Source organism: Sturnus vulgaris, chromosome 4, assembly GCF_052056855.1.
Source record: "Sturnus vulgaris isolate bStuVul1 chromosome 4, bStuVul1.hap1, whole genome shotgun sequence".
Classification (NCBI taxonomy): domain Eukaryota; kingdom Metazoa; phylum Chordata; class Aves; order Passeriformes; family Sturnidae; genus Sturnus; species Sturnus vulgaris.
The window spans coordinates 41,765,951-42,035,241 of record NC_142246.1 but is presented as its reverse complement, the minus strand read 5'-3'; the positions used below and the strand labels follow the sequence as shown (position 1 = coordinate 42,035,241).

Genomic DNA, 269,291 nt, shown 5'->3' with positions numbered 1-269,291 from the left:
AAATAGTGGCTGCCGTCCTCCTAGAGCGACAGATGTGGTTCTGTTTGAAGCAATGATCCTGGAGACAGGTGCAGTTTTCCTCTGAAGGTCCAGTGGTGGTGTAAATGGGCCTGGTCTTCCTCTGGGAATCCAGTGGAAAAAAAGGCTGCCTTGGTGTTCCAAATCTTATATTTTATCTAGGTAGGAAATGCTTGGCTCCTCCCCCTAGGTAGAGCATCTCCCAATGGGATGATGTAATTTTATCAGTTATGCAGTGGGACTCAGTGGTCCATTAACAGAATATACCTCCCTGGAGGAAGGATGGGTCGTGGAAAAGATAAAGATGACTGCCTCACCTGGTTTCAACAGATGGTGATATAATACATGCTTCTAGTTACATCCTGCATTGCAACCCAAAACAGCTAGGCTGGGCTGTGCTTTGTTATGCACCCAAGTAATGAGATCCCAAAAGCAGAAGAAATGTGTTTTCAAGTCAAGTGGTCAATGTGTATTTCTAAGCTAATTAAATGCTTCTCTCTAAGACTAGGCTATTTTGTGATATAGGTAATACTATTAAAATTGAATGATAATTTGTATTTAATTAACTTTCAGAGCTATAGGAAACCTGTAGGAGAACTAGGGCTCACTTTCCCTAGGAATGTTTTTCCTAGGGATTCTTCTCTCATGGTAGCTGTGCCTAGGCTCCTTGTTTGAAACCATACACTGAGCTAGGACATTTGTGGACCTTGGATGTAGATGAGGTTTTGACTTGAGTACAGACTGCTGGTTATGACTGGACTTTCTTGTTAAGTAATGTTTTTTTGCTAATTGTTTTGTTATCCTGCTTTTGCTGGTTCATCCAATGTTACAGTCAAAGCTTAGAATTTAATACCTTTTGTTTAGTCAGTGGGATTTTTTTTGAACTCTTCACTGTTGGTTTCATGTCAGGTAATAATCATTGCTGGTGCTTGAGTATCTTGTGTGGGAAGGCTTGATCTGGTGCCATTAATTGAAGAGGGAAGCTGTGTGAATTATCTGTGAATCTGAGAACACCCTGGGAAGCACAAAAGTGAAAAGGAATAAATTGGTCATTCTCTGCATCTGATTGCAGAGGGCTGCCATAGGATGTGTGATTAGATATGTCACAGCATGCAGTGACAATTCCTCAGAATTCATACTCGTGGCAATGTGCTGCTTATCCACTGCTTATGTGACAGCTCTGGCCCTCATGGCAGAGTGTTTGCTCTCCAGCCAGAAACTTGTCCTATTAACTTAGTCTTAGATTTCAGTTTACAGCCTGCTCATCTTCAAAGATAGCAGTAAATTCTCTTGATGGAGTGCAGAGATTGTGTTCCAGAGGCCCAACTTCCATCTAATCCCTCCCTAGCCTTAAGCCACTTAAACTTGTCTTCCTCTGGCTCAGAGCTTCATGCCAATGAAATGTGCAGTCTTCAGAAATGATTGGTTTGTTATTGCTGTGCTGAAACAATTTATCTGCTTTAAAAGGAAAAAAAGAAAAAAAATAAAAAACCACAAATGGTATCCACCATTTTTAAATTGCAGGAAAAAATGGTTTAAAAATTACAAGGACTTGTACTTTTTTATATGTACTACTTTTCTCTGGTCTCTTCTATACACTCACTGGGAATTATTTCTGTCTATAGCTATTTTTTAATATAGAACCAAATCTTTCTGTAGAAGCATCTTTATACTTTCCTGTAAAATAGTTATGAGCATTATTTTTATACTTTCCTACATAAGCTAGATATGATTATGATGCATTGTGGATTTCTTCTAAGAGTGAGCTTTAGCAAAATATAGTTGTGTTTCAGATTTCACGCAAGATAAAGTTGCAAGCAGTGGTGGAACCTTTTAAAATGTTACAATGGGCATCTCAGATCTGGAAATATGTTTGAAGGAAAAGGGAATAAAATCAGGAAAAAAGCAAGCAACTGATACTGGTAGGCGTAAATCTTCGTTGGGAAGAGAGAAAAGAAATCTAGGGCAGCAAAGGGGAAGACAAGTTGAGATCTGAGGCTTCAGCACATTTGGTGCCACTAAGCATTGACTGTCTCAACACCTGTGAATAACATTCCGCTTTTCGGAGGAAGAAGTGGGGGATTGTTGGTTTAGAACTAAATTATGGCAACAGTTCTCTGCAGAATAATATGTAAAGAAGGGATCAATAGTGGGATGAAACACTAGCCAGCTGGATCATTGGGTTTTGATCCATAAAGAGAAGTTCCTAGGCCAAACATGAAGAATGTAGGGCAACAAATGCCCTCCTGAGGATATAAGAACAAGAAATGCCTGCAAAGCTTCTAATGTCTAGATTTGAACTGTATGGGAAGAGAAGGTCTCCTGCAGGACCTGTGGAGATAGCATAATTCCAATGAATAAACACTACCGTGGTGGTCTCAATTGGAGTCTCAGATGCTTCTACAGTCCTATCAAAAACTATATTTTCTGATTGCCTGACTTATTTTTCTAAGTAAATGTAAAAAATCTCCTTTGACTGAAAAAACCTCAGAAATTTATTCTAAAATGTGGGAGTTGTTCTCATTTCTTGGGAAGTAAGATTAAAGAAAAAAAGATTTAACTTATGATGTCATTTTGTACCTTACTAAATTGCTCTCAGAGTGTATATCCTCCTTCTTACAATAAATTTAATAGACTAGAAATGATTCATTATTATGCTGGGTCTTACACAGACTAATGTGACCATACTGATTATTCTAAAAATCAGCCACAGTTCCTGATTTCGATTAGTATACTTGCTGATGGATGTCATTGCAGGGAACATTTGCATTTGTTTGGAGTTTTGGAGTTCAAACATCCTAACTGCAGTCTGCAAATTGGAGAGGCTTAACATATCACTTAAATGTCATGTCAGTTTTAATTATAGTCTCCCCAATTTACTCTGAAGTTGTGAGATTATGGGATTATTTAGTATCTCTGTGTTATCTCTGTTCCTTTAAACTCTTTTCCCCAGATGTTCATGCAGAAATGCTTGTGCTTTTCAGGGTGATTTCTTTTTCTTTTGCTTAGCTTTGCTTTGTGGAACCCAGCTTCTGGGATTTTTGGATAGTAGTGAAAACCATCTCTGTATCAATGGTAAATTGTTGTTTTGTTCTGATCTCTCTGGGGATTAGTATATTTTCATTCTTGTCCTGGTGTGCTGAGAAGAAAAAAATAGTTTTTATAGCAAAACATGCAATTAAGAGGTAAGTAATTAATTCTCATTATTCATTCCTTCAAGTGAAAAATGTCTTCAAGATATTTTGTCATTAAGATCTTTGCATAGATCAGGACAACACAGACACTCATGAATAATACTTGATCTAATTGTGGATTTAGTCATCATGTGAACCACACAAAGGCCTGTCTTTTTTTTTTCTGGAAAATGAGGGTTTTATCCTTAGGCCACTGTTTTCTCATTTTTAAAGGTCATGCAATATTCTAGTATATAAGTAGTTTATTAATCATTATTCTTTACTCTCTAGGAAAATATTCTGTGTGTGCAGTGGGCACAAAATTCCTCAGTAAATGAACTAGATGTGCTATTGCTATTTTCTCCCATAAATCCAGACCTGCTGACATTTTATCTGCTGGAAAAAACTTCAAATGAAATTTCCATTATCAAATCTGCACAGAAAAAAACCCAACCTTTGTCTGCCAATTGCTATTATAAACAGGCATGCTGAGAAGCCAGAAGGCTACAGTAGGAAAGTGCTGCTTTTCTATTTAGTGACTAGTCTTCTGCAGTGGGAGTCCTGGATAATCATTCTAGTGTAAAATTTTCTCTTTTTGATGGAAGTTCAGAATTCTGCTTTATTATCCAGTAAAGTATATTAAGTGTAAAATAATGCTGTATTGAAATAGAACAGTTCAAAGGTATTTGCTAGGATGGCCACAGCAGTGTAGCTAAGAAATAAAATGTGGATTGAATTGAAGGGGGAGGAATTGCATCCTTTAGCTCATATTATAGCACGACAGGTGTCAGGCCTCTAATACATCAATCTCCTTGTTTTCATGATTTACAATTTACAGTGTCTTAAGAACATTGGTTAGCTCTTATCCCTTAATTGAACAGGATGAGTTTCATTGTCCTGAATACTGGCATGCATCTGTTAATCTTAAGCTGGAGCATGTGACTCTGGTTGAGTCTGTGCATCAATGCTGGTTTATGGAACTGATGTGGAAGTCAGTGAACGTTTGAAAATTAGAGAGTGGTGAGGATTTTGTCATTGTTGTCTTGGTTATTTATCTCACTGCAGAGAAGCCTGTCTGAAATAGGCAAAATAAACATTCAGAGTCATTCTATTATTCTTAGTAAATATATTAATGCACTATAAATATGCCAAGTTATATTCTTTTTATTTAAGCAGCCATAGGAAAAGTTAGATTTTATCTTAAGGGTGAAAATTAAAGGTGGTGCAACTGTTCAGTTTATAGTATGAGTCGTTACACAGCAGTTATATTCTTCATCTGCTAGGAACAGGTTCACACATGCTCACTTGTTTTATGAACATAAGTATTTGATTTCTCAGGCAGTCTCTTGAGAGATTAGACTTGGCCACAGCAGTAGCCTCAGAAACTTTTCTTGATCTCCTTGCATCTGGTAAGTGTTAATAAGGATCAAAATAAAGACTTGTTTACATTGTATGTGTGTATTTGCATCTTACCTTCAAAATAAAAGCAGAGGTTACAGTAGCCCAACTATGCCCAGATTTTTCGAGCGCATGCTAGCCTGATGCCTCTCTGTAATGCATTTTCTTTACTCATTCATCTTTTTTACCTGTCAGGGAAATCTAGGGGAGATGGTTGTACTCATTTCAAGTGTAAAAATCATATAAAGTGTCAGCACAAAGCTTAGAAAGAGTTTGTAAAACCATTGCAAAGTATCATCTTTAAGTTTTAAAATTATAAATATGTGACTGTAAATCTTCTGGCATATCTCTCAAATCTGTTATTGGTGATATGTTGTCTTCTTTGCAGCATGTCTGTACACAGACATGTCTCCCATGTTCACCTTACCTGCCACTCTGGTCAGTCCTAGGAGTGCTTTTGTGCTCTCAGTACTCAGTGATTTCCCAGTGCTTTGACTTCTCTGACAAAGGCCACAGCAAATGATGACTTCTCCATGTGACCTGTGTCTGCAGCCCTTTTAATAGTATGGCTATATAGACTGAATCTCCCTCCTGAGACCCCCACCTGCATTACTGTGTCCAAGTCTGGGGTCCACATGCAAGAAGCATGTGGACCTGTTAGAGAGTGTCCAGAGGAGGGCTGCGGAGATGGTCAGATGTATGGAGTACCTCTCCTTGAAGACGGAATGGGAGAGCTGGGATGTTCAGCTGCAAGAAGAGTTAGCTTTGTGGAGACCTTACAGCAGTCTTGCAGTACTTTGAGGGAACTTATAAAAAAGAGAGAGGGGGGCCTTTGTATGCAGACAGATATTGACAGGACAAGGGGCAGTGGTTTTAAACTGAAAGGGGGCAGGTTTAGTCAGATGTTAGGAAGAAATTTTTTACCATGAGGGTAGTAAGATATTGTAACAGATTGTCCAGAGAAGTTAGGGGTGCCCCATTGCCCCATCCCCGGAAATGTCCAAGGCCCTGAATAATGTGGTTTAGTGAGTTGCATCCCTGGCCCCAACAGGGGTTTGGAACTAGATGATCATTAAGATGTCTTCCAACCTAAACTTGTGCGATTCTATGATCTTATACTGATTATTTGGGACTGTAATAGCAATTATTTGGGAAAAGGTTCAGTGCCATTTCAGCATACAAGACATTCTATCTTGTTTGCAGTTCAAGACAGTTAAGCATATTTTATTTGTGAGAACTCGCAAGCTCTGTACAGTAATTGAGATTATTCATATGCAGAAAGTTAATCTCTTGTAACCGGGTGGTGGGCGAGGGGTAGGAGACACATAACACACTCCCCAACTTCTTCAAGGACAACATTAACATTTATTTATGGAGGCCTCCTTTTATAGGGCGTTCAAAATTCCTCATTTGAACACTTGATTAGACAAGGACTTGGCACTGCCCAATATGTCTACAGCCCAAGTGAAATCTGATTAGGTGAAGTCTCTGGGTTTGAATATCCACCCAGAGGTTAGCCCATGGAACTGGGCCGGGTCTCCAAAGCAATTGCCCAGTACAAGCCAGCTTGCACTGTGACAAATCTAAACACTTTCAATTGGAATTTAGACATATAGTAAAAGTAAGTGTTTCAATGTTACAATGGGTTGAGCATTATATAATCTTTCTAGCATTCAATGATAAATCTGTCAAAAGACAATGTATTTTCCTTAAGATGTGTAATTAAGGGTTACTACTTTGTTATACTGTTTAAGCATTGGCAGGCTTCAAGAGATATATTATAAGGTGTTTTATGACCTATTCACCTTACCTTAATATGAAATCCCATTTGCATACATAAGGATTGAAAATCATGTGATTTGTTGTAAATAAGCAGCAAATATTATTGTTGTCCAGAGTACCATGGAGAAGAAACTCTTGCATGTTTAACTCCCCACCTTACCTCCTACTCCTTCATTGGAATGCTGAACTATTGTTTACTGTAACCGGTAATAATAGGAATTTATCTCTGTAAGGCATTATTCCTTCCAAGTGTCTCATAGTTCATATTCCCAGTCCTTGCTACAATTACAGAATAAAGGCAAGTTCCTTCTCTCCTCTCAAAGATCTCTAGAACTGTGCCTTATACTACTCATAATTTTGAATGGTAATAAGTCTGATAGGTTTTATACCTAAAATAATGATTTAAGGGAATTAGTGAACAGTAATGAGCTGATAGCTCCATCAGACATAAAGTGAAACCATATGCATCTAGTTCCAGGCACACAAGCTTTTATGAAAAAAAATGTTGCAGAGATAATACAATGAGCAACATGCAGGGAGGTGCTGTTAACTATTCAAGATACATCTCATGAATATCCTTTGAAATAATTTAGTGACAAAGGATACCTCAATTTTTGTTGGTTTGGTTTTTTTTAAAACCAATACTGTATAAGAAGAAGTAATAAAAATGTAGTTTGAATGAACAAAAGTTATTTATAATTCCACAGGTTTACTGAGGATATACAGTAATTCAATGTATGTTTCCTTAAACGTTTCTGTGATTAAGTTTTATTTTTAAAAACTTTCTTCATTATTACTCAATTAGATCACTTTGAATGGTAGTATTTAACTTTTGCAGCATTTATTGCCTTAATTTAGGATGTCATTCTGAAAGTATACCACTCCCAGTTTTCAGGTAGAGTTTTGCTTCATTTCAACAACTTTTAATTGTGATGTGGCATCAAATATAAAACCTTGCTTTAGTTTTCTTTCTACCTTTTTTTTTTTAATTGCCTTTACTAAATTTGCATGCCATTATTCAGTAGGAGAAAATGAGTGTCAATATTCACACATTCTTCCTTATTTAAAAAAAACGTTCTCTACAAGGTATATATATATTATCCGAATATTTTTAGAGAAATATCTACATAAAAGAATAAATAAGTATGTTCTCCTAGGGAGAACCACAAATGTATAGTTTTTATGGCTGGAAGGGAGAATCAAAAACTTCTTTGGCCATAAGGATTTCATCTGTGTTTCCCCATTTGTTGAAATTGCAATGCATTGTATATTTTGTAAGGTTTATGAAGGTTTATTGCTTTATTGCAGTGAATGTGTGCCAACCTTAATACTTGAATGTATTTTACCATAAATAACTGTTTTTCTTCCAATTTTTCAAATTATTACTCACACTGTACAACAATAGTTTATTACTGTTTTCTAATTTTTTTTTCTATTTGGCACTATATGTTGTGGTAGAGGTTTTTTCTTCAATGAAATGTTGCCATATTTCATCTCTCTTTCTCTCTGTTCATGCTTCAATGCTTCATCTCCAGAAACAGAGATCCCCTTTTTTCCTCGGGGCAAAGGATTCTCAACACAGGTGCTTTTGGTCAATGATCTACCAAATGGAACACTCCAACCCCCCCATGTCTTTTCCCACAGTTTATAGAAATTTTTAATGTAGTACAGTCCATCCCTATAGCTTACAAAAGGATTTTCAGCCTGAATTCATGGCATCTCCCCATTCTGCTTCCATCTGGAACTTGACTCCTGCTTCACTGACTTTAGTGTATCCTCTCTGTTCTTTTTCCTCTCATTCAAGGGAGGATTGAAGGTCTGCAAGTCTTATCTGAGCATTGGAAAGGTTAAAATCTCCCATTGAGGATGCAGGGGCTGGACCAGGCCATGCTGGAGCTATGCCAGGATCTGAGGACACTCAGGCCACGCTGGGAGGGTGGGGATGGGGGACGGCTAAGATCTCAATCGGCTCCCCTAGAGCACCCACTGCCCATGGCCACCCCTCCTCCCTGCCGGGACATGCCAGCTTTCCAGACAGGGGGCCCGGCTGCCTCTCCCCCGGGCCGCGTGGGTGGCTGGGCGGGCTCGGCCACCCCTCGGCTGTTTCGAGCCGGTGGCGGGGTAAGGCCCCACCGAGCTGGGCCATGCTGGGGGAGGAGGGAGGGCTGGGATCTCAGCAATGGGCCTCTCCTCCCCCTGGACATCGGGGCCTATGGTTGTAAGCAGGGCCCAGCGGCCTCCCGAGCCCACCCCTGCCTGGCCTGGGCTGCATGGGTGGGGGCCCGGGCCAGGTCGGTGTTACCTTGTAAAAGGCCGTAAATGAAAGAGAGCTTTCCCCGTGTCACCTCCTTCAAAATGCGTGTTCACAGAATGAAGTAACTTGTCTAATTAGTTTCTCAGGCTGTCAAGAATTAAACCAGCTTCCAACTGGTCTCATCAATTCACAGAGGAAATTCTCATGGAGAACTCCTCAGTGTGCCCTCCCCCATGTGCTTTCAATGCATAACCACCATTGAAAGCTACCTGTTTTACTTCTGCTAGTATCAACAACAGTAGTTATATTTTTCCTCACTTGGTATAATTTTTGCTATAATTTGGTATAATTTGCAGTGTAAGAACTATTTTGTCAAACATTTTTGAAGACTAATGTGTAAGAGAAAATAGTATGGGTCAATTCAGCTATCATTTGTGAAACTTGGTGGAAGTTCACCTTGTATACCTGGTGAAGAATAGTGAGCATGCAATAATTTATTCAAGTTTATAATGAGCACAGAGTGCCAGTGGGGAAAGACAAATAAAATCTTGAAGGTCTTAATCAATACCACTGAAATGGGAAAATTTCAGTCAAGTTCTTAGATTAGTCTTAATGGAAATGCAGCACTCAAGTATTGGTGACCTTTACATTTCAGCTAGCATATGGAAACATACCGTTCATCACCATAATTTTGCACAGGCTTGCAAAAGGAAATCCTCAAATCCTCAAATATAAGTTAGTGAGAATATGGCTGCTTATCCTGTATATATATTCTGTTCAGCTCAGAGTTTGCATATGGACCACAAAGCAAATTCCTTACAGCTGTCCAGGTCACGTGAATTTTGCTCTCTCAAATGTCATTCAAATATTTTTCTCAAATACTTAATTGGAAGGAATTTTTACATTACATACATTTCTTTATGTGATAGAATAGTATTTTGACTAAAAATGTACTTATTTTTGGGCTCTTGTTCTAAAATTTAAAAAGCAGTTGAGGAATATGCAAAGCTTGAAACTATTACTAGTTACATAACTAGTTGTTATGATTTGTATGGCACTGTACATTGCATACAGGCAATGGCACAGCACAAAGAATATATAAATGTTTCTTGGTTTACAATGCAGGATGTAACCAAAAGTATGTATTCTATCACCATCTGTTGAAACCAGGTGAGGCAGTGTTCTTTATATTTTCCATGACCCATCCTTCCTCCAAGGAAGTATCTTCTGTTAATGGGCCATTGAGTCTCACTGCATGACTGATAAAATTACATCATCCCATTGTGATATGCTCCACCCAGAGGCAGGAGCCAAGCATTTCCTACCTAAATAAAATCTGAGATTTGGAACATCAGAGCAACCTTTTTCCACTGGATTCCAGAGGATAAACCAGACCCTTCTACATCATCACTGGACCTTCAGAGGAAAACTGCACCCATCTGCAGGACCACTGCTTCAACAAAACCACATCTGTCACTCCACAAGGACTAGAGTCGCCATTTTATCAGATTGCTACGAACACCCTGACTGAAGGAGTGTCAGGTTGTCTTCTGACTCTATCAGTGTTTTGGTTTTTTTGTATTACTGTATTTATGTTTTAATTTTCCTAGTAAAGAACTGTTATTCCTATTCCCATACCTTTACCTGAGAGCTCATTTATTTCCAAAATTATAGTAATTTGGAGAGAGGGAGTTTATATTTTCCATTTCAAGAGTGGCTCTCGCCCTCCTTAGCAGACAAATATCTTTCAAACCAAGACAGAATGATTTTCAAAGTATCACATAACAACTTTGTATTAAAGGTAAAATAATTTTCCAAGTCAGTAGTTAAAGGTCATTTTCATTTGGTCATCCTTTACCTTTTCTTTTATATTTCCAGAAAATGTAGTTCATTGTATTCTCAATCCTTGCAGAAAATAAAATAAGGGCTCTTAAATATTTTTTTCATTAAATATACCTATTTCATTCTTTAAGCTCCATTTACCCTTACTGTGCATCAGAATGGGGGTTTTTTGTGATAATAAATTATTTGAACTGCTAAAGATGTGATTTTGAATTTATTTTTTTTAACTGGAAAATGTAGAGAACTTAAGTGGAAATAGAATAGTCTGTAAAAATTTATCTGGAAATGCTATTCCAACTCAGGAATAGTATATTGACTTATTCAAGGTTAATTTCTCACGTAAATGACCTGTAAGAAGTATCTGAAAGTGAAAATAAGGTAGCCTGTCTAGGTGTAGTGGTTTTGATTTGCCAATTTGAGATTTCCTGGAGAATGCACCAATTTATGTTGTGAATTTAGTGCTGGCTAAAACGCCAGTGCACTCACTAGAATTATTTACTCATTTCCTGCTGTGAGATAGGATTAGGAGGGAGGCAAAACAGGCTCAAGCTATGAAGGGTATAAAGAGAAACTTTATTACTAGAAACTATAAGAAAAAATAATAAGAATCAGAATCAGAATCAAACTTTCAAAACACTTCTCCTCCCCCCACAACTTCTTTCAGACTGACAACATGCAGAAACAAATCAGTCAGTTTTCCATTTCTAAAAATAGTCATTCTCCAATTTACATAGGGAGAGGAGTCTCTCTCTTCAGTCTGTGGAGACTTCTCTATCAGTTCCCTCGTGGCTTCAATGTCACAGCGAATCAGCCACCCAGGAGAATGGGAATCTGATTATTGTATAAAAGTCCCTCCCCTCAATTTACAGTTTTCCCCACAACTGTTATTGAGGACTATGTCAACTTATGGGGTTTATTTTTAAGGATTTGAGCAGTTCAGGAAACAAAAGTTTTGTTCATTTAACTCTCTGATCATTTTCATCTCTGGGAACAGAGATCTTCTTCCCATGAGACAAAGGGTCGTCTTCATTCTTCTCTCTCTTGGTTCAAACTTCTCATGGTGTCTTGGTTTGAAAGACAGGTATGGTCTAAGGAAAGGCAGGAGCCCCTTTTTCTGCGATGCAGAGTGCAACCCCCCTCCCTTTTAATTATTTTAGGTCCAATTCAGACGCCTTCAGGCAGGAGATATGGGGATAAGAATAACAGTTCTTTACTGGTATCTAACAAGGCAGAAAACAACAACAGGTATAAAAATTGGCAACAGAACAGAACAGTCTAGCTCAGCTCCAGTCCCTTCTGGCCGCAGCCGTCTCCGTGTGCTGTTACCGGTGCTGTGGGGGCAGGGCAGGTCCCGCGCAGTTGAAGAGGGCTGGGTGATGGCGCCTGCGGCCCAGGGGTGAGAGGGGATGGGGAAAGTTACTCCCCCCTCACGGTGTCGGTCGTGGTGCTCAGCAGAGTGTCCGGAGGTAGTAAGGTGAAGTGGGAGAGCAGCAGAGCGATGTCCAACGGCAGGGAGTGTGGATCTCAGTGCTGGTATGGCAGGGGAAGATGCCAGAGCAGAGCCCAGGTTGTCTTCCCACTCCACGAGCCAAGCGAGAGAGAGAGAGAGAGCCCCGCTCCAGACCCCCCGTCCCACCTTTCCTTTTCCGGTTCCCCCCCCCTCCCCCTCCAGCCACCCCCCTACGGGAGAACATTATCTGTCGTTTTAAGGTGTAGCTACAATTACTTAGCATAACAATGGGAGAAAATTCCACTGAAAGAAAAGGGCATAATTCAACCTCCAACACATGGGATCACATCTACCTCATCATCTGCTTACTTCAGCACTGGTGCTTCTGCTCTTGACTGTGATTAGAATGCTTCATCCCCCCAAAATGCATTCCACGAGTTACAGGGGAAAAAAGAGTCTGATATATCAATCATATCTTCTCCATAGCCTTACAAGAGGATTTCAGCCCAAGAGTGAGGCATCTCCATCAGTCTGTTCCATCTGGGACCTGATTTCTCCTTCACTGACCTCGGTGATTTCATGTTGTTTCTCTGCATGTCTATCACTGTCTATTTCTTTCACTCAGGAGAGAGAACAAAGTGTCTGCCAGTCTCATCTGGTCAATGAAAGAGTTAATATCTTGCCCAGCCAGCAGCTGTTCTGGGGCTGGGCCAGGAGAGCAGGGCCCAGTGAAAAACAGTGGTGGCTGCTCTGGCTATATAGGTGTTTTCTGGCTTTTACTGCATTCAATTCCAACCATGGAATTGCAGCTGATGGTCTTCTCCTCCTGCCCGGCTCTCGCTGGGCCATGTGAGCCGCAGCGAAGGGGGTGTGGTGGGGAGAGCAGCCAGGATCTCAGCGGCCGCCTCAGCAGCAGCAGAATTTCAGCTGTGCCGTGGCCCTGCCTGGCCATGCTGGGGGAGGAAACCCGACCTGGCCAGCACTGCAGCAGAGGCAGGGCCCAGGGCCTGGCTCAGCCCTGCTAGGCCCAGCCCAGCTAGGCCTGCAGCCATGTGGGGCCTGGCCTGGAAGACTAGGACTAGCTACTTTCTGAGAGGCTGGAAATGCAAGATTCCTTGGGTTTGTTCGTTTTAAAATGTGAATTTCACAGAGGCGTGTCCATCTCTTTCAGTGGTTTAACAGATTGTCAGTTCTCAAAACCAATCGCTAGTTGTTTTTTTGTCGTACATAGAGGAAGCTCTAGCTGCTCCTTTCAGAAAAAATCACTTCCATGGGTTGTCTTTAGTGCCAAACCAGCATACTAGGTAACTATAAGGGAGACTGAAATGGGCAGATAGACAGACAAGGAATCATTTCTGTCTGGCTGCTCTCTGTTTGCTGCATGAAAATCTCAAAATATCTTATGTCCATTATGGAATGGTATAGGAAACGCTTACATTTTAAAAAGGCATGATGGGTCATGAAAGCCTGTTCTCTTCAAGCTCTGTGAAGTGTAAATACCTTTCAGGGGTTTTACTTTATTTGGTTGTTTTTTTGTTGGTTGACTTGTTACCAAGAATGGGTAACTGTTCTTTTAATATTTGTGTCCTAGTGGTGTGATTTAGCAGAATGAGACCTGATCAGTGTGAACCTGACCCCTTACTTTATCCACCTTCTAAGGGTGGATTCCACCTCTATGTGGAGTCTGTAGCTTCTGTCAAGGAAAGAGCTTTAAAATGCAAGCAGTCCATTTTAGTAATGTGCAAAGAAATCTCAGTTAATTTGGTTGAGGGTCTGTTTTTGTAATTATTAAGAAAGATTTGTCTTAATCGTGATATTGTTTGGAGAATGTATGTTTTTTTGCAAAGTTGTACATTTATTGTTCCTTGGGTTACCTTTAAAATTTTTTTTCTTTGTTGTTATGGGATATGTCCCTTTAACATAATTCAAGTAAATGGCTTGTGTATGATATATAAATACAGAACTATTAAAAGCTCTATAGGTTGCTACTGCTATTTTAATCAAACTAAAATTTATAAGCAAAACAGTTGATACAGAAATGTCATACTGACAATGAGATCTGTAGGAGTCTTTTGAGTGTTTCTGTTATGAGATATACTGGTTATATTGCTATTTCAGAAAAAGTTATTTTCTCATCAAGCAGGTTTGAGTTTATGGACTTTTCCTAGAGGAAGACTCATGTGGATATCCTGAATTCCCTATCTGAAGTATGAAATTGAGCTCCTATGTCAGGTATTTTGCAAAAAGACCTATGAGACCTTCCATGCTACTAGGCTTTATTTAAGGAAAAGTTTAACTAATCTCTTGGAGAATCCTTCAGTGATGTATAAATAATGATTTGGTGGGCAAGGAGTACAGGAAGGAGGGCCAAGCTGACTTGTGGTTGTTTCAGTCTGTTGAATAGTCTTGTACGTCCCATCAGGCATTTTGTGTATTATAGTGGTATATAGTTAGATGACAAAACTAAGTTTTTATAGTAGCTATCAACCTTTATTTTCTAGTTAAAAATGGGAAAATTAATTTCATTAAAGAGTAGAATGTAGAATGTGGAATATAAAATATAAGCAGCTTTTTAAATTTTTCATAGTGACTCATTAAAAATGAATGGATATGGAAAGGCAGGAGTTCAAAAATTTCACCTTTTGGCAGGCAGTCTCTTTTCTAGTTTCTCTTGCTCTTTGTTATAGATTCTAAAAAACGTGAAATGTTCTGAGTTGTGTTTTCTATCTATTATTCTTTGTAGTATTGATACCCGGTTTATATTCATATAGATAATTTATTCATATTCACCTGTAGGTCATTTTCTATATTGTCACATGTAGTGGAAAATGCATGCAAGTGATCCACTGACTACTGATTTAGAACTGTGAGATAATTCAGTTTGGAAGGGGTCTTAGGAGGTTTCTAGTACAAGCCAATGTTCAAAGCAGGGTCAACCTGGGCTGCTCAGGATTTGATCCAGCTGGATCCTGAAAACCTCCAAGTCTGGAAACTGCACATCCTCTTTGGGCAGCCTGCTACAGAGAAAAAAGGCTGATCAGGCATGATTTACCCTTAGTAAATCCATGCTGGCTCTTCTCAATCACCATGCTCGGCATGTACTAAGCAGTATGAAAGCTAAATAACTTCTCAAGTGCATGAGATGTGACAGATTTGTTAAGCCATTATCCTAGCGAGTAATTTCAGAGGAACTTTCGTTTACATTGGAATCACAAATGGAAACATTTTGAAGGTCTGGTGGGTACTATTGACCTTGTACCCTTTTTCTCAGATTCATAGTTTTTCCATGTCTTTGCATTTAATTTCTGTTTCTGCTGTATAAAGTCCTAGGCACAAGGGAAAGAGGAAAAATTTTTTATTTTTTATAGTTTTTGTTAATTTCAGAATGTGAATACTGATTTTTTTTTTTTTGGTAGTTAGTTCTAAAATTTCTGTCAGTGTCTTGTCATTCAGAAATGTCTCTGAGCCACTGTTATCTTTTACTTAGTACTGCAGTAAAAATAATGGATATTTTAAGAAATTAATGGTTATGCAACTGATAAGCCTATCTAAAAGTGTGAATCTTCTTTGCTGTTAAGCAAGGAGTGTACTATAAATGTAGCAATACTTCAGTGAGTATCTCAGTTTAATCAGCTCTCAGTAAGTTTTTATTAGAGGAGATATTAGAGTTGCTTAACAGTACAAAACCTTCACTATCCTATTCTTAATGTCACATTCCTTCCTATTCCTATGACTAGAACCAAACTCCAATGGAATGACATATTCTGTTTTCTAGTCAGATTGTTAAAACCTCATGTCAGAGGTTTTAACAGAAACTGCAAAGTTGAATATAGATGTAATTTACAGCATGACTGTCAAAGATATATGACCCATAGGTAGACCTAATTTTTTTATATATGTGAGGAAAGAGTTAATGAAACCACATTGTAAAACCAATTTAGCAATGGATTCTGTTAGCTATGGACAGAAATGAGAAAGAAAGTAAAGGAATGATCTCTAGTAAAAGTGGTAAATGTTGAGGCAATCTTGAATAGAGAAATTATTAAGCAGAAGGCCTTTAATAAGTGTATTTCTTTTCCACTTAATTTAAACATTCCATGAATGTTAAATTAATCTAAATAAAATCTAAAAAAGTTGGGGCATAGAAAGTTTAAATATAGCAGATCTATTGTAGCTACCAAATCAATTCTACATTAGGAGACTTTGCTTCAAGTGTTTCTTTTTCCGTCTAGTTGAAAATTGTATTTGTTGGATGCATTAAAGAGCAGCTAACAAAAAATATTAATATTTCTAATCTAGTGTAGTATTGTAGTACCTGTGATAAAAAACTGACTCCTGGAGTCAACCTTCCTTCATTAACATGGAATTAATGAGCTAAGTTTTATTATACCAATAAAAACGCTTTCAGTGTAAGAAAGAATTTCTATCTCATAGAAAATAGAGTATATAAACCATATGTTGTAAATGCTTAATGAGAAGTGTTTATATCTTGATTTTATATTTTTATTGAGAATTATTTCTCCCATCCCATTTTGGATGGAGGAATTTGCTCACTGGCAGTTAAATGAAATAACTGAAGAACACAGGAGTTACAGGCTGGTGGCAGTACCATTACTGTGCCTAATATATCTTACAAGACACTGAAATGCTGCCTGTGGGGGATATTCCTAAGAACACATTTTAACAACTGTAACTCCACTTTTTTATGTGTCTTGCCAATTTTAGCTTTAATATATTTAATAGGTTTTTAATTTCACTTGTCCATTTCAAAAGTGCAATGAATTGATAGCTAATAAAGAAAAAAATTCCAAAAAGTTACTTGTGAACACAGACAAAGCTGGATAAATTACAAAGGCAACAGGGGTTTTCAGTTACCAAGCTGTTTGGGCTTGTAGTCAGAGGTTCATCACGCAATGCTTATTTTTATTAATTGTTTTTATTTGGTTCTCTTATCAAGATTTACGAATGAAAATGAGTGACTTATATGGTGCTTGAAATTACCTTTTATTAGTGTAAAAAAAATTGGGGTAGAAGTTGAAAAATTGAGAGCCTCTATTTTTTCAGTACAAAGGAATATATTTGAACAAGGAAAAAGATGATTATGGTTTGCATAATCTTCTGCCACATGGACGTTACAATGCAGAATAGTATTTGAAGTTCTTTGAATTCTTTAGGACTTTGGAGAGTTATGTCTAATGATCCATCATTAATAATAAACATTTGAGCAGCCTTAAGTGTTGATTTTAACTTGTGGAGAAAAAAAGCTGTTAAAAAATAAGCTGTAAAAAGGTAATTCAAGTCATATTATTGTCAGATCCAGATAATTATTTTTTTTCTGGTCTTTTTAATAATTGAGTTGTGTATTATAAAACTCCATTTCAAAGGTACCAGAAAGAATGGTCCTAGTTGATTGTCATCTTAGTACCTATTTCTCCCCAGCCCCATGCAGTTTCTTGCCAACTTGTGGCTCAATTCCAAGGTTACAATTATATAGAGAAATAGAAGAAAGTGTCCTGTCAGTCAGCTATTAGCTATTAGAGATACCAGAAATCTAAAAAAAGCTTACATATTTGTACATTGGATTATAGAGCAGAAATAATGTGTAGCATTGAAGACTACAAATGCAAACACTGACTTCTTTCTCATGAAAGAAGCAACTAAGTTCTCTTAAAATAAAATAAAATTTAAAAAAATCCCCCAAATGCTTAACTGATGTTACCACTGGCGCTTTTTTAGGTCTATTCCTTCTGCTATGCTGCCACTGTCTTTTCTCAAGATACTGTTTTTCTTATTAGGAATCTTTTTCCAGGGAAGCAGGGAGAAGGAAATTGGAAAAATAACAAGATTAGTCACTGATTTGGTTTTGCCACTGCTCTTCAGAAGATTTGTTGAGATGGACCCAGAGCACTTGTTACCTTGACAAACATAAATTAAGTGTATTCAGGTTCTTTTATTGGTAAATGAAGAGCTAAATAGCTGTTCCTTCAGTCTAGATCTCTAATGCAGCATCCAGGTATGCAGAATCACTAAATCTATGTAGATAACCTTCTCTTCCTATAACAGAAACAACTTCACAGAGCCCATAGCAAAGCTTTTTTTCAAAGGCAGAAGACTGGCAAACTTGAAAAGAGGAACTCATGGGAATAGGGATGAGTGTAAAAAGGAAAGCTCCTGTCAAGATGAATCGGTCACCTTAAAAATAGATGACTTTGAAACACATGAGATGTGCTGCCTGCTTATATATCTTACAATTAAGAAATTTAATCCAGATATGGTTTAAATGACCCAAATCAAAGCCCTTTATGCAAAAACAGACCCTTATTTACTAAAAACCAAAATTAAACTCCTGTGAGTAAGATCTTACAAGAAAAATTACAGAAATGAAAGCAGGCATGATTATAATTTTGTTCTGATTAGTAAAAAAATTCAGCTAGATCATGAATACAGGCTGTTTATTTCTTTGCTTGGTCTTGTGGAGGAATTAAGACTATACTAAATTGAATCTGTCATTCACTTTGAATAATAAATTTTTTAAAAAATACCTTTTTGTACTTTCTTCACTGAGTCCGTGAGTGCTGTTCTTTTAATGAGAATTTTGTTGTGTGTTTCCTTGCAACTCCCCCTTTCCATGTTATTTACTGTGAGAATGCGACCTTATTCTGGGTCATGATTCTTTTGGTATGATTTCTATCATGGAAGAAAGGACAATATGTAATAGATAAAACACGAACAAGGTTATTTTCATGAAGATTATTTGTGGTAATTTTTCAGTAGCATGCTGGTAAAGAAATTTTATGGTTGCCATTAACCCTGAGTACAGGGTTATTTTATCCTTTCTGAATTGCTGAAATAACTTTTAATGAAAATAAAGCCTTCTGCCAGGAGAAACTAGAAATGTCTGTTCATTAAAAATGTTTAAAGGGCTGATAAACTCTCAAACTAAGAGTAAACATGAATGACGTGTATAGTTATTATGTTCCTGCAATTTATGGAGAGGGAGTTGATGGACAAAACATTTCTCATTTGTTTTTAATACGGATTCTAAATTGGGCCTTTCAGAATTCTACATAAATATCTAAAACAAAAGACTGTGTGCTCAGGCAGGCAGGTGTAGGAGAACTATTGGTCTTATTGGATAGCCATACACTTCAAGAAATTGACCTTACTAGGCCTATCTGTATTGTATTGTAAATATTCCGCTCCACCAGAAGCAGCATTTCCTTAAGCATTTAAAGAGGTCAGAAGTGTTTTTAATAATTAACAGAAGGTCTGTTAGAAAATAAGAAATGTGAGCTACCTAGGCTTTTTCATGTATTGATAGCCCAGATGTTACAGGAAATAAGAGAGGTCTTACTGGATTCATTGGTCTGCTCTGATCCATCAAAATCTCTGTAGAGGGAATTTATGTTGATTACAAGTCAAATTTGAAATCTAATTGCTTGTAAAAGATACAAAAATGAACAATTTGGAGGTTGCTACCCTTTGTACATATTGGGTAAAATTCCAGCTGGCAGCACACTGCTTTCCTCATCTCATTTATCCTCTGTGCTTTTAGCCTTGATGTGAATATAACAGTAGCTTCTTATATTTTCAGCCTGATTTGGGTTCCACATTCTCTGGGAATTATTCCTAGTCTTCAGAGATGTAAGGGAAAGAAAAATAGAACTGTAAGCCTCTTTTAAAAGAATCAGGGTCTTTTGGGTATTTTTATGTATATATATATATATTATTGGCAGCTGATGCAGATTCATTGGAGGGTTCTTTTTCCTTCTGTGCTTAGGACATAGCCAAATAAGAACCTCTAGGAATAAAAAAAATCCGCAGGACTGAGAACAATGCCATTACAAAGGGGAGAATGGTTCCAAGCTTATTCCTCTCTCAGGTATCTAAGTGTGAACGGACTTAGTATTTTCATGTAGAAGACTCTTTTATCAAAACTGAGATAGCACTGCAGAATCAAGGAAACAACAGAAAAAATCCTGTGAATTCTGCCAGAATTGAGATTAGTGCCATAGGTTGTAGAACCATTTTGTGATGGTAAGACCATTCTCTTTCAGAAGTATCTGTGACTGTACATACATTGGAATACTGTACATATTGGAAAATGAGCAACAAAATTTTGGACAAAGGTAGTGGCATAAGTATTGTTTGTAGGTCTTAGGCCTTACTTGTCTCACAGCCAGTTTCCTTAGGGGAAGCTTAACCTGGGATCAACAGGCATTTCCCAGAGGAAGGAGCTGTCAAAGGAAATTTCCTTTGGCAGTACCCTTTGGCAGATTTTTTCTGGCCCTATGCATACTGTAGTTCTGGGTTCTCTTTGACAACTCCCTACCATCCCTAACTAGATGGTCAGATAAGTCTTTACATTGGCCCAACAGCTGTGACTCACAGAGACATGTTTCAGGGGAAATTCCTTTTGTCAGCCTTCTTCTTTGGCAGGCCTTTTAGCCCTACTTATACTGCAGCTCTAGGGTGTGTTGTTTTCTCAACCTTATAACCTTAATTCTATGCTGTCATCTGAGCCTTAACCCAAGACTTATAAAAAGAATTTTCTGTAGCCCACCTCTTGCTTTGGCAGCCTCTTTTCAGCCTAACTTGGCAGCTTTAGGCTTTCTTTGTTTACAAACTCTAAGAAAAATTGCAGGTCTTAATGACAGTTTATGAGAGTGTGTTTGACAACTTTTATTCTTTTAGGAAAATGTATCAGTCCTTCATTGTTATGCTGAATGTGGTGTAAATTCATATGCTGCATGCTGAATAGGCAGGCTCTTAGTGTTACCCTTCTCAAATGCTTGTTCTTACATAATTTAGTTTGTACTAAAATTCATTCTGAGGGGAGGTAGTTACTTTTATGGTATGGAATGAATGGAAAGATCTGTCTAAACTCCCTTTAGAGAAACTTACGTAGTATCTAAAAGTCTGTTTAAAGACTATGTAAAGAAGATTGTCTTCTATCATCTAACTGCTATATTCTCTCAATCCTCTAAAGTAATTGAAATACCTAATTTTGTAGATGTTGCATTCATGATTCATACAGAACCAGAGTGCATAATAAGGATGTAAGCACTTCTATATTTTACTTCAAGGAAGAAGTGGTCTCTGGTGATTTGAGTGAATATCACTGTCACACTTATTTTAAGAGCAAGTCCAACTACAATTTAAATTTGAAGTTTAATAACATATGATACCTTTCACTAGAGCACCTGTCAGAAAAAGACATATTTTCTTCTCTGAGGGAAAAGAAATCACCTTTGCTCATTAGGCACATGCAGAATGTAATTTCATATGGTATGTCTGTTTCACTGGCAGATTTTGTAGCATGACTGGAGTGATAAAGCTCACAACATAATTAAAGTGGCAAGAATTTAACAATCCCCCAGTTTTATTGCTTAAAACATAACCTGATGGTGTTTCAGAAATTCATGAGGTTTTCAAGTGCTGGGGGTGAAAAAGAAGTATGATAAAGCTACTTCATCTTGAAATATTCAGGAGAGGTGGAATACTAACCCATATGAGTGGGGCTTCATTTTGCTAGGAAAACCCTTAAAATATTTATAGTCAAAGTCTAAAAATTATTAAAAGTAATAGCTTAGGAGGAAAGTGATGACAAGCAGAAATGTTACTCACAAAGTTCCACAGTTCTGGAATTAAGGGGCAGTCCCTGAAACCAGTAGGAAGTCAGTATGAAATAGGTACTTTTTCATGCAGAATGTAGAAATCCTGAAATTTCTCACTCCAGGAAGTTGTGGAGTGGCAGAGTTTGAGACAAATTTTAGCTGCATTCAACGTAGGATGTCACAATAGAATCTTTTACATTCTGAAATGTCAATCAGTTTTACTTAATGTTCTGGTTTGTTGTTTTTTTTTCTTAATTAAAGCAACACCTTTTCTGATAACACCTATCAAAATTTCATCAAAATAAAGATATGTATTTCAAAAATAGGAAGACTCTAATAAGATTTTAAATTTCTTTTATTTAGACCATTAAAATGAAATCTTCCATTTATGATCCTTTTCCACAGTAAATATTGAAAAATCAATGTAAGTGTTTCATTCTCGTATTTTTAAACACCAATACCAGCAGTCAGATAATCTTATGATTGTTCACCAGGGTCTTCCCTTGGGTCTCTTACAGAGGCTTCATGATGGCATGCTTTAGTAGAGACATCTAAATATGAGGCAGCCAGCTAGAGTTCCACTGGAGAAGTATGAACAACTTAAGTCTATTGGAAATTCTTTTTTATTTTTCAGTAAAACAAGTCACATTTTTAAAGATAAGGAAGCATGTATGTTCTAGACCCAAACAATTAGCTCTAAAGAGAAAATTGCTGAGAAATCGTTTGGCTAAATTCTCTCCATGCAGTTTGCAAGAGTTCATGATGGAGGCTAGTTAGAACATAATAGGGAAAAGGGTTGGTGGTTTTTCCACTCAGAAAGGGATCAAGCTGCTCAGCAGAAGTTGCTCCATACTAAACCTCCTCTGCCATTAGGAAGGAGAAAACCAAGTATCCTTCGCCTTTTCTTCCATACTCTGAGCTTATGAAGTAGCTCTTTTCCAACTTCATCCTATGCAGGACATCATATGTGGTCTGTTCATGAGGATTATTGTTGCGTTGTGACACACACACACACACAGAGCAAGCACACACCTCACACCAGGTTAGGTGAACAAGAAAAGACAATTTTATTTACATGACATGACTATTTATAGACATGTAACAATGAGCACGGATTGGACAGTGATGATAAGACCTTCTAACTCCACTGGCCTTACCACCTGTCTTTCAATGCTCGATTCCTCCAAAGAGGAATGCCAAACAACCCTCTGTTTATCAGAAAAGAGTGTGAGAACTGTTGGAGAAATGTGTCAACATCAGAACATCAGAAGGCAATGGAATCCAGGGGCAACAGATTATGCTGTGCAAAACCAGCATGCCTACTCTTTTATGTCCACTTAAAATAGAATAGTATTGATTGTAGATTTTTTTAAAAACAAAATATCAGAATCATTGCGTACAGCAACTCAGTTTAAATGATGGCATTGAAGTTTTTCACTTTTACTAGTTTTCTCTGAAAACTTGTTCTGCTAAAGGCTCTGCTGTTGACAAGATGATCTCATTTCTCTTTGTAAAGAGAAGTTTTCAAAAGTTTGACTTAATAGAAAACAATACTTATTCTACTTGCACTAGAGGCTTAGAGAGTATTTTATTTCATTTTTCTTTTCCCAAAGTAAACATTTTCCTCAGAGTGGTGCAGTCCATTCTGAAAACAACAGCAGAAATTTAGACAGTATTTACAGCAGAACCAACGAGGATCTTGTCTGTACTTTTGTATCCAATCACAATTTTGGATTTTGGCTAGGAAAAAATAACTTTCAACTCAAATATATGCATAGTGCCTATGCAGAGAAACCAGTAGGCTCTAATTATCTTTTTAATATTCCATTAAAACATAAAATCAAGGGTAACAAAAAATACTAGAAAGAAAGTATGCTTTGCAAGAACACAGAACTTTATTTCTACCTACAAGAAAGGCTTAAGATATTGGAAGAATATTTTAAAGATAAAGATAAGATTTCTTCAGTCACAAATGTGACCTCTGCTTGCCCCCAGTTCCCCATTTTTATTTTCCTATTTTTTTTCCTTTATATGTATTATAATTTCAGGATGCTGACCAGGTGAAGTGTTGCACGTTCTTGGGAGGAGTTTAACTTAAAGGTTTGAAAATATTTTGATTTGTTAGCTTCTTTTTTGATACTCCTCCTAAAAAAAAGCTATTGACAATAACCTTCTCTTGATGGGAATTCACTCATAGTCTGAGGTTTTCGTGTCTGCTTCTCATTGTATTGTTTACTGCTATGTTTCTGTTGTGGAAGCCTGTCATGTTCACTGTGAGTGACTAAGATATAAAATGATGGAGAATGGTTTTGGGGTTTTTTTATCTCACTAATGTTTCCAGTAAATGAATGGACATTTATAGATGATATTAAAGTGAATTTCCAGCTATTTTAAAATAGATCTCTTCATTCAAGATAAACCAAGGACAATATTTAAGTATAAATTATGTTCTCTATTTATTTAATATAGAGGTAGATTTCCCTTTTCATTCTGTGTGGTTCGTTCCCTACCTTTTGGTACTATTGTTTTATTAGCTTATGCTTCAATGAAATTGTAGGAAACAGCCTGTATTTAGACTTGCAAATATATCTTCTTGGAAACCTGTTAATTGCTGAGTGATGATCCTTTATGGTGAAAGCATATTGATTTTTCATATTTTAGCCATCTTAAATTAACTATTTATTTCAGAAAAGGTCATACGTGTTATATAATTCTGAATTATCAGAAATAATTAAGCATTGATTTATGTACTGGTAAACAGGATATAATGTAAATTTGTCTTCTCAAACTGTGCTACATTTTAAAGTTTCTTTTCATTGTTTATGTAGTAATTGATTTCATTTTTTTTGGTTTATTTTCCCCTAGGTTGTTCCTGATGATATAAGTTTCACAATCATTTTACACAGAATGTCCATCTTTGATGAAAACACATCATTTACTTCTAGTAATTATTGCCTTTCTAGAAAATGTAAAAGATGGATTCATATAACTGTCTGAGCCATAAAATGAGAATTTTAATATCTAATTATTTGTGCTTTGGCTAGTTCTCCCTGAAATGTTAGGAACCAGGACTTAGTCCCAGCAGATATTTGTATATGTGATCTCAAATAGTTTCAAAGCAATCTTTTCTTGTAGTAAAGTTAGAGCATGTGATTTAATGTGTTATTACTGCATGCCATGGAAAGTTTAATCTTTGTTAGTATACAGTGAAATAGTGTATTTTCTTGGATCCAGAGCCTCAAAAGCCCTTGGGTTTCAGCTATGGAATGGTGTGCCCAAATGGAATTCTTGACATAGTGCTACCTAACTTGCCTTCAGTTAAATTCTTCTGGGCATCTAGGCACCTACAGAAAGTTTGCCTCCATTTTATCACAGTTAGATGACCTAGCATGTGTTTTGTGCTCGAGTCTGCTCCAGATCCTCACAAAAGGGTCCTATCAAGCGTTTACTGAGAGAGACTACATTCAATAAGTCTCTTTGATGCACCACAAGCATGTGCTTGAATTCCTTTAGCTCAATAGCGTCACTCCGTTTTGCAAAGGTATGATAGTCTGAGATCTGCTATCTTTAAGAGTGTGAGGGATTTTACCCTACTTTTTTCTATATAGGTGAATGTCAGAGCTAGACGCTTTTGTTCATTTATTTGGAGGCATTTGCCATTCTTTTGTTGAAATTGTTCCTTTATGCCATGAACAACCAAATTATTGTTGGAGCAAAAAAAAAGCAAGCAAAACTGTTTGAAGGGATTTGGAAATTCTGAAGAGGCCGGTTCTTCAACTTATACTTCAAGACAACGTCAATTTAAAATAGACAGATATTTTATTGAAAGCACAAATCCAATCTTCATAACAGGTTGTCCTTTCAATTATTTTTTTACCATCTTCCAGCAGCTCTTCTCCTTCCCATGTCCCATCTCCACAAGGTTGAGACATGCTGCACTAATTGTCTTCCTGCCTGCCAAAATCTCCTATGAAAATCCAGTAGACAGTTGTTATTCTAGATCAGTTATTTTCAACTTTTTCTTACTGTATGAACCTCTTTAGGAAATTCACACTGATAGTATTATGCAGCATAGGAACTTGCTTTTCTTTGTGTACTGTGGATTTTTTAGAGACACTTGGGTCATACCTCTATAGAAAAGATATAGTATTATTTGTAGAAGTAGAATTGTTGAATTGTTGCGTCTTCATGGCTGCCCTCTGAGAATGCCAATTCCTTTTAGATAGAAAACTGAATTTAGTTTTTGTTCACTACTTCACATGATCTAGATTTAGGTTAATGATCTCTAAATAATAAACTTCATCAATTTCAAGTAATTTGGTTTAAATTCCACAGGTTTTTTTACAGCAGAGAATGTCCAAGGCTCATGATTATGTCAGAGTAAATTATTTACTTTATTATTTATTTATTTACTTTATTATTTTTATTTAGTGTATAATGCATACATTGTAATATATTTAGTTCTTCAGATACTCTGACGGTTAGCCTGAGATACTGAATAAAAGCAGTAAGCCTATATTTAGAATAGCTTTAGCTCTTTTCATAAAGACAAGCCATCTGCAAAGTCTATATATGTACATACATTGTGGGAGTGGGGCATTTAGAGGTTATATCTCTAGCAGTCTGGTTCACTTAAAATTAATTTATTTTCTTATGTAACTTGATTCTTTTTCACTGAGGCTGAAAAAAAAATAATTTCTATGATATGTCACCTCTTCAAAGTCATAACCCATGCTGCTGATTCATGAAATGATTACCATGCCTTCAAAAGTTCTATTAGCTCAATCTGAAATAGAATTTCCAAAGGCAGTGTTGTCCTTTGAGGTAATATAAATGTCAGAAAAAATGTACTAGTTGTAATAAATACCATCCACTTACAGTTAAATACTAAGGCTGCAGATGGATTATGGCACTTAAGCAAATACAGCCATATTGTAGAAAATGTTGCAAGTATGCCTTTCAACCCTGTGAGTTCTGTCCAAGAAGAATCAATATTAACAAAAAATACACTTGCAGAGTTCTAAAGTAAGGTTCTTCTCTAAGTTATGTATTTTTGTGAAAATTTTTCTGCTTTGAAATCAAATGCACTTGAATACTTTTATTTGTTGTTGCTTTCTTTTGTGTACTGCTGATATTCTTAGCTCTTAAGTTTCACTAAACTTCAAATAGAAATTCACATAAATTGAGAAAACAGCATTATTTCCATTTTGAAAGAGTTTAACTTTTTTAGTACACAGAAGCTTTGGCACCCAGTGCAGCATCCATGGATGCGGGCTGGGTTCTTCAACTTTGCACATCAAGGATACACCTCTGGCTTTTCTTTGGAGAGGTGACAATTGCATGCTTTGTACAGTCTGCCCTTCTGTTAATCTGGTAATATAAAAACGGATTTAGGATAAAAGTAGTCACTGGAGACTACTAAGGGAGAGTGACAAAGTGGTTAAACCTAGCCCAAGGTTACTCTGTGATTTTTGTTAAGGGGCGGAAGAATATTCCCCGAAAAACTATGAGCTCTGGTGACAACTGTGATGAATGAGGTGAGTATGCTTGACAGGTTTATATGAAGGGTTTGAATGGTCTTGGATTGTGCAGCATGCAATATGTAACAAAGCTGGCTTTAATAGTTTGCCTACTGGGCCTCACGCACTCTCAGTAAGTTGTCACAACAACAGTTTCTTTTCAGAATGTTTGTGCTCTCCTCTTCGTGCTGTTGAGTAACTAATGTGGTATTTAGGGTATACAGCTTACTGTAACACATCCAAGGCTTAAGAATAGTATATGTTTAAGGCTTTCACATAAGAATATGAACAGTGAAAAACAGACAGCAGAAGACTTCAGAAAAAAAATTCAGAAGCAGTGTGGTTATCAACACTTAGATTTTTTTGGGATATGTGATTTGGTGACACTGAATTCTCTGGATTCACTATACCTCGTAGAATATTCTAAGAGCTTCCTAGGCACGCAGTGATGTGCCCTGTCCAGACGTTGTCAACATCTTGGTGTCTCTGCATCAGACCCTAATTTAAGACAATGCAAAAACATTTAGGTAGACAGTAAGTGGGGGAAAAGCAGTATGTTTGGTGTTTTTGCAACCCCCTTATTTCAGCTGTGTTCTGCAAACCGATGTGTTGTGAAAAATATGCAGAAAATAACTAACATTGTATTTTGCTTCAGCCAAATTATAATGTGAGGGAACAGGTTGGGATTCCAGTGCACAGCTGAAAGTTATGGGGCAAGGAGGAATAATTTAGTAGGGTTACTCCTTTTTCTAGCTTTAAATAAATCAAAACAATAGTTTGGGTTCAACATTCTCATTGGCAAAAATTCCTCCATGAGCCAAAATGAAGAACAGGATAAACTGTTCACTTTCAGCTCCTGTGCAGTGAAAGTGGTGGTGGTATTATAAATCAGTTTCTGAAAGCTGCTAGAACTATCGGGCATAATCCAAGCCCTGCAATCTAGTTTGAAACATTATTCTCTAAATGGCAGATTTAAATACTGTTCAGCATAATTTTTTCAATTTCTGGTTGGTGTATCTGAGATGCAGAACTGTGATAATGACCTTTATTATGCAGACTCTTGTGTAACAGCTCAAGCATTTTTTCCAGGGCATAATGCCTGGATTTGATATGAACAACTTGCTTTTAGGTTTAGTATTGGAAAAAGTAATTACTACAAGGTAATTTCAATGCTGCTGGTTTTGTTTCGAATATAAGGTGACAATTCCAGCATAATTTAGGATGAAATCTGGTTAGATTTTGATAAAATCCCAAGTAAATATGCACCTGTAAGAATCATGCTCTGTCTGACAAATATCCTGTATCTAAAAACAAGAGTTGTAGTGGAAACCAAGCAAAACTTCATGTTTCTTACATTGGGCAGATGACCCTGGTGCTGCAGAATATAGGTGTTGAAGGGAAAAAGACCCTTGATGCTGGTTGAATGTTGTGTTTGTTTTTTTTTCCCATGACACATCAGCTTTTAATTTTGCGAGGTATTTGCCATAGTCTATATTTTACTTTTTCTTGCTTAAAAAGTAAAATATTAACTTCTTGTGGTTCAGGAATGACATTCTCCAATTTAATTGTCTTGCCAGAATCATGCCACTGCTCACTTCTGCCCTCTCCCTCCAACTGGAAGCTCAAAAGTCAAAGATCATGGGTGGAGCTGCCTTGTGATGTAGGAACTGGCTTTCTGACTATTTATTTTTGTAACTACCAGAAACATTAACGTGAACATAGAACTACAGGAGCTCAAATAGACTCCTGTATTGTTCACTAAATAGTTACACCTTTGTGATGTCATAACTGGCTATTGTAGAAAGGATTACAGGGTACCAAAAAGAATTGTGACTTTAAGCATTGAGTAATGGACAAAACCAATTAATACTTACAGGAAATATTTGTCATTTTTTGGACAATCTCAGCAAGAGAGACATAACTATCTTGATTTCTTCCTAAAGTAATATTCTCCAGGTTTTCAAAAACTGTTGGAGTAAGCACTTTGCTCTTGCTGAGAGATACCCTTGAGGTTTGTCATATGATGTTATGCAGAATATGTGGCATAGAAGTATAGATGTTTGGAAAAGCCTATGGGACAGGTGAAAGAAAAGTGTTTGCAAATCTCCTTTATCAAGTATTAAAAGTATTACTTTTAATATTTGATAAAGAAGTAGATAAAGAAGAGAGTTCTCTGACTGTAAAAAGCAATGAAAGCCAGATACTTTTAGTTCTTTCCAAATTCACATCTTAACTTGCACAGTGTCTACTTCATGAAGTTCTTTCTTAGTTTTGTTTTTTTCGGTTTTGTTTCAAAACCAAATGATACCACTGAACAATTTTAAAGCAAATATATTATACGCTTTTTGATGTGGAAAACAAGAATATGGCTTTACTGACAAAAAGTCCAACAATACTGAAAGACTAGTACCTCAATTACTTTATCTCTTCAGGACATAAATAAATATGGAATCTGAAAAACGGTATTTTTGTAAAGCTCCAAATATCTTGAAAATAATGAACTTAGTGTAATCCAACAAAAAATATTTCTAACTTTGCTTTACATTTAGAAGTATGCTTTTCTTCAGCTAAGAAGTGTATTTTTAATTGAAGTATGAGTGAGAGATTTGCCCCACAGTTATCTGTGTAAGACACAAGGAAATTCAAGAAAACTGATTAAAGTTCAAAACTGTTCTAATGAATATGCTTATCCAGAAACAACTATTTTGTTTTATAAGGACTAAGAACTATGTTAACAAATTAGAAGCACTTCTGCCACCAAGACTGAGACACTTTCTTGATAGGTCAGTGCTATTTAAAGATCACATAAAAAGCTATCAAAAGAAATACACAAAGGAAGGGCATACATTTGACTCTTTACTGGACGTGACCAATAACAAATATAGTTTATGTTGAACTTGTAAGGAATGTGATTGATTTAGGAGGTCGGGCATGGAAAGAAAAATAGGAACACCTGAATATGGTAACACTTTGCATTTAATAAGCACTCTGTGTGTCACAAGCAGCGTTATTTGTAATTGTAAAAGTCTTTAGCCTTTAACTTATTTTGATATGACTTTCAGAGAGCCAGAGCTAAAGGATATGGAAATGATAATGTACTCTGAAGCAGAAGTTATTCCTCGGCTTTTGGTTATGCAAGCTCTGAAATGGGGTTTACCAGTATTATAAAATACACAAATTGTTAGAATGACCAGTTTGATATTAGATTAATAGCAAAACAAGAGAAGGATGAATGGGAAACATACAGCATGAAATAAGAATAAATTGAATGACTTTTAATTAACCAAGTAATATCTTCCAAAATTAGTGGTTAGTAGATTTTTTTTTTAACCAAAACCAAATTATTAAGAATAAAATTTTATAATTTGCCAGTTGATCACAACTTACAAGATACAGGTATTATATGTTTTGTTGTTTACTAAAATTATTTTAAAACTTCTTGAAAATATTTGGGAACATATAATTGCACAAGTAATATTGTACTGCCCTTGTTTTATGTTGTGGTAACAAAAACTTTAACTTTTCTTTTTAAAATGCTGCTTATCATTCTATGTACTCTTAGCCATGTTCTTTCAGCTTTTAACACTTTCATTTTTATTAATTAATTTCATGAATTATTGTTTACTTTTTAATTCTGCATTTTTGGATTTCAGTGTTCTTAGGTCGTGTCAGTACCAGAGATATCTGTATCCTTCATTAATTAAGTTAATGTAGAAATAGACTTAAGGGTGGATTTCTGATTATTTAATGTATTTTCTGAGATTGAGATGTCAGACTGGATAGCTCCTCTTGTCAGCTGTTTTCTTACTCTCATCAGGTTAAAATTGAGTTTTTTTGTATCATTTGTATATAATGACTTTAGATTTGATTTTGAATTCTCTGGCATCAATGATTGTGTGAAACGGAGCATTGGATAATACTACAATCCAATGACGTTTGGATTAGTAAAGTATTGGACTGAAATATAGCGTATGCAGGCTCTCTTTACTGTTAGCCCAGTGACAGAGCAGTGATGACACAGGTGCTTCGTTGCTGTGTGCTGGACTTAACCTGCCTGTAAAGTAGGCATAACTATGCTAATGCAGCTAGTGTGCATGCATTAGATGTTTAAAGCACTGTAGGAGAGAAGTTACTGTTAAAGGCATGATTCCTGTGTTATCTCTCTTCAGTCTAGTCTGGGAAATCCCAGTCTAACTGCTGGGACAACTGCAGTCTTTTGAATAATCCAAACTTTTAACTTGTTTTTTGTTTTGTTTTGTTTTGCTTTTTTTTTGTTAATTTGTTTTGTTTTGGTGTTTGTTTTTTTCTGGGGAGTTTGGTTGTTCTTTTGTCATGAGTGTCTTATTTCAAAAGGAAGAAGTAGCTCTGCTCTTTCAAAGATGTATATGTATATATGTAGTATAAAGAAAAAGTGGTGTACTTGAAAAGCTTTATGAATCAAGTCAGATCAGTAATCTAAAAGTGGTGTGTAAGTAAACAGTTATCTTTAATTTAAAAGTATAGCAAGATAAAATACACAGGTGTTAACTCACATTTGTAATTTTTAATCCTCCGTGAAGGAGATTCTCTTTTTCTGAAGTTCTGTCTGCACGCTAGAAGTGCAGTTATAGAATTAGGAGGATTGAACAACTACAAATTAGTGGAATACTGATAATATCCAGTTTTGAGTAAAAGCATTAATACGAACTTTAATACACTCTTAGTAAGCAGTAACAGTAGTATGAAATTAATTTATTGTTAATACTCAAGTATAGCTCTTCTGTTGCAAGCAATGCTAAGGTCCTCCTCTGTTGTATTGCACTGTTTGTTTTCTAAGTCCATGGTTTCATATTGCCCTGCTATGTCTATATGCTGCACTGAGGAATGGTTTGCTCTGTATCCCCCGGAGCTTGTGAAGTTGGTTCAGCCCTCCGTAGCCCCTCCCCCTCGGCGGTGTCCCATTGGTCGCGGGTCCGCTCCTCCCCGCCCCTTTCCCTCAGTTTGATAATGCCCGCCGCCTTCCCCCGCCGCCTTCCCTCTCTCTTTCTCCGTGTGCCGTGTGGATGGAATAAACTGTGGATCACCTTCCCACGCCAGAAAACAGCCTTCTTTGGTTTTTTTGCCTTTGTCTATGAGGATTTCCCACTCCTCTCTAGTCCAGAGCTAGCCGGAGGACTGGAGAGGAAAAAGGAATTTACCTCACTCCTTGATCCTCCTAGTTGGTCATATGAAGAATTACTACTCAAAAAGGTGCTTTTGACCTTACCTTATGTTGGTGTGGCCTGCTCCAGTAGCTGCCAGCATGCCAAAGTTGCAGCAAGGATTGAAAGGACAGTAAAAGAGAACTAAACTCTCTAACCACAGCAAAACAAACAACTGTAGGACAGCAAATACCACTGTAAAGAGAAACTGAAAGGAACTTCTAGAATCTTGGATTCTGTTTCATGTCTCACAAGTTTGGGCAGGGAATGTTCCCTTGTCTCCAACCACATTATTGTGTGGCAGTACTGTAAAACAGAGAGTGGTTGATGTTTCAGGGGCTTGTCTAGCATGAACAGAAGAATAAAGCCAGTGTAATAGTAAGAACTTAAGTAGTATGTAATAATACTGTAAAGTATCTCCTTATTCAGTGAATTGTGTGAAATAAAAAATTTCTTTGGTACCTTATCCATAAAAGACCACCAGAAAAGAAACACTAATAAACCATAGCAAACGTAATAAAAGAAGCATTTTTTTCCTGCATGAAAGCAGTTTTTTGAACTATACTATTTATATAAAGTAGATCATGTCTAGATGTGGAATGAAGAAAGGTTTACTTAGAAATATCCAAAAAGTAGGTCTGTGAGACCTACATCCCTATTTCAAATCAGTAGGAATCAAAAAACCCCAGAATTCCTGACATCTAGGCAGAAATTGCTTTATAATGTATAAATTTATAAATTGCTTTATAAAAATTCCATCCATGTCTTGAATGGAAATTTTAATTAGGTTCTGGGTGCCAGTCTTGTAATGTATGATACAGTGTATACAGAAGCACAGAGGCGTCTTGTACCAAAATGATAAATTGTTTTTTTAATAATAACTGTGACCTTTTCAAACCATTTTAAAATGAGCTTCTTGGTTTCTTAATTTTATGTCAGATTATATATAAATTCTATTGTTCTGCTTTGAAGGAACTCATGCATAATTTAGTAATAAAACAAATACAGTTTGTTATACTCTTTAAAATCTCAGCAGTTCTAGCTCATATCTGATGTGCATGGTTACTGCAGTCACTAAGAGATGCCATAGTTATTGTCCTATAGTGCATTTCACATGAATCTGTACAATTCTAAGGGAACTGTAAAATACATAGTACATGCCTATATTATTTTCTATAAAACATGCGTTGTAACATGAATCTCCTGAGGAATCTGATGAATAGCTTCTCCCTTTGTAAATTAAAAGGAAACAAAATAAAATCCTCCCTACAGATTTTATGGTCCACGTATTAACTAAGATGTAGACTACACCTGGTTGTCATTGCATTTCATATAATGACTACACATTTCTATCTAATTGAGAATTGGGATAGCTTTATAAGTCTATTTTGGTGTCCTTGAGGACATTGCCAGTGAAAATGTAAAACCCACATAATATCCCCAACTCTCTCCTAAGACCATGTTTTTGTCTTGGAAGTAGCACAGTGTAATATGAGATACAGCAGTTGCCAAGGTAACTGTTCTTTTCTCATTTGATAGCAGCAGGTGAATGGTTGCCTGGACATCTTCAGTAATTTGCTGGGCTCTAGTAATTCAAAAAGGATGTATGCATTCTTTTCCTTGCTTTTCTCTCACAGAATCTTTGACTAAAATCAAGGTACATGATAAGTATGAAAATATTATTCAATATTATTAAATAATTATTCTTCCTTTAGTGCTGTGTTTTTAACATTATTATTGTAATACAGTTTTAAATGCAGAATATTAGACCAAGATCTTTTTATATTATGATAGTTCTTTTCAAAATAACTTATTTTCCGATCCTTTTTAAAAAATCTTGGTTTGCTATTCAAAACCCTTCAGAAATTTAACTAATTAACACTATATTTAAGTCTGGAGCTAATGAAACAAATTGTCAAGTGCAATTTCTGGTTTGTTTTTATTACACTTTCTTTCAGTGAAATCGGCAAGATGTTTGAAAATAAGACTGGTTTCTCATTCTGATTCTGCGACAGTATTGTCCCGAATTTAAAAGGAGCTACATCCAGCAAAGAGGTGTTCAGATTTTATGGACTTTGAGAATAGATGGGAAAGGTCTCGTGAAATGTGACATAATAATTATTAGTGATTAGAACATAAGTCTTCAGTATGTCATAACTAAGTTGTAGGTTTACTGTATAAGACTTACAGTTTTATTCAGTCTGCTGGCAGGTCCAGAAAGAATCTGTTGCATTTTTATAACTCAGTTTATTAGCTCATTATATACACATAATTAGAATGGGAAGAAAATCTTAAATTTGAGACAAACAGAATATGTTTTAGAGGTTTCACTTGTGCATAAAGTTGACCATCTAAGCTCCTGAATATGTAATTTGTATATGGCCTGAATTTCAGCTGTTAAATAGCTCAGAACTGAGCAATCTCCTCACATAATCTCCAAATTTGACACTTTATGTGAAATAGCATTTCTTAAAGAAAAATACATCTCTTCATAATTCTTTTACTGTTATGAATAATACCAGTGTCCCCAAATAATAACATTACAAGCAAGCTGGCAGTAGATATGTTATCAGCTAAATAAAGCCATCAGCCATATTTATGAAGAGAAGGACAAGACAGGGCCAAAGCTGTTCTACCTTTAAGAATTAAATACACACTCTCAGTATTCTGAGATAAATACATTAAATACATTCTCTCAGTACTATTCTGTGTACTGGCAGTCATGACATTCTGAGAGATTTGATGGAAATCTTGTGGTTTTTTAATATTTATAAGCTTTTTCTTTATGAGCACTTGCTTTCTGAAAAGCAGAATTAGTGCTGGAAATGAGTCTTTTAAAGCTGACTGTGAAACTTCTTTATAACAGAAGTTTAGTCTGCTTTCTTTCAGTTACTGAAATAAAGTGGAAGGTTTGTCATTTTGTGGGATAGACAGTTCTCGGCTCAGAAGTAAATTGTTTTGCCTCCCTAAAAAGGGGTTGGAGAACAAGTAGATTTGTTTTAGGCATCCATCTTAGCCAAGACTACCATCTGACAGGTAGACTCAACATCATGACACCACTGTAAATATTAATGTTAGCTCTGCTTTGTTTTGATAGTCTTGTCAGACAATAGTACTTATTTAACTAGATCAGACTCTTAGAATTAACAAAACTACTGTAATTCCCAATCTGAGGACACGTTTTTACTGAGGCATGTAACTTCAAACAGATGTGATAGTTGTTTTTTTCTTCCTTCATGACTTGACACTAAATTCTGTACCTCAAGTGACTTACAGTAGTGACCAAAGAACAAGTCTAAGATTCTGGATTTACTTGTAAATTACCTGAAGTGCAGCAGTTCGTAACAAATAAACCTCTGCAAGACTTCTGGAGAAGCTTTCATGAAAATGATTTTTTAATGTTTAATTATTAAAATTAATTTCTCTCTCTTCCTATAAAGATTTCCAAATTCAAGTCTGCTATTAAACAAAGATGAACCAAAAGAATTTTAATAGAGCTGCTAATCATTTCTGAACAATAGGAAGGAAATGCCTTATTGATTCATATTTATTCCCTCTGGTTCTACATATCGTGTTTTTTATTTATAAAGTCTCTCAATAGTGGAACAGGTTGGAAAATACTGTCCTTTTAAGCTGACAAACTAGTACTCCTGTTTATTTCAGTAGGGTGAAACTCACCTTTCTTCAACAATGTCCTTGAAGTTTGCAGCTTCAGTATAGTTAAATGTTGAAAACAAAAGTAACCCAACCACACATAAAACAACAAACAAAAAGTGAGGGTACTTAGATCCTCCTAAAGTTGCTTTTCTCTGTGGTAATTATATTATTTTCTCCCATAGGTGTAATAGGCTTCTAGAAGCTGTAACTGCCACACATGCATTTTCTTCAAAGTGACTCTTGTTGCAGAGATGAATCATCAAATCATCCATGTGTTGTGTTTTCTAAGAAGAACTAAAGTTCTTTTTAGCTTATAGAAGTAAGGGTTGGTACTTTCTGGAGTCCAGAAAATAGCTTTGAAAGGATTCAGTATTACATTTGAATAGAAGAAACAGTGAACTTAATTTTTTTTCTTAATTATTATGTTAAAAGTTTGGTGCTTTTTGTGTATGCAGAAGCTGCAGAACAGACATAATATTTACAAAAAGATTAGCAACATAGTAATGTTTGACAACATGGTAATATCTTGTGACATGAGTGATCTTTACAAATTATTAGAAAACCATGTGTTCTGCAGCAAACTTCTCAGCATCTCACTTTACTCTTCTTGTGGCTGATTTTTGATATCTAAAAGGATAGGGTGGAGGTCACTAGAAAGCAAGTGCTTGAACAACCTCTTTGCAGAAGAGTAAAATTATATATGTAAAGCTTTCTAGGCCGAGTTGTTTTTCCTTAAAATATGCGTGAAAATGTTTCCAGGCTATGTATTGAACTTCTGTCTCTTGATCAATAGCAAATCAATATCAGATCAATTAAAAATATGTCTGAACGTCTTTTAAATTTTCTATAGTGTTTCTGTGCAACTGCTTATATGGACACTTTTTTTTTTTCCTTATTGAAATGATACAGAAGTAATTTTACTGGATATAACTCTTCCAAGCTAATTTCGTTTGAGTTGGGGGAAAAAGCTGTGAGAAAACAAATGCTTAAACTTACGCAGTCAAGGTACAGAAATGCATCATTTGCTCTGATTTAGTTAGAGGAACTAAAGTAGTTAACAGAAGTGAGTCCTGTGCGTGAAGAGGCAGGTTAAAATATATTTTAGTTTGTTTTGAGTCATAAGTGGCTATACTGAGGTAGTTGCATGTTTAAAAATGGATTGAAGCGAGCCCTGTGAAGATCGGCACTCCTAAAACCTGTTTCTAGAAATAAGCTGTTTACCAGGCAGTGGGAGCCCAGTGTGTGTGTTTGGGCTTCACTGCACTCTGTCAGTAAATAATGTTATAGACTGTGTGTGGATTACTGACTCTTATAAATGGAATTTATCAGTGTAACTGGTTTTGAAAATAGCGGTTTTAAAGTATGGGTTTGAAATTAGTAAATCTTTTCCTATTGCTTTTGATACACTTTAAAAAAGCACTGATTAGGAAAAAAAAAAAAAAGGTTAAATTACAGTTTGCTCTTGTGTTGGTCCAAATGGCCACCACAGAACAAATGCTGGTAAAATCCTACTTTGAGTTATTTTGACAACATAAACAGCATTTAGGGACTTAAAACCTGAATATGTGCAAATGCCCTCCATTATAATGTAAAACTTCATCTTCAGCTTTCAGTAGGCACTCTCAAGTTCTGTGTGTTGTGGCTAAATACAATCTAGGCATTTATGAGTGCAGATGGTGTTTTTAACCAGCTGTAGCACTGTGATGTAAAAGGAATTCCTTGTAACATAGAAGGGCACCTCATCAGCTGAGGGGAATGCAAGGAGAAGTGATCTAAATGAGCCCATAGAAACATCTGTTGCAGTCATAAATATATATGAGTCTGTTCAGCTGTACAGAATTAAAATTATGTTTCAATAACACTTATTTTAATAAGCCATAAAAGAGATTGCATTGCAAATTATGGATGCTGACTGAATTTTAAAATCAAACTAATGCTTATTTTTCTGCTGCATTTTCACATCAAGATAACATTGTGTTTCCCTTTCTTACAGTTAGAAATAAAGCAATTTGGCAAAGAAAGTAACAGGCTTGCCCTGTATTTTTTGTGAAGAGTTTGGGCTAGAAATGATTAATAAATTTGAAACATATTTTGTATATTACTCTTCACTTAAGAAAAAAAAAATTAAGAAACTATCTCCCCTTTATCCAAGTGTAAAGTTTCTTTAACATTCCTGTCATCTTGGAACTAACAAATATGGCTTTTTAAATGAAGCTCATTGTCTTCAATAATTAATGGATTTAATTAACGTATAGATAAGGTCAATTGTTTTACTATACTTACAGCCTTAGAGACTTCTTGTCAATGCTGGTGAAGTTGAAATGAGTTTCTATACACTTGAGAGAAAAAAAGATAATTAGTCTGACCCATATCCAAGGGATGGGATTGTTTTCTTAAGTCTTAATGGCATAATTCGCATTCACCAAAATAGGACAAAATTTCAGCCTCTTTTAATCTTATATTTCTTACCTGCAAAATAACTTTCTTAACATGCTTTCAAAGCTGTGCTTCTGTCAATCCCCAGTAATTTTTTTTCTGTTTTTTGTTTTCCAGAATGATCTTGTAGTTTAACCCTGGCCAACAACGAAGCACCACACTGCCACTTCCACTTCTCCCCTCTCCTCACCACTGTCATGAGGGGAAGAGAATTGGAAGGCCAAAAGTAAGAAAACTCTTGGGTTGAGATAAAGACAGTTTATTAAAGAAAGCAAAGCTGTGCACACACAGAGCACGAGGAATTTGTTTCCTACTTCCCATGAGCAGGCAGGTGTTCAGCTGTCTCCAGGAAAGCGCGGCTCCATTGTGTGTGGTGATTACCTGGGAAAACAGGTGCCATCACTCCAAATGTCCTCACATTCCTTCTTTCCTCAGCTTCATATGCTTACCATGATGCCAGATGATATGAAATATCCCTTTGGTCAGTTGAGGTCAGCTGTCCCAAATGTGTCGCCTCTCAGCCTCTTGTGCACCCACAGCCTCTCTGCTGGTGGGGTGGTGTGAGTAGTAGAAAAAGCTTTGACTGAGTTTAAGCACTGCTCAGCAATAGCTGGGACATCCCTGTATTGCCCACAGTGTTTTCAGTAGGTATCCAAAACACAGCCTCATACTAGCTTGTGAGGAAAATTCATTCTATCCCTGCTAAAACCAGCACAAATGGCTAATTCTGGTCTTTCCTCAAGTTGACTACTTGCGTGCCCTCTTTAGAGTGGTGAACTCAATTGATGATAATTTTTTTCCGTTAATCTATTATCATTTTGTTCTAGAGATATAGCTTACTCTGATTGCCTGCTGCAAACCCTCTTTACACTTAGCGATCATCGTCAAGCAAATATGTAATACATGCCATAACCAATCTATCTCAGTACGCTAATCAACATCCATTTAAATGCGACACGGGTTTTATGTCTGTCTGGACTTGTCAATCTAACTGACATCATTTGGATTTATTATAAGAGTTCTAAATACTGTTACACTGTCAATTAAAAATAAAACTCCTGAAGTAGTCTGAAGAACATGCAAATTAATATTTAGTACTTAGATTTTAAAAATAACCCATTTAACCATAAATAATGTCATTAATACTTGAAGAGCAGATTAGTTACTTGCTTAGCAGTGTATTAAAATTATTTCAGAATATTTGAATAGCGAATTAAATGAAACATTGAAATGTATTAATCTTTTTACTCCTCATTTAGGAAGAATACAATAATGAAAAAACTAATAGTCTGAAATTTGTTTGTGTGCAGTACTCAGAGAGAAGCTTGGATAATTCCTGCTCCTGAAGGACTGTTTCTGTCAGGCCTTGTTATGCTTGACTTGTATCATCCTTGGGAGCTGCTCTGTCAAATTGATGCTTATTTGATATATATATTTAATTTCTCTTCAGTAAATTTGTCCAAACACATGCATCATGTGCACACATGCCTGCTTGTATGCTAAGAAGATGAGCAGAAAGGGACACAGGGAAATGTGTCCATATTTTAGGTAGTTGTGGCTAACTATGCTGATAGGCATCTTCAGCTTGACTGCACCTTCTACTAACATTCACTAGGTCCTGCCTCAAGGTGGAGCTGTTATATTTGCAATAGAGATGAAGACTTGAAAAGCATTTTCTTCCCCCAAATGCTGTTTGTTATTTGAATAGATGTATGAGTTATATTGGTAAATAAAAATGGCGAAGCAATTTTGCTCCCCCTCAGCAAAAGCTGGAGTCGTCAATGTGTCACGCAGGTGGACAACAACTAACTTTTATTCAATCTGACATCATCTTTTGTAGGTACAGGAAGATGCATACCTTTCACTTACAGTAGGTATCCAGCAGGATTATGACAATGTGCACATTCCAGCTGTCAAAAGCAGTGCTGTTCTTCTTGTGGCTCTTTGTAATTGGGAATGTTTTCCCAGAAGACTGCTATGCGTGTGTGTATTGTGTTCTAATTAAGACTATATGAGACAGTTATGGCAGGCTGTCAAATCAATGGGACGCTGGATATATTTTAGTCTCCATGTTATAGTCTAAATAATCTTTTAAAGACTCTGTTCCCTCAATGTGCTAAATAAATGCTGAATGTTTCATACTTAATAGGCCTTTGAGTAATGTGTTCCACATGGTTTTATTGCCGGAATGAGACCTTCTTATCACTAAATACACAATAGTGACATGAGGTCATCTCAGCACAAAGAAATGCATAAATCTCATAGATGAATGAAGTCAGTTTAATGTGAAGTTTAGTTAAACAGGAACACTCTAAAGTAAACCTTGATGGCAAACTTAAGGAAAATGAGAGAAATCCATAAATACTTAATCTAGTCATCTTTGACCTCTCAGTTTAATACTGTGAATGCCTATCTCAGCTGAATTTGTGAAAGTGATGGTCATTTCCTGGCTATTTTTATTTCTTTCAGTGAGAGTGTGTCTCAGTTTAAAAGACAGGTGTCTTCTAGGGAAGGCAGGCCACTCTCTTGGATTGGAGAATGTAAATCCCTTCCCTCCAAATTATTATAATTTTGAAATTAAGGGGCTCTCAGGCAAAGATATGAGGACAGGAATAACAGTTCTTTACTAGTATGTATAAGAAGGCAAATAAAACAACAACAACTATGGAATTAATAACAAACAGAACCAGGGACCCCATGGGAGCCTTCTCGGCCGAGATGGCAAAGGAGGGAGGAGAGGCTTTGCTTCACAAAGCCCTGGGGCAGTCGATCCCGGTGCCCCTGCAGGACTCTGAGGAGCACTAAGCTGGAACTGCAGGAATGAGCAAAAGATCCCGGTCTGGTGGGTGAGATGTATCCGAATCTTTGTGGCAGCAGCTGGAACTGCTGGACGTCCCAGCAGAGCAGGGCAGTGTGGGGCTACAGCGCAGAGAAACCCAGAGCGGAGCCCAAGGAGCGGCGGGGTTGAGGGAGCGACGGCGGCTCCCAGCAGGGCAGGGAGAGGTGGGCTCAGGATTCCCGGGTACCCAGGCAGACCGTGATAGCTCGCTAACCCCGAACAGAGTATCTTTATTCTGGTAATTTAAAACATTGACTATATAATGCATTTCTAAAACTTCTTTCTTCAGAGTGTATGAAAGAGATTAGGCCAAGCCAGTCTCTTAACAGGTGTAACAAATGATCTGCTTTTAGTTAAATTTGTGTGAATTTTACTAGAAGTGAGAAGAAATTAAATTAGGCCCCGAATAGCTTATGCAGCCCGAATTGGGAGCAGGTCTGGGGGACTCTCTGATGGACTGGGCACAAAGTGTCCATTGGTGAGAGGGTTCACACTTTGAAGCCAGTATTCTGTACAGAGCTGAGTGGCATCTTTTTTGTTAAGACACTTGTTCACCAAAAAATGCAGCTTCTAATTTCTGACAGTATTGGTAAAATGGGATTCAGTTACCTTTGCCTGGCACAAAAATGGAAAAAAGAAACATTCTTGAATCGTGAAACATTTTAGTGTTCTAAAAACCACCATTTTGATAATTTGGGTCTAGACTGGGAATATGGACACTTGAAGAGAATGCACAAAACAGAAGAAAATGTCATTATTTATATTCAAATCTTGGTGTCAATGGATGTTTTATTTGCATATTAATGATGAATGGTTTTGTCCATTTTGTCGAATTGCCTCTGAGTATTTTATTTTTTCACCTGTGTGCTGGTTATGCATTGAAGGCACCTGGGGGAGGGCAAGGTGCCCCGATGTCCAGGGGGAGGAGAGGCCCATTGCTGAGATCCCAGCCCTCCCTCCTGCCCCGGCATGGCCCGGCTCGGCGGGGCCTCACCCCGCTGCCGGCTCGGAGCGGCCTGGGGGAGAGGCAGCCGGGCCCCGTTTTGGCGGAGCCTCTGCACTCCTCCACTCGCTTGCTGGGCAAGGCAGAAGGAGGAGCCCCGGCCTGCGGCTGGAGCTGGGTGCGGTCGGCGCCGCAGGGCAGCCGTGAAGCCACAGCCTTGTCCCCGTTCTCTTCTCCCCCGGCTGCACTTCGCGGTTTCTGTCCGGCCGCCCCCAGCGCAGCCTGGGCGGCCTGAGATCCTAACACAGCTCCAGCATGGCCTGGCCCAGCCTCTGCAACTTCTGTGTGAAATTTTAACCCTTCTAATGCTCAGATAAGACTTGCAGACCTTCAATCCTCCCTGGAGTGAGAGGAAAAAAAAAACAGGATACACCAAAGTCAGTGAAGCAGGAGCTAAGTTTTTAGAGGGAAGGAGAATGAGGAGATGCCATGAAGGTTGGCTGAAAAAATCCTTTTGTAAGCTATAGGGCTGGACTGTATTACACTAAAAATTCCTATAAACTGTGGAAAAGACATGGGGAGGGGGTTGAAGTGTTTGGAAGAACCTTTGCCCCGAGGGAAAAAGGGGATCTCTGTTCCTGGGAATGAAGTAAGAACAGAGAAAAGAGAGATGAAGAGAACTTTTGCTTTGGAGCAGCTCATCCTTAAAAGTAATACCCCATGAGTTTGACATGGCCCACAAGCACAGCTCTGGGAAGGCTATGAAGATGGGAGGAGTTTCACGATTGCAGGTTCCCGGGCACCTGCTGTTCGTGAAAAGTGAAGTCATGAGAGAGCTGTTTTTTTCTCTTGGAAAAAAAATCCCTATAGTTGAACAAGAGGAAACTCCTCTCCCTGAAGTGAACTGAATAAGATTATTTAAGTGGAGGACTGACTGAAGTGTCTCTGTATGTTGTTGTTTAAGAAGGTGTGGGAGGAGGGAGGAAGGACTGGTCTGAAGATCTTATTCTGAATTTATTATTTTCTTTGTGTTGTTAATAAAGTTTTTTTAATACCCTTTTAAGTTTTAGGCCTGCCTTGCTTTTGCTTCTAATTGTATCTCACAATAGAAAATAAGTATATTGAAATTGGTAAACCTAAACTATAACATTCATTGGTGCATTGGCTGGGAAATAAACTAAACCAAGACAACCTGTTGCTTAGAACTTTTTTTGTGCTTCTAATATGTGTATTGATTCATGCAGAGAGAGAAAATTCACTTCAGGTAAGTACCCTTCATCACTGGGACAGATTGGTAAAAAACAACAGTAACACTGATTCATACCTTAGTGATGTAAATGATAGTTCTGCTGTAATTCTAAACCTAGTTCTTTTAATAAAAATTACTGGGATGACAGTAGTTCCAGCTGGTTGAAATCATTTTCCCTAAATCATACTGAGCCTGAAATATGAATAAGAAGGACTGAAAATGGTGATAGTTTGAAATTTTTTTTTAAATTGTTTGTTTGGGGAGCTCTTACTCAGGAGGAGTTAAACCTTGTTTTGCCTTGTGTTTTTCAGAGTATTTAGGGACATGTTTAATACTGTCTTGGTTTGAAAGACAGGTATGGTCTAAGGAAAGGCAAGAGCCCCCTTCCTGACATGCAGAGTGCAACTCCCTCCCTTTTAATTATTTTAGGTCCGAATCAGAGGCCTTCAGGTAAGAGATGTGGGGATAAGAATAACAGTTCTTTACTGATATCTAACAAGGCAGAAAACAACAACAGCTATAAAAATTGACAACAGAACAGAACAGTATAACTCAGTTCCAGTCCCTTTTGGCCACAGGCCGTCTCCCTGTGCTGTTACCGGTGCTGTGGGGGCAGGGCAGGTCCCGCGCAGTTGAAGAGGGCTGGGTGATGGCGGCCGTGGCCCAGGGGTGAGAGGGGATGGGGAAAGTGACTCCCCCATCACGGTGTCGGTCGTGGTGCTCAGCAGAGTGTCCAGAGGTAGTAGGGTGAAGTGGGAGAGCAGCAGAGTGATGTCCAATAGCAAAGAGCGTGGATCTCAGCGCTGGGATGGCAGGGGAGATGCCAGATCTGAGCACGGGGCGCCCTCTCCCTCCACGAGCCAAACGAGAGAGTTCCAGCCCACTCCCGACCCCCGTCCCACCTTTCCTTTTTCTGGTTTCCCTCCCCCCTCCACCCACCCCCTACGAGAGAACATTACCTTAAGGTGTAGCCACTTAGCATAACAATGGGAGAAATTCCACCAAAAGAAGAGGGAAGCATTCAACCCCCAACATTATCCACCCCTGAATTTCTCCCATACTAATATGCTATATCAAATTAAACCGTTACGTATATATACATACTTGTAGTTAGAGACATAGGCACAGTACTATAGGTATTTCACCCTAAAACAAGGTCTCCTTGGGGTATGCATCAGGTCTCTCCACTCTTTTGCATCATCCACCAGGTGCAACCTGGTCCCTGAGCAAATACAACTCCACGGATGGGATTGTCTTTGCTGGAGGCAGGATTCACCCAAACAGTTTTTCCTAGCATACCTCTCATGTGTACCACTGGAACCTTATCTCCATCTGATATTCCCAAGGGCTCAGATTGGGCAGGGCCTGCTCGTTTAGTGGAACCTCGTGTGTTCACTAACCATGTGGCCTTTGGTAGATTAATCTCCCAGTTCTTGAAAGTTCCCCCACCCAGTGCCTTCAAGGTGGTTTTAAGCAGGCCATTGCACCGTTCAACTTTCCCTGCAGCTGGTGCATGGTAGGGAATATGGTACACCCACTCAATGCCGTGTTCTCTAGCCCAGGTGTTTATAAGGCTGTTCTTGAAATGAGTCCCATTGTCTGACTCAATTCTCTCAGGGGTACCATGCCTCCAAAGAACTTGTTTTTCAAGGCCCAAGATGGTGTTCCGAGCAGTGGCATGAGGCACAGGGTAGGTCTCCAACCATCCAGTGGTGGCTTCCACCATGGTGAGTACATAGCGCTTGCCCTGGCGGGTTTGAGGCAGTGTGATGTAATCAATCTGCCAGGCCTCTCCATTCTTATATTTGGCCCATCGTATAGCCCAAGGGGCTACACCCACTTGGCCTGCTTGATGGCAGCACACGTCTCACAGTCATGGATAACTTGAGAAATACTGTCCATGGTTAGATCCACCCCTCGGTCTCGTGCCCACTTATAGGTGTCATCTCTGCCCTGATGACCTGAGGCATCATGGGCCCATCGAGCCAGGAACAACTCTCCCTTGTGCTGCCAGTCTAAATCTATCTTCAACACCTCTATCTGTGCTGCCTGATCTACCTGCTCATTGTGTCAGTGTTCCTCATTAGCCCGACTCTTGGGGACATGGGCATCTACGTGACGGACTTTCACAGGCAGCTTCTCTATCTGAGTGGCAATGTCTTTCCACTCATCATCAGCCCAGATTGGTTTTCCCCTACGTTGCCAGTTAGCCTTTTTCCACCTTTCCAGCCAACCCCACAGAGCATTGGCTACCATCCATGAATCAGTGTAAAGGTAGAGCTTTGGCCACTTCTCTCTTTCAGCAATGTCCAGGGCCAGCTGAACAGCTTTGAATTCAGCAAGTTGATTCAATCCACCTTCTCCTTCAGTAGCTTGTGCAACCTGTCGTGTGGGGCTCCGTATGGCTGCTTTCCACTTCTGGTTCATCCCCATGATGCGGCAGGAACCATCAGTGAAAAGAGTGTAGCGTGTTTCATTTGCTGGCAGTTGGTTATACGGTGGGGCTTCTTCAGCCTGGGTCACTTGTTCCTGTTCCTCTTCGTCGGCAAGACCAAAGTTTTCCCCTTCCGGCCAGTTGGTAATTATCTCCAAAATCCCAGGGCGATTCGGGTTTCCAATACGGGCACGTTGTGTGATGAGGGCAACCCATTTACTCCATGTGGCGTCAGTGGCATGGTGGGTTGAGGTGGGTTTCCTTTAAACATCCACCCCAGCACTGGCAGTCGGGGTGCCAGGAGGAGTTGTGTTTCCGTGCCAACCACCCCTGAGGCAGCTTGAACCCCTTCATAGGCAGCCAAGATCTCCTCTGCTGGAGTATAGTTGGCCTCGGACCTTCTGTAGCTTCGACTCCAGAATCCCAGTGGTCGGCCTCGCATCTCACCAGGCACCTTCTGCCACAGGCTCCAGGACAGACCATGGTTCCCGGCTGCAGAGTAGAGCACGTTCTTCACCTCTGGTCCCGTCCTGACTGGGCCAAGGGCTACTGCATGAGCAATCTCCTGCTTGATCTGGGCAAAGACTTGCTGCTGCTCAGGGCCCCAGTGGAAATCGTTCTTCTTGTGGGTGACCAGGTAAAGAGGGCTCACAATCTGGCTGTACTCAGGAATGTGCATTCTCCAAAAGCCTATGGCACCTAGGAAGGCTTGTGTTTCCTTCTTGCTGGTTGGTGGAGACATTGCAGTGATCTTATTGATGATCTCACTGGGAATCTGGCGCCGTCCATCTTGCCACTTTACTCCCAGGAACTGGATCTCTTGGGCAGGCCCTTTGACTTTGCTCTTTTTAATGGCGAAGCCAGCTCCCAGCAGAATCTCAATGATCTTTTCTCCTTTCTGAAATACCTCCATTGCCATGTCCCCCCACACAATGATGTCAGCAATGTACTGCAGATGTTCTGGAGCTCCACCCCTCTCCAGTGTAGCCTGGATCAATCCATGACAGATGGTGGGACTGTGTTTCCACCCCTGGGGCAGTCGGTTCCACATGTACTGCACACCCCTCCAGGTGAAAGCAAACTGAGGCCTGCACTCTACTGCCAGAGGAATGGAGAAAAATGCATTGGCCATGTCAGTGGTGACGTACCACTTTGCTGCCTTGGACTCCAGCTCGTACTGCAGTTCCAGCATGTCTGGCACAGCAGAGCTCAGCGGTGGAGTCACCTCATTCAACGCACGATAGTCCACAGTTAATCTCCATTCTCCTTCCGATTTACGCACAGGCCAGATGGGGCTGTTGAAGGGTGAGTGGGTTTTGCTGACCACCCCTTGGCTCTCCAGCTCATGGATCATCTTGTGGATGGGGATCACGGCATCTCAATTCGTCCGGTACTGCTGGCAGTGCACTGTTGAGGTAACAATTGGCACCTGTTGCTCTTTCACCCTGATGAGTCCCACTCCAGATGGGTTTTCTGATAGCCCAGGCAGGGTGTTCAACTGCTTAATGCCCTCTGCCTCCACAGCAGCTATTCCAAAAGCCCACTTGAGTCCCTTTGGGTCTTTGTAATAGCCGTTCCTGAGGAAGTCTATACCTAGGATACATGGTGCCTCTGGGCCAGTCACAATTGGATGTTTCTGCCACTCTTTCCCAGTCAGGCTCACCTCAGCCTCCAGCAAAGTCAATTCCTGAGATCCCCCCGTAACCCCAGCAATTGAAACAGGTTCCTCTCCGACATGTCCCGATGGTATTAATGTACATTGTGAACCAGTGTCAACCAATGCTCTGTGTTCCTGTGGCTCTGATGTGCCAGGCCATCGGATCCACACCATCCAAAAGATCCGGTTTTCCTGTGCCTCTCCCTGGCTAGAGGCAGGGCCCCTCTAGCCCTGGTTATTATTTCTCTCCTGGGCATACATAGTGGAGGTTCCTTCAAGGGGATCTGACAGATCATCTTCCCTTTTGTAGTACCCTGCACCTTGGTCATGGGAGGCTGAGGCTACCTTCACTTTAGTGGAGTTCCCTCTGTTAGTGTTCCCCTCCCTGAGTTGGCGCACCCGTGCTGCCAGGACAGAAGTGGGTTTCCCATCCCACCTTCTCATGTCTTCCCCGTGGTCACGTAGAAAAAACCACAGGTCAGCACGTGGGGTGTACCCTCTCTCCCTAGCTGGGGGGCTTGTGGCTCTAATTTTGGTGTCCATGACTCGCACTGGTGCTGCACTGATCTTCCTCACCTCTTCCCTTATCTCCTTCATCTCCTCCTTAAACTCCTCTCTGAGGTCCTTAACCACAGCAGAGACATGAGCCTGCATTGGGCCAGCCATCATAATCTGAAAATTCCTGAGCCTGTTGGCAACAGAACCCACTGTCACTTGGTTGGTATCAGCATTAATCATTGCAATAAAGGGGGTATATTGAGATGGGCCCAGGTTTGCCAGATTCCACAACATCTGCCCTGTGCACCTGACCTTGTCAGGGTCATTGTCATGCTGTCCATCCCTCCCAAAGAGCACCTCCAGTACTGCCACTTCTCTCAGCTGTTGGATCCCTTCCTCAAAGGTATTCCAACGCATTCTCTGGTGGTGCTCCTGCATTCTTTCCCTGTGGACAAATCTCTCTCTCACACTCATTAAAAGTCGTTCCCAGAGGGAAAGGAGAGCTGTCGCCCTTACAAATACTTGGTCCACACCTGAGTCCTGGGTCAAGGCTCCCAAATTCCTTGCCTTAGTACCATCCAGTTGCACACCTGTACCCATAAGGTCCCAGACCCGCAGTAACCAGGTTGTAAAAGGCTCAAAGCTCCGTCGTACAATGTCTTTTCGCAGGTTACAGAGACTCTCGTATGACAAGGACTCAGTGATGATCTCAACTTCTGGCTCCCCTGCTGGTTGTGAGGGGCCCCCTTCCTGACTCTTATTATCTAGGTGCCTTGTTTCCATCTTAGACTTCCTAGTTTCCACAGGGGCAACTGCTGTTGCTGAGTGCCCTTGCAGTTCAGCTGGAACCTGGACAGATGTAACGTCTGTGGATCCCATTGCTGCACCATCAGAGTCTCCCTCTTTAAGGCAGGGGGAGGGTTTCTCACCAGCTGGGGAAAGGTACTCCTTCAGCATCTGGCCCATCTCACGTATCTCCTTTGCTAGCACCCCCACCCATTCTGGGTGGTTCCTTTCCGAGGTGGGCTGTGGGGTTAATATCCCTAGTCTCTGGAACAGGGTCAGGCTCTGGGGTAACATCACTTATCCCTGGGGTAGGTATCAGGGTTGTTATCCAAGTCAATCTCCCCTTATCTCTGAATGTTAGATAGAACAGGTTTAACAGGGATATAAGCAACACTAACCACAGTATAATGTCATTAGCATTTAGAGCGGATTTGAACCCCTTGAAGACTGGTGGGGTGAACTTCAAAAACCCTGTGATGGGTTGGGAGAAGATTTCACCTGCTGCCACTTCCTCACAGTAAGTACCATTATTGAAGTAGCCCCAGAAACACACACTTAGAGTGCGATAGCTCTGAATCCATGTGGCCATCTTCCAGAGAAAATTAAAAATCCATGAATTCCTCAACTGATCAACCCACAAAATGAACCAGATAATAGCCACAGTAACCTTGGTTATGAGACTCATGTTTAAAAAAGGGCTTGCAAATGGGAGAGATATAGCAGTGACCACATGGAGGCCAATCCAAGGTAAGCTGGACAGCATGGTGTCACCTACCACAAGCTTGGGTAATTCAAGAACTGTTATCCCCTTTTCTACCCCTCTCTCAATGCCCTCAGGCAATGCCTCACGTTGGGCGCCAAAATCTGTCTTGGTTTGAAAGACAGGTATGGTCTAAGGAAAGGCAGGAGCCCCTTTTTCTGCAATGCAGAATGCAACCCCCCTCCCTTTTAATTATTTTAGGTCCAAATCAGAGGCCTTCAGGCAAGAGATGTGGGGATAAGAATAACAGTTTTTTACTGATATCTAACAAGGCAGAAAACAACAACAGTTACAAAAATTGACAACAGAACAGAACAGTATAACTCAGTTCCAGTCCCTTTTGGCCACAGGCCGTCTCCCTGTGCTGTTACCGGTGCTGTGGGGGCAGGGCAGGTCCCGCGCAGTTGAAGAGGGCTGGGTGATGGCGGCAGCGGCCCAGGGGTGAGAGGGATGGGGAAGTGACTCCCCCTCACGGTGTCGGTCGTGGTGCTCAGCAGAGTGTCCAGAGGTAGTAGGGTGAAGTGGGAGAGCAGCAGAGTGATGTCCAATAGCAAAGAGTGTGGATCTCCGCGCTGGGATGGCAGGGGAGATGCCAGATCTGAGCACGGGGCGTCCTCTCCCTCCACGAGCCAAACAAGAGAGTTCCAGCCCACTCCCGACCCCCGTCCCACCTTTTCTTTTTCTGGTTTCCCTCCCCCCTCCACCCACCCCCTACGAGAGAACATTACCTTAAGGTGTAGCCACTTAGCATAACAATGGGAGAAAATTCACTGAAAGAAAAGGGAAGCATTCAACCCCCAACAAATACCCTTGATGAAAACAGATATTGAAATTCTCTGCTAACAGGTGTCCAAGGCATTTGGCTGTGCAGTCAGTTCTGCAAATTTACTTCTGTGTTTTCTATGTGTTTCAGGTGCCCTGGGTCCAGTTTTTGAGTAATTTTGGTTCCCACCTCTTTTGGTATTTATGGTTCTTGAATGGTTCATGTCTGTTCTGAGAAAGATAACTCCTTATAGTGATATTTAAAGTTATTTGAAACTGATTGGAGGCTGTCTGAAACTCAGAGCACAGTTTTGTTGGTTTATCTTAACTTGATGAGAATTAACTTGTATTTGCTTTCAGACTAAGAAGCAACTGAACGCAGCCTTGGCAGTTGTCAAGATTGTATTGCAGGATGATGATGATTATTTCTTGTTGTTGTTGTTGTAGGATGATGTTGTAGGATGTATGAGTGCTTCCTCTTTGTTTTATATATAGGTTTATTATTTTAAGAGCTTGACTCCACAAGAATTAAAATTAGAGTGGAATAAACCTTCTATCTCTGTCCCATCTTTCTTCTCAGCTTATTCTGAGAGCCATACTTTTCTGCCTTTGTGCATATCTTTTCAGAAGTACTGCAGATAGCAGAATTTAAAAATCAAACTGCCAGTTTCAGACCCGGTTCTTGCTTATCTACGCTGGTTATAGTTGGCAGCTTCAGCTCAGCTCGGCTTGGACTGCCTGGTGCTGTCAGAAGCAACTTCTATTGTCTCTGCAGAAGTGATCTGAGAAACACAGCAGAAGGAAGAAGATGAGCTGAATAAGCTTCTAAACAGCTAATAAGGCTAAGTTCACAAACCCAGCAGGGCTTGAATATCTGAAAAACATACTAATGCTCACATTTCCTGAGAAGGGCTTGCTGGACTGTTTGGCCTTAGCAGAGCTATGTTGGTGGATTACTCATTTCACAAAGATATCACTCCTCTTCTGTCAGACTAAGATATATCATCAGGAAAGTTTCTCTAAAATTTATGAACTGCAGACTCACTTGCATTTTTCAGCCTTTACTGGTTAAAATATAAAATTATTGTCTTGGTTTGAAAGACAGGTATTTGCTAAGAAAAGGCAAGACCCCCTTCCTTGAGATGGAGAGTGCAACCCCCTCCCTTCCAATTATTATAATTTTGGAATCAGGGGCTTTCAGGAAAAAGATACGGGGATAGGAATAACAGTTCTTTACTAATATATCTAACAAGGCAAACAGCAGAAACAACAACAGCTATAAAAACTGACAACAAAACAGAACAGTATAGCTCAGTTCCAGTCCCTTTGGCCAAGGCCCTCTCTCCCTGTGCTCAGTTCCCGGTGCTGTGGGGGCAGGGCAGGTCCCGCGCAGTCGAAGAGGGCTGGGTGATGGTGGCAGCGGCCCAGGGGTGAGAGGGATGGAGGAGCGACTTCCCCCTCACGGTGTCAGTTGTGGTGCTCGGCAGAGTGTCCGGAGGTAGTAGGATGAAGTGGGAGAGCAGCAGGGTGATGTCTGACAGCAGGGAACGTGGCTCCCGGCGTTGGGATTGTGGGAAGGGTGCTACGAAGAAGCACCCGCCATCTTCTTCTGACTCCACGAGCAAGAGAGCAAGAGAGCAAGAGAGCAGGTCCCTGCCCCACCTCTCCTATTCCGGTGTTCCCCCTCTCCCCACCCCCTTCGAGAGAACCTGTTATTAGCTAGGGTGTAGCCCCAAATACTTAGAATAACAATGGAAAAAATTCCACAGAAAGAAAAGGGAAGAATTCAACCCCCAACATATATACACAAATGAAGTAATGAATAGAATATTCAAAACATACCCCCATTTTCTTTAAACTTTCTGGCACATTTTAATTTATTAAAACTAAAAAGAAGTCTTGAAGAGAATAATTTAATAATGTGGAGAGACTGACAGTTGTCCTGGACTTGTCTTATCACTCCTCTCTCAATTTAGTGGTCTCAATCCTCATCCTCCTCCAAATCATTTTCAGAGAAAATGGACTTGGAATATTTCCTTGAGATTTCAGCAAGTTGTGACACTCTACAATTATCAACTAGACTAATTTAAGATTATCTATACTGAATATTATTATGTTTTCAGAATGTATCTGAATATCTGAAAGTACTGTATTTTGTGCCCATAAGAGTGGGTACCCAATTGATCAAACACATACAAACAGATACCACCTGTATAGAAGAATAGATCCTATACAGAGCACTATTGTGTGAATGAATGCCCTTGGCATAGTAGCCTGAAAGAAGAATTTATGGGGGGAAAAAAAACCCCTCAAGCAAACATGTGAAGTGAATTCTTAGGAAATGTGTTTCAATACATCTGTAATTTTTTATTTGTGCATCATACATATAAAGAATTTTGTTAAATAATTCTAAAATAAAAGAAAAAAATAACCTCCTAGGTTATTTTTTCTATTAGTCAGGCTGTTAGAATATCTTTACACTACTTAGAAGGTCTGGAAAACTTGCTCTTACAACCAAGATAACATTTCTTGAGCATTGAGATACCCAGTTCTGTTCGTGCTCTTCTGCTGTGTCCATCACCAAGTTATTTGTTTTTTTTATCTGTTCCTATGGGAACCATGTGGTTTTAATTACATGTTATGATGGAGGATTATCTTTTTTGCTTTGGCAAGATTGCTTAATGTCATTCCATCTCTGTAATGAGAAAACACGTATTTTTCAGTTGGCATAAAAATATTGTCAGATGATAAACTAGTGGTGACACTTTCCCTAAATTCCATTAGACTTATATTTTGGGACTCTTTATTTCTTCCTTTGGGTTTATTGCTGATACTTTTAAAGTATTCTCATTAAAAGTCTTGCTGCACTGTGCTGATGTGTTGGATGAAGGCAGTAAATATAGTCATTGTGGAAGATGTAAGCAGAAGTAGAACTGCGTTTTCTTGCAGAGGAGGAGTCAGATGAAGCAGCATACAATTTAGGATATTACAAGGGCCTGTATTCAGAAGTTTCGGTTTTCTTAAAAAAACCCGCATTTGCTCAGCATAGTGTAATCTCCAGTTGTAGAAACAGTACTGCTCACAGCTTTTTATGTATCAGAACTAATGCATTCAGCAGTAAAAACTTTAAAGAGAAATGACTGCCTTGCACCCTATTTTTTCCAGGAGGCATTTGTTTGACAGGTAGACCTATTGAGAAGCTGGCAAAAAGTCAGCAGGAGCACTGGAGGTAATACACAGTCAGAAGGAGGCTTAGAGGCAGTTGCTGTGCCTACTGACTTTTCTTTTAACTTCTCTTTGATTTAGTGACCTTTTATAGTTCAGCAGACAAGGGAGCTAGCTGGCAAATGCATCAGTGGGGCTTCAGAGACAATTTTATTTCAAGATACACAAAATACAGTCGTACAGTAGTAGTGTTGAGGGGACTATGAAAATCAGAACTCTTTTGCCCAGGTGTTTCTTGTATGGATTTAGTCACATGTTGCCACGGGTAGTGTCAAAGCATTCTGTGAGTGAAGTGCTTTAAAAATTTGTTATGACTGGCATTATTCTGGAATGTACTGTCTGAAAAATACATTAAAACCTACAGAAGCTGAAACTCCTAATGAAACTTGTCTGAGCCTTCTAGCAATGAATAATTTTCAAGGTTATTTCATAATATTTCATAGTAAGGTGAAAGTTGATATAATTTCTCTTTATGCTGAGAGAAATCTGCTAATCTGTTGAGTAAATTCTGTAAATTATGCAGTTTTTGAAAAAAATTCCAGTCCCTTTTTTTCCACTCTCTTGTTTGAAAGATTTTATGGGACTTCAGCATAATTCCTGTACAATAAAAATCAGGGAATTACATTTAGTTTCTGAAGTTTAACACCTTGAATTAACAAAGATGTCATGGCTTTGAGTTTATGTTAAGATATTGCTATCGTTTTTGTAATAAAGAAGCAAACCTACATTTTTCTGGTCCTTTTAACCACAGCTTCTAGAAAAAGTAACCTTATTTTAAAAATACACTGAGGATAGTAAAGGATGTGTGTGTAGGGTGAAGTAGTGTAGGGTTAGTGTTTTCTTTTATGTTAAGTGTTTCTCTAAGCTGACGTAAACAGAAAATTATAACATTTCCTACATAGTATCAATACATGGGTTGTTGTCTACTTAGGGAGAATAGAATGACCTCTTGATTTCTATTTTATGCCAGAAGAATGTCAACTATAGTTTTGTAGTTAGATATTTTTGAGTATTTTTTAAACCTGCAGAATAAAAAGGGTGATATTATATCCAGGATGATTTCATGGCAGTCTTTAGTGTTTTCATGAAAATACAGATTGAAAAGTTGGCATTTTCTTGCATGTTATTCACAAGGCAATAAAACATTTAATCTATTTTCTTTTGTATTTCTATTAGTTAAGTTGGAACTAACTGCACAAAATCATGGATTATAACCTGAAATGACTTGTGTATTTCTATTGTTGCATTTTAGAACAAGAAATATTTCTGTTGAGACTTGACATTCATGTTCAGACAGAACAATCAATAGAGGGATTTCTGTGCTATTAGTCATGCTTGATTTCTTAACATTACTGATCTATAAGTATTAAGCTGTCTTTTATAGAGCATGTGCTTTATATGGAGATGAAAGATATATGTGAATGAAGTGGGATTGTTTTATAATTACAGTGGCTTAGCCAGATGTTCTAGGCCTATGATGTTCATACAGACACTTGCTCTGTAAACTCGGTTTAACTGCTCTTTAGTTGATAGGGACTTATTGAGTACTTGCAAATGCATTTGCAGGAATTAATTGTTGTTTTCATGCTTTTTATAATCTCTCAGCTCACTGACTTTAGTTGTAATCTATGATGTTCACAGTTTCTAAAATCAGATACATCATAAAGTTTATTCCAGTACTTTCTGTTGAACTTTAACAGTAAAAAATTGTAAAATTTAACAGTTTAAGGAAAACACTTGTCACATCATTATCTTTTTGGTAATCCTACTGTAGAAATTGGTTTTGCCCTTGCCTATGTTACAAGAAAAAGAATTTCTCTCTTGAGCCCTTCTGTGCCACTCAATACGTACAGAAAACCTTGCCTCTGATGATAACGAGTATTTTAAATCATATTCAAAAAGAGAATGTTTAAAGGAAATTAACTCCATTATTGCAAGCTCTTGTCACTTGTCTTTCATAGTAAGACCAATGGAGACTGTGTTGCATGGCAAGGAAAATTAGGCTGCTTTTATTCATTTTCTGATCTAATTAATTGTAGTATTGCAACATGAACTAGAGAACAACTTCAGTTTAGTTAAATACTTGTATATTCAAGGGAATAGCATCCTACTACCTTTTTCATTGTATTTGAACATTTTTTGCTAGTAGAGGAAACTGTCTTCCAACAGTTTGAATATCAGGTTTGCATGCATTCTCTTCAAAAAGCCGAGTTAATGTCATCACAAAATTCAGCTGAAATAGTCTTCTGAGAGGCTTTCCTTTTGTGCTATTTAGGGGTTTGCTTTCCTTCTGCTATTTGCATTTGTTTTTTGATTGGTTTATAATATTTTGAAGATTTTTCAAAACTTTGCAAATGTGTTGTAACAACCTGTAGCAATCATGCTATTTTGTGTTTAATATTGTATTTAAATTTTATTTTCCTTTTTTTCCCCTAAATCAGCTTGAAGTGTAGTGTTGTTCACACAGTAAAATATTTCAGGATCACATCATTTTAGTGTGTTACTGTCTCAGTTTGCCTAAAGCATTTGAACAGCTGTCTTTAGTAGTTTAATGACCTCATTGCCCAAGTATTTGCTGGATTTAATTCCAAATTTCTACTTAGAAGATAACCTTCCTTTGGAGTCATGCTTAGGACTTTATATGTATTTTAATTGGATCAGTATTTTAAATCTATTCTATTTTTTTCTCTAAGGAATATACCAGCATATGAGAAAAAATTTGGATGGCTCACTGTAGGGCAACATTTACTCAGTATTAATTGAACAAACTTCTTAATCTGTAAAGTGAATGATGCGAACTATGAAACTTTTATCACAAACTTTACTAAAATGTATCAAGTAAAAAAATACTAATTTATTAATAGCTACCTTATTTACATGTGAGTGGCCTTTTCCTTTCTTCATTTTTCTCTGAATTCAGTTACTGCATACCCCAAAATAAAGATTTTTACTATATTATTACTAGATATACTGATTTTTATTGGTTAAAGTTTAAATTGTTTTATTGAGTGATTTGGGTGGGGTTTTTTTGTTTTGTTTTGGTTTTTTTTTCAGTGAGTGGGTTCTAGGGGTGTTTTGCTTTGCTTTTATTTTTATCAGAAGCAGTGTAATTGCTTATTTTATATAAAAGTCTCATTAGTATCATTCTCACTACCATAAATTATTGAGTTATGAGTGGATGCTTTTGTCATGGATGCTCAGCATTGTCTCTTATCTGTGTGTAGAAATAAGAAGTTTGAAAGCTGTTGATTTCAACTAATCTTTCAGTTTTCATGTATATTTTTATTAGGATGTGACTTTTGCTTTGTTCTCTAGATTTTTTTGCTAAATTTTGTTTCTCTGAAATATCCATACTCATAAGTGTATCAATTTCTGTATATCAGTAGTGTCTCACAGTATACACCTTTGTTGAAGTCAAATTGTAGTGACTGGCTATGGGTTTTCTTAGGTGTGCCTTTTGATTTGACTTTTTTTAAGCTGGGTATAGGCAAAACTAGAGAGTCAGTGCCTGAAACTGAAATTCTAATAAGAATCACAAGGAAAATACCTTTGTATCTATGGGCACAACCAATGTGGTGCACTCAGAATAAATTTATTTGCCAAAACACCAGGGAGTGAGTTGTTTCTGGAGACTGTTGTTCATGTATTAGCAATAACTGGAAAAGCTGATAGTCTTAAGATAAAACAAATATCCAGCTACAAAGTAATATTAAAATATCTGGAAAATTGGGTTTTCAGGACATCATATACTGTGAATTTGGTGCTAAACCAGCAGTATAGGAGATCTAGAATTTTCTGTCTTGAATCAAGAAACTGATATGTTCCACCCTACATTCTCAAAGGACATCATCAGTGATTTGGTGTGTGATGCTGCACTTTGGGTCTCATCTGGAAAGATTTTTCTCTCTTAGTTTGTGCAACTGGATTTCATAATTAAAACTGTTAAGATCTTCCTCTAATGAGTTTCAAAGGGCTTAATAAAAAGCTAGTAGTTTTTTATTAACATTTTCACCAAAATAAACAGTTCAGAGCTCTTGACGTAGTTCTGCTAGATGATAGTCTGAAGAAGTTTTGAATTTAAGGCTTGTACTTGTTGGCCACATTATTAGAGATTGGTCAGTACCTCATTTTCTAGCACATTCTGATTTTAACTTTATATGCTAGGTAAAGTCAGAGCACGGATAGAAGTTTTATCCCTTCAGGAGATGCTGGAGAGGTTTGACAAATGTCTGGATATGGAATGTATGGGGGGAAATATGGATATATATGTGTGTGGGGGGGGGAATATAGTGCGTATGTATGAGACCTTGAAATTCCAAGGTGTTTCACTGATGCTCTGGACTTGGCTGTGATTATCTATTTACTTTGTTATACCTGCAGGTCTTCAAGTGTGTATGTGGGAATAAGAAAAAGTAAAAGGAGGGAGGAGTCACATTAAAAACAAATAAAAAATCTGGTCCATAAAATGTCGGTTGGACACCGATCACTTTTCCCCGAGGTGTAGTTAAGCATAACTAAGTGTAGTTCCTGCAGTTATCCCTCAGTAACATTGCTTTGTTGCTATGAATTTTCTGTCTGGCACCTGCTCCTTTCTCATCCTAGGTGTGATCCAGCCTTCTGACATGGACAGCTGCTGGATTGGCTCAAGCAGGGCTGTGGGTGGTCCAGCGTGGCTTCTAGCTAGGCGAGTGATCCAGTTCTGTAATTTGTCACCTTTTGCTGGCATTTATAGTGAGGAAGTGAAGAAAGGCTGGAATTAAAGGAAAAAAAACCCCCAAAAGCTATCCTCATCCCACTGCAGCTCTTGTCAAACAGCCGAGATGCACAGTGGGAAGCTGGGCTGCCGGTCCTGCTCCGGATCTCAGGGAAGAAAGACCAGAACCCTTAGTTCAGCACTGATATGGAAGAATTTACTGAATTTCTAAACCTGGAGGAAACTCAGTTTGCCTATCTATCTCTACCAATTTGTTCACATCAATTTGGTGAACAACGTAACTTGGTAATATGTCAATGTATTGCATAGAAACCTGCTTTTTTTCTGTTTTTTTTTTTTTTTTTTTTTTTTTTTTTTTTTTTTTCCACTTTTTAGCAGATCCTTATGTATTTGCTGGTTTACCGAATTTTATTTGTCACACAAGCTCTTGAAGACTTATCACAAAATTCAACTATACATCAAGGGAGAGCAGATCTTCTAGTTCTGTTTGGATGGAATGTTTTTTTGCAACACTTTCTGTTAATACATAATACAACGTTAATACAATGTTGTCAACTTTCTGTTAATATAGTGGTCATAAACAGCAGAAAAAATTCTAAGTCATTAGGTATCAATGCCTTGTTGTTAATCATATCTATAAAACCATACAGATATTCAAATTGAATACAGAAATCCTAACACGCTTCAAAATGCAGATAAAGGAACACTGCTCAAATTACTTCTGGGCAACTTTTAGTTGTCTTCTAGGTGAGGTCTAGTTTTTGATGGCATAGTGGAAAAGTAATTTCTACTTTTTTGGTCTATGCACCTGGTCCTCTTCATGTGTGTCTTGAGAACTTGGCAGATGTGAGCCTGGAAGCAGTACTTGACTTCTTTCAGAGAAGAATAAAGCTCAAGGTTTTTTTTGTTTTGTTTTGTTTTGTTGCTGTTCCTTTTTTGGTTTTTTAACTAATTTTATTCCTGTAGTGTCTGTGAGACATCGCATATACTTTTGGCTAGATTACTTGATTGCATGGCTGTGGGTAAAAGATCTATTCCAACTGAACCTTGCTACCAGAGGTAAAAAATTATGCTTGTTTTAGGAGAGCTGGTTATCACTTTGACCACAAAATTAACCTTAAAATACTTTGTTATTTGTGAACGAAATTATTTTTTCATTTTTGCCTTTTCATGTCTTTGTGCATCTGTCATGCCTATAAAACCAACCGCTTAACATATGTGATTTTAATATATTGTAAAATTGCAGTTTAATATAACAATTTACTTTAATGAAGTAAATATGAAGTAGTAAATAGAAAGCAGCTTCAAATGTATTCAGAAATGGCTGAGCATTATTGTACTAGACTATTTACAATAGAAATTTTGTCTCTTACATGAACTAAGTTGTTTTTTAAAATTACTATTTTTCATCTGGAATTTTTTGACTTCTTAGGAGAAAATAGATACAGAATTTTTCTCTGATGCTTCTTTCCTTTCCTCTACCCACCCTCACCAGTTAAAAAGAGACTTAGAAATACCACCAAATATCTCATGTGAATTAGTTCAACTGCCTTATATCCCACATGCTTGTCCCTAAAGACCCAGATTTCAGTTTAGATTGTTTCCCATGATGTGCTGCAGAGATTCCATAAGGTCAATTATTTTGCAGTGCTTTAACAAGAACGAAAAGGTTTAAGAATATTTTTTGTAAGGGACCATGGCACTGTTTCCTAGTTATTTATTTTGTTATCCAAAACATATTAGTTATAATATTTTGTTCTAATGCATTGTTTTAATATTTGAGAATTTGCAGTTTCTAATAGGGAAGAACAATACACCTTTTCAGCTGTATTTAATTATGTAAGTAATGTCGCAATATTTCCATTTGGGTCTTGTTATTATATTTCTTCCATTAGCTCACAGTATTTCATCAGCCATCATTATAGCAAATGTCTTCAAAAACAGTACATTTTCTCTTGGTCTTTTGGCTAAAACCACAACCACTGGCTGCTGCTTTTCATTCCTGTGTCACAAAATAGCTTCAATACAAGAAGCAATATTTCCACATACTACTAGATAACAGTATGTAGCACAATAAAAGCTGATTTGAGAATGCCTCTCTTTCCATGCAAATTAACTTATTAGAAGTTAAATAATGGAATTAGTTATATTGAACTTATTAATAGTTTGGGAGGCCATGGATTCTCAGCCCTTGAAGTTCACAGGCAGGCTTTGGAGCTGTAACAATTTCAGTGCTTTATAAACGCTGTATAGAAAGGAGATTTTCAAGCAGAAAAGGCTGAAAAAACTCAGCTTCAAAGCTTTTGCTTCTCAAACTCCAGGGTTTCTGAAGGCAATACTGAATCAAATCTGTCTATTGGGATATAATCCTCCCCAGTTTAAGTAGGTCCCTATGGACCTCAATTAGAATAGACCCAGATTGCTAGAAGATGCCATAGTTACACTGTGTACTACAAAGGCTTTTGCTCTTATAATTTTCAGAGTATCAGTATTAAAATTGGGTACTATCTTATTATGTGCAACAAGAGATTTTATTGTGGTTAGAGACAGCTTGTCTTCCCAATTCTTGCCTTCAGGTCAGATCTAAAGAATTTCTATTGGGAATTGTAAGATTTACTCTCAAATTCACATATTTGAGAGTGAATATTGTTATGCAGTTTGGCCAAAATGTAAATTGGAGAGACGGATTTATGGGGAAAAGACAGAAATTTAAAAAAAAAAAAAAAAAGTCCTTAAACCAGGACACCATGATCTTTAAATCACTTATAGGCTATCAACACTTATGGCTTGAGATGTTGATTCTGTACTTGGCTTCATGAAGCAAAAATATCTTTTGTTCCTTCTCTCTATGATTCATATCTTGGAAAACATAGCTGTCTTTGGAAGAACTCTTACCATTCTTGCCATGGTGCAAAATTCAGATCTCTTAAAATAAGAGAACAAGGAAACCCTCGAATATTGCTGCTCATCCTTAAACTAGGGAAACAAGTAGCATAACAAAAGAGAATTGTATAACTTAAAATAATAAATCCAAATCCTAGATAAGTGACTGAAAGAGCATAGAGAGGAATAAAGTCTGTTTAGTAGAAGTATAAACATGTACTTACACTTTATTTCACTGATATAAAATATATCAGCCTTTTTAGCTTTCCCATAACATTTGTACTCCTGGAATGTCAGAAACAATTTATTTTCACTTTTCTGATGATCAGAAAAAATAAGCAGACTGAGAAAGACATGTTTATCAAAGTACATCATAGTTATTTTGGTAGCTTGCATACCAGGGTCAGCTTTTTACTTTTCTGAGCAAGTTCTTCATTCATACAGTGGCTGTTGATTTTGATATTTTACCCTAAAAATATTTCAAAGTGAGGAGAACTAGAGGGCGCTGAGGGGGTGCAGTGACTGGTCACAGTGAGATGTTTGTGTTAAATTGCAAATCAGTTGATAAATACACACTTTATTTTAGGGCACTGCAAGGATGCTTCTCAATCTGGAACTTTTTTTCCAGTGATTTTACTCTTGGAAATTACAGAATACCAAGAATTCCAGAATATGAAAATGTGCATCTGTACTATGATACTGGCAGCTGGAATAGCTATCCCTAAAGTCAGTAAAGAATATGTTATCCTGGAACTTTTGAAGAACAAAGCAAACACTATTTATATTTGTGTCATGTGATAATGAGTAAAATTTTTATCTGAAACAAGTATCCTATTTAAAATAAATTCAGTCCCACCAAACTACATAATCAGCATATATTCTTAAACTAAAAAGCAATATAAAGCAGAACATGTTTGAAGCATTAGGTTCAGATCTAAAAAGTCTTGCTACTCTGAAGGATGCATTTTTTTTAAATGGGATTTTAAGTTTCCCAAAAGTGTGAAACAGAGAAATGAGAAAATACAGATTGCATGAAAAGTATTTATATTGGAAGGTTTTATTCCTAGTCCATGTTTTATTATTAATAAGATATTATCTCATATCAAGAACTTTAAATAAGAGAGCATTAGCAGGGTGTTTTGTTTTTTTGTTTGGGTAGCTTTCCCCTTTCATTTTTTTTTGCTTAGAAGGAAGTATATCTCAGTGGGGATAACTTAGTTTTCTTTTATACTCATATACTATCAGGTATGCTTAAAAAAAAAAAAGAAGTGGCAAGTCCCTTTATTTCTTTGTTTCCTTTAAAACCAAGTTGCCAACCTAATTTCTATTGGGAAATAGTTTCTGTGATGTATAAGAAACAAAAGAAGCATTTGGCAGACCAGGGGGTCTTGCTCTTTCTTCCATGGCGTGGCTGCATTAAAAAAAATGAAAGGAGAAAAAAATGCACTTACTTTTCTGCACAATGCTTCTTCATGGAGACTAATTGCTAGAGGGCTTATGGACTTCCATGGAATCTTAATAGCTGTATTGTTGCATATATATACTTATGTATCATCCTGTGCAGATCTAAACTAGGTACCTTCACTTTAAGTATAGGCTTACTGATAAACCTAAAATAAATCACTGTTTATGGAAGTGGTATTACAATACTCCAATTACCTCTTTCCACTAATCCATTTAATAGCATTGGCATTTTATTGTATTTAAACACTTACTCCATTCAGTTCTGTGATAACACAGGAGGTCTAACCAGTTGTTATTCATGTGAATTCCGTACATAGCAAAACACATCTTTTCAACTGGATTTTATTTTCTGAGTTTATATATGCCATACAGATAGTAAGTCTGTTATTTTATAGTTGGGATACCGAAACATTATTCTTCTGAAACATACAGCTTCATGGACAACTACCCAATCTTTTTCAATGTAATTATGTTGAGAATGGTCTAGTTGGCTAACCATGCTCCTGATAATGTACTTGATGTCAAGTGAGGCAAGGCTCTGGGCTGGGGATGCCAGTGAGGTCTCATTCCAAACAATTATGTGCCATATTTACTGAAGACGCATTAGAGACTGTATGGCCTAGAATTCAGGGATGCTACCTTAGCTTGATCACAATTCTTGATTTTGCTTCTCACTCTGTATCTCACAGATACATCACCAGTGGAAAAGAGCAAAGGAAAGGACTGAGAGTATGACAGTGGGAGGGCTGAAGAATACACAGGTCCAAACACATACAAAAGTAAGTGTAATGAGTTTGCCAGATCCTTCTAGGATTGCTTATGACTTTGTTACACTTCTACAGATGGTATATCATTGTGAAGATATTAATAAGGCAGATTATATCTTGATAGTTTTTCCATGGAAGACTATTGAGAGTGACTCCATGAATTCAAAAGATAGAAAATATTATCATCTTACTAATGAAGGTTCCTCCTCCAGAAGTTAATAAGAACTGTTATTTGCAAGCATTCTTTAAATGTCTGTAGAACCATGTTCCCATGTAAGCCTGTTATAGTACTTGAGCTCTCTAGTTTTCTTTACATATTTGTGAACAACAGAAGAAAGATAAATTTCATATATCCACTTGATTAAGAACATTCACCCAGTCTTTGTTTGCTTGAGAGATGTTGTTGATCGTTTTGGGGTTTTTTTTTTGTTATTTTTGTTTTGTTTGGGGGTTTTTTGTGGGTTTTGTTTGCATCTTGTTTGGTTTTTTGTTTTTGAATGGAGTATTGGTATTATGGTAGGCTTTGGGTATTTTATGGAAGAGAAGTGGATAGTGGTGAGTTAGCGTGATTTATTTAATCTACTTAACCTGTAGTAAAATTTTGTAATTTGACTTGAGTGGTATCTGGGACTGATGAAAAATATGTGCCTGTATCCAAACACTGTGAAACATCTATATTTGATCTATTTTGTTTTATATAAATTAATGAGGAATATAGTTCAAGTCTGGTTCAGGTCTCCAGATTCAGAGCCTGGTTTCACTTAGTTGCCCTATAGTCTTCTCTTAAATTGGAATTCCACTACTTCTCTTAAAAAGCTGTGATCCCTTCTTAGTTATCTGGGGTTGAAGCGTTATGGCAAGGAGAGAACTGCCTGGCAATGACAGTGGGTTTGGAAATGCTCTGTTTACAACTGTGGTGAGAAATTGAGTGAAATTTTTGAGAGAAAGCTGAAGGATATTATGTTCATTAATTCATGTATATCTGCTCCATGCCCACATACACAGCTGCAAGAGATACTCCTGGTTAAAAGAATTTGAACTATGTGTGCATTTATATGGACAAAACATATCAAGATATTGCATTTGCTGTGATATATGATCCTTCTGTGCATGAAAATATTTTATTTCATAACTAGACATACTGTAGGCTCTGAAATTAAGTTGTCTTCGATGAAAAAGACTGCTTGTGAGTTACATGGATTTATCATAATCTTTGATCTTCTTTCAAGATGCAGTCTAGATTTAATTTTAATCTGTCTTTAGGCTAAATCTAAAGAAAAATGAAAACAGTTTTCTTCTGCATTGAATGTATATATATGAAAGAAAAGGGAAGAAACTATTATTGTTAACTGCGTTTTTTGGGTATTTTCAGGTGACTTTTTTCCCAAATGTCTTATATTATAAATACTTTCTTACCCTTCCTAGTTATCACAATGGTATCTCTTTTACCTTGTATTATTAAGGAACATTTTATTTTGTCGTAGCCGTAGTAAATTTGTAAACCAAAGTATTATTTTCTTACTTCAGCAGTTTTTTCCTATGCATGCCTGGGGCACAGCAGCAGTGAAAGGAGGAAACATAATGCTTGTTTTCCATTAGACACCTTCCATATAGTACTAAATAGTTTCAAATGTGGGAAACACCTTGTAAATAATTTTGCTGATAAAAATCTAATCTTTACACCTACATTTTTGAAAGATCCTTCCTTTTTGAAACAACTACAAAAAGACAAAGAAAATCCTGCTGTAGAAAGAAAAATGTGTTACAAAATAAATATTAGTGCCTATGAGCAAAGAGACATCAACAGGACACTCTAATATGTATTTCCTTGTTTTCCTCATACCATTCACTGCCTAACCTTTTACTGTTTTGATTACAAGCCACACCTTTTAAAAATTAAAATGCCCAGTCTTACCACTTCTGTTTCATCAAGTGAACCTGTTCAAATTCTATTACAAGAAGAAAGTAATGATGCATACAGAGATTGAATTGGTATTGCAATAGCAGTGGGGTTTTTTCAGACACAAGACAATTACAAAATGAGGACAATATTTTGTTTCTAAATGGTTCCTAAGTCAGTGAGTGATTCAGAGAAAAGTAGAAAACTTCTGTAATCTATTTTCAGTATTTGACTACACAGAAATGCTGTAAGAGCTGCTGGAGACCACAGGTTTCAGACCACAATTCACAGCAGCTTTCAATTAAAACAAGACGTGTTCACTTCCATTCCCACCACAAAAGCCCTCCTCAGTACTGTTCTAAAACCTAGTTTTTTGTTGGTTAGAAATCTTCTCTTGATAGATATTTTTCATCCAGTCTTTCTTTCCCCTTGTGTTGTTCTCTATGATAACTATTTGATAAATAAATCTGTTACCTGCTGTATCCAGGATTATTCTACAATCTATTTCTGGAAAGTCAGTCTCCTATAAGGATGTGATTCTTCACTTTTTGTAATAGCAATATATAGATCTTTAATATATCCAGGGTAACATGTCTATGTGGAGGAAATGGACCCTGTTAAACTTTCTTTAGTACCTTTGTCAATTTTGGTTTTTAAAATTTCCTTTCTGAAATGGATTCTCTCTCTCTTTTTTTTTTTTTTTGCAATTTTTTGATCCCTGACAAAAAAGGGGATGCTTTGTATCTTCATAGTGTGAAACATAGATTTTCTTAAAGCCACTTTTTTGCTTTTATTGGGTGACAGCATCTTTTAACTTCATGGCATGTCATTATATTAAAGTGGGTAATACCACTGCCATGGATAATATACTTGTTATGGGAAACCAGGTCCTATTAAATGTGTGAAAATTGCTTAGAAAGAAAAAATAATGTGTGATAGAAAACTTGCTAGCTGAATAGAATATTTAAAACATGATATAGAAAGAGAAAACTTCTTGCTCTACATTTAATAGCACCATGGATCTCCTTGTAATCACAGAACAGAATGACAGAATATTCTGAGCTGGAAGGCATCCACAGGGATCATCAAGTCCAACACTTTATGTGAATGGCCTGTACAGGGATCAAACCCACAATCTTGGTGTTAATCAGCACCATGTTAATCAGGTTACCAGGCCTGTTTCTTTCCTAGATGGACCTGGTGAGGATAGGCTGAGAGAACTGAAAAAGGGCATGAATCAAGTGGCAGCTTTGATAGCTACAGCTGCTTCCTCCAATGCCTGAAAGTGCCCGGGGCACTTCAGCAAGGGACCACTGTGGAGGCCATTTGGCTTAAGAGATAACTGTAACATCAGCCCCTGTGTCTATGAGATTGACAGGTGTTATCTTTTGTCCTTTTAATGCCAGGGTATGTTGGCATGTGGGGTGTTGTTCTAATATAGGCTGTACCCAGCATATTTGGGGTGTTCCTGTAGAGCCAAACCCCTCTTTTCACATTATGCCTGTGAAGGGTACACTCATGGTTTGGGGAACTAAAATCAATTGAGCTATTTGAGTTTGTTTGGGAATGGTACAAGGTGGTCGAGGTGTTCAGGCCATGATCATAATCTCAGATCAGAGTCTATAGCCTCAGGGATAACAAATATCCCATCAAAGAGGTGGATGACTGGCCTAAAAGCAATGCATGCATATGCTGCCCTGGTGGTTCAAGTACTCCTGCTTTCCTGTGGGAAGCAAATGAGCAGATGAATCAAGTAATGTTACTGTGTTGGAGGTTTCCAAGTCCAGGCCAGCACTTCCTGGTGGGGTGGGTTGTAAATTGTCAGTGGTCTGGTGAAGGCTGCTTGTGGCGGCTGGGCTGAGTCTTGCTGTTGTCCACTCTGAGGCATTGGTTGAGGCATTTGTGTCTGCACACAGTTTCCCAATACCAGACATCCTTCAAAATCATACTCGGAATGACATTGATTAGCATAGTGCCTCCCTTTGTGGCACTGAGGGCAAATACTGGGAGATTTGGATCTCATCTCCCCCTTTCCAAAACAGTTTCTTTTCAAATGCCCAGGTTTTCCTCACCCAAAACACCTTTGGGAGTCCCCTGGTGAAATCTTCAAAGCTGCAAAAGCATTGGCTATACCAGCCCCAACAGCTTCATAGATAACTGTTGCTATATGCTGAAGCATTCTGAGGCAATTTCAAGCCTCTACCATTTCCAGCAGGGTGGGTTCCTTCTTAGGCAAGGACTTTAGCAGTATTTTACAGTCCTCATTAGCATTTCCAACAACTACTTTTAAAAGCAACACTTTTCTGGCAATGTTGTTCTCAATTGTCTTTCAAGGACTAGTTTTAAGTGGTCAATGAATTGCATATAAGGCTCAGCCAGTCCTTGTGTTACACTAGTAAATACTTTTTTGGGGGTTGCATCATTGGGGGCCTTTAAAAATGTGGTACATACAGGTTCAGTAATACCCTCAAGGGCCCCTCTAGGAATATGGGCTTGCCCCACAGGGTCTGAGTGAGCCCCTTCCCCGGCCAGGTGGTCCATCCTGAGAGCTGTGATATTCTGATTTGTATGCACCACGAATTTCACAAGCAAAGCTTCTAACCCTTTTTTCCACTGAGCATCAGAAATGGCATATTGAGTTTAGGTTAATAGTAAGTTCTCCAGTTCCTTTAAATCATGAGGGGTCATAAGATGAATTGACAACATAGACTGTAAAAGATTAGCAAACTAGGGAAATGCTGGCCCATGTTCTGTAGCTGTGGGGTGTAGCTCCTTAATTTCCAAATAAGCGAAGAGTTGCCACTGTGGGGTATTTCCCTGGGCACTGCGAAACATGACTAGCATGACTATTTTTGCTGCGACATCAAAATCCCCCTCCTTCAGAGCCTTTTTCTTTATTCGCACCCAGTTTTCATGGAGGTCAGGAGGGAACAGGTCAGGCTCAGCATCTGGACCTATTGGTCCTGTGTCGAAGGGGACCCCTCCTCCTCACTCCTAGAGCTGCAGTTGGCAATATAGGCTGCTAATGACCGAGAGACAGCATGCCTTCCCCTCCTTGACCCGGCAGAGGAGGGGTTGATGGCCTCAGCCGCTCTCCAGTATCAGGTGCGCCAGTTTCAAGCAGACAGGGAGAGTTAGAGTGGGGCAGGGGGCCAGAGACATCTGCAGAGAATACAGCCTGAGACTGCTCTTGCTTTTTCAGTGTTTCCAGAATCACCCTCCAGGCCGGGAGCATACACATTGCCTGTTCATATCCCATCATAGCCAAATCATAGAGCTTTAACGCCTACATCATCCCAAACATCAGCTGTATAAATAGAGGAGGCAGTGACATAGGGATGCTTAACAGCCACCCACTTTAGAATTAATTTCAAGTCCAGCTTTGGCAAGGATTTGCCATGTTTTGCAAGCAAAGCAAGCATCAGTTCAAAAACACCTCTCTATTTTTGTTAAATTTTGTCCCACCTTCCCCTTGGCTCACCTCCTTCTCCTGTTCTGGGCCCGCTCCTGATTCTTTCACCAGCACGTCCATTTCCAAGGGGCTCTCTGGTTGCGGCAGAGATAGGATGTTCTTTGCTCCTCAAACAGGGCTACCGATTACTGGTGATGGAGAAAGGGGACATTCCGAGTTGTGATCAGAAGCCAATTTTATTGAGCATGCAAGGCATTAATAGAGGGTTTTACTTGTATGGCAGTTTTATAGGGTTCTAATTTTGGTAACAAGTTCCCATTAGTTACACATTCTTCATGACATCACATAACCTGGTAACATTATCTTATCATAAAGTTTCACAACATGTTTCTTGGTCACTTCTTGCCCAGGGAGTACTTATCTTGTGTCTGTCTCTCCCATGGTTTCTGCTAGATAAGGTCTAAGATATCAGGCCTCTTTATCAGTTCCATTGTACTCTCTGTTTTATTCACCATATGAAAATTAATAAATATATTTAGCATATAATAAAAAGAATAAAATATCTTTCAGAGTATTAGGAGAATGTGACCATTGGACCTTTTTAGCCTTGTTTATATTTTTAAAATATTCAGGAAGTCAAGACTGGTAAAACTTCTATTGATATCTTCGTCTGGATTTGTTAATGAGTTTTCTGATTTAGTTTCCATTAACTTGGCATTTTGTACTGGGGGGAAAGGGAAGTAAAATTAGCATGCATTTCCTATACTGCATGAAATTCTTGAGCCTGTGTAGTTCTATGCTGTTACTGCTTAAGGAATTGTCCTGATTGCCAGGTTACACAGCCCTGCTTTCCAGCATGTCTGAACAGTGGTTTTGATTGGATTTTCTGTTTGTTTGTTGTTTGTGTTTGAGTTGTTGCTTTTTTTTCTTATTTCACTCTGAGGAGAAGGACTAAGAATTTTTGGGCAGAGTTGTGCTACCATGTTTTAAAGAGAATTGGAAAGTTCTGTAGAAAACACTAGGGTAGATGGATCTGAGGCTGTTGTCCAATTCTTCTTAGCATCCAAAAAATATTCAGTGTTTCAGAGAGTACTTTAAAATACAGAATATTTTATTTAATTTCAGTAAGCACTCTTTTATTTTTAATGGCAACCCCCTAAAACTTAAAAGCCTATAAAATCTGCCATTACACTGAAGATTCAGAGAAGAATGTAGTGTAGTATTTCTAAATACTGCACTGGTAATTAGATATTGGATGGCATAGCTACTGCTAATTATTGACTTCTCCATTCTTCACATACTCTAAGTACTTAAAGGATAACAGAAAATGTCACTGCTTTCCCTGAAGGAAATTGGAAAATCTAATTTGTCTTGTGATCTTTCAGTGAAGCTAAAGACAATAAATTAGGAAGTATGATTTCTTCTCTTCACAGACTCCAACATGGTCTCCATGTGCTTGCAAAGCAGTTGTCAGTGAAGACAGGATTTATAGTGAACAGCACATATGCAAAGACATTAATGATGTCAGTTAAATTTTACTTCCAGATACAGAGCTGATTTGAAAAAAAACAGACTATAAGCATGCATGTAGTGGATGTATTTCATGGATGTTTAAGTCCTTCCTCTTTATTGAAACATCTTTCTCACCCTGGCTCCAATGAAAACCAAATTCGACAGGAAGCAGAAATTGAATATTCTTCCAGTGTAATATTTCCTCAAGCATCCGTACCTAATTCAAAGTAGCAATTATGAGATTTACATATGTATGTTGCCTTTTTAATGAGGAATTCTCAAAGTTTTTCATATTATATTAGTAAAATTTAAAATAATGCCTGAAAGGCAGCCCTTCCCAAGGACTGTTACTATTGTCTGCCAGTGAAAATTGGAAATAAACCATTTACCTTTTTGTACTGAAAATACAGATAACTGGGCTCTTAATGGTAGGCAGGACAGACTGGCAGGACAGACAGATCAGGTTCAGGGCATGGCTGGACAAGTGTATCAACCAAATCAGTTTACAAGCAGAGAACAACTGAAAGGAAAAAATACTATAGAAATTATGAAGTAAAAAAATAATGTTTGTCAGATCTTTGGAAAAACACCAAGGCGGGAATCTGAAGGACAATGCATTATCGCTCTGCAATATTTGTAAAGTGTGGAACAGCGGAGGTTAATAATATGTGTATGTGTAAAATTTGTATTAACCTTGCCCTGTTTGTTTCCTTTTTCTCATATTTATAATCCTGCATTTTTAGGATGCTTTTTTCTATGTGGAGAGCTTAACTTTGCCATTATGCATGCAACAAATAACTCTGTCCTTGAGTATCTCCTTGATATCAAATTGCAAAGTACCGACTATGCAGATGCTATAATTATTTGAAAGGCTGCTTATATTCTAGGATTTGTTTTTTCCTTCCTCTACTGAGTGAGAGCAGTTTGTTATAAATGCTGAAGAAGCAAAAAAATTGTTTTTGTTTTCCTTCTTATGAAAAATATTCCTTATTAGAATTACATTATTCATAATCATAAATTCTTAAAATGCTCAACACTTAGAAGACTACTGAGCACCAGAAAGTTTTCTGAGAATGTATTGCATAAACCCAGATATATGATATTAAGATATATGATATGATACCAGATGTATGATATTATGCTCTCTACATTTTTTGCTATGTATGTATATGGTTTTTTTCAATATATACTCTGGTAATGATGACCATTCATACTGTGAAATAGCTCATAATTTGTAATTTGTTCCTATAGTTTTAAGAGGACTACTTTCCTACATTACTACTTATTTAGGAAGAAATACAGTAATTTATCCTTAGTTAATTATTTAAATGTTGGCTGGCATATAGTATATACAGAAAACAGCTGAAAGAAAACAGAGATAAGGGCATTCTCATATAACAAAATGTCTTTTAACACAAAGCTTTGAAAGATTATTAAGACTGGAACAAAGAGTATGAGGTTAGTTTTCTGCAATATTAATCTTTGCTGCAGAAGAGCCTTGTATGGTTTTTATGCATGTATGGATTTCGTGACTTCAAAGTAAGCAATGTGATGAGGACTAAAACTCAGTGAACAAGGAGTGAGAAGCTGTGACACCATTATCCTGCTTTTCCAGAAACTGAAATTGTGGAGAATTGAGTAAACAGGGGGAAGACTAGGGCAGCAGTCCAGGGGAGCTTGCTGGAAAGAAAAGTTGACAAGTAGTGCTTCTGCTGTGTGAGGAGCCCTAAGAAGATTGCTCATGAGATTCCACAAAAATGAAAAAGTAACTGAATTGCATCTCGCCAAAATGCAAGTTAATTATGAGCTTAACAGAAAGCAACCCCTCCATCTCTTCTCTCGACTGTATTTCTAAATAAGTTTACATGCCTTTATAGCACACTATACATAGATAATTTTGATATTTCATTGTTGAGTTCTGTTAAAGGTCCCTGGTGAGTGCTTTCTGGCTCTGGTGTTGTGCTATCCTTTGCTTGGCCTGTGTGTACTCTTCTGTAGGATTCTGAAGTTAGGACGTCGATTATTTCTCCCTCAGAGAAAAATTCAAAGAATTCACTTGGCTTCTTCACAATAATTTTGTCCTTTCCCTGTACTGTCTTTATGCCATGAATAACAATTGCCATTATAGACACTTTGGCAGGCTTTTTTTTTCCCCTAAGATGTTAGGAAGAAGGATATTGAACTAGTTTTGATACTTCTATCTACTTGCTCGTCAAACTCTTTATTCAGTCTTGCTAAATACATTATTAAATTTAATCTGCTTAAATTTATGATCCTTTTAAAATTTTTCCTTTTTGTTTTTTCAATTATCCCATTCAATTTTTTATTTTCCATTTCATTTATTTCACTTAAAATTTTATTATTTTAGTGTTATCTTCTTATTTCTATCCCATGCATAGGATTCTAGCTATTGTGTGGAAATATTTCTGGGTATTTTCTGTAAACCTTCCCCTATTAAGTGAAAATTCCAGATTTCAAAATTAAAAAACAAACCTCTCTAAAAGCACAACATCAGCTCCTTCTTTTGAAAAGTATATGAAAATTCTCATCAGATTTTGTGAACAAGACCCCATCCCTACCCAACACTTTAGGTGTTGAAAACTTTTACAGAGGAGAAACAAACAAAATCTAAGAATCCATAAGCACATAAGCTAAGAGAAATGGCATCATTTAAATTATTAAAAAATTCTCATGAAGAAAAGTAACTACAAAGAAAGCACGTGATGCAAGCCATAACCTTCCAAAGTCACCTTTTTGTTATGGTGTCTTTTTCCCAACTTCATCCTTCCTTGAATTTTAAAATTTAGAACTCTTTGAAATTCACTTGCCAAACCATCTTAAGGCTATTTTTGCTATTTCAACAATAAATAAATTAAAGCACACTGTCCTTTTGTTGCATATCAAAGTTGATGTGGGCTGTTAGGTATTTTTTTTAATAAGCTTAGAATACTTTTTCAAATAGTTTCCAGTATGCTGACATTCCCATACTTCTGGTTTCAGAATGCTGAAAATTCTCAAGTTTGTTACAGTTTATGTTTGTATTTAGTTTATGGTATAAATATAATATTATGTTAATAAATCTTGTCACATTTTCATAACTGTTCCCAAGAGAAAAACATCCAAGCCAAAGGCATGAGTCAAAGCATATTCCTCCCTCTCCTATTTTATTTGTATGTGCCCAGACAAATTACCAAATCTCTTTGCAGTGCTCTGGATTTGTAGCCTGAGTGACGTAAATTACTGCAGGAGATGGAAAAATGCAGTGAATTGCTCTTTAAGACTGCAGAAACTGTAAGACCTTACAGCTATAGCTGTCCTATTTTTATCATCTCAGATACTGGTTATTGAGCAGTGAATGCATTTCAACATATTTACAATATGATACTCCTAATCTGTAGATCGTTGGGGCTTAAGGGCTAAGAGTGTTCAATTATTTTGTGAAATAATACTGAACTAGATGTTGGTGTCAATAATGCATGTTATGCTGGAGACAAAGCATTTTTCCTGGGTTTTTTTATTAGTAATAATACTGATCTGCTTGTGCAACAATAGAGAATTCTCTTTCCTGGAGTTGAAAAGTTTGAGTTTCTGTGCCATGAGTGCAAGGAAATACACTGGTAGGCTGTGCACAGGGAGAACAATTGCATTGTTGTCAAATAGTCCTAGTGGTGTCTGAAAACTAAATTTACCTGATTTCATCAATATGCCTTGCAGTTTCTCATATCTGTTTTGTCTTAGTCTCCCTAAATGGCAGAAGACAACATCACAGTCAGTAAACCTTCATACTTGGAAAAATTCCAGAAAGAAGGAAAAAAAAGGCTTAAAGTTTATAAAAAGTCATATGAAAGAATGGGAAAAGATATAATGAGAAAGACCTGTGAAGTACCTCGGCTTTGTTGATGTGAATTTATAGAGTCTAATACTTAGAGGACCAGTGCATTTTGTGCATTGTAGGTGAATTCAAGAAATTGAAGAAATGTTACAATTAGTCTGAAGTCTAACATCTGTAGTATGAAGTAAAGAAGTTTCTTTCTTTTATTAATTCATTACCCAAAACTGTAAAACATTCTTGGTAGAGAAATCAGCAAAAAAGCTGTTTTCTTAAAGAGACTTTGAGTGAGAATAATAATTAAATTAGCAATCAATTTAATTAATTTAATAATTAAATTATTAATAATTAAATATGTGTAATGGAGAAGACAGAATTATAGTACCACTAATTAAAAATTCATTATTACTGAAGTGTTATTCTTTTTATTTCATGTACTCGTGCATCTTTGCAGGAAAGAGAAACAACCATTGGTACCAATTCCTTAGAGATTGCAAGGTACATTTTTTTATGTTCTGAACAGTTGGGATTGGATGACTAAGAAAAAGGAAAACAGAGAGGATACATTAGTATGATTGTTTTCAGAGACAAATGAAATGGGCTGGAGTATTTGAATATGCTTAGGCATCCTAAATTTTCACATAAGGAAGCTTTTCTGTGCCAGTGCTGCAGTCTTGTGTGAGTAAACAAAGGCTGCCTTATGGATCCTGTGTGCCTTTCAGCTTTTAGCAGCACAGGACCAAAGTATGTTTGTGGATCATGTGCTGGAAACACCTTTAACTGTCTACCTGAGTATCTAGGAAAAGAAATTCTCAACTGGAGAGCAGAAAGTAAGAGGATTGAGGACAAAAGATTAGCCACGTGGCAGAACTGGGAGAAACTATTGTGAAGCAACTGTGATGTTTTTGGAGAAATTTTCCATGCACAAGAGAAGGTACAGAAGAAAGCAAGAAAATGTGGGAAGGCACACACATTCTGTCATGAATGTAATAGAGAAACTGATAGAGGACACAGCAGTAATAAAAGATGAGTGTAATACAGGAGGCTGAGTTGTAGGAAAATGAAGTTTGATTTTGGTTTGCTGGCCATTTGAACTAATGTTAATTTTTCTTTGCAACGCAGTTTGGTTCCCCTTGCTTTAGTTTGGTGGAGGTTTTGGGTTTTTTGTCTATTTCTTGTGGGTTTTTTGTGTTGGTTTGAGGTTGGTTTTGTTTTTTTGTTTTTTTGTTTTTTCTCTTTGGTTGGCTGGGGGGTTTTGTTGGTTTGGTTTTGTTTTGTTTTTTTTTCCTGAAGACCTAAAGCTTAAGGCACAGCTGAGGTGTCTCTGGAGCTTATTTGGGCTCTGGTCATCTCAGAAGGCAATAGTATGGCTCTCCTCTGCTCCAGAAGGAATCCATGCAATTAACTGTGACTGGAAGAAATTATGAACAAATCATGAGGTAGGACCACATTTTTTGCACTCTCAATATTTGTTCTGATGGAATATGCTTTCCTGCCTGATGGACTGCTGTGTGTATCACATTTCCTTTCACACACTTGTGTGAAAATGTTCAAAGAGTCCCAGTGGAGCCTTAAGCCTGAATGATCATTGAGACATGTATTGGTAGTGAAAGCTAAATATACTGGAACATAAGAGGGACTGAAACGCCAGCATGGTGTAGCAGGATGCTTGTGTAGCACTGGACACTGAAAGCCTGACATTGTGACAGCCTTTGGCATGGACTGCAGATTTAGGAATGCAGCTGCTGTGGAATTCAGTAAGCAAGTAAACTAAAAATCTAAGGCAGAATTCTGTTGACTTTTTTTTTTTGGAAGAACCTCACCAGAATCAAGCATTCTCCCTAAAATAGTGACCTGGAAAACACCAGTAGAAACATACCTCCATGTTTTCCAACTGACCAGATTCCAAAATACAGAATTATACTTCTACAATGTTGTGTTTCATGAGTTCCTGTTACCTAAACAAATATGAAGGAAGAATAACGACCGACAGTTTATACAAGACTGATTTTCTGGATTCCTGTAAAGGCTCTTGTGGAGCCCTTGAAAGGCACTCCCAGTTAAAAGATAGGAGAAGCCTCTCAGTTATCTCATTTTGATAGCGAATCCTGTTCTATCAGGTCAAGACAACCCTTGTTCTGTTCCTTGGGACAGCCCCCTGCCCTGTCTCTGTCTGTCAGCCTTTTGGTCACTCCCACCCTGGTTCCCTGTTGGCCCCTACGCCCTAACCCCACCCTTGTAAAACCCCCATGTACCTAACCCAAAGTCCCAGACCAACAGTCTTGCCTTTGCCTTTGCCTCTGACCTCTGGGACTGTGCTCACGCGTGGCTGAAATAAACATCTCTGAAACCCTTGAGAAGGCCCTTCCTGCTTCTTTATCTGCTTCACCTCAACAAGAACCCCAACCACAACAGGCTCACTTTAATTTATTTTGATTTTTTAATACATTGTCAAGGATAAAACTGAAGCATAGGAGTAAGTGTGTTCTTTTTCCTCAAAACACAGAAGTGTGTTTGCTTCAGGTGGTAGCAGCTTGTTTGGGATAAGTTCATTCCATAATGAGGACTAAAATATTTGAGTGAACTAAGAATACCAAAAATAGAGACCATAGGTGAAGGTTTATCTGTTTTACTATTATAAAAATACTAGATATAAGTCTAGGTAACTGTTTAGATCTGTTAGATATAGTTAGAATACAGATATTGATGGCATTGTGGGAACTTTCTTGATCTCAGTGAGAATATTAAAAACAATATATTAAAATCTTTTCATTCTACCTAACTATTCCTTCAATTTTTTAAGGACACCATTAGATTTCAACATGGAAAAGGCAAAAAGGATAAACCTTTTGGACATAATTTCTTTACAGAGTTAATTAAGAATAAACTAAGTAATATTAAGACATTTGTAATTCTTCAGGCTTGCATTCATTCCAATAGATTTTACTAATTTTAATGATGCAAGTGTCACACAATCCTCTCAGGTACCATGCACATAAAATCCAATTGTGAACACTTATCCCAAAACAACTGGTTCATAAGTGCCACAGGGAGCACCAATTAGGCAAACTTTGTTCCAGATGGTGCATCCTCTGACTTTGGATTTTGCTTGAAATAATAAAATGTAAAAAAAAAAAATAAAGTGGAAACCTTACTTGCATCTAAATATAGTATCTAAAAAGAAAAGGACCTTAGACATTTGCCTGGAATTTAGTTTCAGAAAGCACAGGCCATGCATTGAGTGAATTCCTGATGTTGAAGCACTCACAGCAAATGTATAGTAGAAAAAAGTTGTTTTACAACTCTTTATAACGCTTGGTTCAGCAGCAATTGCACAGAACATTCAGATTCTCTGAGTGTGAAAAAAACATGATATACCTCTGGCATCTGGTGTGCTTTATCATCATAACATGATTTTAAGACTCTAAAGATATACTCTGTTTTAGTCCTCTAAGAGAAGTTCTTCCTTTTTCTACACTTAGACAAGAGTGGTGTAGTAATAGTGTCTCCAGGTGTGGATTTGAAAAGTCCTCTACTAGTATAAGCACAGTGCAAAGATCAAATAGCACAGTGTAATATTTCCCCCTCATTTCTTAGATTATTGGCTCTCAGGCGAGGCATATCAAGTGTGAATGTGCACTGTGGAATTTGTGGTTGTTGCATGAAAATTCTTACAGTCCTTGGTTACTTAATGTAAAACCACAAAAATGTTTAGAACTTATTACAGAAGCAAACAAACAGAAGAAATCCACTGGATAATGAACAATCTGCTTACGCTGATATTATGCTTTAATGGACAGAGGGAGAAACAAACTATTGTTTTTTTCCTCCTTAATCAGGTTCTGTATGTAGAAATGGCATTTGTAGAAGCTTTTCAGTGCTGTGAACCATCACTGAATGTCAGCGGACTCTTGTACTCTTTCTGCTTGAAATGTGCTGGACTTTGGTGAGGGAGATGTTCAAGGGCAACCTAAATTTCTTCTTCTGAAGGGTTATCATAGTGTGTCTACATTTTTTGGAAGTTCTCTCCTTTAGAGAAGGGAACTGATTTTTTTCTCCACAAACTTCTACAGTGTTCAGTTCTTTGAGCTGATATGAAAAAATATATTTCCTTCTTCCCATCTTCCTAAGCTGAAGTAATCTGAGTGCTTCTCTTGTTTTCCATGTCTAACAGCTTTGAAGTAAAACTGTAAAAAGACAGCTGCATGACATAGTACAAAATTACCAATATTCTATTTTTTTTTCCAGTGGAAACATTTTTCACAGTGATCCAGTCTTCCTATAATCTATATCAGATAATATATATCTCACTCTACAGAGTTTTGAAAGATTTTCAGAGTACATTTTAGAAAAAAATTATAGTTCACTTTGGTGTGGTTTTGAGTTGGAATTATGGACAGATCTGTTCTGAATGTTACCTTTCATGTGTTTATAGTTTATCAATGGTTTAATTTATTCCAGTGTTTTTCTGAATATTGAACTTAAGCTGTTTGGTTTACATTTCTATGTTCTTTTCTTAATTTTTAGAAGTACCTTTTTTAGAAGTACCTGTTTCCCATGGCTTTTTAGAGAGAACTACTTATGGCTTCAAGTTGTCATTGGCAGTTTGATACAATATTCTAAAATACAGCCTATCATGCCCAGTCCCTCTGAAAACATCAAATCTATCTATATTTTCTTCTACCTCTTCTCTCCTTATCCAGTACTTACCCCTTAAATACAGGTGTGAAAACTAATAGCAATCAAGTCATAGTTGACTTAATCTGCATTGACAAATATGAGGCAATAAATACTTTTAAAGTGGGTTAGGAGTTTGGTTTTAGGGTGAATTAATTAAGCCTGAATTTAACCTCAGTTAATCCAGGAGATATTTCATAGACCTAAAAACTGAAGTTAGTAGTTAACTGAAATCATATAACTTCCATCACTTTCATACCATAATTCACTTAACTTGACACAGAAGCTATGTACTACCCTCTAGCACATATTCAGATTTCACATGTAAACACATGTAAACATGTTTGACAGCTATTGTTTTGCTTCAGTCTCAGTACTAATGCTGTTTAGAATTGTTTTTTCTTAAAAAAATCAGTTGGATTCAACAAGTCACATTTTTAAACTGGTATTCCTCTTCCTTTATTCATGGAATGATTTTAGAATACTTCACTGCAGTATACCAGGATTTGAAATATATGACCTTGTCAGCATGAAACAGTTTTTTCCTAGACCGAACATTGTAATACTGTTCTCTGCAGGTAAAATCATAAAAAGAGAAAAGGTCCTGCCCTTTTGATTTATTACGTTTGGAGTGCCATTTTACAATCTTTCCTTAATAGATATGTGTCTACATGAGGTTCTAGGAAGTAATCAAAGTGTGTCACTTCCTCTACATCATATTCTATTCTTTCTGTTCCCTTGTGTTCATGTCTTTCCTGAAGAAGTTGTTAGTTTGCTAACTTTAGAAACCTTTGTCATGTTTTGGGGCAGATGTGTGGTGTGTTGGTGTGCTAACAAATATTCTCAATTACATGTAAAATGTAGTTATATAATTCAGCTTGAATTCTTTTCCAAGCAATTTAAGAAAAGTCTGTGAAAGTAGCACTGCAGCTTGAACAGTATTGTCCACAAGATGTACTTACACCAGTTTCAATTGAACTATTTCAGAGCTTAATAAACAGGTTTTTCAAAGACCACAAGATTTCTGAACTCTTTCCTTGAAATTTGATCAGTGCTGGATGATCTGAAAAAGAAGTTCCATTCATAGCTGTGCAAAAGATGTTTGCTTTATAATTTTTTTAAAAAGACTTTAATCTATTTGCCTTAATGCTGATTGAATTTTGGTTTGTGTTTGAATTCAGCTGGATGCCAGAACTCCAAGTAAAATACTGGTTTCACCCAATTTCACACTGCAACCATGCAAAACCCACAGATTTCTGACAGGTTTTGATGTGAAACCATAACATATCTTGGCCGAAGTTCATACAAAAGCTAAGTGAACCTTTCAGTTAATGTGGGCTGTGTTCCCAGTTTGTAATGAAACATTAAACCAAGAAGGTTTTTTGCATGACTTTGTATGTGTTGTTACATGTTTTGTTTAGAACCCATGTCAAAACATTTCCGATACCTTAAAAGCAAGTCTGTTCTTCTATAGCCTTCAGTGTAGAATTGCTTTTTTAGCTGAAACCAGAGGAAGATGTTGAGCTGAAGCCCTTTGAAGGGAAACTGCTGCCAGAATGTCTCCTATTCAGTTGCTGTGGATCAAAATCTCATTCTCTCTCTCCTCATTAGTCCCTTTGTTTCAGCATTAGTCTTTGTTCATGATTTCACAGGAAAGAGAAATAGGGCCCTGGACATTCTACTGTGGTTTTGGTTCAGCTGTTAGCTGGGTCATGTCCTACTCGCTGTTGGTTCAAGGACAGTTATAAACTCCTACTTATTTTGGGTCCAGTGCATTAGTAACTAAAACCTTCTTCCTGTTATTAAAAATATTATCCTTATTAAGCCTGGAGAGAGAAGTATTCTTATGGGGAGTGGGAGAAGGTAGTCAAACAAGGGGCTTTGATTTAATCACTTGTTTTGTGATCCAAGCAGTGTGAGATCTTGCATATAATGTCAAGGTAAAGCAAAAGCTACAGATATTTTCACCAGTGAAAAATATGATCCGATTCTATGAATCATTACATCTTTTTTTTTTTTCCTGTGCTGACATCTACAAAGATTTCACTGATTATAAAATATATTGTTGTCTTTATTTGCTTTTAAATCTATGGCAATATTACATTCCAAATAAATTAATTCTGCAAAGAGTCCTACAGAAAATCATGCCAGTCTTTACAAATATTGTGGCATTTAGATTTGATTAAGGCTTTCAAAATTTACAATTTTATTCAGTTTATAAAACCAGGTATTTATTTTACCTTGCAAAACTGCTAATTTCTCTTAGATTCAGAACAGATTTCTTTTTTTAAATTACTAGGGATTGTTTACAATTACCTGGTAGACTAAAAAGAAGTGAAAATGACATGCACTTGTTATGAAAAAAAATCTGTTATTTTTATTTAGGAAAATCTCTTCACAAAGCTATCACTAATGGTCATTGTGACTAAATGAAGACTATAAGACTTGACACTTTTAGTGCTTTTCAGCTTCAGAGATCCCCAAATACTTGAGAAGTTTAATTGTCCGTGTGTGGGACAAACAGAAGTCGTAGCTCAAAGAGAAGTTTCTCAGTGGTTATTATCCACCTTTACCAGACCCTTCGTTTGGAGAAGCATAGAGAAGAGTGGCAGTTTGCACTTCCTATGCTCCACAGTAGGCTAGTTGTACCTTACTCAGCTCACACCTTAAAAGCAGAGAAAAAGTGGGGGATGGGTTCCATTCAACTCATCACAGGTACCCATGGGAGCCAGTGCTGTGAGGAACAGTGAGAAATGTATTAAATTATTTTAATAGGGGGCATATAATTATTGGAGTTTTTTTGTTTGTTTGTTTTGTTTTGTTTTTTTTTTTTTTTTTACTTGGCACTGCTGGAAATGCCGTTCATAGTTTCCAGTCTATCTTTAGCCTCATCTTAGGCTTAGATTGTGTGCTGCTTGGGAAGGAGTCAACCTTGTTTTCTTGTTTCTGCCTTTCCAAGTACAAGGGGTCTCACCCTGTTACCTGTCACCTGTTCATACATCCATTTGTAATCAGGTAGTAACACTTCCTAAATTCAGCAAAACAAGAAGTGAGCTTAAAAGCACATAATAGGGGTTTCTAGTGGTTTGAAACAAGCACAAGTAATTCTTGGAGTGATACTGAAGTTTTTGCTACTGTTTTACTTGACATTTCAGTGTCACCAGTAAGCCTGTCTATAAGAACATTTTGTTCTAATTGATCTCTCATTCCCATATAGCCCATCTACGTGTATATTTAGGTCATCATTTCAGTAGATATGCTTGCTTTTCTTCCTACGCTTCAGAATGCTAAACCTGTTCCAGGTTCAGTGTAAAGAGTGTTTTAAAGCTGTTTTTAGTAAGTGAGATCTAATATCTAATCTTATAATAGTGTTTATAGTGGGCTAAATCCAGCCTAACTAACAGTCTGTGGTAAACAGTTGCCAAAGAAATTAAGGATGTTCTCCTTTGTGACGTTATTTTGCTCCTGCAGAGAGAAAGAATGTAGAAGAAAGTATATGTTACATCCTTCATTTGCTGGGGTTAAATACTAGTTATACCGCATCAAAAATTTATTGTTTTGTTTTGATGGCATTTAGATTGAATTCTGGGAATTTCCTACTCCTTCTTTGACCCAGGTCTTAGAAGGAAGACAAAAGAGGATGGAAATAAAAAAGTACTCAGCTATGCCAGCATCATCAAAATACAGATTTACTTCTGCTAACTAATTCCAGTAGTTCTTTCTGTGGGAATGATTGTTTCTTACTTTCCCCTTGTGAGTGCATCTTTCAGCATTCTCCCTGTAGTATTTGCTGCACAGGAAAGCCCTATAGCCTGTTACCACCTGCATTATCTTTTGTTGCTCAAATGATATTGTCAAGGGGGGACCCAGAGTAGTCAAACTGGCTCCTCTACTCATGTCACCTACTTTTGAAACAACCCCTCAGCATCTATGTGAGTGCTATAGTGAAGACAAGCTCCAATTAATGACTTCTGCAAAGGGTAGAGGCAGAGGTAAATTTCAATCCTTCTGAGGCTACACTCTTCCTTTCCCATAGTGGCACAGTGGGATGCATGCACAAGCAGCATCTGCCCTTTTGAGGCTGAACAGAATTGTTGTGCCTACTCCATACTGTACACTACAGATCACATTCCAAACATCCCTTTCTGTTGTACTTCTGTTCCCTGGATGACTATTTGCAGTTTGACAGTGGGTTTGGGTTGTTTTGGTTATTATTCTTATTAGTATTACTATTATTATACTTTATATAGCTCCTATAGCTACAGTTTTAAAGGCAGCCTCACCCTTCTACTGTATGTAGCATGTGAACAATCCATAAAAAAGTAGATGTTTAATGATATTATTTCATTAATTTTTAGAAGAACTTGATAGTTATTGTGATTATGTTATTAAATGGAACTCTTCAGTTAGCTCATAATAAGTAATAAGATTTAGATATTCAGTAAAGTATCAGAAAAAATCACAGCTACTGTCAATGTGTACACAACTCTAGTTTGATGATTAGTTCTCTTAGGATTGCTACTGGCTGGAGCAATGTACTGTAATTAAATAACTAAATTATAACAAGTCTGAAAAATGTAATACTGAATTATCTTAAAATAGTATAAACCAAAACCAATCATGCTGAGAAACTAATAGGCCAAACCAAAAAAGATAATCTGCTACTGATTAAGATGACATGGAGACAGGCAATTAAAAACTAATTGCTAGCTGACTTTTTGGTTTTTAAAAAAGGTTTTGATGCAGTTGATTAAAACTGACTTTGTTTAGAATGTTTACTGGCATTTTGTTAAAATCTAGTGTTGAAGAAAGGAATTTAAAGGTTTGAATCTGGCACACTCTGATACTTTGTTTATTTCATACTAAATTTAAATGCACATTCAGTATACAACCGTTATGGGACAGAAGCTTTGCTAGTGAGTTGGCCCATATGTTGAATTTACTCACTGATTTAAAGTGATTAAGTCTAGAATTCTTTTTGCCAGTTTTGCTCAGAACAGTAGATAATTAAAACTTGGCAGTAGAACCATGGGTAAAACATTGACGGGGTATTCTTCAAAAAGCAATATAGGAGTATAATAAAACGGGGTGTTGCTTGCTTCAGGAATTAAGTCTTAATCCTCTGCTAGTTTTTATTGTTTCATTCAACTTGTTATTCTTCCTGACATTATATTTTCCTATAAATGAAAGACTTTCTAAGTTATCTTCTCTCATTATAAAATATTTGAATGCATTTATTGTGACAAATGATCAGACTTCTTGTCCAATAGATGTTTTTACATAACGATTGAATATCGCTGACACAGTGAATGGCATTTCGTAGCTTTAATCTTTTAGAGACAGAGATTGTTATTCTATCAGCTTCACGTGAATAATTAAAACAAAATATAGAAAAATTATTTCTTCAGGTGCTGGGGCTATTTTAATTGCCATACACCTTTAAATTTTCAAGGCTATCTTCAAATGTTGGTACATACTGTTACCTCCCATTGACTAAAATTACGTTAAGCTAGTTGTTTTCTGGCCTGCACGTACAAGGAACTCAAATTTAACCCAGAAATGATAGAAGCCTTATCTTTTGTGGTGCACAGATTCCAAGAAAACTATGTTTACAGAGTTTGAACATGTTCTTGGCATTTTTGAAAATCAATGAGCAGTTCTATTTCTTAATCATAAAAAGATAGTCAAAGTAGCGTATGCTGACTACAACTCAAATGTCACACAACTACCAGTCAGAAAAGTGGCTGTCATTTGATTTCATTCAGAAAAATTAAGAAATCAGAAGATAAGAATTTTAAAAAATTAAGTTTTCCTCTACTTTTTTAAAACAGAGAAATGAAATATATTTCATCAGTTTCTGTTCTTGTGGGAGACATTTGTATCTGTAAATATAAATATATATGTATAGATGTATGTATTCAACAATAATATATGCAGAATGCTTTCTTAAACTTAAAAAGCTTTGTTTGGGTGTTTGGAATTTTCAGTCCATAAGGCTAAACATTTCAGCTCTGTGTTGCAAGATGGTACAATCTGGCTAAGAGAAACATGTTAAACTGTTCAGCATACAAAATTCATTTACCATAAGTATAATTTTAAAGCATTTGTTTAGAAATCCATCTATTCTGCCAAAGCCACTTAAATATTGAACTCTGCCATTCAACAGTCAAGTAAATAACAAGTAATGATAATGATAATGGTGTTTTTACATCTGTTCTTAGGCATTGCATCAAACAATAATATAATCATTTAGGTTGGAAAAGACGTCTAACATCATTGGGTCCAAACACTAAGTTAGCACAGCCAAGTCCATCACCAAACCATGTCCCAAAATCCAACCCTTCCCTGGCATTCTGTTCAACTGTTTAAGCACATTTGCAGAGAAGAAAAAAATGTGTCTGTTGTTCTACAGTAAATACCTGATCTGCATAGTTGTGAGGATGTCTGTTGGAGAAAAATAATTTGGGGAACAAAAATTATGCAATCATACAATTATTGAGGTTGAATGGGACCACTGAAGATCATCTAGATGCACTTTTTAATATTTGACTTCAAGAAGTAATTGTTTTTCTTGAAATTAAATCATTCTCAAAGGGTAGCTATTTTACATTTAGCTGTTTTATGTTTAAAGTGAGACAATAGTAGACAGATAATATTGAAATATGCACTAAAGCAGTTGGACTGTTATGAATTCAGTATCAGCCAGTGAGGGCAAATCAGATATCTTACTGTACATATTTTACCCTTAGGTGCACTACAGACAAAAAAAAATAGATGGAAACAATCTTAACTTGGTCTTGACTGAAAGACTGAAAGAAATGATGACTATCAGAATTATATTATTAGCATGTTTGCTGCCTTTATGAAGAAGAAAAAGATTAGGTTTTTAATATTGGAGATAGATTTATCAGAGACTCAGATGCATATTTTCAGGTAAATACAGGTTTGCTAGAATGCATTGTTTTTTAAAAATATACTGTCTAGATGTGGTTTTTTATTTTGAAAAGGGGAAGGTAGATAGTGGCCTGCTATCTGGTCGAAGATTTGCTTATTCAAGTCCTTATTGTATTTGATCCAAAATACAAATAATGAAAAATTCTTGCTAAGCAGGGACTTAATCTTTGTGTATTCATCTTGCCTTAATCAAACATATAGTCTGACTGGGGAGGGAGGAAAAGAAAAAGAAAGTTTAATTACTTCTTTCTTAAGTAAAAATGCATAGATATATGGTCTAATCAAAACCAGTTAGTGTTGCTGTCACTTGATTCAACTGTTGAGAGAGATGGTAAGAAAGTTATATTGAGGAATCCCTGTAGTGCAGGTAGCTCAGGGTCCAGCTGCATTACCAACTGCAGGTTGAGCCCTGGGCAAAGACAACCCAAGACAAGAGGCTGTGACCTAGCACTGACCCTTTGAACAAATGGCACAGAGACCTGTGGCCCCACTGGGTGACTGGACACTCAGAGACACAACAGGAGTTGGGGACCCCCAGAATTTGGCACACTCAGACTGTGAGGGTATAAAACCCAAGAGTTCCTTCGTTCAGGTCCCTCATCTGAGGCACCAGCTCAAGCTGCTATCTTGCCATTTAGTCATTGAACCAAGGTTAAATTATTTTAGGAATTGGGATGTCTGGGACTATACTGTAGGATATCTGGGGCTGACGCTGTAAGGAAATGTGGTCTGACTGTAGATGTAGGGTGTGTAGCAGTGAAGTGGCCTCGATGTCAGCTCAGGTGGGTGCAAGAGTGACTGCCAGAGTGGATCCTGAGTGGTTGGACAGTAAAGTGGGTTTAATAATTAGGAATTTACAGAAATACTTCTACTTTCATTAAAAAAAGAGTTACATGCTAGATTAGGGTCATGCTCTTTATTTTAGTTTGGAAAAGATGGGACAGTTTTTGGATTTCAGTGGAAAATGGTGACAGTACTGTCATCCTATTGTGACCTTATAAGAAAGATGCTTGGAAAAAAGTGGGGTTTGAGTTTTTCCCTGTTTTATTTTGGTTCCTGAAACAAGGTGAAAGAAGTTTTGTGCCTCGTACAATGAGGCAATATTCAAAATATTGCCCAATATTCAAAATGTTCCTATAGGCTGTACAAAACAACTAATTAGCTGATATAAGATTTTGGATTCTGCTGCAGTGCCTCTGTGACTTTTTCATTTTTTTTTCATTGTAAATACCAAGTGTTGGTGTTATTATGCTTCTGCTGAAGTTAGCTGTGCCACCAACTTTGGGAAATTTAATGTTGTTGAAAATTCCTGTCCTATGATGTATTGAGTAGCATTTGAAGGTAAATATATTAATCCAAATATGCCACCAGTTTTCTGTTTTCAAAATATGTGAAAATATATAATAAGAAAGGGGGAGTTTCTCAGTGTATGTTAACTTACTTGTACATGTGTAAATCAAAACACTTTACCTTCTCTATCTATACACTATATCTTCTCTATGTTTTGAGGAATTCATTGATGCTACCACCTATTTCACTGCAGAAGTAACCAAAGTCAATGTTCTTTTCTTCTTATTTATTGCTTTCGACTCCATTTATGGTTCTGCTGGATTGTTTTACTCTTTCCAACCTAAGAAATAATTTTGGCTATTTTCTGAAGTTTCCAATATTTCAAAGGCAATTTAAGGAAAGAAATGCACATCTGCCAAGCATAAATTATTGAAATTTATGGCTTGATTTAGGTGCCAGAACTGGGGACATAATATTAAACTCTTGTTTACTAGTTGCTTAATGGCTCCACACCAGTCTATTCCAAAGGGAAAATTAGTTATTGTAGTAAATGCAATTGTCCCAAGCTATTCAGTGATTATAGAACCAGTGTAAGCCTATTCTCTATACTTAAATTTTACTTCTCACAGTCATAAATTTGGTTTATCAAATCAATCCAAATCAACCAAACCAAATCAACCAACCAAAAGCAGATTATTATATGTAGCACAGTTAGCACATGCATCTATAGTGACAATCATTTGGCTTAATCAAACATGATAATGCTCTGTTCTAATACTGAGAAGTTGAGTCGTTAAAGCCTTGGTACTGCGTATGAGTATTATGAATACTGTGTGGAACAAAGGTTCCTGCGTGGCCTATGGAAGACTAAGTGAAATCTTGTGGTATTCAGAGCAGCCAAAGCAACAAGCAATTTTAAGTTTTCTTTCTCACATTTAGAGCTAACCAAAAGGAAACACATAAGAAAAAAATCCATGTTAAATCCTTATTCAGAGGTGGAGAAAAACGACTCCCTGTAGTTAAGGCAGCTACCATAAACTTTCTTTCAGAAAATGGAACATGATTTTTTACTTATTTTGGAAAAAAAAGAAATGTGCTAATTCTGCAGGTGTTTTGATTGAAAAAAAATCCAAACTGCCATTTTCTGTTTTACACACCTTATAGAAATGAACCAATCCCCAAATCAAATTGGTAACTGAACTTTTAGAGTGAGGTACTGCATAGAAATGTGCCTACCAAGATGCAGAATCTCTTTTGAGAGAGAATCTTTCTTGACAGGCTCAACTTGATAAGTGAGCAATGGTGTTTTGAGTAAAATAAATACTAATTGATTGGATATGTATAGAAGGTAGTCCTGGAGCTATTCATCCCACCCAATGTTGTGTCAGCTTGGGATGCTCTTAGAAGTATAATAATAGGCTCAGGGAAGTTTTGAAGTGAAAAACAAGATAATCTACAAAGTTCAGACACTTCTATGCCTAAGCAGCCACTGGTGGGGAGTTTACAGAATCTCAGGGAGTTTTTTTGGGAAGAGTTAGCTTCCCAAGGTCAAATTAAGTATGTGCATTTCTAAACTTATTTGCCTGCCATCCTTTATTCAGATGCTCACATAATTTCTTCAGTTAAAGGAAAAAAATATTTAAGAGAAACTGACAAATGGAGGTGTGGGATACAAAAAACCACAAGAGGTGGTAGATTTTATAATTGCTAAAGTTTGAGGAGGTTGAATAAAACATCAGTAATAGGTGTAGAGTTATGGTCTACAAAATGCATTGACTAGGAAAAACTGCTAGTATTTTCTTACTCTACAGCTGTCTAATCTTATGATTTATCTTTGAATTTTCCTGTATGTGACATCAACCCACTTGTCATTCATACTGCTTTTTGTTGTCATTTGTTTACCTTCTTTCAGAAACAGTCTTTAATTTTGCATTGGTTTTAACCGTTTCCTTTCCTTACATAATTCTATTCTTCAGATGGTGGGCAATTAGCTTTGATACATAGCTAAATATGCCCATATTAATTTTTTCTATGTCCTCTGAACTAGCAAATGTTGCCATCTTCAATGATATTTATGCACTTGCTGAACATCCATGACACTTTTATATGATGTAGCACTTTAGAAGCTTCAGTCACGGCCTCATTTTCTGCCACCTGGCTTCATTTTACTGACCTGATTGGATATAGCGTGATATAATTCCTCAGTCCCAAATGCTGCTTCATCATATAAACATAAACAAAAAACCTCCAGCTATTGGCATTGTTATTTAACCAAGGAGTTAGAACGATAGACCAGAAACACGCTTGTGCTCATTAATTCAGATAAGACCTTTGGACTTTAAATGGAGAATCTGGTGTTGCAGGAGCAGTTGTTTATGAATCACAGCTAGTTCCAAACCAGAGAATCACCGTTTTACAGTGGGACTGCAAGAAAGCGAGATGTGCCAAAACTTTTCAGAGCAGCATTCTAATAGTGCCATGGTTACATTTAGGGAGCTTTATACTCTTTGCAGAAGCTCGTAATGTTTTAAAAATTCCCCAAAAGACTTTGAACCACTGGAAACAAATATTCCCCAAATGTCATTACATGTTGAAATATAAAGTTAATTTAATCCCAACTTCTCAAATGTGTAACTCTGTATGTGTACTCTTGTATCTACTTTACAATTGTTCTGTTCACTTTTAGTGAATCTCTGTAAATTTTGAACAGTAGCATGGAATATTGTGCTGGCAACTCTCCAGATGCCTGAGGATAGCAAAAATTTGCATATTACTTTGAATTATTTTACATTTCTAATACATCTATTTGAATTCTCCACTAGATAAAAATGAAAATTTAATGCATTAAGACCTTTTACTCTGTAGTTGTGGATGGAAAAAAGAGAAGAAAATATCTGAGAATACGCTTATTGTCTTTGAAAGCTATGCTGTGTATTCTTTGTTTCTCTGGTGCTTTTGTAGCATTTAAAAACAAACAAACAAAGCAACCAAAGATATAGAAGAATATACTAAAAAAAAAAAGCTAAAGATGGTATTGATGATGATTTATGTTCCATTTTTTTCTCATTGTTTAATATTTTTCCTTTATCTACAGTATCTCGTTTCTCCTCTCTATTGAACAGTTTGACTTCCTCACTTCTCCTAATGATATTCTTACTTCTTGGGTTTTCTTTTTTTTTCTTAATACCTTTCCTTATGACTGTTGCAGAAATGTTTATATAAAAGGTATATTAGGTCAGTTGGAGAACTTCTCCCAAACTAGGGCTGCAGTTCATATAAGCAAAGGACCCTTAACTTTCTGTGACTTTGCATGAGGTCTGAAGCCCCACAGGTCTTTCTAACAACCTTTATTAGAAATCCTACCTAACAGAAAAAAATAAACAATTAATTTTTTGACAGTAAATCTGTATTTTATAAAGAGTTTGGTGGTGCATATAATGAGTGTGATAGGAATTGTATGTATACAGAGAAAAAACATTAATTTTGTAAGATCTATGTTAGTAAGGTAAAATTCTTTATAAAAACTTTGCTTTTTACTAAACTATTTTTAAGCCAAATAATGTGGCTGTAAATGATTACAGATATTGCTGATTTGAGATAAAATATCAAATGTTGCTGCAAAGAAAGTGCAAATCATATTTTATTAATGGCAATTTTCTTTCCCTCACTTCATATATCTAATTATGGGTGAAGGAGAAGTAAGTCCACTTTTCATGTAAGGTTATTAACTTGACAGTATCCCTTTAAGTTGCGAGGATGTGCAGAGTAGTTAGGAATGTGAGATACTGTAGGGTACCAAATGTGTGATGTGATGTTGCTAGGCAACTCCCTTATTGTTTTAAACAAACCACATAGAGCTGGCAACAGCTGTCAGAGCTCTCTTGGCTCTTGACAGTAACACAGACCTCAAAAGAACTTAGAACAAAGATCTTCCAAAATAAGCTCTAATATATAACATAATCGCATAGTGCAAGCAAATGTGTGAACCTGTTTGTTAAGTTAGCAATAGTTATCTGTTACAATGTTATAACCAAATATTTCATGACAATTATGTAAATTTTTTACATATATTTAAAAAAAGAAAGAAAACCCAACTGTTAGTTCATCAATTTGTCTTTTTAAAAGGTTGCCTTTCAGAGCTGCCAATGGTAGCAAATCTGTTTGCATGTATTCAACGAGCATCCTACATGTGCAGTCAAGAGAGGTAAAATGTTACATAGAGAATAGCCATCTGTATATGTTTGTCGATTTTTTCCTTTTCCCTGCTGTTGAATTTTGTATATTTTGATAAGTCAGAAACAGAGGTGAGATCATTTTTGTCAGTATTACAGTCCATAAAAATAGATTTAGGTGTGGCACACTAACAGCTATCAATAAGGCAAAGCTTTTAAAACAGGAACCAGCCCCCAAGATTTCAAAAGAGAGCCCAGATCTTAACTGAAATAACCCAAGATCTGTCAGAATTTTTCACATTAGGAGATAAATAGGTCTGTAAACAGCCTATTGTCTGGAAATAAATCCAGAATGCGAAAAATAGAGAGTAGCTCCTTACAGGTTTTCCACTTCCTCCGGACTGCTCAAAAACAAACCAGCTTAAATCCAGCAGCGGGGCAGTGCTGAGCTTCTGCTAATGTTCCTGTCTTAGCCCAGCATCAGAGTTCATATGCAGCATCATACAAACTTGTTTGGCCGGCTGTTGCATTATTCACACCCCACTAAAGTGCAGGTGAAGTCAGCGTCTAAGTGTCCGGGTATTCTCATTGCTGTGTGAATGATCTCACCATCACACTACTGGCAGCAGCTTTGCTTGATCTCTGCCTGTAATTGTTCAGTTTTCTCTATTCTGATCAACAAAATACAGACTTGAATATCTAGCTAGTTAAAGCTGTTGAAGGAATCTTCTGAGCTCTAGAGACGCTCTCTGTGGCAAAATGAATGTTTAAATATACAGAACAGCTGTTTTTCAAGTTGCTGCTCACCCTACAAATGACAAACTAGCAGAGATTAAGCCTGACTGCCCTAGACTCTAGAATGTATGCTTTTCTACTTTGATGTTTTTCTCTCTATCTATCCAATTAAGAATTTAATTCCACCCTGAAGGGAGAATTTTTTCAAATATAAATTTTGTCAAATCTCAGCCTTGTCTTTTGTAAAATTTCAGAACATGAAAATAGCTTAGTGGTTCAGACTATGAGTCTACATAGCATGATATCCTGACTATAAGGTGTGCATATACTGATGCCTGAAGAAGAATAAAAAACAGTATAAGAGGATATAAAACTTCCTTAAGGTATTCTCTTGTTCTCTGACTGTTAGACTTTGGCTAACAGGATTTCCTGTTATCATTTAGATACTTAGGTATTTAGTGTCGATATGGTTCCTATTTAGTAACATTTAAACGTTCACTTTGCACACTCTTCCTCTGAATCCACAAAACTCTCTGCATCCACGATATCTTCTGGCTAGGAGTTACACAATTCAGTGTAGCAGTGTGCAGTGAATCCCAGCCTCTTGTTTGTTCCAAGCCTGTATCTCTCAGTTTTACTTGATAGTGCCCAGTGCTCATGGACATGTAATAGATAGAGGCAGTGAATAATCTAATCAGCTCTCCACTATGTCGATGCAATTTATGTTTTGTAGGCTTCAAATTCCTCTTTACTCAAATTGAACAATCCTGGGCTACTTAGTTGTTCAGATGGAAAGCGTTACTTATCTTTGCTTGGCTTTTTGCAGTTTGTGTCCTTCGTGGGAATAGGAGAGGATATTCAAGAGGTACAAGATGGATTTTTTTTATTGTGGTGTAATGTTTATTTTTTTCCATTTTTCATTCATAGTAATTCCTAGAATTTATCCTGCTTTTTTGACTACTGCCTAGTACTAGTCTACTGTTGATCATGACAAATTGCTGTTTTCCCACCCCAAGCCATTTCACTACAGAAATAATGTTCAATTCTTCCCCACAGTATAGATTTATCACTTTTCTAGCAACTTTCTCTGACAATAGCCAATCTAACTGTTCATTTGTTGTTGTTTTCTCCAGTTTCAAAAACAATGGAATATTTTTTTAAAAAATTAAGTATTGATTGAGGGAAGAGGAGGTCATCCAAATGTCTTTATCTGCCAATTGATATGTGTGAAGCAGCGTTTTCCCTTAAAGGGATCAAATGGAGGGCAGCAATTCAACCTGAAGTCTCTGTGGGAACATTACAGAATATTTGAACATCTGCTTTGAGAACCTACTTGAAAAATAACCACGCACAATAGAAGAGGAACATGTGCTGCATGCTGAAGACCACTGGTAATACTGCTGGCACAAGCAAAAAGAGAAAAAAGCTCATAGGTTACATGGAGATTGTCCATTTAATCATATATGTAATTTTGCATTTTTAAATAATAGTTTAGTAGTTACAAAACTATAGATAGGCAAATTATCACTATGATTTGAAAGTCAACGGTAATTTAAGTGCCCTGAAATTTAGGCAGAAAATATGCAATAACATTTTCTCTGTTGTTTATTTGGAAGTAATACGTTGGTATTTGCATTTTGTTTCTGCAGGAAGATAATTAAGTAAATAGAGAAAATGGAAAAAAATGCCACAATTCTTATGTAATGAAAAGATGGCTATTACCAGATGGTCTCCTGATAGAAATCAGAGTCTATTTTTCAGGCCTGCTGAAAAGTAGAGCTCTACTTCCTCCCTTGGTTTTGGGTCTCCAGCATGGACAGAAGTGTTGCAAATTCTGGTATATAATTTGGGTCTGTTTACACTACTGTTGCATGAGTTGGCAGGCTGATGTACAAGAAAATGTATTTATGATTTTAATCCTAGGTACTGTACTATTAGTGTTATGCCTATAGGTATATCAAATCAGTAAATGTTGAGTCATGAGAGGACCCATTTTTCCTATGCTAATTTAAACAGTTTTTGAATGTATTTCAGTTTAGTTATTCATGGTTTGTAAATATTATATTTAATTTAACTCTGTTTTAATATATCTTCAGAAAATACTATACTTTGACTTTATATGGCACTAACACACTTGGACACAATGTGTAAATTATATAGTTCTAGATATTAAATATATACACATACATTGAAATTCAGTGTATCCTTTTGCAGAAGTTGAAAAAGATTTTTCTATAACTTTTTTTTCTATGACGAAAATAAATAGTTATATGGGGCTTAAGGTCTGGGCTTCTGACTCAGAAGGACTGGTTACATAAATGAAAGATTGAAAAGGATTACAGGCTAATACTCTCTCTGAGAAACTTCTCTAGTTTTAAGAGCACCCTGAGCTTACAGCCAATGAGTGAAAAAAAAAATCATTTTTCTAAAAAACTGAGTTATTACATTTATGTCTACAGTCCTTCTTACTGGCCCAGTTTTCTATTTCCCAGCATGAGTTAGAATCAACATTAACACGCATTTCAGGAAAAGATGTACAAGATGACACTTTAACCATTCTATCCTATATTACTTGTGAAATTTGTTGTTTTAGTACTTTTTATTCATTTCAGTCATGGTTGTAAAATAGTGAAGACTGGTAGTATTAAGCTGTGGAATATGGTTTTTGCCTAGAGCAAATACAACATTACGCATTGTCAAACTAAAGCTTGACAAGTAGTGGCAAATTTCATGACATGGAAAAATTACATGACCTCAAGTATCTTTTTCACAGGTTGAATTATCAAATAATGGCCAACTTTTGCCAAATTCTATTTGAAAATATTTACATTTCTTTACATCTTTTCCATTGGGCTAAGTAACACTTCCCTGTGCATGCAAATCCTGCTTAATGTAGTAGTAATTGCATGAATAAACTATCCTGCTTTCTCAAGTCATGTGAGCTATTAGCATAAATATCTAAATGCTTAAGATTTAACTTGCGAATTCAAAAGGAACATCTGTAGCACATACAGGATGTTGTAATGTTACTCACCACAACAGGGTAGGTCAATCAATAAGGCAATTTATTCATTCATTGATAAGGAACGGGCAAGCAGCGCTGGGGACTCGGGGCGTCTGTGCTCCGCCAAACACGTCCGTCCTACCCCAGGTCACTGCCCCTTTTATTGGCAGTTTTTGCTGGGGCCGTGTTGTGCCTACTGTGCTGGGGTATAAGCCCGGGCAAGCCCAAACACGTTGGCTACCATTCAAGTAGCAGTAGCTACAAGCCCCCACCAGGTCTGGAAAGACTTGAACATGTTGTCAGGTTACACTCTTAACAAGCAGGTAACAGTAATGACAAGTCTGTTCATGTCCACACAAGCCCGTGCTTCCTTGTACATATAAAGTGGGTACAACATATAGTGGCAAAATTAAAAAATACATAAAAACAAAAAGGCCAACAATTTACAGCAGAATGATTTATACAAATACAATGAAATAATTAGATTTTCCTGTGTCTCATTTCCATGCTTTACTTTGGATTCAGAATTCTTATTTAAATTCCGTGGTGTATTTTCATAATGATGTGAATCACTGTGTAACATCTCACACAGGATATTGTAAATTTAGTAAATTAGAAAAATTCTGAGTAACCTATAATTAACTTTGGGTGAAACGTAACTCAGTACATTCAGAAACTTGCTGTTTCTGTCATAATAATGAAAATAAACTTCAGCTATTTAGCCTTACTTATGTACTTTGTAGTTTGAAATAAAAACTTTAAAATGTTAATTGCATTCGTAGTCACTTGGTAGGAAATAAGTAACAAACCAAAATATACTCAGGTTTCCACATAGTTTTTATAGCTAGATAGTTACAACAGCTGAAGATGGTTTCCCCATAAACATTATTAATATCCAGAGACAGAAGGATACCATTTAACATAACGTGTTAGAACCATATTTGGCTTAGTTATGTTCCAGTCATTTGAAAAATCTATCCCTGAGGTAATTGCTTTTTCAAAGTAGGAATTTGTGTCAAAAAAGCCTGCAAAATAGCAGCCTGAAATGTCCTTTTCTTAAAAAAAAAAAAAAAAAAAAAAAAAAAAAGAAGAAAAGAAAAAGTAGTAGGAGCCAAGAAATATTAAAGTCTCAACTTTATAATTACAGCAACACTGTAGGAAAAAAAATAGTATGTAAATTTGCTGTTTACAAATGTACAGTGCTGCGAGGAAACCTACCTATCTCTGGGGTACTGTGGTACAGCAGAGTAAAGATTTAGCTCTCCAGCCCTTCACAGCTCATTTTACTTCTGAGACAGCACTGTGACAGAGCAGTTCAACAGACTAATTACACTATTTTGCATGCAAGTGGTGAAATGCATAGGTAAATGCTGATTTACCACATTAGCACTTCAGAGAGAAGTGATTTTTTTGAGGATGGAAAATTAATAGGAGTATATGAAAATGGATGAGAACATATTTTGAGGATGGAATGAATAAGAGTATATCAGATTTTATTTTTAATCTCTTTTGGTTTTTCTCCAGGATCATTAGGAAGCTTCTAGCTCCAGTTGCAGATATTGATGTACTGAGTTAATCAGTGCCATTTCTAGAAGGTGTTGATTGCTTTGTTCAAATTTAGTGAAACTACAGCAGCATGAATTTTCACCTGTTCTTCAAAAGCTCATTCATCTCCCCGGATGCCTAAAATGCTTACCCTGCTTCAGAGCTGCTAGTACTGAACTCTTTAGATTAAAGAGGGCTTGGATATGCTAATCAGATCTCCATCTGCAAATACTCTATCCAGCAGCAGAGAGTAATGTGTGAGCCTATCAGCATTTGTAGCTCTCCAACAGTTAGGGCATGAGTAGCCACAGCAGTAGAGCCACTGAAGTTGAGAACATGGGTGTTTGGATACCAAAGTACTGCTGAAACTCCAGAGACACAACTTAGCTATGCCGTTTTGAATTTTTGTCGTATATCCTCAGTTTTATCTGCTTGGTACTAAACAGCGGCATAAACATTCACTAGTAGGAGCCCAAGAAGGGACAAACCATGAAGAAATCAAATGGAAAAATGAAAATAGCCTTTATTTTGAGCATTCTTTCAAATTAAAATGGTTCATTCTACTAGGACTAGCTGTAAGTACTAAATCTAAAAAAAAATAGGCTATTAGAAAAGTAAAATAAAGAGAGAAATTCCTAATGCTTGGATGGACAAGTAGAGGAGAACTTTGGAGAAAAAACTTATACAAGGAGGATGAATAGACTTTTCCCATTCTCCGTTAAAGATAAATTAGATTCTGACCAGCTGAGTTGGTTTGTTGAGCCTCTGAATAGGGAGGGAAGCGACAAAAGGAAATGTCAAGATGTGTTGTCATATTGATTTTTCATTTTTAAATCAGGATTTCTGAGAAACAAATGTAGTTATTTACTTCAAAACAATTAGTTATAAATCATTACAATGTCAGAGAACATTGAAAGACAAATAATAAGTGTAGTGCATGGCTACATCTCAAAGAGCTTGTTTGGATAATCTGGCCTTAAGTAGCATAAGGTTTGAGAAGCCAAGTTTATCATGTACTAGTGCACTTGAGTAGAATGTTTTTGTGAAGTCTTGCCCTTAATGACATTATTATCTGTAGGTACTAAATGCCTTTTAAAAATCTGTCGCTTGCTGCTGGACGAGTCATCACAAAGAAGCCAGGGAGATGGAGGATGTAAAATTGGCTTCCAAAACATACTGGCACCATTTCCCTCTTATCCTGTTTGCTCCTTGTTGTTTGTTTGTTGTTTTGTTGAGGGGGTTGGGTTGTTGCTCTTTTTTCCAGAAGTAAGGGATTGTAGAACCAATATGTGTACTTATAACTACAGAAGAAAAATCACTAAAGAGGGTCTCACTAGTGCTGAGAGAAAGACCTGATAAAAGATCTTTACCTCCCTGTCTAATATTATATTTGAAGGATTCCAAGAGCAGTATGAGGGCACAGTCTCCTGGTTTCATTTACTGTTAGTCTAGCCAGTGTATTTATTGACTCACATTAAATACATCATTATTTACACACATGCAAATTAAAGCAAACCAAAGACCTTTATTTCTAGTTGTTTATTGACGTCACTGGTTGACAGTGAAACAGGGTGAATGAAATAAAGCATGTCAGTTGCTTGAGGATGACAGAACATGTGCTGAGGCAGGATGATTTCATTGCCTTTTACTGCCTAAAAGCCTGTAACTAAGCATTGCAATCATTCTGGGCACTTAGCTGTTAGGCTCTGCTGGGCTGATACTTCACTGGAGAAAACTTATATAAACTATGCTATTCTAAATCTCAACCTTTCAAAAATATGAAACTTACAAAGAGAGGCTATTAATAACCCTGGGATGTATATTTTGAAATGAATCATTATGCACTTCTAGGAGCATATTGGTTACCATTCCTGCCATATGTTTATACATTCTTGATCCACATCCATCTGGCACAGAAATCTGTCAGAATGTGTTCAAAAGTGATTTGAAGTGTCTTAAAAGCCAAGTGCAAATTTGTACTCTGGCTTGTGTAGAGTACAGGGTAAAAAAAGCCTTTTTCAAAATTCAGTTTAGTATTTTAAATTAAATTGATTGCACAACTTTAAAAATTGTCATTTAACAAACTTAAAAAGAAGTTGAAGTAATTAATTAGCTGTATTCTTGAATCACTATTTAATAAGCAAATAATAGTAACTTGAAAGTGTCTTTGGACATTTCTCAGGGCAGAGCACCCTTGTCTTTACTTTTAGTTAGTATACAAGAAATATTTGATATTGATCTTTAAATATTTAAGAGAAAAATTTTTCTTTGGAGAGGAATATCAGGATGTAAAATTACAAATGGTCACACTTTTTCCATTTGCCAATTAAATTGAAACTAGAATTGACTAATCATATATACAGGCTATATTTTAATGTAGAGGTACTGTAGCACAAAGGTAAATCTTTTTCACTGTTGGAGTTCCAAAAATCCTTTCTTATGGTCAGCTAAAGTTAATCAAAATTTTTTAGCAGACATATGCATTTTGTATTTAATTTTTATGTTCTTCACAACAATGGTATGCAGCACTACAGGTAGGAGTAAGGGTGCCTGGAAGTTGCCCAGTGGAAGAGGACCTAGGGGTGCTTGTTGACAGCCAGCTGAACTTGATTCAGCATGTGACCAGGTGGCCAAGAAGGCTGATGGCATGCTGGCCTGTATCAGCAATAGTGTGGCCAGCACAACCAGGGCCATGATTGCCCCTCTGTACTCAGCACTGGTGAGGCTGCACCTTGAGTGCTGTGTCCACTTCTGGGCCTTTCATTCCAAGAAGGACAAGGAGGTGCCAGAGTGAGAAGCATCTCTGGGTGCTGCCCCAGAGAAGGGCAATGGAACTGGTAGAGGGTCTGGAGCACAAGCGCTTTGAGGAAGAGCTGACGAAGCTGGAGTTGTTTAGCCTGGAGAAAAGGAGGCTCAGCGTGACATTATCACTCCCTACAACTGCCTGAAGGGAAACTGTAGCCAGGTGAAGGTCAATCTCTTCTCCCAGGCAATCAGCAACAGGACAAGTGGACATAATCTAAAGCTGCACCAAGAGGGGCTTAGGTTGGACATTAGGAAGAACTTCTTGGAAAGGATGATTAGATATTGGCTGCCCAGGGAAGTGGTGGAGTCATGGCTCCTGGGGGTGTTTAACAAAACACTGGATGTGGCACTCAGTGCCATGGTCTAGTTGACATGGTAGTGTTCAGTCATAGGTTGGACTCCATGATCTCAGAGGTCTTTTCCAAGCAAACTGATTCTGTGAATCTTAAAACCAGTGTTAAGAGCATAAACCAAACTTTGGATCAGCGATGACATCTTGTTAGTGGTAAGTTGCAAGTGTCTCCAGCTGTACCCTCCTTGCACTCTGAAATGCTTTGGATGGTATCTATGAGCACAATCTATGATGGAAAGATGCATGATGAGTGTATAATTAAAAGTATCTATGCCACTGATGTACTTATGTAACCCTGAATTCCAACTGTCTTCTCAATTAAATACAAATAATTAAAATGCCAATTATTAGCATCCTGTAATTATGACTCTTACCAATTCCATCATTATCTACTCATTTCCCTTCATGATAATATCCACCTGGAGAGAACCTTGTATCTACAGTCTTCAGGAACCAGCAGGATGTTGGGTTTTTTCTTTATTTGATAAAAGAATATAAAGTTAATAATAACCCTTCAGACATGGCTTGCATGTTTCAATTCCAGACACTGTTTCACTCGAAAACAATAAGAAAACTTGGTTTTGATCCAAAGCTGATTTAGTGATTTTTAAATTATATTACATGTGATTTATTAGATTATCATTTTAACAAATTCCTATCAATTTTCACATGTACATATTCAGTAATAAGACAGGAATTTTATATTGAGAATAGATTGTTTTTCCTGATATAATAGGTAGCTCAAAATTAAGTACATTGGATGTAGTTTTATGCATGTAAAAATTATACTGCAATCAGTACAAATGCTTTGAATAACCTGAAAAGAACACAGTTATTTCTACCCCCACCTTTAGTTAGAACGTTGATATTTAGGGTTTGATTAATATTGCATTTGCTTTAATTCTGGAATCTGACATTTTCAGTTGAAGTTGCTTTACTGTCTGATTTCAAGAGTTCAGGTGCTCTGGTGGAGTGGAACTTGTTAGGGTGCTGTTTACTAATCAGGGCCTGCTGACCAGCGAAATGCCACACTGGTAATGTAAAGTTATACAGTTCATCTGCCTAATGAGCCATCCAAAATATCAACCATCAATCCCAGCTTCAAGACCCTGTGTGCTGAATTTGAATAAGAGACCTGGCCCTACTGACTCTGCTGATCTTTAGGGATGCAAACAAGGGTTGCCTTGTTTCCATCTGCTTATGCAGGTCCTTGGGCAGTGCCTTTCAGGACATATCTCCTATTACAATATCCACCTCACGAGTGTCAGATGTGATATGCTAGAATTAAGAGATTGAAGTTGCCATTCAGCTGGGACAGTTCATATCTGGAAGCAACTGAGTCCCTTGTTATCCCACACCATGTAGCCCATGTCATGACATCCTTGTGCCACCTTTACCTTTTTTCGGGCTGCAGCTGCTCCAAGCTGTGTCATTTTCCACAATATTCCCTTAATTACCAACATCCAGTTTATCATACCGCATGAAAGCTGTTAGGTAATCCCACCAGTGGGCACTACTGAAATACACCTAGAACTGCCAAAGACGGGGTGAGTTCAAGCTTTTACTGTCATTCTTCTGTAGAGAGTGGTGTAGTAGAGAAAGGAATATTATTAAAATACAAAGATGTTAAAATCTATAAACCGAAACAGTGAGCTTGTGCTTCTTTCTTCCTCCTAGTTTTTTTCTGTTTCTTTTTTCCCCTCCTCTCTTTTTTGTCTTTTACTGTCATTACAAATGTTGAAGAATGCTAAAATGAAAAAATGCCTTATTGAATTCTGGGAAAACTAATAAACATTTCCATAGTAGCTGGACAATTGACTGTATAAAGCTTTAGTATCATAAAATATACTTTCAAATTAGTATCAAGTGATATATGAATACCACTGTTTCTGAAGTATCTCAGAAAGCATTAATCAGCACAGCCTGAGTAGGAGCAATTTAATTTTTTATCAGCAGTGCTTTATCTGCTTTAATTTCGTTCTGTATATATTTCCATGACAACTAAGGGAAAAATCAACTCTGAACCAAAATTTAGTGAAAGCAAGACAAAGCAAGCTGCTTTGATTCATGCTGCTCTGATAAATGTCAGTTTGGCAATCAGCTGTGAATATTTTTTTTCCATAACAGATAGCAATTTTGTTTATTTTCTTAAAAAAATCCAAAAGTTAGGCATTTATGGAAATTAGAGGTTTTGTTATTTCATAGAGTTTTGTTTTGAAATGTTTATATTTATAGATTTTTCCTCTTTTTAATGCTAATGATTGTTATCTTGGGTTTAAAATCCTTTCTGCTCTGTTTTTCTAATCTGTCTTGAAGAGATCTTTAAATATGACTGAGCTAAAAAGATAAGACATAAAAGTAGAATGTTGTGTGCTGTAAGGTTATGCTTCCTTGAAGAGATGCAGTTTATGTTTGCCTGGAATGGCTGATATTTTTCCTAAATAAGTAGATCAACACTATCTGGAAAAAAAATGGAGATACTTCTGACTGGGAGCATCAGATCTCACAATTCATGGGCAGACTTACTAGGGACAATTTCATTGTGTCTTCATACAAGTTAACAGCACATGCAAATCATTGTAATGTTTCATCTTTGATTCTATGTGATCAACATCTATTTAGCAAGTTTAAAGCTATGAACATCTTGTATAAATACAGTTTCCAAACATATGGAAAAGAAGAAACCCCCAAAATAGAAGTAGTAAGTGAAGCTAGAATGCAAGTCCCAACTTGAGGATTTTTAAAAATACTTATTTTTCAAGGTAGTGTTGACATGAGCTGTTATTTGTCCTCTGTCACAAAATCATTAAGTTAAATTTTGAAGTTACATGATTTGGACACAAACTAGACCTGGAAAATAAGGTTTCTGGTCTGTGAAAGCAGTTGTCCTACTTAAAAAAAGGAAAGCCTACTTAAAGCTTACTTAAAAAAACAAAACAAAACAAAACAAAACCAAGTAATTTGGGTAGACCTTTTGACAAATATAAAATGTGATATATTTGGGGTTGAGAAATATTTTTTCTTTAAAAATGTGAATTACTACTTTCACAGACGCCCTCATAGTTAAAATCTACTAAATATATATTTTTGGGAAAGAATTTTCTTTCTTCACATAAATGTGACTGCAAACAACTTACTGTGCAAATTAAATATTGACTATTTGCCATCCTTATTATGCTGGGTAGTTCTGACTTCTTACCTAAACATATGAGACTCCTGCTCTGTAATTACCTGATGACTTCCAAAAGGACTTTGGTTATTAACAAAAGACAAAAAGTCAGCAACCTCCCCATAACTCAGGAACAAAGAATTATAGAATTTTGTACTGTTCCTTGTTTTCTGACAACAAAACTGTTAAAATTAGACTAGTTTATTGTTTAATTTGTGAACAGATATATTTTTTAATAATTTTGTTGAAAATAAGTGTACCTGCATGTATCTTACTATAAAATCTGAGGTCAGATTGGTTTTTGGCTTATTGAACCATATTTGATGACGTGGTATCTTCCCTCACTAATTTGCCACTATGTGCAAGTATCTTCATGCCAAACCTGCCTTATTTATATAGGTAGATTCGTCTGGATTAGAATTTGCTTTCAAATGTGAGAATTCATCCAAGAAACAATACTTACTGTGAAGGAGATGGAGTGTGCTCAGTGCAGGAGGCAAAACAAAAAAAACCCTAAGCTGTTCTTCAACATTTGGTATTTTTTCCTGAAGGTAAAACTTGATGAGCATTTTGTTTAAAAAATTAAACAGAGGAGATTTATCCAGGGATGAAGTGAATTCATTTTATGTTCAGTAAATATTGTATGACATTGTTCACTGAGCTTCACAGATTAGTTTGGCTGACTGGGTCTTTGAATAGATTTCTCAATAGCCTCTTTTTGCTGTACTTTCTTGTGGCAAAAATAGCTTTTTAAAATAGTTCAATCTAATCTATGTGAAAATTCAGGAAATGCAGTTTAGTGTTAGCAAAAAGTAATAGCAGACCTACATTTGTCAAACATTTGAATGGCTAAGTGCTGCTTTTGCTTAAAGCTAAAAGATGTCAAGCCTGGTGACCTCCTGCAGCAAAAGGACTTGACCAACCAAGGGCCTGGAGTCCCAGTCAAGGGGTGGATCTTGCACATGTGGATGACCTGATTGCCTTTGGTGGGGTTCTACTCCTGGGTTTCTGCAACAGAGCAGATTGCTATGCTTGGCAGCACCATGACACCAAGACAATTTAGGCATAATGGGTTATTGGTTGTGGGTGATGAGAATTCACTTCGGCTGCTGACAAGATATTGCAAAAAGTTTCTGTCTGCAGGCTGGGTTGCAGTCCATGTACCCGTATAAAAATAAACTGCTAGATACTAAAGACTCTAGATCCCTATTCACAGTGTCTCTGAGAGTAATATGACACATGAAACAGCAGGTTAATGCATAACCTTGATGAGGGTTCTGCATTATCTGCATAATTGGGCTGGACTTTGCTTACCAAGAAGGCTTAAAAAAAAATAATTGAGAACTGTGGGGGCACATGGATGCCATTCAAAGTATAGTTGATATATATATATATATCAACAATATATATATTGTTGCCTTTGGTTTGTCCTGGAATTTTATTAATAGACATCCTGAGAGTGTTTAATTGTTCATTTTAATTGAGGACAAAAGCGTCTATGATCTATTCAGATTATTTTAGAAGATAAATATATATGGCCGTTTTTAACATTGATGTAAATAATATATTGGTTCTTCGGTCAATACCATTTTAGATCTTAAAAAACAAAACACATACTGAAAAGAAATTGTATTTCATACAGAGTTTCACCTTGTAATTTTCTGTAGTCATAGAAAATATATGCAAGTCTTATAATGCACTTTGCTTTCTGTGTCATCATCTGCCGAAATATTAGAGCCAACGTAAAGTTAGGCAAGACACACCTGTTGGTTCTTGTTATTTCCACTACAACAAGTGTTCTTATTGCAAGCTCCTGCAGGTCCTGGGTACCCTTCAGCTCTGTCCTTTGTGTTCTTGGAATTTAGCTGGGGCAGCCTAGCTGTGTTTCAGAGGACGTTATTTTGCTTGTGTGTTTATGTTTAAAGGAAAAAGCAACTGGTAAAGCAGCACCCTAGCTTCGGTTTCCTTTTGTATTAAACTGTGGTTAAGGTTTAGGTGGTATGTAATCATACTCTTCTCGTGATGATTGCTTTGGGATTAAGTTTGGATTTATGGAAGAAAGAAATTATATCTTCTACATTATTATGGTGCATTTCTGGGGTTTTTATTGCTGGCATCAAGACTGGTTGAATTCTACTCTTACTCTGTCATGGCTGTGACTCCTGGGCTTTGTGCATCTGGTTAAGGACAAATAAATTGTACCCTTAATCAAAAGCCATAACATACATTTTAAATATATGGAAGTAGAATACTGCTATATGCAACTGTTTTGCTCTACTCTGCAGGGGCTTGAAATCAGGATTTCAGCCATTATCAGGCCCATTGGAAGGACTAGAAATAGGAAGGAAGTTGGAACAAATCTAAAAAACATCTCGTCTTTCCTAAGGTTTTCCATTAAGAATGAAGAATGTCCCCCCTTGCGACCTATACCAAGAAAATAATTGGGGAATTTTGGTTTATGGTTTGAATTGCATTCTTCTAAGTATGTGACTCCTTTGTGTAAAAGAAATTTGGACTTAGAAAATTATTGTGAGCTGTATAATAGGGAGGAAACTATAGGGAATGAGGCATATGTGTCCTAAACGGACATAGAATTGGAAAAATTGTGACTACCAATACCTAAAGAAGGAGGAAAAAACCTCTAACTGTTTCAAAAAGGAATGAATTCCATAAAGTTTTAAGACATAATACAAATTTTTCTATAATTGTATTAAAAGGCCAAATTATTCTGGCCTCTTTTTTTCATTTTTCTCTGCAAGGGGAGGAAAAGCTGGCAAAATGTCATGCAAATTATTTTGTATGTGCAAACGCTCTTTAGAATTTCTGTGCTGCAGCAACATATGGGCTTCTGTTTGGAAAAACAGGGAAAGATCAGCACTGATATTTGGAGAGAGCAGCACTGATATTCTGTACAATTGTTAAAGTTGTTATGATGGCTAAAAATATCACCAGTTGCTATAGCAACTGGAATTTGAAGGCTCACATATTCCTGCTTCTTCTACTCCCTTTTGAAAATTTATCAAAACAAACCTTTTCTTGCCCATAAGTTATAATCTTTAGCTGTTATATTAGCTGGTTTACATAATGCTTATTTCCTTCCTGCTCAATTATGCATTACTTTAGGAAAAAAGCACACTAGAACATACTTTATAAACTCAAAGCATACATAGGTTACTTATAAATATGAGGATTGAGGACTAAATACTTTCAGCAATCCAAATAATTTCTTTAGCACCATAATAAGCACATATAAATGCCTTTTTGCTATTGTAAGTTTACTTTAAAATGTTGAATATTAAATGTGTGATATAATGTAAGTGTAAATATCCGCATTTGTTCGCTTAAGTTCTACATCTGGCTGATTTTTATTGGAGTTTTTTGTTGATTTTTATTGTATTATTTTTTTGTCTTTGACATTCTTCAGCTTATCAAATTCTGATTCCCTGGTTTATGTTCTGCATTTTGCTAGCTGTGTCCTGAGATAGCTTTTAAAAAATTCTGTCTTAGGCTTGACAATATTTAATTAGAATCTTTGGCAACATTTTTTCACTCTGATTTTTCCTAGGGCTATGAAATTATATAGTAAACAAAACAGCATCTCTCCGAAAGGCAAAAACCATGTTTGTCAATTAACAGCCTTGATTTTTTGTAGTGTCCTCACATCTGTGGTGTCATTTCTAGAAAAACAGTTTTCCTTGAAATGTTTCAATATTTCTTAAAGCTTCTTTCTGATCAGCTTTTTTCCTCCACTTGCTGTTTCTCACTAGTGGTGTCTGTATGGAATTTCAATCAAAGTTGGCTGTAAAGGTAAAGTCTCAGGCCAGTGGCTAAAAGATAGCATGAACAGTCCAAGCCAAACAAAACTCTCTCTTCTATGTCTAAAATAAATCAAAAGGTTATGTAGTCCAGAGTGAGATTTGTATTTTAGTATGTGACTACCTAACAAGTATATTGTGAGACAAAATATCTGAGCTTACAGTATCAGAATTGGTTTGAGAATTGTGTCCACAGATTTGGATAGCTTCAGTAAATTAGAGCATATTTTTGGCTGAATTTTTAACAACTACCAATTTTATTTTATCCTAGGTGGATCAAACATAAAACTGCAAATATGCAAATTTCCAACCTTGGACAAAATTCCCTATATGATCTTTTAAAATGAATTTTTTCTTTTATTTCTTTCTATCTGCAAAAAGTACTAATGAATATGGTGTCTGTTTAAGGCATTGAGCTCATCCCATACACGAGAAAAACACAGGACCTTTTCCTATATAAAACTGAGCAGTATTCTATCTGCATGCTGCTTACATCCAGTTTGCTTGGTATGACAGAAAGAAATTTGCCCAAGAGCGCAAGATTGGCCTCGTGCTGTCTTTACTGAAGTGGGAGGTACTTTTGCCACTGAGAGACAAGGAGCAGATTTGATCAAACAGAGCCCTTTAGAAGGCATTACAAAAAGTGTTTCTGGCTTTCAATTTGCCTGTAATAAAGACGAGAAAGCAGTGAGAATATAGTTTTTGTGATCTTTTTTTGCTGCTGAATATTTGTAGAACTTGAAAGAGATGTGCCATATAAGAGTAGTGCACATACTATGCTCTAATTGCAGGACTGGTACAAAAAAAGAAAAGAAAATAAACTCAAAGCATTTAAATTAGCTCTTGATGTTATGAATGAATGTGGAGATCTTAAATATTTTATCAATGATTAGGAGTGTATTTGGTTTATATTTATCAATCTTTATTCTTTTCTTCATATATCATGACTGAGCAATCACATATTGCTTGCTTGCCACTAGAGTCATTAGCATATTCATCACCTTTCATTTTATAAAAAAATTAACCAGAATACATCAAATCTTCATCTTGCTCAGGATGTAAATTATCCTTCCTAAAGGAAGGGTAAAACGAGCTCTTAATTTTGGAAAGGAATTTCATAAATTGTTTTTCTGTTAGCAATCAAGAACTAAAAGAAGTATGTTTTTAATCCTTAAATGTGTAGTTCATTAACTATGGTTCTAATTGAATGCTGTATTTTTTAGAAGTTTTTAAGAAGTTTATGTATCATCTAGTAAGTATTTTTGATAAGTTGATTATATGGTTTAGAGTTATATCAAATGATATTGAATCTGAATCCCTCTACCATAGTGGAAGGAAATTTGAAGTTTGATCAATCCAAAGACAGAGGACACTTGCATTTCAGCTTCAGAATACCAACCTGGTATTTCTACAAGATTTTGCCTCAAATTCATGGTGATCTCCTAGAGATTGGTTATTTTAATGACTAAATCTAAAAAATTCCTTTTCTAAAATAGATTGATATAAACTTGAAAAATATATCAGGGAGAAATTACAAAATGACGAGTTAGTGGTGAAATAAAATCTCTTTTCTCCAACTAATTTAAACCAATAAGTTAAATTTTAAAGCCTCACCGTTCAGATACCAATTATTTTTTCCCTTTTAAGAAATGGTCATTGTTATGTGTGCAAATTTATTCTGCATTTACTTTAGAACACATATGAACTTAATTTTGTTTGAGGGTTGAGTTTCCATTATCCAGCTAGTAGACACCAAACAAAATTTTAAATATTATCTGACTGGAGGTTGAAATACCTTGCCTATTTTGAGGACCACTGCAGTTTCCATAGTAACAGAAGAGGAGCCTGCTGAGCTTCATATTCCCTTCTATTTCTGTTTTGTATATATTTAATAGTAGGACAACTAGAATTATTTGTAGCTCCTTAAATATAGATGTCAGACTGCTAGTATTTGTACTTCTAATTACTATGAGAATCAGAACTGTACCTGTAAACTGCGGATCAAGATGAAAATCATCAATATATTGAAATGTAACCCACTGTAACTGGAATTTCTTACTGAACCATGTGATATCTCAGTTTTGATGTAAGAGAAAGGATCTTTATAGTTTCATCAGTGCCATTCAGTTACTGAGAATGTGTAGGATTACTCTGAGCATGGGTAGACTTATTGTATGCACAGTATTTTAGAATCAATTCCACAAAATTAGAAATCGGGTGAATTTCATATGATGGGACATATAACCTCTATCCAACCTGACCACAGATAGAGAATATACTACAAAAATAGACTACACCTTAAAAAGAGAAAACATTTCAGTGAAATATGAGAAAAAATATTAGATTTCTTCCTCAGATGGAGAACTAATTAACTGGGCTTATCTAACATAAAGAGAAGAGAAAAAATACTTTCAGGGAACACTTGTTTTCAAATACATAAAAGGCAGCAGCGAAATTTAAGGGAACTGTTCACCATAATGAGGAAAGATCAGGAAAGAATTGTACAGTTCAGATTTCAGCAAAGAAGTATTCTACCACATTTTATTGGAAATTTGCTAAGCGTGAAGATAATAAAGAACTGAAATAAATTGCCTATGATGTTTGGATTTTCCACTTTGGAAACCTTCAAGAAGTGATTGCTTGTATATGTGTCAATTTGATTTCTGTCTTCAGGCACAGTTAAGGACAAAACAAGTGCTTTAATTCCGATCTGCTATGATTCCTGGATAATTTTCTTTGATAAATTAACTGTGAGGCTTACAAATAATATATTTCATCAGTTAGTGCTTCAATATAAGCCAAGAGAAAACAAAGAAGCAATATTAACAAAAGGAATAAAAGAGAGAGTGGTTCAGAAAATAGGATTTATCTCAGAGCTGTTGTTGTACTACTACTGCCACAAAAAGTGTTAAGGTTTTTACAGTGAGTTTAATGAAAGATAATCTACTGAAAGTGTACTTTTGAAATGCCCATTTATGACAATATATACACTGTAATTCAAAATAGTAACAGAATAAAAGAACATAATACCTTTCCAAATCAAATTTATTAGACATCAAGTCCACTATTTTATTTAGAGATACCTCCCAGTTTTGTTGCTATTGCATACTGTATGTTTTCAGCAATACATATATTGAGGTACTTCAGTACTAACAATTCTCTCTCCTCCACAAGGTCTTTGTATATAAATAGATTCACTGTGTGCCACACATTATTCACAGATTGCACAGGAAGGCAGCATCACTTGATTTTAGAATACACTTCAGAGTCGGTACAGCAGATACTGCAGGTCTGGAGAATGTGCCACTTCAGATGTCATTTCCTAGTTATTGACTTCTCCCCTGCTTCTGAAACCTATAAAGAGATTTCTCTATGTTTGTTTTTCTGTGAGAATTCAGAACAGCACACTAAGATCTGAACATGCATATAATCTCTAAAACATATTGTTGCCTTCTCATAAACCCAGCTAACCTAGGTAATAGTACTTCTCTTACCCAGTTTTGTCCTGCCTAATAGTCCATAAACAACTTATGATAACACAGTTGAAGCAATGAATAATAAAACAGCAGATGTCACTGCAAGCAGAGTAATATGCATGTCTAGGTCATTAAGTGTTTGCTGCTTTGGGAAGGGTTCTGCTGGAACACCTTTTTTAGTAAACAGAGCAGAGCTAGTCAGCCTTCTTACTAGTTCTAGATTGTGTGGTTCATCAGAAATCTCATTCCCCTTGTGCTTGTTTTTGTGCCTGGTCTTCAAATGACCTTGCCCATAACTAGTTCTCTTCTGCCGTGATACATCTCAGACATCAGACAGCAGAGCAATTGGAGTAAAGAAGAGAATGAATAAAGTATTTACAGCTAGAGAAAGAGTTTTCTCTCAGACACTCTATTCTAATAGTTTCAGCATTTCTACATTTCATTATTTTGACTCAGGCAATGTGACACAATACACTGAATATTACAGCTTCTTTCTTCCATCCCAAAACCTCACATGTGGTTTGCCTTGGTTACATGATTTAATCACCATTTTACTTTGGTAGGTACTGACTTATCACTGTCATGTTTTCTTCTGTTTTGGCCACTTTGTCTAAATTTCTCAATCCTTCTGCATCATGCTTTTTTTGAAGCTATGGGAAAGTCAAAACATTTCCAGCACAAGTAGCTAGAAAACAGGGGTATCTAGAGAGCAATTGGTATTACTATTAAAACTGAGGTAAAGAAAGCATTAAGTATCTTATCTTTGTCACTGTGTTTCCCCTTGCATCCAATAAAGGATGGAGATTCTCCTTAGCTCTCCTTTTGTTGCTATTATATTTATAGAAATATTTTTATTGTCTTTTATGGGAGTAACTATTAAGTCCTAGTTGGGGTTTGCCCGTTCTAATTTTCTGCCTGCATAACCTCACAAGTTACTTGCAGTCCTCATAATATGCCTGCCCCTTCTCCCAAAGGTTATAAATTGTCTATAACAGACTCCCACCAGCATGTCTGCCTTGTTGGTCTATAAATACTCAACCCTATCATCACCATCATTAGCTCTAGACAATTAAATCACTCCCTAGTACACAGGGCCATACCACAGCATCCTAAAAGGCAAAGTTTGGAATGGAAAAATGACTTTTTAAAAATACTACTCACTCTAATTTCTGGTGATTCAATTAATGATTATTCATTAATAAGTATGCTGAACCACATAAACCCTCTCAATTTTCCAAAGATTACTTCACTGAGAAAATTATTAATACATTTCTATCTTGTGTCTTTCCCTTAGTTATTTATTCAAGTGAGAAACACAGACCTGGTTTAAAACGAATCACTGAAACAAGATGCTTAATAGTATAAAAACATTGCTGCTGTGGTAGAGTTTATTAGAACTGCTCACTCTGCCTTGTCACTCTCCACAGAAAAGAGTAATAATATTATAAAAATTTCATGTCAAGATCATATAAGAAAAAAAAAATTCCCCATCAATGTCTTCTGTGCAGTGTAGCTTAGTGTGATCTCAATAACATGAAAAGTGTCAAAGTGACATTAGAAAAGATAAGTAGATGGCAGTAGTTATTCACTTAACAGGTCTGGCTTATCTCATATCAAAAGATTTAGCTACAGTACTTCCTAGAACAATATGAACCAGGACCATTAAATTACTTGTTGTTTTTCAGTATTCAAGAATAACTCAGAGAGGTATCTGTAAAGACACCTTTTCTGTTCATTTGTGTTGTTGTTCTAGTCCCACTAAAATGTTTTGGTTTCTGAGACTGCTAGGAATACACTAGTTTTATTGTGGAGTAAATTTACCTTTTACTTGCTGCTGCTTGAAAGTTAATGCTAAACAAAAACGCCCCAAATCTGTGAGTGCAGATGTTTAAAACTCAGCTTGAGTTTACATAGCTTACTAAATCAAGAATTAATTCTCAGCATTGAAACTAAAACCAGCGTAAAAATAAAAGCAAGTAATTTTGTTACAATTAAAATATATTAAAAAAAAGAAAGTGAAATGACTACTTTTGCTAGCAAACAGGTAAAATTTGCTGTGTAAAAAACTATGAATATAAGGAATCATTCATAGGAAAGCAGGAAATGCTTCTGATAGTAGAAGGTAGATAATTGTTACAATCTGTCCAAATATTTCACTATAAATTAACTGAAAAGGAGTTATAATGAAGAAAGACTAAGATCACAGTTCATTGAACAGTTCAATGTCATTGAGTTCCTGAAGTGATATGGTATGGATTAAAGGCTCAACTTTATTGGGTCAAAGGATTAATTGTCCTTTTAAGGTGAAATTTCACGAGGTTGCTGAGCCAATTTAACAGACAGTGGGTTTGTGGAATGAGTGCCACTTTTAGCACTGGTGAGACTTCCCCTTTCTAAAACTTTAGCTATAGTGCCTTACACTGTCTAGACAGAAATGGGGAAACTATGTAAGTCAGGAGAAAAAAACCTCAGAAGATTCTCAGGGGGTAGAGAAAGAGAATTTATTTAGCTTAAGTGGGCACTGCAGCAGTTGAAAACCTCACTTATTCATCACTTAATTTGGATAATATTCAAAGATCTTGTTTTATTTATACGTAAAAATATATTTGTAAGTGATTTAATTGTTCAGAAAAAAAAACATGTCTGCAGTGTCTTAAGTTTACATTACAACATCTGTAATATTTGAAGCAATTTATAATAATCTGTATCATTATGGAATTTTTAGGTTGTATTTTTAGGCTATTTCATATATTTGACTCCTTATTCAGGGAGATAACCATCTGACAGTTTAAATACTTGAAGAGAATAAAAAAATCCAAGTGACCTTGCCTAACACCACCTGGTTGTCATACTGACAACTGAAACATAGGTCTTCTGATTGTCAGCCAAGTACTTATCCCTGCTCTGTTTTTTTCTAGGTAAATTTAGCAGAACTAGTCCTGTTGGTAAGAATAATGCAGCAGCTACAGAACACTGTTTTTTAAAAAAAAGAAATGTAACGCTTAGCAATACTGCAATTGTTGATAATGGGAAGAGAGAATTGGCTTATAAATGTGAATCTCATCTTTTGACATTATAAAATGAATATCCAGGTGAGGAATTAAAAATTTACAATTTCCTTTTTCACTCCTTTGTAAAAGCTTTTTCTTGTTTAGTGGCATGTATCTTGTGGGTCAGAAGATTCTCTAAGCAGTGTCCGATGTTTTGAGATCTCCAAGTTATGATTCCAAGAAATTAATCACTGAATCACAGAATCAGTAGGTTGGAAGAGACATTCAAGATCATCGAGTCCAACTCATGCCATCACACCTCAACTAAACCATGGCATAGATTGACAGATCCAGTCTTTTTTCAAACACATCCAGGGATGGTGACTCCACCACCTCCCCAGGCAGACAATTCCAGTACTTTATCACTCTTTTCATGAAAAACTTTTTCCTAATATCCAACCTGTATTTCCTTTCATGCAGCTTAAGACTCGGTCCTGTCCTCTCATTCTGCCAGTTGCTGCCTGGAGAAAGAGACTGTCCTGGTTTAGGGCAAATTTGGGAGATAACTTCCAAAGCCTCCCCCCTCCCCCCACTCCAGGAAGCAAACCTGAGCCTCCCCCAGCTGGTTCGGGAAGACATTTCCTCAGAGAGTAGTGGAAAAAACCTGTTTATTCAACAGGCACAGAACTGCCCAGTACAAAAAAACCCAAAACCCATTACTGAATAACAAAACCTCTCACTGCTCTGAAGAGATGACAAATTCAGAAAGTCTCTCTCCTGTGGTGGCAGCTCGGCTCAGTCTGGAAAATGGCGCTGCCCAGGCCAGGCCCCGGGTCCCCAGTCCAGAGCAGGTTCAAATAATTCCAAGAAAAAAGAAAAAAAAAACAGAAAAAACTTTCCAGGGGACTTCTCTGCTTCAGTTAGTCAGAAACTAACAAAAAGCAAAGAAGAGCTCTCTCTGCTGTCCACCACGGTGACACAGTACAGGAGGACCAGACGATGGAACTCCTATTGCTGTGTTTTGAAAACAACTGCCTCAGATATTCCACCGCTTCTCCTCCCCTCTCCTTCACACTCAAATCCAGCCTTAAAGGTACAAAACTTATTTCTGGGCTAAACAGACAAATGGGGATACAATACAACATGGCAAAGTCACCCCAGGGCAGACACCAACCCCCACCTGACTACAACCAATTTTCAGGAAGTTGTAGAGAGTGATAAGGTCATCCCTGAGTCTCCTTTTCTCCAGGCTGAACACCCCCAGCTCCCTCAGTCACTACTCACAGGGCTTGTGCTCCAAGCCCCTCACCAGCCTTGTTGCCATCCTCTGGATGTGCTCAAGCATCTCAATGTCCTTCCTAGACTGAGGGGCCCAGAACTGGACACAGCACTCAAGGTGTGGCCTCACCAGTGCCAAGTACAGGGGAAGAATGACCTCCCTGCTCCTGCTGGCAACACTATTGCTGATACAGGCCAGGTGCCATTGGCCTTCTTGGCCACCAGGGCACACTGCTGGCTCATGTTCAGTCGGCTGTCAAACAGTGTCCCCAGGTCCCTTTCTGCCTGGACACTGTCCAGCCACACCTTCTCCAGTCTATAACGTTGCAGGGGGTTATTGTGGCCAAAATGCAGGTCTTGGCATTTGGACTTATTAAACTTCATCCCACTGGATTCCACCCATCCATCCAAACGTTCCAGATCTCTCTGCAGAGCCCTCCTACCTCCCAACAGATCAACACATGCTCCCAGCTTAGTGTCATCTGCAAATTTACTGATGAAAGACTCAATATCCTCATCCATGTCATCAATAAAAATATTGAACAGGAGTGGTCCCAGCACAGAGCCCTGAGGGGCACCACTGCTGACTGATGCCCAGCTGGATGCAGCACCATTCACCACCACTCTCTGGGCCCGGCCATCCAGCCAGTTCTTAACCCAGCCAAGAGTGCTCCTGTCCAAGCTCTGACCTGCCAGCTTTTCCTGGAGTGTGCTTTGGGAGACAGTGTCAAAGGCCTTGCTGAAGTCCAGGTACTCAACATCCACAGCCTTTCCTGCATCCACCAGGTGGATCACCTGGTCATAAAAGGAGACCAGGTTGGTCAAACATGACCTACCCCTCCTAAACCCATGCTGGATGGATCTGATCCCCCAGCCATCCTGTAAGGGCTGTGTGATGACACTCAGTATAAACTGTTAAATTACCTTACCAGGTACTGAGGTCAGGCTAACTGGCCTATAATTACCAGGATCTTCCTTGCCACCCTTTTTAGAAATGAGTGTCACATTGGCCAGCTTCCAGTCATCTGGAACCTCACCAGTGAGCCAGGACTGTTGGTAAATGGTGGAGAGAGGCTTCACAAGCTCATCTGCTAGATCCCTCATCACCCTGGGGTGGATCCCATCTGGTCCCATAGATTTATGAACATCTAAGCAGCTCAGCAGTTCTTTGACTGCCTCCTCCTGGATAACGGGGGGACCATTTTGCTCACTGACACCATCTCCCAACCCAGGAGGACAAATCGTCTTCCCACTAAAGACTGAGCCAAAGAAGGCATTAAGCACTTCTGCCTTCTCCTCATCTGCAGTTCCCTCCCTCAGCAAACAGAGAACAAGGGTTGGTTCTTACCCTTCTTTTTGCCATTAATGTATTTGTAAAAAGATTTTTTGTTATCCTTTACAAAAGTTGCCAAATTAAGTTCAAACTGAGCTTTGGCTTCCCTATTTTTTTCCTACGTGCCCTTCAACCCCTTTAAATACTTTCTGAGACATCTGACCCTCATTCCAAAGATGATACATCCTCTTTTTATTCCTATGTTCCTTCAAAACCTCATTGCCCATCCAGGCTGGACATTTACCTCGTTGACTCATCTGTCATCACACAGGGGACAGGCTGTTCCTGTGCCCTCAAGGTCTCTGTTTTGAAGCATGCCCACCTTTCCTCAACTCCTTTATTTTTAAGGGCTGCTTCCCATGGAATTCTCTGAATAAGTCTCCTAAATAAGCCAAATCTGCCCTCCAGAAATCCAATGTAAAAGTCTTATTGATGTTCCTCCTGATTTCACCAAATATCGAGAATTCCATAATTTCATGATCACTGTGCCCCAAGCGGCCTCCAACCACATCTCCCACCAGCCCATCTCTTTTTGCAAACAACACGTCTAACACAGTCCCTCCCCTGGTGGCTCACTCACCAGCTGCGACAAAAAGTTATCCTCCACACACTCCAAAAATTTCCTGGACTGCCTCTTCTGCTGCATTATGTTCCCAGCAGATGCCTGGCAGGTTGAAGTCACTCACAAGAACAAGGGCATGTGATCCTGAAACATTCTCCAGCTGCTTATAGAATAAGTTGTCCACCTCTTCTTCCTGGTTGGGTGGATGATAACAGACTCCCAGTAGGATGTCAGCCTTGTTGGCCTCGCCCTTAATTCTTACCCATAGGCACTCGACTTCATCGTCATTAGTTTCAATACCCATGGCATCAAAAGCCTTCCTAATATAAAGGGCCACCCTCCACCTCTTCTCCAATTTCCTGTTTTTTCTGAAGAGTCTGAATCTTGCACCTTTTTTTGGATACATAGCTTATATTTATTCTGGTTCATGGTGAAATCTTGGCTTTGTTTGTTTTATTGTTTGTTTTTTGTGACTTTTTCTTATGCTGTGCTTTTTTACTTCACCGTAAAGTAGTGTTAATAGTGCAAAATAACTTTAAAACTTTAATTTGCCTCTCTGAAGTCTTTGCCATATAAACAATTCATTTTATCTGCTTAGTGTTTTCACCTTTTGAGAATAGGTTATTAGAACAGCTCCAGCATATAAATGTCATTTATGGAGAAACAGGGGAAAATACTACATGGTGTTTTGCTGTAACAATGTGGTCACTACAAAGCTGGTGGTATTACTGCTACTGTGTAGTATCCTGGTCTTGTAACTGATGACAACACAGATCCCTGCTGTGCTGAATTTTTCTGAGATTTCTATAAATGGTGCAAAAAACTCATTAGAATTACAGTGCTTTTTGCAGGCCTTTTTTACATGCTTTTCTTTTTCTTGATAACCTCTTTGTGGAAACTTTTTTTAATATTAGATCTACACATATTGATGTGTGTCCTGTCTGGTGTATTTACATTACATGTTTCCCAAAATCGCTTTGTAACACTGCAAATCAGAACTCATAAAATGGAAGACCAAAGGAGCTGAGTTTCTCAATGATAGTTAGAAGGTGATTTGATAATACCCACTGACAATTCAAACTCTGTTTCATGCCATTGTCATTTGTATGCTCCATGCTACTCTGTGCTCAACTATTAAGAGATATAGCAGATTATATGCTAATGCTTTCATAACTGTCTATATTGAACCATTTTAGCAGTAGAAATATTAAATATTGTCAGCCAATATAGTGAAAATCATATTCTAATACTACTGTGATTGAAATCACGTTTGGGAAATAGCTCCAAATAATCTCTTTTTAAGACTTAAAATGCATTGCACCTTAGAAGGATGTCTGCCTATGCTGCCTATGGCTCTAGCAATAGAATTTTTTAGAGAGAGTCTCAAGTATCCAAGGGACTTGAAAAAGATGGAAGCATCCAGTGTTTATCTCTTCAGAAGCTACATTAACTCTCCAGTTCTTTTGAAGATTTCAAATACAATTTTAATAAAATTTTCATTATTTTATCTCAAATAGTTAGAAATAGAAGAAAAAAATGCCTAGTGTTTTCGCATGAAACCACTTCTTTCTGCATCTTGAATGAAGCCACTGACATTTAAAGTGTGATACACCTCCAAGAGGCAATCTGCCTTTCACTTGCACTTATTATTTCCTTAAAAGTATTTTGAAACAGGCAAATAAACAATCACAAAATTTCAAGTAATTAATGCACTTAATTTTGACATTTCCTTCATTTTCAATTAATAAGACATAGCAAGTTTCTGTTTGTTTTGTTATATTTAATTTAATAAACTTTTAAACACTGGAGAGGTATCTGAACAGAGCACTGTTACAACCTGCCCCTGAAGGTGAGGGTAACTCACGTTCTTGTAATAGATTCCACAGGACATTCTACTAACCCCTTAGGTTTCTCTTAGAGTGAAATGACACCGAATGACTGGTTGTTTATAAATATATATATATATATACATATATATATGGTTTGTTTTAGTACAGTTTAATTGCAATGGAAAGCAGGTATGTAGCCCTTTTGGCTGTTATTATCTATAGAAATGCAACAATAAAAAGGAAGAAATAACACTTCAGAAAATGTATGAGGAAAAAAAAGAGAAAGAAAGGGTAAGGGTAGAAAGACATCGCCACCTGTTGATCCGGAGATGAGACTTGATTATTGCAATCTCAATTTCTCTTTGTCAAAGTGATGGTTGCAGTCTTGATCCACCAGGAGTGGGGGAAATCCCACATTTTGTTAAACACAAAGTCAAATTTATTAAAATACACTGAGGTTAGGTGGGAATACCCCAGTACCTCCCCTGGGCAGAACTTTTACACTGTCTGTTGCAACTCTCCGAATCATGGACAGTACTCTGCTGGAAGGCCACAGAAATTAGTCTGGGAGGTGCTTTGGGGGTCTTTGATGGTTTATGAGCCCTTCTCAGACATGAAGCTGCCTCTCACATCAGTGAAGTTGAGCCAGTGAGAAGGGATGAACATTCTCAGGCCTATGTGTGTGAATATGAATGTCCCATAGGGATGTCACATTCCCCAGGGTGGGGTGGGGGGAGGACACAGGCATGATAAAAGTGCTATCCCACTTTGCAAGATCTCCTTATCATCAGCCATTTCCCTTATCTGGCTGTTAGGGGTTGGTTTTTCCTTTCCTCTCTGCCTGTGGAATTTTTTCTCATTGACATGCGAAGGAGCACTGATGGCTAGGTCCTTGAGACCTTGAGATGGCGGGAGAAAAGCCTCCCCGTTCTTTGGGAGTTTTTCTAGGCGGGTGGGGGGCAGTTGCTGACTCACTCGCTTTTGCGAGTTTATTTTGGGGGTCGTTGCTACACGATCCACCGTCCCAACACAGGGAGCTGCCTCTTCTGGTGTGGGACCCCGCACCCCTGCTCAGACTCTCTCCTGCTTCAGCCTGCCATCTCCAAGCATCCTGTTTGGAGCACCAGGACCGACACTGCTCCAAGGATTCACGAGCAGAGTCTCTCCTCCACCCTTCCCATGCGGCACTCAGCCACCATCACCCCCAGCACTCCTGCAGCTGCGCAGGATCACCACATCTGCCCCTGCCCACCGGGAGCTGGCTGGCACTGACTGCCAACTGGGACGGTAACTGCACCACAGGGGAAAAGTGTCCACAACCAAAAGAACTGTTACTGGGTTCCTGTTCTGTTTGTTGTTAATTTCACAGTTGTTGTTGTTTTGTTTGCCTTGTTTTATATATGTATATATACATAAAACAAGGCAAACAAACAAGAACTGTTATTCCTATCCCCATATCTTTGCCTGAGAGCCCCTTAATTTCAAAATGTGATAATTGATAAAAGATTCGTGTTAATCACAAAAACATTGGGGTTTGTATAAACCAGAATACTAAGCTCTGAAGTGAAGCATGGACACTAGATAAAGGAAATTATATGATAAAATCATTCTGTTTAAAATCACCTTGTTATGTTATATTATGTTAGGTTATGTTTTCCAAATAAGTTGCATCTACTACCAGCTTGCAAAATCAGACTTCCTGATAGCCCTTCCTGCCTTTGTCTAATCAATACTGCCTATCTCAAGGACCAGACTTCCAGAATTTCACTGGTGGTTATCTACAAAGACCAGATGGTTATCTGTGACTGACTATCGCAGGAGATTTTGTAAATTGGGATAAGGATGTTTATTCGACCACTACTGCTTACCTGTCAAAATTATGGCAGCTAAAAAACCAAAAATTATTGATTACGGCAGGAAACCATAGTATAAGAAGGGGCCATGGGCCGGGGTTCAGTGGGGCGTGGTGTGGGCAGTGACCCCTCACGTTCCCTAGCGTGCTGCTTGCTCTGTCTATATCAAATAAAACAATCTACATTTTCCTGAGTATCGAGACTTTTGTCTCTCATTTATAACAAAAATTATAGTAATTCAGTGGGACAGATTTATTAGCTCAATTTTGAGGGAAGGCCCTGCTCTTCCCTAGCACACACCTGTCTTTTCAAACCAGGACACTGGCTCATTCTGGTGGTAAGTGTTCACCCCTCAATCTTATGCAGACCAGAGGCTTTGCCACTGCACCCTCTAAACCTCCCATTCTGCCCTTCTGGGGTTGCAAACCTGATCCCAGCAAAGTACCCTGCCACCTCCACAAATGGCCAAATATTTGAGCCATTAAATAACCATTAATACCTCAGTCTGTCACTAAAAGTTACTGAAACAAGAGAGGAATTAGTCACTATAGCTGATTTTCAAAACTGAAGTTCTACTCAGTCTTGAGAACCTGAACTTGTCTGAGTAGTATTCATGCTGTATTTTAATGACCTGGAAGTTAACCATCACTGTTTAACAAGTCTTTAGACTCTTTCTGTGCTTGTTATAGATAAATATGGACCTCCACCCTGAGACAGGAATGTAAAATATATGGGCTGATTTAGAAGAATGTAGATGATTAAAGATCATACTTAGTTAAGACTGAATCCCATTTTTAATTTAATTCTCATAGTTTCACACCAAAATGAACCTCTGACTAGTTCTGTAAGCATATGTTAAAGTAAGTAGCTGACTATGGATCTGTCAGTAAGGAATTCTTGAGACAGAATGTAGACTAAATAATAGCCATTAAAAAATATTGAAATATGGAAATATTGAATTCAAGTCTCTCCATTCCATATTGAGTGCTCTGGTTACCAGCTTGTAGAGATATTTCTGTCTTTTCTTTTTTAGCCTGTAATTATTCTGTACTTTGAGAAACAATTTTCATAGGGAGTGCCTTTTTCCAGACCAGGTTATAGCCTGGTTATCAAGGCTCCTTTCATGAAATAGGTGCATATTCCCTCAGTCAAAAGACATATTGAACCTTATTGTCTTCTATGTTAAAGGTGCCAGAATTATTCAAAATGCAAGTGAAGCATCACTTCCAGTTAATGTACTCAGAATCCTGGCTGCCTCAAGAAAAGTGGTATCTGAGCAGATACCACTATCTGTAAGATAGAGTTATATGTTTGAGAAATATACTGAAAATTAAGTGTTCAAGCTCTGCAACTGGCACAGTGTTTCTGCTGGTGTGGTCATTTGCCTCTTTCTCAAGATTTTTCTAAGATGTTTCTCACCTCTGAAAGTTCCCTAGGGAAAGTTATCTGCAAGTTTTGATTTAAGTCCAGTAGAGATTCAGTACTGGTAAGGATATTTCAGAGAGCTAACACATTTTCAATGTGTCTCACAACTAAATGGGTTCTTTATTTATATCTTGATGAAGTCTTATTTCCTCTGTCTGTGTTAGGATTAAAAACAAATTTAAAGTCTATTTCAATGCTTGATGTTTAAACATGACATTAGCAAAGCTTGTCTCTTTTTCCCTACAATCTCTTTGTGATATAGTATTGAATATATTTATATTTCCATTCTATTGTTTATGAATAAATAGTGGCAAACCAAACTGAGATCTGTTGTGGTAGACTGAGACAGTACAGTAGTACTGCAAGCTAACTTAATATTTTCTTCCCATCCTGGTATTGCAGTCTAGAATTACCCTCGGAAAGGATCACAATAAGGCAGGTTGGAATACTGAATTAACAGAAGGAAATGGCTTATCATTTGCTTTACGATGCTACCCTAAATTCTCTGTCCATTTACAGTGAGGCTTAAACTGGATTTTTCTTTCTCAGGTACATATAAGACTATAACTTCTATAATTATTTTCTTATTCTAAATTTTTGTACCCTGTTTTCAAGGTCTATTAAGTAGCTTTTCTTTTTGCTGTTATAACCACTTTTAAAAATAGCACTTTTGTTATCTATAACCTTACAGAGTGATATTTGCACCCATTTAACTGTGTGACTAGATGTATTCAGGCACTAATTTAATTTTTATTTAATTTTTTTTTTAAATCTGTTGGTTTTGAATTTTGTATGTATTTGTGTGTGGTCCTTACTTCCTTGGAAGCCCATCATGGGCAGCTTAAATATGTGTAGCAAATTATTTATAGAGAGAATTAGTAGCATGACTTTGAATTAATTCCCATTTGCCTGCTAAACAGAAAGAATAATTTGGCATCTTGATAAACTTTACCACTGAGGACAAAATTCTGCCTCTCAGGAGTGAACAAATCGTGAGAATGATTTGAAAAGCATCTATTTTAACTGGCAATCTGGAATGGAAGTGTCCTGTGTAAATAAATGAATGGCCTTTCTAGAAGCAAACATGCATCCCTGTAGGTTGTATCAAGGCTGATGTGTATGCTGTGTCAGTGTATGTCACATTTATAGATGGATATAAGATTATGGAGAGCTAATAGCTGACTGCATTGTGGCACTTTTCAGTATGAAGTTAGTGACTCACGCTGATTGAAAGAAATATTAATTTAGCAATCTCAGCTTTATAGAGTTGCTATTTTTTCAGGGTTTATAGATACTTTATCCAAAATCTCAGCTTTTCACTTTCTCAGTCTGCCATGTCATCTGCAAGATACCCAGTTTTCTTTCTCTCATTCTGCACTAAATTCTCCTAAATGTGTAATTCTTTTAAATGTAGTGTCATACATAGGCTATTACTGTGTTCACTTGGTGTATGACTGCTTGTTAAGTTGTGGCAACTGAATTATGTGCCTTAGACCTCAGTTTCTTTAATAACTGTCTTTTAATCAGTCCCTATTTCTGGATTTTCAAAAGTGGCGTAGTTATTTTGCAGAAGTGAAGCAGAGGAGTGGTACTGCTACCCTTTTGTCATGTGCTAGAGTAAAGAGAGTTTGTTCCAGTGTAAAGAGAGTACTTGGTACTGCTTGAACAGAGGTGGGAACAGTGTTTTTTTCCTGGACCACATACATTTATTTCTTGCTTATATGACACACAAAACAGACATGAATCTGTAGAATCCATAATGTAAAGACAGAGATTTTGCAGGAAGGAGGATCTATGCTGCTGAGTTCTGTGGGGAAAAATAAAATGAAGATAATAAACACTGAATTCTCTTAGCGGAGTGTAAAGAAGTAAATAGGGTTAGCAAAATTGGTCTTTAGATAAATCACTTTAGATAAACAGAATATTTTACTCAGTTTGATTCCTAAATTTGGCTTCTGGTACATCTGAGACTTTTTAGATGTTGACAGATATCTTTAGCAAACTTGTATATGTAATTTCATGCATCACCAGCATCTTAAAGGCATTGAATGATGAGGAAGCTGGTAAAAGATGCATAATAGACATTTTGCAAACGACATGATCTTCTGGTATAGAACATCCATTTCAGGTAATAACATAAATCTTATGAGGAGGAATTTTCTAATTATTATCCAAGTTATAGTAACATTTCTGGTACTTTCCAAGCAAATATTTATGGTGATGCATGAAAAGGAAAAAAACACTCAAGAGAATAACAGTCTGAGATAAACTGGCATACAAAGGGACTAGCTGATCTCCCTTGGATATTGCAGATGAATGCACTTGGAGAAAAAAAAAAGAATGATGGATTACATTTGATCTTTGAAAAGATTTGACAAGCTGAATATACAGCAGCCATATAATATTTGTAATTGCAAAAAATCACACCTTTATAAATATTTAAGTCTTGAACATGTGATCAAATTGGATAATAATCTAGCATGAACATGCCTTTTTATTGTTTCTGTCTGACACACAGCTGTAAAATTGGCCCAGAAATTCTATTTATCAGACATGAAAATATTCTCCTGAAAACTAATGAATGAAGATCATAGTGTAGACAGCATATTCAGTGTGAATATGAAACATTACTCCTTCTATGGTTCTATGAAAGTGGAAGAGATTAATGGAAATATTATGCTTCCATAGCGTTAACATAATTTCTAGAATTGCTTAGGGTAACTATGTTTTTGAATATCTGTATTCCTCAAAGCTTTTTAAAATGCACAGAAGTTGAAAACAGGGGTTTAAAATTAGATTTTGTGATCTTCAGGACACTTAGCTGAAATTTTACATTCTAGCATGATATTGCTATCCAGTATGGTATTGAATTTTCATTTAACGTTAAAATAGTTCTCAAACATTGCTGAAATAGGACGTAGTAGTTACTTATGTTGAGTTCTCAGAATAATAAGAGCAGTTGTCAGCCTTACTGTGATCACTCTTGATATCTGCGCAATTAACTGAAAATTAATCTCAGAGTTTAAATTCAGTCATTGCCATAAGTATTGGGATAATGAACTTCATTCAGATGTCAAAATTGTGAAGTTTTTAATAAAAGTTCTCCTTATGCATTCCAAATGAGATATAAACTGCAGTATTTAGGTTTGAAGTTGCTAAAGAAGATTAGTATGAATCATAACCCAGTAAATAGGGACAGTGTCTTGAGAGTCTTTGCAGTAGTCAATACTCAAGTTATGTGGATGAATACTTGGTGTCTCTGATTGTCTCACAGCAAGTCACTATTCTGTGTGCAGCAGCCACATCAGCTTATTCAGCTTCTGACCTATATGTCTGGTATTATGGACTACTACAAATTGGATGAATCTGCAATTTTAAGTCTAGCATGAGCTAGAGAGCTTCCCTTAATGACTTCAAATCTTCTTAGCATTCATCTTTCCAGAGAAATTTTCTCATAGTTAGCTAATGTAACAATGCTGCCTGGTCTTTCTAATTCACAGAGACTTACTGACCCTTGTTCTCCGTGAACTCTAAAGAGTTTTCCATTCAGTGTGAGGGTGAAGCTTAATCTATGATTTCTGATTATATGCCTCTTAGAAGTACTGTGGTTATTTGCCACATAAGGCCTGACTCCACAGAAAGGATTACAGCCCTTTTTGCTCCTACCAGATGTTCTGTAGATACTTTTCTGGAAACTAAGGAAGTAATGTAAATAAAAAAATTGTTGTTAGTCCTAAAACCCATATTAAACCATTTTCTCTCTCGTGAATATGAATGATCCTTGAGATATTACTAAACTAATTTTTCTTGTTTCTTGTACAGCTGCCAGTTAAGTTGAACAACCTCAGGTACTAAGCAAAAGAAATAGTAAAAAAATATTGAAATGCAGAGTGTCCTCCCTAGTTAGGCAGAGCTTGTATTGTCTGTGAGACTATGATATGTACAGTAATTTATACTTAAAGTTCTGTTGATTTTATTTACTTCAGACACAGCTTAATTTGTCACTAAATTCAAACATTTGGGTTGCATATTGCATTAAAAATAGTCAAATGTCTCTCTGATAGTTGAAGAGTTCTACTGAAATATCCTCTGTCTTTACTATACAAATATAATAATGCTTGGAACCAATTAATGAACCAGTTTCTTTAATCTGTTGGATACCTCTAGACAAAATGCACGTCTTTCTTCTTTTTTACTGTGTTAGCAGCAATCACATATTAAAATATTATAGCTGGTAGTGAGCTGATGATAAGCAGCCAGGAGTTAAATAATACCTTGAAGAAGGAGGTAGGGGTTTGGGGTTTTTTTGCCTTTTACTAAGACAGGCGTCATAGGGTCTTTTGAATGGTAATTGAGTGATTTTAATGCAGGTGTCTACCATGTGTCTACCATGACAAGATAAAAGGGATATTGGTGCCATGGCAAGATGATGTGTGGTCATGCAAAGGGAGCTGCCACACCTGTTCAAGGTGGCGGGAAGGTGGCAGAAATATTTATTCATGTTACAGCCTGTCATTATCTGTTGTGCCTTTGGGAAGAGGTTAACAAGCAGGACATTGTGAGCCCTGTGAATTGTTCTTATGACTTATTGCAGTTTTCAGTCAGGAGACTGTGCATTTCTTCTTTTGTGTAATCTTGGTACTTGTCTACCCATCTGTAAGTCAGCTATAAATTGGTCTTTGAGGGTTTTTCTGCCATTGCTCTGCTCTGAGAACGTGTTGTGAAGTTTCCACGTTAGATGATTCCTTCATTGTTCCTATTTGCCAAGAGCATTGCTCTCATTGGTGTCTATATTATACTGCTTTTTCTCTCATTATATAAAGTTCCATGTATTTCTTTCTCTTCATAATGTAAGAAAGGTCATAGGTACCCAGGGGTGTGATATCTGTCTATGACACTAGAAAATGTCAATGTGAAATAAAGAATTTGTCTGCATTAATATCCACTGGGGGAATAAAGCCTGAACTAGGAAAACTTGTGACTTGTAATGAAAATCACACTGTTTATGTTCATTTATACCAAATTCAGCCTTTTGGCACTAAAAACATCTGTGGCTGCTGTTTTTGCATTCTATAAATTACTGCTTGTGTTGTCTTTTCAGCCCTTATGGATCTATTTCCATTCATTCTCCAGAAAATATTTTGCTTTTTGAATTGAAAGTTTTCAAGCTTACAGTTTGGGTCTTTTATCCTTGGAAGATGACTGGCCAGAAGGCAATAGCATATCTTTTAATGCTATTTGTGCTATTTAGTACTTTACATATTTATCTGGGATTTTGTATTCTGAGCATGTTTTGAAAACATTAATTATTTTCAGATCTCTTTTTTGGGAAATTGTATAGTATTATTACTGTTATGTGGAGTACAACATTAAAATAGAAGTGGACATTTTCTCACAAGGAAATTGCTAAAGTTCTTCAGGTGCTGAGTTTGGAACTCACGGAGTTAGTAGCCTGAAATTCCTTTCAATAGATTATTGCATCTAATAAATAAGGTCCTCAGCATTCTCTAGTGGTAGACTTGTGGCAGAAGTTGCAACTATTGATTTGGTGACACTATGACTTGACAAAGGAGTTGAGATACATTTATAAAGTCAAATACAGACAATCTGCAAGCAGCTTCACATATATTTCAAGAGACTGGGATAGAAGCCAGTTTTCTTCTGGCAGCCATGTAAGACTGTACAAAGCCTGAGCTGTCATTCATCTTCACATTGTGACCATGTAGGCATGTCTGCAAAGAGAAAGACTTGTTTACAAGGGGATGGATTGTACCCAGAGCAGTGACTAACTCCAGCTAGGATCAAAGGAATTTCATATGTGACACTGAGAATCATATGTGGCACAGAGCTAGTGCTCTAGAGAAATTAATCTCTTTGGCAGTTCATCATCGCAAAACTGTTTCTGTGCATTTATAGATGGCTGCATATTTTACCACTATTACAGGAATCTACTGTATCATTAATCATATTTGGATTTTTTTAACTGGAGCCTGGCTGCTGTAAAGTAATGAAAATACCTTGAAAAGTAATGTAAAGTATGAGCACATCATCCATTACTGTTCAAATATAAATGGTTTTGATAAGGTTTGAAAGAAGATGAGCCAAAGCCCCTTGTATTCTGCAAAAGTGCAGCTTTCAGGTAACTCTGGAAAAAACTCCCAGGCTTTGCATATGAAAAGAACTGGTCTTTGTCAGCGTTTAATAACAGGCATGCAATTTTGTTAAATGTTAATGACAAGCTTCTAAGTCAACAAAGAAATTTTGTGTATGAAAAAATTGTTCAGATGCCTTTCGTGTGGAGCAATGTTTATCTAAATTTTGATTTCCATGAGCCTAGGAATAAATGTCAGTGGTTAAGTGGTCTCACAATAAAACTACCTTCTTAGAGAGTTGAAAAAGATATTTCTGTTAATTGTGGCCAGTTCAATCAATTATACATGTATAGTATTTTTGAGTAGAGACATGTTCTACCAAAAATGCTGCAATGAAATACAAACAATAGTAATTTTTTCCCTTCTTCCTTGTGTTTAATTAAACACAATTTACATTAAAATTTTGTCTGCCTGCTAAACCTTACATCTCTGGATTTTCATGTAAGGTAAGATCTGACAGATAAACAGATACATTTTTCACATTTTTATTTCAGAGTAAAACTATAAAAACATGTAAGGGTGGGGACTAGAAGTGCGTATAAGTAGAAAAGAACAAGGAGGAGATTAGAGATGGTCACTTTCAAAAATCAAGAGGATTTCCCTGCAAAATTATTTACCCATTTTCTGAGAAAATTTATAAATATGTTGTAAAAAACAAGGGCATAAATATCTGAGGGGAAAGTTCAGCCAGTCATCAGTTTGCTACAATAACAGTGCTACAATAGCAGATTTTCAAATAAAATATTTCCTGTTTAATCTTTTGTGGGTTTTTTCTTTTCTTAGTGGGATTCTCAGAGGTCAAGACATTACAGGCCATCCTTCTTTTTTTTTTTTTTCTTTCACCTTTCATCTCCCCCCTCCCCTCTAATAAACTGCAAATAATTAGTTTGAACATCTCGCTTTTGTTCCTTTTTATATTGCCATAGGCACTTTTGTTTGTTCCCTTTGCTTTTGGATCCCATTTTTGGTTCTCGTTTTCTCTGTCTTGATGTAGTAGCATATGGAAAAGTTATGTGAAAAATATTCGTTCTAAAAAATCAGCCACTTTAGAACAGTAACTTCCAGCATGTAAGGCATAAAAATGTGCCAACCCTTCCTTTGCTGTATGAGGACAGGCTGAGATCACTTGGTCTGTTCAGCCTGGGGAAAGGGAGACTGAGGGGAGACCTCATTGAGGTCTTCAACATCCTTGCAAAGAAAAGCAAAAGAACAGGTACTGATCTCTTCTCTGTGGTGACCAGTGACAGGACCCAAGGGAATGGCCTGAAGTTGTATCAGGAAAGGTTTAGGTTGGCTTTTAGGAGAAGGTTCTTCACACAGAGGGTATCTGGGGACTGGAACAACTCCCCAGGGCACTGTGCACAGCACGTAAGTGGCCACTGCCAGAGTTGAAGAAGCTTTTGGATAATGCTATCAGGCTGATGGTGTCACTCTTGGGGCTGTCCTGTGCAGGGGCAGGAGCTGTACGCAGTGATCCTTGAGGGTCCCTTCCAACTCAATGTGTTCTATGATTCTATGCAGCCAGCCACCTTGATGCAAAAATTAGAATTCATAATGGAACTTAAAACATATCCGTATTCTCTATTTCTCTAGAGCCTCTATCCTGTTAGCAGGAAATAGGCAGATTTTAATATTTGAAACAATATTGTGGGACTTTTTTCTCTATACGCTGTACAAATAAAATACTTGAAAACTCAAGTTTGTGTTAATAGTTAAAAACACCTCACAGTAAAAAGCCATAAGCTAGGCCTCTTCCAATATTTCAGTTGAAATACTGGTTAAAAATAAAATACATAAATGGAATAAAAATATGGAAATTAAATTTTGCTCCATGTAGATGCCTTTTTATTTTATGTGCCTCAAATATTCAGTCTCAGAGGCAGTTAAATAATCAAAGAGTATGGGTAATTCCTGGCAGTGATAAAAAGGTTAAGGAAACAGATGTTCTGATGCAACTTGTCAAAAACATGAAGAAAATATATTTTGGATAGAAGCCCATGAAAAGATACAGGTTTAGCAACATGAAAGGACAAAAACTAAAATATCCTTCATGAAGAATGTCACCATTTTCCATTAACACTAAGAGAACCCAAAGCCATTCTTTGCACAATTCCTAGTTAAAATATGTATTTTCTGCCTACTGGTAACATAATACGTGTTGTGTGTTACCTCAAGTGACTCTGATTGACTGACATGTTCCATGCTAACTCCTTAGGATTTTATTTATTGGCATATTTCAATACGACTTTGTTCATTCTGTGCTGGAAACTCCAGAAGGCTCCATATAGATGATTGTGCCTAAGTGTGATCTGTCTGTCCTAAAGTGAAAGAACTGAATATTTAATTTGAAACCAGTCGAAATTATTGTATGCTGAAAAGAAAAAACAGGATCCAATTAACATAAATCTTCATTGCTGGGATCAACTAAAGCGTTGGATGTGGGATGATGGTATGGTAGAGATAATGTGTCCAAACGAATTAAGGAGACAAGATCTTCATTGCTTTTTTATGAAGTTGTGGTTAGTACAGTTTCAGTTTTACTCCGACAAATTTGTTCCGTTATTCTGTACAGGTTTCAAACAAATCAAACCAAAATGTCTAGACAATATTTTACTTTTAGTTCTGGAATAGGGCACAAGTGAGGCAAGATCCCTGCTCAGGGATATGCAGCTAAGAAAATTTATAATAATCAATTAAATGTTTAAAAAGTAACAATTGCCAAAAAAGTCAGGATTAATGTGTGACAGAATAAATAATTATATTTTGATCTTAGATATAGCAAATTTTAATGTTTTTGTGGATCTATTTTAAATTTGGATACAGGAAATGTTATCATGAGTGTTAGTCCACAAGATGACACGCCACTGCCTTGCCATGTTCAACAAGGTGCAGCTCATTAGATAAGTCACATCTATGTATATATAACAAACACTTACTTTTCTTACTGCCCACCAAATGCTGGGTAAGGGAGAAGAGTGAATAATGAACAGTGCAGAGTTAACAATTTCCAGAGAAAACAGACAGCATAGTGATAAAGGGACCATAGTGATAAAGGAACCAATTCCAGTGCTGCTTAGTGAGTCTAATGCTGCCCCTGGAAATGCAGATTTATGACTAAAATATAAATGAAACAGCCATTGTTGGCTCTGACTAGGTATAAAGCACTGAACAAATGGAGGATTAAAAATGAAGGCAAATACTCTTTATGTTACAAAATGTCTTTTAAATAAAAACGCTGGCAAAAATACATTAGTATAGAATGGAAACATCAAGAGAAATGCTATTTTTATAGTGATTTACTGGAAAATTCCTTGAAGAAAAACAATTCTTTTGCATAGAACATTTGATGCTAATGCCACAGGAATTTTCTTAACTATGGAGTTTCCATTGAGGTAACTCTAAAATGTTTCTTTTTAGTTACATTGTAGACAACCCAAATATGGCAATGGAGATTATTTCAATTTTATTAATAACTCTAAAAAATACCCAGAGAACAGGAAAGATAAATCTCAGGGCTAAGCAAACATTAATGCAGTGAAAGATATTCAAGGCAGAAAATAGTGAGAGGTAGGATGCCAAAGAAATACTTCACAGGGTGATTATTCTTTAAGCAGATGCTGGATAGAGGACTAGACTGGTTTATGTGGCACAGTAGGTATCACACCACTCATGTTGCTCTAAGAATAATGAAGACATTTGCCATCCCCAAAATTAAGGGAAAAATGCATCATACTGTAACTAGTGAACTGTCTGAATTATTTTTGACTCAGATTATTAAGAAAAGATTGGAGCAAACCACAGCAATAAATCTCTAGGATACATACATCCCAGGCTGATTTGCATTCAAGGTCATGACAAAGTTCAGCAAAAATGCAGATCGGAGCAGAACAACTCATTATGTTTCATGGGTTGCTGTGTTTATTTTCTTTTTAGGCAGCTCTAAAGAACAATGATGATTATTATATCGTGGTGGGTAGGGTATTAGGGACAGTATGTACTTTATGCATGTTTGTCTTTCAGTGTTTGTCACATGCCCACTTGCAGCTTTCTGGCTAGAGTGGAAAACATTCAAACTCCACAAGTTTATTAAAAGCCACCCAAGGTAGCTGTTGAGTCATAATGAATATTGTTTTTAGAGGAGACATTCATACTGTTTGATTATATTCATCCAAAACAAATGCCTTGAAACTTATCTTCCTGTGTTATGAATGAGAAAAAAATTTATTTGAGGTTGTAGTTTAGGATATGAGAGCTCATCATGTATCTGACTCTGGTGCATGGCATTACTAGATTTCCATTTCAGTGATCTGGTTTATGTGGCAAAACCAAAGTACATAAATTATGCTTCATCTCATCTAGAGTCTTAACTTTCTACATTAATTTTTTGTGGAGATAAGTATCCCACCTTAGTAATTTTATTTAGGTTTTAAGGTTAATCAATTAGACAGATACCCTCTGAGCAGTAGTTATCCATATCACAAATCCAGATAATTTAATTTACATGTGATTTTAGATGGCACAATTTTTTATCTTTTTGTAGTTCAATCAGGGGATAAATGGCAGTAATGTATATATACTAAAAAGTAAAATGTGAAATATACCAAGTCTTCAATGAAACCTGGGTGAATTTCAGGGTTTACTGAAGTAAATCGTCTTATTTTTTAACATGTAAACCCCAATTTTTTACTCTGTGGCTAATAATTAGTCCGCTTTTCTCTCTGGAGTTAATCAGTGTGGTCCCCATCAGCTTAGTGATGCAGTTCCTATTATGTGATAACTACACTGTGTCTTCTTTGCTTCTATTTTATTTTTATGCCAGGCAATATGTAGCATTCCTGAGACTGTAGTCCTTGGATAACACGTTTGCAGTGGATGAGAAAATTATTCTTCTTTTTTTTGAAAGTTATTCCTAGTTATGCTTCATCAGTAAGACAGATCACCACCTCTAAGGTCAACAAGAAAAGGGTCGTTGTAGTGGGTGACTCCCTTTTGAGGGGAACAGAGGGGCCCATATGTTATCAGGACCCATCCCACAGTGAGGTGTGCTGCCTCCCTGGGGCCTGGGTAAGGGATATCACTGAGAGACTTTCTGGGCTGATTCAGCCCTGTGATTATTACCCACTGTTGGTACTCCAGGCGGGCAGTAATGAGATTGAAAAGAGGAGTGTTAGAGCAAATAAAAGGGACTTTAGGGCTGTGGGTCAAGTGGTTGATAGGGTGGGGGAACAGGTCGTCTTCGCAGCCCCTTTGGTGGCAGAGAAAAATGGTGAAAGGAATAGGAGAGGCCACATTATCAACAAGTGGCTCAAGGGTGGGTGTCATCGGCAGAATTTAGGATTCTTTGATAATGGGGCAACTTTTATGGCGCCTGGCCTGCTGGAACTGGATTGGCTACACCTCTCTGTTAAGGGTAGAAGAACCTTAGCTCATAAACTGGCAGAACACGTTGGGAGGGCTTTAAAATAGGTTTAAAGGGAGAAGGGGATGCAGCTGGGCTGTCTGGAAGGAGGCCCAAGGGTGGTAAGCCTGCATTAGGGGTGAAATCAGTAGCCCAGCTGGGGTACATGTATACCAATGCTCGCAGCATGGGTAACAAACAAGAAGAGCTGGAGGCCATGGTGCAAGAGCAGAGCTATGATGTAGTTGCCATTGCAGAAACATGGTAGGATGAGTCACACAGCTGGATCACTGTAATGGATGGCTACAAGCTCTTCAGAAGGGACAGGAACGGGAGAAGAAGTGGAGTGTGGCCCTTTATATTAGGAAGGCTTTTGATGCCATGGGTATTGAAACTAATGACGATGAAGTCGAGTGCCTATGGGTAAGAATTAAGGGCAAGGCCAACAAAGCTGACATCCTACTGGGAGTCTGTTATCATCCACCCAACCAGGAAGAGGTGGACAACTTATTCTATAAGCAGCTGGAGAATGTTTCAGGATCACGAGTTCTTGTGACTTCAACCTTTTGTAAAGGATAACAAAAAATCTTTTTACAAATACATTAATGGCAAAAAGAAGGGTAAGAACCAACCCTTGTTCTCTGTTTGCTGAGGGAGGGAATTTAGTACCTGCAGATGAGGAGAAGGCAGAAGTGCTTAATGCCTTCTTTGCCTCAGTCTTTAGTGGGAAGACGATTTGTCCTCCTGGGTTGGGAGATGGTGTCAGTGAGCAGAATGGTCCCCCCGTTATCCAGGAGGAGGCAGTCAAAGAACTGCTGAGCTGCTTAGATGTTCATAAATCTATGGGACCAGACGGGATCCACCCCAGGGTGATGAGGGATCTAGCAGATGAGCTTGTGAAGCCTCTCTCCACCATTTACCAACAGTCCTGGCTCACTGGTGAGGTTCCAGATGACTGGAAGCTGGCCAATGTGACACTCATTTCTAAAAAGGGTGGCAAGGAAGATCCTGGTAATTATAGGCCAGTTAGCCTGACCTCAGTACCTGGTAAGGTAATTTAACAGTTTATACTGAGTGTCATCACACAGCCCTTACAGGATGGCTGGGGGATCAGATCCATCCAGCATGGGTTTAGGAGGGGTAGGTCATGTTTGACCAACCTGGTCTCCTTTTATGACCAGGTGATCCACCTGGTGGATGCAGGACAGGCTGTGGATGTTGAGTACCTGGACTTCAGCAAGGCCTTTGACACTGTCTCCCAAAGCACACTCCAGGAAAAGCTGGCAGCTCAGAGCTTGGACAGGAGCACTCTTGGCTGGGTTAAGAACTGGCTGGATGGCCGGGCCCAGAGAGTGGTGGTGAATGGTGCTGCATCCAGCTGGGCATCAGTCAGCAGTGGTGCCCCTCAGGGCTCTGTGCTGGGACCACTCCTGTTCAGTATTTTTATTGATGACATGGATGAGGATATTGAGTCTTTCATCAGTAAATTTGCAGATGACACTAAGCTGGGAGCATGTGTTGATCTGTTGGGAGGTAGGAGGGCTCTGCAGAGAGATCTGGAACGTTTAGATGGATGGGTGGAATCCAGTGGGATGAAGTTTAATAAGTCCAAATGCCAAGTCCTGCATTTTGGCCACAATAACCCCCTGCAACGTTATAGACTGGAGAAGATGTGGCTGGACAGTGTCCAGGCAGAAAGGGACCTGGGGACACTGGTTGACAGCTGACTGAACATGAGCCAGCAGTGTGCCCTGGGGCCAAGAAGGCCAATGGGAACACAAGCCCAGTGAGGAACAATTGAGGGAGCTGAGGTTGTTTAGCCTGAAGAAAAGGAGACTCAGAGGTGACACCTTATCACTCTCTACAACTTCGTGAAAAGTGGTTGCAGTCAGGTGGGGTTTGGTCTCTTTCTCCTGGCAGCAACTGGCAGAACAAGAGGACAGAGTCTTAAGCTGCATGAAGGGAAATATAGGTTGGATATTAGGAAAAAGTTTTTCATGAAAAGAGTGATAAAGTATTGGAATTGTCTGCCTGGGGAGGTGGTGGAGTCACCATCCCTGGATGTGTTTATAAAGAGACTGGATGTGGCACTTGGTGCCATGGTTTAGTTGAGGTGTTAGGGCAGGGGTTGGACTCGATGATCTTGAAGGTCTCTTACAACCTACTGATTCTGTGATTCTGTAATTTCCTACATATAGGGAGAAACAGTACTGTAGAGACCACTAATCTGATAGTTACTGTATATTTTTATAGAAACATGAATATATTCCTGCTTGTGAAGGAATCTCAGGAGTCATACTCATTATTGCTAAAACTTTTGGAAGAAAACCAAATAATTAAAACATTCGTCAGTAATGAAATCTCTCGTCATCTAGTCTCTGCATTAGAGAATGCTGACTAAAGGATGAGGCAAAATCAATGTAATTAATTTGAAAAATATTCCTATAAAAATGGAATGAAAAAACAAGAAATTGAAGCAAAACGAATTCTATTTTTGACATTTTTTGAAGTAGAGAATAGAGGTGGGTGGATTCTTTTTTATTCAAAAATATTGAGCTATTAATAAAAAGAAGGAACTAATGGTGGCCAGTTAAAAAGAATGAAAAGATTTTTTTGTCAGTTGTTTTCTTTTTATTCAATTAAAGTTAAAGCCTTTAGATTTGTCATATAGAGCAAACCCTAAAGGCAATTTCATTTAATTCCTTCAACGGGTTTTACTTTCAGAGAAAATTCTTGCAAGTCTTGTGAGTCTGTCTTTCTGCAGTGTTGAAAAGATATAACGGGAACAAAGGCAGAGAAGGATGTAGTGTGTCAAACGAATCTGCTTCTTAAGTGTTCCCATGCTTCTGTAAAATTGATTTTTTCACATAGGCTGATTATACAGTTTGCATATGAAACATTTTCCTGCTAGTGATGATTTGCTGAAATAAAAATTGCCCAGGAAAAGCAATACTTTTTGCAGGAAATTTCCATTTAGTTCTAGGTGAGGTCAACTTTAATCTCCCTATTGCCTGAGTCACTTTCTTCTTTGTTCTTTTATACTTGTTACAATATATTGAAACCAAAGGGCCCAGATGCACCACAGAACATGTGCCGAATTATGTCCTGCCTCTGCATTTGGATAAGTGTGACTGATTGGTGCCATCATCAGAGATTGGTTTCCATGGACAGAAAACCTACACATGAAGATCACACAGAGTGTGAGGTGCTGGAACTGGACCCTTGATGAACCGAATGTTGTGCTGTGGTAAGCAAGCCTTTACACTTAGCAGCCTTTTAATACTTCCCTTTCTGTATCTGCATTTCAGAAGAGGGAAGAGGTGCTGATAATTACTTTGCTACCACATATCAGCATGGTCTTGCATGGCTTATGCATTACTTTCTTGGGTAGAAATAGCAGTGAAGATAACTAACATTTGCTTGTGCTTGCAAATGTATCACCTCCAGAGCACTGTTGCCACACTGTCTTCATTGCTAATATCTCTGCTCCATAGATGGAAACCTGAGTATGTCTATGTCTTTTGTAGTTATCTGGTGAATTTCTCCTTAACCATAATAATCTCATCTCTGTTTGACATAATTCAGTAGTTAGTGAGACTCCAAATTTTCCATCTCTTTTTCTTCTTTCCTTCTCTACCAGTGATGCAAATGATTTTCCTAGAAAAAGTAGGAAACCTGGGCTGGCTATGTGATTTTGCACTGCACTGCAGCCTCACTACAGCCTCACTACAGCAGCAAACTTAAGGGCTTATAAAACAAGCCAGACCAAAGGTGCCACTGTACAGAGCCAAGTTGGAAGTCTTCAGACATGCAGCCTGGATAACTATTCAGGAATATTTCAGAGCTGATTTTTGCAGCTGTAACAACCTAACCACCAGCCTAAGTTATAATGTGGCAACATACCACTCTATATATATATGAAACAATCCCTTGTTGCATAGTAAGGGTGAGCAATGCCCTTTGGAAGTGTGAATTGGAAGCAGTATTAGATGAAGTAATTTCATTTCCCTTTGTTTTGCAAATTTTTTTACCATTACTCATGAGCTAGTCAGGCTATATTTATTTTTTATAATATATTTTATGTCAGCTGAAATTTAAAGTGTGTAGAATTAGACACATTGAACAAAAGAATTGAAGTCTTATTGTCATTCATTCCCCACTGCTCTCTATTTCAGCAGGCAGAAAAGTTGTAATTGTTAGACTTATTTAATAATTTAAGCACCTCACAGAGATGAGGCTGGATAAAAGTGAAGATACAGAAGACACAGTGCTAAAAACCCCCCAAACACTCTGTCTGCTATTACTTCTTTAAAGTGACTGAACACTAGAAGTGTGTAGTTTTTAGCAATAAAAGCCTCTAGACATCTTGCTGCTTTTGTGAAACTCTCAAGTTGCCTTGGTTTAAATAACTTAGCACTTGTCTCGCAAACAAACCTAGTTAGAATGCAGTGCTCCTGATTCCATGTATAAATATGTATTCATACCTAATTAATTATAATTAATTAATAATACTAACAGATATATATATTTTTAAAAGTGGAACCAATATATAAGATATTTTTATAAACAATTTTATAACAAAATCTAGCTCATGTGGGAAACGCTCCATGGCAATGAAAGTAGCAACTCAATAAAGTGCTATTCTCTTTCTCTCCAATATTCAACAGGATCAGTGCAGTTAATTACCAAAGGCTTGAGATAGGCTGATAAAACAGGCAAGTATATGTCTCACAAATATAATAGCTAAGTTTATGTGTGCTCATGCTAAGTTTAGGCTTATATATGAGCACTCTTTTATCATTGTTCAGACAGTTCTTTCCATGGTCCTTGACATGGTAGAGGCCTAAGTAAAAAAAATAGAAGTCTTCCATTAACACTCAGGTGTTATTCAATAAATATTCAAAGTATAGCTGCTTTGCTTTTGGTCTAAGTGTGATGATGAACTGGAAACTGCAAGGGAAATAGGCAAGAAAAGAGGTTTGCTAGCATAAGAGATTTATTTGCATCCTCAATTTGACAAAAAATGGATAGAGAGAAGATGAAGAAGAAAAGCAGAGGGAACATATGAATGAGGGAAGAATTAGGAAATGCTTGAGATTGGAGGAGATTTGGAGGCGAGGAGACAAGCTTTCAAATTTCTTAGGGGAGAATTTTCTTTTCATTCTTTAAGGGATAGGAAGGAAGAAAGTAAAGCATATTGTGTAGACTAGAAAAGTACTACCATTTTACCACTTTTCTCTTTAAAAAATATCCATAGTCATTACAGTGTTATAAAAGGAAGCAGGATAAAGTGATAGTTTGAGCAGTGACTTGAAGGTGACAAGAGGCAGCTAGGACAGAGAAGTCGTATTGTCAACTGGAACAGTGGAAGAACCAAAAGTAGAAGGGTTTGACTCAACTTCAAAGCAGATCCACTGAAAATCATTTTATTTAGTGAATGGTATGCTTAAAGTATTAGAATGATAGAATGATTCCATTTATTAACTTGATGACCTTCTTTAAGGTATTCTATTTTATTTTCTTCCTTTTTTTTTTTTTTTTTGGTGCGGTATCTAGTGAATTAAACTCAAAAGTGTACATGTGTATTTCATGTCACAAGTCTCATGTCAGTAAACTCAAGTCCATGCTTCATTCAGGTTACTAAGTTTTCTACTTTGATAACACTGATAAAATAAAAAAAGGGAGATGTCTGTTAAATCCTGATTTTTTTTTTTTTAATCTTAGAGTGGAAAATGTTGAGTAAGCTGTAAGTGGTGGTGCTTTCTGCATCATCTGTATTTAAAATCCAGAATGCTGTCTGTCCTTCAGACCCGATTTGTTTCCAGGGAAAGTCAGAATATCATAACAGAGTTTCTACTATTCTGAGGTTTTACGATCAGTTTTTGTCTGATCTGTTTACAGCTTTTTCTTTTTTAAACTTATTTTATTTGTGTAACAGGTAGTATTTATAGACTACAGATTGTCTTATGAATTAGATTGAGGTCCTTCAAGGTTATAGAACTGCCTTAGCAACCCAATTTCCCTCCTAGGCTGTGTTTCAGAGGAAGGAAGAAATACTGCTGCTGTCATGGCTACTGAATTCAATGCTGCCAGCAGCTCTAAAAGCCTTTGTAGAAAACAGCAAGTCAGTAACAAGTGTAAGACAGAATATACATTTTCAAAGCACGTCCACTAGTAGCAAACTGTGAACACACAGTGCAAGAGAACCAAAAGTGTGTTACATCATGAATCACATAAAAAAAAAAAAAATTGTAATTTATCAGTTACAGACAACTGTGATGAAACAGTAAGATAGAGAATAGCAATTTCAAATAATAACAAGTGCGGTAAATTAAACTGGAAATGAGGGAATCCTAAAATATTGTAATTGTCTTCAATCTCAGATGCTGGGCTGCACTCTGAATTTTCAGCTTGAAGACAAAATGAAACCTATGAAAAATAGATATGAAGAACTTTTTGCTAGGTGGAGAACAGGAAAGATGGAAACACAGTGTGCTTTATAGGAGCTTTTTTCAGCTGTGGTTAAGGCTGTAAGTAATTGATAACAGGTGACCTAACTCAGCATGGAGAAGCCCTAACCCACTTCTGGGAGAGTTTTGATAACAATTTTTTTAAATGTACATCGAATTCAGAAATAGATTTTTAATAACCAGTTGCACAATGTATCACCAGCTGTTATCAGTATGGAAATTCAATTAATCCTAACACATTTGGAATAGTTACGGTAATATTGTAGCTGTTATAAGAACTTAGTTGGTCACAGGGCATTTTCTTCCCCAGCTGTCTCTCTTCCAATATACAAGGCTGCGGTACAGATGGAATTACAGCCAGACCAGGCTTGGCTGTGCTCTTGCCGAGCTTCTTGGCTACTTGTGCCACAGGGAGGAGCTCTGCAAAAAGCCATATTGAGGAGGCGCTGGCACCAGTATCTCAGTGGTGAAATGCACTTGTTTCAAGCCCATGTCATTATTGTGAGATCTTCCTGAAACGAAGGTGCTTAGAAGTCAGAGCTGCTCTGGTGTGATATAACATGTGTGGTGGGAAAGGGAACCTTCAGGTTGTGTGTTTCCCAGAGAATTGTTACAGAAGGAAAGCTGTGCCTCTTAGTTGTCTGTGGTATGAACGAGCTTCACTTCTGACTTACATGAATTGAAGGGAGTTTGTATGCTTCCTTTAATCACAGCTTATGAGCAACCCAACCACTTTCCTCAAAGCTCCCTGTAACAGAAGGGCCAACATTTGCCCTGAAATGTGCCATATCAAGTTGATACCCATGTACAAAATTTTTGCCTGGAAGTAAGAAGCTGAACAAAACCCAACTGGGAAAAATAGAAGAAGAGCATGCATTGCCAACCCTGAGACTCAGATAATCGGTGTCTCAAGAGCAAACTCATGATAGATATGTTCTAGTGAAAGGTATTTGTGCAATACATCACATACATTTATATTTTGATGAGGAGACTGTTATGATTAATACATAATGTGTATGGTCTTTTAAGGCCAAAAGATATGTACTGAGCAAGTAAGGTAGATTTATAGTTTAATAGTCCCTTTTGAGGACATAGAACAAGATAAATTTGAAAAATGTAAACTATTACCTCTCCAGATCAGTAACTGTAAGAAACCTAATGTTTCAGTTCAGAGGAAATTTCTGTTATTTATATGAAATCCATAACCTTAGCTGTTACTGTGAAAAAAGTATAAGTGCAGAAATCTTTAGTATGTTAGCAGTATTTCATAAATCACCAGGTAAATAGAATATTTCAGCTTCTGGAAAGTTCAAATGTTGCCACTAAGAAAAAAAACCCTTTGCATAACAAATTAGTGTGCCCTAATTAAAAGTTTAAAAAAACTCAATTTTTGAAGATCAGTATACAAAGTGAATGTATGACTTCAGAGCTGTGGTATAAGAAATGAGGAGTTGTTAAAGTCTAGCCACAAACTTTGATAAGGAATTGGAGTTCTTAAGCAATTTTTAAAGTTGAATTGCAATTTTTGACATTTTGCATCCAAACATTTTAGGAATTTTCTTTTGCACTGGTATTGCTGTTATTTTATCATAAACCAGAATTCCATGTAAAGATGGAGCTTTACTGTGCTAGAATTTTTGCTGTGTTAAACTAAGAGTAAAATGCAGCTGTTGATTTACAGTCTTTAAGTTCAGGTTGGTAAAAGCTGTGAAAAAGTAACCTGCTACTTTCTGATTGCTTGAATCTAAAGCATGTGTATTTGTAAGACTAAGAACTAAATATGTGTGTGATATTGTAGTTCAGGGAGTTAAGGTGCAATAAGTATTATTGCTAACCAAATTTGTTTTTCAGGACACTCAATACATATAGGAAAGAAAAATAATCCATCTTCTCAATTTTTGTTTTCTGCTCCATGTCTTTAGTTTATTTGCAAAATTATGAATCTGCTGCCATCACAGTAATTAAGGATTAATAGATACAGAAACTGGTCAAGAAATCACAGTATTCAACAGTCACAGAATTGGTCAGATTGGAAGAGACCACAGCAGCATGATCTGGTCCAACCTCTCTTCTCAGTCAGGGTCTTCCTAGAGCACATGGTACGAGATTATGTCCAGAGGGTTCTTGAAAATCTCCAGTGAAAGAGATTTAGTATTCTGTGAGCTGGGACTTAATTTCTATGTGGTGGTATATTTAGTTGTTTCTGAACCAAAGTAAAAAATAGGCAACATAACAGACATTGTATTCCAGATATTTCAGGGGATATGTCACATTCTGATCTTTCCCCTAATTTCTAGGCCAAGTAAAAACTCATTTTGGTTCTGAAGTCAAGGGAAGTCTACAGTGCAGTGGGAGCTTGAATTACATCTTTAATCAAACCAGCAGGGATAGGTAATGGAAGCATCAGCTGAAATTTTGATGCGGGCTGGAAAGGAGAATGTTTGTTTCCACACATTTCTCTTGGTCATCCCACAGTGAGGCTCGAACAGGTTGGTCTATTCCTGCTGACATTACGGCCCTTGCCCACCGTGCAGTCGTACCTTGACAGCAGGGTGGCAGCAGCAGTTCTAAATCTGATGACGGACAAAGAGCCCACAGTGTCTACTCTGCCATCTGGGAATCGCGGCAGTCTCTAAATGCCATCCTACTAAACCAAATCATGTTGTTGCAAACTCCGAGTAACAGTTTTCCTCTAGTAACAGGAAAAATAGCGATGGATTTTTCAGTGAATATAATTTACGTTTATAAACAGTTTATATTCTTTTTCTTTGTGTCTAGTTTATTCAATGCTAAGTGACAGTGAAATTCTTCCTAAGCATGTTTGAAATTGCACATGTTTATGAGGATATATCTCAAAGTTTTCTCTTTAATTAAAGCCCAAAGAGTCTTTGTTCAGTCTGCATTTATTTTTCAGCTGTGTGGGTGTTTATGCATGTATTTTCCTTAAATTGTATTTGTGCAGTCTCATTTCTTCAGCGAAAGATTTTAAGGCAACAAAATGTTGCAAGTGTTACCATAGCAATAAAGATCTTAGAGTATCAAAAATAACATCTTGTTAAATTCCACTGTAAGGTTGGTACCCCTGCAGTTCCAGCATCACTGTCCTTTACTCAGTGAATTTTCTATTTTTTTCTTTGAAATATGGAATGACTTTGACATCATATGGTAGTCATATGGACACATATGATGAGTATTTCACATGAGAGTGAAATGTGACTGGTTATGAGAATAAAATAAAGCATTACTCCAGGTCCCAGGAAAGATATAGGATGTAGCAGTTTTCTAATTTATGCTACAGGAATCTAAGAATAAATATGTTAAGGCCAAATTAGATGTGTAAGTATTAAATTAGTAGAACAGAAAGGAGCTTGGTAGCAAAATCTTATGATCCCTGCAAAGCAGTTATAAGTGTACAGAATTATTATAATATTAATAAAAATATTCCAACAATGAATATACTCAAGTAGGAAGCTCTGGACAAAATAATTTGAACATTCAACCACTGATATTAAATAAGAAGGGGCTTTTAACAATGCAGAGATATTATGCATATATATATCTGATTCCTTAGTATTAATAGTGACAGGGTATTTCAGTGTGTCAAAAGTCTGTTGTGCAAGATGATACACCTTCTTTTGATAAATCAACCCCTTGTTTCAAAACCTTATTTCCAAATTTTGGAGATGACATTTGAAATTTGTGAACTAAATTTTGTATCAAAAGATAATTAAAGGACTCCTGGTGCTCCAAGTCAACCTGCATATGCTCAAATTTGATTTGAAGTCTTATGTATTGTGTAGAAATCACTGTACGTGAGATGAATGTTATGCTGTAGTAAAAAAGATGTCGTATTCGCAGTAGGAAAAAATTTAATTTACTTTCTGATTTAATTTTTTTCTACTTTAAATGCTGAAAAATTTTTGGTTTCCTCAATATATTTTTAACTCGTGCATAAATCTCCAAATAGTGAGGTTTCTGAGACTGCCCACTGTTTTTCTTCCCTTGCAAGCCAAATCACCTTTTCTACAACAAAATGTAAATGCTTTTAAGTTTAACATCAGGTTCCTCAGATCTCGTCTTTCCCCATGCCTTTCTGTCTCCAAGTGGTTTTTGAAAGTCAACCTCTTTTCATGTTTCCTCAGGTGCTTTGTAATCCAATAGTAAGAGCAATGTTGTGGTTTCTTTCATAATGCATATCTCAGATACTTTACTCTTTTTGTGAGGACAAAATTAAGGATAAAAGATGCTGGATTCTGTGACAAGACTTGGCATGACTTACAGACCCATTTAATTTAATATGCAGGTGTTTGCTTTGGAAGACAATTAGTCATCTCTATTATTTTGAAGCTTCCCATACATTAATGTCCCCATCTGTCTCCTTGCTCCTTTTTTGTTTTTTAATGTGTTTCATAACATAAAGATCAATATTGAACAGGTAGTGGCTTCTCACATCCCAGTGGATTTGTGATGATTTATCCAATATAAATTATTAACCTAATAGCGTCTGAGAGCTATACCAAACACTTTTTTTTTGTATGCAGTTACATTTCTGTTTAGTACTTCCTTGCGGAATAGGTGTTTATAGAGTTTATTAGAATTATTTAATGCATAAACCTTTGTTAAATTACTATAATATTGGTATATCTTTTCCTGAAAGATCTTAACTGATTTGCCTGTGCCACAGTTCCTTCCACTGTGGCAACTGGCAATGCTTTAAATGCAGCTGAAGTCCCATTGCTTAATCTGTACTAAGTACTGAAAATCAATATGTTGAAATAGCAATATTGGCTTCTGGAACAATACTTCAGTAGGAATTACACATCTATAGTTATATACCATGATGCTGCATCTCATCACAGTATTATCTCAGGAATCAGAGTTTATATCCAGGAAAGATATCATAATGTATTAAATATCATGTGGTACCTACAAAAGAAATAAATTGTCAGATATCTGGGTTCCAATCATGCGTTCTTCTATTTGTCAGTAATGTATAATTTGCAAGTATTTACTATCTTCTTATTCAGTACATGTGTACCATCATTATGATAAACTTACGGATGTCTTTAGAAGTGTTACTAAAGTAATCTATTATCTATGCAATTATACAAAGAACATTTTTCCAATTGAAAAAAAATTATATGAGTCAGGAAATTATCTGTAAGTATCAGACCGAATCATTTATCATTAGTTGCAATTAAATTACCAATGTATCAGAACAGTGCTAGCAATTGCAAACATTTCAATCAATACTTTATGAAAAAAATGAGTTTTTATGTTCCTGATGAGCTGCACATCTTTCTGTATAGGATGTCACATATCATGTGGCAATATTTCCATTTTTATTGTTTAAATAAGAGGAATAAAAAATACCAATTGCATAGAACACATCAATTTTGGGCAATATCTTTGTTCTCGAATAGAGTTTTATATTTTTACTAATATATCAATAGCAATTTTTGTAGTAAGAACTGATTAAATAGGAGCAGGACTGAGATCATGCATATTTTTCAATTTACACGTAGATTTTTTTGTTTGTTTGTTTGTTTAGAACTAGGAAAAATATTTTGGAATTTGGATATATTAGCATTGTTTTTCTGTGTCGCTCATTTGGCCTTCTTGTGCCTTCTTTGGTAGCTGAATACTAGCTTGAAAAGATATGTATTGGCATATGTTTCAAGAGATCTGGTGTTCCTTTTAAATCCCATATTGATTAAGCCTTCTTAGTTATCTGCAATGTGAAGTGTCTTGCTGACAGGTTATGAGAATGCCTGCTGGAAAGGAAACATAATGACAGTGCATAGACTGATTGCACTAAATTGCGTGGAGCATGCAAGGTTTGTTTACAAACTCTCAGAAGAAAGATACTGTGGTTTTCCTGCTGCAGACTGATATCGAAAGAACTCCGTGATGACTCCTATAGTGCTGGTTATGTTATTGGAATATTTAGTGTGTTTGATGAGAAGTGAAAGTGAAATACCAGGAACATGCAAATAATGTTCTACTTACCGTGTTTTGTAATTCTTGCCTTATTAGCTACAGGGCAAAACCATGCTGCTTTTGAAAAAAGCCCCAGAGGATTTTAATTTTGCTAAAAAAATATCTAAACAATGGTTATGAGAATGGCATAGGAAATGAGGAGTGTACCTGTTCCCTTTGCATATGTCATTGCTGTTAATTAGAAAAAAATTATCTTTTTTCTATTGTTGCTTCTAAATAAGACTTCAAAATATGCCCTATTGTTGGATTCCTTAATATCCAGTATATTGCACTCCAAGGATCCCAACGCAGTCAAAAAGGGAGTACTCTCTATTTTAGAAAGCTATTGCCTTCATTAGGTTGCTCTCTCAAATTCTCCAGTAAACTTCCTCCAGAAACAATGGGTTTTTCCATTACAAACACTTCCCCCCCCAAGAGGTAATGGTAAGTTCTGAATTACAAGGACACTAGAAATTGAAAATCTGCCGGTTTTTAGGGATAGTTCAGTATAATTTTTTTCATTCATTGCACTTAATCTCGGGGAAAATGTGCATTTTCAATAACTCCTCCTGCACATAAATGCACATACTTGTATTAAAAAAAAAGCTAAAGATTTGCTTCTACAAAGAATTTCTGTTCATGGTAAGTGATGCACTAGAAAAGTAGGTTAAAAATATGTTGCTAGGAAACAGAAGAGGATCCTAGCAACTGCTTCTGAAAATGGAAGTTGTATATCTGTGTAAGGATGGAGCTTCAACCCACAGCAATCCTGCTAGCTAATATTGTTTTCTTAAAGAGGATTAATTCTGTATCTTCAATCTTTGCTATTTTATTAATAAAATAATATTTCTTAATTAGAATCATGTTCCTAGAGAAGAAAAATGATTTTTCGTCCATTATAGTATCTTACAATGTACTGGTTATATGCTCAGTATTTAGCTGGACCAGAATTGTAAGCTTCTGAGATCCATGTTCCTCATTTATATGCAGGATTCACCAATTAGAAAGATGTTCATTAACCTGTGGCTTTATGCAGTCAATACTCTAAGAGAGTATTTGTTTTATTGAATTTTTGTTGTTATGTCCAGGGATTTAACACCTCAGGGAGGAAGTATGCAGTTGTGATCCCAAATTATTTTTAGGAAAATAAACAATAAGGGATTTTTTAAATATATGGAGTTGGCTCTTCTTTCAGCACTAGTTTCACTTCCTTCCTGGACTTTCATTTTTCCATCTTCTTTTCCGTCTTGCCATAATTTTCCACAATAGTTCACCTCACAGAATTTGTGCCTTTTCTGTTAAACCTTTTTCCCCTTCCTCTTGCATTTCTTACACAGTCATCCTTACTTCTGTTTTTCCAGACCTTGCCTTCTCTGCTCTCTCTTACTCCTCCCACTTCCCTGATCCACACAGTTATATTCATTTTCCCTAATGAACCTTTGCCTTGGAAAACAGGGCATTAGTTACAGGACACAGTAATGCTACAATTCGTTCTAACATTGTTAACTACTTTCAAGGCAGAGAGGCTTTTATTGCTGAAAGCAGCAGAACTGTAGAGAACAGTCCATTTTATCTTCAGTGTGTAGGCTAATGCTGTGCAAGCTCAGGACCACTTGATCTACATCCATCTGACTTTTCTATCTGCATATATACAGACACTTAAATATAGTCGCAGCATATTGTCCTAAAATTGTGTGTGTATTCTTACACATGTGTGCGTAATCTGTCTTGATCTTTGCCTCAATGTCAAGATAAATTCTGATACAGAAGTACTATAAAATAGGTCAATATGTAAAGCTTGTGTAGGTTTCAGCATGTAACTTATACACTTGAGTCAATCTTGGAGCAATAGAAAGAGTTAAATATGTAAAAAACCCAGGCAGTTATTGTCATATGACAGTCTGTACCCTGCAGGTGAAGGCTTGTTAAGGAGTAGGAAATCAGAAGGAGATTTAGATACCAAGTGGACAGAAATAAGGGATGACAGATGAAGAAAAGACAATCAGATGTGAATTTACTTTCTGCAGCTGTCTTGACTAAACTACCCATGCATATAGGCAAATATCGCTAAGGAGTAGCTTTGGAGAAATTGTGATTTATAAAGTGGGAGATCACTGGAAAGAAGACAGCAATGCCTGAACTAGGAATTATATCCAAGGCTACTGTAGCATCCTGAGTATCTCCCTTTTAGAAAAACTCATTTCTTTTCTGTGCTAATTTAATGGGTCATTGAAGAAATGGATCCCTTTTATACCTGCATTTGTTTTTGGTTGTTTTTTTGTTTTTTTTTTTGTTTTAGATTTTCTTCAACATTCCTTTCTACTGTGGCAGAACTAAAGCTATGGTATGTGCACTGCAAACATGAAAAATGTACCTGGCTTCAGTGTCTGCTGGAACAATCTACTGCCAACCTTGTGCAGTGTGGATATTCTGGATGGACTCACCTAATAAGCATTAACTCTACCTAGAAACGATTATGTACAGTAGCTGGTAAGATAACAATGGGGCATTGTCCCTTTAAGAGAACACACCTATTTTGAAGTGACAAAGAGTGTAGTCCTATTAAACAAAGTGGAAAGTTCAATAAGTTAAGCAATAGTAAAAAATAATTAGCCCTGTGTCAGGGTTGTTGATTAATGAGTAATTGAATCTCTCAACCTGCTGGATATGGAGTTTGAGTTTGATGAAATTAGATCTCTGTGGTGTGAGCTGATCTCCCATTTAAGTGAAATAAAATCCTCATTGCAGGAATTGGTTTGATGATCTTACTCAGATCCTCAAAATATTTTCCTTTGCATTACTAAACCACTTAATTGTTCATCAAAGGTTGGTAGAATTGTTGGTTTACAATATATTAGATCAGGATAAAACAGCTCTGGTAAAAATGGTGCTAGCACAAAGTAAACTCCAAGTATATTCCAGTTTTCTTTTGCTTCATTAAAAACAAAGACTGATCACATTAGCTTTCTCCTTGTATATATAGTCATGTATTTGTGAGCATAGGGAATGCAATGGGGAAGGTGGATAAATCAGGAATTAGAGATGATTTCTCTATTTTCCACTAAGTGTAGTTCCACATTTTGTTATTTCCTGCAGTAATGTCATTTGGCTTATTTCTGCTTGAAAGAAATACCTTGCATTTCATATATTCAAAGGTATATTTTTGAGGACCTTGACAGAAAATTGGCTGTCGTGAATAATTTCCCTCTGAATGTCAGTCACCTAAGTCTCTAAGCATGGTTGAACACACAACATGTTTAATGAAACTTTAACAGATCCAAAAATTTGGTTGACATGAGCAAATGTTTATGATTAAATTAAGGATTGTTTCCAGTCCAAAGCCCAGCAAAAACAATCCTAATGGCTCCAGCACGCTAAGAAGGATTAAAGAAAATGTGTGTTAAAGCTGACAGTGATCACTGATCAAAACTTCAGTCTTTTTAGCCCGAAGGTAACTGGGTCAGATTTCATCATTGTAAGCCTTAAGGTATAAAATAGAAATTGAACTTGCATGGTGATGCAAGCTGACTATGAAATTAGGAGGCCTTGGCTCACAAAATATGAAAAGTTGGCATACTCAATGGAAATGGTGTTCAAAGCAGTTCACAGTAAGAATGAGGAAAACAGCTTATACTGCTTTGGAAGAATAAACAGCAATTCTCCTTTTGCAGTACTCATATTTCACACATAAATAAGTTTTAGGAAAAAAAGCAAAATTAATATCAAAGTAGGAATAAAAATAGTGATCCTTTGAAGTTTCTAAATGTTTAGAAATTGTCTATTGTGAAACTTCTGTGTGTAAAATATAAAAGGTATTTTTTTTGTGAAGAAATAGGCATTTAGGAAAAGATCGGAGTAGCTATACAAAATAGCATATTTTCTTCCAGAAAAAAAAATCCAATAAGAAAACTAGCACTTGAAAGCAATTTGAGCAAATAATGAATAAATATTTTTAAAACATTACAATAAACATTTTTCTTTTGATACAGGTTTTTATAGTTGCATTTGTTGCTGTACAAGAGGAGATTCTTCTGAGAAGACAGGGGGACTATTTATTCTATCTCAAAATCATAACAGTCAATTAATTCTTTATATTAGGTCTTAGGTTTTCAACTCAGCAAGAGGAGCAGAATTTGAAATGTTCATCAGGGGGAAGAATTACCTGGTGAGAATATCTGAGCTGCGAGCACACCATATTGGTTCTAATTTTACTTTTCTTTTAAAAATAGAAGCAGAGAATTGTGTCTATAGGACTGCTCCTGAGATATGGGCCGGGATCTCTAAAAGAGCACTGGCTAAAAAAGAAGTCAAATATATTACAGTCCAATATATTACCTCCTTCCCCATGGTCTGGGTGCCAGCCCAGGAGCCTCAGTGCTTGTTGGAAGCATCAGCATAATCAGCTGTCACAGTTCAACAAAATACCCATCCCAACTCATTGTGCTACAGCACCTACTCAGGAACACTAGGATACCAAAAGCCAATACTTAATCCTGCAGACAACCACGTAAAACTTAGAGTGGTACACGTGGAAGCAATAAGGCCCTCTGAAGACAGAAAGTACAAAGGGTGCATGATGCACTGTTGAGTAGGTGGGCTGTGACCACCTTGTGTTTCTTCTAAACTGTTCAACCTGACGTGAACTTCTGCCGACTTTTTCCCCCCTCTTTATTTTTGCCTGTTGATCTTTTGAGTAAAAACCCAAATTTAGGCTGTATAGTTTGTTATGTGCCTCTAAAGAGGAGAAAAAGGATGACAAAGGATGCTAATTTAGAAAGACACAAGTGAAAAGTGATGATGAGAAACTGTCACAAACCTGACATGAAATAAAATATACCTTCAAAGCAGTGACTGGCCAGTGAATTACACTCCCATCTAAGACATCTTGAAGATAGACCAGATCCCGGGGGTGCAGCAGGACAGGGAGTGGAATATGCTGCAGTACTGGTTGCTGCAGGAGCCTGGTTTTTGACTGCTGCTGTGCACATGCATGTGCCTTACACTACCCTGAAAGAGATACTCCCCTTTCCTATATACCCAGTGCTGCTCCACTGCTCCAAAGCTGCCAGTTGCAGCAGGCATGTGTATTTAGCAGCTAAAGCATGAATAAATCAAGCCATTCCTTGTGGCTGGGCATATCTATTTAGCTATTAACTATTGCATGTGGGAAGAAGATATCAAACTGGAACTATTAGGAAGGACTGTGATGTTAAGGAATATGAGCACCTAAAATCTGAGCTGGCAGGGGGTTGGAGACCAGTCCTCCTTGGAAAGAGAAGGGAGCAGTCTGGATTCACCTGAAAAACCCTGACCAGGAATTAATTTAATACCATGAACTTTTGATTCTGAACCTTAATGATCTCTGTATACTTACTATTAAAATGTAATTTTTGGTTTAGCTTATTCTCTGCCACCTATTTTGAAGTAAGTCTCCTAATAATGTTCCATTTCTTGAAACAATTTTAGGGTGTTTCCTGTGATGGAAACGTGCTTATTTCCAGGGACTTCTGCCTAGAAAAAACATTGGAATAAAACTGGAAGGACAGATTTCTCAGGCATATTTTCTCTCTTTCACACACACAACATATCTTTATATTGCAGTATGTATTTACATGCAAATGCATCCAGACCCATATAAGAAATTTAGGAGGTGATTTAGGAAATCAGCAAAATGATAAACAAACATAGCTTTTCCCAAACAGTAATTGTACAGAATATGGTAATGTGTGCATGAGAGATGTAATTATGAAAAAGGAACAGAGCATGAGCACTGTATTTATGGTGATACAAACAGAAATAAAATAAGTAAGAACATCAAGATTCAACTGAAATATGTAAAGGCGTTGTGGAGGTGTGTTCAAGCAGTGGGGTGATTTCTGCTGGAAGGAGCACTCTTGCTGAAGTAAGTTCAGAATACACTGGAAAGTAATACCATTATGAGTAATCATATTTTGACAGAAGATAGAAATAACACTATTTCTATTTCTTTAGAGAAACAACAGGACAAAACAAGGAACAGAAAGCATGTGTTTTCCTAAAAAAATTCAGTACAGTACTTTGAGTCAAAAATGTGGGAAGAAGATGTTACTCATCAGCATTTCTATAGTTTTATTGATAGAGTATTCTGTTCTGCTTTGACATATACATGTTTGATGAAGATAATGATTGGTTAAGTGTAATGATGATTATCTGATTCTAATTTTAAATGGTTAAAGGTGGAGCTCACCAGTGGAAATTGTTGGTCAATCTGCAGTAAACTAGTTTAATATTGGTTACTCCATTTTCGTATATTCATGCAAGCTGTTCTGTCAAAATCACTCCTTATATTAATGGGGAGGCAAAATTGCAGTAATAGTTATCATTTGCATAGGCTGCCTCCTCACAGTGTTCCTCAAAGAACACTGAGAAGCTCCAAGAAGATTTTCAGCCTGACTTGAAGTGTGGGAGGTTGTTTTCTGCCAGTAAGTAAAGGGAAAGGACAGATAAAATGCTGATGCTGAATGTTAACCTGGGGTTTTAGCATGGATATTAGATAGGTTTATTTATTTATTGTGAGAAGCCCTTGATGTGTTGTATCTGGACCTTTTTTTTGCCATTAGCCACCTGGCAAAAGGCTTTTAAAGGGTTCAGCTGAAGTTGAAGCACTAGAACCAATGTACACAGTAGTTAATTAAATTAGCCAAAATACTTTTGGCTCCAACTTTAGAGAAAGGCCTTAATAATATTTTTCAATTTGCTTTCAATCATCTCAAAATTAATAGCAGCACGTTATTCCAATATAGAATAGGATATTTTATCAGAAAATTTAAAATTGACCTCTGTAAGTTTGAATTGCCCTTTGTTTACGAAAAGGTCTATTTTCAGTGTGCTGTGACAGCAAAAATACTACTAAAACAATAATTTATATAATGGATCTTTAAGATTGCATTCAGTTTTACTGGGCATTTAAAAAATTGCCAGCATGTACTTTTAAAAAGGCTGAACCTCATTTACACTGGATTTTAGTGGAACAGCAAAGTGCAGCAGAAATTGAAGGAGTATAAAATATGAGAGTATCATATTTGTTATGCTTTCATGCTCTTAGTGCCATTATACCATCATACATAGCTTATTCTTGTTAATATTTTGGTTTCCAAATCAAGGCATTATTGAAAAGTTTAATTATATTTTAAGAAAATTATTTTTCCTAGAAATTCAAGGAGACTATTAAAATGGTCTTTGTAAGTGGGATTACTTTTAAAATGGAGGAAGAACCCAGACTTCAGTACACACACAAAGGTATGTTTGTGCTCTGATGTATTCTTTTTTCCCCAAGCATACTCTTGTGTAGAATTCTAGGTCATTTGGGCAGAAATTTGAAGATAGGCACCAAAGATTGTTTTTTCCCTCCTAAGAACTCAATTGAGCAAAATCATTCAGTCTAGAGTTGATCTGTAGAACACTGATTTTCTACCTTTGCGTTTAGAGTGGTAAGTCTTGTCAGTAAGCTTATGCTTCCAGTATAATTCTGGAGAGAAACTTTCTGCAGTAGCTTTCTCTTCTTTGGCAAATATCTGAAAAAGCTCTATACTGTATTCAGTTTTTACTTTAAGCCTTTAGGCTTGTGCTTTTTTCTATGCAAAATGTTGGGAGGTTTTTTTCTGATTAAAAGCTACTACTTGTTGACATTATTCAAGCCATCCCCAGACATTTCATGCTTTATATTTGTATCCTGAACTTGAATCTGCATTATTCCCTTTCTAAATTCCTTTAAAATTATATGATAGTCTGTAAGTAGGGCTCAGAAAACTGAAGCTTGCTTCAATGTATATATCCTTTTTAGCCTGTTAAACCTTACCTTTTATTTCTATCCTATTTGTTAATATGAAATTAGCTATTGCAGGTTAATTTAAAGAGGTGGTAAAGGCAAGAGCTAGTCAAAAATACTGCAGAATGAAAATATTAAATGTGAAGGCATATTAAAAAAAAATCAGAATTCATAAGGAAACAAAGGAGGAGTTCCTTTCTTATTTATTTCATTTACTAAGTTTAAAAATCCTGTTTATTAATGTTTCATTTAATGTTTCCTGGATCTCATCTGCTTGTGTATTGATGTGCATGGATTCCTAGGAATACCACAGTGCTTTAGCAATAGAGGAACTAAATAGCTCACGCTAGAATGCTGGACATTATCTAGAGTGGTATAAAGCTGGCCTAGAGAAAAATATTTTGTGAGTTATTTAGGGCTATAGCTATGACATCTGTTTTCAATCAATCTGCTCACTGATAGAAGTTAAATATTGATAGCCTTACTGATATATCAATTACATAATTAATAGGGGAATGTTGAAAATTAGGTAGGAAGTTACCACTAAAAGATGTAGTTGGAAGTTGTCAGATATTAATAAATTTAGAGCAATTAATAAATTTAGAACAATTTTTTTCCTTACACTTCACATGTAACTCCTTTAATTTTTTTGTTTGGTTGCTTTGGTTGGAGGATTTTAATAATTTTTATGGAATAATTGTGAAGAATAAGATTCTGATGATAATAGGCCAGATGTATATTTTGCATGAGTGTGCCTGTAGAAAATATTCTTATTGTCCAACAACTTGTGCAAAGTCAAAGATACTTGAATAAGTACCATCAGAGAGAAGGGGTCTGTTCTTGAACAGCTTCTCACAGCAGAGGTCAGAGCTGCAGTAGCTTTAAAAACTGCTAAACCCTTATGTATCCCTGTAGTAAAGTTGACGTGTGAATTCAGATAGTTGCAAATTGACTTTCCAAACCCTACGTAGCCTAAGCAGGGCTATTACACATGCTTTGATGTTCTACTAAAGTGTTGCAAATGTCCAAAATTACATTTATTGCTTTCCTAACTGTCTTTTGGCTCTTATATCTCTGCTATATTACAACCCAAAGATTTCTGAACCTGGCTGCCTAAACCCTAGATGAAAACTGCTGTAAATTGGTTTCATGGTTATCTAGGTTTTTAGATCTTCACCTTTGGCCATACACTTGCCTCTCAATCTGAATTATCCTCCTCTGATTTCACTTTCAAAATCAGTACACTTCCACAAAAAGGCTGTGTTTTGAAGAACTAGAATTTCTTGCTATTCCACCAAAAATTCCAGACAAGTTCTAACCTTTTTCCAGACCCACTCATTTTCTACTGATTATAGCTTGCCTAAAATCACACTACAATATGTGAAGGAGGACATGCCTGCACTGGCACATAGAGGCAGGTCTGAGCTCCCTTTAGTTGTGGTGTTAGCCTGCAAAAACCAGGGAAAGATTGGGCAGAGACACCTATGCAGGTTCAATTAAATTCCAGCTACCTTGGTGCAGCACTTTCACACAGCCTAATCTAACCAGTTGAGAGCTCACTGTTAGCTCATTGTGTTCACAACACTGTGTAGAACGTGGTAATTCTACACGTGTTCTCCACCATCCTCTGTTTATGAGGTCTGCTCCTCCCAATGAACATACCTTCAAAACGACCCTTTTTTCCGTCCATTCAAAGTACTCACCAAATCGGTGGAGAATGATGGTCTCTCTTATCTATATGTGAATCTGTATGTGGAACACTGGAAATGAGTGATGTCTTTCATTATTTGAATTTGCTTAAACTAATTCTATCCCCACTGATCCTAGCTCTTAGATAAGGAGAGGTATTCTCCTGTACAGGGTAATTACATGAAACATCTACAGTAAATCCAAAGCATGAGGAGTTCTGAGACTGAACTGTGCAGATACTGGCTACAATATCCATTGTTGGACCTCGAGTGGTTGGAACTCAGATATCAGAAATCTCAGACAAATACACAGCACTTTGTTGTGTTAATAATGGAGGCTAGGATTTCCTACATACTGGCTCCAGCCCTGCCCTCCCTCCCCCGGCTATAAATCCAAGCTTGACTAATGCAAAAGTAATATAACTAACAAGTGGCATGTAGAGCTGTAGCATGAATAAATGCTTGTGGCTGATGCATTGTGGTTGTTTGGCCTTGATGGTTAAGGTATGAAAATCCTGTGGCTTTTCTTAAAACTGAATATTTATAAGTGATGGCATGCAAATTCTTAGGTATCATAAAAACTGTGTACTCTTTCTGCAGCCTTTCCTTCAGCCACAAACTTACAAGATCTGATCTCAATCCTCTGTTTTATATTTTTACAGAGTGTATGGAAACATAATAATCTTTGAGATCATTGTCCTTCTGTTTCATTTCCACTGGAATCAGACTGTGAGTTCCAAAGCTATTTAGGAAACACACATGGGATGTGTATGGAGTGTACTCAGGAAATATTTTACAGTAGAGCAAACTGTGGCAGAAAGAGCCCTGCATTTTTCTCAGCTGTCATTAGTTAAAAGTTTGAGTATATTTTTCATAATTCTGGATGTCTGTAGGGGAAAACTGATGTCCTAAAAATTTCAGCTTTGACATGTTTGGACTAAATCTTGACTTCTGCCTTAGGAAATAATGCCAAATGAACTAGCTGTCTTGGAATTTTCAAGACACAGAAATAGGATGATGGACAAAAAAGTGGGAAAATACAAGACTATAGACTTCTGAAATTTAGATTGGTTTTGAAGCTTCAATTTGGCAGTAATGTACAACCCAATTACTTGTTCATAAGAAATGCTTTGCCTTTCTTATACAGTAACCTTGTCTCTTCTTTCAAACAATAATTTGGATGTCAGTTCTCAAATTTTATAATTTTTGTGACTTTTGAACCTTACAAAGTAAATCCACATACCTTGCCTAACTTTTAAGGATCAAAGAAGAAACTTTTTAGTGAAAAGTAATAAATATTTCTGAATGTGTTTTATAACATTTATTTAGCAGTGATTGAAACAGAAAACCTAGTTCTTCTATTAGATAATATACGTCTGTGATGGATATAAATAATGGTTTGTAAAATATAAGTTATCAGAGCCTTTAGCACCAGTAAAATATTATTCTTGGCAGACATCAGTTTCAATGAAATTTGAACCACAGTTTATGCAAAGGTCTCATAAGAAAGTAATGCATTCATCCGTGTAAGGCTGAAAAAATCAGACCAGCAATGACCTGTGCAAAATATGGAGAAGTTTAGAGAATGAGCCCATAGAAGTGGCACTGATTTCCTGATTGCATCTTACTGCCTCTTCACAGCTTCTCATGTCTTACACAGCTCACTTATCCTCTGCTTTAGAGTTTGACCATACAAGAGCCCTTTCTCCCTGCTGATGTTGTCTTGTGATGCTGCTCCTCTGATTTCTGCAGATTTATGGAGAAATCTGCCAAGAGAGAGATGAGTTATAAGGCAGTATATTTATTTCTCAGGGGAGTTACCTCATTAGGAGCTATCTTTGTATTTGCCAATTCAGTTCGTCCACTGCACAGCAAACAGGCACTTACATGTGTACTTACACAGAGGAACAGTAGCGTTGAATCTGCATCCTAGAAGCAAAAAGATCTTATTTCAAATTGAATCGCCTCTACATTTGTGAATTAAACTGCTGTTTTTGTAGCTGAACCTAATACTGAGATATTTGCAACCATTTACCATACGCCTGAGATACAGAACAGAGAAGTGAGAGTTTCTGAAGGGAGCAAGGAAATATGTACTCTGGTTGCCAGTAGCAACAGAAAAAAAATATATATTTCTGAGAAGAAGTATTATTTATGTCTGGGAGTTTTTTTCTTTTGTAGCACGTATTATATCTGTTTTCATTTCTGACATCCTCACCCTTTTGATTTGATCTCAATGTTCAACTGAGCTATATTCCAAGGCTTGCAATCTAAAAACTGTTAAAATTCAGGAGGGTAAAAGAAACCGGTTAAAATTCATAATCAGAAACTAGTGATTTCCTGATTAATATGCTACATCTGTTCTAACTTCCAACTATGGACAGCATTATCTTGTGGCCTTGTTGAACAGCAGAGGATACTGAGGAACATGTGGAAATCAATTTTCTATGTCATAGGGTACTTCTGGAAGGCTTCACAAACCTGTGCAGACTCTGATACATCCACAAGCTCTATCAGTAACTTTTCTCTTACAGTTTTCAGATCTTACTGGAATTAATGATGCTAGACTGATAATCACAGATAAGGCGCTTTGCTAGTCTATATCAAGGTACAAAAGAACCCTTTGAAGTTCTTTAAGCATGTCTAGATTAAAAACTATAAAATATATCTGAACACCAAAGTTTTATAGTGGTGATTTTTTCTGATTTCCTTTAGAGTTGTCAAAAAATACATTTTCTGTATTATCTCGAGGTCCTGCTACTCTTATATAAAACCCCTCTCAATTTGCATGTTATTGCCTCTTCTGAGTAATAAGATTTGCAAAAGTATCTCAATTACTAGATTGTTAAGCCCTTTAAATAATTTTGAAAATGTTATCTAAATAAATTCAATTTCCTAGAGCATGTATATGAGAAAGACCTGTAGAAACAAAAGAAAAAAAGATGGTCGGGGGGGTTGGAACACCTCTCCTGTGGAGACAGGTTGAGGGAGTTGGGGTTGCTCAGGCTGGAGAAGAGAAGGTTCCAGGGTGACCTTAGAGCACTTTTGAGTACCTAAAGAGAGCTGGAGTGGCTTTTTACAAGGACATATAGTGAGAGGACCCAGGGGAATGACCTTATGCCTAACTGAAAGAGTGTCCCTGGAAATATTCAAGGTCAGGCTGTCCATGGCTCTGGGCTCTGATCTAGTTGAAGATGTCTCTGCTCACTGCAGAGGGGTTGAACTAGATGAGCTTTACAAGGTCTATGACAAACCCAAAATATTCTATGACTCTATGAATAATTTCATTAATCAACATCTGAAATTTAGTCTGAATAACATGTGATATTACATTTCTATGTCCACAATGACACAATGTGCTTCTGTTTGGAAAAAATTTGTTGGTACTTTTAATAAATGTTTTCCATAGGCTTTGATGAAATATATGGAACTGCTTTTGAAGATCAATATAAATATTTATAAGCCTAAATTTTAGCTTGGTGATTTGAAAACATTGGGATTGTGAATTTATTTTTCTTCTCCTTGTAAAGTCATCAGAGTATTTAGAAACAGAGAAACAGAGAAACTGGAAGAAAGCTCAGGGAAAGTATTGTGTGTACTTGTTCTGTTCTTCTGCTCTTCCTGGACCTTCATTTTTGATCACTGTCAGGAGCCAAATATGACCTAGGCAGACCTTTGGTATGTCTCATGTTCTTGTAAGTACTTTCTGCCTTTTTTCTGTCACTTGAATTGTATTCCATTACAATAGTGAAGCCTGCAAGCTCAGGGACTGTGCATGTTTTTTCACTATGCCCAGCATAATGGGGCATTAACCTTGGCCACCTCTTGGTTCTGCCCTGGAAAAACAGCAATAACATGACTAATAATATATACTATGTTATTTTCTCCTTCTAGGATAAAAATAGTAGAGGATTTATCAATCAATTTAAGGAAATAAAAATTAACTTCCATGAAAATGATGGGGATGGAATTAAAGAGTAAGCTCAAACACTAAATCAGTGTTCAGATAAGTATGTGATCTTTTGCAAGTTTACTGAACCTAAAACAAGCTAGGACATTTGGGTTCCACTTCGTATACACCCATAATATTAACATCTGTATTCATGCTTTAATGCTGCTCCTTTAGTAACCCCAGATCCTTCAACTGGATCATGACATGCTGGTATCCTCTGCTTAATCAGATTTCCAGTTAATGTGGTGATTTTTGTAACTGTGTAAACAATTTGAAAATAAATATTCAAAGTTAACTGAAAGTGAGTTTTGAAACCAAAATATGTGCCTCAGCAATGTGATTGACAATTTAAACTGAAGTCTAAAAATATTTCTGCAAGATTATTCTGTAAGGAAATAGTCTTCTGGTTTAGAGAAATTCTTGAGGAACTGGAGGGATGTGCCAATAAAAGTGTTTCTACATACTCACACCCCTCTTATGCCTTAGCTGGGGGTTGAAAATTCAAGATTAGGTGCACATTTTCTGTGACTCAGGAAAGCTGTTCTTTCTTGTTGCATGCCACTGATATGTGCATCTCCTCTTTCCTCTGTTAATTTCATCAACTAAATCAAGTTTTCAGATGACATGGTCTGTTGAAACTTCTGATAGATCAGTACATTATTTGAATAATTCAATATTGCTGGCATGGCATTAGATGAGTTTTTTAAGAATCAATGAAAGTGTGCATGCATGACCTTAATGTCTCTCATAACACAATAGAAAGGAATTGCCATTTCTCTTGTTCATCTTGACCATTCTTCTAGAATATACTCCACTGTTTTACTGCTGTCTTTGTCAACCCATGTTCACCTTTGAAAAATAATCCTGCTAAAGAAAACAGATGTAAGGTTTCTCTCACCAGGCTCGCTAATTAAGTGAAATAGTTGCTTTTAGTTATGTCTTGCTGACTGTTTTTAATAGTTAAGTGACATGGCATCAAGTGTGGTCCAAATTTCACTCTTTAACAAGGACTCTTAGGACATGCCACTGTTGCCAGTTATATCCTGTATATCTGTGATAACTTTTCTTCTTGACAGACTTTTGTAAAGCATATTCCTAATAAAGTGCTTATCTGTCAGGGAGACATTTGAATATTTCGTCCACAGTGAGATGAAAACATATGTTAAATATATGGGATGCTTTTTCTTTATGGTTGAATGTGTATAAAGTAAGAAGTGTACCAATTCTTTTAAATATTTCTGATTTATATTGAATTGAAGCAAAATTTGGCATGTATTTTTATATTATCTTACAGTAATATTCATGCTGCAGAACAAAATATATTTCCCAAAGTTTCAGACCTTGTATCTGGGCTTTTAAATGTTCTTTCTTGAATTCCCACATTTATTTAATCTTTTACAGTTCTCTAAGGCAGAAGAAAAGTTATTGAAAAATAATTCCATGCAATCTAGGAGACTTCTGCCAGAGCGGATGCAATGCTGAATCTGATGGTCACCAACGTAAGGGAGTAAATCAGAGACTTCAAGATTGGAGGCAGCCTGGTGGCGTTTTCAGTCCTAAAGGATATGAGTCAGATAAGGATTCAAGTTTGGTGCCTGAACTTTAGGAAAGTAAACTTCTTGTTCTTTAAGGAGGTAATCAATTGGATCCCTTGAGAGACTGCCTTCAGGGACAAGGGAGTGAAATGGAGCTGGCAGATATTTAAGGAAGTCTTCCATAAAGTGCAAGAACTTGCAATTCCCAGGACCAAGAAACTGGGCAAGGAGGGCAAGAGACCAGAATGGCTGAGTAGGGAACTGCTGGTCAGACTGAAGGGAAAGAAGCAAAATGCACCAGCAGTGGACAGGTGACCTGGGAAGGGCACAGAGTTGATGTATGGTTCTGTACTTGGCAAAGAATAGCAGGAAGGACTTCTACAGGTATGTAAACCAGAAGAAGGTCAAAGGAGATGTGCCTTCCTGATAAATGATACTGGCAAACTGGTAAAAATGGAGAAGGTTGAGGTACTCAACAACTTTTTTTACTGTCTTCAATGGCAGCTTCTCTTTCCACGCCTTTCAAGTGGATGGATGGCAGGATGGGGGAGAAATGTCCCTCCCACTGTAAGAAAAGATCAGGTTTATGACCACCTGAGAAACTTAAATGTACGTAAGTCTATGGGATCCAATGAGATGCATTCCAGAGTCCTGAGGAAATTGGCTGCCATTTACCTGAGCAGTGTTAGCTGCAGGCAGTGAAAAAGTTCTCTGAATCAAAAAGATCCCTCATCACACTAAAAGGAGTGTTATTTTTCGACCTGATATTCCTGCTATACCTTCACAATGTCTGGACAAGCATTACAGCCTCTGAAGCAAAGCAGTCTCAAACAGCAATTTCAAATCCTGCCTCCTCTGATATCTGTGGCAAAAATCCCGATGGAGACAAGATTTCATCATGTTTATTCAGGCTCAAAGATATTCCTTAATGTTTATGAGATCCCATTATGGAAATGAAATACTATAAAAGTTGCTTTGACAGCAATTTCCTGTCCACTAGCATAAAAGCAGATCTGATTAGGCACAAATATTAACATCTGGCACAAGCCAGGGTTGCACCCACCAGTCACAAGACTAGAGAGGCACAAACATATGTAACACAACCATTTTACCACCTTTCCTAGGTGTTCATAGGTCTTCCATGAAGTAGATCTCAGCCAACACAAAGAACTGCATAATTTCTTCCAAAAATTACTTAAATTAAACATTGATAAATTACTTCTCCAATATGCTATGTGTTGTATAGAGAATTCATGTGAATGTGAGGTGTTGTAAGGTTTTATTAGCACTCTTTTAGGATGACCTTACATTGCTCATAATTGGCAAAACGACAGGTGAGTCACATTGGTTAAACCACAACACATGGCCTTTCTAAATGCACACCAAGAAAGTCTTCATGCTGCACTGGACCAGGAAGGCCACCAAGTCATCAGTGAAGCGCTTATTAAGTAGTTAACAAGAGTTATTCTCCTCTGGAAAATAACTTTGTCTCATCATGGCATACCATAGAAAAAAAATGACACTTGCTTTTGCTTCTATGATGTGAAGATGAAGATTTGATTTGCAGATACTTGAGTCTAACCAGCAAATATAGGACAGGCCAGCTTAACAGACTTGTGAGCATGGGAAAAATAAAAACAACATACACTTTTTTGTACACTAATGGTGTGCTTATGTATCAGTCAAATACTTCAATAAAGACACAGGTCATGGAACAACAGTTTTAATAGAGCAGTTAATTCTAGATTGAGTCATTTTCTAGGACTTAGTTGACATATCTAATATGTGAAGGTATGTGACTTGCAATATGGCTGGCTTTATACTCAAAACAACATATTGTTAAATTTATATCAGTATACAATTACGGAAGGGAAGACTGCTTCAACAAATCTTTTGCTTTCTGCTGTCCTTCTAAATTCTGTGTACAGCTCTTCTGCTGACATCCTAAATGTGACATGCTGCTCTTGAAACAGAATAGTAGTTTCAGTATATTTGTCTTCTTTCCTTAGTGAGTCCCTCTATCATCAGCTTACATTTCCTGGTCCATTTTGATGTCTTATTTTGAGTCATGAGTTTAGAGTTTTCCACAGATTTTTTCCAAACTCTATAGGTGCTAATATGTAAAAGAAATAATGAAAGGATTGGACATGCAACTTGTTTGAGACTGAAAGGAAAATAAAACTTCAATTTATTGTATTAGCTTATTGCTTTACTATGGCCATGCAATTGATCCTGTAATAAATGGAAAAAAATGGAATGTTGAGGATTGTAACTGTAACTAGATCTCAGATAGTGAGAACATCCTGTGACAAAAATCTAATCTATTCACTTCCATGCCTGATATTACTTGTGATTTTCTCTTTTCTTCTTTCCTACATATGAAGGGCTTCTTTCTTACTTTTTTCGTTTTCAGTTATTTCTGATTTTCTCCCTTTTGCAATGTTCCCTGTAAATTTTTATATTAAAATCTTGTTCAGACTGGTAAGTTTTGTAACAATGACAGTATTTTACTTTCAATTGCAGTTTCATCCAGAATAGTTCACTTCATAGAAATAAGACACTTTTCAAAAGCAGACATTTCTGCGAATGAGAACAGGTAGCAGTATAATGATAAAAATGCTAGACAGTAGCAAAGAACAAACTATTATTGTTAAAAAAGTCGTCACTGGACTTTTAATATTCATGCAAAAATTTACAAAATATATTTATTTTGTTACTTTTTTTAAATGATGCTGACATTCTGCAAGATCTAGTCACAATTACACTCACAACATTGAATTTATTCCCTTGATGAGTACTTGGAGTAGCTGAATCAGTGAGAGCGTTTAAATTTTTGGTGCCAGAGAGTCTAAGTTTGCTGTATTAGGATAACCCTTTCCTGATTTCTTCTTGATTTTTAATGGAGTGTCTCTCTTTTTAGATTTACTTAGAAATTCCTATCTCTTATGCCAGAACGTTTGGCAGCTACTGGGATGATTTACTTAGTTGTGAATTTACTATCTTGCTTTTAATCCCAGTCAAATGATCCATCTGCCTAGTATTCACTTCCCTGTTGTTTTCTCAAATCAGTCTCAGAAATAGGATTTGTATACTGGTTTGTGTATTATGGTGAATTTTTTTCCTTAGGTCTGCTAATGTTGTGTATTATTTTTAGCTTTGCAATTAAATAGTTTTGTTCAAATAATATCCAAAACCAGTCATACTCTGCCATTATAGCTGTCATAAAGTATGATATATCCATAGAGTGACCAAAGAACTCACATTACTTAGCAGAAAGTTAAACATCTATTGAGTTAGTATTTAATCAGATAGGCATAAGCCCATGTTTTAGGAGGAGAGGTACCAGGCTTCAAATCACAGAGCATGCGCCATTCTACAGCATTCTAGAGCAGTTAGAGCTCTGATGAGGATGGCATTGATGCATATCCATGCTTAGAGAGAGGAAAGATTCCCTGTTCAGAATGTAAGATATACAAAGTGAGTGCGTCATTGTTCAAGAATGAAGCAGAATACTTCAGAATGGAGCATCATCTCCCTAAGAATCTTGCCAGGGTCTTGCCTGTGTAGCATTTATCTTAGGGCACAAGAGTTCAAAAAAAATTCCTTTGTGTATATTTTTGTTATTTTCAAAAAAACCTAGCGTCCTGGATTAAGTAAAGTGCCTCAGAATGATATTTGTAGCAACCAGTAAATTCAATGGATGTAGTCTAGTAGTTAAAATGGAAGTAAGAAGATATTTCTGCACCCTGGTTACTTGGCATTGTAGCTCTTGACTTTGAAGGAAATGCAAATCTATTATGGCACTTTGGAGCTATACACTTTGGTGAATAGATTTTTTTTCACAAATGTTCAGCAGTGCAGATATTTCCTAGAATGAAAGTGATGTTGTTTCAATTACCTTCAGTTTGACTTAGAATGGCTTAGAAGGGCTTAAAGTTATTTCTGTCATGTCTTAAGAAATGTCAGGTAAAGTGGGCAGTCTGGGAGCATAATTTCCCAGTCTCTCAGATTGGAATTGCTAGATTTTGTAGAAATAAATGCAATTTCAATGAGTCACTTAAACCTCTCTTTCTTTGACATTTTTAAGTGTCGTTATTATGAAACTAAAGAACCACTTTCTCATATTTGATGGTGTGGGTATTTCTGTCTTTACATGTCAGTCTCCTGCCATCATTCAATGACTGTTTTAGTTTGGGCAGAGGAGGGATAGAAAGTGTTGGGTGGGCACTAAACCACTGAATTTTTGTGTAAAATGAGACACAAAGCCTCTCCTAAATATGGTTTCATCCTAAGCCTTTTTATGGAGGTGTCACTAGTTAGTATGCTTTCAGAGAACAGTTTCAAAGAACAGGTGATTACAAAATTTGTTGGAGTGATTCACTCCAACAGCATCAGAATTTGAGAATTTAAAATATGTGATGACATAGGGAGCAAATACTATGTTAGACAAGTAGACCCATTTTGGATCACAGAGAACCAAAGTATTTATTCTCCAGAGCTTCAAACCTTCTAACATGAATGTAATTTTTAAGTGAGAGGGGATAGCTGTTTCACTGCCTTCCTCACAGATGCACTGCTCTTAGTTTACTGGTAACTGTTTTAATCACAATAGGTGGCTAACCTTGGACAATTTAATATTGTGTTATTTTCTCCAGTATAACTGCATAAAGCAATAGAATATGGTAATTGAATTGATAAGGAAAGAGAACGTGGCACATGTATTACAAGAAAGAGCACTTAAAATGTAAGATGCAGTTTTCAAAATACTTAAACAGTAATATTTTCACACTTTTTATGAACATCAGGGAGATTTTTCAGATATTCATTAGGATTTTTTTTTTTTAAGTAGAGGTATTATTGTTGCAATAATTTCATTTTTTCTCTACTGTTACTTATGCATAATAATGGCTGTTAGTTGGTATCCAGAAAGACTTAATGTGCAAATGAATGGGAGTCAAATATGTTCTACGATGAGCACATACACATCTAGTCAGATGATGATGGCAACATTTCTAATTGTAATCCAGATTTTCTGTGTTTTTATCTTTTAACCTTTGTTTCTTTTACTTTTCTGTACTCATGACAAAGTTGCAGCAAGGTTTGTGTCTTCAAACGAATCTCTTTGATTTGAAGTTCAGTCCATTCAGAAATGGATGACATATTACTAACTCAAAGGCAAAGTTTCAAAGTTTTTATAATGAGAAGTTTTATTTTCAAAATATGAGCTTTTTGGTGTGTTCAGAGAATCAAACATCTCCAGGAAAACGGCCACTTTTCTTTTTTCCTCTTTCTTTTAGTGGTGCTTTTTGAGACACTAAATTATTTCAGTTCTTTCTGGAGGATTTTGTGTTGAAAAGCTGCCTTTACTGACGACAGTGTCATGTTTGCATAACTGCATGCCATATTTTTCCAATTTGCACCACAAGAGAAGAAATAAAGTTTATAGCATTTATCAGACACTGGGTAGAATGCCAAATCCAAGACAAGGTTTTTCTGAAGTCTGCACGTGCCAGGAAGGTAATGGATAATGGATTGGTAGTAAAATGTTGATACCGGGGAAAATACTGGCCTGCCATGAAAGTCCCAAATGGAAAAAGGAAAGCTGTAGCATAAAGATTCTATTGCCAAAAACCAGTGAGATCAAGTAAATGAACGCAGCTGCCAAGCAGCAACATGAGTGACATTTTTATGGTTGAGAGACTGTTTTTCTAATTCTGAGCTTCCCAACTGAATAAAAACACACGGATGTTAATTCCTCCCATCAGGCCTACTGAGGTGCTCTCTCTCCCAGTGGAGAGAAACTGAATCACTGAATAGGAGCTATCAGCAATGGCCCAAAGATGAGACTTCCCTGAGCAGAGCCACTCACAGGTTGGATGAAATAAAGGAGTCCTATGGAAAAGACAAAATTTATTTTCCCTCCTTGAATAGTTCTACCATAGAGAGCTACATTTGTCTTTGTTTTCACTCTTTACATGACACAATCACATTTCAGCTTTCATATTTCAGGTATGTTTACCATACCACAAAGACACTGCTGAGCCTCTGCTAAAATGGCAGATTGGAGGTAGGTTGTTGTTCTGTGACTTAAAAGAAATAATAGGTTTATGTCAGATTTGATCCATGCTACTTCATTAAAGAAAAATGGAAAGACAGAGACTCCTAAAGACTTGATAGGGCAGTAATTCCATATTTTTAAAAGTTCTAGTTTAGTTCATTATGATATGATAGTGAATAAGGTGTGAAATGCAATTATTTTCTTAACAGAAAAAGCCAGTACATAACACTGCAGGCTTTAAACAGTAGTAGGAGCCAAATTTATATGAAATTGAAAAGATGTGAAAACTGGGACAAGTATTTTTGTTAAATAATACTTTTTTCTGTCTTTAATTTTGTATGTTTCCTAAAATAGTATAAACCACAATTATTTTAGAAATTAATTGAAATTTAGTCTTTATTTCATTTTACACATGTTGCAAGCACAGAGGTAGGGGGGTTTTGCTTTTATTGGGTTTTTTTGGGTTTTTTTTGTTGTTGTTTTGTTTTTTTGGCGGGTTTGTGGAGTTTTCTTGGAGGGGGGGTGGGGTTTTTTTGTTGTTGTTGGGTTTTTTTTTCCTTTGGCTAAAGAGGGAATGGAAAGGATTACTCAGTCTTTCATCAGTCAGAAATATCAGAGAAGAAAAAGCAAATTCCATGGGTAGGACTATATGTCGAATTCAAGATGCAAACTAGACTTTCTGTGCTACCAAATGCTTCCAATTTATTCCTGAATATATTGCTTGGTTTCTGTTGCACTTTGGCTTGGCTCAGCAGCACTCCTGTACCTTACAGGCTGTTCTGAGGCAAAGCTGCAATAAAGGCTTTGGAGAGCTCAGCTCATTATTATTTCATTCTTCTTCTCCTCTCTTCTCGAATGTAAATCATATGCTTCATTGGGAATTTTGCTTCTTGCTAAACCTTTAAATAAATCCTTACCAATGTTAAAAACCAAAGATGAAAAATACTCTTCCTAATTCATGAGTCTCTGAAATCAGCAAGTAGTTTGCTCGTTAGATTAGTCTTTTTTTAATGTATAAAATATATAGCTTCTCACTTGGTACATCTAGCCAAAAATACTGCAACACTTCTCCTTAAGATGTAATCACAGTTTTCTTGAGCCTTCTGATATAGATTTCCTTTTATGTCTTTTAAGAGGCATTAAAATTGGAATTGTCATATTCATGGGAAGTAATGTGAAGTTAAAAAGAACAGGGAATGGTGTTTCGTAGCTTCTTTGTTTCAGTGGGCCATGGTGACCTGGCAGGATCTGAGTAGCTGGTAAGTGAAGGCACCTGCTACAAATCCCCTCCATAATGTAATTTTTTTTCTCCCAAAGCTGCTCTTTGGTTCTCTGCCAGAGAGCTTTCTCAGTCAGTCTGTTTTCACTCAGTGGAGACCAGACGTGTTTATTTCACGCATTTTCCATGTTGAAGTGATGTGGCTTCAGACTGCTCACTGAAAACAGAATGAGGCCCCAGTCATTAATGCTGGCTGGAGGGTGAGCACATTTTAGCCCAAGAATTTGGGATGGAATTTGAAAGTAGTTTCAGACATTCTTCATGATTTGGTGATTTTGGGTTGTGTAAAGTAATCTGAGGGTTGTGTGGTGAGTATACACTGTTGTTGGAGATGCCATGTAATTTGTGAGTGAGAATGGCCATGGTTTGGTAGTTTCTGCTTTTGATGCCTGTTTGTCTCAGTTGTTTGTTTGTTTGTTAGTTTTACTAGACTGCCCGACTACTTGATGTAGGCACATGTTAAAAGACTGGACAATTGTGGTTTGTTATCACTTTATGAGGTATTAAATATTAATTAGAGTTGATGGTTTAGGTTATAGAAGGAAAAAATAATATCTGGTTGTGAAGAACAATAATGAAATTTTGGAGAGTAGGGAATGTATTTTTAGAGATCCTGCTGGACTTAATTACTGTGCTTTCTTAATAGTTGATGAGGGAAGCACATTATACTCAAAATAGCTCACCAAGGCTGCTTTGAGTAGTTTTAATTTGGAGAATTAAAAAAACTTTTAATGGGAAAGTAGCCTCTCAACAGAGAGAAAAAATGGAAAGCAGTAATTTCTTTTGATTTTCTTTGTTTTGACAAAGTATATGAAATTTCTAGGGAAGTATAGCTGTGTGTGTGTGTGTTTATATCTGCATGTCTATATCTACACACTTACATGAATATGCACATATCATAATGAATTTTAGGTTGTCAAAGGGTTGGTGGTACTTTTTTGGTCCTTCCAATAAGTGGCAGAAGTGGCACCCAAAATACAAGTGCACCGTAGGGCTTATTTATAAACCTCTAAGAACTTTCTCGAATAACAATTTTTGGTCAAATGGTGCATAATTAGGCTTTGGTATGGAACAGTCTTAAGAATTGTCATGCTGTTTAAATAATTGCAGAAACATGTAAAGACCAACCAGTCACACATTTTCTTTTCAAGTTTCTAAAAGAATTTCAACAGCATGAATTGGACTGTCACAACAGTGGTAGATGTTCTTATAGAATTGAACTTTGCAATAATTTTCCCTTTGTACTATTACGACATTGGACATTGTGAACCTCAGCAGGCTCAGTGAGTGAAAATGGAACATCACAAAAAATAAATTCCAGAGCTGTCAAATCAGGACACAAAAATAATTTTAACTCTTGTAGCACTCTACATTATAAAACTCTTCTGTATAACACTGAACATGGCAACAACTTTGGTGTTTGCTAAATGGAACAGTGTCTTGGTTCATGCCTCAAAAAAGCAGTTATGACAAATAACCTGAGCAGAGAGAGAGAGGGAGGAGTTTGGACAACCAGATCACCTCATTTCAGAATTACTAGTTATTATAGCAGTGATAACTGAGATTTCCATCACAATAATGCAGAAGACTTTCACACTGAACTAACCTTAACTGGTTGTCTAAATGTCATGGGCATTGCAGTCTCTGCTTTGTTAGGAGTTACACAGCCTAATCAATTAGAAAAAAAATGACAAAAAATTAAGCATGTCTCTGAGTACAGGCTTCATTTATCTGAGTCAATAATTTCTGTGCAGAGTTGAGAGCAGATTTAATGTTGCAGGCCTTCCAGTTTGAGTTTTTAGGATAAGGCTAGACTTCCAAACAAATTCACTGGTAGCCCACTCCAAGAGCAAGAAAAATTCCTGTTGCCCCAGGAGATGTTGTAAGAGGCCTCTAGATTTTGATCAAAATGCAGAGGCAAAAAGGGTAGAAGAACCAACTGACTATAAGGCAAAATAATTGCCTTCAGCTGAATATTCAGAGAGGCTTAAGTATCTTAGCCAGTAAGGCTTATGACAGTCCTGTGTTTCTGTTTGTCAGCTTTAAATCTGTGTTGTAAAAATCTCGCAAAGCTCTTGCAAATGGATATAATTTTCAGGTAGGATTCTTAAAGGTAAAAGTGACTTTGAATTTCATGATTACAAGCCAATCAACAAACATGACTGCAGTTGCCATAAAAAATTATCTGAAGATTTAATATGATAGAAAAAGTGACATAATTTTAGATTAAAAGAACATAATGAAAACTATTTGTCATATGCAGTTTTAAGATAGACAGAAGCAAAACCAATAGAACAAGCATTCATTTTCCTATGGGCCATCTACGGTCTATATAAGATACAAAAAAGTCAATATAGGACTGGCAAAATTCCATTTACTAGACATTTATAAAGAAAAGCCTTTTACTTTTAGATGAGGTATGCCCACAGTCTGGGGAGGATATCAGAAGGGTAAGCAAAATTTTCTGAAAGACGACCAAGAAATTTGTTACACTGCTTTAGTCATTGGCCTGACTTATTTAAAATGCTTTAGTTTCTACAGAGTCTATAAATTCTTCTTGAAAGTTCAGTAAAATTATGTAGCCCTATAAGCATCTGATCTGAGCTACAAATCACACTTTGTTCAGAAGTTTCAGTCTGTGACAGGAAGAAAATAATTAAAGTGATTCCCTGAGAAGAAAGGGCAGACTGAATATTTTGGCAGAACCTAACACACTTTCATTACTGGTATTAAGGGATGAAGGTTCCCCTCATGGTAAGTATACCTTGAGTTCTCCAGCAAAAGTGACTGACAATGAAATTTATGAGGGAACGAGTCTGGCAAAAAAAAGCCAACCAAAAAAACTCAGAGAAAGGAAGGCAGTAGAGAATACTTGAAATGCAACTGAATTTTCTTGTAGATATTAAATGACAGTAGAGGAAGTAGGGTTCTCATTACATCTGAATCTATTTGCCTGGGAAGTACTGGCAAAAAATATTTTGCACATTCCTCACAGAGCTCTGACTGCTGTCACCCCACTCTCTGCACAGAGTATAATGCTGTATTTCACATGACTTGATCTGGGACCTATAAAGTCTTTTGGAGAAAAGTGGTAAAATTACTTCAGCTGTTGCTGGATTTGGGTTTGCTACTTTATTCTATTCTATTTGGAGAGTAGTGTTGCTACTGCATGTAGACAATTTTAAGTGACCTAGTAGATTAAAACTGGAACTATTATTACATTACTGTTAGTGGTTAAAAGAGAGGGAAGTACAAAGTAGCATCATTACCGTCAAGACACTTTCTAGCTTAGGAGACCTAATGTGATTTAAGGTAAAAATCCTTGCCTTGGGAAGTACTCTGCTTACTTTTGTACTGAAGAAACATCCCTTTCAGTTCTAAGATCGTCAGCAAAGAACTTAAGCTCCATCACCCAGTACACTTAGATCACCTTTTATGAAGTAAACAGAGCCAAATTGCTCTGAAAGGAAAATGGAAAATACCTTCTGTACAGCTACCAGCACTGGAGCCAGTAGCTGTATTTGCTCTGACTCACACTGAGCTGTTGCCCTTCTACTCCTCCTCACTCTCTGCAAAGCCGTGATTAAGTGCTAGAAAGAAAGTATGTGTTTCAGACAGCCAAGGGATGGTGGGAAAGAAGTGATCTGTGATTTAATCCAAGTGGCTTCCTGGGTATGAACGGGTAATGCAGAGACCTCAAAAGTCTGTGTAGAATAACACAAAAAAAAAAAAAAAAAAAAAAAAAAAAAAAAAAAAAAGAGACACAACTGGTGGCTTTAAAATTATTTGATGCTTTTGCACATACTACATTTTGAAAATGGCTTTTTCTGAGTCTGGAATGTTCTATGTAGGACAATGAGTGTCTTGAATAACTCAAGGCATAGCCTTAAGTGTAGTGTAGTTATGCTCATGTTATCTGGGTTAAATATCAGTTGGAAGACACATATCTATAAAATCTGACCCTTCATCTGATACAGAAAGAAATCCTATTAAGATGGGGTTTTTTTCCAGATTAGCTGCTTTGGGCAATTGTACCACACCCAGAAGCTTGGAGAAACCGCAGATAGAGAAATATAGATTTTCCTTTTTTGACAAGTTTGTTCCTTCCATTGTTAATAAAAGTTATCCCAGTAGTCTTTCTGTAAAAATCTGTACATCCCTGTGTTCTGTGTGTCAATATTTTAGAATGGGATGCAGAAGTGCCTGGTGTGGATAACAAACTAGCCTGGTAGTAAGAGTAGCACATCTCAATGCTGTGCACTGTGGCTGTGGTAATAAACATTAACTTCATGCTAAGAACAGAGCATGCTAAATACCTTTTTCTTTTTATTTTTTAATTTTTCTTGTTTTCTTTCTCTTTTTAAGTTGCTGGAAAACATGACATATTTCCTCCTATTTTTTGATCAGGACAAAAGTGAAGATCTCTTTGAAGGACGTGTGAACGAAATGAACTTTGCATGTAAAAGTACTTCAATAAATACTTTGGCATTAAGATTAAAATTGGAGCACATTCTATCCCCCTGCACTTTGCCTTCCTCCTCACTACTTTCTGAATTTGCTTTTCTTCAGGTGACCTGAATTATGCTTCTATTCCATACAGGATTTCTGGGCAAGGCTGGTGTCACAGGCTGAGCTCCTTCAGTAAAATAATACCTGTCATCTTTTTTTTTTCTCTGTAGTAGCCAGCTCAACATAGATCAGAGAGTTTTTTTTTTCTTTTGTAATTAATAATAAATCTAATATGCTTTTGTTATTTTTCTGCAGGTTGCTTTGTCTCAGAATAGATCTAATTTAGCCTCCACAAACACACCTCCACCCAGCAACTGAAATGGTTTTAAAAGAACAAATAAGGTTAAATTGGCAGTGTAAGTATCTCTTGATGTGACTTAAGAAAAATTTACATGACCCAGTAAGCACAAAATGAAGAACTCTGTTTCCATCTGGAAAAGGCAGTCTTTCTATGTGTGAAGTGGTAGAGGAAATGGCATTGAATGTTTTTTGATCATCATTTCCTTGAAATCCTTCAGATGCAACATCCCCAGAGACCATTTTGCTGAGAGGAACAAGTATTCAGTGACTTCCTAGGGGAAAAAAATAAGCCAATGTGTCTGTCTTTGCAAAGTTATACTGGAGTACATATGCCTTCTTTCTTTCTCCTATGTTTTCAAACTGCCTTCCAGGACAGTATTATGAAAATGTAAAAATATTTTTATGCTGTCTTCAGCAAATATGATTTCCCAAGATAGTAAATTCGAAAAGATATTATTAATCAGTAGAAATTATACATTTAAGGCCAAAGAAAATTTATTTTTCCTTTGTGTTCACATTTTTCTCATTTAAAATGTAAGTTTTGTGGATCATCTGGGACAAAACTATTTCCCATTTGAGGCCATTTAAATTAATTATCAAAAAGTTTTATTTTTGTAAATATATATATTTTTTTTCACAGAAAAATAATTAGATAAAAAAGTAAAAGGGTACCAGATGCCAGAAGCGATCATATTTTCTGCAACATTGCTAAAAGTCAAGGTAGTGTATCCTGATTTTGCCTACAGAAATAAGCATTTGTCTTTGGGCAAATATGTGTATAAATTCACATTCACTTGTATCATCATCAGTCTCCCCTGATTCCTGCACATCAGCCAAGGCATTGAGAGTCCTAGGGACACAGGGTGAAAAAATGGGAGCAAACAGTTCCAGAGACTGGAGAAGATGGGCTCATGATATTTGTTGAGAAGCAGTTTTTAGAGGGAATATTCCAAAGCCCCTGTTTTTGTCTTGTTTTGTTTATTTGGTATTTGGGAGATTCATTCTGTCAGATGTGGAACTCTTGCTTGCAAAGCACTGCTGATGGATTTCCAAATGCAACACCCAAGTGATGTGAAGCAGACTGTGTCAGCTGGTGAGAGCTTTGGTGAAGCCCTAGACTGTCCAGAGGCTTCATTCTTGTCCTGCAGCTCTGTATGAAGTGCACTGGTCTCTGAAATGTGCAGTTGCTCCAAACAGGGTCTGGATTTTTTGCAAGGCTGTTCCCGTGGCTGCCCAGGGGTGTGTCTGTGATGGGCCTGTTGCTGTGGAAACTAATGTGGTTCTAAAGTCAGCAGTAAGATTTCCTTCTGCTTTGATTCCCTGGAGAGGATGAGCAAGTCCTATTCAAATGCAATTGTTCAGTGTGCAGCTTTAGCAGACGGAATAAAGATAGGAAGAATAAATCTGTATTAAGTTTCAGGAATTTTGCTTGTGCTACTGATGCCCTTTTTTAACCTTTCTTTTTCGTTTCTGCAGAGCATTATCTTACGTAAGCTCTGCTATGCTAATCAATTTGATGTTTGGGAGTGATTTTTCTTCTCTGTATGCAGGAAGTTGGTGGTTTTGGTGGGAGACTACATTCTTCTCTCTGCAATGATGGGGAAGTAGAAAGCTTCCTGCTCCCCCAGAATGATCATGTGCTATTTTTGACCTTTTCCAGTAATGCACATTGTGGGATTTTTCCATTTGTTAGTAGGGGTTTGTGTAAGGTTTTGGTTTTTTTTCCCCGCAAGTAAATAGAAGCACAGGATGTGGCTTGAAGGGAGGAATTTGCCAATGTCAATTTGTAGCTCCCTTCTAACTGGGCTCAGGGATTTACCATTGTACTTGTTCCCTTCTATTCCTCTGCTTGTGACAGCCCCCACCTTATGGTTTCATCATTGCCTAATATTGGATTGCAGAGAATTAATTTTAGATTTCCTTTTTTAACTTGCAGAAATACTTTGTTCTGCAACTTGTCATCAGTGCTAAGCTACTAATTACAAAGTACATTCTTCCAACATTCCCAAAGTATTATTTTCCTCAAAAGCCTGCGAAGTGTTCAGCACCTTACCTGCAAGGACGTGCAGAAGCCTATAATTTTGGAACCAAACTGTGTTCAGTGGATGTTTAATCAAAAGTTGCAACTGAAAGATGACTGTTGTTACTTGTAAAAAGATGTTGTCTGCTTAATGATTTGAAAGCTGCCTTCTCCCTGAAAGGCCTACAATTTACATGCTTTAGGAAAAACTCTTAATGGCTAGGTCAAGATTGCTGCTGCAGTTGGAGAGAAAGTACTTCAAGTGTTGCTTCTGTGTTCCCTTAACCTGGGACAGGCTGTCCAGTGAGTTCCTTTGAGTAAACCAGCCTTTAGTATTCTCTTTTTCTGCCACTAGTGTCACTATGGGTCCTTTAACTTGAATCATGGGATAAGGCAGTAACAGGTAAATGCAAGAGAGGGCAGTGTTGCTGGGAAGTGTGATACCACTGAATGCTAGAGAATCCAGCCTGGGGGCAGATACAGTTCTGTAACACCTCCTTGAACCTCCCAAAACCTCTTTGAATCACCTAAAAATGGCTTGGACCACTTAAGGGAGGAGCAAATATGGTCTGTCTTGCAGATGAGGCGGTTTTGATGTATCTATTCAAATGAATGACCAGTGAATCAAAATACTAGTTTTCCTTATTCAGTAATCATTATCAAGGCTATTCAGCAGCCTTAATTTGGGGGTACTATTAGGATTTCGCTGCTGTAGTTCCATTGACTTCAACGGCATGACTTCTGCTTCTCAGGGGAACAGGAAAAGTAGCTGGACTCATATTTTCAAAGTTTCTTTTAATTCTAGTTACTAAGTAGGTCATGACTTTCGCTTACCATGTGTTTCCCATAAAAGCCCTGGCTGCCTTGAGTGCTATATTATAGGTTGTCTGGAAGCTGCAGACAAAGTGCATGCACTATGCTAGAAAGACTTTCTGAAATATCTTGTGTACACTAGCTGAGGCTGCCACATGCTGCTTATGGCTACAGTGTCTGCATGTGGTCACCGTTATAGTGTTCACACTGCAGTGTTCTCCAGAAAAATATCCAATGATGAAAGAGCATCAGTGCATACAGGATAATGTAAAAACAAGTTAAAAATAAATCTGTGCAACATCTAAGGAGAGGAAAAAGAGACTGTGCAGGACAATCCAAGCCTGTGCTTTTGTGGGCAGTGGCAGGGGAGAACTAAAATCACATGTCAAAACAAATACATCGAAAGATATAAGAAATATTTTCTCCTTCGACATTTATCTTTTGTAACAGAAACCAAGACTGAGAGTTAATAATCTGTGTTATGTCAATGTAGAATAGCATAATCTTCAGCTTGTAGAAGGGAAGTTAAAGGGTGATCAACCAAAGCCAGCACTTTACTGAGCTATTTTATTAAATGTACTGTTTATTTGGCATGTGGCAATACAAACTACAAGAATTTTCGTGCTGGAGAGGGTGTGTGGGAAGGGTTGTTTTGAGGTTTATGTTGCACCTTTGCTAATGGTTATAAACTTTCAAGACTGGAAAACTGACCATTTGCATGTAAAAATCATCTTCGTGAAAGAAAAAAATAAATTTACAATTTTTTTTACCTTTGTTCCTTTTTTGAAAAACTATACTTTTTAAACTTTGCTGAATTCAATGTAAAGTCTTCCATTTTCAGTTATCATAGGACATTATTTAATATTCGTGTCATCTCAGTCTTGTGGCATAGATGATGGTCTTGCAACCACTGCTGTGGTTTCCTCTAATGGGGCAGATTGTGCTGCATACAAAGGATACATCCTGGGACAGCATAGCTGTCTTCACTGGTATTCCAGAAGGGACACTGATGGCTTGGTAATATTTCTGGGAAGGGAAGGAGAAAGATTTGCAGAAATGATTGCCCGAAGTGTAGTCGAGCTGTAGAGCAGACGGATGAGCTGCTGGCATCTGGTGTGTTCCCTCTCAGCCAAGGCTCAGTGCCAAGGTATGATGTCATGGACTAATGGATCAGGCTGGTGCTGGTGCATCAGGACTACTGCTTCTGTTTTAAGGAACAGTTTCCTGCAATGGCCACAGGTAAACTTTGATGAAGGATAAAGTCTAGGCAGACAGGTTTTGGGCAGAATCCTGCAATTCACTGCTTCTGCAAAGAGGCAACTGAGTAGCCACAAATTCTGGGCTTGACCATATACTGGTTAAAATTTGTGGACTTTCTGCTGAAAAAAAATTAGAATTACCCATGCTGTTGGAATTCTCAATGGGTTTGAAAGACAAAGATTTATAAACGAACATTCTTGCTATTAAAAAAAAATAATTAAAACAGCAGAGCTAATTTCATATCTGTGAGTGATCTCTTTTTGGTTAATATTGTACATAATTTTAATAAATTGCTCTGTAATTTAGAAGAAGGGGAAGAGAATAATCCCTGGTGGAATAGAGAAATTCTGAATAAAGATGATGACCATGAAATTTTTCTGTCTGTGCTCTAGTATGGCTTTCAGAGTCTGACATATAGATATAATAACTGAGGAAACTATGTGATGGCTTAAGTGTTTTTTGGAATAGGGAACCTTTCCTGAACAGACAGAACCTTGGATGGATGGATTAGGAAAAAGGCAAATGTCTTGCTGAAAAATCTGTCTTCTCTGCATCTAAATGAAGTTGGGACTGTAAGGCTTTTATGAGGAAAAGCTGATGATTAAGTCTTTTCAGTGCACATAAGCACGTTATAAATCTGGATCTGAACTCTGCAATGTGACTGACTGTACAGCAGGGTGTATCTGAAAAGCTATAACTTTGAAATCTGTGGAAATATTTTGCAATCCATTCTCCAGTTCTGCACCTTGAATTAATCAGTTGCAATTTATACTTCTGTTTTCATTATGGAACACTCGAGTAACTTACATAGCAGTACAGGAGCTAGATTTATAGTGGAAATGTATTAATCTTTGTGAGATAAATATCTAAAAATCCTATTTGTAGGCTAAAAAGAAGGAAAATGTGCGGGAAGGTGAGAGGGATCTGGCTGTGTATTTAGTCTTTAGTATCTGTTTAGCAGGCGTGTTCACAGATAAATAGGAGCAGTCTTCTTTGTTACAAGAAAAAGTCTCACAAGGTTATATGAATTTCTTTGTTGTCCAGGTTTGTTCTGTAGAATTATTCTGACTTATTCATCAGCAGGTTTACCCCGACTAAATGAGATCCAGCTTGTGTTCTCTGTAATATATGAATGTTAATAAATAGTCATGTTATGGCCAGGTATATTTGATCTGAATTCATTATGTTAGTGAAACTCACTTAGCAACTATTATAAACCTCAAGAAACTATTTGAGGGTATAAATGGAATCTTATTTTTAAGGTGGCTAAATCTGAACTTTGGTTAAGAATCACGAAGAACTTAGAAGTGAAGTTGAAGGAGCTCCTCTGCACAGAGGGGGGCAGAAAAACACAGGAAAGTTTGGAGGGCGGTATTGTTTCTGCTTGGGATTTTGCTTTTTGGGGTTTTTTTTCTTTTTTTTTCTTTTTTTTTGGTTGTTTTTTTGTTTTTTTTTTGTTTTTTTTTGTTGTTTGTTTGTTTGTTTGGTTTGGTTTGGTTTTTTGTTTTTTGTTTTTTTTTTTTAATTTGCTGTGGTTTTGCTTAGTTCTGTACCTCTGTGTCAGAGGACTTAATTCAAAGGAGAGCTTGAATTTAAAACCCAAAGGAGGAAGAAAAGCAGGATGCAATTCTCTAAAATTTTCTGTTGTTATGTAACTAGGAGAAGAAAAATTGATATTTTTTTCAATGATGAAAGGGTTTGTCTTATTTTTCTTCTTCAAAGAATTAGCCTCTTGCCTGACAACAGGTGAAAATAAAATATTTGGGGCTTACTTGCTAAAGTGGCCCAATTATTTTTTTTTTTCCTGGATTGTTTCAACATTAATCATGACTCTGCTCTGGAGCAGTGTCAAGAAACCTTGACGTATCTCTAGTAATGTTTTCTGACAGATGTACATCATGATGTGATGAGTGATTTGATTGTACCTTTCCCTGTACTAAATTTCTCTTTACTCCTCTGCCTATGACTCAGACATTTTACCATTTCTGTGTGGAAATGGAGACCTGTCTACATTTGTCAAAGCTCTTAAAGCTGTCCCAAGGCATTCTCCCATGTCATTGGTAAATGTGACAGATTTGGTGTGTAGAAAAAAAGAGCAGAAGGAGACAGGGAGTGGTTCGTGTGTCACTTCTCATCTAGATTACAGCAAAATCTACCAAAAAATAACTTTAAGGGCTAACACATTTATGCAAAGCAACTATTCACATTGTGTACCCATCTCACTAGTTCTTTTCTCAATAGGTACAAACCATTCCCCTTCCTGCAAACTACATATAGGACTGAGGGACCACATGAGATGGAGCAGCGTGAGATGTTGTACAGCAATATCATTAGTGACCTATAAATGCTAGTGAGAATATTCTGTAGCTGTTACACTTATTTGAATGTAAGTTTGCAGCAAAGCTAAAATACTACTGTTGTTTTGGGTTTTTTTGACTGAAGCATGCTGCTCTATCAGTCTTGATTGTACCTATTGGATTCTTGTGCACACACATATATTGTTGTTTATGCAGTTAGGAAAATGTGCTGCATTTTATTTATCTGTTTTTCAGGATCAATTCTTTATGGTTGTATTTATCCTTTAACTTATAATTGGTTTTCAGAATTTTAAATCTATCCCAAATAGATCTGGTAGAATTCTTGGGTTTGAATGTTCTGTAATTTGCTTTACTATCAAAAGAGGCTATACATAAGACAGAAATATTCATGTGTCATCCTCTTTCATTTTCAGTTTAGGCTGCATCCGTTTTATTCCATTCACTCTTAGTAAGTCTAAGGGCCATTGTAGAGCTGTGAATACAGTTCTTTCAGCAAATAAAAATTAGCCTGAACTTTGGCTCTTTTTTTTGGGTAGAGGTTTCTTTTGTGAGGCCACTCAGACGTGGAGTACTCTATTTATCTGTTTCATAATGAATTTTGGAAAAAGTAGGTTGGATGCTGGGAACCCACTGACCTCCTTGCCCTCACCACACAAGTTCTAATGGATTTTTTCTCCCCGAAGTGTCTTGCTACATAAACAGATGACCTACCTGTTTACCAGACTTGTTCCTAGATATGAAATAAATTTCTGTGACTCAGTGCTTCCTATTAAGCAATATTACCAGTATTCAGACAAAGGTGGTGGAATTTTCCATGCTCTCTATGGCAAATAGTTTATTTCCAACACGTCTGAAAAACCTACTGCAGATGTCTTTCTGATATCACTTCCTTTTAGAAACTGAAGAGATATTTTTGGTATCTCAGAACTAGGTAATATACGAGTATTTATACATTAATATTATTACACCAGTTATCATTTCCCCAGCTGTAAAATGAGTGGAACAGCTAAAAACACAGTTTTCAGATATGCAATATGAAATGTGAACAATTTTCTACAGTCACAATATGAAAGGCTGCTGCTGCCTGTCGACTGTTCTGTGGTCCATTGTTATTTTATTTAGTCATAATCTTTGATCTTCTACAACACCATTCAGAAATTTTAGGTGGGGTGCTGCAATTATCTGCAAGAGATTAATTTGTTACTGCATAGATCCCCCATTTGATTGTTGTCAAGGCTGTGTCTATGTGGCCATGAAAAAAATGGATCTGGGCATACAGGGAATCTTGAGCTCATGTGTTACTCATGAGTGAATTTTTATTTCATAGACTAAGAAATGAGTAAGATCCTCTTCTGCCCTTTTGTGTCTGCCTGGGTACTGCAGTATCTTTTGTCAACCTGAAAAAGAGGTCAAGAGCTCAGTAGGCAAGAAAGCTGAACTTTTAAGGTTTATTTTCCAGGATAAAGGGAAGCAGGATCATAATATTTCTTTAATCTTGATTGGAGAAGATTTCTCTGTGAGTCTTTCCTAAGCTGTGTGCTAAAGAGTTGGAAGGGAATAGGTGTGTATGTGGTTTTTATGTGTGTACTTATATGAACAACAATGGATATTAGGAGCTATTCTAATATATTTTTTCTATTTTGATGAAAATTGTACAGAGATCAATACTGGTTAGCAACTTCACATGAATGCAGTTTGCAGAGACTTCATATCTGGCTGAATGTAATGTTGGTGTAGAAAAAGAAATGATAAATTAACTCCTTGGTTAAAAGATCTTACATGGTAATCAAATCCCTTTGTATCAAAACAAACTACCTTTGCCTCAGGTGTGGGTTAAACCTTACCAAACTCTTGACTGGGAGACAGTGAAGCTGAATGAGTTTTCCCTAGCTAAAGCATCAGGACACCCAAGTTTGCATCACATTGTGTATCATCTCCCAATAGAGTCAGTATCAGGATTGGTTTTGGTCCAAGTCATAAGTATCCTATTGTAATTGTCCTCCTCTCCTTCAGATTGTTTTCATAGCTCCACTGAAGTGTGAAGATCTGAAGTCTAAAGATCTCTTACATGATCTGTAGTGTAAAGTGGAGTCGTTTGCATGGGTGAGTCATTGATTTGACTTACAGTGACTTAAGGCTTGATGTTTAGCAGTGAATGGAGAATAATTGAACTGAGGGCAGTGGCACTGAGTATAAAAAGGGATATGGAAGACTAATGAAGCCCTGGAAAGCAGAATGAATTGATATCTTGAAAAAAAATTACAAGGCTGAACAAATTATTTTGAAAAAAATTTGGCTGAACTCATTCTATAAAAGTCTTGCGTGGCCATAGCCAAAGAAGTGGTAATTCTTGTCTTGGCCATGAGTTTACAGTACTTTTAATGTTAAATACAGAGAGATGTATTTAGCATGTATATATAGCAATAGCTTTGAATAATGTATTGTGCTATTATAGCTAAATGTTTCACCCAAAGATGAATTCACAATAGATTAATCTTTCCTCCTCTAAAGATTTTGATTGAATGTCTCAATTTTGTAACGAGTAACGAAACACTTATTTGATAGTTCAAAATTTGGAAAGTAGATCACGAGTATCAGACACTGATTTTAGTGAGAGGGTGCAACATTCTTAACAAATTTTACCTCTTTTCCTCTGTGTTTCCATGTCTACACCTGATTTATTTGATCATCAACATATTTTTGACCTGTAGTTTTATAGGCATTGTCTGTATTTCAATTAAGGGATTGGAAGGCTACAAAAGACTGTCCTCTGGAATGTTTCCTAATTTTATTTTGTTACAAAGTACTTAAGTGTAATGTTTCCATATGTATTGCAGCATTCTGTATCCTAAATAACCTGAATGATAGGCTGCCATTATAATTATTATCATTTTCATTTCTTTATGACTCATTTCCTTAAAGTGAAGCTGTGACCAGTTGGTCATTTATTTAAGGAGAAATATTGTTAATCTGTCAATTCCATCATGATCTAAGAATGCATGAAATTAATTCTCCTTGCATCTACCCTTATACTTGCTTAGTATATTTTTAAATCATGCTTGGGATACTACTGGATTTTTTTTTACATTAAAAATTCACCAAAGCTGTAGACTTTTTAAGCCCATAGTCTCTTTTAATCAGTGAGCGATATGTATTTCAATTTACTGAGCAGTTGATTTTCTTTTAATTTATTTGAAAGGCCACCTTACATAATTCTAAATGCAAAAATAAAGTTGTTTTTTTTTTTCTATTGAAGGATTGAAATTTCTTGTGAGCTGCTGCAATCTTTTTGCTCTGTTTCCAGGAAGACAACTTCAATAAATGTCAGATGTAGAATGCCATGACATACAATGACATTGCTGCAGCAAAGCTTGTAGACTTGTCACATGTGCCTTAGACCTTTGTCACGAAAACTACCTGGGGAAAAAGAAAATCCAGTATGTTTTTCATTTACTTTTACTTTCCTCCCCAGAGTGATCCATTCTAGACACCATACCTAATTCTTTTCTCTAATATATTAAGCTAAATGAAGACTGAAAAGATCAGTGTCATACCTGTAATAGTGTTGTCCTTGTTGAAGCAAAGAGGCTTTCGCCTGAGAATTGTGATGATTCAGCATTGGGTACTTATTCTGGAAGAGTAATTTTTCGTTGATGTGTTTTTTTGGGTTGATTTTTGCTTGCTTGCTATGGCGGTTTGTATAAATTTCCTGAAATAGTTCCCTGTCAGGACCTGGATGGCAGGGATCAATCGATGTCTGATTTTTAATATTGACAGTAAACAGCCTGGCCCTTCTGTGCAGCCAGGCTGGGCCAGGCAGGCCCTGTCCCATTTGGGCTGGGCCCCAGTGGTTGCTAGTCAGGGGGAAGGGAGGCCATTGCCTGCTGAGATCCTGGCTGCTTCCTTCTCCCCTCAGTGCAGCCGGACCAGCCTGTGGCTGGGCTGGAATGCTGCCACTGCTGAGTTTCACCAGAAACCACCACGCAAGGGGGAAGGGAAGCCATCAACCCATGGGTGCTGCCTCTGAGTTCTAGCCTGGCTGTTGAGGTCCTAGTCCCCCATCCTCAGACCAGCCCCACTGTTCCAGCCCAGGCCCCTGCTATTCTGGCCCAGGCCCCCAGTGGAGCCACCAAAAACTCTCCACTCTAAACAGCTCTGGCCAGGATCCAGCAGGGATCACAGACCATCTGCAGGCCTTGGGCAAGGTATTAACTCTTTCACTGCACAGAATGAGACTTGCAGGCACTTTGTTCTCTGTCTCAAGTGAAAGAAAAGGACTGAGATGAAGATACATGCAGAAACAGCACGAAACCATTGAGGTCAGACAAAGGGAAGAAGTCAAGGTCCCAGATGGAAGGGATTGATGCCTCACTCTTGGACTGAAATTTCTCTTTTTAAAGCTATGGAGAAGAGACACTTGTTTCCCTAAAACTCATAGAAATGTATTATGGGGTGGATGAAAGGTTCTAACTGTAGATATGAGCAAGAGACATTTGTGCTAAAGTAAGCAGATGTTAAAATGGTTGTGATTGCATGAGAAGTTTGAATAGAAAGAAGACCCCTTGGTCCTCAGGGAAGAGAAGAAGAAAGACCTCTGTTTTCAAAGATGAAGAGAGCTTTTGTTTGAACTGTTATAATCCTTAAAGTGTGCCCCATAAATTGACATAGTCCTCGATAACAACTGTGGGAAGACTGGAAGTCGAGGAAGGGATTTTTACGCAGTGATCAGATTTCCATTCTCCCGGGCAGCTGACTCACGGTGACATCGAGGCCATGAGAAAACTGCTTCTTGTGGAGAAATCTCCATAGACTGAAGAGAAGTCTTCTCTAACAAGTAAATTAGTGAAAGACTATTTTTAGAGATAATAAACTGACTGATTTGTTTCTGTACGTTGTCAGTGTGAAAAAAAAGAAGTTGTGGGGGGAGGAGAAGTGTTCTGAAAGTTTTATTCTGATTCCTATTATTTTTTCTTATAGTTTCTAGTAATAAAGTTTTTTTCTTTGTACCCTTTAGAGTTTGAGCCTGTTTTGCCTTCTTCCTAATCCTATCTCACAGCAGGAAATGAGTAAATAATTCTAGTGGGTGCTTTAGCCGGGAAATATCATATTGGCGAACCAAAACCACTACACTAAATTGGTGTTTCTGCCCAGTTGAATCAAAACTGCGACACTTGCTTTTTTGTTTTCTTTGTTTTGTGTGTGGTGGTGGTTTTGTTTGGCTTATTTGAATTTTCACTGTTCTGATATATCTAATTCCTTCAGTTTCTGTGTATTCAATGTTATATTCCCTTTCGGGAATGAGAATATTGTGTCTTCTCAAAATTGTATTAAAGCCTAGCATCAGTCACTTGGAACAAATCTCAGTGATTTCTGTCTGGAGAAGCAGCACAGACATGGATCACATTTACTCCAATCTGTTGTGTAGTCTGAAGTTATATATAAATACCTTAAGGGTCAATTTGGTCACTCATGAGGTTGTCAAAGGAGCTTGAATGACAACAAGCACCATTTAAATATCACCAGCTGCCTCCAGACAATTGCAGAGACATCCATCTAGTGCTGCTGTCCATGAATCTCTGTGCCTTCACTGTGGCATGCTAATATTAGCCAAGGGAGAAAGCTTAAGTTACACCTTGTGTCCTACCTTTGGGAAGGGGAGCTTTCACAGTGAGCTCATGCCTCATACTTCAGGAGGGGTGAATGTTACAGTGGGTGGGACAACCAATCCTTTGAATGGATTTAGAGAGAAAGGGAGAGTTTGACCCCTGCAGAGTACCTGATTGGGACATTTTCCAGTGTTTTAGGACATGAATGTCCTCAGGAGCTTTCTAAAACTGTTTTCTCCTCTGGGGGTAGGCTATGGAAAAGCATAAATGTAAGCAAGCATATTTTAAGCATGTTTATATCAGTAGGTACTACCTTGATGCCAAGCTGGTGATCAGTCTCTGAGGTTCACAGCACACCTCCTCCAGGTTTTGTTTCATTTTTTTTGTGGTGTATATATATACATACATACATATATATGTATACATCAAGTGTTCTACATTTATTTTACAGGCAATTGAAGCACTTTTTCTACTGTGGAAAAATGAGCATAATGTAAGGCTGGCATACCTGACCTTTTTAAGCATGACTTTACATGACTTTTCCCTGTAGAGTCACCATGGTAACACCTATCTTTTTCAAAGTGATAGTTGCATTTACTAATAGCAGCTATTTATACCTGTTAGCAGAGGGGAAACAAGTGTGTCACTAAATAAAACCTTATTTGCACACTCCAGATGTTCAATAAAACCCAGTTTCCTATATAACTAACATTCCTTGACTTTTGTGATTTTTCATTTGATTTATCCTACTAATTGTTTAAAATCCTTGTTTTTACCTTGTGCATCCTTGTTTCCAGAGCACCAGCAGTTTAAATGACTAAGGGTCTGTTCTCTTTCTGTTACACAAGAGGCAATGTCTCTTTCACCTATTATATGTGTATTTTTAAGTGTGTAAAAATTTAAAGAACTTGCTTGCAGTGCAGTGACAACTACATGCTTACTCAGTAGTAAAATTTTAAACTATTAATTATTTTAATTGCAAACCTTATTTTAAAAATTAGTTGAGTTTTTCTATCAAACCGAAGATATGGTATTAATTTCTAATTTACTTTTAGAGATGAGTGATGCTGGAAAATGATGTAGAACAAGACGGTAGAATGCAGAATTAATATTCTTGTCATCTCCACAAATTAATGTGAGGTTTTTAAATTGTATAAGATGCCATGCTGGAGGGATTTTAATTCGTGATATCTATTTTCTTGAGTTTCTGCATTGTACAGCTTAGATGTCTTTTGTCCTTGGACTCTGTGTATAAATAGCTTCCTGTAATATTTACAGAAACTTTGTATGGCAGCCACATTCATGTGTAGTAAGGGTGGGGTCTCTGCTGTGGATTTCATAAAACTGTTTCTCAGTCCTTGAGAATTTTGTCATCCTTACTTGATTCTCTCCTCTCCCTGCCATTAAAATAATTTGTTTATTTTAATTAAATATTATAATTGCAATGCCATTAGCTCAGCTTAGAATAAAAAAGAAAAGCATATCCCCTGGTGGGCAAAACAGAGGCAGATCTCCATTGCATATATTCAGTGATGGCGTGGGGGTTATATGTGGCTTAGAATAACAAATGAGTTCATGCATCTGTTTAATATAGTATTTTGAAGAACAGGAGAGAATGTACAGGTTTTTTTTAAAAAAAGGGTTCCTAGCCAACGGCGATCCTGTAAGAAAAGATGGAAGTAAATATGAGAGAACAGAAAAACTAAGTAAAGAAAATGTTTTTTTATAAATCTATAGAACAGATATCACAGGATAGTTAGGATTAGAAGGGACTGCTGGAGCTCATCTAGTCCAAATCCCCTGCCAAGGCTGGGTCTCCTTGAACAGGTGACCCAGGAATTCTTCCTGTTAGGTTTTAAACATCTCCAGAGAAACGACTCCACAGCCTCCTGAGCAGCCTGTTCCAGTGCTGTAAAGAAGCTCTTCCCCATGTTGAGGTGGAACTTCTTGTGTTTTAGTTTATGGTCATTACTCCTTTTCCAGTCTCTGGGCACCACTGAAAAGAGTCTGGCAGCACTTTCTGGACACCCACCTTTGAGATATTTAAGTGCATTAATGAGTCCCCTCTCAGACTTTTATTCTCTGAACAGGCCCGGCACCTTCAGTCTCTCCTCCAGTCTCTCCTCATAAGAGAGATGCTTCAGACCCCAAATCATCTTTGTGACCCTCTGCTGTACCCTGTCAGTAGCTCCTCATTTTCCTTGAATTGCAGGGACTAGAACTGGACACAACACTCCAGATGTGGCCTCACTAGGGCCAAGAAGAGTGGCAGGACTGATTCTCTTGACCTGCTTGCTGCACCCTTCCCAGTGTACCCAAGGATGGCATTGGCCCTCCTGGCCCCAAGGGCACTGATGGCTCATGGACATCTTGTCATCCCCCAGGACTCCCAGCTCTTTCTCTGCAGAGCTGCTCTCCAGTAGATCAGGCCCTAGCCTGTGCTGGTACTTGGGGTTATTCCTCCCCACATGCAGGACCCTACACTTGTGTTTATTGAACCTCATTAGGTTTCTCTCCATCCAAGCCTTCAGCCTACCAAGGTCCTGCTAAATGGCAACACAGCCTTCGAGTGTATCAGCTTCTCCCACTCAGTTTTTTATCATCAGCAAATTATTCTGGATTATCCTGTAAGGTATCAAAATACGTTGATCTTGTGCCTCTGTAAAAAAATATTTTGTATTTTGTCATGGAACAATAATTAAAAGCCGAATTGTGCTGAAAGGAAACAGCCAGAGGGAATTCTTTAAAACAAAGTACATGAATGAACATTTGAGCCAGAGTTGCAGAACAGTCAGTGCCAAGACTAAGTGTTGCTGTGTCTGTCAAATTTGGGAATGTAAATGTCATGCCAAAAATGAAAGAAACCTTCTCAAAGAAGAAATTTCACTGATGCCAGAACTAACAGGAGTTCATTTAGATGCTTTGCAAAATCTCAGCAGGGTAATTAATGGTGACTATTTAGAAAATGTGAGAGTTGTAACTGTTCAAACTATTGGAGAAAAATGATCATCTGAAGATAATTCTTTCACTAAAGGCAATCTAATGACCAAGAAACTGAATATCAGTAAAGATTTTACCTTGAATATTTGACATGAAGCGACTTTTTATGGTTGATTTCCCAGATAGCTAGGAGTTAATAATGAGTAGGAAGATGTGACTGATATGAGTTTTGCATCTGTCTGCCTCTTGTGGATTTGGGGAGGGTGCTTGCCTCTGATTCTCTGCTTTTTTACTTTCACTTCTGGAACCTGGAAGAATATTAGGATTTAGGGAGGAGGGCAGGACAGTTGTGCATGGCTCTGTTTGATTTTTCTCCTCTAAAAGACATGACTTTTGAAATTCACAGAGGAGAAAAGCAGGGAATTTGGAAAGTTAGAACTTGAAATAACATGCAGGTAGAATTTCTGTCACGCAATATATATGTATTTTTTACTTCACAGCGGATTTAGTGTAACACATGAAAGAGACCACCATTGCAAAATACTGTTACTGAGATTGTTCTTGATTCTTTATGAGATTGCTCAACCTTCTCAAAGCAAATTGTTGGTCCATAATCACAGCTCTTTTGACCTTAATACAGTATATATGTGAATTTGTATAAAGATGACAACATGTGCATAATAGTAGTTGGTCTGGGTGTAAATACAACACTCTGAAATACTGTGCTGTGCCTTTTGGTACCTTATAGCTGGTTTACACTCATATTATAAATTTGTTGTTTTCCCACACCTGATTCCAGTACACTTAGACTATAATTTGGCTTTACATAAAAATCTAACATAAGGGAGCAAGTAGAAGAAGGAGTACAAAATAAAGTAGCACATTGGCAATTACTGTATCTACTTCCCTAATAATGAGTTTTCATTCTTCAGTGAACAGAGAGAAGTGAACTTAAAAATTAAAAACTTTTCAACTGTTGAAAAACATGGCTGCATCCACTGAAGAATAAAATCAAAGGAGATTCTTGAACAATCTCTCTCTGAAGGCTGCTCAGTCACAGCCTTGCTTGCAGAATACAGAACTTTGAACCCCTGCTCAGTTCTGGCAGCTGGCAGCAGTTTATAAGGCTGCATTTTAACCCTCCATCTGCCTTCCCAATGCTATCTTTGGTCTAGTTCCATGGTATCTCAAGGATTAGTTGTGTGCATACTCCAACAGCTTTGCATGTCTCTTGGCAATATCCAGCTTTAAACTTAATACAGTAGGAGGTCATTCTTCCCATTGCTATGCTTCTTATTTGTTTATATTTCATGCAGTCACTGGATCTGCCACAAGTTTTAAATTCTTCCATGACTGGTCGGCCAGCAAGAGCACATGTATAACTTACTGATAAGTGACACATTTTTGTCATTGTTTCCAGACTGGTGTAGTTTGCTAGGCCTGCCTTTTTGTGTTCTGTGGTAATCTCTTTCAGCTGCTGTATGCTAATGTGTCTTAATAAACTATTGCTTCAGACAAAATACCTGAATAATTTCATTATGCTTGTATAAACAATTATCTTGGTTGTTTTAACACTTATCTTTCTAAGTAGAGATGTTTTAAGGCACAGCTAAGGCGAGAAAGCAGTAAACCAGTTTTTCAGGGCTCAGAGTTGTAGAGTGTGGGTATGAGCCCACCACCTCCCTGACACCCATGCCCAGTGAGGATAATGGTACAAGAGTCACCTAAGGAAACTCAGAGTTGACATTGCCTTAAAAATTTCCATTGTGCGAGGATGTCTGTGAAATTTTATTTACTTGACTTTGTACTTACTAGAGAAAAAACAGGTATTTGTCCAAAGTAAAAAAGGGTAAATATCTTCTGTGATAGCTGCTATAAAGAGAGGTGTAAGGACATCACCAGTAATTTTGGCGCTGACCTAAGAAATAAAATAAAATATATAAGAATTGACTAATAATAAATATTCTGTTTCCATTTCACTTTTCAGAAGTCCTACGAACATAACACTGTAAAAATTGTACTGAATATTATCAAATAATTTTGAATAGGCTGTTACTTAAGCTCTGCTCTGACTCATATGGTACTTAATCAGAATGAAATGTGTCAAGAAGCTCTTAACTCTTGCTGATGTTGCCAATTGTTTTTCTAGAGTGTGCTTTAAACTTGATGACTTCTTGAAACACTGTTGCAGTTTTACTTTGTTCAAATTTATTTTAAGCCTGACAATGTCCCCCTCTAATTTGGATTTCTTCTCCAATAACTTAACACTAAATAAATGCAGTTGAGTCAGAATGGATAAACTAATCTTCCCCGCCATGGAATAGCAGTTTTTGGTTTAGTCCTGAACATGCACAGTCACACTTTGGGAATGACACTCACTCACTGCTAGCCCTTTCCAGAATGAAATAAGAAATTTCATTCCAAGATTTCTGAAACACCACTAGTCTCATGTGACTGTAAAAAAAGTAAAAGAAACGGTGCCTAATTAGCCAAAACATTATGTGTTACTCAAATTTTTTATGCATCTCATTTGCAATTCACACAGAAGGTTTCTGTGCGTTTTGCAGATTCCGTGGAGACTTTGCAGCCGATGCCTGTCTGTCCCACAGTGACAGCACAGAGCACAGTGCGCTCTGAGCACAGCCGGCAGACTGGAGGGCAGGGGTCACACTGTGCTGTTCACCGTGGTGGCCGCTGGGTGTCACTCTAGGAGCAGGCTTCGGCCAGCCGCGGAGCACGACTGTGGCAGCAGCGCTGGAGGCCTCGCACTGTTAGCTGCTTTGCACCAAATCAGCCTCTAAAGCAAAGATTATTTACCTTCTGTATATATAAAAAAATAATAATAATGATTCTAAAGTATAAACAGTGTTGTTAGCTTCCATCTCTGCATTCAGAATGTGAAACGCTGGGATGTAACAAAGGCATCAAAGGCATTTGTGTCAAGATGTTCTGTAAATGCTACGCACACTGCTAGGGAAAATTCCGCATCTACTCGTCAAATTTGCATGAGCTTTAATACAGCATTTGTGAAAATGTTAATATATATTTTTCAAAGACAATTTTGTGGGCAGCTGTTTTGAATCTGTACATAACTGACATTTTACAATTAAAGTACAGGAAGAATGCAGAGGCAGAATAACTTTTAGATGCAAAAAAAATATATATCTTTCCAGTTGTTCTTTTTTTTCCCCAAGTCATGTCCAATAGAGAGGGAAATCCTAGAAAAGGTCCATAACACCATGTAAGGCATCAGTATGGGCTTAGGTGGGTGTCACACTGAAGAAAGCATGCTGAATTCAGTGTTTAACATATGGTTTGGCTTGTTTTAAATCATTTTTAGGTGGGGTTCATCTGGAAGAATGAGCAAGAGGGTGCACTGGATATCTTCAAGAACAGAAACGGTAGCATGAAAAGAGCATGTGAAGAAAAGGAGATGAAAAGTTTAATGAATTGGAGTAAGGTCCATGGTACATAAGGCAATAAGGACAGACTTTGGTAGAGCAGAGAATTACTGTGCTTTAAAAGTGAAAATGTGAAACCTGAACTTAAAGCAGAAGTACACTGGAAGAAAACTGGGTTGCAAACAAGAGTAGGAGTTAGGATATTAGAGAGCACTTTCAATGTACTGTAATGAGGAAAAAAAAGTTATTATTTTGTCCTGTATGTTCCTGTTTATCTTCAGCTTTGTGTATTTAAGTGATAAAATACAATGAAGTTGAAAGCATTGGTGTCAATCGTAATAAATAAATCTGGAGACCCATGTAGAATGCTATTAAATTGCTGAGAAGTTTTTCAGGAAAAACTGGACTGGACTCATAGTGAGAATTTTCAAGAAACGTGTACCGTAATCTAAGGTAGTACTGGAATTATTGCTCCACGTCGCATATGATCCTTAAAAAAACCCCAAACCCTCCCTCCCTCCCTCCCCAAAGAAATGTTAGTTCCCATTTATTCCATTTGTCATTTATCCCTCAACAAAAATACTTAGGGTTTAAATTTTAAATATATTTGTATATAATTATATTAAAAGTCACATATTTAAATGTTTATTTCCTATATGGCACACAGAGATCTGTCAACTCCACATTGATCTACAGAATTAAGACCATTGCCCCTTGTCCTGTCACTATCTGCCCATATAAAATTGACTCTTCTTTTCATAAAACGCTTTTAGGTACTGGATGGTTGCATTGTGGCAATGGTTTCAAACTGAAAGAGGACAGGCTTAGATGAGGTATTAGGAAGAAAATTTTTACTGTGAATGTGGTGAGACATTGGAACAGGTTGCCCAGGGAAACTGTGCCTGCCACATCCCTGGAAGTGTTCCAGGCCAGTCTGGGGCCTTGAGCAACTTGATCTAGTGAATGGCATCCCTGCTCATGGCAGGGATGGGAATGGGCTGGAACTAGGTGATCTTTAAAGGCCTTGTCCAACTCAAGCCATACTATGATTCTATGAATACCCAGAGGCTGTCAGGGAGCAGATATTTTTGGTCTCAGTAAGTTGAGAGGAAGTTTTATGACGAGTTTATATGGTGCAGGGGGTTTAGGGTGCTGGTTGGAGAAGGGCAGACACATTTGCCTTCCCTGTGGAGGCTGATCCTCCTCCTGCCATCTTTGAGCTGAAATAGTTCTCATAATTAGAATTCCCAAATGCAGCTGGGTTGATGTAAATACTTTTTCTGAAGCAGTTGCATGACTTATGATTGTCCAACAACTTGTGAGTTACAAAGTTTGAGTTTTGGTTGGATGAGACAAAGGAGCATTATATTTTTCGTTATTTCACTATGGTTGCATTTCTAGTAGTGTCAGATCTTAAAAACGTGCCTCCTCCAATAGCTGTTTTAAAGACTGTCACATCTAAAGCCAGTAAGTTTTCCTCTGAAGGTGCTTCCACAAATAATATGGAGAAAGGTTCTTAAAGAACTTGGTTTCACTTTGAGTTGTTTTTACATTAGAAAATTAATAATTTTTAAAACCCACATTTCAAAAAAGGTTTGTGCCCCTATTCTTTGTACATTTCACCATTATTGTCTGCACCATGCCACCTAAGCATCAGCTCATATTGGGTTAATCAAGATGACTGATCTCTCATGTAGTGTTTTTCTTCCTCTTCCAACTTGCCTTCCAAATTTCTCTCCAGGAAGAAAATGGTGTGTATTATATTCTGTATGTATGTTGGAAAGGTCTTGCATACACATTGTGCAGTGTTAGACATGGCAAAGCCAAAGCGGTGTGTGAGTTTAATTCAGAAGAGACATTCCTTGCAGTAGTTGCTGATGTGAGGGAATGCTGATTTTAATACAGGCCAGAATCTGCTTTCTGAGGATTTTGGACATCTTATGTGATGGTTTGAAGGAAAAAGTCAGGAGACTCAAAACCAGCAGGATGGCAGCTGGAATAACTGTCATCTCTCAACAGCTGAAAGTAACAAAACTGATATAAACATACCAGTCAGGCAGGAGCCCAATGTCAGTGGAACCTGAGGGACAAGAAGCTGAATCAGCCAGGTGTGGCTGAGCAGTTTAAAATTCAATGGCACAGCACTGTGCTACCAGCTGCTCCAGAACCTTTCCTGTTCATGATAGCATATACCTCTGCTTCAACTAGCTTGTTTTAATTAAGGTATGAAGTAATTTAAGTATTTCTTTGGCAAAAGCAATATGATCAGTGATTGTGAATGATCTAACTGCTGCTATTTTCCAAGTTTTAGAGTTCTATTAAAAATCACTTTATGTAATTTCTAATCACTGCTTTAAAGATTGTCACTTCTTTTGCCAATTAAGTTGCTTACTGAAATAATGCCATCAAGAAAATACAAACTACGTCCATTCAATGGCTACAGATAAGAGACTGGAGATGGATTTCAGATATTAAAATTAAAATTAAAATTGGTGTTCTTGTTCCTTCCAGGTTTTTTAACATTTTTAGTGTGTTCTGCTGGATGCATGCCACCTGTTTGGGAGTGAAAGCATTTGTCAGCTTTGTTTTGCCAGGGGTTATAATAATACACAGTTCATCCAGACCTGTTGGTGTGTCTCTCAACCACCTTTCCTTTGCAACAGAGTATTTATTGACTTATACCTGCCTGAGGGAGCTTCTTCCCAGAAGCTGTCACGGGCAGTACAATTCCCACCTGGACTCTTTGCAGGCTGATCCTTGACAGGAAACACTCCTTAGCCTCTGGATGCTGTTGAGAACTTCAGTTTTCTTCTGATTCGTATCTCATCTTCCTCTTCCTCCCCACCCTAGCTCTAGACAGGCTAAGCAATAAAACAGAAGGATCTATATATCAAATGTTTGCAAACAGGATTTTAGGTTACAGATTGAAAATAAAGATATTTGTGAAAATCTTTAAATTGGAATTTTGTTTTACAGCTCAGATTCATAGCTGCCTGTGTTTCTTACTCTTCTTTCTACCCCAGCATCAGTGCTAGGAATTCAGTGTTCTGTTAACACCTTATTTCACAATGATTTCAGTTGCTTCTGAATTTTCTTCCAGTGCCTCTTTCTGTCTAAGTGGTTGTCCTGGGGTACAATGCAAAAATGTGTATTCTATCACCATCTGTTAAAATGTGGGAGGGGTGGTGATCCTTATCTCTGTGGGAGATATCCTCTGCTGATGTGCCATCTGATAAGATGGGGGGATGATCATCGTTATCTATTCACAACCCATCCCTCCTCCAAAAGATATATTCTGTTAATGGGCCATTAAGTCCTATTGTGTGACTGATAAGATTACATCACCCCATTGGGAGATGCCCCAACCAGGGGCAGGAGCCAAGCCTTTCCTACCTAGATAAAAAACTGGGGTTTGGGACCCGAAGGCAGACCTTTCTACTGGATCCCAGAGGAAAGTCAGACCTTTTTCCACATCATTGCTGGATCTTCGGAGGAAAACTGCACCTTCTACAGGAGCACTGCTTCAACAGAACCACATCTGTCATCCAGGAGGACTGCAGCCACCATTTATACGGACTGCTACCAACACCCTGACTGACAGGGTGTCAGGTTCTATTTCTGACTGTGTTGGTGGTTGTTTCTTTTATATTATTGCATGTATTTTATTTTTTTCTCTTTTCTCCTATTAAATTGTATTACTGACTTGGAGTCTCGCACTGGTTTTACTTTCAAACCAACACAGTGGTAAATTTTAGAAAATTGATGAATTGCCATGAAAAAAAAAGACAGTTAGAAAGAGAAAAGCTGGATACTTGGCAGTGAATTCAGCTACCTCAACTGATACTCAGTTTACTGGGCTTGAAGTGAAACACTTTTGACCGGATGGTTCCTAAAGAGCTACTCATGTTTTAGCCAGTTCAAGGGATTGCACAGCAGCTGTTCACTTTGACTTAGTAGTTTTATATATATTAAATGTCACCACACACATAATACATATTCTATGAAGTCTGTGATTTTTAAACAAATACCAAATTTGTTTTGTGAATACATAAGATCTTTTTGGCACAGATAACTGATGTAGCCACATATTGTTGGCTTAGATGTATCTATGCGATCTGGTCTTATTTTAAAGTGTGTTCCCAGTGTGTCTTCTTAATCCTGTATTGGAGAAAAAGAGTTTGTTTTTATTTTTATATCTTTTATAACAAGTTTTGCTAAACAGTTTACAACAGGGGTTACAACAGGTCTAATTACACTATTGTGTTCTTAACGAGACAGAAAAATGGTATATTGCATACAAGTAGTAATTACTGCAAGACTTAGAAGATATACTTGAAAAAAGATCCACTGGTAATGGCTTAAAATATTGTAGCTGCTGCAGAGTTTGCTTTTGATGTTAACTTGGGTATCTATTCATACACAATACATCTAGTTACTGAGTCTGACTTTAGTAGTTGTCTTGCTTATGATGTTGAACAAACAAAACAGAGAAAAAAATACCACAATTTTTTGAAGTTTACTTTCAGTCTTGGTTTTGTTTGTTTGGTTGGTTTTTTCCCTTTTTTTAAAGGAATAATGTTGAAAATCTAAGAACTATAGGATTTCAATGTGTTATCTTGAGCTACGTACTGCTGAAGCTGACTTTCACCATCCCTCTATCTACCATTTTCAGTGTGGAACATCTTCAGAAGACTGAGGGAGGGGGTGGGGGAGCCAGGGGAGATGGGGGGGAATCTTAGTTTTGCCAGAAGAGAATATTCTCCACAAATATGTGCCTATATAGAGGCACAGAGAGAAACATCTGCTGCTTCCACAGTGATATCATTCTTTTCTTGAATGCTTATGGACCACAAGGACCACAGAAAAAGGGAGGGAGTATAGGCAGGCCCAATTAAGACTTAATTGCCATATTTAGGCACTGTCTTTAACTCAGGAGCACTAGAAAGTGAAGGAACTGAAAGTCTTACCTTCTAGGTAAAAAAAATTTCCTTGTTTCTTTCTGGTAATATGAGACCCTGCATCTATGCATTCATAGGCTGATCCCTTCTTAAAAGACAGAAGTTTGTGGGATTTCCTCAACAGGAGAAATCTCTATTTGTAGTTGCTAATTGTTACATGGGATGGGATGCTCCTGGTAATACAGTGTGGGGCAGTGTTTTGAGTATTGACCGTCTTTAACTCTGCTCAAATATATTTGAAAAAGAGAGTGTATATTCACATGCAACTTGAAGCATAAAAATGAATCCAATGGTGACCACCTGTCTCTATTGGAAAAATAAAAATTATAAACACCAGAAAATTATCTCTGTCCATCTGCCTTGTTTTTTAGTGTCAGGCACCAATGAGAAACTGATAACTCTTCTAGTAAGACCTGGTGCTTGAGAGAAGCTAAAACAGAATTATTTCTCCTTTCTTTAGTTCTTAAGACAATACTCAGGTCATGTAACAGAAGACTAAAGCATGGACGTTTGTGCTTGTTGGGAAAACAATGTTTCATGAAAGTCTTTCTCTCTCTTCAGATACAAGTTAACTAAAAGTTAGCTAACGAACCTATGCAATAAAGTTACATTCAAATAGTATAGAAAATAGTTGCATTTAGTGATAATTAATACTGTGTAAATATTCCCAACAATTAACTAAGATATGAAAATCTCTTTGTTTAAATATTACTTGGTATGGTCTTAGTTTGCTTAGCTCTCTCCAAGGCTTTCACTTCTATCTCCAGCAAACAGCCAGAATCAATATGCACTCTAATATTGTTGGATCTGCACTTCCAACACAGAAATTTACTGCTGCTCTGACATGATTATAGCAATAATAAGAGGTCTGTGTGTTCATGGTTGTGCAATTCATGCCTTTCATGGTTGATTTTGCCCTAATCCCGCTAAGTGCTGTGCAATATTTGTAGAGAGTTACTGAGTGACTGGAAAGCAACAAGTTCAGTTACATGTAGCTCCATTTTGGAATTGATTTAGTTATCTGTAGATATTAAGTGAAGCTTTATTGAGGGTAGTATAGGTCTCCTTTGAGGGTTAATTGTCTAGCAACATAGAAATTCTCAGTGGCACTCATTTTATTTTTTTCTTTTAGAAGATTACAAATTCCTAATCATTTTGTACCACCACCTTTTTCTGTTTCTATTGGAACAATTACTGTAGTTCATCATACTTAGGAGCATGGAGTTCCATTAGTTTCACTGACTGACTTTTCTCAAATATCTGTAAAAAATCATAGAAATTCTCTCAGCTTTGACACTCTTGGCAGCAATCATGGCACATGCACAAGGTCAGTTATAATACTTTGGAAATGAGGCCTGGAACATTTCTTTAAATTGTGCTGTAGAAGTCTACAAGAAATATCATATCTCACAAAATATTTGAAGACTTGGTTTTAGAGACTATAGTTGCAAATCATCAATTTCTGTGTCTGAGGTGTGGAGGACCTAGATCTGATTCTAGAACCACATATTTTCTCCACACTGTTTTAGCAGACCACTGATTTTTAAATTTCAGGTACAAAGCAGTAAGGTATATATCAGAGTGAGGGTGAGAAGAACTTGATCAAAACCTTATGTAGAAAGGCAGCCGTAGTTTATGACGTTGAAAATAACAAAGGAAATACACAATTAAATAGGGCTGATCAAGATTTATTTCTTGAACTTGAGTGGGTTTTGTTAAATTAAAGTCACCACTGGAATATTAGGAAAGAATTTTGGGCCTGTAGGTTTTAGTATGCACTGCCATGTTGGTAAGTTCTCTGACACTTGATTGGAACCATACACATCTGATTTGTTTAGTTTTTGTTTGGGTTTTTTTTGTTTCTTTGTTTTCCTTGCTATGATCACTTGTGACTGAGACAAAATATGTTCTTCAACATCACTGATTGTTTGATTAAAACAATTATAAGCTAGGTATTGCTTTCCTCCATGTATTCTGCATCTGTGCATAACATGTTTTTCTGGCATAGATCGTAGAGCTGCTAAAATTCTAAGTCCGAAAATCAATGTTTAGGAAAAATAATGATCAAGACGTAAAGATTCTTATTAGGGGAGAGGGTAGATACAGTGAGGGAACAGAATTATTACCCTTTATCTCTAGAAAGCTGTTAAATTTTCAAACAGCTTGATGCATTCTTTGACTTCCTATGTATATATTTTGGTTACAGAATAGAAACCTACACAGTTGTCTTTTACAATTAATTTTTTTAACTTCCCAATGAGGCCAAAAACTTATTTTGTTTCTTTGCCAGGAACTAAATAGATAATTCTGAAGATTAAACTTCTGTGAGTATACTGGAATAAAAACTGGCTTGGTTAAATGGAAGTTGAATCGTGCATTCCCCCTAGTCATTGGAGACTTAATATTTTTCTATAGGTGATGTAATTTGTATGACTCGTTAAAGAAACTTATGATATGACCATTTTGGTTATAGAGAATCTGGAGTTCAGTAACTTAGGACTTTCAAAATAAAACACAGCTTTATACCGTAATCCTCATTTCAAGGCACTAAACCAGATGGGGAACACTGAATTTGTCTGTAGTTATTGCAAACATTTATGTGATGGGATGGGTAGCTTGTTCCTGCAGACCACAGTACCATTCTGGCACCTGCAGACAATGGCATTGACACTTGTTTAGGGACAGGTAATAACACTGATTTCATTTTGTGCTCATACACCAATACCATACTATGCATAAAAAATTTAAAAAGCTAAAATTCTCCCCTCATCAAGTACCATTCTCTGTTAGTTCAGCTGTGTCCTTTTACAAGCTGTCTTTAGTGCTTTCATTGGTTGTGTTCTTAAAAGGCAAACACTGCTCCCTTTGGAGGCAGTTTCATAATCAATAGACTTCATTACAGGCAATGTTTTCCCTCACTTTGTTCGTTTTATTAACCCTAAATGACTCTTGCAATCTCTCAGGAATCTAATCCCTAACTCTCTTTGGAACACTTCCATTCCTCAGCCCCCACCCTTATCCTATATAGTTTGGAGATACCACACAATGCCTCCTAGCAAAAACTTTCAGGAATTAACTTCTCTTTTGCACTTTTAAACAAAGAGTGCACTTAATCATTCATCTGATATACTTGCCAAAGCTATTGCTTTTTTTTTCCTTAATGACTTTGTTTCCTATTCTCTTTTATTTCCTGGTCCCATTAGGAACAAAAAATATCCTTTTTTTCCCCCCAAAATGTTTGGGAGAATAGAATTGTTCATAGTGTTCATAGGACTAGGTTTGAAGGATGCAAGAAACATACAGCTGTGAAGGATGTTAGATTTCCAATTGCCTTCCTACCCAGCACTTAAATGAGAGCGATACAAAGGATAAACTGATGCAATATAGTGGAACACAAATTAACATTTTTATTTCATATTCTTATTTGCATTATTTGATGGAATGGATCCTTTTACAAGAACAAGACTAACAGGAAGTGATCCAACATTGGTATGAAGTGAGAGATTTTTATTTTTTCCCTCAGTAGGGTATGAAATACACATAGTAATGCAGGCATGTATGTGAGGATTAGCTCAAGCCAATATGCCTCATTTTATGAAAGATCTTTAAAAGGTGAATCCTGAGGCAGTTTGACACAAAAGTGCTGTGAGGAAGGTGAACATTAAACAATTTACTTTTCAATTAGAATACATTTATTACTTATATGGGCCAAAATATTTGCAGGAACACATTGAAACTCTCGTTCTTTCTATAATTTGCCTTAAAAGCATATCTCAGTATAATCTTATTAATGACTTCTGCTCTTTAAAAGTATTTTTAAACCAGAAGACAGTATATCTTTTCAGATGGTAGGAAAGATGGTGTTTTCTATGGTAGAAAACAGCTAAAATTGGAAACTCAAATCCTTGAATGTTCACCAAGATGGAATAAATTATTGGCCTTTCCTTATTTTGTAGTTAGAATGTAAACATTGAACCCTGTGAGAGATAAAAGTATGAGAAAATGAAAAAGCAGATTTCTTTCATTCTACTTGCTTCTGATCAAGTCAGAAAATGGCATAAGCTATTTGTGGGCTGGCAGAGTAGGAAAAAAAAACCAGTAAATGAACATGATGATGATGTCTGAAATATTGCATAGTTGCCACAGACTTATCATGACAGTTTTTCAGAAGAGGGCAAGCAGCTGCCTTATTCAGCACTGCCAGACAGGGCCATACCCTATAAACTCTGCTGCTTAAAATCAGATTCTGCAGGTTTTTTTACATAAAAGCAGTAGTAATTTTTTATTCTTGTAACTCGTTAAATTATTTCAAAAGCAACATTAAATCCTGCAGATGAATTAAAATAAACTGTCCCTGCTCACTCTGTATTCTGAAGTACTCATACCCCAGGACCCAAAGGGATGATCAGCACAGGATTCTACCTGTACTTTTCAGTGCCCTGAGGTTATGACTATTTATTAAGAACCAAGCCTATTTCATAATTTACTGCTTTCTCAATGAACAGATAAAAGTCTAGAAGCATAATTGTATTTCGCGTGATAAAGAGAATTATGATTACCAAGTTTCTACTATATTCCCAATTAAGTCCCAATATTTCCTGCTAATTTCAGTTTCCGTCTTGCTTAGAAATATGGATAAGCCTTATCTTGCTCAAATATTTTCTGATTTTTTTTCAATGGGCAGGAAGGGGAAAATGTTAAGATATGCCTTTATTGTGGGATTTAATGCTTAGACCATTATTCCAGAAGTCAGTTGTGACTTTTCCTTCAAAGACCAATCTGATCCTCATTGACTGAGTTCGAAAGGTCACTCAAGATCCTGCAGTAAGTACACTGTGTGCATTGATCCAGTTCATGAACTTGTACAAAATATGATTCAGTGTGCATGCTCCCATGAAATACATGATTAATTGCGTGGAAAGTCTTCACCCTGAAATTTGAACACTGCTGTGTGATGCAGAAAGAACATTTTATCTCTCTGTGGGCTAATAATTTATTTAGAACTTAGAAAAACATATGTTTGAGGACAGCACATGACCATGGCTCATCCAGCCATGGGACATTAGCATTTCTAAAGAAGTGGAAGCAGTTTATATTCCAAAAAATAATATAAACCTTCAAGCTGTTCTGTGAATAAAGAATTGATACAAGTTTTAGATAGTCCTAGTTTAGTTCTGGGAAGAACTTGAGCTTTTTAAATGGAGGTGGAAAAAAAAGAAATGGAGAGGTTGAGAGGAAGAAGTGTTTGTGCACAAACAGCTTCTGCTTGCTGATAGCAAAATTGAAGAAAAAGCTCTTGCAATACATGTTACATGACTGAAAAACATCAGAGCAGCTTTATAGTTTAGTACACAAAGTGAGAGACCATGGGATATGATCCAAAAAACTTAGCTTCATTTTTTTTATTTAATACCCTTGGTGTACCTGCCTTTGCAACGCCTTGTATATGTTTAGGATTGCTAATGAATAGTTGATTCTTTTCCCAATCCCTTATGTAAGGTTCCTTCAGAGTAAGAGTAGTACACACAATTCTATTTTACTCAATGAGATGTTTAAAAAAACCAAAACAAACCAACCAACATCAAAGAAAAAAGCAAAAGAAAAGGGAAATAAATAATGGATAGTTGAATAACTTTTATAGAGATCTAAGAAAATTCTTGTTGTTATGCAGAAGAGATTTTTTTGTGAAGCTGGAAAGACAGGTATGGGCATTCATAAATCTATTTCTGAGGCATTTGTGGTGATCAGAAATATATTTGTCATAAAAATCATAAATGGAAAGAACAATAAAATATTCTTTTCATTTCTGAATTGCAGGAAGAAAGAAAGATTTTTTTGAGGGTTTGTTTGTTTTCAACTTTCACTTTTAGCCAGACTATTTTTGTCCTAGACTATTGCCTTACAGATAAGCTTGATTCCAGAAGGGAAAATTATGATTTATTTATTCTTGACCCAGGCATTGGACTGTCACATAAGCCATCTAGAGACTGCAGCTGATCACTTATCTAAGGTTTATATCACTTCTAAGAATATTTATTCTAGTCCAGAGGGAGTAAGGCACTCATCTGCAAGCTACTTCTTTAAGAAGCACCTTCTCTCGATCATTTTGACAACTGTAGTATCAACTCTGTTCTTATAGCCCACCATTATAACTGAATGCTCCATTGTTCAAAGCAAGATGATAAATATGCTAGTTGTAATGTTACAGCACTTCTGATTGCCCTGCTTATTGGTAGCTTGTTCCATTCCACCTGATAGAGGAAGAGGAAAAAAACTTTAAACAGGCGTGTTTTCCATCAAGTCATACCAGATTAAATAAATCCTGTTTTGAAGTTTATTTAGTAGTCATCATCTCTGGTGACACTAGAAATGCAAACAAGTGCTCTGGCACAGCTGAGGAATGAGTCATGACTAGAAAGATTTATTAGTTTGATGGGTTTTTTTTGTAAGTATCAAGTATTTGTACTACTAGGACATTGTTTTGATATCTCTATGCAATCTGAGTCCCTGGTAAACAGCCAGACTGAGCTTTCAAAATATGTATTAAAGAACGAAGTGGGCTACATGTAGATATCCTTACAGACCTAGATCTCATCTCTCTGCTGTTTTCATCTAACTCTCACTATCTACACTACTCCTTGGTACATCATGTGGTCAGTGCATATTTTATATTATCTTGGGGAAATAGCTGAAAATAATTCTATAATTGCAAGCTTAGAATGCGTCATCCACCCTCTGCCTTTGCTGTATGTGTGCATTATATTCAAATTTTTCCTTGACTGCCAGAGAAATTCCTGTTGTCACTATGAGCAATGTATTCATTTCTCCGTTTAGATGAATTACTAGAACACTCACTAATGAGGGAAGGATATGAGTCTGTGCATCCACTAGGATTTGGGACCCCAGGATTTATATCACTATAAGAGGGAAGAAGGTATGTTTCTGTGAGAGGGCAGAGCAGCAGGAGCTGCTATAATAGTTAAAAAGAAGTATTCATAACAGTGCTAGGTATGAGAGTCAAGCCAATAAAAAGCTGAGCCCTGGCTCTGCATGCAGACAACCTGCACCTGATACAGGAATTTCTGCCAGCAGTGCAATTTGGTTTTCCTCTGTAGTCAGGAAGTTCAAGCAGCTGCATAGTGATTACCTTAAATGCACACACTCTAAGGTGGGGGATACTGTTGGTTCTTTCTTTCAGGTGCATCCAAGTAGGAAAAGTAAGTATTTGGGCTTCTCTGTAGCCAAATTGTAGATCTGCCATAATTTACTGTACATTTCTCTACTTTTAAGGTAAATGCTGAACCCAAGAGCAATGTACATATTTTGCAAATTACTTGCAAAGGCCTAAGCAGTGCAATATCTGTGATTTTTCCTTTTCTTTTTTCTCATTTGTGGTGGATTTTTTAGTTTAGTTTTGTTTCATTTTTACACTCAAGAAATTATCCAGGCTAGTGGCTACTGCACCTGCCAAGCCCACTCTGCCCTGACAGAGAAGAATGCAGAGCTCTTGAACTTCATAGATCCAATCGTATCCAAGGAGCTCTCACAGTACACATTTGTGTAATATATGATTTTATATATGATGTATTAAAAGAGAGCAAAATTTCTCTCCTTCTTTCTTCTTACCATTACTAATTTTATTGGGTTTTATCAAGTATTAGCAAAATATGAACCTGGAAAGGATTATCTACTGCTTAGTTTTGAAAAGATTCCTCCTCAGGAGAATACCTTAGAATTCTTTTGCAGTCTGTAAAGCCTACAGAAAATTCTAAATTTTCTTTGGCAATCTGTTATTTGAACTGAAGGAAAGTAAAAGAAACATAATTTAAATGGAAATAAAAAGAAGAGAAAATGGTGGTCTGATGGGGTTTAATGGAGAAAGCAGACTAAAAGATTTGCTTTGGTTTAGCTAAAATAGATTTTTAGATGTTCCTAAACGGTTGTCTACTTGTGTTTCTTTTTAAAAACTTTTTTCCTTCCAGATTGGATATTGCATATTTAATTTTTTTTTAAATGGAGCTGATTTAGAAATTCTTACCTTGAACAAACGCTCATAGCTGATTCCATTCTCTCTCATGCTTATTTTCCTATTTTTTAAAAATCTTAGATGGCTAAGCTGCCAAAAGTATGCACATAACATATCCTGATTCTGGTTTTTTGACAGTTAAATTACACACAACTAATATTTTGGCAAATATTAAGTTCTAATAACTCTGCATGCATCACCCTAGTATAATATCCAAGTTAATTACATAAATGAAGAGAAATGGGGCACAGGGAGTAAAATCCGTCTTTTATTTTGTAAGGCCATTTCATGTCTAAAAGCAATAAGCAACTGTTCTGACTTCTGGTCTAGAAATGAAGGCACATCTTTTATTTCAGCTTTTGATAGATTTTTAGTACATAAGTAGATTAGAATTCATATTTGACTTGCATTTCTTCCTATCTTGCAGTTCTCTTCTTCATTGCATGCTTTGGGTATCATTACAGTTTAGGATAAGAACTCTAGTTTATTGTGAGCATTCCTTTAACAATTATGTTCTGCATTGAAACTCTTAAAAAAGACAACAGTCATGACGAACAGTTTGAGGTAAAGATGGGTATTAAAAACTTTGCATGTCCATTTTTTTGGGTGACCATAAACCTTTTGTCAGATTAGGAAGATGACTTTACAACTGTGTCTTTTTTGAAACAGCATGAGGTTACCGGGAAAATAAATGTTTGGAAATATTTGTATTGAAGCAAAACTAAATACACAAACAGCTAAGCTTTGCATCTTCCCTTGTTATTACACCACCACAGAAAAGAGACCTCCCACTATCAAAACAAGCAGAAAAACCCCTCTGTTTCGGGGACAGTGGGTTGTTTGTTTCTTGGTTTGTTTAACTTTTATTTTATTAAAAAGAAGAGAAAGAGCAGAAAGAAACTGAATTTCTGGTAGATGATGAGGTAGCCACCTGTTGCTGGGAAAGAAGCAAGGAGTGCAGAAGTGGTGGCTGTAGTAAATGATTTTGCTTTTTAAATTGCCTTAAAACTAGGGTTGTCCGGGGAGTTAGTGCACCAGAATTGTTTGTCTTGCCTCATCCTTAGTAAAGTTAGAGCTTTTATCTAGAGGAGATCTGACCATCTGCATGGTTAAGTTTCCAGGAAACCTGGAAAAATTTTATAGACAAGCTGTTCCAAAGAGCCCAAATAAAAAAACTACCCTCATTTACTGGGGGGAAGGATGATCATTTCCATGGTGAAAAGTTTTTAATCTTGTAATTTTTTAATTCAAATTTTGTGGAGATGTAGAACTCCAAACTTATGCTCACGTAAAAGCATTCTGATTTCTTCAATTATATTCTCTCTGTATAAATGATTTTATATAAAATGACAATGTGAGAGTCCACAGCTCAATTCCATGTGTGTAGAATTGTGTCTACAGGATGTGGCAAATACTTTGATACATCCAAATATATGGTCTTTGCTGGCTTTAGTCTGATAACTGATAAAAGAGAGTCAGCTTTGCTGTAGTATAGGTGAGTATAGGTTTAGGTGAGTACAGCACTGAAATCACTGCACTTCTGCAGTGTTGAAAAAGGACCACATCCCACAGGAACAATGATGATAGCTCATCCTTCATCTTGAGGGTACTGGAGCATATTTTGTAGTTAGTCTAAAGAATTGCTCTGTAAGGTTTGATGAGGATCCAGGACTTTTCTGCTTAAAGGACTCCACAGGGCCAAACACATACACAGAAAAGGAATACTAATATCAGGTATTTTGGACATCAGGCACTCACTATTAAGCAGTGCAAAAAATCAACTCAGGGTGGGAAGAGAGAAAAACACGATTTTACAACTGTATTTTTATATAAAAAGATATTGTTTACTGTTACATAAGGACATAGTACTAAAGGGAGTCTTAGGACCGTGCAACTGGTGAAAAAGGGATCATTTTCCTTTGCATACTCCCATGACTTTCTTAGTTCTGTTTCTCTGAGTATATTACATTATCAATTTAGCCAGTTTACATGTCAAAAAGCCTTTATTTTATTTATCTAACTTCGTAAATGTGTTCTCTGCAGTCACAATCTGGATCAATATTAGAGAAATGAGTTCACATTGTCATATTCCACCTAGTCTTATGTACCAGGCTGTATACATTCTTTACCTTTCTGTTACTTTTCTCTTATATGAGACTCCAGCTCTCATATGTCTGGGCATGAGGAATATCCCAGTAAAGCATACTGAGCACACCTCACTCATGAGTCTCATCAGAACTTTCACAGATGTGGCCTGAAGGGTGCTCAAGATATTCTGAACTATGGAGCATTAGCCTGGCATACCTGGTCAGCTCCTCTAGGCTTAGATGGTGTCTTAGAGGTGCCCTAGTCTTCCTTTAAGGTATGTGATGCCTGTATGGTAGAATAAGATCCCATGAGATAGAAGTAGGTAACATCTGCTGACGACCTGAGCCTTGACATCTGTTGAAGAATAGTGCTGTGGCATGGAAAGCTGTATGTGTATTCTGATATGGATTAAGTGCTAAAATTGATTGAAGGCTTCTGACAGACATGTTAGGGTGGATTCACTGCATGCATCAATTCTACTGGAAAACGTTCATGAATCTCCCCAAGACATGTATCCGTTAGATTCCCTTCTTCTTTGAAGTTTTGAGTTATTCATGTTACTGCAATCTAGATTTCCACTGATGTTACCTAGCAAGCAAGTAATTCCCAAAAGGTAAACTGTAGGGGTGAATGAATACTGAAAGACATAATCTGTATAAACATGAACTCTTTAGCAGATGACTCGCAGGAAAATTCAAATCTAGTTCTTGACCTGAATTGAGGAATCTTTCTGTTGAAGTTGAGGGACTGCTGACATGTTCTCCATTGCTAACTTTGAGTAGAATCAGCAGCATGAGTGAAAATAAATGCTTCTAAGATATTTAGTGAAGATATTGCTATTTATTAGGACACTAGAATTCATTTAGTGTTTATGATACGGGATTTCATAAGTTAGGTTTTGAACTACTGTGAGTAGAGTCTTTCACCAGAAAACTCTATTGGAGATTTCATAACAGTTTTGAAGTTGTTGAAATGTTTTTCAAAGTGTAAAACCGGTTAGATTTTGTTTCAAAAAAGAAGCATAAGAAAAAAGACCTGTTTAAACAGAATTAAGAATTTCTTATGGCTGTGAAGAGCTATATAGACTCTGGAACTGAGAGAGGAAAAGGGAAAGCTTGAAAGGATGGACCATGTTTCATGGTTCTGGGAATCACTATAATTGGTAGCCTGTTTGTGAAAAGGAGGATGAGATATAGAAGAATAGGCAAGGAAAATCAGCTTATTGTAAAAAAAAATCGCAGCAATAAAGGGAGAAAAACTGACATCAATATTGCACTTGGAAAAAGCTAACAAGCTTGGAGTCTATTGCATAAAGACTTTTTGAATTATGGTAAAAATGTGTTGCCCCTCGCCTGATGTCTCACTAAAGACAAAAGATTTTAATCTGAATAATAATTGTCAGTACAAGCTCATTTTCTTTCCTTTGTTTTTTGCTCTGGGAAGCATACTCCAGAATTCTTTGTATCAACCAGGTAAAGCTGAAATGGGTGGGAAAAGGAGGGATCATCTTTCTTGTTTTATTGTTTCTAAGGCAACTTTCAATGAATGAAGATTATTTATTTTTTAAATACCTTCTCTTATTATAAAAGTCTCCTGCTTGCTTTTCAGGAAGAAAAAAAAAATGTTCCTAGTGCAGGGAAACTTCCTTATGGGGGGTAGGATTTAAATATTTTGGGTCCCATAAAATAACATAAAGCACAGCACAGAATGCTAGTAATAATGAGAACTGGCAAAATCCTTACTTTGGATCACAGACTGTGTTCTGTGTTACTGAATGTACTTGCAGAGGGCTACCTAAATCATCACCCCACCTTGGCAAGCCTCATGTTATTAAGTAGCAGATGCAGCACTAGAAATGAAAGAAAGAGTCATTAAGGTTCTGTAAGGATGAGAAATGCAGGCTCCATGCAGCAGCAGCTGCCAGCTGTTGCAGTCTTGTAGAATGGTGGTTGTAGGGGTGGTTTTGTAGACATTTCTGAACAGGTTATTATTAAGAGAGTGTGTTATGGATGTCATATTTTCAGATTTGCGGCATGACAAGTTCTAAATGAAATATGGTCCCTATAGGAGAACTAATATTTTTTACTTATCTTTTTAATGTACTGAAATATTCCATTCTTTTATCGGCAAAGATAACCCTAGTAGTGCTAAAGAACACGAGCAAGGAAAGATAATGGAAAGTTAATTTACCAGGCATTTTTGAAAACAGAAAAAAATGATGGTGAGTGATGCAGATTTCTGCAGGATGCTACACTATAAGTTATACATTTTTCAAATACCCCAATGCAGAGCATTTCTTTGGTGTCCCTGCTGTTAAAAAGATTAAAAGGAAGATTAAAACTGATGGACTGCATAATTAGCTCTAGACATATGCTGCAATTTCCTCAAGCCAAGACACAAACCCACAGTTTTTAATCTTGTACCTTTAGGCTTTGTATCAGAATAGGAGGAGGCAAATTCAGTTTTTCCAGGTCTAATTCAGCATCTTTATTTGGAAAGTCTGCCTTGCTCATAATCTGAGTACATTATGGTTACATCATATACTATTCCAGTGTCTATTTTTGTCAGTTCAGTAACATAGTGTACCAGCATCCATATGTGTAGTTGAGGATGAGGATCCTCAGGCAAAGTACAGGCCTAAGAGGTAGGCTTATTATTGTTATTAAAAGGTAGTGCATATTATTGCATATGGCACTCCATCCCCCACAACGTGCAGAATTATATTTTTCTGTAAAGAAGGTAGTAGAAGAAAATGTCTAAATCTGCATTTAAATTTACATTTGCATGAGATGCATATTATCAGATATGTTTATTATCAGTAAACATTTCTTCCTCAGCTTGTTAAATCTAACTATAATAACTCTATATATAACTCTATAATCTCTGAAGTCAGTTTGCTCATGCCCCTGCTCCCCTCCCTGGAGCCTAGCTACCTGTCCTGGTCTTGCTTGGGACCGTTTTATCTGCAACTTCAGCCACTTCTACTGAATTTGGGTATAGCAGGGAGTTGTTTTTTCTCAGATTCTACTGCTTTCCATTCTATAGAGTGTACTTGTCATGTGGAGTGAAACAGAAAAGCCATAGCAGTTGGCTGCTGGATGTGTAGCCAAAAGAAAAGGGATTTGTAACTAATTGTGTCTGAAATCTCTTAATTTGAGAGAATAAATGGATAATGAAGAACACAGGAAGGTAAGTGATTGTTGAAGCTTGTAAATGTATAGGAAATGTCAAGTGACAAAACATAGCACTGAAGGAGAAACTGTATGAGCAAAGTTCATTTGAGACATTTTGTACCTTTAGCTGCTTACAGAAATAAGACTCATTTTGTGTAGAGTACAAAAAAATGCTCCAGAGCTCTCCACTTACGCTTCACAGTTCAGTGACGCCTGAATTCTGTTTGATATAATTCAGCCACGGAGACCTAATACTTGGTGTTTCTAAGTTGTGAAGCACATTGCAGATCTGTTGAGGAACAGCTGTTTAACAAAATGAAAAATATAGATAACTCATGTCTAGAAAAGTATTTTATTCTATTCCTAATATTTGGGTGATCTTCAGATAAAAGGCTTTTTAGTCAGAAATGTTAGAGATTGTACTACTTCTATCTACTTAAAAATTGAGAGAAAACAAATAACAACAATATATTGTTATGTTACATCATGCACATAAGTTAGAATTTGGCAAAAATAATCACTACAAAAGATGTGAATAAGCACGGTCTGTATGAGTCCTGTCCTGAGCTGCCTTTGCTGACTCATTAAACAGAAATTTAACCATGGAATAGATTATTTGCTGCACATTTAGGTAACATTTACACAATAATTGGTCATGAAAATTCCTTTTGCTAATGATTTTTACATCACTTGGTGTAGCTGTGTGTGTATATTACTATGCCTTGGGCTTTAGGACACCCTGGATGTACCAAAGAAATGCTGACAAATCAGATCATTCAGCTGTAAAATTCTCCTTGTGATCCCTGCTTCTCCATTATGGCTTATATTATCACAGTACCTCTAATTCAAGCTCTCACATTTTTATAGAGGGGAGTAAGAAATATTGCTTAAATTACATAGCCCAAGGAATGCAGGCACGGAAAATTAGTATGGGATAAAGCAAGGACCTAAGGCACACAACCACAGCTGCTAGTTTTTTCTATATAAATAGCAGGTAGGCATGGGTTAAGATAGGACTCACAAGGTAACTGTGAAGACAGCTATTTCATTCTTATTAAATGCATCAAAAACTTTTAAAGTAAAGAAATATTTGAAAAAGTCCAACAGCCTTTTTTTTTCCCTGCTCCAATCCCTTTCAGGTAAGAGGAGAAAGGAAAATACCATCCAAATAAAATAGTCTCATCATATCTGTAATAAAAAGAGAGAAAAGATAATTTTTATAGTTTACCATTTTAAAGCATTTTTATGGATTAGAGTACCAGTAGATCTCTTGTTAGCTGTGTTTTGTGCCAAAAGCTTATACAGTCAGTACCAAGTAACTAACAGAATATAATTTCAGCATGTGCTATTAAATGTGAATAAGTGTGCATTGAGGACAGCTCAAAACTAAATTTCACTAATGTTAATAACAGCTTATAGAATATAGAAATAGAAACAACACTAGAAAAAAGGAACCTTTTCCTAGGATAAGAAGGTTTGTAAGGAGAGAGTGTTAGAAATGCAGTATTTTCCTCCTCTTCTTTCATTGATCTGACAAAACCATTGGGTGTGGTAAGTTGCTGTGCTCTTTGCAGCCTCACAGAAAACCCTTATCTGTTTAAGTAATTTGCAGTGGACTTCAGAACTGCTTCATATGAGTTCCAAATGAAGCTCAATAGACTGATACTTTCCATAGGATAACTCGGAGTCCATCTTATAATTAGTCTTGTTCATGCTGTTCAGTACAGTGAGTTACATGATTGCTGTGACCTTCAAACGAGAATTTTGATTTTTGAAATTCATGAGTGTCACTTATTCTCTCCAGATAGTCTAAAAAAGCTAAATGGACAAGTTAAGAAATCTTGATTATAGCCACACATAGGTTATCCACTCCAATTTCTGATTTATAAGTGCTGGAACAAAAATTTATTCTTCTCCAGACAGCTTTTAATTTGGTTGTCAGATGAAAAATTAGGGCTGCTAAGGGGAACAACAGAAAAGAGTGTCTGTTGACCCTCTAAACTGAACTTCTTGTCTGAAAGCTGCTTTATTTTTTGGTATTTGCTGAGTAATAATGAATGCCTACTGAGAAATGGACCCAGAAAAAATAAAGTATTACTGACAGGCACTTTCAAGAAAACAGTAGTCTGGCATCAGGCTCTCCACCAGGTGGATTAAGGTTTTGAGCTTTCTTTTTTATGCAGGACAATTCTTTGGGAGCTGGACAGAAGACAGATATGTGGAGTTCTATGGAAACAACACTTTCCCCTCTCTGGAGGACACTGTGCAATGAATTGATCAGAGGCAATGTTCAGACTTTACGTTCACCAAGGTGTTATTGACTGAAGTCCAGCTGTGAGAGACAAGAGAAGTTGTCCATTTGAACTAAATGCGAGTGCTCAGATCCTGAGCAGTGAGGTCGAACGAGTCGACAGGAAGCACAGCCAGTGTCAGAGGGGCTTCTGAAGCTGTAAATGTGCTCCTGACTGCTTGCAACACAGCATGAGACTCTTCAAGATCCCAACCACGTGTAACAGTGCAAGCAGCCTGGTTTTTTGAGGGAATACACGGCTTTATCCAAACTCCTTTACTGGAAAATCATTCAAGTCAAAGGATGCACGTGGCAGCAGGAGTGCCTTGGCCCAAAGGCTGAATGGCAGTGTAGGTTGTTTAATGTACCCAACCCTTGATTCACCTATGCCTCAAATTGCCCTCATCCTCAGCTTTGAGAATTTTCCTCTAGTGACATCAAGAATTATATAAACTATTATATTGCCCCTAATTTTAAACATGCATCAAGTTGTAAATAAAAATAATCTGACTACTTGAGTCAGAGGTGAACCTATCAAAACCACATTTGCTTACAATCTAACTAGGATTAAAATTTTATTCCCCCTCATGAAATCATCACATAAATTTCAGGCTTGGGAGACAAAAGTGAAAATTACATGTGAAATTACACAAGATTCTCTGGTAGATGTCTGTGCAGATTTTTGTGAGAGTTTAGTGACTTGAATTATCTTTTTTTTTCCCCTTCAGGGCAGCACTGCACATGCTTATATTAATATGCTAATTGGCAATGTAAATAATAGACTTAAACTGACATTGAATGCAAATGTGTGCTAAGATTAAACTATGTAAGACAGAAGTTTGTTTTTCTGTGGGTAGCTGTCTGCAGCAAAGGGATGGTATGAGGTGATTCAATAGCACCTTTGTTTTGAAGTGTTACAGCCGAATCTGCCAAAACTACTTCTGTCTGAGACCTAGGTCCCATAATTAATACTTTCTGTGAATCCTGAGATAGTATTTTTATACCTTAGACTTTTTTTCCCTGAGCTTACAGCTAAAAACAGCTTAACTTTTGCAGAGCTCTCTCTAATAGAATGAGACTAAAATTCTCCAATTATATGTTGATTAATATAAGGTATTATGAACGTGAAAGATGCCCACCGTTGTTCAAACAGGAGAAAAAGTTAGATTCTCTATCTTCAAGAGCTTACAATCTTTGAACCTTTTCCCTCCTGGAGCAGAGTTCTACAGTTGCCTGTAAAAGGTGCAGGACTCAATTCGAAATCATCCTAAAAAACATTAAGACTCTATTAAATAAATGTACTTTTGCTAAGGAGCTGAAGAAAAAGCCACCAGTCTAACTTATTCCATATAACCAAGAGGGTGATTAAATGTTCCAAATATGCAGAAGTCAAATGTCCCATTTCTGCTTTAAATCTTTTCCTTTTATAGGCTGTGGGTTATACTCCCTGCTTTGAAAACCTTTGCTGTTTAGGAACAAGAATTTATTTACAGTTTTAAAAACTTGCAACTAATCTTGAATGAATAGTCTGAATTAACCTTTGGCAGAGGAGTTGTAATTTCTAAGCCAACACATAACTGTATTTTGCATTAGTTTAGGAATACTGGGTACTTTGAGGGGTTAAGAATGAAATATTTTCCATGATTCATATCTCTTTTAGCTTGAAAAGTCAACAACTCGATTCCAGTGTAGCCAAAGGGGTTTTGAGTCCAAAATGTCTCATTGCTTGCAATTAATTTGGGCTCTTGCAATTAGGGTTTTGTATCCCAATGCATTAATGCATGAAAGCAGCTGCACAATGAGTAGTGCCACATGTTTGAACTAAAAATAATCTGTGTATATTGTTGCTGTGCAAACAGTTATACATTTTGGTCGCTGAAGATAATCTCTGTGTTAGAACAGCAGAGACACATGCGAGATGCAAATTGTACAACTGTGAGAGGACAACCGTGTGTGCCTGCTTGTGCTACTTACCCACGCACTGTCCCTTTTTGTCTTAGCAAGTATGCTGAATCCTGTTATTTAAATTCGAGGAAAAGTACCTCAAAACTTTTAGTGACAGACATACTTAGGGAAATGGAAACAACTTTATTTTCCATGAAATAAGGATTTTGGAGTGTAGACAACTGACATGATGCTTTAGGGAGGGGGAAGAAAAGGCTGTGCTAGTTTAGAATTAATTCTGTCTTGCAGATGTATCTATGGGAGAGGATAAAAAACACTTTCATCTGAAAAAGGTATGCTTTCCAACTTTCTGAGCTCAATCCTTCTTCCACTGTGCTCGTTTTGGCTGAGGTAGAGTTAAATTTCTTCAAAGTGTCTAGTACAGGGCTATGTTTTGGATTTGTGCTGAAGACAGGGTTGATAATACAGAGATGTTTTTGTTACTGCTGAGCAGGGCTTACACAGAGCCAAGGCCTTTCCTTTTTGTACTGCCACGATGGAGAAGACATTGGGAGTGCATCAGACGTTCAGAGGTGACACAGCCAGGACAGGTGACCCCAACACACCAAAGGGGTATTCTAGACTATATAATATCATGCTCAGTATGTAAAGTGAAGTGAAGGAGGAGGGAGACATTTGGAGTGATGGCATTTGCCTTCCTAAGTAACCACGACATGTCATGGGGCCCTGCTCTCCTGGAGATGGCTGAACACCTGCCAGCTTGTGGGAAGCAGTGAATTAATTCCTTGTTTTGCTTTTCTTGTGTGTACTGCTTTTGCTTTCCTTATGAAACTTTCTTTATCTTAACCCACTAGTTTCTAGCTTTTAGCCTTTCAATTCCCCCCTGCTGGCTGAGGGAGTGAGTGAGTAGCTGTGTGGTGCCTGATTGCTGACTGGGTCTATACCACAGCATCTCCTTACAGGTCAGTGTTTTGTGGCACCATGGATGAGTCTTTGCCTCTCAAGAAACTCCAGAAAATTTATTCTGATCCCCACCCTGTTAACATTCATGAGTGGCTTGCCAATGGGTGACTCCTTTATCCAAACTCAGAGTAACCTTTGGGTCTCAAAAGTACTTGCTTCTACTTCCAGCCTTGCACCTTAATCTCTGCTCCCCGTTCCAAAGTAAGTTATGCAGAGGAAAAGATTATGTCTTTTCCTTTTGTTTCAGTCCTGCGGCCATACATCTTACACTAGGTACACTGGGGGTGTCCAGTGCAATACTGCACTAGACCAGAGCATGTGGGTCCTCACACATGCTGGGAAATGCTGGCAAAGTGCACCATAATGGATGAGACCATACCATGTTCCATTAGAAGATTACAGGACTGCCTGCTATCACTGATTTGTTGGTAATGACAGCTTAGGCAGGTTGTCTTTGTTTTCAAAGCTTCAGTACAGTGCTTGACTGCCAACAGCCATAATTGACAGACTTTGGCTGCTGCCTTTCAGTATGAGCCCATGTTTCCAGTCAAACATCTTGGATTATAAATTCCCAGTGGAAATTATGAAACTCCATTCCTGCAAGTAAATCATGACCTTATTTGATGAGATGCAGTTGCAGGTGGCTGTTGATCACCAAGAAAACCAGAACATTCTGTGTGTGCCCTGTCTGAGAACAACAGAATGGCAATATTGGTGAAAATACATGCCCAGTTATAGTACTAGCACATAATTTATAATAGAAGATAATATAATTATGGTTTATAAACTAGGTGCTTTTAACCATTTACCTGTCATTAGATAAATACCTAATGTTTTCAATAGTTCTCTTATGTCTGTTATGTTAGGTTAATGACAATATATTTTCAAGCTGATACATGCACTTTCTGGTTGTCTTTCTTCCAAAAATGCAGCATCAATTGAATACTGACAGTGGGGAAAGAGGGGCTGGGATTCTGCAGCTGAGCACACATGAAATGCAGCTTAAAGACAGAGAAGTGTTTAGTTTCCCATTCAGAAGGAGTCAAGAGAGGAAGTTTTTAAGTCCAGAGTGTTAGCTATAAAGAGACTTTGATTTCTGATTAAAGGAAACGATTGCTATTGCATCTGCTCCTGAGAGAATGGGAAACAAAAAGGGATATATTTCCCTCTAATTAGGACTACAACTAAACCTGCTACCTAACTACTTCTAAAGGTGAAAAACTTGACTATTTGGGACAGAAAGAATGATGGTATTTGAGTATGTCTTTCTCTTATTTTAGACATGGTCTCTGCTTTTAACTCTGTATTCATTTGTTCCTTTAATTTTTTTAAACTTTTTTCTTTTTTGAGAGTGGGACAAGAGTAATGTGTCCCGATGGAAGAACTTGCATTCTACAAGGATGTCCACTCCATGTTGGCAGAAAAATAGATGTGGTTCTGGCATCTCATTTGTGCTCATTTGCATTTGTTTACTGACAGTAAACAAACAAAAAATAAACAAAAAGCTGTGAGATAGCAAAATTTTTATTTGTATTTTTGCCAAGATGTACTTGTGTACTTTCTCCGTGCCAGGATTTTCAGTAACTATGGCATTAAACGATATGCTCTTCTCCCTTTGGTCATAACAGCTAAGCTCATTTATTTTTATTTAAATTGGCTATTTTAAAAATGTTCTTATCAGTTAAACCAGCTTCTCTCTTCTAGAATAATAACATGGTTGTGTGATTAAATCAAAAGTTCATACTGCAAAAAAGATTTTGTAATGTAGAGCTAGAGAAAATGAGGTATTAATTTCATAATGTATTAAAAATTTCTGTGTTTCTCTCTTTACCATAGTTTGTTTGGATAAATTTTAAGGTAGGTTTGTCCCTAGAAATTTCAAGGTTCTAAACTCTGTATTTTTTTTTTTTTTAATTTTTGTTTTGGAGAGGCTTTAAGACCCTATACAACCAGCATTCCTTTACCTGAGTTTTGTTCTCAAACTTTAATTTATAGACCATGAAAAAAGGAACTAAAATCTTTGTAAACACAGGGGGAAAAAAAGAAGGATTTTTCAAGAATACCTAGAATTGCAGGTTGTGTGCCTTCCAAAAAAAGTAAGTGGAAGCTTATTAACCCATGTAAATTTCTCTGTTGATTTAGATAGAAGTTTAGGGAACCAGCCCTATGCTTCAAAGCCTACCTTCAAGAGCATGTACACTGTGGGGAGTACTTGGGAGGATTTAATGACGAAAATGGAATCCAAACATTTACAAATTGTCTGTTTCAAAACAGACACTTAAATGTGTCCAGTTAATAAACTAATAAACTGTCCACTTTTTTTTTTTTTTTTTTTTTAATAATCTAATCCATCTCTTCACTTAGGTCTTGGTGTCTTTTTTTACTCAGAATCCACATCCTAGAACCCTTTCTTTTTAGATTGTGGAAAAAATTGAAATATCTTTAGAATATGAAAGCCTCCTTGACAAGGTTGCCCATCCAGCATGTGTGGCACACAGGGGAATTTCCTTCTCTGCTTGAAGAGATATAGAATAAGAAGGATGCAGGCTATCTTAGAAACTGGGATCTCTGCCCCATATCTTCCTTTCTTTTTTCTTTTTTTTTTTTTCCCTAGAAGATGCACCAGCCTGAAGTTGGGGATAAAAATGCATTGTCTAGTAAATCAGAGGGTGATAATCAGAAGGTATTTGACAATTTATTAGCTTATTGTTCATCATCTGTCTGGGATGGAGAATAGCCTAAGTATGTCAGTACTTAATATTAAATAGTAGCTAAAGAAAAATTAGCGTTGGGAGTGGGAACTGAAAAATAGCACTTGTGCCACTACCTTTCCTGGGCCAGTTCATCACTGTTTCCTTTGCTGACTGCTCCTCAGGCTGTGTGTATCTAACCTGCATGTTACAGATACACTCTGTCTCAACAGCAGAAACAGAATGTTCTCCCTTATCCTTATTTTTGTACAACAATATCCATGGTCTGACCAAGTCAAACTTTTAGGATTTTAGATTTGGTGAAAACTTGTTTGTGAATCTCAAGCCCCCTCACATGTGTTGTAATCAAGAGAGTTTTCAGCTCAGTCCATGGATCAATGCTTTTGGCTATGCTCAGTTATGGAATATATTTAGTCTTCATTTTAACTTTGCTAGTAAATAAATAAAGGTGAGTGTTTACTCATAGTTGCTCAAACATATGAGCTACCGTTCTTACATCTCCACTGTTTTTACTGCCTTGTACTTCAGTTCCTATATGCTACCATCTGATTTGCTCTTTTTTTTCCCCATATCCTTAGAAAGCTCAGCCTTGAGGAAAATTAGATGCATCTGGAAACATCCAAGAAGTCAAAATTCAGACACAAACTTTGAAGAGGAGGGCTAAGTACTAAGGCATCTCAGGTTCCAGGACAAAGCAAGTAATACAGGGGTTTTAAAAATTTTGGTTTTGGATTCAAACTATTTCATGCCCACATTAGGCATCTAAGTCTTGCTTTTTCTAAACAAATAATAAGGGTTTTTTTAACAAGTATCCTTTATAAATATAGTCAAGTTCCTAGTATTGTAATTCTCTGCAAAACTGAACAAAAAAAATAAAGAAATGTTTAAGAAAGGTAAGATCCCTTTTTAGGAAAGCATCAATATACCAAAACAAAATCTAGACCCCCAAGAAATATTAATATCTATAATTTCTGGTGCATGAATAACTAGATCCACTTAACTACTGGTTCATTTAGACTTTCAGAAAGTTGTAGTGTTTTAATAAAAATACACATAGTGTGCATAGTGTGACTTGCACTAAAATGGTTTTCATGTAGCCCAACTGCTGTATGAGAGACATTTCTCTCCCCTAAGAAAAGGTGGATACCTAAATCCAGAACAGAGCATGGAAGCTTGGCTGCTACAGACTAGCACTTATTCAACTCAGGGAAAGTATTAGCTAACTTCTGACTTTTTGAATATGAGCTGTGGCAAGAAGCAGAGGTGTGAGAAATCACAGGATGACAGTGGACGTCTTTGGCTGAAACCCACAGCAGAGAAGACCTAATAATGAAAGAGGAGCTCTCAGAAATCTCTGAGTACAGTCCTGCATTCTGTGCTGAGCAGGAACACCAAACCAGTGTGCTGCAAGCTCCTGGTGAATTAGAACAAGTTGTATTGGAGTAACATACTCAAATAATTAGCAATTCTGCTGTGTACTGCACTATTAAAATACAACTCAAGTAATGGAAGACTGTTCAAGCCAGTGTATCAGGGTCAGAGCTACCTACACCTATCCCACTTCAGGAACTTGGGAGAGAAAAGAATGGAAAACAGCAGATGGAAGGAAAGATTTAAAATGGAGAGTTTAAAATGTGTACAGATATTTAAGTTGTTTTTATTTTTAATTGAAAAAGTTTAATAAAAAATGGGGCATTATCTGAACAATTTGTGATTGAGCTGAAGCTCTTACTTGTATTTTAGATAAGTCATGCCATCCAAAAAGGAAGTTAAAGTACTTTGTCTGAACCACCTAACAACACTGCTTAGAAGTATTAATTTGACTAAGTAAGAAAATTACTTAAGTAAAACATGCAGTCTCCCTAGGGGAAATAGGGCATTAAAGATCAGTCTTGATTTCTAATGGCAGATAACTGTTTGATGAGTAGTACAGAAGCTATTGATAGCCAATAGGAAAAAAAATCTATTTTTGTTTGTTTTTTCAAGTGAAATTAATTATTTAGAGGCAGTGGTTTTGCAGAAAATAAATTTATTTCTATGTAAATTAAAGAGCAGTTCATTGCAGCAACTCTTCACAGAGCATAATTTGGCAGGGGTTGTTTTCCTTATGTTTTGGGGTTTTTTTTACCAGGAATCCCATAGGAATCTAAATATAGATAGTGTGGATCTCAATCAAAAAATGTTTCCTTTCCATTTGGTGAATTGACACACTGCAAACAAAGGAAAAAAAGGCAGTTTTACTTTAAAATGTAAACTAGTCAGTCCAGTGAAATCTGATTGAAAGGAGGATGAAAAGAAGCTTGGAGTTCCGTTAGTAACAGTAACACACATCATGGAGGAAAGAACAGAATACTCTTACGCTGACTAGAAAAAGTACCTACCAATTCTTTATAATAATACTAGAGTATTAACGGGTTGTTTACTTTAAAATTTACAAAGATTAGTGCTTTGTACAAAGGTCCTAGTGGCTTTCTCTGCAACACCTTGTTGCCTGATCATGGTTTCAGTCAGCTGAGATTGTGCAATCCTTTCCAAGGGGCTGGCAGCATGGACTGCTCTTTTCCTTTCTCTTGCTCTCAACAAGTCCTGCTTCTGAACTCCAGACTGACAGGTTCAAATGCTGTGTCACAAAGGTAGCAGGATAAAGGGTCAGTTTGTTCCTTTTTCTATTTGGGAAAGCATATAAGGAAAATGAATAGTTTTATTAAGAAAGCAAAAATAATTGCCCTTTCCCACCAAAGCACAGTAATGAGAGTGAGTTGGAATGAAAAACAGGATATGGAAAGAGATTTTTGCCCTGTTTGACCAGTCTTCTCGCATGCAAGTCTTTTCCCTAAAGAAATATTGCTCGATTCCGTCATTCTTTACATTCCCAGAGAATCTCTTTTAGACAGAGGGGACCTACTCTCTGTGTAGTATAATGTCAGGGCCTAAGGGTACTGGAGCTTATGGTTCAGGGTGCTCTAGTGTTATAAGATACTGAGGGAGAAAACCCTACACACATCTTCTCCTGTACTTGGGAAATTATTACTGGCTTCCTTATCATATCCAGGCCCCGTAATGGCCATAGAAGAATAATAATCCCAATGATTACTGTGCAGTAGAAGCTACACTAATCCTTTTACAAAAATAAAGCATTATTTTTGAGGCAATAATTCCTCAGATTTGCTTGTGCTTAAGCAGAATATTTTAGGGCAGCTTTTTTCAATTTTATACTATTTCAGCTTTTAAAAATTATTATTATTATTAATCTCTGACCAGAACAACATGAGATAACTTACTGTCTGCAGAAATTATCTGGATGTGAACAGTGGCATATAGCCTAGAGAAAGAGCAGTTTGGGTGGGGGTAGAGCAGCAAAGAAGGGTCTAGATGCAGTACTTAGAAACCAGCCTTCTAAATTTTATTACATTTATTATGAGATGATAGACAGGCTGCCAACACTTGTTGAAGTTTTTTGATGGCCACTTCTTCAGCAGGGTTTTTTTTTAAGATTTTTTTCCCCACAGATTTAATATCCCTCTGTCTTACCTTTGTTGCTGCTCTTCCCTTGCATAGTTTTTTCAGCCATGTACTAGCTGAGAAGTGGGAAAATATGAATATTTACATGGCAAAAAATTCAGGGATGTGACAGTATTTTTTACTGTACTAATTGTGGATATAATAGCAAAGTATATGTTGAGTAAACTCTGTAATTTCTGAAAGTTGACAAGGAAGACTTGTACCATACAGGAAGAATTTAATGGAAAGGGTTGTCAAGCACTGGAGTAGGAAGGTGGTAAAATCACCATCCCTGGAAATATTCAAGAAATGAGTGGCTGTGGCACTTAGTGCTCTTGGCGGTTTTCTGTCAAAGGTCGGACTTGATGACCTTGGAGGTCCTTGCCAACCTTAATCATTCTCTGATAAGAAAAGCAGGCAATACAATCCTCTGTTCAGCTGGTAGCTGTCTTAGAGCTAATTCTTGGGCTTAAATACATTTGGCAAGTCCCTGGTGGTCCAATGGTTACCCAGGGCTTATTGATAGACCAGCAGTACGCAGCTGCCCTTCCTCAAGAAGATCATACTTGCATCAGTGATGTGACTGTTTGGAACAATAAATGGGCAGCCAGGAGATGTGGCACAGACTTAAAGATAACAAGTAGGAATGGAACAGAAGTTGCCCAGAGGAGATCTAAAGTCTTCTTCCCAGGAAAAAAAAATTGTCCTGTGCTTTTATGGCCATATGTATAGTAGATAAGATTATGCCATTTCTGATACTTCCACCAAAGAATTTCTTAACAATGACATGGGGTTTTTTTAATAACTTTGGAAATTATCTAAAACTTATTATAATGTTTTAAATTAAGAGAATTACAATCCATTAGCGAGAATCTGTAGTTGATTTGATTTGGCCTTTTTTTCCCAATCAGAATTATTGCTATTCCTCTTTTCTATTTCAATAATATGTAATAAAAACAGAAAACTGGAAAGTCAAATTTAACAACACTATTACAATTACTAATGACCCAGTTTCATTGCAAGATGCAAAAGTATTTAGAAAGTCTATTTTATGTTCATTATAGCTTCTGTCATTCTTAGAAGACGCGGCTGTATATGATAAGAATATTGTACTTAAAATGTAAGTAGGCTTGTTCCAGCTCTACTAGTGGAGTCTGCAAAGCTAGGAAAAAGCAAAAAGGACCAAGTTAACATGAAAAGTTACTTACCTGACAGAAATTAAGACTTTTGTAATGTCAGGTTACCAGTGCTTTAAGCCATTGGCAGTAACTGGTGTTATCAAACATAATGTAAATTAATACTCCTCCAAATTTAGAAATCAGTGTAATGCAGGTCAGGTGCAAATTTCTTCTGTCTATTTCCTCACCAATCTACGAAGAGAAGGGCAAGGGCTTGAAGAAGTATGTAAAGGCAATGTTCTATTGGCCAGGATAGTTCATATGCTACCATGCATTGCTCCAGGTAAGTGTACCTGAAAAGTCAGTTACTTTTATGGGAAAAGCATATGTGGTGGAATTGCTACTACATGTTTTAAATTAATTTCTATTTTGCCTATTAAAAAGTAGGTGGCTGAGAAATGCAGTTTTGTTGTCAAAAACTAACTGAACAGAATAATTCTTCATCATAGGTACAGCCTTTCTATGTATTAATTTTTTAGTAAAATAAGTGTCAATTAAACATTGAAATTCCAAATGCTATCTTGCTTACAAATTTAGGTCTGGGATATGGGTTTAGAAGTGACAGTGCAATACATATCTACAGAACCAGTACAGACTGTTCCATCTGAGGCTTCACTGCCATCCCCTGTGGCATGGTAGGCTTGGCTGTGTAGGTATTCCTAATACTCTGTTTAGCTATCCACAGAGAGTACAAAGGAGCAGAATTCTTACATGCTATTTTGAAGTCCCTTTTAGAAATACAGCTAATCAATTCCTAGTATTAATTACAGATACATGACTCTACCATGCAGGTATGTATTATTTCATATTAACTCCATTCTCAATATCATACTGAACAATGTGAAAATGAAGGTAGGTCACAGTTCATTGAAAGGATAAAATAGGAGTTATTTCAATAGGGTAATTATTGTAGCTAACAGCAATTGCCTTTTTTTAAATTTTTAATATCCTGATATTTAAATACAAAGCTCAGGTGATTCAAATGAGAGTAATGGGACTAACCATCAAGGACATTGACCCTTTAGGGATGGTAGTTAAAATGGAGTACCAAAAGAAATTATCACATAAAGATTTGGCTTATAAGTCTTGCTATAGACTGACATTTCAGTCCTTTGTGTGCTCCATCCTTTCAAACAGTATTTGTGTTGGAACTTCATTGTCCTTTCCCACACAGCCTCACTAGGGTTTTTGGAACTGATGCTATTGGGAAGATTTTTTTTCTTTGAATATCTTCCTCTCTAACAAAGTTTGTAACATAAGGGAAGGCCAAGCCAAGAAAACTAATATAGTTGGGAAAGAAAGCAGGGTAGCCACAGCCAGTACACACTGGCTATGGTATGTGAACCACTTTTAATTTGATTTTGTGGATTTGAGCATGTCAAGTGGAACAACCCTCTATTATGGGACTGTGAAACAAATGTAGAAATCAATTCTGGTGCACCTTTCTCAACACTAGGTGCTTAACTATCAGAGGTAAAGTATAACAAGAATTTTAAAAGATGAATTTGACTATGCACATTACAGAGACAGGAAAATATTAGACTAAAGAAAACCCTGACACCATGGATATCACTAAATAAATGTTTCCTTCACAGGGAAACATCTTCTACTTATTGCTTTGAGCATTAGATCTTTTTTCACATCAAGCTTTTATTCTGGTTGCAAAGGAAAAAATTAATATGGGAAGGTTTATCCATCAAAAAACTGTCACTGATATCACTACTCTGTCATCCTCAACAGAATTATTTTCATGATGTTCTTTGCAAGTATGAAGAACAAATTATAAAAAGACCATCTGTTACTGTGTAGTACTACACCTGCTTAGTTGTCTTCTGGTGTACAATCTAAAAAATTAAATGTCATCATTGGTATTGCAACTGCCACAGCAAAAATAACAAAAATCTGAAATGAAAGCTTGTGCTGAAGCTCTAATGTACAAGTAAAACGTAAAGTTTTCTTCTGGAAACTGATTGGGAAAGTTTCTCAGCAAGTGACCTCAGACCTTGCTCTAAAACCTCTAGCCATTTAAATAACTCCTGCTCTGGTGAGCTGTGAGTTCTTCTGCTGTAATGCTGTGGAATAAATTATAATGGCTTCATTTTTGGGGTATTGTATAGTTTAAAACAGCATTTACAGGGAATTAAAAATGAAGTAGTAATATTGAACATCTGCAGTATCAAAGCGTATCACGTAAAATGAGCATCTCAGCATTGCTAACGTGCATGTGCTCTCATGATCTGCCTCAAACTTCATTAAAAATGGCTGAAAAGAGGCACTGTTCCTTCCAAATTCAGTCAGAAAACCACACAATGAGAAAGGGCTGCTCCTTGTCACACTGAGAACCTCTTCTGTTGCATTAGTATGCCCCATGACAAGGGAAGATCAGGGTGCCATGCTCATATGAAAATCCTTAGACTATGGGAAAAGATCGATCTTCCTGAGAAAGTATGTGAAAATAGTAAAAATGTCTATAATCTGGCAGAAATAAATAACATAATAATTTACACATATACTAAGTTTACAGTTGGTATTAATATACCTTTTAGCAACACAACACAAAATAATGTTTAGATGTGAGGTGTAAGAACAAGACTTCATGATTTTTTGTTATTTATTGTTTATCTTGTAATTTATATGGATAATGCTTCTGTCATTAGGATACACATACACAGGCCTGTTTCACATGCTAGCACGTAGATTAAAAAAATATACCTACTCACTGACACACTTTTTACACGTGCTAATCACCTCTTTCATCTTAATAGACAGAAAAATACCTTCCCACTATGTGAACACATGCCAGAGAGGATTATAAATGCTCCATTATTATTCTCATAGTAAAATATCGCATTAAAAAATATTAGCTTTTAACAATGTTCCCTTTTTCCTGTTCTTTCCTTGGCCATTTCCTACCTCATTTGTTGGTTTTGGCTACAAATGCAAATCCTGAACTTTTATTTCATCACATACAACAGAACAGATTTTGGTAACAGAAGCCTCCTGAAGTGCCTAAAATGAAATTAAAACCTGCATTTGGCATGAACTGTTAAGACTTTGTTTTAGAGCTGGGTAATGCCACAGTGCCCGGGGAAGAATGTCAATTTAGTGTCTTCCTTCCCTCCTTTTTGGCAGAAAAGATTTGTTACCAGAAGCCTTAGGGGCTTCCTCCTAAAGAGCAACCACTGGTCAGGCAGGTGTGAGCAGGTAAGGAACAGTGACTGTCAGGACTGGAAAGTGATTGAAGTGTGGCACAATCAGTGTACTCAGTGCCAGGCACATCCAGGCAAGAAAAATGGAAGCACATCAAACAGAGCTTCATATCTCACCCACACAACCAGCTTTTACTCAGATCCTTATGATTTTGAATTACTGGATTCTTATTCAGTCTTTGAATTCACTTTTAGTTTTCTGAAAGACAGAATTAGTGCCATGGGAAGTCGTTTTTCCAGGAGGTATAGGTACAGGCATAGGCTAGAATAGACCAGTTCACTGCTCCAGAGGCACTAAGAATGCTCTGCATGCACGTACAAATCCAAGATCCATCTATCCATCTCCCTCATCACTGAAAAAATACTGAAGGGGGGAAAAACAAGGTAAATACTAAAAAAAAAAAAAAAAAAAAAAAAAAAAAAAAAAATAAAATAAAAATGCAAAGGGTTTAGTCTCTCATGCCACAAAGATGACATTGTTTCCCTGTGAAAGGTCTTAAGGTGTTAAGAGTGAAACTGCATTTACCACATCTTACCTTTAACATTGTGCCCTTTTGTGTAAGCAGAGGAGGCAGAACAAGATTTCCATTCAATACAGGTAAGACTTATTGCCAGAAGCATTTTCTAAAACCTAGAATGGCAAGTGAATAGAAAATACCTTTGGATTTTATGGTGATGCTCCTGAAATGTTTTGATAGCTCTGAGCTGAGTTTCTTCACTCCCTTGTGGCTCCAGCAAAAGGAACCTCTAGTTTTGCAAAAGTCTTGATTGTGGCATAACTTCTCTCCTATTAATAATCAGTCAAACAACAGAAAATTAGGTTTATCTATTGCGTGATGATGAGACCCTCTGATCTACTGCTACAGAATGGGAGTGCTACAGCCCCTTGCTCCATAGTCACGAAGGGCCTTTACACCATGAATGAAAAACAAATTAATAGAACCCTTTGATATCCTTCCAATAAAGCCTCACCACATCCAAAGTCTCATAAATTCTGTTACTTGAAAAGCAACAGAACATACTCATACTGCTTTCAGTAGAGGAGCTGCTGAAAAGAGCTTTCTTGTTTCAAGAACCTGTGTAGAAGGAGTTATAAAAACAATGGTAAATTTTCCCTTCACATCCTTTAAACACCAGAGTACAAACCACTGTTATCTGATTTCTGTCCACGCAACAGTATTGAGTTTCCAGTGAAAATGGTGAAAACAACAAGGTAGTAGGGGAAAAAAAAATCACTATCCTGAACAACCCTGAATCAGAAACATGCAAAAATCGAGGTTTTACAGAATCATAGAATCATTAAGGTTGGAGAAGTCATCCAGGATTGTCCAGTCCAGTCTTTGACAGAGCACCACCATATCAACTAAACCATAGTGCTAAGTGCCATATCCAGTCATTTCTTGAACACTTCCAGGGGTCGTGATTCCACTGCTTCACTGAAAGGCTGGTTAAGCATTGGAACAGGCTATCCAGGGAAGAAATTCTTCCTGATGTCCAGCCTGAGCCTCTCCCAGCAGAACCTGAGGCCATTTCCTCTTGTCCTGGGAGGAGAGAACATCCCCCTCATCTGGCTACAAGTTGCTTTCAGGCAATTTCAGAGTATGATGAGGTCTCCCCAAGCCTCCTTTTTATCAGGCTGATTCTGAACTAAGCGTAATATGGGAAGCTATTTAGAATGCTGCTCTCATCTTGCTCCCCACTTTAGGAAGGAATTCTCATTCACTATACCCAAATCCTTTTTTATATACCCAACCGAGAACTTGGTATCCCTCTGCTACTACCTGTTGTTACCTGTGGATAACCAGAAGTTTATCATAACTTTATTTTCTACTGTCTTTTACATTTACTGAAAAAACTGCTACATATTTTGGGGTACAGAGCACATTAAAGTGAACTCAACTACTTAAAGTAACATTTGAAAAACAACAATCAAAGCAACCAAAAAGCTTCACAAACCCAGAAGCATGTTAATTTCATTACATAATTTTACTGTTATGTCTTTTGATACAGTGAATGCACAAAGATATTTTAATGATACCTATAATAATATCTGAATATTAATATTCTTATACTATGCTTTTTTTCTAGCCATCACTTTTAGAGGCTTTTATAGTTAGATACATGAGATGAAAAGCAATTCAGAAAATGTCTTTTTTCAGCTTTAAATATAAGAAAAACTGCTAGGGACGTAGATTTACCTTCTGAACCAAGACACAAGAGAAATAGATATAACGGAGAATTGATAGCAGAAGCATCTTCAAGAAGTCATAAACAGAAATTTTTGTCTTCTCTTTCATCTTTCACTGCTTTCTTTTGTGGACAGACTCTCAGATTTGGGAGCTTGCTAGTGTATCACCCCTAACTTCAAATTGAAAGCAAAGGCAAATAGAAAGTTTATTCACAAATAAATTAATGCCTGTCAATGTGCATTAGCTTTTGCTAATGAACTCCATAAATCAAAGTTCACTACAAAAATAAATATCTTTCTAACATTATATACATCACCTATACTTGATACATTTGTGGTCATCCACAACTGCACATGACAAAATGAAGTATAGCACTTCTACCAATTTTTAGTGTTGGAAAAAAAAAAAAAGTCTGTTTCCATAATTTATTTTGTAAAACGTTATTAAAAAGTAGGCACTTAATTATTTTCATTAGACAACAGAAAGTTTTCAGAGATCTAATTATACATTCACTATGCATAAATTGGGAGAATATCTAATGATTTCTCATGTGCAGATAGAAATGTATATAAAAATATATATATATATATATATATCTCCACATACCATACCAGCTGAGCATATCAACTACAGCTCAACAGCAGCACCTCCACAATGTCTTTACATATGGTTTAGACCACTGGAGAACTAAGACAAGCCTTGCAAAAAAGCATTTTTTAAAGAAAATAAAATAATAAGTGCAAGATGTAAAAAAATTAAAAAAAAAAAAGAAAAGAAAAAAGGGAAGGGAACTTAAAGGAACTTAAAGGACTAATCCAGCTTCTCTTGCTGCGTGGAGTTACTTAACTCAATAGCAATATTCATGAGTGACATCATAAAAGGGCAGTGGTTCTTAACATGGCAAAGCCAAAATAAAACCATTCGAATTTTCTCAGCTCAACCGCCACTTGGGACTGCAGCGTACCAGAAACACAGACAGAATCCCAAGTTCCACTTCTGACACAGAATTTCATTTGCTTGATGGCACCCTGTCTGCTAACTTGATGCTTGTCTGAGGTAAAAATCACTTTTCAGGCCTGCCTACTCATTGGTTCACATACCTCAAATGTCCCTGTAGACCATACTTTATACAGTGGGCCTTTATATAGTTTTCTGTAAGGTTCCAAGGACACGGTTATAAGATTTTTTTCTTTTCTTCTTAAATTTATTTTGGTCAGGTTAATCTTTAAAGTTTACTTTGTTCCAAAGTGTCTGTAAAGATGAATGTTTGATTGCCATGTCTGAAAGCTCTTAACCATTTCCTTATTTACACAGTAGAAGAACAAAAGAAAAAGGAAGAAAATTTCTTTTAATGAGACCATTCCCCATGATGAGAATATTTTGAAGGGTTGCAGACATTACTGTAACAGTGGCCAAAGTCAAACCATATAGCAAATGCTTCACAATTTGTAGTTTCCTTTGCTAAGCATAATACCTTATTCTGTCTGGAGTTCAAAACACTTTTCTAAGATGTTAAGCCACTTCCCACAAACTTCACTTTCAGGAAGTTTGAATTGGCTGCTTTTCCAAGGAGGTTTGAAGGATGCCAGTGTTCTCAGTTTTGTAAACTCAAAATGAACTTGTATTCATGTTTCAAATCAAATGAATGGCTTGAATTTTATGTTTCATTTTTTAATCACTGTGGTGGCACTTTGGAATCCAAATATTCAGTTCTCTTTCTTTTTCTTTATAAGCACTTGCTGTCATATTTTGCCTGGTCTGTTTGACAGAACCATTAGCTTCAGACTTTTCACAGCAAAAATGTGCAAACACAGATATTGTATTTCTAAATCAGAGGCTGAGGGAGAACTCAAAAAGGCTCCATGACAACAAAAAAACCCCAATAATAATCTAATTAAATAGATGATACACAGTGGTCTCAACACACCTGAAAATATCCACTGAAACATGTATCAAATTTATTTTATTGTTTTAGATTATGCTTGTTAAATTTATAAACCTTAGACATTTTGATTTAAATAATATACTAAGTAGCAGAGATAACAGCACTAGCAGCAATATACTTTCCTCAGCTCTGGAGGAAAACAAACGGAATCAACCAAATAAAAGAAAAAAACCAAAACAACTCAGTAGTTATCCCAAGGACTTCAAGAGCAGTATCAGGTCAAAAGCAAATTTGGAGGTACTCATGGATATAACACAAGAGAATTTTTACAAGTACCCCACATAAACAGTGAGCAAAAATGAAACTAATCATACAAAAGAAAACACACTTGAAAGTTTTAGGCATAAAAGTCTTAGGTTCAAATTCTATCACAGCCTTATGGACTACTACTCTGTCTGTAGATTTGAGAGGGGATTGTCTGAAGGCCCAGCCCAGGACAACCTATTCTGAAGGTACATAGGCTTGTCAGTGAAGGGGTCATTGTCTGCACAGAAATAATGTAAAGCACTCACAGTTCCTATTTTCAGCCATGAACTAACTGAAGACGAGGGTATTTAATGTCTCTAAGCACTCCCTGAATTGCATTGCAGCAGTTTACTTTTCCACAAGAGCAGAGTCCTGAATTTCATTCACCTTAAGAGCTTCTCTTCTCCTACTTGTGAGTGTTCTTACTTTTTGAAAAAAAGAGCTGGAATGACCCAACTGTCAGGTGTGGATTTAAGAGACTACAGGATTTCCATTCAATCACTAGATAGGGTTATTTAAAATAGAGGGTGGAAAATAGAATGAAAAAAGCACAGGGAGGCAATGCTGTTGAATATCATTTGGTGTACATAGCCCAACAACATGTTTGGAGACAGCCTAACAAACTCCTCTTAGTGACTGGATATGCAGCTAAGCTGAATATATTGATTTTACCTTCATTCCTCATGTGCACCAGACACCACCCTGACACAGACAGAGACTGGGTCCTTCTGAAACATACTAGGATCCAACAAATCCAACAAATTTATTACAGTTGATAGCAACAACTGTCAATACCTAGAAATTAGACAGAAAGCTTTCCAGAAGTTCAAACTGTCTCTTATTGAAAGAACTGTAGGGGTTAATATTTTACCCATTTTCCATGTTTATTCATTTGAAGGATTGGATGTTTGGGTACTTAAAAAAAAAAAACAACTTTAGAAGAAATGAAAAGGAAACCTTAGAAGTCTTCAAAGAAACACAGCTACTACTACCAAACATAAACCAGTGCTATAAAACAGTCACAGTCACATCATTTAAAAATTATTTTTCATGTAACTGAGCTGCGCTACAATAAATATTCTGGACAGTAGATGTCTTAACTGTAACCTGGCAACACCTTTTGGCTGCACCAACATATTTAAATAAAGTGTCAGACAGTTATTGAGTAAAATCCACCTTAGACAGCAAAGAAAATACTTCAATTTCAGATATGCAATAAGCAGCAAAAACATACTACTAGGTTTCGTTTTGGAGATAAAATAAACATACTAAATGTGAATCTGATAAAAGTTCCATAGCTATGGGGTTATGGTATTTTGAAAAAATATTTGTGATGTTTTCCTTGTCTTAATTATATGGACATGTATAACAATCCCTGAACTGTGTTAATGTGATATTCCCAGCCAGGGAATTTATCAATAAAACTGGTGAATTTATTCACAAGGTAAAAATATTAGATCAACAATAACTTCCATTGCCGATCAGTGTTGGAAAAGCAAGTCCATCATACCATGTTAACACAAAGGTCGGATAAACCCTTTTTTATATAAACAACAGGCAAAAGAGCTCTGAGAGCCCATAAATCTGAGCCAATATATAAAAATGTATTCAGATTGTCTCCAGGTGCCATCCAGCCAATCAATCCTACTCTCCAGACTCAAGTTTTGTTGACCAAATAAAGACAAACAATAATTTTATTTACTCTATTATAAGGAAGAAAAAGGTAAAACGTTGGGAAATTCTACAAGTCACAGTATGAAGTATAAATAGCTTTAGGTTTTAGAAAATATAAGCCAGGGAACTGAGCATTTCTGGATAACAAATACAAGGGCTCAATTTAGACAAATGCATGCAGAAAGTCTTAAAATAACTGGCAGTTTTACTTTGTTGTTCTACTTCACTGTTTTTCCAAGCTATTTTGGAAACTTGAAATCTGTCTTTTCTGTGGAGAACAAATTTCAGTTGCAAGAAAAAACTTTTTCCACAATTGCATAGGTTTTTAAGCAGCAAGAGAAAAGCTGCAGTGTATTCACAGTACTAGCTTATCATTGTCTACAATTATCCAATATATCCAAGAGAACTTAAGTGGGTTAAAAATATCACATAACTAAACAAATGCTCCAAGTTTGAGAACTTTTTGCTTCTGGAAAATGCCAGAGATGCCAAAACAGCTTACACAGGTCAGAAAAAAAAGTTCAACAATTTTTTTTTTATACAGACACTGTAACAAAGAAAGAGTCAGATTTCTTGACTGATGGATTCCAGAAGTTCAGGGAAACAAAATGTATGATCAAATATATTTTGATCAAATAATATTATATTAAAATGATCAAATTATCAAATTATATTAAAATATATTATAAAATCAAATTATATTAAAAATCAATTAAAATATGTGTCAGAGTTGGTACTAGACTTCAGACAAAGATTTGAGGGTCAAGAAAAAAACTGAGGGTAAGACACTTCATGTGTTTATCTGCACCAACCATGCAAAGCAGATTCACGTCTGAGAAGATCTTTGCAGCTACTAATACAACTCGAGTCTAAAGCCCACAACAAATGCAGAGTGGTCAGCACACGTTAAATGAAAAAGTTTCTGCTCTATACATTGAACCAACTACATGCCTCCACCTAAATACCTGCAAGTGTTGCTTACTAAAGCAAAACAAGCTCTGACAGAGGAACTGTTCCTAGATCTGAGCAAGACACTGGGATCTTTTGTTTTGAATCCGACCCAAATTAGACCAAGTGGACCATTATGATGTCCATTTCAAATACCTACAGATTTTAGATGTTAATTCAGAACACAATCCATTACATAAGAAGATAGTAAAACATTCAGCTTTCGGCTGCATATGCTTTTATTGCCAGGTTATACTCAGTATTTCAAGCTGTTAAGCCTTATCAGGTGAGATAAACAGGATCAGGGGACTGAGGGTGGTGGGAAAAGGAAATTCTCTACTATGAGCTTTTCCCTTCCTATCCTTTCTGGTCATGTCTTTGCAGCTAAACAGTTCTTTCTTTCAGTAAGTCACATGACAGATGTTAGCTGTTAACCCAATTTAAACTATTTTTCTTTCCTTTCCAGTACATTCCAATCAGCAGCATGAACCACAAAGAGTGCCCAGCAATTGGTGAGTGGCAGATGCCCGAATACCACTTTTTTCATCTCCTTTCAATATCCTTGACTCATGCATCCTGTCTGAGCTAATGTTAGTTTCCTGATTGCAGTGTGTCTGTGCCCTTGGACTCTAAACAAGGGCCCGAGCAATCCCAGAAAGCTCACTGTTCCTTGCTAGACTTCAGTTTCACTGTGTTTTTTAGTGACTGTCTCTCAAAACTACCTTGTTTTGCCAATTCACATCTGGAATTTCTAGATTTGCATTGATTTAGCACTCCATTTCTTTTCCTCTAATTTTAGAGTAATTCTGGACTATCATAGAAAAAAAATACTGTTCAGTTCTGACTTTATTTCACCTCTGAGAAGAAAATGAGCTGCCACCACCAAGAGCTATACTCACTATTACATTATCATATTCCTCCACTTGAACAGAATGCCCCCAAAACAGATATGAACCAGTAAAAAAATTCATTGTAATGTGCTTGTACCTTTCTTTGCCCAATACTCTGAAATTCGCCACGTTACTGTCATTTTCTAGATACTGTAGCACTGATTTCACACTACTTAATATTATTTAAAATTTCTATGAGTATGAAGTGCAATGATGCCTAGTCCATGAACCTGAGCTTTGAAAGTAAAAGGACGCCTGTTAAAACAGAAGGCAAAATGGAAAAAAAAAAAAAAAGACAAGAAAAAAAGAAGCTTTATTTTTAGCTCTGATTCAGGAATATCATCCAGTAAGAGAAAAAGAACAGAGTTGCCTAGTACCAAATTTAAACAAGACTTGAGTCTTACCCAATTCCAACTAGATATTCAACACAGACAAGCTTTCATGAAACTATAGGCACCTAATTTTGGAAACCTGTTCAAAAGTTCCAGTAAATCTGAATTCATGGTGAATGAATTTTGCTCAAAGAGCTCACGAGAAAAGCACATAGCCATCTTTAGTTTTCAGAAGGTCAATGCATGTATGCTATTTGGCCATTGAGGCAACATATAAGGTCAGAAACTTACAGTTCCAATTCAAATACATTTATTCAAGTAACTGTACATCTAAGCAATAATTCCCTCAATAATTAGTGGGTGGAGGACAAGGTCTCACCTTAAACTATCACAATGAAGAAGAAATAGCAACAACAACAGCAGCTGAATAGTCTAGCACTTTGATCAGAAACTTTAGGAAACAGATACAACTTCCTTTCATCAGCTGTGCTTTTAAAATCAATAATAATGCTACTACCCCAAGGTACTGTCCACCCAAAAGAAACAAATTCAAAAGATGAGGAAAGTGAAGGCAGGGAGTGACAAAGCATGTTTTGCAAGTAAATTTTACAAAATCATACCTTACTTCTTCGCAGACTTCTGGTTGGGAAAGAAATTACAGTATTTTTCTTTTTCCCTGGGCTATTTTTTGCTGATCGCTCACAATGTTTATTCTCCCTACCAAAGGGCTGTGAAGACATTAGCCACTCTACCACTAGGCAGAATTGAACTAGACATACACAGAGCAGAATCCCACTGCAGAGTTCTGGCTGAACAAGTCTTCCTTTTGCACCAAAAAACCCCAATGCAGTAGCAATGCTAAAGTTGAGACTTTCAAAATAATCTCCTATTCATGCTATGATGACCATGATAGGTAGCTTTTCCTCATTACTGTTCGTTTTGGTTTAATTTGAAGTTTTTGGCTAATGCACTAATAATGTTATAGTTTTGATTTGCCAAATTAAATATACTTATTTTTTGTTGTGAGACAGAACCAGGAGTAAAAGCAAGGCAGACTTAAAACTTAAAAGGGTATAAAAAGAAATTTATTAACTACACAAAGAAAAGGAAAACAGTAAATTCAGAATAAAATCTTCAGACCACTCTTTCTTTCTTCTTTCAACCTTCTTGACAACAAAACAAACATACAAAACTCCTTCAGTCAGTTTTAAAATTAGTCTTTTTCAGCTAACTTCGGAGAGAGAAGTTTCTTCTTGACAGGCTATAGGGACTTTTTTACAAGGAGGGGAAAAAACAGTTTCTCTTGGTTTCACTTTTCTGATTCGCATCCGCAAGAAAAAACTTGCAAGTCGTGAAGCTCCTCCCATTTTCACAGCTTTCCCAAAGCTGTGCTTATGGGCCATGTTAAACTCATGGGGTATTTACTTTTAAGAATGAACTACTCTAAAACAAAAATTCTCTTCATCTCTCTTTTTTTCTGTTTATGCTTCATTTCTAGAAATAGAGATCCCTTTTCTTCTCGGGGTGAAAGATTCTCAACACAGATGCTTTTGATCAACAATTTATTGAATGGAACACTTTAACTCCCCATGTTTTTCTCCACAGTTTATAGGAATATTTAGTGCAGTAGAGTTTACCGTACAGTTTACAAAAGGATTTTTTAGCTGCCTTTACAGTATTTCTTTATTTTCCTTCTATCTAAAGAAACTTAGCTCTTGCTTCACTGACTTTGGTGTATTTCATTTCTTCCTTTTCTTTCAAACGAAGGTCAGAGGTCTGCAAATCTTATCTGAGCACTAAAGAGTTAAAGTTTCACACAGAAGTCACAGGGGCTGGCTCAGGCCGCCCAGGCCGCTCTGGGTGAGGGGTGGCTGAGGTGTCCATCAGCCTTTCTGGGGCTGGGCTGCAGCACCCACTGCCCATGGCCACCCCTGCTCCCACACAGGGCCCGGCTGCCTCCCCCTCAGGCTGGGTGGGGGCTGGGTGGGCTCGGCCCTTCCGAAACTGCTCCGAGCCAGCAGCAGGAGCCGGGCACCCCTCCAGAGCCACGGGCCCATGGGGGAAGGAGCAGGGCTAAGGTCTTATCAATGAGCTTTTCCTCCCACCTGGCCATCGGGTCCCCTGGTTTGCAAACGGGGCCCAGCGGCCTCTCGAACCCCTCCATGGGACGGAGCTTGGGCCGGTGTTACCTGCTCAGCCACCAGAAATAAGAGACCTTTTTTCCAGGTTACCTCTTTAAAATGTGTTTTCACAGAGCAAACTAACTCTCCAATTGGTTTCTCAGGCTGTCAATAACCAAACCAATCTCCAATTGGTTCCATCAAGTCACAGAGGAAGTTCTCATAGAGAAAAACCTCTCTGACTCTGCCCTCCCCCAAGTGTAACCAGCACATTGTTTTAAAGCACTGGGTACTCTTCCTTTATTTGTGAAAACAAGCAAGCACAAAATCAACCCAAGCCCAGCTTTCAACGAATGTCATTTGTTACTGATTGCACTACCTTTATACAATAGTACAAAATTACTGATGACACAGTTCAGTTTACAATAATGCAGTTCAACATTGATGAAATGTTGAGCAGAGTAAGATGTTAAGTATCACAATCCCGTTCACCCCAAGCAACTGTGTAAGTTATGCAATGCACAGCAGATTTCTATTGCGATTTTCACGCCCTTATTAAAAAGACAGTGAAAAAACCCAAATGAGTGGGCATTCTGGTTTTGTTCTGATTTTAAATTGTTCAGAAAAGTCTACACTGGAATCTATCTTGTGAATCTGCATTATTCAGATGGAACTTAATTGTTCAGTTTGTGGAAGGAAATGATAGCTCATAGCTGCCATAATAGCTGCAAGGAAGCTACCAAAAATGTAAGAAAATGAACTCATTATATTCCTCACAGTATTTTTAAACTTCCCTGTTCTTGAACTAAAGCATAGACTACTCTTGATTATCTGTTCAGCCCATTTATAATGCATATTGTGCAGATTAAGACAAGAGATCTCTTCTTCCTGGCTGTGCAAGCATCGATCACAATAGCAATCCCTAAGACCCATAATTTTCAGCCTCATTCACAATTTTTTTCCAAGCTATATTTACAGATCTCATAGTTATACACTTCAAAAGTTGATTCTCTCCCCTCTGAAAAGAGAACAGCATGAAAGTGGTGTGCAGGCGGGGAAGAAGTCTTCCTAAAATAAGCATTAGAAAAAAAAAAAAAGGTATCTTAACTGAGAAGTAACAATAAAGTTAAGTTTGTAAAAAGGGCTTTAACATCAATGTGTCTATCCAAATATCTTACTGTATAGGTTTACCACGATAGATGTGATACCAAAATGGATACAAAACCTATAGAAGTGAAATATCTTTCCCAGCTTTTGGAGGGTTTTTGTTGGTTTGGGGGTTTTTTTGGTATGGGTGTGTAGAGTTGGTTTGGTTGGTTCATTTTTGCCTCTGCTGATTGTAATCCTTGAAAACTATTGCTATACTACCTTGACAAATCTTTGCTGAAGATGTCCTTTGTATGTAGAAGTGTTTTGAAAGGTTTTGTGAGTAAGAGCATCACAGTTTTAGTTCTTGGATATATTTAGCAATCATATTTCTTCAAATCAAAAGTCAATAGTTTTTTCTTGGAAGCTGTTTATAGTCTAGTGTAGACTTTTCCAGGAACTGTGTTGCACAGATATTAAAGATATTCTCCATATATAATGTCACCTACTAAGAACTCTATTCAAGTATTCTGCTGTTGCAAGTGCAAAATGATAGAATGTGACAGAAGTGTGACATTTCACATCAAGTGAACTCACAACTGAAAACAGAACACATCTGAAATTATTCTGAAAGAGCCTGAATGTTAGAACTAACCACAGTTATTTGTATTACCACTAGCTTTTTAAGGTGTATTTTATCTCGTATTTTATCAGAGAATGCAAATTTAAAGAGCTTACAGTATATATTTCTGTGGGTGGTTATGAAATATTTGTATGTTGCCACACACAGCTGATCTGATTGCTGTCAGTGAGTTGTATTGATAAAGTCATGGGAGACTGGTGGCAGTTGCACAGATCAGACTGAGAAAAGCTTACTGGATATGTATTTACATCATCTTGTATGTAGCACTAATTTAATCAGGGATAGCCCAAGCAGGCCTGAATATAAACTACGGTTTTCAACTTAGTCTCAAGAATGTAAAGAATTTAATTTTTAAGAGTTATACCTTGTTCTTGTCCAGAGGGAGCAGGAGCCTTAGCTATCTATTGCACTGGCTTCCAAGATTCCTCTCATATCATCTTATTAATAAAACTGTCAGTCACAAGACTAATCTTACATTTTTGTAGATTTATTTATTTTACTATGGTAAGAAGCTCACAAAGACTATTAATTGCTTTTAATTGGTCACCTACACTATTAAAATGAAACTATATCTGTCTAAGGGAAGAGTGCATTTAAAATCAAGTTATATTCTAAAATGCTGTTTGGAAAAAAAACCATGAAATAATTTGAGAGAATGAACGTTTCTATCACATGGAATACTAATCTATGCTTGGTATCTGATGTGTATTCTTCACCGCTTATCACCAAATTCACTCAAATCTATACACATATCTCCTTTTATTTCCTGTTTTGCATAGACTTACTGAATTTGAAGAAATCTAAATTTCCCTTTCCTTGCCATATCCTCTCACTTCAGATATTTTAATCACCCATAATTTTATTTTCTTCAAAACAACATTCATGAACTTTTAATTGAGCTAAATAAAATCAATTGGTATAGAGAACAGCACAGAAAGCCTAAGACATTTATTAGGGCAAGAAAAGTATTAGAGAATGTAATAGTATATATATCCCTTCTTTAAAATGTCCAAGTACCTCAACTAGGTTAAGTCAGCAAGGTTTCAAAATTTTAATATAGGAACAAACTTTTAGGCAATAATGGGCATTTGTTACATGTTTCCTCCCTTCCATGCTGGCACATAGACTTAAAAGTGTATCAGTAGATTTGAATCCAAATAGGACAACATTTGGTCTGTTCTTAATGTTCTGAGCTATCGTGTCTTTCACGTCTTCTACCCACAACGTTTACAAATCATTCCATCAGAACCTGTCTCCTTTTGCAGGGAAAGGGGAGGGGCAAAGGGGAGGGTGAAAAAGATGTTTAAGAAGTTGTCCCTTCTTGTGTGAATTATCTGTGTCTCACAAGATTTGCTCATGAATTTGGCTTGTCAGACTGAAGCAACTCCTTCCCCACACAGGAGTGACTGCCTCCTTTCCTTGCTCTGTAAGTATATGCAGAATTTCACAGCTCAAGCCCCAACTGCTCTTTGTACACAACCAAGCAGAGGTTCATGAATTCAATGCTTCAGTGACATCCACTGAATAGCCCAAAATCCAGAAGTACATGCAATTATCATTCAACTACTGAGAGGAAGAGATAGAAGATTGAATTAATCATAATTTATGAGATTTTCAAGACAGCATGATGAAGTTACATAGACATCTTGGACTGATTTTCATTGAAGATGAATACAGGATTTCCTGAAGAAGGGGTAGGGAAGTTCTTAAGGATTGGGAATTACCTGCTAGATTGGCCCTGCACCTATTCTTTCAAGGAGAAAACTTTTTTTCTTGTTTGGTTTTTGTTTGTTTGGTTTGGTTTTTGTTTTTGTTTTTTGTTTATTTGTTTTGAGGTTTTGTTGTTTGTTTGTTTGTGTTTGTTTTTGTTTTTGTTTTTTTCACGGGTGGATGAGCAGAGAGATCTAAGCAGATTTAGAAGCTTACCCCCAACAATCCAAGATTTGTTCTGAGTACTGGTTATGTAGTGGAGGTTTTTTTATGAGAAGAAATAGCATCATTACATATGATAAGGAAAGGAAATCTGCCTACCTTAAAACTAGTTTTTAACCCAATAGGTGCATGAAAATATTCTGTAAATATGGTTAAGAAACATATGTCCTGACTTGCTATTTATATCTGCTGGACTTAAGTCATAAGCATTCCTTTCAAGCCTTAAAGACAGTATAAATGCCAAAATGTTTTCATTGCATAAGAAAGAATTAAATCATTTACTCCCTTAATAATACATTGCTACTATCCTGAAGAAACTGAATTTTAATTTGAAACCAACTGTGGATACTACGTTTTTTTTTTTAGTCTAGTGTTGACACAAGCAATTAATCTGTTCCTGTTCTTTTTTATTTCTATTCTCATGAAAGCTCTCAATACCCTGACTATAGACTTGGAATAATTTGTTATTAAAAGGACTGCTTCTTATGCTGTTCCTGTGACTTCTGTGAGAAAGCAACATTAGGAGTTTCTGGGCAAGAACTGACCCTAAAGTAGTGTCTATTCTAATTCTTAAAGTGGGCTGCATCAGCATTATCACAATGTGTCTAGCAACAAAGTCTAAATACACCCTCAAGGCAATAATATAATTATACCAAAAACGTCTACAACATTTTCTGTGGAGCAGTCAAATTACTATCCTAGTAAGACATGTCTATAAGACTTGCTAAATCTTCCAATTATCATCATGTTGGGTATTTCTTTTTTGTCTTGTGTACTTTTGCAACCATATGTCTTTTATTTCCAAGGGAAACTGTAAAGACATATACACCGGCAAATTATACACCAGATTACCAGCAAATAATAGAAACAATGAATTCCAGTGAAGCAATATCCATTAGAAAGGATTCTGTCCTCTCAGCTCAGCCTACATAGAGTAACTGAAATCAGAGTATAACACAATTTGAAGCAGCGGGAGTTTTATATACTATCTTCTCTTAAAATGTTGCCAGCCTGAAATATTCCTTATGACAAATATAATGATTCCTATGCTATTCTTTTTATATGCTTTAATTTTGAGCTCTAAACATTAACGTTTCCAGCCAGTCTGCAGTTCCTTACAGTTCTTTGTGCTGCCCATAACTTACATCTTTAAAGTCTCAAGCCTTCAGCCACAACACATCATCAAAACTCGAAAGACTACTGTTGATCCCACACATCTGGAAACCATAGCTTCAGGACAAAAGCAAAACACAACACGACCCAAACAAAATAAAACAAACAAAAAACCACACAAAAACCCACCAAAACCAACCAGAAATTCCCACTGCTAATTTTATTTGGTCATACATAACATATATTTAAGTAGTTTTATATATTTATATATACTGCTAACTTTGCAGTCCATTTCCATTTTTTATGTGGTATGCATAATACTGATTTAAACTGTCTCTCTTATTAAGCAAACTAAAAAAACACAAACAATTTTCTGTTAGAAAAAGGTGTTTTCTGCAACTAAAACAGACTAACTTATTATAAGAATTATGATTTTTAGTGATTCTTTAAAAACTAACATTTTGTAAAAATAGGTATTTTCACCAAACTTACAAACAACAGATGAGAAATTAACTCAGACAATTCCTACATTCTTTTTTGGTATTGTATAGGTATTTTCACCAAACTTACAAACAACAGATGAAAAATTAACTCAGACAATTCCCATATTCTTTTTTGGTATTGTTTTGGAGTATGTTATAGTCCTAGACTCTAAGATCAGGATGGCAAGAACATTTTAATTTCCATTGGCAAATACTATCACTGAGGAGGAAGAACACTGATCATCAGATGAAAGCATTGTTTGTACTCCTGCAGCATACTGCATTTCATATCCACACATCACTGGTCAAATGTCTGTAGCAGTTTGGATTTAATTAAGTACATTTCTGTGGAGTATTCTGATATACCATGGAGAGAGGGATGTTTTGAATGGTCTAGCATGTGCTGGCCCATAAATAACCCTAAAACAGCTTCAATAGATGCTGTAACATGATCTATCCAGAAAATATACACAAGCAGATATTTCTGTATTTTTTACTATATAAACAAGCAGTTGATTAGCCCCTGACACCCCAATGCTTGGTAGAAGTACAAGCAGAAGTAGTTTCTGCCACCAAAAAACATGTATATAGGTAATTATGTGGGGCAGGAGCCAGCCCCCAAAACGAGTCAGCTTCCCCTCACTGTATTTATTCAGTAACATCAGCCCACCATTTGAGCTGGGAGCCTCTGCTGTGGCAGCAACGATGAACCCTTAAATAAGTCAGGCAAGGTTAATTACCAGTGTGCTTATATACAAAGATGGTCTGTGACAAGAAAGATTAAATACAGGTAAAACACCAAGTTGTTTAAGATTTTCATTGTTTTAGAAGTAATTTTTATCTCATGATCACAGCTATCAGAGCACAGCTCTTTATTTTAAGAGGCTAATTCACTCAATGTTACTTTATTTGATCAAAAATCAGCATCCACACAGCACATATTTTCCCCCTCATAGGCTAACTGTGTTGCTAGGTTGGGCAGTAACTGAACAGCTCTCACATGCAGATGTATTGCAGACCTATAAAACATTACCACAATTTACTGAGCCTGGTGAGGATGCTTTTGTTACAGCTTTTGTTTTAAATCCAGCACTGTGTCTGCCTCCTAGGGCCACGAAGCTAGTCCCTTTAAAAAGAGCTACAGATTTATTCTTCCACTTTGAATAAGTGAAAATGTGTTTTGTTGAAACCTCCCGAGAATAGATGGATTTCCTATAGAATCCCCTTTTGTTTATGGCTTTGATGAAAGCATTTGGCACTTGATGGTTCCCAGGCTATCCCCAGTTTAAAAAAGAAGAAATCAAGTGTGCTGAGTGTTAAAATGTTTTCAACTAACCTCAAAGCAAGTGTAATATAAAGACTTGCATCAGGTGTCAAATTAGTATGGAAGGGTAATGCTTCCTGTCTTGCCTCTTCAACATTTACACACAGTATACCGTCCCATTTTATCCTTAAAGCAGAGCTAATGGCTGATCCTATTCAGGCAGCCACCTGAAATCCAAACCTTTTCCTCTCAGTTTTATCATCTACTACTCCTTCCACTTCAATTCCTTCTCAAAACTGCGCAGAAATTGTTGAGATTGCAGGCAGGTGCTAACTCCCCACAACCAGCCCTTTAACATATAGGATTGCGGATTGAAAGTTATTTGAACACAATGAACTTCCATGAGATTATTAAACTCCTCATAAGAGATAGTTTTATGTTCCACTAGCAAAGTGGTTCAGAATAAAATTTATATCAGAGAACTATTTACACTATAAATACACAGAGGACACAATAAATTGACACTTCTAAAAGGTTTAACAGCAGTCCCAGCTTTTGGTGAGCAAACATTATTTACACTGAAGCAGAAAAGTATTAAACAAACCCACATCAACTTTTGGGCCAGTAATAGTAAATTATCCTGAATGGTCAAGCTCTTTAACACATAATACATCATGTGCAAATCTTAGAACTACCTATTCCCATTTCGAATAGTCAGGGCTTTTTCCATTTATTATTTTGAGGAAACAAATACTTATAATTCTAATATAATTAATTGTTTTTGTAACATTTGTCTTAGCTTGCCTCTTGCTTCATTGAGCTTTTTATTACCGTTCTTATAAATAGATATGACACAATCCTGGCAAATCCATCCTAACTAGCAAACATCTACCTGATTGAATCAACTGTCACTGACTGGCCAAAACATCATAGTTCAAAGTCAATTGTTTTACAGTCATTTCCAAAAGTGCCATGGGTTTATGATCTCTTTTTTGAGGCAAGTTTCTATACTTCAGTTATCCTTTGCTCCAAAGCAAAAAACCTTCACCTTTCATGTGCTTTGACACACAGCAACAGAACTGAGCTCCTAATAACTTCTGAATTTCAAGAAATAAGCAAATTAAGCATAATTTCTAGTTCATGTGATCTCATTTCACTCTCATATCTTCTATGACACAGTTTAAACTTCCTGCCCCAAGACCACTAGCAGCCCCCAATTTATGTGTAAGAGACGTGCAAAAAATAATTATGGCCTCAGTTTTATGGGCCCATTTGATAATCAAAAGGACTTCATCCTTCCCTTCAGAGAGCTTGGGTTCCCATTGCTCCCTTCTGTGAATCACGTAGCCAGATATTGTGTAGAATAAGTATTTCTTCAGCTTAGTTTCCTGTACTACTATTGGGTTGTTTTTTTCTTTTTTTCCTTTTCATCTTTGCCTGTGGAATTTTTCCCATTGACATGCTAAGAAGCATTGATGCCTAGGTTCTTGAGATGGGGGAGGGAGAACCTCTCTAGTTTTTGGGAGTTTCTCTCGGAGGGAGGAGGACACCACGAGATTAGAAGCAGGTAAAAGGAGAGCGGGGGGCAGTTGCTCTCTCGCTCGTTCGCGGCTTCAGATGAGCACAGTCGCTTGTTACCACCACCATAGCCTAGACGGGAGCTGCCTCTTCTTCTGCTGCTGGACCCTGCACCCATGCTCTGCTAGGATGCCCTGCCATTTCAGCTTGCTCTTTCCGAGTATCCTGCTGGAGCACCAGGACTGACACTGCCCCAGGGTTCATGAAGCAAAGTCTCTCTTTTCCATCCCTTCCCGTCTCGGACACAGCCGCCATTACCGCGTGCTGCCCGAGCTCGCGCCACAGCGCCCCCTGCAGCCACGGGGGGAGCATCGCACCTGCCCTGCCCACCGGGAGCCACCAGCGCTCCCTGCCGGCTGTGACGGGAACTGCACCAAAGGGGAAAGTGCCTGCGGCTGAGAGGACTGGAACTGGGTTCCTGTTCTGTTTGTTATTAAATCCATTGTTGTTGTTGTTTTGTTTGTCGTGTTGTACATACTAGTAAAGAACTGTTATTCCTATCCTCATATCTTTGCCTGAGAGCTCCTTAAGTTCAAAATTATGAGAATTCAGAGGGAGAGAATTTACTTTCTCCATTACAAGGGACAGCTCTGCTTTCCCTAGCAGACACCTGTCTTTCAGACTCGGACAACTACCAAGTCAAATCAGCTCACAGGAAGGGCCTATATCCCAGACCCAACACAGGCAAGTGATGTGAGTAGCTCTTCTTATTTATAGTGCAGTGAAAATGGCACATAGTATAATTCTGTAAGGCACAGAAAGAGAAGAAAAGCAAGCCAGCATCTTAAAGGTACAGTGAATAACCCTGTGAAGACATCAGGTCAGTGTAAACATGCCGACATTTTAATTTTGAAGAACAACTACAAGGGAAGCACAAGAGTCTGAAGAGAACAGTAGAATTGGTAAGTGATAAAGTGAATGTAACTGGGATTTTCAGTATTTGTTTCCACACAAGAAACTACTAAATCAATTGTTTTCATCCTGGCAAGTACAACATCGAAGAGTAATGTGGCAGAGGCTCATAAAACCTCCTGTACAATACAACATTGAAGAGTAACGTAGCAGAGGCTCATAAAACCTCCTGTACTGTGACAAAATGAAGGGGAAAAAATTCACTGCCTGTTTTAAAATGAAGGTTAAAGAAAGATGAGACTAGGGTCAGAGTAGCCAAAACAAACCAAAATGAGGTTTCTTCTTACAGTACAATGTATAGTTATGCTTGATGCCACCAAACTGTAACTACTCACACACATAAATCTATGTTTACTGTTGTGCTTTACTTTTTGTTTGGTTTTTATTTGGTGATTTTTTGGTGGGTCTTTGTTTGTTTGAGTTGGGTTTCTTTCTACAATAATCTGAGCAAGAAAATAAATCTAAAACCAGTCCCTCTTCTTTGGGTGGTTCCTGGACCATGTATTTACCTAATCTGACTCTAAGAGTATTCACAGAAATAACACCTCCACCACCACTATGATCTGCTGATACTTTTCCATAGTAACATTATTAGGGAGAGTAGAAAAAGCTTAGCACAGCTCTGACTGGTCTGAAACATTGCTCAGTGTTGGCAGACCTATGCAGAAAAAAGTGCACTTTCACTGGAGGACATTCCCAAATCTGAAAATCAACAAGCTAAAAATTATTTACTGAAGCAAAACTCTTAAGGAACATTATTCTTTTCATCATCTTAACAAAAACTTATTAATAATGGCTCCTTTTTTCTTCTTTGTTTTCTATTACCATTTACTCTTAATCATAAAAAAAAAAGATGGCTCTTCCTACCACAACTTGAAATAAGAGGCATACTAGATGCCGCATATTGAAAAAGGAGCATATTAGATGCCTGGATGACATTTCTCATTTTCAAATGTTTGGAATCTATTTAATGCTTGCAAACGACCCCCTCTCCCATCCTTCCTCCCACTTCCCCTACCTTCCCTCCCCCATAATTTAATCCAAACTGGGGACAATCCAGAGATTTTCTTCAAAAGCATATCCCTAAATTGAAATGCTTGTGCAGTCTAATGTGCCATCAACATCAGGACCATTATAAGATAAGCCTGTAAAAAAAACAAAGAAAGAACTTAGAGAGTACAAAACTGGATTTCTTAAATAACAATTAGATTTTAAATAACAATTGGACTTTTAAATTGGACTTCTAAAGCTTAGATACCCAAGAAAACACTGTCACTTCTGTTGCCTCGTTTTTACATTTTATGTTCAAACAGCCATGAAGCAGAACTAGGAGCAGGCATATTCTGGGGATGCATGAAAATATCTCAGCAAACAAAGTTGGGAATACAAGCAGTGCCTCTTTAAGAATCCTCTTACCTGTGGTAGCAAAAGAGTGCAAGTAGGTAGCTGCCTCTCACTCACACATCCCAATGTCACAGAGGACACAGACAAACATAAACACAAACTGAACTTTTCAGTTAATCTATTCTTTTATGTTTTGCATTAAGGTTAATGTTTAAAAAAAAAAATTAATAGAAATGTTCTTTCTGTACTTTAAACCAGTACTGAATAATGTTTCAATCTGTGTACCTGATTAACAATGGTTTGAAAGTATGGCAGTAAAGTTTTAAATAATGTTTAACAAATATTGCCTTCATGAATCAGGCTTGTAGCCAGAATATTTTATCTACTGCTGACTATAATTGGATATTTCTAAGGAAGGTACAAACTCGATACTTACAGAATAGTATGACAACTATAGAAATATAAAGACAATTTTCCCTGGGCCCCATTTACATTTCAGCACTTAAAATCTAATCCATTTCTGTTCTATGCCCCTTTGCCAAATACCTCTGGCACATGCTTGGGTGTGAGCTCAAGCAAAGCTACTGGCTACTTTCTAGATTGTGTTTCCAGTCTCTAAGGAAAAGACTAGGGGAAAATTTCTGCAAGAAATGTTTGCAAACAACTCTTAGTTTGTTGCACTAGTAGCACATCTGCTTGGGGAGCAGCAGCAGCCACCAGACCAAATTAGTCTTTTTTAGCATCCCATCTCTTCTGCCTCCTTTTTGCTGTTGCTTTTCCTCACCCAAGGAGAATGCCATATCAGCCTAACTTAAAAAATTAAATCCCATTATATCTTCTTGCCCTTCATGCTGTTCCTGTCTCCTCTTTCTCCATTTGGTTTTGGATATCAACATGACAAAGTACTAGCTGTATACATTAGTTGAAAACATTTTAGTTGTAATTGAGCTGAGAAATAATAACTATACTAATGTTCTCATTTGCAGTGCACTCATCAGAGCTTCAGATGCAAACATATTTTTACAATTGTACAAATTAAATCCTTTCAATCTTGGTGTAACTTTCGAAGTGGCTTCTGAGAAGTCAGTCTGTACAATCACTGAAGTGAGTCCTAGTACATAGCAGTAGTCATATGGGAAGGAGCATCATCAAAACAAAGACAGGAGCAAAATGAACACGTATCAAATATGGCAGGAATTCTTTCCAATACAAAGACACAGGCAAAGCCTGATAACCACAAGTTTTAAAAGTCCCAAAATGGAAATTACTTTTTGTAATCAACTTGCTGTTCACTGATACAAGGCTTTCCAGGCAATTCTTAGGTTTTGATTGTCATCCTGGGCCTACTGAATGTGTAAGGCATATTAAAGCAATTTTCTCCTAAAATCACTCCAGTGACTTTAATACATTCTTTATTTTATTACATTTATCATTAAACACAGGTACTGCTCATCCTGTGTGGGCATTTACCTTCTTAAAATATTATAGCTACAGGCTAATTACCAGACTACTTCTGTATCACTTAAGTCTGCAGTCATTATACACAGCTGTCATGACAGAACAAGTTCAAGACATTAAGTGTGATAGTATTATTCATGTTCACCTCTATCAGGATACCAAGTCCAGCCAACAGAAATGCCTGCAGTTTCGGGAAATTATAGAGAGTCAGTAGGAAAATCTTCCCTCATGCTCAAAAGTGGCAGCAAAGCCCCTATTTTCTCTGTTTTGGAGGACTCCCATCTCTCGCTCTGACTGTGCACATCACAATCCTACCTGAAGCCACTGACAGGGTGGCAAGGGACAGCCCCACTGATGAAGACATTCACTTCAGCAACACTGAATCAGTTCCACTGTCAAAGAAAATGGACCGGGTTCACTCTCAGAAAACCTACACCAATGCCTAGGCCTGCCTAGGCCTCCTTGTCCAGACATGAAAGAGAAGTGCCACAGCTGGTTAAATAATTCTGCTCAGAAGATTAAGTACATAAGGCAGGCTGTCATGCTTCCCGTTGTCCTGATAGCCATGCATTTTACAAAAGATGCCAAGTGCTATTGCAAACACAGTTTGTACTTCCATGACAGTAAGTGCTTCTCTGTGTCTTTTCATTGCCAACAGACCAGTGCTTTTGATCCATCAGCAGTTCTCAGGGCACATTCCCAAGGGAAATTCTTTGAAATGTACCTTCATTTTGATCACTGACCTCAAGCTGGTCCGCACCGTAAGCACTAGTGCAAAGAGCTGCAGTTGCTTTGTGCAGAACTTTATCTGATTACCAGATTTCAAAGAAGCTAAACCCAGGCTAATCCACCACATAAAAGAGTCAAACTATTTTTAATGCACATTTTCTCTTTTAAACCTAACAAGCAACCTAAAATTCAGACCACAGTTTAGCACAGCTTTTTTTTTTTTGTCCCAGAGCCAGTCTGCTACAGTTTATCACAGAAGATTATGTTGTATTAAGAATATTATTCTAGAGATAATAGAGCATTAGAAATACTTAGGAAAATCAAGCATACATACAGATCCAAGAAATAAACCCCAAAAACACATGCAGAAAATGAAAATGTAACAGCTTAATCTATTAATAAACAATTAGCTGTTATTACTTTGTTCTTATACTACTAATATATCTTTCAAAGACATCAGGGTTTTATATTTTGCTCAAATTAATGACTAACAAAGACTTCATATACAGACAAATTCATTTGTCTACTACATTTGACACAAGAGTTACTTCATAGTAAGTTGTGCGAATTTTTTTACACGTAACATCTGCAACACAAAAAATGCTTATAATATATTGAGAGCCCCAGCTGTTGAGGAGATGAAGAAATCTAATGATATCAGAAAGCAGGAATTATATTTCACTCACCCTTTTTGCCATGGTGAAAAGTCATTCAACATGATCCAGATGTTTGTTCTGGGTGTTAGAGAATGTCTATGTGGTAATTATTGTGTGAGACATGAGCTTTTTCTTTATAGTGCTTAAATAATTGATTTAACCCTGAAGTATAGAATTCAGAAATACAGCAGCCCTCATTCATTATTTGTCAGAGTAGAGGACGTGGTTTAACATTTTTTTCATATTTTGATACTTAACATGAAGTCTCATGAAATTTTCCAGTGGCCAAAAAAAAGGAAAAGCATAATGATATAAGTAAATAATCATTAGAATGGCAAGTTTGGTTTCCTAACAAGTTGAATGAAATTCTGTTTTTTTGATAATATATGTCGTTTGTCACTAAAATTACAGCAATCTTTTGTAATTATCTTCAGTTCTATGTGAGAATCATTCTACTTTTTTTTAATGGGGAGAAAAATTGAAGTTTGGAGTACAAAGCATATTGCAACTACCCAAAATTCTTTTTCTTTTAAATCTTGTGTACTTACTTACATCAAACCCACTATATCTGAGCTCATAAATTTCCCATTTCCAGCCCCACGAGTGTTTATGAATATAAGGGAATAGAGCATAAAGGGAGAAGAGAGCTCTCTCACCACAGATCCAACACAACACCACTGAGGTGATGAGCTACGAAACCATGCTGCTCCTCTAGACCAGCTTAGGCTTTTGTAAATACACCAAGTCAGAAATTTAAGTCAACCATCAGTATTGACATTTAGCCTGACAGAGCTTTAACACCACTACTCTCAGAAGCATCAGGTGAAGTGACAACTATTCCTGTGTAGCAGAAAAGAAAGAAGCAGTAAATAATTATACTGATGCTTACAAGTTTCTTTATAAGAATATTGTTACATTTGAGTAGACTGACAAAGTGTATGTTTACACCACATCCCCTTTTTTAATGTTTAAAAATACCAGCTGTAAGATTTTTTTTTTTAATTGCATGACATTTTCCACTGATTTCCTCAGCTGATGATCAATGCCTCTGTGACACAGACAACATTGCACAGCCCATGCAAGTCAACAGCAGCATAAAAACAATATACTTGCAAAATTATTGGAGCTCTTGAGGCAGGAGAAAATGCAGTATTGCAACAAGTTTGCCTCCACTTGAACAGGCTTAGGATAAAATGGAACTTATTCAACTGCAAGAACCAGACAAATCTACTAAGAGAAGCACCCAGGGAATGCTTTGGCCTTGCCTCTTTTTGCTTTAATTTCCTAGCTGTTACCTTAACATCAAAGGCATAAATTAAAAGCCTTTTTATTATTATTTATTTAAATGAGTGGCAATGATAACTACAAAACTATGTGTCCCATAGTGGGAAATTGACTGTGATGTTTATAAAGTCTTCTCAACTCTAGCGTAGTGACAATACAGTGCAAATAATTAACACAACCCAGCAGGCTGATGCCAATCTTATATGCAACACCTGACTTCAAAGACTATACCAGTTGGGAAAAAATAATGTGAGCCATAAAATGAAGAAATTTATGGCTGCAGTTAACTGAGTATTTATTGACAAATACTATTTGCTCCTTGTGCACCTTTATTATGCACCAGATAGCAATTAGTCAAAAATGCTGGCGTTCAGATGCTACTTAAGTGAACATATTTTCATTGGCCATTTATTTTGTAATGCATAATTTATTGCCAAATGCTTCAGATCCAAAAAAAAGCTACAATGGTGTTTGCTCACATCCAACTTACACTATTGGAATTAATCACATTTCTGCAAAGCCAGACACATATCTGGAAGGAAGTAGCATACATAATACAAAACTTAAAAGCCACTTGAACAGGTCCTGCTGAAACTTCCCTGAGGTGATCAGGAAACTACAAACTACAGTGAAGCTTTAATCTCTATCACCCACCACATTTATGTACTGGCAGTGAAAGGAGCTCTCCTAGGAAAACAGGCAATGTCTGATCTCTTTTTTGGTGGCAAAAACCTGTAACACCACACTGAAGTTTGACTGGGGGCGGGTAGGAATAAACCCAAAATACTGACGCCACATTCTGGAAGCTGGGCTGGAGGTTCACAACTCAACTAGGATGCAGAACGTTTCAGGAAAATAGTTGAAACATAGGTGAAATTCAAGCAATAAATCTCATTAAGAAGTTGGAACTACAATTTCTTTTGTAAAAAAAGTTCTTGAATAAACTTCCAAAAATGAAAGATAGGCAAACAAAACACATTAGAGCTAAATGCTATTTGTTTTTGAGGTGTTCAAGAAAACGTTGAACTGACTAAAGATTTCTTCAGAGCTTCTTAGATGAGAAACATTTTGAGTTAAATTTCTTGTTATTTACATTAAAAAAAAAATAAAATCCAGCCTATAATATATATATAAGATAAAGAATGAAGGGGTAAAAACCCAAAAAGAATGCAAACAAAATTCAGTATGTAAAATGACTTAAATTAGTAAATTGCCCAGATTATTCTAAACGTTTATAATATTTTTATGGAGAATGGAAACAAGAAGAACATGCCAATTGGCTAGAAAAGTGAAATTTCTAAATAACTTCTTGTAAATTTATGGAAACACTCTACTTCCGGTCGTAGCAACTAACATATCAAGACAAACTTCTCTGTCTTGATAAAATACCAATTTTATATTTATTTATTTACCTAAGTGTTAAAGTAGCAGTGAAGGACCCTGGGTGGCTACAATTGTGTCACTAAATGTATCTGTCTAGTTTTGAAATAATCTCTCTTTACAGACAATAGAACGAAATATTTCTGGGTAATAATTAATTTTTTTGCCATGAAGAAGGCATCTTAAATGGGTCATGAGAATCATACCCTAAAGTTTTCTCTTTCTTTTCAAAGATTTTTGCAAGAAATTGATGAGAAGTTTAGGGGTAGGCACCTAAATCAGGAAACTCTTATTCCCTGTTTCTGACCAAGCCTGTTTCTGGAAGTTTAGAGAAATGTACATGTTGCAAAATGGAGATTCTGTTTTAGCACATAAAACCATCTCTGGAATGAAAGAGGTTAAGCATCTACTTTTGTTAATGAAATTCCCCAAACGAATATTTACATGAGTGAAGATAAGTCTTCATACATGTTTAGACTGTGGAAAAAGAGAAGAACGTTTTGTGCCAAACTAAAGACATCACATTGTGTTTTTATGGAAATCATCCCCCAGATTCTCCATCCTGACTGCTACTATAGGGCCTACATATCTTGGCAGGAAGAGAAGTCAAGGAAAGAAAATAAGTGACATTTAGGCTCAAAGGGCAGCAAGTTCCTTTTTCACTTCGATTGAACTGCAATTATTCAGGATCATTATTTTTGTGTCTCATATTCTTGAGGCTACAAACAGACACACCACATTTTTCTTGTTTAGTTTAATTACAAGCATCTTCTATAGACCAGCAGGCACATGAGGAAGTCAGGAAAGCTATATGGTCACAGTGAGCTGAGTCTTTGTGAATCCAGAGCTGTTATTATATTCAGCACAGTTGTGAAGGCCACGTACCACAGCCTGACAGTTTGGTGCATGGAAACCACCATCCTAGCCCTTCATTATAAATACCACAGTTATCAAGTATAGCCAGCACCAAAGTTCACAACAAACCACAAAATGATAGTTTCTGCAAAAGTCGTAGCGGTCCTCCATTTCCACTCATACCTGGTTTTGATCAAAATATTTGCATGGATTTTTGACTACTTGAAGTCATATACTGGAGATGATACTGTACACAGCTCCCAATCCTGGAACAGGGGACCACAGTAGCAGCAGTCCTTCCAGCACTGCACTCCCCAGCTACTTTCCCAAACTCCTAGATTTGTGCTGATACACAGAATTTTTTTCCTCCCCTCATTCACATAGGTAAAGACAAGGAATTCTGCATTTAAAAGTCCAAGGAATACTTGGTCATGATAACAAGTCAACTGCCAAGGACAGTATCATATAGGTTACCATTAAAAATCAAGCATTTGACTAACAAAGGAAAATAAAGACATATTAGACAATAAGAAAGTGAAATAAACTGGGCTCAAACAAATCAGCTCACTAAAATCTAGACATGTTTGCTACAAATATATTTTAACATCACTTTTGCATCTTTAAATATTTGCCATGCACAGACAGATCCTTCAGGGGGATTAATTCAAGAAAGGTGTGTCTTTGTTCTTAAAAAATGTGGTTGTAACATAGATGGCACCAGGGGTTGTGTAAGAAAAAGAGGAGGAGAAAGGAGGGAGGAAAATCTCTGAACTGTTACTGAAGTCAGAAGTCTCCACTGCCAGCATGACTTGGGTCAAAGAGCAAAGGGTTCTTCAGTTGCTGACACAGGAGAAGCCTGAGGCCAAGGTGATGGAAGTGTCAAGGTTACCCCCGGCCTGAAAGTACTTTCTCATGGCTGTTGACTAATTTCAGGACCTTGGCAACCTCTGTCCTGCCAAGGCACTGGTTCTCTTCCCGCCTAATGTCCTGATTGGTCTAGAGCTTCATGGGTAACCATAGGTCTTGTTGTGACTTAGACACAGAGAAAAATTATCTACATTTTCACCTATGTCGATCCACTCTGTATGTTGAGTAGGCAGTGCCAAATGCTTACATTCAGGAGAGGACAGCATTAGATATATTAGTTGACCTCAACACTATTTTAAAAGTTAGAAGTTTAGTAGTGTTTTCTCTCCTGTGTATTTTGACACTTCCTATTAAAGGAAGGTAAAAAATAAGGAAAAAGGAATTGTAAAGTGTGTGCTATTTTACTGTTGCAAAAGCTTTTGAAATTTGATTGCCAATAACATACATCACTGACTCCTGCAAGACTTTGTAAAACAAGACAATAAATTTCTTTTTTCCATGACTAATAAAAATTTTAACAGTGTCACATAGGATTGCAGATGCCTTTCCATACATATTATTGGAAAGCTGATTTTGGATCCATAGAATATATAGCCATATTATTATATTTTACTAGCGCATGGGGGTGGAGGGCAAATAATACCCCACTTCATCACTCTGCTATTTCAAGGGGTTAAACTTTTTTTTAAACCCCTTTGGTAGGAAAAGCAATAGACAGCAAATATAAAATCATCTCTATACAAGAAGGGAGATGCTTGCTCAGGAAGCAGATTGCACAAGCTTAGTTCTTATATTCTTCTCATACAAACTCTGCAGCTGATGTTAAAAACAGGGGAAAAAATAAAATCCATAGTCTTGAACTTAATTGAACCATGTTAAAAGGGAATAACAATCCAAGAAATTGCAATCTTACTAATGTACAGGTTGGTTGAAATGATAGTAAGAAGTACTAAGTCAGCAAAACTCAATGCTCTCTCCATTTATTGAGAAATAGGTAGCTATTGCCCACCGTTAAAAAATCCTCCAAAATGCCTTATGAATTGACTCTTTGATTAAGTTTCAAGTGTTTTCTTTAACTATTTAAAATAAAATATTTCTCCCAATTTAAATATTAAACAATCAAAACATTTTCTTCACTAACAATATTTTTTGCTAATTTATTTGTCTAATTTAAATAGTATTGAAGTAATTGAAGTAATGCTTGTAAATAGTTTTTCTTGGCATCCTTGTCATAAGGCTATGGTGTTCAAAATGTAATGTCATTTTGCAGCTTTAAAAGAGAGGAACTAAACTGGCCTAACACATGAGTCAGTAGATAAATCTGAACATGATTGAAATGACTGAACTTGAACAAGAAACCATTTGCAGTTTCAACTGAGATTTATTGCTTACTTCTGAAATACTGTCAGACAAAGCATTCCAAGTATCCAGTGTGGTACATAACATGGCACATCAAATCTGTGGAGTTAGAAATCCTTTCTTTGTAGAACAGGAGCAGCTTAGAAATATTCATGCATTTAACAGGCTCCAAACCATTATGCTTTTTCCTGTGCTTAACCAGTATCTCACACAAAAAATCCCTATTGAGCAGTAAAAGGCTCCTGGCAATAGTAAAGGAGCAAAGGTTTGCAGAAATACTCTTTTACTCACCCACTTCTATGCATTTACCTCATTTTAGAAAGCCAGCTAGTGGTACCAGTTTAGAAGTAGCATAAAGATATTCAGGCATCTTGACCACACCAGTCTGAAAGTTTCATACTCAGAAACCTCATTTGGCGCCCATCGTCCTCTGTGATACCTATATTTCTTGAAAGGGTTAAAGAGGTGGCTGAAATTCCTTCTGCACAAAGGGAAAGATATTTTGGGCTTGCCCATAACTGCCCAAACCTTGGCAAAACTAAAGAAAGAGCATAGACTCAAGCCCTGCCAAGATCTCTGGAGGTGATTCCCTTCCTTGCCAGGTTTTCTTAGCCTATGATTGTTCTTTTTTTCCCCCCTTATCATTCTCATTTGCGTTCTTAAAAAAAAACCCCATCAATTCTCTATCTATATCCCACGTATCTGGAGAGAAGGGAGGGGCATTCTCTACAGCAGAAGCACCCTCACTGGAACACCTGGCCAAGGAACAAAACATGGTTTTAAATTACCATCTCTGCTGAAGGTGATGGAACAGGAAAAGTAAACTCTATGGGTTTACAGGGCTCTCTGGCATCTTTCTCCACAGAAGTAGCTCTTGTGTGGAAAAAGTACTTCATTGAAAGCAAAAGATATTGTAAGTCATTTTATACTCAGTGACTCAATGTCAAAAAATTGGGTCCACAGAGATCAAATGTACTGGCACAACCTAATAATTAGAACGTTTATTCAGGATAGGGAGAGCTGGCCAACCATACTTCGTGTTTTATACTACATATGCCATTATTTAAATGGCTAATTGAACAATTCCATAAGCAAAACTGAGATTGCTTGATCACAGAATACTTTTCCACTCCATGGCTTAAAGCATTCCCACTGGAGACAGTTAAGTAGGGGTCAAATCTCGCCATTAAAGAAGGAATGGAAAGCCTTAGCTTTCCAGAACCTGATAAAATATTTTAGCTTCTATCTAGATTTTTAGTTTCTTTTTAAAGGGGTATTGTTTCAACAATGTTTTCTTTCTGAGAATCTTATGAAGGGTACAAGCCACTGATGGGGTGGGTATACTGCAGTCACATTTTGTGGGAACAATTAGTTCATTCTTTTAAAACATCCATCTGTTGTTTTGTCTTGGGAGCAGAACTGAGTTTAAAGACAGCTTAGTATCCCACGAAGTATCTGATTGGCTGTACTTGTCAGATTATCACATTCACTGACATTGCATTTATTAAATTTGATGAAATGAAATAAAGATTGGAAAAGGAGTGCCAGAAAACAGTACCTATCTGTGTCTTACAGTGCTTCTTCCTTAAGGGCAACCGGAGGTTGCTGCAGTTTCAAAATTGCCATTTCAAAATCTTCTGGATCTTGGCCACGGAACATTCTTTCCAAAATTGCCACAGACACAGATCTCTCAGATATGGGACACATAGAAACAAAGAAAAAAGCCAGAAAGATACAGAGCCACACACAAGCAGCTGCTGACTTTTGATGCAGGGCATAGGTGGACTTGCCCATAGGCCTAACAATGATCTTCCTTGCCCCTCATCCTCCATTAGACATAAAAAATTACCAAAACATTAAGTCATCTCTTAACTTTCTCAAAGGTTACATTTAAGTACTTTTAAACCTCTGTATTCTACTGGTTTTTTTACCCCTAACCCTCTCAAACTGCAGATTTTCTTTCTGTATTCTGTATTCTAACCCTTTGTGATGATGAAGATCCCAGGTCAACAACTTGTTTCTTCAAAACAATAATCCTTCACTGCCACAGGAATTCGAAGGAGAAAAGGAATGCAAATTTGTCAGCACTACATCTGCTGAAGATCTTTGTGCTGGTGCAAAGACAGGAAAACACAACGCTTTTCAAGGGCTTTGCAGGAGCAGGAAGCACAAGAGGTGTTTGCAATTTCTATCAGCTGAAGAGCTGTGGCAAAATGTAATTGCACCCAACAGCTAAATAACAGTTCTAGCATCAATTTTGTTTTAAAACAAACAAAAAAAAGGTAATATACATTCTTCTGTGCTGAGATTTTTTCCTCCAGGTACTCCCCGTGCTCGTGTGCAGCAGGTAAGCATGATTGCTGGGGGCTGTGTAGCCAATGCCCAAATTTTGGAGAAGATGAAGATGCTTTTTACTGGAATCCCCCAGACAAGGTATGCCCTGCCCAGCCCAGCATAGTAATGAACTGCAGGGCCCTAAGAAACACCTGGGGGGAGTGCACAGGTGTTGCAAATTCGAGTTTAGGTGCCAAAAAAAAAAAAAAAAAAAAAAAAAAAGAGGATTTTTAAAAACATTTTGATAAATACTTTTAACATCTTAAATTCTTCTAAGTTCTCCTCTGGAGTGGACCACAATTAGAAAACCCGATGTCATTTTCTCTTCCAATTGATATAGGTAAGGGGAAATATGAACTGCAGAAAATAAATATACAAACATTCTTACACAGATGTAATAGGAAATATCCATTATGCTTTTTTACTACACAGAAAACTAAATTATTTACACAATATTTACAACTTTTTGATCTTGAAAATCCTGATAATGTAACAAATCCTGATAACGTAACAAGCATTCATTAAAATTAAATTTGAGAAAGGAGGAATTCTGTTTCACAAGCAAATTATTGACAAAAATACAAATATTTCATATAATTAATGCCATTACATTCTATTTTGCAAAATTTTAGCAAACAGTATTACTATATCTGTCCTCCAATTTCAGATAATTTACATGATCCTTATGTCTTTATGTATGGTCACTAGGTATGCCAGCATTAAGAGTCTAATGAAATCTTGACCCATTCACATATTAGAAAATACCAGACTGCCAACTTTTAGGAAATGAATGTATCTATGGCTTAGTATTACAGCACTATAAATAGTGATGAGTTTCAGATCCATTAAGTCTTATATCACATATTAAGTAGCAATTGTAAAGCAAATAGGTGAGTTTTCAGCTTAGAAGTGGTGGAATTCATAATGATTAGTTTTGCAACTGCTTAGAAATGCAGAAGATGCATATTTTTGTGATAAATTTTTGACAATGACTGATAACTCAATTTTCCATTTGAAAAATATAGTTGCTGAAATATAATTAAAACTATACTATTCTGCATTTTCAAACTTTTGGAAATTACCCTGCTTTGTTACTCTTATGAAAACTGTTAGCTTACACATTTTTGCAAACTTAAACATCTGATACAGGAAAAATTCTACTTCATCACGATGAAACAATAAAACAAAGCAGTAAAGATGATTTTAAATGATTTTTAAAATAATTTGCTTGTATAAACATCAATTGTACTAACTTTCAAAACTACTGATGCAAGAAGCAAAATTAAAACTCAGAACTTTTATTGTATACTGTAAGTGTATTTCACATTGTTACTGTATATTGCCATGAGGAACAGGAGATTAATTTAGTTGATTTTTTTTCTTACAATAATTTTTATGATTTTAAGAACAGAAGTTTTCAACTTTTACTTGAGATTTTCAGTGATTTCTTTTTTTTCTTCTTTTTATCTTACTCTAGCAATTAATTTCTCCTTAGCACAAATAAGCAGCAGGATTTAATTTTGATCACAAGATCTTGATCTTTTCACATCTCTTATTCAATAAGCCAAACTGGACATATAGAAAACCATGTGCTGAACAACTTATGCATTTCTGAAATCCTTCTTCTATAAATAAGTGGCATAAACCAAGCCAGCAGTGTAATTATTTTCAAAGACAGGAAAAAATCAGGAGTCATTGGGACAGTGGAAATTCCTTCACCTTTTTAATAGGCCAGTAACCAAATTCAAAAAGACAATGCAGAATCTTGCAGAACCAAACAGAAGATCGAAGTAGCCTGTAAACCATGCCAGTGGTAGTGGCAAGACTTATCAAGAAGAAATCTGAGATCAACACCAGATCAACAGTTCAGGGAGTGCTATTTTTTGAGTAAAACATTATTTTAAAAGTCTCTGTTGTCATCTAAGCTCTCTGTGAGCCACTGAATCTTACTTTTTTGGGTTGTAATATGTGTTCTCTCTAAACAGAAGTGGGGCAACACAAACTGGTGTCTTTTGCATTCCCTGCTGCAACAATAAGATATTAGTATTATTTTGAGACTGTATACCTTGCTGTCCAGTATCCCAATAAATGAAGCCAAATTTATTTTTATAGTAATCTTAAACTCACACCCCTATTTCTTAGATAAATAATCACAGTTTGCTGAAAAAAAAAGCACAAACAAATCAAGTCTATTTTTGGATTTGTAATTTTTCATTTTTAATTCATGTGATGTTCTATTTCAATCATCAAAGCATCAGGAAGCCAAGTCGAAAGTTTTTTTTCAGTTGTCCTTGTTCATAAAGCATTTGGGGTTTTTTTTGGATGGCATCTTGAAAGAGAAAACTTATACTTCTGAAACACACAGAGAAAGATATGCACCATCCTTGCCCCTGAAAATGCTTAACTGGTTTTCTGAAGAATCAAAAATATTATTAATTGAAACATTAGTTCACCAGATATCTTGTAGGGGCCAGAAAAAAAAAAAAGCATGAAGCAGCAGAAAAATATAAACTACACTTTATGTGTTGATTCAAAAAAATAATGGCAAAGGTTTAAAATAGAATGTGCATTTACATGTAAAAGAGTGGGAGTATCTTACTCCGGAGACAGTGACTGGCAGTAGATGGAACTGTTGCAGAGAATAAAATTGCTGGTGAAGTAAATTCAGACTATTTTGAGTGACAAACAAATTCTGTAGGTTAGGGTAGCATAGGTGGAAAATGTGGCCTGACATAATGGTGGGGGATGCAGTGTGACACATGGACTCTTACACATTCGCTGTCGTCTCCTACAGCTCTCTGTTGTGGTCAGCGGGTGACCTGGAAGGACCACAAGGATCGCTCTTGCTGGTTCCTTTCTCAGCACACGCGGAGCACTGCTTGAGCAAAGGCAGGGACAGCATGCGAGGAGAGACCTCTGCCTCTGCCAGAGATCATGTTACAGCCTAAAGCACCAAGTTCAGTTCACCTTACCCAGCCACCTTTTCTTTGCAAGACACTTTGTATGAATGAATACAAAGGAGTAAACAGTGAAACATCCCCTCTGTGCTACCAAGAAGAATTTGAATGAGCTCTCCTAAGAGGAAATCTGACATGACCTGACATGTCTTGCACAGCACTTGATTAAACTCAACCAACTTGGGTGCAGATTCTTAGTTGCAATGTGGCTGGGTTTTGCCACCCTGCACTGCTGCACTTCTCACCAATGATTGCAATCAAGGAGAATTTTAAACAAGCCTAAATCAGGGCAGTCCTCAGGTTGTTTTATGGCTTGTGGAAGGCAGCCCAGTCTGCAGGGGACCACACAGCTGGAGAAATACAGGAAGTGAAAAAAGAGGACACGGTTAAAAAATTGGTGATTCTGAGCATATACGAGAGTAACTGCAAACTGCCTTAGCCTGGAACCATCTATCTTCACTTATCCATTTGAAGAAATAAGGAATTTAAGACATCTTTCAAAGTAAGGAAGAACTTGACTCTTTTCTCCCCGGGCCTTCGTAGTGAGTAGCTCTGATGATGGGAGCTCCATTCCTTCACACTTATGGTGGTGCAAGTAAGGAAGCAATGGAGGCTGGCTTCCTGCCCCTTTTTATTTGCATTCCAGAAACCATTTCTTGCACCATCTGTGATCCTGTTGCAAAACCTACATGGGAATAAAGATTACCTTCAGACTTCATTGTAGATAAGACCACACAGGGCAGAAGGCATGAAGAACGATCTCCCTGGGGCCTTATTCACAGATGTGGCTAAGTCTCCTCCTCTTAAAGGTAACTATCTGATCAGCTGCTATAAGGGCAGCTCCCCCAATTCCTGCTCCCCACATAACTGGGGATCATAGAGATGTGCTTCTTTTACCTACTGAGAGAGGAACTTTTTATGCTCAACCCTCTGTAATACATGAATTGCTTTCCACACTCCCAGAAGAGAGATAAATTTGCTATAGAGCCATTTTGCTCCAGACCAGAACAACACAATAAATCACAATGCTTTGTCAGGGATGGAGATGTGAACTGTGGTGCCTGGTCCAGGTGTTTCTCAGCAGCTTTCAGTATTATCTGCAAAGAAAATGCCAGCCTGGAGTTGCCTCTACAAAGCCATTCAGTTCACTGCCCATGGGAAGCATGTTCACTGCATGGGAAAGCACTTCTCACATCACCCTCCTTCCCCTCACAGTGCTTAGATTTTAGTAGTATGGCAAAACACCAGACCTATCTATATTCAGGCACAGCTTTTGCATCTCTGTATAGCGGGCAGCTTTCTGGCTTGTTTTCCATCACAAATCTTACAGGAGAAGAGCAGCAGTTTCAAAGACTTTTACAGGGAAGCCTCAGGGCTTCTTTGCCTGACTTCAATGGATATGTTTAGAGCAGGGTATATGGAGGTTGAACTGCCTGACTCTCATTAACATTAATAGAGTCAGAAGGCTAAATGCCTGCACACCATTCTGGTGACGTACCCACAGCATCTGGCAAGTAGACTGCTGCCATTTCTAAGTCCTTTTGGATATGATGTTTCCTTCCTCGGTATCAGGGTGGCAGAGTAAAACAGAGAGAGATAGCTTACTTTCCTTCAACTAAGACATTCTGGAAAGTAAAAGAACTGGGAGGGCTCTGCCTGAATTTTAACACAGGACCTCCCATTTGAACTTACATGAACTAGCAGCCTTACAAAAACTAAATTCAAAACCTGTAACAAACAGACAACAAACTGCTATCAACCTATTTCTTTAATACAAAAGAATAGGCTAGCAGTTACACAGAATTCATGGTCTCACGAAAATTCTAGGATCTTTGGATTATATGTGCTTTTTGAAAATTATAGATAAATGAGGTCCCTTTCAAACACGAGGCTGTTGCACAGCTGAAGCAAGTAGCTAATTTAAAATTTAACCTGTATTAATATAAAAAAACCTTCATTCCCTGTTTATGAACACCTGCAATTTTTATCACACACATTTTCACTGGAAACAATATGTTAAAACTGTAAAATTATTATAGTGTAGTCCCATAGTATGTCACACTGGCAGTACCTTTGATCTCAGCCCCTGGGAAACATTTTTTCATGTGGGCAGCAGCAGCAGCTGTAAGTACAATGTTAATACTGTTGAAATATTAAATTTCTCTTTTATTTTGCTGGCTGAAGTCTGAGAGCTTATGCAGTACTACACTTCCCATGTAACTTGTTTTCAAGTTTCTGAAGTTTCAAGATAATCTAGTGTCCAAGATAATGGACTGTCTAAGATACTTTCATAATGGTGTTGCACGTGAAAAAAAAGGACCTCTCAGTTCCTTTAAAATCTGGGAAAATATACTTTGGTGATAAATCTTAATTTCTCAACATCTTGATCCCCCTTCTTAGCTGCTGGACAATTCCCAGCTTTTCTGCTTTAACCTGCTTAGAAACAACCTGTTGACTAAATTATTTTGTTACAACCTACAAATTACTGCATGATTTTTCTCACTAGTTTAGTCCTACTTTGACAGAAAAGATCTCTTTTTAAAATGTTCTCCGCATTCCTGGTGACTGTCTTATCACAGCACTAAAATTCTACATCATGTATTGACTTTGCCATACACAAAAAGCACAAGGATCTGACCTTAGCTTGCCGTTGTGCTGTGTAGCCTATCAGCCACCACACACCCATCCCAACTATTCCTAAAACCAATGGTATAAAGACTGGATAATGGCCTGAGCAGTGTAAAAAAATAGCTTGAGCTAGATGAATGCTACTCTAACTCTTATAATTTTATCCTGATGGAGTTGCTTTGCAATACTATCTTACTCATTCAAGTTTTATATGGAGAAAATTATAAAGATTGGGCACCTTTATTGTTCATGTACTGAGTGCACATCTTCAGTAAGAATGTTTCTTAAGCAACATTTTAATAAAACAAACAGCACACACATTCTGTTAAGTGAAAATTTACATTTATACACATAACAGTGTTTTAAGTGCTTTATGCCTTTCAAGGCCACTTGTGTTAAAATGTCTTAGGAAAAACGATTGTACCAAATAAGGCAAAATAATCTTAAGTGTCAAAATTATCTTGATTTAGCCACTTCTATTCACTGTTTTTGATTCTGAATGAACACACAAGCCACAAGGCTTTTTCTACTTTGTATGCTCTGTACACACTGCCATCAAAAGTGCATAATAATATGCTTTTTTTTTCGTTTTCAAATACCACTGTAATAGTCAGTTGTGTGCACACAAAGCTTTTAAAATGCATATGCTGCGGTTTTGTGCCTTAAGGCAAATCTCATTTCATGGTCCTTGGTATCAATATAGCTTGGGAATGCAAGGATTGAAGCCTATATTCAGGGTCTAAATCCAGAAAATATATAAAAGACCTGTTAGAAGGAGGTGGGGATGGAAAGAGGGTGGGAGAAAGAGGGGCAAGCTGGAGAGTACACCTCCTACCAAGGCAGGTACATCTCTTTCCTCTTCAACCTGTGAGTAGAATTAGACATCCATTTGAAACTTAGAATAGCCAGGAGGTTAATGTTCATGGTTTTTTTGTTAACCAAGCATCAGGTAAAGCTTTTAAACAACCACTTGCAAGGAGTGGAAGTCAGCCTTCCCTTTGTCCCAAGCAAGAGCTCTAACTGCCCCAGGATACTTAAATAACATGATTATTTTGGCACAAATTCTGTGCACACTCTCCCTCACCTCCTCCCACAAATCAAAATAAGTATTCCTTTTATTCTTGCATGTTCCTTTTAAATGTAGAACTTTTCACAGAGGAAAGCCATATTAGAATGGCTTTTACATGGAAAATTGGGGTGAAAGATGGACCTAAACCCCTTCTGCCAGGCAAAGATTTAACCCACATTACATACTCATACTCCTGAATGAATGGAGATTCCCATCACCTGCTGCTGCTGCTGTGTTTCATGCACAGCCTGCACCATTAGTCATGCTCGGAGGATGCCAGCTGGATAGAGCCCCTCAGGTGAAACAGACTGAGGAATGCCTTGCTTATGAATTCAAATTAGCCTTAAATGTAAATTATGGCTGGGTCACTCCACACTAAACTGGTTTGGGGATGCCCAGGAAAATAGAATTTAAAGCCTTCAGGAAACACAGAGATTCTGATGTGAATGAGTGGCTAAAGGCAGGTTCAATATGCATTCCCTCCAACCCAGGTCTCGCTGAGCCTGCTCCATTTGAGAAGCTGGGCAGCCATGTTGGTGTGAAGGCTCAGAAAAATGCATGGCAACTGAAGAATTCAGGTGGCTCCAAATTTATGCTATATCTTTATGACTTCAAGGAGTCTTAAAGGCTGCAGTTTGGAACACAGAGCCTTAAAGCAAATATTAGGCAGCTTTGTTCATTCATATTCATTTCTGTCTTGATTTTCTTCAGCTTATTTGCATGGTGGAAAATCCAAGTAAAAGAAATTCAAAATTTTATGGAGGAAAACTTCACATGACTTTAAACAGCTTGATGGAAAGATTTAAACAACCATGCTGCAAAAGATGGCGGTGTGTAAAAGAACAACCTGCCAGATGTGAGCCAAGAATGGAAAAGAAGGACAACCTACTTGACTTAGATATGCAGGTACTAGCCCTTGTTTGAGGGGGAGAGTTCCAATCACCTGTTCTATAAAAAGCACATCACATAAGGGGCTCAGTATGATTGTATCACAGCCTCCAGTGGCTCAAATCTGTTTGTCTGCACTGAAAAAGCTACTTCTTGGGACACTCTTTATAGCCTGATTCTGGGTCACAACTGCCAAGTGCCTTTAACTGTGGTGGGGTAGAAAAACGTGCACGGATGGAGATGCTTCCCTAAATCTAACAGGAGCATGCATCTGTGCATCCTTGACACCAAATCAGTCAGGGATGGCACCCATCAAGAAGTTAGGGAGGAGACACATCTCCATAGCTTGGAAAACTCATCTTACCTCATATCAGATACTCAAGTTTCCCACCTTAAAAATTGCTAAGGTATCTCCCAAGCAAAAACTCCCATTCCCTGATGTCTTGGTTTAATTTCGATTTCCTGGCCAATGCACCAAATAATGTTATAGTTTTGACTTGCCAATTTAAGTATACTAATTTTCTGTTGTGAGACAAAACCAGGAGCAAAAGAGCAAGGCAGGCCTAAAACTTAAAATGTTAAAAAAACTTTATTAACTACACAAAAAAAGAGAAAGAAAAGCAAATTCAGAATAAGATCTTCAGACAACTCCTTCCTTCCCTCTCCCAACCTTCATAACAATAAAACAAACATACAAAAAACTACTTCAGTCAATTCCCAACTTAAATAGTTCTTTCCAGTTCACTTTGGAAAGAGAAGTTTCCTGTTGTCAGGCCATATGGATTTCTCCACAAGAAGGAAAAAAAAAACAGTCCTCTTGTTCACTTTCACGATTTACATCCGCCTCAGAAAAAAACTTTCACGATTTGCATCTGCTCGGGAAAAAAACTTGCAAAGTGGTGAAGCTCCTCCTATCTTCACAACTTTCCCAAAGCTGTGTTTATGGGCCATGTTAAACTCATGGGGTATTTACTTTTAAGAATGAACTGTTCTAAACCAAAAATTCTCTTAATCTCTCTTTCTCTCTGTTCATGTTTCAGCTCCAGAAACGGAGATCCCCTTTTCTCCTTGGGGAGAAGGATTCTCAACACAGATGCTTTTTGATTAATAATCTATCAAAAGGAACATCTCCAATCCTCCACGTCTTTCTCCATGGTTTATAGGAATATTCAATATATCAGTTAATCCCTACAATCTTAAAAATGGATTTTTCAGCCATCTTCACAGCGTCTCCTCATTCTCCTTCCATTTAAAGAAACTTAGCTCTTGCTTCACTGACTTCAGAGTATCTCCTTTTCCCCTCTCATATTCAAAGGAAAACTGGAGGTCTGCAAATCTTATCTGAGCACTAAAGAGTTAAAGTTTCACACAGAAGTCACAGGGGCTGGCTCAGGCCGCCCAGGCCGCTCTGGGTGAGGGGTGGCTGAGGTGTCCATCAGCCTTTCTGGGGCTGGGCTGCAGCACCCACTGCCCATGGCCACCCCTGCTCCCACACAGGGCCCGGCTGCCTCCCCCTCAGGCTGGGTGGGGGCTGGGTGGGCTCGGCCCTTCCGAAACTGCTCCGAGCCAGCAGCAGGAGCCGGGCACCCCTCCAGAGCCACGGGCCCATGGGGGAAGGAGCAGGGCTAAGGTCTTATCAACGAGCTTTTCCTCCCACCTGGCCATCGGGTCCCCTGGTTTGCAAACGGGGCCCAGCGGCCTCTCGAACCCCTCCATGGCTTGGGCCGGTGTTACCTGCTCAGCCACCAGAAATAAGAGACCTTTTTTCCAGGTTACCTCCTTCAAAATGTGTGTTCATGGAGTGAACTAACTTTCTCCAATTGGTTTCTCAGGCTGTCAATAACCAAACCAGCCTTCAATTGGTCTCATCAACTCACAAAGTTTTTTCATAGAGAAAAACCTCTGAGTCTGTCCTTCCTCGGGTGAAACCAGCATACCTGACCACTTTTGTTTTGCACATACCTATACCATACAGTTTCACAGACTACTAATAGAATGAAATAAATATATCTTGGGTGTTAGGTTTCTTTACCTTTGTTCCTTCTTACCTATACAATTTTTCCCATAAGTTGCTGGGAAACGCTGACTGCTGGTACTTATGGGTACTTGACAAAGGGTTGGCTGGGCTCAAGTGAAAGGAGGGCAGAGGGCAGCTGCAAGTTCTCTACCTATGCGCTTCTTCTTCTCTTTCTTCTTTGTTCTTCATCTTTCTTCTTATTATTCCCAGGAATTCTGAGTCCACCTCTCCCTGCCCTGCTGGGAGCCGCCGTCGCTCCCTCACCCCCGCCGCTCCTTGGGCTCCGCTCTGGGTTTCTCTGCGCTGTAGCCCCACACCGCCCTGCCCTGCTGGGACGTCCAGCAGTTCCAGCTGCTGCCACAAAGTTTCGGATACATCTCACCCACCAGACCGGGATCTTTTGCTCATTCCTGCAGTTCCAGCTTAGTGCTCCTCAGAGTCCTGCAGGGGCACCGGGATCGACTGCCCCAGGGCTTTGTGAAGCAAAGCCTCTCCTCCCTCCTTTGCCATCTCGGCCGAAAAGGCTGTCACAGGGTCTCTAGTTCTGTTTGTTATTAATTCCATAGTTGTTGTTGTTTTATTTGCCTTCTTATACATACTAGTAAAGAACTGCTATTCCTATCCTCATATCTTTGCCTGAGAGCCCCTTAATTTCAAAATTATAATAATTCGGAGGCAAAGGTTTACTTTCTCCATTTCAAGGGAGGGTCCTGCCTTCCCTAGCAGACACCTGGCTTTCAAACCAAGACAATATATTTTAATACAAATTATTCTCAAAAAAGCTGTGATCAGTGACAGGATGATGCATTTGTTATGGCAGATTTAAACTATGATAACAACATGTTCTTCGATATTTCTCAACTCCTGTTGCTATACTAAGCAGACAGAGAAGAAACTATTCTATTTACTGTATAGAAATCAGCAAACTGTATTATATGCGATGTACAAAAACATAAAACTACTTTAGTCAGAGTAAATATTTATAGAACTGTGACTTTTAAATATTGCAATATTGTTTAGTAAAGAACTTTTACTGCAGTTTAGAAATATAAATTCTGTTCAAAGAAATATCAGGACGTACTTTTTATTTTCCCACAGCATCCTAATATCTGAATTGGACCATTATGGGTGGTGGGTCTGGATGGGCGGCCTACTGGATGGGTGAAAACCTGTTTAGGCCCTGAGGCCGAAAGGGTGGGTGGTTAATGGCCCACCTGGAGGCCAGTTGTGATTTTTTCAAGACTTCTCTTGTCTAATACCTTTTTACAGTGATCTGGAGGAGAGGTCAGAGTTCATTTTCACTGAACTTTCAGGGGACACCTTGTTGGTGCATGCAGCCAATCTGCTTGAAGCCATGACCACTTCCAGGACCACCTGGCAGGCTGGAGGAATGGGCTGGCAGGAACTTTAAGTAACTAAACAAGGACAATTGCAAAGTTGTAGCCCTTGAATGTATGAAACTCGTGTAATGGTACAAGTTGTGGAGCAGCTCTGTAGAGAAAACAGTGATGGAGCTAAAGATGAACGTGCTCTAGCAGTAAGGCAGAGTAGCAGTGTTTGGAGCTGTATAATCAGGAACATACACAGTGGCAAGGGAGAAGTCTGTGCCCTTTAATTTCACCTGTCAACCCTATCTAGGAGACTGTGTCTGGTTTGAAGTCTCTTGAGCAGTAAAGGAAGGCATTGTTAATGCAGCAGGTTTGGTGGAGGACTGCCAAGATGGCTGAGACTAGAGCAGGAGTGCAGTCTGTAAGGAGAGGCTAAGGCTTGTTCATCTGGGAGAAGGAATGGTGCTTCAGGGGGACCCAATCGAGCCCTCAGTGATTATGATAAATTTAGCATGAAGACACCGTCACAAGAGTCCCTGTCAGGAGGCTGAGGAACAACAGACATAAACTGAAATGGGGGAGGTCCCACTGAGAACAGGAGAATGCTCTTTTACTCTGATGGCAGTCCAGCAGTGGAACACGAGGCCCAAGGAGGCTGTGAAGCCTTCAGCCTTGGAGGCTTTCAAGACCTGACTGGATCAAACCCTGAGCAGCCTGAGCTGACCTCAGGACTGATTCTACTTTGATTGGCAAGTTGGATGAGAGATCTTCTGGGGCCTTTTCCAACCTGGAAAAATATATGATTCATGACATGTTTTAAGACCTTTCCTGGAGTTTTCTAATCACTACCTTCCTTAACTTTCTTTAGCTTTGGTATGAAAATCTTCTAAGCTATTTATAAAAGTACATCTAAAAGAAAATCCCTCAAAATAGCTGTTCTATTTTAGGTAAGTACTGTCATTATATGTATATGTATATGTATATGTATATGTATATGTATATGTATATGTTCTCAATACTTCAGCTTATTTTGAAAGGCTCTTCATGAAATAATGAAAGCAAGGGCAAGCTTTTAAAAATTTAATCTAAATGAGCTATGTAGGAATTAATTATGCCTGAGGATATGCTGTCATATTTAAATGCAAAAAGGTATAATTACAAGTGCTATGAGTACAAAACAGAGCTTCTTAGAGAAATTAAGACTTCTTTAAGAAAAATAAAAGGAATTGTAAATGTCTGTGTGGCTTAAGTTTTCTTCCTTTGTTACTATGGCTACGATAAAGAATTACCAAAGGAGAGAATTGGATTGGTACAGTATTAAAGATTTGGAGTGCTAATTAGTATTCTCCTTTTATTACTCTGATAGCTACATAATCCAGAGCCCTTTATTCTAAATCACTTAACTCTGAATGCTTTTTAGCATTGTTTTGAAAGTAAATGCCAACTTTATTTATTGCACATTTGTTTGTATTAAAAAAAAAAAATACTTAGTTCAATTAACATATTTTGGAAGACTAGACTTCTTCATTTTTTAAGTACTCCAGACAGCCATTTATTGTCAACATTTTAGGGATATTATTTTCTTTTGCACAACTGCATTACACAGTATATTTCCTTTGTTATATAAGCATTTATGTGGTGTCTCTATACTTTTGGCCACACTTATCTGTACGTGTATTTGAACACAAGATTTCTCTATCCCAAAAATAGCCCTATTAAACTGAAATACATTTAGGTTTTATACAATTTAAATTGCACATTCTTATATTTTTATAACATTATAGAGCTATCTTTAAAGCTGAGCTGTCTATTGTGTACTTGAAAACTTCCACACTGCTTTTTTAAATCTGAGTACTGACATTTCTGTCTCATTTTGTAATCTAAGTTTGCGTGATGTACATACACAAATTAACCAAAAGCATATAAAACTGTTTTCAAATAAAAATAAAGGAGAGAAAGAAATAAGGAACTTTATGTGGGCGCAGTTCAAATGTTAAACTAGTTAGTGAAAAATACCACTAAATGGAAACATCAAAAGAATAAATTTTTTTAATGTGTTAGGCACTGATTTTG

The 269,291-nt window shown here is 37.1% G+C and overlaps 5 long non-coding RNA genes across 12 annotated transcripts; 4 read left to right on the top strand and 1 right to left on the bottom strand.

Moving 5' to 3' along the window:
* The first annotated feature begins 32,036 nt into the window (after positions 1–32,036).
* LOC148223972 (uncharacterized) lies at positions 32,037–40,466 on the top strand. Its single transcript, XR_015803211.1, has 2 exons — positions 32,037–38,552; positions 40,167–40,466. It is a non-coding gene; the product is annotated as an uncharacterized LOC148223972 (long non-coding RNA).
* A 9,256-nt stretch (positions 40,467–49,722) lies between these two features.
* LOC148223971 (uncharacterized) lies at positions 49,723–95,303 on the bottom strand. The gene is made up of 4 exons (XR_015803200.1): positions 94,823–95,303; positions 68,689–68,807; positions 61,301–61,361; positions 49,723–52,949 (listed from the first exon to the last, which is right to left on the bottom strand). It is a non-coding gene; the product is annotated as an uncharacterized LOC148223971 (long non-coding RNA).
* On the top strand, positions 59,997–194,412 carry LOC148223969 (uncharacterized). The gene is made up of 2 exons (XR_015803212.1): positions 59,997–63,319; positions 190,649–194,412. It is a non-coding gene; the product is annotated as an uncharacterized LOC148223969 (long non-coding RNA).
* LOC148223970 (uncharacterized) lies at positions 100,862–183,775 on the top strand. 6 transcript variants are annotated; one of them, XR_015803209.1, is made up of 5 exons: positions 100,862–101,041; positions 135,842–136,021; positions 172,307–172,407; positions 180,776–180,865; positions 182,067–183,775. It is a non-coding gene; the product is annotated as an uncharacterized LOC148223970 (long non-coding RNA). The 6 variants fall into 6 exon arrangements; XR_015803205.1 differs by having other exon boundaries at positions 182,019–183,775; XR_015803208.1 differs by lacking the exon at positions 135,842–136,021 and having other exon boundaries at positions 182,019–183,775.
* A 37,765-nt stretch (positions 194,413–232,177) lies between the features above and the next one.
* On the top strand, positions 232,178–268,516 carry LOC148223968 (uncharacterized). Of its 3 annotated transcripts, XR_015803193.1 has the most exons (4): positions 232,178–232,225; positions 259,126–260,097; positions 263,697–263,891; positions 266,101–268,516. It is a non-coding gene; the product is annotated as an uncharacterized LOC148223968 (long non-coding RNA). The 3 variants fall into 3 exon arrangements; XR_015803192.1 differs by lacking the exon at positions 232,178–232,225 and having other exon boundaries at positions 257,256–260,097; XR_015803194.1 differs by lacking the exons at positions 232,178–232,225; positions 266,101–268,516 and adding an exon at positions 264,914–265,167 and having other exon boundaries at positions 257,256–260,097.
* The last annotated feature ends 775 nt before the right edge of the window (positions 268,517–269,291 follow it).